The 243,793-nt window shown below is 37.1% G+C and overlaps 6 protein-coding genes and 1 long non-coding RNA gene across 16 annotated transcripts; 5 read left to right on the top strand and 2 right to left on the bottom strand.

Moving 5' to 3' along the window:
• The first annotated feature begins 8,825 nt into the window (after positions 1-8,825).
• Positions 8,826-67,552, top strand: sh2d3ca (SH2 domain containing 3Ca). Of its 4 annotated transcripts, none has more exons than XM_067398224.1 (15): positions 8,826-8,924; positions 9,796-9,954; positions 12,850-13,537; positions 21,813-21,852; positions 41,625-41,783; positions 52,652-52,780; positions 54,044-54,471; positions 55,971-56,045; positions 56,356-56,480; positions 57,166-57,656; positions 58,642-58,757; positions 59,879-60,050; positions 60,697-60,808; positions 61,391-61,597; positions 64,670-67,552. In XM_067398224.1, exons 2-15 carry the CDS (start codon positions 9,936-9,938, stop codon positions 64,843-64,845), a joined length of 2,937 nt encoding a protein of 978 aa, XP_067254325.1. In that variant the 5' UTR covers positions 8,826-8,924; positions 9,796-9,935; the 3' UTR covers positions 64,846-67,552. The 4 variants fall into 4 exon arrangements, with proteins under 4 accessions (XP_067254325.1, XP_067254326.1, XP_067254327.1 ...); XM_067398225.1 differs by having other exon boundaries at positions 41,628-41,783; XM_067398226.1 differs by lacking the exon at positions 55,971-56,045 and having other exon boundaries at positions 8,828-8,924.
• A 3,967-nt stretch (positions 67,553-71,519) lies between these two features.
• Positions 71,520-82,416, top strand: urm1 (ubiquitin related modifier 1). Of its 2 annotated transcripts, XM_067398228.1 has the most exons (5): positions 71,520-71,565; positions 73,687-73,757; positions 80,311-80,392; positions 81,334-81,382; positions 81,797-82,416. In XM_067398228.1, exons 1-5 carry the CDS (start codon positions 71,531-71,533, stop codon positions 81,863-81,865), a joined length of 306 nt encoding a protein of 101 aa, XP_067254329.1. In that variant the 5' UTR covers positions 71,520-71,530; the 3' UTR covers positions 81,866-82,416. The 2 variants fall into 2 exon arrangements, with proteins under 2 accessions (XP_067254329.1, XP_067254330.1); XM_067398229.1 differs by lacking the exon at positions 81,334-81,382.
• A 19,265-nt stretch (positions 82,417-101,681) lies between these two features.
• cercam (cerebral endothelial cell adhesion molecule) lies at positions 101,682-119,370 on the top strand. The gene is made up of 12 exons (XM_067398237.1): positions 101,682-101,963; positions 102,857-102,967; positions 103,109-103,226; positions 105,578-105,712; positions 108,291-108,495; positions 108,716-108,835; positions 112,468-112,544; positions 112,637-112,743; positions 113,038-113,170; positions 114,700-114,827; positions 116,288-116,491; positions 118,214-119,370. The coding sequence occupies exons 1-12, from the start codon at positions 101,761-101,763 to the stop codon at positions 118,446-118,448; spliced, it is 1,776 nt and encodes a 591-aa protein (XP_067254338.1). The 5' UTR covers positions 101,682-101,760; the 3' UTR covers positions 118,449-119,370.
• On the bottom strand, positions 110,580-123,035 carry LOC137028885 (uncharacterized). The gene is made up of 3 exons (XR_010896211.1): positions 122,912-123,035; positions 119,758-119,858; positions 110,580-110,640 (listed from the first exon to the last, which is right to left on the bottom strand). It is a non-coding gene; the product is annotated as an uncharacterized lncRNA (long non-coding RNA).
• On the top strand, positions 122,426-189,688 carry sardh (sarcosine dehydrogenase). Of its 6 annotated transcripts, none has more exons than XM_067398234.1 (22): positions 122,426-122,565; positions 126,862-127,013; positions 128,443-128,769; positions 129,091-129,269; positions 129,621-129,800; positions 129,913-130,036; positions 130,500-130,600; positions 134,763-134,867; positions 136,433-136,562; positions 140,733-140,819; positions 149,038-149,128; positions 152,456-152,597; positions 159,072-159,155; positions 159,273-159,386; positions 159,525-159,663; positions 159,781-159,894; positions 160,083-160,230; positions 168,126-168,219; positions 174,217-174,379; positions 176,384-176,552; positions 177,893-178,028; positions 188,716-189,688. In XM_067398234.1, the coding sequence occupies exons 3-22, from the start codon at positions 128,448-128,450 to the stop codon at positions 188,848-188,850; spliced, it is 2,757 nt and encodes a 918-aa protein (XP_067254335.1). In that variant the 5' UTR covers positions 122,426-122,565; positions 126,862-127,013; positions 128,443-128,447; the 3' UTR covers positions 188,851-189,688. The 6 variants fall into 6 exon arrangements, with proteins under 6 accessions (XP_067254335.1, XP_067254337.1, XP_067254332.1 ...); XM_067398231.1 differs by having other exon boundaries at positions 122,474-122,622; XM_067398233.1 differs by lacking the exon at positions 122,426-122,565 and adding an exon at positions 123,144-123,290.
• A 910-nt stretch (positions 189,689-190,598) lies between these two features.
• On the bottom strand, positions 190,599-205,041 carry dbh (dopamine beta-hydroxylase (dopamine beta-monooxygenase)). Its single transcript, XM_067395668.1, has 12 exons — positions 204,715-205,041; positions 202,836-202,982; positions 201,315-201,572; positions 199,153-199,329; positions 197,806-197,908; positions 196,486-196,652; positions 195,790-195,933; positions 193,854-193,892; positions 193,504-193,563; positions 192,628-192,755; positions 191,951-192,110; positions 190,599-191,522 (listed from the first exon to the last, which is right to left on the bottom strand). Exons 1-12 carry the CDS (start codon positions 205,039-205,041, stop codon positions 191,388-191,390), a joined length of 1,845 nt encoding a protein of 614 aa, XP_067251769.1. The 3' UTR covers positions 190,599-191,387.
• Positions 205,042-217,177: 12,136 nt separating this feature from the next.
• fam163ba (family with sequence similarity 163 member B, genome duplicate a) lies at positions 217,178-243,143 on the top strand. Its single transcript, XM_067395669.1, has 3 exons — positions 217,178-217,838; positions 239,474-239,589; positions 241,346-243,143. Exons 2-3 carry the CDS (start codon positions 239,497-239,499, stop codon positions 241,796-241,798), a joined length of 546 nt encoding a protein of 181 aa, XP_067251770.1. The 5' UTR covers positions 217,178-217,838; positions 239,474-239,496; the 3' UTR covers positions 241,799-243,143.
• The last annotated feature ends 650 nt before the right edge of the window (positions 243,144-243,793 follow it).

Below are 243,793 nucleotides of genomic sequence, written 5' to 3' on the forward strand. Positions count from 1 at the left end.
TTTTCTTCTTTTTTTTTCCAGTGGAAGCAAGTGGAGATGAAGGTCTTCTTTTCCCTTTAATGGCAGTTGGCAAACCGACTTGAAGGTGCATACCACCACCTACTGCACAACATCTGCATGACAGCTGACCAGGGGCGTTTTTTCTGAGGAGGCAAAGGAGGAAGTGCCTCCTCAAAAAATTGGATAAGAAAATCCATATTACAAAAATGCAAATGCAAATATTACAAAATGTGACATTAAAACTTTTATAAATCACGTTTTTCTAAAGTAACACAGTCCAACAGCGACACAGGCGGGTTAAGTTACAGCTAGAGTCCACGTCTCTCTTGCCTCCCCAGAGCCCACTGAGATTTAACAGACCCTCTAAAGCATGCGGTGGGTTTGATGGGGGGTAACTGAGAATGAATGGAGGAAAGTCACATGAGAGTTGGTAATGATTGGATATGATTGGTTTGTGTGATACATCCCGCCTCTTGTTTGTTTGCATGTACCACGTCCACGAATCAGTCTGAATTAACAAAATGATGGCTTTAATGGGAAGACTAATTAAAAAGTGAGTAAATAACTCACCCACTTAGATATCACTACTTTGTCATGTCAACAACAACACATTTTTCTTCTTGGGCAAGCAATCTGCAGACAGCTTTACTTGAGCATGAAATCCCCCACATGCCATCAAACCAATGAGAACACAGAACAATGATGACGATGCATAACAACAGAGCATAGGCACCAAAGCTGTTGTGGATCCTCTTGCCCAAATCCCTCCGTAACTGGTGCAGATTTGCAGAAAATTACCGTTTGTTGGCAAATAAATTATTTACGTACAGTTACACACATATTTCCAACATTTTATTATGTAAGCTTTATGATACGCCTCAAATGACAAGGGAATTTATAGTAATGTTATTATTAATTAGCCAGTCCCCAAACACATTCTCTCATGGCTTTTGGGTATACAGACTGCATGACCCTGCTACATTCAATGCTTTAATTGAGACATTATGAATGTAGAGTCTAAACTAGGTAATGTCCTCTATAGCTATGACTTTATCCTGTTTATTTCTGTATCAGTGGGTCAGACACATTCATTATCTTTAAAGGTATTTTGGCCTAAATCTATTTCGAAGTATTTTGATCTGGCTCACATGGATGGCTGTCCTGAGGTCAAAACAATACTTTAGTTGAGGTAACATTGGGTTTTCCCAAAACCTTACATTTTGCTTCCCTTTGTTATTTATTTGTAGATTTACTTTCATGTTAGACACTGCTGTGACCTCTACAGAAACAAAAAGACAATCTGAAGGTCTCCTGTAAAAGGTGTTGGTCTACAATCAAACATTCACTTTTCAATTTTTGATGATATCTTGGGCTAACTGAATTTGCCTTTGTTTTAAATGTATCTGGGTTGACAAAAATGAGAGAAAAAAATAAAGAAACAAATATTGTGTCTGTGTATGTTTGTCAATTAGAGAATTTAATCTTATTGAAAATTATTATTATTATAATCTGGCTTTGAAAATCACATAGATGTTGATAGTTAATGCTCTTCCCCCAATGTATATGACTGTTACAGCCCTGATACTTTGAGTCTGAAGTAAGAAAAGTTCAGCAATAACCTCTTTAAATGAAATTATTTATATATTTTTAAAAAAAGCATAGCATTCTGCATAAAATGCATAATAATGACTCAGAGGAGAAAGGTGCAGATGTTTTCCCTGGGGGTTTCCTTTGACCTCTTGTATAAAGGTTCAAATTATTTGAGATATTTTTATTGGAAAATCATGTCTATGAAGTTGAATGTTTTGCAGTAATTCTCGACTATATGCAACAAAAAAAACACTTTTTCATTTTCTGTAGTGCATGGATCCTCAAATCCAGCCCTGTGGGGCCACTGCCAGAGTTTAGCTCAAACAATGATCAAACTCACTTACCTGCAATTTTCTAGTAACTCCTTGACTAACTTGTTCGGCTGTTGATTAGGGGTTGGAACTAAACTTTGCAGAGCAGTGGCCCTCCAGGACTGGATTTGAGGAACCCTGCTGTAGGGTTTTTGGTTATAGTATTCTGAACTAATCATAATTTACCTCATATGAAAACAATCTATGACAAAATAATGTCTATGATAGTGATGTCAAAAGTATTTTTTTTTTTTTACATAAGTTTATAATTAATACTGTATAAATGCATTTAAAGTGTAAAGTAATTAAACAGTTAAAGGTAAGTTCAATAGCATTTCCTTGTCTTTGGTATCAAAGTTGGTATAGTTAAATTTGATTAATTTAATTCTAATTATTTAAAATGATTTATTTGTGTTGAGGATAAGTTATACAATAAAAGCCTAGATGAAAACAAGGGAGAGCCAATAAAGTGAGGAGCAAAGAGAGAGAGAGAGAGAGACGGCACTAAAAAAACACCTGTCTAACTGCTGTTTGTAGAGCTCTGCAGGAGTCACCTTCAAATCCCCTGCTGCCATTCATGCCATCTCAACCTTCATCATTCTCACACATGGCCTGAACCACTTTGCCAACTTGTCCTTTATATATAACAACAGTTGTGACATACTATCTAAAGAGGACACAGGAACAGCTAGACCTGTCCAGTCATTTTATGAATTAAACAGCTCATTATCATACTTTATTACTAGAAAAATCAGAAATAACTCTTTAAATGTGATTTTATGCAATCATTTAAGACATTTCTTCTTATATAGAACCTTTTTTGGCATAAAGTGTTCTTTAAAATTGAATCAAGAACCCTAGGTTTCTATATAGAACTCAACTGAACCTTTTCTTTCTAACAGTGAAAGGTAAAAAAAAATATATATATATATTTTAAATGTCAGTACTAATACTAAAATTTAAAAACATAGTCTCAATTACATGAAATCTTTTTAAATCAGCGTTAAAATTTTAAAAAAGCATTTTACTGATTGATAATTGAAAAATGTCTATGTAAAGTTGAACACATAGAAGAAGCCAGTAATATTTTGACATTTTACATAAACCAAAGAAAGATAATCCTCCAACAGCGTGATTTTGTACACTGTACAAATGACACGTTCAGCATCCGTGACTCTGCAGGATGAGAGATAAAGAAGACAGAGTTAAATGGAGCCACTGGTGTAAGTGTGTGTGATGTTTGCCACCCTATGTTAATCCACGTCTCACCGCAGCTCAGCTAATCTGGTGTAGTTTGAAGAGAGTGACAAGATTACTAAAAACACTGTTCACACTCACAGAAAGAGAGAGAGAGAGAGATTATAGCAGTTAAACCACTGAGTTGCTCTCATTTTAAACACTAAAATTCAACACATCCCTCCAGTCACCTCATTGAAAACATCTGTCATTTGTCATTGTTTGTTTGTTTGTTTTTAGACTTGATCTTTATTCTCCTCCTGTATCTCTTGCTTTAGAAAGAGTGATTTGGGGTAAAGAAAAGGTTAGCAGTGTAAATCTGATCCCTCCCTCTCAGCTCTTAACACTTCTCCTTGACCTTCCCCAGATATTTATTCATTTCCTCGCTCCTGTGTTCCTGTCTCATAGAGGTTAAGGCTTGGTTGGCCTATCCGGAACACTATAGGTTACAATAAAAACATATTTGTATCAAAATCTTCACTTTCAAATGAATCTAGCATGTTGGGTTCCCAAATGCATGTAAACTCACAGCGCATACAGATGGATTTCCAGAGAAGCAGCATTTACTTTGAACAGAGCCACTCTGAAAACACTGCATTATAAGCTGCGCATGTGTAAATTAATCCAGTGTCACTCTTCACTATGAAACATATGTGATGATGTTAAGTTCAACAGCACTATTGCTTGTGTGATACTGCTCAACTGATATCTTGTCCTTCTCAAAGAAGAAATTTCTAACTGATACGTCAAAAGCTTTGTCAGATATAATAGACAATGAAAATCTTTTGTAAAGTGATAGTCAAAGTATCAAGGACTTTTGTCACATGGAGGAATAACAGTCCTGGAAACTTAGGCTCACAGACCAATTTTAAGCTTCTTCTACTGAGTCAAAAAAGCAATATGTATACTCACAGATTCCTTAGCTGAGCCTCGGGTAGCAGATGTTTCTTCCTAATCCCTTTAACAGAGAGTGAACAATTTTACAAATTAGATTCATCATATTTGTTTTCCTTCCTTGTCTTCATAGGTAACATTGTCTGTAGATAAGAACAGCGAAACGAACAGTTAGATACCCTACGAATGGCCAGTGGAGAAAGAGCAAGGATTATTCGTAAAAACAGCGATAGCGCTCGATAGAGCTTTAGATTAATAATCACCGGAATTAGCATTAGCAAGTTTTAGCATGATACTTAACCTCACATTTATAAAAATAATAATAGTCACAAAAGGGGTTTATAGCCTGATGTCCTTTATCATTTTCACAAAGTATTTTTTATACCCTATACTCTAGATGGCAATTGGTGGGGTTGCGAATCAAAGACAGATGTGCCAACTACTACCAGGGAACATTCTCTGAACTTTGCTAATGTTCTGACAAGGTTCTCTCAAAGTTACAAACGTTCTTCCAGTTACATTACTTAGAACTCAAAGTTATCTGGTCTTTAATAATGTTCTCCAAACGTTGGCACAAATTTTTTTTATTTATACATCATTTATGGAATGTTTTTTCTGAAACATTTTAGTTTAAACCTTACTACTTACTACGTCAGTTGGTTCAGAGAACATTTAAAAGTAACGTTCTCATAATACTTGCAAAATGATAAAATAGAGACAACATTCCCTCAATGTTTTCCTTAACATTCACATAGGCAAGAAAACATTTTTACTAGATTACTAGATGTTTTTAACAATCTGAGAACATTCAGAAATAATGTTTTCATAACTTAAATGGACAATTTGGTTCACCACTTAACATCCAAAGTGTAATTATAGTTGTAAAGCAAAACCAATCACTAGTAGCAACACTGCTTTGCAACTGTAAACAGCCTACATCCAAAATTATCTTACTTATTAACTATAGTAATCTAAGTAAATGTATTTTGGTATTTCAATATTGATACATTTATCAATGTATGGTTTTACAGTGATTTTACCACAGTTAAGCACAATGTAAATCTGACTGTGAGCTCAGAGGTCTGATATGTTTTATTAGCGCTAATGCTAAGCTCTGTTACCCTGAACATTTTCACTCCAATAAAATCCATTTAGGGTCGAACAACCTCATGTTTACCTTTAGTGAAACTTGAAAAATGTTAAACTCTCACAATAAAACTGTCCAGTGTGTGTAGGTGTACATATGTAGCTTTAAATAGCCATGTGGACCGTCACCACTGAAGTACTTTCCATTAAATTCTGTCGTCACCTGTGAATCAGACCTGCACATTTAACAGAAATAATGCGTGGTTATGTAAAAACTACATGTTGTTGTGGTAACAGCACTCTATGTGTCACTCTAGCCCTCTTGTTACCATTTTTCCTTTTATACCCTTCTTTGCATCACCTACCTGTAAGTAAAAATTTAGACATTAGCTTCAGAGACAGTTTCTGCTTTAAAGTCGGCATGAAACAGAAGTTGCGATAGTCTTTTCTTCTTTCTTGTGACGTATGACAAGGCTTCACAAACAAGAACAGCTGATTTGACAGACTTGATTTTGTCCATGGGGGAATTGATTGGATGGTTGTGGTGTGCTATTGGTGGATCTCATGTGAGTGACAGGTTGTCCCATCCTCACACCATAAACACATTATCAGAGAAGAAATGAGATGCTGCAAGAGGGAGGGGGATTTATTCTGATTAAAGATTACAAGGCACATGAATAAAAAATAATAATAATGATGTGCAAGGATAAATCATTTATAATAAATATTCCAATATTCCATTAAAAAGGAATTAATTAAAATAAATTAATATTTCTGTTCACAATGCTGAATGGCCAATAAAGAATTGTGAAAGAAAATGCATAATTTTAAGGAAAAAAAAAAAGTTGATTTTAAATTTCATGGCATCAACGCATCTCAAAAATGTTGGGACAAGGCCATGTTTACCACTGTGTGGCATCCCCTCTTCTTTTTAACAGTCTGCAAATGTCTGGGGACGGAGGAGACAAGTTGCTCAAGTTTAGGAATAGGAATGTTGTCCCATTCTTGTCTAATACAATCTTCTAGTTGCTCAACTGTCTTAGGTCTTCTTTGTCGCATCTTCCTCTTTATGATGCGCCAAATGTTTTCTATGGGTGAAAGATCTGGACTGCAGGCTGGCCATTTCAGTACCCGGATCCTTCTTCTACGTAGCCATGATGTTGTAATTGATGCAGTATGTGGTCTGGCATTGTCATGTTGGAAAATGCAAGGTCTTCCCTGAAAGAGACAACGTCTGGATGGGAGCATATGTTGTTCTAGAACTTGGATATACCTTTCAGCATTGATGGTGCCTTTCCAGATGTGTAAGCTGCCCATTCCTGTATGTGATGCAGTGCCGTCTAAGGGCCCGAAGATCACGGGCATCCAGTATGGTTTTCCGGCCTTGACCTTTACGCACAGAGATTGTTCCAGATTCTCTGAATCTTTGGATGATATTATGCACTATAGATGATGATAACTTCAAACTCTTTGCAATTTTTCTCGGAGAAACTCCTTTCTGATATTACTACACTATTTTTCGCCGCAGCATTGGGGTAATTGGTGATCCTCTGCCATTCTTGACTTCTAAGAGACACTGCCACTCTGAGAGGCTCTTTATCATGTTGCCAATTGACCTAATAAGTTGCAAATTGGTCCTCCAGCTGTTCCTTATATGTACATTTAACTTTTCCGGCCTCTTATTGCTACCTGTCCCAACTTTTTTGGAATGTGTAGCTCTCATGAAATCCAAAATGAGCCAATATTTGGCATGACATTTCAAAATGTCTCACTTTCAACATTTGATCTTCAACATGTTATCTATATTCTATTGTAAATAAAATATATTTAATGAGATTTGTAAATTATTTCATTCCTTTTTTATTCACAATTTGTATAGTGTCCCAACTTTTTTGGAATCGGGTTTGTGTATATATATATATATATATATATATATATATATATATATATATATATATATATATATATATATATATATATATCAGAGTAGGACACTGTACGAGCACCATAGTAAATAGTAATAATGTTCCATCAAAGATATTACTACAGTACTTTTGTATGTTTGTTGGTGAAATGTGCAATATGTGTATTTACACATATTTGTGTTTATTTAGTACAGAGTACAGACATGCAAGATTAACAAAAATGAATTTAACGATGTTGAGTCTGTAATTAAAGATGAATGAATTAAAGATGTAGGCTAGTTGGTTACCTACTTAAAACTCAATGTAGGAGCATTTTATGAAGTCTGTCATTAAAAAAAAAAAAAAAAAAAAAAAAAAAAAATATAATGCTATAATGAAATTGTCCAGTAGACTGCTTAAAACCACGACAGATCATATATAGCTCTGTCTCTGCAACTTTAGCAGTGCTCCATTTGACAAACTGTCATTTATTTCATGAAAGCCTCCAGTCATGAAGTTATTAACAGGCTTGTCACTTACTAGATGTACAGTAATGTTCCATGATTTAATTACAGCCGATTGATTTTTGCCTAATGTCGCTCATAATTTGGTGCACATTAAACCAATCAAGTCTAATAGGCTACTAATATATGCTCAGTTCATGGAAACTTGATAATTAGCAAATATTAAGCAGTACAGCATGAGTATGGCAGGTAACATTGGACCGCTGCTGTCCTCTAGTGGTCAAATATGTCATTGTTGTATCATATTGGCTGTGCCCCAGTTTGCATAGTATAGGCACTAAAAGTATAAACTATGCTAAAAGTGGGACAGTGCTTACTTTTGTGTATGTAGAAAAAGTATGGCACTATTGGGATGCCATTCATTCTCACCCAGTATTGGGATATTCCTATCACTTCTTTGTCATATCCTACAGTATTTACATGTAAGAATTAGCATGTAACTAAGTTATCTCACACATTCGAAAGTGCTGTTGCAGCTTTAGCCACTTTTTTTTTTTTTGCTTTTCTTCAACTGAAGAAGTCTATCAGACTTGTTCTGTTCTGTTGCACACGCCAAACAAGCTTGTACAAAGGCATATTCAAAAATCAAACTGAAACAATATAACTAGCAGTTACTTTATTATTATTTATTTACATACTATTATAGTTTTTGCTAATATTTTGAATTAGTTTTTAATTTCACATTTTTAGTTCTAATGTAGTAATTTTATATGATTTGGTCATTTTAGTTTTTTATTTAAAATCTATATCGTTTTTAAATAATAACTTACTTCAGTTAGTTGACAGGGCAACATTTCAAAATGTTTTTTGAAACATTTTTTCATATAAGGTTTGTATTTTATTTCAGCTTTATATCAGTTAATAAAAATGTTTTTAATAGTTTTACTTAATGATAACACTGATATTCAGGCACTTTTGGTATACTGTTTTCAACATACAATGATTTGGGACACTCTAATTATAATTTATATATTATATATATATATATATATATATATATATATATATATATATATATATATATATATATATATATATATATAATAGGAAATTTATGATCTGTAAGAATGTGATTTGTGTGTCTGTCTTTAAAACTTTAATGTTATAATATAGAGTACAGATTCATTGAAAACTAGCAACACCCTTTTAAACTTCTCAGTATCACAAAAATACGCCCTCACATTCATACAGGAAGTAGACTCAAGGCAGATTACAAGAAAGGAAGTGAGATGCAACACATTTATAGACAACACTGTTGCTTCTTCTGCAAATGTATCTGATATACTATTATATGTGTGAACTGAAAGTCCTCCCTCCAAAAATTGCATGGTTCATCGTAATTAATAGACATTATTAATCTGCATTTTAAAGTGGCCACAGTAAGTTTAATATATTGATTATAAATTTATTTAATATATGTTTAAAAATATAAAGTGTGTATGAAAAAAATGGGATTTAAATAAATAACTAAATTAATAAAGTATAAGAATGTAGAGTGTTCCATTTGTTAATTAGTTAACATGAAGTAACAATGAATAAAGCATGTATTAATCTTATTTAATATAAATTTCAGCATCTACTGATGCATTATTAAAATCCCACATTGTATATTGTTTAATGGACTAACATGAACCAACACTGAACAGTTGTATTTTTATTATCTTGTTAATAATGAAGGAATTGTTGGTTTAACTTTAAAAAAGTAAGTTACCGGGTTGCCTTAAAATTTTGAGTTCATTGAAATAAAACAATTGTGTTAATACAATGAAGGTGATTGGTCTAATCAACAGAAACTCAAAATATTATGTTATCTGAACCACATTAATTATCTAAGTTGATTTGACAAAATGTTTAACTAATCATGAAAATAATTTTACAGTGTACTGAATTGAGAAATGTGTTGCTCATTGTTAATGCATTAACTAATGTTAACTAATGGAACCTTATTGTAAGGTGCTACCAGATTAAGTTATTTCATAATAAGGTATGATATTATTATAATATAGTATAATATGATGTGTAGGATGATTCACATTTTGTTATAAACAGCAATTCTAAGAGGGCCCACGCACCAATGGTGCCAATGGTTTGTTATTCAGTCCCGTAACCTTTGACAGAGTGCCCCAAGAAACTCTCTCGCATGTCAACATCTAGTGCTATTGAGTAAATGTGTCATTACTGTTAAGTACAGATCACATGTATCCGCCCAGCAACCACAGGAAGTCACTCTTTCATTGCTGCTTCTTACAGAGCATCAGCCCTGTGCAGCGGAAGTGTACGCATCTGTACACACGCACACAAACACTTACAAAAGCCAGAAGTGAGGACCTGTGGCTCTCCATCCCGGAAAAAAACCATCTGCATCCTGTCGAACACAGGAGTCAGACACCATGATCAAACGCAAACTGAGTGAGTATATTTGATTGAGGACTTCTGCCATTGTATGGTGTAATCATTCAGATATTGTATCACTTTGCCATGAGGCTTGTTATTGTGGTTAAAGTCTCTGGTCAGTTAAGCAAGTCTATTAAAGATCAAAATGCCTCAAATAACGCCCCACTGTCCTTGTTGAAGCTATCAGTGAGTTATAAAGGACTGTTGACATTATTGATTTTTTTTTATAATGGGCTTAAAGGGTAATGTTCTGCTCTTGTGAAGGTTAGTGTATTTGAGGGCACTAGTGCATGGAAATGTTTTTAAGAGGCTTTTTGTTGTTTTGCTCACACGCCTTGAGGTAAAGCCAAAGCCAGCCCAGAATCACACCATTCTGAAGACAGTGATGGGATATGGGAATACCGTAATGACATTTGGGGATTCAGCTGCACCAAGCAAATGAATGTACTTCAGACTAGATCAATATAAGCCAAATTGAACATCGACCAAGATAAAACAAACTCATGATGAAAATAAAGGTCTTTTATATCAGATTAGTTTGAGTATTATAGGGTCAAATAAGGACATATATGGGTATATGGATATACTGCAACTGAGAGATGTATTACAATATTGCATAATATTGTGAGAAAACGCATGTAACAGCACAGCCATGAAAAACCTCACAACAGCATTAAAGTCACATGTCTTTCCACAAAGGTCTGCTAAAACCACTCATGTACACTCACTAAGTTCTTATGGTTAACATTCAGGAACAACTGAAGCAGAAGGTAAAAAAAAAATTAAATAACTCATGTATGTTCATATACACACCAGTCTATTGCCAGTAAAAATAGAGATAATTAAAAACATTTTGCCTTACTAAAAGTTGTCACAATGGAATGTCCATTAAACATTTACATTTTAACAACAATGAAATGATTATGAAACAAAACAGTAAATTTATCAAACATACAGTGAAATGTGACAACTTGCCCCAATTTGAAATTTATGAAAATATCCTTTTACTAAGAAAATTATGTAACCTTTCAGTTCAAATCTATTTTTATTTTATAGACTGACTATATAGTTCAGCGTGGTTTTGTGTCTCTTCTCTGTATATGAAAATGTGTATATGTTTACATTTCAAATTATGTATACATAGCAATTGCTGAAAGTGAATAAACAGTAAAGTTGATATTTAAATATTATTCATTAATGTTTAAATATTAAGCAAGCAAACACAATGAAATTTATGTTTTAGGAACCCATGTGGACCCTTTTCACAGACTATGATGTCGCATTTTTTTCTTTCAATTTTAATTTTTACAAAATTGAATAACCTACACATTTATAACACTATATATTGTGTTATATTACCTTGTCAGTGAATGACAAAAGAAAAAGAAAAAAAAAGAATGAATGCTGCTGTGAGTGTGCTTCTGAAACAGCAGCTGAGAGAGAGATGGAAAATTTGACATCTTTCTCACTTCTGACCATAGGTGTAATTTGTGGTTGGGATGGGCGGGACCGGTGAAATCACAAAACAAAATGCACATAAACATGTCCCTGCTCTTGATATACAATCACTGATGAACATCTTTGGCTTTAATGAGAAAAAAAAGTAAATTATTTGAGGGCGGATTAGAACCCAGAACCTCTGGCACGCTGAACAAAAATTCTACCACTAGTCCATAAGGACAACCTGACATTGAATGCACTGAATACTTTCAAGACTAACAACATATTGTATTATACGAGATGTAAGCATGAAACTACCATATGATATTACACATGAGGTCTATGTCAATAAATTTTATGCATTTGTTATTGTGATAATACAATTACAATACACCACCACACACATTCCTGTCCCACCCACTTTTTAAAACAAAGTTACGCCATTGTTTCTGCACTGCTTCTCTCTTTTGGAAAGTCGTGGAAACTCTATCACAGATTATTTCTACTATCTCTAAGTTTACCCAACTATGACGACTGATTATGACGGAAATGTAAAAAGTGTCCATTATTATTATTATTATTATTATATATCACAATAATATTTTCTTCTTTAAAAGCCGCTTTTACTATAGATCAGTAATCATTTCACTTTAGTCATTTAATCCTAAATTTAAGTGTAAATAAGATTTTAATCAACATTTATTTCAAGTTAACAAGACCTTTGAATGTTGTGTAAAAAGTAACAGTCTTAGCACCACAAAACAGTACAATATTCTTTAATATCAGTTACACTTTTGCATAGCTGCGTTTCTTATTCAAGACAATACCCAGAAATACATTACAAGCTACATCACTTTTAATAGTCTCATGTGTAATTCATTTCAGTCAGCCTGATGATAAATATGCTCAGTCTGGATCACTTGACAAGAAACAAAACCAGAACATGGCTAAACTCTGACGGTCCCCCGAGAGCTATAATTACTAAGATAAATGAATATACATTCCAACAGAGACAAAGAGAAAAATCAGGGCAGGCCCTAACATTGAAGATTATGACAAAAAACAAATTACGATAAAGCTTTATTTTAAGAATCGGCTTCCTGTTTGTACAGTATCTTAATTTCCTCCCCCGTTCATCGTTATCACTGTTCTGCAACCATGACATGATTTTCATCAGAAAGAAATATTCTGGCTTCATTTATGAGAAGCTGAAATGTTCAGATGTTTTAAAGACTAAAGGGACCAATGAATTTTTCCCACAGACAAGGTCAGGGCTTGTATTTACTTAAGAGGCTACATGTTTCTTTCCCACATTGAAAGAACTCTTGGAATGGCAGAGAGTCAGGGACCCTAGGGTGCACAGTCAGCCCTCAGCAGGCGCCATAAACCTTTTTTTTTTATTCGAGACATTTAGAAAACTGAAAACTGTACCGAGTTACAGCATACACAACATGTTTTCTCCTTTCTCAGGCTTCAAGTGGTTTGGTAGTCTCACCAACCTTAGGCGGAAATCAGATGCCCAGAAGGACGATGAAGCAATCAAAGAGATGTCCGCTGACGATATGGGCATGAATCCACGGAGCCAGAACTATGCCAGCTCCAGTGAAATGTACACGCACATGGGCACCATGCCACGTCACTCGAAGAAGGACAAAAGCTTGAAGAAGAGCAAGTCCAAGGACAAGAACACCCTCAGTCAGAGTCAAAGCATGAGACCTGCACAAGACCATGTAGTTGATTCACCTCTTCTCAGCGTACTCCAGGGCCTGGAGGTCCTGGAACACCCCATTATGGAGGACAAACCAACTGCTGGGACCAAAGATAGTCGCATCCAGAATCGTGACCTTCCACTACCACCGACTGTGGATGGGCACTCAACAAAGCTGGAAGATGAACATAAGGAGCCTGTAGTTGTCTCCAAGCTACATGTTGATCCAACGAGTGCATATCTAGAACCTTCACCAGATCTGTGTCTGAGTAAAGAGTCAAAGGTCCAGCCAGTGCTGCCCAAGAAAAAACAGCTCCAGGTGGACAGTAACTCGATTCAGTTGCCTCTGAAGATGAGCAGCCAGATGGAGCAGAAGACAGCAGTAGAAGAAGATGCTAATATAGAATCAGACTGTAAACAAGACAGTCAGGAAAAGATGGAGCCTAATAGGTAAAAATCAGCTTGATTTTTTAATCTGATCTTTGTTTGTTATATAGAAGTACAGTAGCTACGTTCATTCAGTACAGTACACATTAAGTCGGCATGAAATGGAAGTTGTGCAATAGTCACAATAGTTCTTCCCTATTGTGACGTATATCCAAGTGAATTGGTTTCTTGAACAAGAAAAAAAATGTAGAACGGGACTTTAGGAAATTGATTGGTTGACACATATTGATTAAAGCAATGTTGTAACCTCATGTGATGAAGCATGTTGTGATAAGGAAGGGGGAATCAACTCACTACTCTTTAAATTCTTAGCATCAGCAGTTGAAATGATTTCAGAAAATTCTTGTATTAACTTTTGAATAATGTTTCTAGTGGAAAACACGAGAATATTGTGTTATACTGTGTCTCTAGTTGTTTTCACTGGAAGTTCGGCAACTGCGCTTCAGAAAGCTGACTGAAAAACTGAAGTAAATAGTCATTGTTATGGAAATTATACACTGTCAATTTTAGTTGCATTGGTGTAAACTGGCAGGTTACACATACATGTGGTGCTCACTGCAGAGCCAAATGACATCCACCTCTCTGGATGTCATGGGTTGAGCTTGACCTAGTCCAGCCCCACCTCTGTGGATCTAAAGGGTGGAGGGATAGAGTTATTGATAGGGTTAGGGTGTGGTTAGACTTTCTAGCTCCACCTATTATGCCCAAATTCCATCCAGAGATGGGGAGCTGGACTTCACACTCCACCCATGGCTCTGCAGTGAGCAGTCTCTCTACACATCTGTCTACACCGGAAGCGAATAGCGCGACACATCACAAAATCATCGGAACTGCATACTAGCATACTACTCTTACAAGTTCTGCCATTGAAAGATATGGTAAAAGTTGTAAATAGTATAGGGTTTCGAATTCAGCAAGTGAGTCTACACTGGACGAGTGGCAAGTCGCCAACAGTAAATGCGCACTTGCGCCAGGGCCGTAACCACCATAGACAGTGAGGGGGACAAATCCCCTCCAGTAATTAGAAATGGCCAAATTCCACCCTATATATTTGAAATTTTTGCATTGCTCTGCTGCACTTCATTATGCAGCACTGTGCATGTTGTTGGGATGACAAAAAGTTTTAAAAGTTACATTTTTTAGTCTTGTCTGCCTCAGCGGTCTAACAGCACTTGTCAATGTCAAATGATTGAGATGGCCAATCAAATCAAAGTAGGCAGGGTTTAGGTTCTCTTTTGGCTCATGCACACAGACTGCGCACAGATGAGTGTGTCAAATCTATAGCTTAATGCGATTGCGGATACTATCTATCACAAAACAAAATGCACACAAATGTGTCCCTGCTCTTGATATACAATCATTGATGAACATCTTTGATTTTAATGAGGGGGAACAAAAACTATACAAGGGTGGATTAGAACCCTGAACATTTGACACGGTTAACAAAAAATCTACCACTAGACCATTAGGGAATTCAAATGCCAGTAATGGAGAATCCCAGGACTAACAATATATTGTATTACAGATATAGTATACAAATAAAAGTACATGTGTGCATATTTTAATGCAAATTAATGCAATATTACAAATAGTTCCAAAAATATTATTTCCCAACTAGAATTAGACATAGAATTTCATTCACTGTTCTATTTCTTTAAGCTTTATAAGGTAAGAATGTAGGCAGGGACGCATTAAAGGGTTAGTTCACCCAAAAATGAAAATAATGTAATTTATTACTCACCCTCATGCCGTCTCACACCCATAAGACCTTCGTTAATTTTCGGAACACAAATTAAGATATTTTTGTTGAAATCCAATGGGTCAGTGAGGCCTGCATAGCCAGCATTGACATTTCCTCTCTCAAGATCCATTAATGTACTAAAACATATTTAAATCAGTTCATGTGAGCACAGTGGTTCAATATTAATATTATAAAGCGACAAGAATATTTTTGGTGCGCCAAAAAAAAAAAAAAAAAAAAAAACGACTTATTTAGTGATGGCCGATTTCAAAACACTGTTTCAGGAAGCTTCGGAGTGTTATGATTCTTCTGTGTCGAATCATGATTCGGATCGCGTGTCAAACCCAGGTCAAGCCGCCAAACTGCTTAAATCACGTGACTTTGGCGCTCCGAACCGCTGATTCGACACGCTGATTCATTATGCTCTGAAGCTTCCTGAAGCAGTGTTTTGACATCGGCCATCACTATATAAGTCATTATTTTGTTTTTTTGGTGCACCAAAAATATTCTCGTTGCTTTATAATATTAATATTGAACCACTAAACTCACATGAACCGATTTAAATATGTTTTTAGTACCTTTATGGATCTTGAGAGAGGAAGTGTCATTGCTTCCTATGCAGGCCTCACGGAGCCATCGGATTGCAACAAAAATATGTTAATTTGCGTTCTGAAGATAAACCAGAGACCCCTGGGCTACAGCATTACAGTAGTAGGAACACTAATAAAATGTCACTAGGCCATTAGACAATACACAGACATTTCAATTTGTGCTCATGTATGAATAAATTTGAATTACATAACTTTAGGAACTTTGTTTTTCTAGCTGCATAGTCCTTGATAATGTCTGTAAAATCTAATCTTTGGAGAATGCCACTCTCAATAGACTTTTTTTTTTTTTACCAAGGCCAGTTTTGAAAATAATTTTTATAACTTTTGAGGGTTGAAATATCCTCTTCACACAGCAGCTTACAATAGCGTCTCGCTACTGGCCCTGTCCCAAATGGCACACTTCATGTGCACTTGCGGTCTTGTGGACTTACAATGGCTGCTGGGTGTCTGTTAAGTCCACAAGACTGTAGCGTGTCCCATTTTTCATTTTAGGTTTCAGAAGGGTACTCATGAGTGCCCCCTTTGCGGTCAATATGGTTTCTCGATGCACACTTTTCCCAAGCTCGCAAGCTCCACAGCAGACTTCTACCCTACAGTCAAAGTGCCTTTACATCACAAAAGTGTGGACTCTGAGGAAGGTCGTGAGGGCTTGGGGTTCCATTTGGGACAGGGCCACAGTCTGTATAAACGTCCAATGGGATCTATCAGTGGTACAAATAGTGAAAGTGACTAAAGTAATTTCAAAGATGGCAAAAGTCGAGGTGCAAGTACATCCATCAAATTAACTGATAGCTGATCATAAATTGATACATTACTGTGATTACAGAAAGTCTATAGGTGTAACCTCTGGCTAAATTCCCTCCATTGGCCCTTATCAATTATGGCCTCCTAATAATCCCCATCCACTGAACTGGCTCTATCACTCTCTCTCCTCTCCACCTAGCTGGTGTGTGTTGAGCGCACTGGCACCGTTGCACTGTGGATGCTGTCGCATCATCCAGGTGGATGCTGCACATGGGTGGTGGGTGAGGAGGAGAGACCCCTGATATTGCTGTTAAGCACTTTGGGCATACAATAATACATAATAAAGTGCTATATAGATGCTTCATTCATTCAACTCTTCACAGATAAATCAGGAAGCTGCACTGTAATGTCAGACAAGACTAATCCTCGTGTCTGACCACATACCGTGACAGCGTATAGTTTTGTGATACAATCTATGCTCTCGTTCCTTTGTGACACCGGTTCTGGATCGTTGTACATGTATATCAGCACTGATGTCACGCTTGAGATGTTCTCATGAGATAGAGGCTGAGAAAAAACATTACTGTGATTCTCCAAGATCTTCTCTGTTTGTTTGGACATGCTTTCTAATACAGTTTATCTCAGGGGCCCGCCCTAGACTCCAGGTGGAAACCTTTGTGTTACTTTTTTAGTATGATAATAACAAAATGCCAGAATATTAAAAGGATAGTTCACCCAAAAATGAAAATTCTGTCATCAAATCATTTACTCACTCTCAACTTGTTCCAAACCTGTGTGAATTTCTTTCTTCTGTTGAACACAAAAGAAGATATTTTGAAGAATGTTGGTAACTGTGTCACTAGTTAAATGTCACTATTATGGAAGTCAGTGTGGCCCATCAACTGTTTGGTTACCGACATTCTTCAAAATATCTCCTTGAGGGTGAGTAAATGATGACAGAATTTTCATTTTTGGGTGAACTATCCCTTTAAAAATTTTTTAAATTAAATTATTAGCTAATGTTTGGGATGCATCATAGATTTTTGGAAATGTGGGTGTCGAGGATTCTCTTTTTACATCAGGCTTTAAAGTATTATGTTATCTTGATTAACTTGATTAAAACATGTTCTGCTCTGGTTAATTAACTCTCCCCGTGTATTTAAGCCCTTACTTTCCTTAGTTAAAGGAATTAAAGGAATTAAAGGAGTTAAAATTCTGTCATTTATTACTCACCCTCATATCGTTCCACACCCGTAAGACCTTTGCTAATCTTCGGAACACAAATTAAGATATTTTAGTTGAAATCCGATGGCTCCGTGAGGCCTCCATAGGGAGTAATGGACACTTCCTCTCTCAAGATCCATAAAGGTATTAAAAACATATTTAAATCGATTCATGTGAGTACAGTGGTTCCATATTAATATTATAAAGCGATGAGAATATTTTTGGAGCGCCAAAAAAACAAAATAACGACTTTTAGTGATGGCTGATTTCAAAACAGTGCTTCGGGAAGCTTCGGAGCATAATGAATCAGTGTCGGATTTCAACTAAAATATCTTAATTTGTGTTCTGAAGATTAACGAAGGTCTTACAGGTGTTGAACGGCATGAGGGTGAGTAATAAATGACAGAATTTTCATTTTTGGGTGAACTAACCCTTTAAGTATATTGTTTATGGTTTAACATGCTTGTGTGTTCTCCTGAGTTTCTCCCTTAAAGATTGTTTATTTCTCCAAATCTCCTGCATCATGCGTATCATTACAGCCACACATGACAGGAACAGCAATATTTCCCATTTCACAGCTGGCATGTAAATGACTGGCAATGAGGTTACAAATCTATGACAGTTTGATCAGTGACAGTGAGGTCACTGTGTTTCAATAGTGTTTCAATAGGGATCCTCATAAATTCACATTAGTGGGCAGCAGAGAGCAACAGGAAGAACAGGGATTCAAAGGAAAGTTGATGTTCATTCCTCTCAGATTCCAAAAGGGACTTGACAGACCATATACATGAAGAAACAGACTGGGAAACACCTCATTTAGCCTTTTTTTTTTGTTTTTTGTTTTTTGTTTTTTGCGAAAAAATATTTTTTTGTTGTGTTGTTGTTTGAGTATGAAGTTGCACAAGGGTCTAAGGTGAGTTTATCATCGTCAGTATGTTGTGTGTGTCGCAGAGTAAATGTCAAAAATGTAAATGGTAATTGTACTTTAGTCTAAAATGTTATTTTACTGCTAATACAAAAAAAATAACTTTCATTATCTTTATGTAATTTCATTTTATTTATTTAACTTTTTTTAATGACAGTGGTGGGTAAATTGCACATTATTTTTAGCTTTATATATGATAGTAATAGTAAATACTGAACTTGAAAAACTAATATGAACTTTATATCTTTAAACATAGCCTTTACAAAAGTGTCCTGTGGTCATATATGGCATAGTTATAATATCAAAAGATGATGCTTTGTTACTTTGAGATATACCATGGCAAAAAAAAAAAAAACAACAACATGGTATTATAATGGTAACTTGTCTTGGACAGGCCTTTTAACCCTTAACCCCCCATGACTGTTTTGCCAATCATTCTTACATATTCGGGTCGTTATCGACCCGGATCAATATCTAACACGGAAGGATCTCTACCTGTAGTGATAATATAAAACTCCTCTGATATTAGAGAAACAATTACAGAAGAATAAAATAAATCGTATTTTTCAACATCTTTAAAATCAATATTTCTATCGCTAACAGCTTCACCAGATCCATCCAGTAACAGTTACAGTCATATTTGATTGCGTTCAGTACTTTTTTTGCAGTAAATTGCTGAGCCATTTCATGTTGTTATTATTATTTCGTTTTCTGTCTGAATGAGTCGTCACTTCAGCATTGTGTATCAGACATTACCACCTTGTGGAATAAAGGTGAATTGCACGTATTCCGTCATCTAAGATTAAATTATTGTTGTGCATAAAAATATATACACTCATACACACATCGGGTCGTTTGTGACCCTATACAATTTTTTACAAAAAATGAATACAAAAATAGGCATTATTTTATAATTTTATTATTTTTTTCTTGTTATATTCTTTATAATGAATTGATTGAGGAATACCAAGAAGGTTGATGTCTAACTTTAAACAATGAACGAGGAGGAGGGTAGTGAATGACGTCCCGGGTCACTAAAGACCCGAGGTATGCATTTAAGGGTTAATACAACCAGGCTGTGTGCTACATAAGCATTGTCCCCTTGATTGTTATAATTGGTCAGGGCTCTTTATAAACAACACCTGGTTAGATGTTTTCCTGTCATTTGTAAATAGGGTTGAAAGAGAATAATGATGTGAGGTCAGCCAGCACAGCTGGAGGATGTGAGAAATGTCTTCTTCAGGAAACAGCGTGTTAAGAGTCTTCCTTCTTTTGTATGCAATGTCTTGAGCTTCACCTTTCGCTGTGTTTACCATTGTAAACTGGCGTCACTCTTCCAGGACAACCTCTGATGAAACAGTATAAATAATAATTTTCACTAAAAGAAAATCATACAAAATTCAAGTTGTCACCGAAAACCTTTTGTGGCAGTATTCAGCAGTAAGCAGCATCTAGATACCAAATACATACTTTAAGTTTGAGTGTTGGACCATTGAACATGAATTCATTCTGCCCAAAGACAACATTTTTTGGGTGGATCCCAAGTTGGATGTACCAGATCACTCCCAATAATAAAATTATTTATTATTTATTTATTAATCTTAATTAAATAAATGACAATTTTGTTATAACTTGAAATACGTTTAATTCTGCATCCGCATTCTGCACCATCAGAATAAAATGAAACCTATATATACTGCTTTCATTCCAGTGTTTCAGAAAAATAATTTTCTGTTCAACACACACTGTTTCACTATGATTGACTGAGAATTCATTCTGTTTTTTTTTCAGTGTGGCAGTGGTTTCCACACACTTCTGCTTTTCGGAATTTTTTCCCACGTTGAAAGTAATTTTTTGGCCTGATTTGACAGTAAAATTGCTGTTGCTCGTTTATCAGACAGCAAATTTTTGTTTTTGTGGTAGTATTTTCCTCTTTACCAAAAACTCTTTCCGCCATGTACATGTAGGAAAATCATACTTTTACACCAATGAAAATTCCTCAAGGTTTATTTAAGTCAATTTCTGAAACTTTTGAACATTTGCACTGTTATTTGTAAGACAATAACAGTTGCCCATATTTGGGGAACATGCTGTTTATTGAGATTCTTTTGTTTGAAATATGAAATCCTGTCTAAATTAAAAGAAAACATATCTAATGTGTATTAAAGGCTGTTTAATGGATTGTTTAAATTAATAATATAAATATGAACAAATCAGTAATATATTCCTCTTTCATTCTAAATATTCCACACATCCTGAAACATAAATAATGCTGCTTTTTGACTTGTTGGTAAAATAAATAAATAAATAAAGTAAAAGAAAGATTTGATCATATGCCATTTTAAAATAGTAATATTCAGATTACTGTGGTCAAATGCTTGTTTCTGCAATTCCTGTTTTTGGTTCAACCTCATTTTTTCATCCTGTCATTGATTTGGCGTTCAGAAGAAGGAACATGAACACACTTTTCACTTCCTTTAGATGTTAAAAGGAGTTCAAGTTCCTCTGTGAGTTTTATTAAGCATCTTCTGACATGAAAAGAAAAGAAAGAGGAATAGCAACAAAAAAAATAAATAAATAAAAACACGCACATATGATTAATCACATCTAACATAAACGTTTGTGAATACTTTGTGTGTGTATATGTGTGTGCATATATATGTATATATATATACACACACACACAAACTTTTATGCAATTAATCGCGATTAAGCGATTTGACAGCACTAATCCAATACTTAATTCTAATTTATATTTTTGTATAATGACACAAAACTGTATAATTGAGTTTTGCAATTGATAGTTCTCTTTTAATCATATGAGATCTAAATTTTATCTTCATTTGCATGTCAGTTTATTTAGCTAGTTTGCAATGTAAGTAATTGTGCATAAAGTAGGATAATCTGCAGGCAACTTTGCTTTGGAAATTTATTTTGCAAACATGACTAGCTGACTGTTACGTGCATTGCATAATATATAATATATACAGTTTTTGCTACTAAACAATTTTGACAACATTTTTCTTTTCACAGACAGCTGGACACCACAGACAACAAAGGAGAATATGTGGAAGTAAGACCTTTTTTTTTCTTTCAATAATCACTTTGAAAATGTATTTAAACTAGGCAAATCTCTCATCCTTAATAGGAAGGATCCGTCTGTTCTTTAAGGCTTTCTCCTGACAACTTGCTGAATATGGTTATTTCATGCTTAATTAGGCAAAATCCCTGTATTCATTAACTAAAAGCACCATTTGGATATGTAATAAGAAATTAATCTAATTAGTTCTTTTGGAATGTGCTGATTTGGTGCAAATTAATGTTCTTCCTGTCCCTACCCTTATTTACAGTCATTAAGATATTAGATTCTGCATTTAATTGCTGTCTAGTGAACTCTGCTACCTCTAGATGGAGCTATAAACTGGTCTTTATTTCCTGGAGCTCTGTGTAAGGGAAGGTTAGGTGTGGCCAGGCTCACATGACCCTCAAGCCTTCAAAACACACATATTCCCATTTACACACACTGTATAAAATATGTGCACACAAATACTGAAACTTCCTCTTTGTCTGACACATGCACCTTATTACTCGTGTACACAATCTAATCTAGTGGCCCTGCACTTTTTTTTTTCTTTTTTTTTTTCTTGTTAAGAATTGGAATTGTGAGGAATTAAACAATTCTGAGTACTTTTGAGGAAGAAACATTTGGAAAATCGCTGACCTTTTTAGTTTGTTGCCAAATATAACATGTAACATATTTTGTCATTCATGCATTAATTTGTTTGCCATCATAACAAAAATTCTGGAGAGATAATTTTTACACAATGTCTTATAAACCACCAGTCATTAACTATGATGATTAAAAGGTACACTATGTAACTTTTGGCCCTCTAAAAAACAAAAGCAAAAATGCATGCATTTTGCGGAAGAACATCGTTTTGGTCGTTTTTCGGCTCTTTGTGACAGTGCGGAACAAATTACCTTTTTTTTAATGATAGATAATGTTTTACAACTCTGTTAGAGAGTTACATATGTCAATTTATTTACTTGTTGAGTAATGAAAACCCCATTTCTGCATCACTTTTACAACATTTCAAATCCCTCAGTTCTTGCCCTCTCCGAAAAGTCAAGCCCATGTTGATTCTTGTTTTATTACAAGCTCTGTCACATTCTCTTGTCAAGGTAAGACAAAAATGGTAGATGTGGTTTTTGATTCCCACATAGATTTTACATTGAATATCAAGTGGCAACATGGCCGTAGCCAGCTATGAGGCTCAAAAATATGATTTGAAGTTCTCTGAATGTCTAATTAGCCATTTAAAACTACTATGAGTGTCACTTTAGGAAGTTAATACAGTGGGAAGTTGCAGGTTAGGGTTAGCGATATCTTTATCTTATTTCTAAAACACAAGATTTGATCTTATATTGGTTTATTTGTTGTTATTGTTGTAGTTGTTTTTTATGGGTTGTTTTTCGTAGCAATATCTGGCAAAACTTCAGCAATTAAACTGACAGTAATCAAAAAAGTCTAATAGACAGTGTGGGCAGGCCATTCAGTAAGACAATAATCATCATGATATTATCTGTAAGAAATGGCTAAGAAATGCTATAAACAGTAGCATAATAACACTAGTACACAGATCTGGACAACAAGAAGGTTACAGAATGAAATATGCCAAATATGTAAACACTGGCAATGAAGGTTATTTCATTCAATTTAGTAGTTAACCTTTCACAAATAAGTCAAGCTAAAAACATTCATACTCTAGATCACAGACAAAGTTCTTATAACTCATCTATATAGCAATGCTTATTTATGGAAACTATTACAGTAATTAGTATTGTTGCATGAAAAATAAGCAAATAAGTCTATAGTAAAGTATTAACAAATTGTGATGTAATAAATAAGGTCTAATTTAACGATGTCATTCCTCCAAAACGGATAGAACAGAAAGAGTACCCAAAGTGTAGAATGGCAAAAGGGTTCTGACGAAATACGTTTCATTTCTAGTTGTTATTGTTGTCAAGTGCATTTGTAGTTGTTATTGCAGTACAATTCTTAACACCCCACCCTCGACCTCACTAATTTTCAAACCCTGGTTGCAGCCATGAGTGGCAGCAGTTTATCATAAATTGTTTATTGCAAAATCAACCAAAACATCCTTAAAACCCTTTCCATCCTTATTGTAATTACTGGAAACTGCCGGTCTCATTTTTTTTTTTTTTTTGTCAGACAACCTGTCCATGTTGGTATGCATCAATTTTGACTAGTTTCTACCAAGTGACAGATGAATTTGTGGTAGATTACTGTACTAGTTTGATTGGATGCACAGCCTCCTTTCCTTCCACTTCTTGGATGCCTCTCTTCTCCACCACAGTATAAAACTTTAATTGTGTCTGAGTTAAAATAAGTCTCTGCCCTGAATGTTCACTGTAATGGCAAAAAACAGCTCTTTCAACTGGAAACATAGATGAACAACTGGTCTTCGCTCCAGAACAGAACATTCCCAGAGGCCAAGACATTTGAGGTGTTCGTAATTGTGTTCTTCCATTGATACCAATGTTTATTTTCTGCTGGGCTGTCATCTCATTATCTCAGCTGTTCTTAGATCTCACACCTTTCCCAGCACCTTAGGATTGAACTCCCAACCTTTCTGCTAGCCGCTAATACCAATTAGTAGTTTCCTTTCTGTAATTGTATTAGTGAAAATTCTACTGAAAGATACCAAAGCTGATCTGCCCTAACAGCAAAGTATTTCTTTACCACAGTGTTGATAAGGTAATACCATGATTCTGCTTTGATACTTATTCAAAAACAAACACAAATAATATAGTATTGCCGTTGTACCATCTCCACCAAATCATATTATGACCATGGTACTTTTTTATTACATTTTAGTGTGGTCTCATTTGTATCAAAATGAATAAGATTTAACTGATATTTGTACATAAAAAGAGTTCATTTGGACACAACATGGAAATCTCACTGCCACAGTGCTTGCTAGTTGCTAGGATGTTCTAGATTTTGTTTTTACTGGCCAAAAGAGGTCAATCCCTGGCAATAGAAATAGTGATACATAAGAAAAATGGCAATAGTAATGGTGATACATAAGAAAAATGAGACATAGAGAGGTGAACAGTCAGTGAAGAAAAACAAGCAATGAACTGAGAAAGTCAAAGTGATGTAAACCCAGCTGGTGAAAGATGGGGGTTGTGATACCCCTCTCTTTCCACTCCCTTCTGTTTTTCAGCATGGAAAAACATACAGAACAGCAATTTATTCTGTTTAAATCAAATCACTACACAGCTCTGCATTGATTGGTACTGTAAATTGACTAGACCTCACACACTAACATGCTTCTTATGGTCTTCTATTACTGCTACAGATCAAACCAAATGACCAAACTGCTTGATCAGCAAAAGCAGTGTTGACTTGGGAAAAGAGCCATATTGCACGCCAACTACAATACCCAGAATTCTGAGGAGGCTGAGCTCATTAATGTTAATGGGAAGGGGGAGGTGAGGCCTTCGGGCCCTGTAGGCAGATGGAGGAAGAGACAAACCACCTCCTCATTATCAGTTCACTCACAGAGTCTAGCTCCTCTCCATTGTACCAATGCACCCTGCCTGCAGGACACTCTCTGTGTAATTAATATTTAACTGAGAGAGAGATTGAATGAAAGATTGAGGAGGGGTTGGGAAGGAAAAGCCATGATCAACATAGATACACATAACAGCGTGATACCGAAAACAAGAAAGAGAGGGAGAACAGAAAGTAGAGAATTAGGACAGAGAGGAAGGAAAGAGAATTCAAGATCTCTTTAATATCACAGTTATTTCTCATAGACATGACATGTTATTTCTCCTTACAATTAGATTAAATACAGTTTTGCTAAAGGCTACTTTTCAGATTTGTTTCTCCTTTAGAATTTCAGAAGTGATCTGTTCCTGTTTCTCAAATTCTAAGTGCTATGCTTGGCAGGAATGCCAAGGTGATAGTTTCAATGGGATGGAATTGACCCTTAGTTACTGTTGCTTTGTCTGACAAGCCATGGCGCTGTCACACCACATACATCACATACTTGAAAATACATTGCGGAGCAAAGAGGACACTGACAACATGTCGACAGACAAGACAGAGCAGGTTACTTATGATATTAAACAAAGTCCCAGCTTCCAAACTGTGTAATTTTTTTAAAAGAAATTCGAACAATAAAAAACGTTTTGTGGTTCTTTAATGTGTCGTGACAGACCGCTGTAGTGCCTCAGCTCAAGCGGCTCGTGAACCAATCATCTCTTCTTACTAGTTAATTTATAGCATCAAATAAACATGAATGAACATGAGAAGGAATGCTGTTTAAAACACGGAAAGACGTAAATACACACATTTTTCAAGTCCACCGAGGTTAATCTTCTAAATCTTGACTGCTTTGTCAGACAAAATGGCGGATTCGGCATTATGATTGGTTAGATCGGTTGTCAATCAAACTCCCGGCAAAGGGTCAATTGGAAGAATAATGACTGTTTTCAAACATTTTCCTCCATCTGCCATTGGTTAAACAAACTGGCAGTCCCGCCCCAATCTCACAACATTGGTTGAGCAATTATTGCTGTGTTATTCTGGTCAGGAGTACAGCAATAAGTACAGTAATGCTTTGATAGTACCACAACGCCACAGGGAAATCAACCTACAAAAAAATCAATTTAGGCAGTAATTTCATCTCTCACAATATCTGTCTGGGGTTGCCATATATTTGTCACCATGTGTGTGTCATGTGAGACTCCTCATTGTATCTGTGGTAATAATATGAAATCCTTTTTTTCATTACATGATCTCATGAGACAAAGGCAGCATAACATATGATGTTAACCCACACAATGAATTACACCACTATCTTTTACTCTTTAAGAGGTTCAACTTGACATTCATCCTTCTATTGTCTTAGGCTGATGAATGTTTAACATGAAATTAACATGTTCTTAGCGGATTATCCGCAAATGCACAATAGCGTCAGTGAGATTTCTTTGCAGAATGGGTTTTGTCTAATTATATCACAATGTTTTTTCATTGTGTGACCTCCCTAGTTGATGTTGTAAGCTTCATTGCTTAGTAAGCTTGTTACAGAGATCCAAATATATAGATGCAAAATGCTGATGTGATCCTTACAGCCAGACAGATGGCTGTCTGGGCTTAGATGGTGGATGTGTCCAGCAGGTGTGTCCAATACTTCTCCTGGAGGGCCACTATCCTGCAGAGTTTAAATGCTAATTAAGCACAGCTAATCAAGTTCTGTAGTATTACTACAAACGTCCAGGCAATTGTGTTGCAGCAGGTTGAAACCGAACTCTGCAGGACATTATCCCACCAGGAACAGGATTGGACATGGAATAGTTGATTTAATGGAATAGTTTACTCAATGATAATTTACTCACCCTAGTATAATTCTGAACTCACATGACTTACTTTTTTCCATGGAACACAAAAGGAGAAGTTCTGAAGAATGTCCAGACTGCTCTTTTACATTGAAAGTGAATGGGGACGGATGCTATTGAGCTCCAAGTGTAAACAGAAACACCATGTTGTCCATTCAATTTGTCTTCTGACTGAAGCCATATGATTTCATATGACAAACAGGCTGAAATTTTAGTCACTTTTCACTGAAATTCTTCCTCCACCACTGTAGCTCTCTAATCTTATTTGCACATATTCAAACTTGATGTGGCATGTTTGGTTACAAGACATGCAAGATCCTTTGCTGTTTGATATAAAACCTGCTATGTCTTGATACCACCTATAAAGTTTGAATATGCAGAAGTACAAATAATAATATTTGAGAGCTATTACTGAGGGAATGGTTATCTGTGAATAACTAATTAACTTTCAGCCTGTTCCTTTTTCAGCATGAGCAAATGACAGACTTTCCTTTTTTTGGATGAACCATTCCTTTAAGGATGCTGCTGTCAAAGCTTTGAGTTGGTTGCCATAGCAAGGCGTCCATTTTGATGTCACAATATTCCCCAGGGAGCAAACGCCCCACCCTAGACCGCTGTGCCAGAGTCAGACTCATTTTATCTTGAGTAAGTATGTGTGCGTGCGTGGGTAGTATCCAATAGGGAATATTCAAGGACTGAGGCTCATTAGCAGGTTTTTACTACGTTCCTAGAAAACATCATTTCCAAGCACAACTCAGATACTAAATAACTCCTGCATGCCCAGACTTACAACATCCACTCCTGTTAAAAAAAACCCTCATACACAAACAGCCATGTGTGCCTGGATTTAACTATTTTCTCTGCTTGTGCAACTCAGTGGGTGTGGGAGTGTGTATGTGCATGAGGGTGAGTGTCTATAGACTGACTGCCCCCCTCCTGCTTTTCTTTTGCAGTCTTTCAAACCCGGAATAAAAGGGAAAATTCCTTTGAGTAGGTGCTGAATGCGTGCGCCACATACCTCTCTCTCTCTCTGTCTCTCTCCCCCCAGCATTGTTTGGAGCCCTGGAGGAGGGGGTGGGTGGGGTCTCAGTGCCTGCAAGCATCTCTCTCTTTCTACATCCCTCTCTCTCCCCCTCTGTCCCTCCCCCCATCCACTGCTTTCATCCAAGAGCGATGAGGTAATCCCTGCCAGCGCTGTGAAGCATAGCAAGCGCTAGAGTGAGCGTAAGAGGCAGTGGAACTGAGTGGGAGAGATACATTGAAAGTCAGAGAGGGAGAGAGAGAGATCGAGACATTGAGAAGGGAGAGAGAGGAAGCCGGTGCAGATCTGGGATGACGCTGGCTCCAGTGGAACAGCGATAGCACTGATCAGTTGCGGCAGTGGCTTGAACGCGGGTGAACGCTAGGAGATAGGGCATGACCCGGGGCTTCTAGTGGACTCCAGGGGTGGAAGAGCCGAAGAGAGGAGGACCGGAGCCATGACGGAGAGATGCAGCCTGTGGAGTGCCCTGTCAGCCGCTGCCTGCTGCTTCTACAGGGGCTCCTTCATGCAGGTGCAGGTGAGAGGGGGGCACCCCCTGAATGCTTGTGTGTGAGCATGCAGCCAAAGAGTATGTGCATGTATACACTGTGTGATGCGTGAGAAAAGGTGTGGATCTGGATTACATCATCTCTTAATATGCCATCAGGAGTTCCTGCATGAGAAGTAGAGGAAGATGCATGTCACATTTCCAGTGAGTGTGGTGTATGTAAGCATACATATTGATACATGGCATCTGCCTGCAGGGAAGGGTGCCCCTCAGTGCTATGTGTTTGGCCCGGTACAATTGTGCAAACCCAACAACTGTGTCATTCCACCAGCCTGGGCTATGATATCACTGCACAGCGTGTGCGTGTGTGTGTGTATCTGTGAGTCTATGTGCCGACTGGGCTCAGTTCACTTTGGCTCAGCTGTAACACTAGTGCTGATGATGCACAGTTGGATGAGCGGGTAGGCAGGGCTCTGTTGTCACCCTGCGGTTATGTAGTGGATTGTAATGGGGCTCAGGAAACAGGAGAATGCATCAAAGTAGCTCTGGAGGTCATGCTTTTTATATCTGAAAGTGAGGATATATTGTTTCATGCAAGGCTCAGAATACAAAAAGAAAACTCTGCATTACTCTGTCGAGGCCTGATACATGATCTCAGAACAACACGGGATTTCAGTGGGAAGGCTGGAAAAGGGGAGTGGGTGTCGTCTAATTGTCCTCTATTTCAGCCAACTTGGTCTGGATAACAACAGTACAATTTTGGCTCTGAGTTTGGGTGGTGCACTAAGCACTATAGAAAGAAGGACAATACTTGTTTGCCTCATTTACTTTTCTCACACTCTCTGTTTGTTTTTCCTGTTCCTTTTAAAAGCTAAACAGAGGTTGTTTAAGGTGATGAAATTATAGCGTTTTGCACTCCAATATTTGCCAGAGCAATACTCTCTCACTATAAATGCACAGCTAGGTGCAGATGGTAAAAATGTGTCTCTATAAAAAATGTTTACAATGCATTTTAGCATAAGTTATAGACAGTTTACAGATTTCACAGATCTAAGGGGTATAGTTACTTAACCCTTAGCACTATGTTTTCTATATACTTTATACTTTCAGTAAAATCAAATCTGTACAAAAGTGAGGAGATTTTATTTATTTATTTATTTATTTATTTTTACAGTTCTCATCATTGCACAGGAAAATCTCTTGGCTGGTATGCATACAGCACAAGCTTGCAATGTACAGTACACACAGTATAAGCAAGCCTCACAGTTATGAAAATTTGGCATTTACTATGAACAAAATGAAAATATTCAAATCCATGTAGGGGCCAAAGAGGTCCATAGACTGTCTGTAATGATGTATGTGTTCGTCCCATTGGCCACCTGAGCTCAGAGCGCACCAGGAGGAGATGATGGTGTCTCAGCTGCTGATTGATAATAGTCATTCTGAGTTGATTTTCACATGCAGAAAAACAGACAGTGGAAAATTTCTTTGTGTGTTTGAATTCTGCAAAGTAGCTTGACCTTGTGTGTACCTTTGAGATAAACAGATTTTTGCTTTACAGTTTATGGAATTTACAGGGCAGTGGTATAGGTAGATATTTTGGTCAGTATAGTAATTTGGATAACTTGGCCACAAGTAACTGAAACCCTAATCTTATATTTCTAAACATAATTCTAAACCAACCATAAGGCTTTGCATGCAACTTGTTCAACAATACCTTGCCTTAGACTTGGGTTTGAGTCCTAAGATCCAATCTGGACCTAGAGATTCAGTGTGCAGTGATCTCAGATGTGTCCCTGCATCAGCCTCATTACCAGTAAAGATGGTGCAGTCTTGATATTAATTGGGCTAGGGTACTGCGTGTTTATCAGGGACAGCATCAACCCCAAATCCTCCATCTGTCTCTTGCAGTTGCACTTTGATTGTTTCATCTTAATCCCCTTATTCTTTGCCTGGCTGGCAGCTCGACCATCCTTTCGCCTGCAACCCCACTTGCATATGTGGTCATGCTAGTTTTAACCACAGGGGTCGGGAACCACATTCACACTGGGGGTCCAAAACTAATACCCCATTACCATTAACAAAGATTCCAGACACATTAAGTCTAGTGCAGTTGTCTGCTTTGGTGGGTCGTCGCTCTAAGCTGGTGCGTGATTCAGTTGCATAGATTCCACCTCTCTCCCTTCCAGCCATTAAAAAAAAAATATATTAATTTCATATTCAAATATTCAGGGGTATGACTCTCCCTCTCCCCTCTTTCTTTCTTCCCTTTTTCTTGTGTTTTCCTTTCTATCCTCTCCAAATCCTCTCTGGTGCCACTGTCTCTTCCCCAGGGCTGTGGCGGCTTAGCAGCTGTTAAACAGAAAAGTTCAAGAGTAAATCTGCCTGTTACTGAATGTGAGGATAACCTAATTACACAAGGCTGTTTTCTCTCCTAATGAACGCCACGCGGATTTGGAGTGCCAGGATTTTTTATATACCTCCCCCCAAACTGTTTCTGTACCAATTTCTTCTCATCCCTTTGATAATGTGGCTGAACTAGAAGGCCCTCAGAGACTGGATTAGTCTTCATTCATATTGTGTATACTTCTCAGACTAATGATGTTTGTTCTGCTTTGCTTATCACACAAATGAAGATGCTGAAGTTGTCAAAAATGCTAAATTAGACACAGACCATCTGTGCAAAAGTTGTGCAAAACATGACAACATTTCAACATTTCAACCATTCTAAAGTTGTCTGTTCCTGGATAACAGTCTTCATACAGACTTGCTCTGTCACACCTATCTGGAATACCTAAAAATCTTGAAGACATTAATTAGCTGGTTCATGTGTGTTTAATTGGGTTTGCAGCTAAACTCTAAAGGAAAGTGGCCCTCCATAATTAGGTTTAGACACCCCTCAACAACAAGGTTATCAAATAGATCCAACAAATTCTATCAACATCATTTATTGGGTCAATGCGAACTAGCCTTTGGTGATCCTGAACAGGTTAGTGATATGGATGGTTTAAATCAGTGGCTTTCAGCCCTGGTCCTGGATGGAGAAACTATGAGCTGGTTGTGTGCTTTTTTTTATTTTTTTTTTATAATCATGTTTTAGTGGAATGGAAGTGGAATTAATGAGATGTTTTTCTATTTTTTTAACAGAGATCAGAAGGAGTTTTTTCTATGGCTAGCCATCAAAAGTCTTTAATGCTTCCATCCCTTTAAGAGAGCGGTGAGATCATAGAGAGCCAAAGAGCCCCTTTCAGCTCATCTCAGTGCAGGTTTCACCATGTCTCTCTTATATCCCTTACTCTCCACTGCCATAATATCCAAGACAATCACATTGTAAATCCAATAGGTCAGTGCGATTGGTTGTTAGCACTGAACAGGAAGTGTCTCTGTCTTAGGCATCCACTATCAGATGCTTCAGTGACAGTGGATTATCAACACAACCAGGAATTAATTTCCTCTGAAGTGAAAGAAAAGCCTGTATCATGAAAGATATGTCCTAAAGTTTCAGTCCCTTAAAGGATCTGTTGAGCAGGTGGGACCAAAGGAAACGGGGCTGGGAAGTGGTGCAGGCTGGAGTCAGGTCTCTTTTTGTATGTCCACTTGACTGTTAACCTGGCTTGACCTTAGGGTCAATAGGCAACAGCACACCCTTTTCCAGTTCACTGATAAAAAAAGAGTGAATGCATGATTATGCATGTATATGAGAGGGCTCTTCAGTAGACATCACAAAATACTCTAGCATAAACTTCATTAGACAGAAGGGGGCCTTGTTATTACTTACTTGTTTTGGTCACAAGAGAGGGGACCACTTCAAGGCTATCAGTGGGGCCGGAGACACTGATCTGAACAGTCATGCATGTAGAATACACTTGATCGGTAAAGGAAGTTTAAGAGATAGCTTGCACTTTTGAACTTCTTGTCTTTTTATCCTAGTTATTCTAAAATGATGTTCTGTAAATAACCTTATCTAGTGTTGAAAATATGGCCAGTACATGCCTTATCAGTGCACAAGGTTTAGAGCTTTATAGTTTTATGTGACGTGATGTTATACCCATTCACACTGTTGTTCTGGTATTTCAAAAATTATGGACATTTGGGTCAGACGTGCATGAAACCGGGCTTGTGTTTATCTTCCTGTGTTTGAGTATGTGTTTGACCAGTTCAAGCAGGGACCATGCGTTTCCTATCTCTGTGACATTTGAGTACTACCAACTTGTTGGGCTTGTAGTCATTCCATCAGGACTCCAACCTGCCCCTGAATGCATCATTGCATTGCATTACCATAGCACCCATCACTTTAGAAAGAGCTACTACGGTGAATTATGCCACGCTTGATAACATAATACATCAGAACAAACATAAAAATGTATTTTTATTGAGATTGAAGTGATACCACCCACCACACAGCAACCAAATCACCCTAAATGACAAAATGATGAGAAGGAAAGATTAGACAGTTAATTGCTGTAAATGAATTCAATTCCATTTCAGCAGCATCACCGCAAAGTGTGGTGATAACAACATTTAAATTCCGGCAGAGAATTTTTAAGATTTTTAAGCTTCTTTAGACTGTTGTGTTGTCTGGATTGGATTAGTTATAGACTTGTGTAGAGCATGTAATCTCCAGTTTTGCATTGTATGTTAAATTGAATTAACCCAGTTTTCCTGGTAGTGCGCAAGGCAGGGACTCTAGTCATATTCATTGGCACATATTGGTGGAGGTCCTCCATGAGAATCGGTAAGAGGAAGAGAACTGTGAATTATTTAACATCCAGAAGAGTGGATTTCTACTCGAAGATCCTGGAAAGACTCACATTCATATGCCTCTGCAGCAACTAGAGAAAAACAATGACATCATGTACAGGGTGGAGAACGAGAGCGAGAGAAGAGAGAAAAGCACTTTGACATCACAGTGGGATATTGCTGGCTAATGCTTAGTGTCTGTGGAACGGTTTAGCACATGCTGAGAAGGGTTAGTGTATGTCTAGTGGGGTTAGCTAAGTGGTATCAAACACACACGTAAGCAGTCTGGTGTGTGTTTATCTGTGTAAGGGAGCTCCCCAGCACTCTTCATCGTTACTCTGCTCCCCCAACTCCAGGAGGAGTGCATCATCTGCAGTGTCGCCATGGAGACAGCCTCACGCTCCAGGACAACCCCACCCCCGTATCCCAACCCCCATCAGAGACACACTGATTAGGTTGCTCCAGTCACCATGTGGCTGCGTGTAAATGTGTGTGTAATGAATGTGTGAACACCGTTAAGCCTGCTGGTGAAGACATTTGTGTGCGTGCCTGTGGGTTTGTGCACACCTGAGCTGCATGAACAAAGCCCTGAGCTACACACTTTTTCATCCCATTATAAACTCCCATTAGCACTTTATTCTAGTGTGTGTCTCAAGTATCATTGTGCCGGGACAGTTTAGCAGTGTACCGCTACAATGCGACCCTAGCTGAGAGGTCACGGGCCACCAACCAATAAATGCCCCTCCCCAGCTGTACATGAATGAAAGTGAGATCTCAGCACTCCGCCACCGTTTACGCTGCCAGCCAATGGCATGCACCGCTGCGAAGCTCTCCGGAAGAGATGACATCATCTCCAGCCAATCGTAGCATAGCTCAAGGGCTGACTGCTGCAGGCTCAACAATGCAATGAGATACAGAGAGACTGTCTCACAGAGGTGCGATAGAGAGAAAGAGGCAGAAATGCAAGGAAGCATGTTGCGATATCCTTTCGTTCAGTGCAAACACCAGATATGATGTTGAAATGACCTCAAACGCATTCTGGGTGCTATCAGGGGCAGATGACAGAAGGGCAGGTGTGAGTGTGTATCTGACAGTGATATCTCTCTGTGACCTGCCAGCCGGCATTACGAGGCAGATCTTCTTGTCAATGTGTGTGTATACGGATCCTTACAGGGATGATACGACTATTTGCCCAGGGGTTGCTGGCCACACTGAATGTCTGTATGTTCAATATTCAGTGGCTTTTAACATTCAGTAAACACTTCATAACCTAAGCCAGAGCAGCAATTTCCATGTGCTTATGTGACAAGGAATAAAAACAGCCCTCGCCCTTTTGTTGTGCTCTTTCTCTCTCTAGGCCTGAAAAGTACTCTATACGCAAATATACAATTGCAGATGAGAATGCTTAGCCAACATATTGCATGGTGTCCAATGGTGGTTGACGCTCTTTATTGGAAACTCTATTTGACATTTAACTATTTCCGTATTAATTCAATGGTAAAATTGCTGTTAGTGTGAATTGTGCTTTAATATGCTTTTTTTGCATTACTTTGGGTTGTAACAAACCTTAGTACTCAGGGTTTTTTCGATGCTGTGGAACTTATTTGCGTATTCCGCTATTAACAAGTCCACAGATTTATTCAGTGCTCGAACTGACACTTCTCTTTTTTTGCCTTTAGTGTACCGCCAGTTTTCCTTGCGCATTTCCGACATGTTGCATGTACAGAAGCCCGTCGCGCCTCCCTTCTCCCTTCTTTGAGCAGGAATATTTTCAAACTGTGTTTCTGTCATGGCAATAGTTAGTCTAAAAAGCAAACTGAACACAGACATAGACTTGCCAATTTATGTCAGTGCTATCTCTAGCGCCCCTTGTGGCAATGCTGAGATGACAGTTCTTATTTGTGTTGGATTATTGTATTCTGACACATTTTATAACACAACGTGTGAAATTGAGCTTGCTTGTGTCCCTCTTTTTCTAAATTATGTAATGATCCACTGTGCTTATCTTTAATGTCATTATATCAATAGGTCAACACTGTTTGTATAGGAGTTTGTATAATGTGCTTAGTGTGTAGGGACAGTTTTGACACATCTTTACCCTGAAGATGTGTGTGTGTGTATTGATCAGAGAAAGTGATGAGCATGTATATGCATCACGTCGTGACTCACTTGATAGTCATCACTGAAAAAGAGATGTGCTCACGCACACTCTTACACATAGGCTACGATCACACATGCAGTTTCATGTGGCCCAATTATCCAAGTGTTTGGATGATAGTGTGAACAACAGAAATCAATGACATTTGACATTTTCAATTCTAATCTGGGCCACTTTCATTGCAGTGTGTCTACACTGTGAAAAGTTCGGTTGGAATTCACGTGATTTGACATTTAAAGGATTGCTCCACCTGAACATAATTTCCCTTTTTAATCAAGACATCTCTCACACAGACAGTTTTTCCTCTACAGTTTCCCTTATGAGCAAATTAAAATATAAAAACAGCATAGTTTAGGATTTTTCTACAGAAATCACTGCTCCGGGTGTGTGTTCACGGTGTGTGTGTGTTCACTGCTGTGTGTGTGCACTTGGATGGGTTAAATGCAGAGCACAAATTCCGAGTATGGGTCACCATACTTGGCCACATGTCACTTCACTCACTCAAATAATGTTGCCACAAATGTTGCCAGTTAATATAATATATATATAATGTCTTGTGAAAGTATTCAGACATCTAAAATTTAGCTCAGGAACTCAATTTGACCCTTTTTTGCCTCTTTACCCTCAATATTAATGGATATGTCAGGTAGGGTCAGGTGTTTTGTGTGCCAGGTAGGGAAGTGTTGCCTGTCCGGACTAGTGTTTGAAATAGGCCAAATTTAAATGCTAATGTGAGCAACCTCACAAGAAAGTTGGATTTGAGCAGAAAATAAGAATGGCACGAACCTTTGATTGCTGTATGAATGTAACCATAGTTACACACACACACACACACACACACATCCATAGCATCGCAGTTCATTCAGCAAAGGTCAGAGAATGATCCGTTAACATTTCCTCAAAGCACAAACACTGCCAGTGCTTGACATGTGCTTCCTAAAGGCCATCTGAGCTTTTTCCACCACTTCCTGTCATCTTTTTCTCCCTCTACCTCTCACTCCGAAGGTCTGCAAGATGGATAGTGGATGTGATGAAAGATGCCTGTAAGGTTACACTCATAAATTCACTTGTATTGACCTTTCAAACCGCCCTTTCACTTTGAGATGGCACAGCGTTCCGTTCGTTTGAATCCGGAAACAGCCTATGAGACTATGAGTTTAGCACGTCAGATTAATTTTGAGTCTGTTACCAATCAGATGAGTAGATCCGTGTTCATGGCCCTTTTACTTTTATTGTATAACTGATGCTCTGCAGAAGTGCTGCCCAAAGTCTTTTATTGAATTTGGTGTCTTCATAATTTCAGCTGGTACGTCTTCCAGGCTGTGTAATTAATCTACGGCTGACATTTATTGATTAATCAATTGGACGTGTCTTTATATTCCTTTGCCAACTCACCTCTGCTGCAGTTTTCCCCTCTGGGGCTGAGCCCAGTGCAGCGTTGTGGGATGTGCGGTTTATATGAACACAAAAAAGCCCCTGGCCTTACACTTTTACACTAGTCTAATGCTCGAACACACAAATGCTGCAACTTTTCATAGACAGAGATGTTGGATTCATAACAGTATTTGATGGGGTTATATTGATGTGTCCTTAGACCCTACAATCCATCAGTGCCTTGACCTTTTGACCCCTCACAGCCTGTAAATTGGCTCCTAATTGGTTGCTCTCTTAGAAACACAGGAAGCAGAGGTGTCTCTGGATTGCAATGGCTCATTGTGACAGTTCATGAATATTAACGCTTGTGCGGTCAGGTCAGGTGACTGTCAGTGCTGCAAAAATATTGCGTCATTTGAAAAATTACTGCCCTTTCCAAACCTAGTGAGTTGCCTTGTTGTCTAGTGAGCTGCCTGCAGAGGTACTCGCTGTGTTTGAAACGTCTAATGAGTCAGTTCAATCACTGTTAATTTTTTTCTAAGGAGTTGTCTATTGTTATTTGCCATTGGAAGTCATTCATTTTCAGAGAAAGTTGGTGATTTGAGGTGAAATTGCTGACAAAGTTGAACATAATCTGCTCACAAATGGTTAGACGCATTATTGATTTGGTCTAGCACATGTTGCTAAACTAACAATATGATGTTCTTATAATCAAAAATATAGAACACACATATATTGGGTAAAAAAAAATTGCATTTTTATGTTTAACTTCTTTAAATCCTGCTTTCCTTCAGTTTACAATAATAAAAAGTAGCTCACTTAGCTAGTCTGCCATCTTGGACGATTTGTTTAACATAGTACTTTTTCTGGGATTAGTGAAGTTAGTGAAGTTATCTTGTCTTAAAATTTGACTTTTGATTGAGCCTTCCTTTTGTATTGTGATGAACCTTCATCTATAAAGGATTATCAAATTAAAGTCTAGATTTGCATAGATGAATCATTCGTAATTAGATTCAAAACATGAATTTAGGCAATAGATAAAGTGCTGTCTTGGTAAACGGCTAGGCACTAGGATTTAAAGGTGCCCTAGAATTAAAAATTGAATTTATCTTGGCATAGTTAAATAACAAGAGTTCAGTACATGTTCAGTTTATGCTGTTAAAGGCAAGCGCGAGCTCCGTGGGCGGGGAGCGTGAGCATTTAAAGGGGCCGCAGCCTAAATCGGCTCATATTTAATGATGCCCCAAAATAGGCAGTTAAAAAAATTCATTAAAAAAATGTATGGGGTATTTTGAGCTGAAACTTCACAGGCACATTCAGGGGACACCTTAGTCTTATAGACTTACTTTTTCAAAAAGATGTTCTACGGCACCTTTAAAGCAGAGCTATTATGCGTTCATATATAACGAATGCTCTAACAGTGAAATTACAGCAGTTAAGTAGTCACAAATATCAGCACTTGAAGTTAACCACCACAATCATTGTGTATTCTCTGAACATTGCGTTTTTTTGGTATTCTTTGTGGGAATTCAAATCTTGAATGAGGCTCCCGCTGTTTCTATGATTTCAGCTTTTTGTTACACTCACTAAATAACTGCGCTGAGATGCTATTTGGCTAATGTGGATGCCGCGAATGTCAAGGCATTTATCTATCTCCAAACCCGTGATGAAAGATAAGTCATGTGTGTTTTCCTGTGGTACTTGCCCCCCTCTATGTCACCATATGCCCAAAACCCTCAGAAACACACTTGCTTTGAGCTGCTCCCCTAACACATAGAGACCAAACCACCCGTAGACCCCATATGGCCAGTTTTCTCTTGCTGCTTGTCCTCTCTCTTTCTCTCTCTCTCTCTCTCCCTCTCGTGTGTGAGCCTGGAGGGAAGAGGGTAATCAGGATGTTTCTCCTGCGCCTGTCAATGTAACAGGTCCATGTGTAACAGAGCTGCATTATGAACCAGCAGTAGCATACAAAAATACACACAATTTATGGGCCCAACCACAAACCATAAGATGTGGCCTTGTCTAAAGTTGTGTTGTTCAGGGTTAAATAGTACTATTAATTGAGTTTTCATTTCAGGCAGTTCAACCTTCTTTGTTTTAGTTTATCATTAATGTAATTTAGAGGTTTTGAAATTTGAGTCTATTTTAAGGGGTTTGTGGAAAACTGGAGAGAAAAAATTTTTTCAAAATGTATTTTTAGGGTGAGAAATAAAAAAATAATATACCCTGTGTATAAATATGTTTCAAACATAGGTTTGGGAGGAGCCTAGTCATTCAGTCCTGTCAATCTTCATTATGAGCATTTATCCTACATCCACCACCCCATCTCCTCTTTTTCTCTTATTCTTCCTCTACGCAGTACCGCTATAGGGTGGTTGAGCTCAGAGCTCGAGGCGAGCCTCGGTTTCAAGCCTCCATCAAGGACAGCAAGCCAAGTTCGTTTACCATTAACTATTAAGAATGGATGGGTAGGCAAACTTGTGAAACAGTATAAATGGATCTTCATACATGAAAATAGCCTGCAAACATGAATCTGTGAAACTGCACTCATGTCGCCTCTCTGCCTCTATGTAAATACACGGTATATTTACTGCTTAGATGTGTCCAAATGGTGTAGATATGGCTAATTTTGCCTGATATAATTGACTTATAAAGTCATGAGGGGGCCAAGTGGAGAGTCACGCATCCCCTACACCAGAGGATACACCTCCACACACACTGACAGGAAAGGAAATAATGAGCGAATCCACTCTTAGACAGGCAATCATGTGCAGGGACACTCCATTATCCAGCAAATCCCAGTAATTCCCAGCATTCTTCAGTTGAACTAGAGGCGTGTAAGCTAATTCATAATTGATGCTTAATTATCAATCTCATTTGGAACGATCATTACCTATGCATTGGAAATCATTCAAACCCTGAGGCCTGATAGTACACAGGAAACACTCAGGGTTTATAGGAAAAGGCTTTAGATGTACAGTGATGGTGCACTAGTAATGCTATGAATGGGATAAAGTGCAATGAACAATATGGCAGAATACGTCCCGCCTTCTAAATAAAAGAGCCAATCATGTCACTGCGTCACTGCAGCTGCCGTTAGAAGCTCAACAGTCTTCTTAGAAACAGTCAATGTGTGATTAGGGCTGTCAAACGATTAATCACGATTAATTGCATACAAAATAATTGTTTGAGTTTGCCTAATATATGTGGGTGTACTGTGTGTTATTATTATGTATATAAATAAAAACACATCCATGTATATATTTGAGAAATATTTACAAGTATATGTATTTATTTATATTTTTATATAATTTATATATAATCACATTTTTTGTACATAAATAACTTATTTCTCTTAAATATATACATTAATTTGTGTGCATTTATATACACATATTACTCACACATATATTATGCAAACTCAAACTTTATTTTGTATGCGATTAATCGCGATTAATCGTTTGACAGCCCTATCTGTGATGCACGCTTATGACTCCATATGTGCATTGGCTGATCCAGCCTGAAAAAGTTTTTTGTGATTGTTGAAACAAAATTTATGAGGCACAATTTGTCTCACAAGAATTTGGTTTGAAATTTCCATTGAATTGCCAAAATTAATTGGTGATTTCAAGTATGAAATTTTCTTAAGCTTTTTAAAATCTTAAGATTGGTGAATAGCTTTAAAGAATTTGATGTTTCCCCATTCATGACTGAAATAGCTGCCTGAGAGGCTTTTCAAAGATGGCCGCCGAGTGAAATGACTTGCCTGAAAGGAACTTCGGTTTATAGATATGCTTGAACTGGAATGCATGTTAGCACACCCAGAATTCCCAGCAACACACCAGAACAGCAGATCAGTGGCTTGACATGTGCAGAGACCTAATGTTGTAGACAGAACAGCTGGCTGATGGGGTGTTTTCCGCATATGTCCATCCGAAATTTCCCCCTCATTTCCCCAAGACACATCACACTGCCCTTGAGACGTCCCATCAGAGAGGACCAAGCAGCATTTCCATGACAACAGCACGACCAGGTGTTTGCTCTCTGAAAGTTGAGGTCACAGTCTTGGCACATGAGACGTCTCCCCTTTCACACACCCACCCTGTACTATCTGTGTGACCCTTGGGTGAGCACAGCAAAACAAAATGCCCCCCGTGGCATGCAGCTGACTGATCGTGTTTGACAGGAGTGAGTGGGGGTGTGTGTTTTGACGTGGGACTGACTGTATCAAAATGCTAAAGAGCTCCTTCATTTTTAATGGGTCGAGAGGGTTGCCAATAACAGGAACTGCAGGGCGGCTTTGAGATGACCTAATTCCTTTTGCTGCACTCTTCAAACTTCTGCTACTAATTCTTTAAAGTGGAGTGCAAGTGTATGTGCCTCCCTATTGAGATTATTATTCATAAAAATACGATTGTACTACTATGTTTTCTCAAAAGTTATGAAAGAGCAATTTCTGAGTAATTACATTTTCAGACATGTTCCACAGTAATACCATAAAAAAGTACCATGGAGTACCATGTAAATACAATAACTCTACTGTAGTACCGCCACAGTCATTTTTTTATGTCATGTTGACTTCAAGAGTTTAAGTAGACCCTTTTTTCGAAGCAGATGGCAGCCATACAGCCTGCTTCAAGACTACAAACTTCACAGTCAAGAGTCATTACACCTAAATTTGACTGCAAAGCACAAGAGGGAGAAGAAGTGCAGAGAAAAGACAGAACGAGACAGAAACAGGAGAGAAGGGGGGAGGATACAAAGATTGAGGTATGATTCCAAGCTGGAAAAGACTTCTGAGATTATATAAGAGGTTTAAAATGTCACACTGTGCATTTGTAAACCTTGAGATAACGTTTTTATGTGCATATTCAGAAGGTCAATAACATTGATTGGATGAATACATCTTACAATAAACTGATTCAACATTACCTGTTTTAATAACTGCTTGTCATCTGTGAAAATGTCATCATATAAGTCTGCTCTGGTTGTTTTAAACAAATAATATGGTATCTTAATTTCAGTTTGTTCCAGGCCTGAGCCTGGGGTTTAAAAGATTGTAACCCAATGTTAAGCACGGTGTGAAAAGCTGAATGAAATGCTATATAAGAAAAAGAAAAAAAAAAACATTGCTAAAAACATTTACATACACATCAAAAATAGTCTTAGATCAGAAAAAATGTTGTTTTAGCTGGTCTGATATTACACTGAGCTTACAAATTCATTCACGGTCCAGAGTGCATCATTCCATGCATATTGAATTAATAGAACATTCCAGATTCACTGCCCATACAGCCTGAGCACTAACCCTCTGCTGCGTTTCTCCAAGGCGCTCCAGGACATTGACTCAGATACTCAGATTTAGATTATTTTGGTTGAACTTCAAGGTTTGATATACTGAATAGTTCTGCCATGCTTTATTCACCCAATGTTATTCAAAACCTATAATTGTCTTTCTTCCAGAATGTACAGCTTGCTCTTGTCCATAGAGTGAAAATAGATGGTCAGTTAGACTGACAAGCTCCAAAAAGACAAAAAGAACCATAAACATATCTAAAAAAAGAGGTCCATACTACTTGTACATTGTTATTGACATCCAGTCTGCTGCAAAATATTTTGAAGCAGCAAGTTGCATATTAAAGAGATCTGAGATTTGATCTATAATGGATGGAACATTTTCAATTCAATTTTGGCTTCACAACACTTGAAATATGCTTCTATAATGCTTTTATGGTGCATTGTTTTGAAATTCTGTAAATCATTATACATTTTCAATTTATAGACAAAACAAGCGGGAAAATTCTTAGGATCTTCTTTTGTGTCGTGTGGATACAAATAAGCTATATGAGCAACATGAGCGAATTATTGAGTAAATGACAGAATTTTCATTCTTGGGTGACCTATTTCTTTAATAAATCAATGTGATATGAACTTTAGCCTCTTGTATTACAATTAAGATCATCTTACCGGACAAAGGAGCTGATCTGAGATCAGAAATATTTTAAGCATGTGGATATGGATGTTCATGTAAACATAGTTATCTTATTTACATCTCCAAGTATGCAGAACATCAGCTTTGTTTTGTTGGTAATAGAGTCATATGAGATCTAGTACCTCATTTGACCTGCATATGTGCTTGTTAAACACTAGAGAGTGTGTGTGGGTGTGTTTTAAAGAGAGACAGACAAGCCAAGAGAGAAAATCTAAGAAACAGAAATCGTTTTAAGATCTAATATGTTGGGATGTAGGCCAGCAATGACAGATATGGGGATTTGGTGGAGATTTGGGTGGTGTAAGACAGCAGGGATAGATGAAGGGATAATGCAAAGATGGTTTTCTGGGAGATAAGGGTATGATAGGGGCATTAAGATGGCTTAAGGTGGGATAAAGGGACAACAACACCGCATGGGCAGCAGATGGACAACATCTTAAAATCGGGACCCTTGGATCAACTGGAGGGATAGGTCACAGGACTATGTGTGTTTGTCTGTGTCTAAGGAGATGGACAAGGCTCAAACATAAGAGAATTTTCAAACATAAACATATCAAAGTTATAAAAAAAAAAACAATTATAAGTCTTATTAACATTGTCCGATTACTCAGATATACTCTCTAAGTCTTGAAACTTACTAGAAGCATCAGTGATTGTAATGAAATACCAAGATTTTACATTGAACATCAAATAGTGGCGCAAAAAAAATGTCTTTAAATATTAAAACACTTAAAATAATTATGACCATGAATCCTAAAGAAGCAGAAATATGCACAATAATTGGCCACAGAAGGCATTATGACTGATATTAAGCATAAACTTCTTCTATGGTCAATTTGCTTTTTCCGGTCAACAACTGTCATGGTGGAGCAACTTGGTGAGCACGTTAGTAAAAGTAAGTTTGAGGAATAGTTAACCTAAAAAGTAAGTTTCTATCATTATTTTCGATCACCCGATCATCATGTCATTCCAAACCTGTTCGGAATAAGGTGCGTTCATATTTATCGCTGTTTGGTGAAATTTTGTGGCCAAAATCAAGTAATTTCAATTGCAGTCTATGCGATCTGAAATTTCATGTGAGGGTGAAGGATTTCCCCGTGCATCGGGTTCAGGTGGTCATGGGAATTCAATGAATTTACCAACAGAAAGCTGCTTGGTTTGAGAGTTACTTCTTCATACATCACTAAATTAAACAAGTGACTTATTTTTCTGTGAGATTTCACCAAAATTGAAGAAATGTCTGTGTTGTTGCTGTTGTTGTTGTTGTTCCATACAGTGATTACCACCTCACATTTTTGGGTGAACTGTGCCTTCAAATTGTAGTCATCTCTGTAGATAGCTACCTAAATGGTAATGCCATTTGAAGGTACCTCTATCGCCCCCCTTGAGTACGGAGGTGTGTTACTGCCACAGTTACACAAGAATGCAGAGTAGAGAAGAACCACTTGCTTGCATTCACATCTACTTTCGCGCATTTCCATGGATTGTTTTATGGACTAAATCATATTCCACATCAGTGTGGCAGGTGATTTTAACACCAGCTGTCCTGTTATCTCTCAAAGCATTGGGTCAGTGCTCAGCTGGGCCGACTGGATTAGCTCTACCCCAGAGAGCCGACTCAATGGCAGGCGCTGACCTGTGAATCTTTATCTGCCATATCTGTGGTTCGTGTCAGCCTAATGGTTTTTTTTTTTGCGTCTATGGCTTTCCTTTCACCCAGAGGGGCAGCTGCACTCAATCATGCACGATCTGAGTGATTGCAAAGGTTCTTCTGATTGGTGGAAATAGAATTAGGTGGGTGGGGGTCTGGTTAGATGGAACGCTGTGATTGGTGGAAGAAGAGGATGGGGGTTCTGAGTGAAATTGGTGATGAATCATGGCTGGATGTTATTCATGACAAGCCATGGGGGTTTGAAGATAAACACCACTGAATGGGTTGGTGTTTGTGCATGAATTTACCCAGAGATTTTCAGTCAGATGTGTCCCCCAAGACGGAAAATGAGGCCAAATTCACAAATCAACTAAAAACTCTGTTTGCTGTTCAGTTTTACTCGAAATAACACGGCAGACAATGATCCAGAACCCATGAGGCTCTGAAGTCAACCTTTTTTAAAAGTTTTCCAAACATAAGAATTCATGGTGCATTGTTTCTAGAGAATTGGCTTCATAGACCTCCCATTGTAAATGCCAGATTTAATGTGACACAAAACACTGATGAAGTACAGAAGTACAGTTCGTTCAATATATCATTCTATCTTAAGATTCTAGGTCAGAGGTATTCAATTAAAGTTTCAGGAGGTCCAGTCTCCACATTTTCCTTTTAGCAAACATGGCTTATATGCCTATTAAATAAAGTGACCAGTGTGCATTTCCGAGCTGGCAGCAATAGTACTTTGTAAAAATAAGAAATAATCAATCCACAAGGTTAGACATAAAAGTGTGCATTTGTTACCTTAAGTCATCATTTCTAATGGGTAAATATTTCTGTATCTACTTTATTTTTAAAAGAAATCCATTTGTAATAAATTTATGAATGCAAATACTAAACTATATTTGTAAATCACTATGTTATTCTATGAGAACTTGTGGTCCAGATTGGGGTCTGAATCTGGACTATGGCCTAGTTGGTGACTTCTGATTTTCAGAACCCATGTTTTCTGGTTGAATATATGGAAAAGCATATTTGAATAACTGACATCCAGGTATCCCCCAGCATAACGTATTTACTGGACTGAAGTGTAGATTTACTGGGAAGTGTAGATTTTCTATCCCAAAAAGTTTACTGTCACTCTTTTTGCTGCTGATCATGTTCCAGGAAGTATAATTGTTTTTTCACAATGCATTGCCTTCTTGCTTTGTAAAATGCTTTAGGTGTGTGTGTGGTGCATGATATATATGAAGGCACCAGGCCGACTCACACAATAGGAGGTTTCCATGACAACCAGAGCTTCAGTGCTGGGGGGGTGTGAATAGCACAGTGTAGGTCCTATCACCCCCTTTCTATCTATCTCTCTATATCTCCTCTGTATCTTGAATTTCTTTCCATCCCTGTGCCTCTGTAGAGGTTACATTGTATGTGTGTGTGTGTGTGTGTGTGCTTGTGCATGTGGTCAGGTCATTTCCCCCAGCATGCGCTTCATTAGACTGCCAGAAGTGCTTTCTCTGTGGAAGAAAGAGGGCAGTGAGAAAGACATTTTAGCCCTCCAGGAGCAGCTCTAAGTGGGGCAAAGGGACTTGAAACAGCCCAGGTGTCTCTCTGGAGTCTTCAGATATCAGTGTTTGAAAGCAGAAAGCAGATTGAGCTTGAGTTCAATCTCTCTTCAGGCTCTTTAATGAGCGAATCTCTGCAGAAATGACAACACCTGCATTCTAAAGCTTCTTCTCCTGTCTCTTTTCTCATCTCTTCTGATCTCATCTTGTCTCATCTATTCTTTTCACTTATCACAATGCTTTGCTTTATCTGTCTCTTGCCTTGTCTCATACTGTCTCACCTCACATCTTCTCGTCACATCTCTCCTTTTTTCTTGTCCTGCCAGGTGTCATCTCTTCTTGGCTTGTCCCATCTCTTCTTCTTTGGTCTCATCTCATCTCACCACAACTTTCTTTCATTTCTCATCTTGCCATAGTTTTTATTTCTCTCATCTTGTCTTGTCTCACCACACCTCTTTTCATCTCTCCTTATGTCATCTCACATTGCTTTGTCTCATCTCGGCTCATCTCTCCTCACCTCTTCTTTTTATTTCTTGCCTTGCTTTGTGTCTTGGCTTTGTCTTGCTCGCTGTTTTCTCATCTTGTCTCCCCTCACTTCTCCTGTCCTTTTTTTCCTGCCTCATCTCATGTCATTTATTTTCTTTTATCCCTTTTTCTGCTGTTCTTGTTTTGCCTCATGTCACCTTTTCATATTTTGTCATCTTGTTAGGGCCCAAGCGAAAATTCGCGCAGGGCCCTCTTGTTCTTCTAAGGATTATTATTATTATTATTTTTTTTTTTTTTTTTTTTTTTTTTTTTTCCGTCTTCCGGGGCTTTTTGGGGGCCTTAACATGCTCAAAAACTCTTGAAAATTGGCACACACATTGGAATCCGCGGCCATTAGGACGCCGGAGAGGCTGGTACCCGGGCGTGGCAGGGGGGCTCGACAGCGCCCCCTTGAAAAAAGTCTGAAAATTTGGTCCATATATTAAACATGCTTGCACGTATTAGTATGAAACTCGGTACACATATAGACCTCATCGGGCCGAACAACTTTCGCGCTCTAAGTTAATCGCCACGCCAACAGGAAGTCAGCTATTAAGGGTTGTTTGAAAAACGCATGCTCTGGAATTTGATATACTCCTCCTAGACGATTAATCCGATCGCCACCAAACTCGGTCAGCATGAAGTCAAGACACTGATGATTAAAAATTGCCAGGGGATTTTTGATATCTCGAACGGTTTGGCCGTGGCGAGGCAACGAATTTATGGCGAGAAAAAGGAAACAGGAAATGTGTTATAACGTCTTAATACATATATTGATCTTTATGAAACTTCACGAGTGTGTTCGTTATAGGAGTCTGATCACATGGATGTGACTATTGTGAGTCAAAGTTATAGCGCCACCAACTGGCAGCAGGAAGTGTATCACTTTTTGAAATGAAGAGTTTGGTTCCAAAATCAGTATTGTATCTGGTCGGTATTGAAAAGTCATTTATTAATTTTGCGCAAAATGCGATATCCGTTGTGTTATTCTGTCATGTTTTCTCCCTTTCTTTCCAAAACGCGACAAACGCCAGTCTCACTTCTCTGCAGAACGCGATATATCCGCTCAACCAATCACAGCGCACCATTCCATGCACTGTAAACAGTAATGGCGGCGCTCTGAATACACCCCGCATCCTTTATCTACTTTGTACTTTGTGATCAACAAAAACAGAAAAATTAATAATTTCGATGAACATTGCTGAACCTGTGGTGCTTTCTGCGGTGGGGAAGAAACGCAAGCCATCGAAATCATTTACGTGAGGAGATTAAGAAGGCGAGGCACTCGAGTCGGGAGGAGGAAAAATGCCGGCTGTTGCTTGTTTCACGACAGCATCAAACTTCTATCACGCTCCCTAAACTGAACTGTTTATTTTAACCATGCGGTGACGCCAGATACGCCTTGATCGGTAATGACAAACAGAGACATAATTCATTTATAAGATTAACAAGATGACTCGTTGAATTCATTTTGGGAGCGACGAATGAATGTATTTTTAGTCAAATGCATGTACATACGATTAGTATTGACAAAGTTCAGAGGCTGTCATATATGTGAATTAACTTACTTTCAATATGAAAAATAACTTTTATATTGATGGATTAATTGCATTTTGAAAAAAAAAAAAAAATCAAAACAAAAAAACGTGTCATGCATTTATTGCATTTTGGGGAAAAAATAATAAATTTTTATAATAAACCTTTGAAAATCAAAATCTAGATTTGAATTTTTAATGTTTTTATAACCAAAAGATGCTATGTGAAAGTTTGAAACAGAAAAGAGTGGTTTTCATTTTGCCAATTTCTTGGTAAAGAAAACACCTTTTTACTCAAATTAATCAAAATGGATTTATAGCGTTTTGGAACCAAACTCTTCAAATGTTTTGAGATCACCCTCTTATTTTTACCTGATTTGCTTCAAACTTCATCAGTGTAATGTCAATACACAGCAGATGTAGACCTATGACAGGATTTTTGATATTTGAAATATTGTTGCCATGGCAACAGGTCAAACTGTAATAATATTCTTGAGTGTTTTTGAGGCTCTTAACATGCTTCAAATTGCATGAAACTCGACACACACATCAATATTGTCAACCAGTAGACATGGACAAAGCCATAGAAATGAGCGTGGTGGAGGGGCTCAGTAGCGCCACCTTTTGACAAAAGTGGGGGGGTTAGTTTTTCCTACAGTCACCAAACTCGGTACACATATTATTCTCATCAAGCCGGACAATTTTCTAATTTACATTCATTAGCTCCGACCAACAGGAAGTCAGCTATTTTGGTTTGAATGTTAATTTTTTGAAAAAACAGGCTATGAATTTTATACTACTACTCCTACAGGGTTTATCCAATTTACACCAAGCTTTTTTTAACTTGTTGCGAACACATTGAAGTTGTTTAATTGCAAACGGATTTTGGATATCTCAAACGGTTTGTCCGTGGCGAGGCAACGAATTTATGGCGAGAAAAGGGAAACAGGAAATGTGTTATAACTTCTACATACATTGATTGATGTTTATGAAACTTCAGGAGTGTGTTGGTTGTAGTAGTCTGATCACATGGATGTAACTATTGTGAGTCAAAGTTATAGCGCCACCAAATGGCAGCAAGAAGTGTATCACTTTTAAAATGCTTTGAGATCACCCTCTTATTTTTACCTGATTTGCTTCAAACTTCATCAGTGTAATGTCAATACACAGCAGATGTAGACCTATGACAGGATTTTTGATATTTGAAATATTGTTGCCATGGCAACAGGTCAAACTGTAATAATATTCTTGAGTGTTTTTGAGGCTCTTAACATGCTTCAAATTGCATGAAACTCGACACACACATCAATATTGTCAACCAGTAGACATGGACAAAGCCATAGAAATGGGCGTGGTGGAGGGGCTCAGTAGCGCCACCTTTTGACAAAAGTGGGGGTTAGTTTTTCCTACAGTCACCAAACTCGGTACATATATTATTCTCATCAAGCCGGACAATTTTCTAATTTACATTCATTAGCTCCGACCAACAGGAAGTCAGCTATTTTGGTTTGAATGTTAATTTTTTGAAAAAACAGGCTATGAATTTTATACTACTACTCCTACAGGGTTTATCCAATTTACACCAAGCTTTTTTTAACTTGTTGCTAACACATTGAAGTTGTTTAATTGCAAACGGATTTTGGATATCTCAAACGGTTTGGCCGTGGCGAGGCAACGAATTTATGGCAAGAAAAGGGCAACAAAGTGTTATAACTTCTGCATACATTAATTGATTTTGATGAAACTTTGGCTCAGTCTTCGTTGTACAAGGCTGATCACATGGATTTGACTATTGTGATTCAAAGTCATAGCGCCACCAACTGGAAGCAGAAAATGTGTCACTTTCAGCATACATTGAGATCTACCTCTTATTTTTACCTGATTTGCTTCAAAATTAATCAGAATAATGTTAAAACTTGGCACATGTAATCCTTTGAAAATGGGCAGGGAGGAGGGGCTCTATAACGGCACCTTGTAGTGCAGTAAATGTAGAGTGAATTTGACATAGTCCTTTGATGTTTAACCGTTTTAAGTGCCTATTGCCCGCTGTGCACAGTTGCCCTGAAGCCACCGGGGTGGCGGTGCCACCGGGCTTGGGCCCGCCATCGCTGCTCGCAGCTATATTTTTGCCTTGCTTTTGTTTTATCTAACCTCACTTCTTCTGATTTTGTCTTTTCTCATTTCTTCTCTTCTCATCTTGTCTCATATATTCTTTTCTTGGCTCAGTTCACCTCTCCTTTTCGAATCTTATCTTGCCTTGTCTTGTCTTGTCTTGCCTTGTTTTGCCTTGCTCTTGTCTTACCTCACTTCATCTCATCTTGTCTTTTCTCATCTCATCTATTTTCTTCTCATCTTGTCTTGTCTCGTCACTTCTTTTCTTGATTCACTTCTTCTTTTTGTAATTTGTTGTAGCAAGGTTAGTTGATAAGGGAAGAGGAAGGTGGGAATCAGCGAACGTTCAACACACTTAAATGATAAAATAAACAAACACAAAACGAAAGTCGCAGCCCCTCACGGTCAACTGCCGCAAACACATTAACATAACATAATGTAAAAGTCCAGGCCTGGTCCTCTCTTGTTCTTCACTGTCGTCACTCCTCTTTTTATCCTTTCAAACTCCTCCATGAGTAACTCGCTCCACATTTGTCTGGACTTGTTTTGTCTCATCTCGCCTCACTTTGTCTAGTCTTTTCTCATCTCTCTCTTCTCATCTTCTTCTCATTCTTGTCTCGGTTCATCTCTTGTTTTTCCATCTTTTCTTGCCTTGCTTTAACTAGCTCTTGTCTCTTCTCACCTCATTTCGTCTAGTCTTTTCTCATCTTGTCTCATCTCTTCTTTCTTGTCTCGATTTACCTCTTCTTTTCATATCTCGCCTTGTTTTGTCTCGCTCTTGTCTCACGTCACCTCACTTTGTCTTTTCTCATCTCATCTATTGTCTTCGCATCTTGTCTCATCTCTTCTTTTCTTGATTCATCTCTTCTTTTTGTATTTTGTCTTGCCTTGTTTTGTCTTGCTCTTGTCTCACCTCACCTCACTTCATGTTATCTTGTCTTTGCTCATCTAGTTCATTCTCTTTTCATCTTGTCCCATCTCTTCTTTTCATACCTCGTCTTGTTTTATCTCGCTCTTGTCTCTTCTCACCTCACTCCATCTTATTAGTCTCTTCTTTTCTCTTCTTGTCTCATTTCCTCTTTTCTTTTTCTTGTCTCATTTCATCTCTTCTTTTTGCATTTTGTCTTGCCTTGTCTCATCTTGTCTCATCTCATCTATTCTCTCGGAAACACAATATGTGCAAAACTTCATGTGAACAACTGAACTCACTCCTTGAATAATCACTAATAAAGTTGTATGAAATAATTTCAGAAAATTGGGTCTACTATGAAAGGCACCTCTCATAAGTCAATATGAACTCCTCATATCAGCCTAGCCCTGTTATCACTCTCACACTGGGTTTTTCCCCATGGACCTAAATCAAGAATATATGAGACAGAATATCGTACCTTGTGGCCATCTTCAAGCAGCAGAAGACAATTACAGACGTCTATATGAGATTACAGAGAGCTCTGGTTAGACCCAGGTGGAAGATTCGGCCCCTGGAGGCAGAGACAAAAGCAATAACTCCCTACACTTGACCTTGCCTCACTATCTTTATACACTTTACACACACACACTCACACACAACCGGTTAAACGACAGTGGGATTACTGAAATCTAGCATCTTTTCCTGTTCCCATGTGTAAAAGATGGTCAAAGAGGGAAAGGAAGCAGATGTTTAATCAGTTTAACTCAGATCGAGAGAGGAAGAGACCATTAGAGTGACTTAGGACAGCAAAATTGATCCCATATTCACAGCCTTATGGAGGACTTTGAGCCCTTTTTGTGCCCTCAGCTTTGTCTCTTTTTTTTTATTGACCTCATTACAATGCTGCCCGTGTTTGTATTAGTTTTCCTGTGTCTCAGAGGGTCGAGACCTTAGCCTTGAACTGTCACACACACAGATTACGCTTTATTTCTACTGGACACATAGCTCCGCTGTCTAAACAGACACACTTGGGACAGTATTGTTCTTTGGGCGAGACAAGGAAGTCTCCTGCAGTGTGTATTCGTATGCTTTTATTTGTTTTCTAGCAGCAGGGTTAGATGTTCCATAAATTATAAAGAAGAAATATGTGCAATGAAGCTCTATGTGACTCAAATTACTTTTTAATCTCTCATATGGATTGATATGTCAGTTTGATAAGTGAGGCAATAAACCTTACAATTCAAGAATGTTTTGTTTTTATTCCAAATGATCAATAGTGTGCTCTATTACATGTTTGTGTGTTCATGATGTAGGTCAGTGTGACTTATGTGCTGGCTTTGTGTGTTTTTCACAGTTCTCCAAGGAGAAGTACCTGCTGGAGTCACCCCCGGAGAAACTCAGGAAGGAGCTCGAGGAGGAACTCAAACTTAGTAGCAGTGACATGAGGAGCCATGGCTGGTACCATGGACATATTCCACGAGAGGTGCGTCTGTGGGTCAAGTTTTGCTATGGTACAATGTTCTCTGTCTCACACAGGTAGAATTTTGACTAAATATAAGGTCTGGAATAAGGTGTGGTCCACTTTGCAACCTATTCTAGCCTAGTACCACCAACTACCACTACCACCATCTGACTGACACATACTGTAAAGCAACCAATCATGGTTCATTTTGTTTTTATGTACCATTTGAGGTGAATTCATGTGAAATGGATTACACTTATGCTCTACTTTATTTGCTACTAAGAGCTTCACACGAAAAGAATAACTTTCAATAATTTGATAGTGCTAACCTCAAAAGGCTTGTTGCATCATCCCTATTACCTTTTTTTTTTGCAGACAGACAATTGAAAACTTATGTGTCCTTGAAAGTTGCATCAAGCTAGCCAATCAGATTTGAACTAGTGATTTCAGTCAGTGTTTGTGTGCAATATGCATCACATGTTCAGTGAAAGGACATTGGGCAATCTCTGGCTATGTTTCCCAAAATCCCAATCTGTTCCCTGAGCAATGTTTTGAAAGTGCCAGTGTTTACACTTTTCGAGGAAACCGCCTACAGCTGACTAATAGTTGTCTCTGGAAGACAGCATTTTCATTACACACTTCAACTTTGAGAACATTGGACGTCAAAATGAAGTCCACATCATGATATAAAAACGAATGTGCCTTTTGTATATTTGTTTGTATATTGTATATTTGCTTGTTTTGTGCATGTTTATTTGGGTTTTTTCTGTTAGTGTGTGTATGAGTGTGTTTGTGTCCTTTTTTGAACCATAGAGCCGTCAAACTGCAGCCCACGCTGTCTCTACTATGAGAGCAGCCATCTGGGCATTAGCATAATGTATTCCTGCTCAAGCTGGAGTAAAGAGAAACTCCAGCCCTCTCTATTAAAACTATAGGTAGTCACCATGGCGATACGCCCCCATGCTGCACTTCTGACCTCACCAAATGTACTGTTGCGCCATCTGCTGGAGCAGAGGCACGCATCACATAAAGCATCTGTGGCTTTTAATCAACTTTCTTTTAATACGTACTTGTGTAAAACACACAAGTTGTTGCTGTTGATTCAGATGCATACAAAGTGAAATAAAAATATGTTAATGCAAATGCCAGCAATAAACAAAATCAAGAATGCTGTTGATTACCACAGAAGGTTGTAAACTTATGGTAGTGTCAGAAGTGGCCTGACAGTTACTTCATGGTGTTCTCACATTAATAAACCCTCTTGTTTTCTTTGTGTCAACACAGGCTTCAGAAACTTTGGTTCTACGTAGCGGCGACTTCCTCGTACGGGACTCCCTGTCGACCGTGGGTGACTACGTCCTCACGTGTCGCTGGCAGCAGGAAGTGATTCACTGTCGGATCAGTAAAGTCCTGGTCAAAAGCGGACAAAGCAAAATCCAGTACATGCTGGAGCATGAGAGCTTCGACTCTGTCCCCACACTGGTCAGGCACCATGCTGGCACGGGTCGACCCGTGTGCCCACGCACTGGAGCCCAACTGCTGTGTCCAGTCAACCGAACGCTGCCGCTGAGGTACCTGGAAGCGACGTTTGCTTTGGCTGGTGGGAGACCAGGATCTGCAAATTCACCATCAGCCCAGAGGGGGGCGCACATCAAGAGACGTAGTGTTACTATGACAGATGGACTTACAACAGAGAAAATCATTCCTCACAGGTAGACCTTTATCATCATCATCTTCACAGCTAATATGTGGCTAACTCCTAGTGCCTTGTTTTGTTTTGTTTTTGACCATATTCATTTAGAGTTTTTAGTGCCCACCAGGAGTTAAATTGTTTCAGAGTCCAAAAATAACATTATAATTTTTGTTTTGTTTTGGATTATATTTATTTAGTGGTTTTGGTGATCATAAGGATTTAAATTGTTTCAGAATCCCAAAATAACATCATAATATGTTTGGTTTTTTGTTTTGTTTTAGTGTTGTTAGTGACCACCAGTCCCAAAATAACATAATCATTTTTGTTTTGTTTTGTTTTTGACCATATTCATTTAGAGTTTTTAGTGATTACGAAGATTTACATTGTTTCATAATCCCAAAATGACATCATAATATGTTTGGTTTTTTGTTTTGTGTTTTGTTTTAGTGTTTTTAGTGACCACCAGGAGTTAAATTGTTTCAGAGTCATAAAATAACATACTATTTTTGTTGTTGTTCTTTTGTTTTGGACCATATTCATGTAGTGTTTTTAGTGATTACGAGGATTTAGTTTTTCAGAATCCCAAAATAACATCATAATATGTTTTGTTTTTTTGTTTTGTTTTAGTGTTTTTAGTGACCACCAGTCCCAAAATAACATAATAATTTTGTTTTGTTTTTGACTTATTCATTTAGAGTTTTTAGTGATTATGAGGATTTACATTGTTTCATAATCCCAAAATGACATCATAATATGTTTGGTTTTTTGTTTTGTGTTTTGTTTTAGTGTTTTTAGTGACCACCAGGAGTTAAATTGTTTCAGAGTCATAAAATAACATACTATTTTTGTTGTTGTTCTTTTGTTTTGGATCATATTCATGTAGTGTTTTTAGTGATTACGAGGATTTAGTTTTTCAGAATCCCAAAATAACATCATAATATGTTTTGTTTTTTGTTTTGTTTTAGTGTTTTTAGTGACCACCAGTCCCAAAATAACATAATAATTTTGTTTTGTTTTTGACTTATTCATTTAGAGTTTTTAGTGATTATGAGGATTTACATTGTTTCAGAATCCCCAAATGACATCATAATATGTTTTGTTTTTTGTTTTGTGTTTTGTTTTAATGTTTTTAGTGACCACCAGGAGTTAAGTTGTTTCAGAGTCCCAAAATAACATAATTTTTGTTTTTGTTTTGTTTTGTTTTGTTTTGTTTTGTTTTGTTTTTTGTTTTGTTTTGTTTTGTTTTGTTTTGTTTTGTTTTGTTTTGTTTTGGACCATATTCATTCATTGTTTTTACTGATCACACGGATTTAAATTGCCAGTCCCAAAATAACATGGTTTTCCCAAAATTATCTCTAAAATTCTCCTAATCTTGAATATTTGATTACATTCTTGGAGTTCAGGTGTCTCAGATCTGAGATCAGGCATATTGCTGGGTGCACAGTGTTTTAATATGCCATATGCACGTGCCATAGATGCAGGAGTGATGTGCTCATGTAGGATGTCTTGTATTATCAGTGCCGCCCAGTCTACAGAGCCAGATGAGCCTCAGACAGTCGAGCCAGTGGTGAAACCAGCGGAGGGCAGCAGCTGGTGTGTGTGTTTGTGTGTGTGTGTTTGTGTATTTGTGTGTGTGTGTATATGTGTGTGTTCACAGCTGGCGCAGACCCCCCTCCCACTCACTCCTCCTCACTCAGTTTTCCAAACAAATTTGGCCACATAAAAACCCTTCACTTGCTTCTGTGCATGTCATCACAATAGCACTGAATGTGTGTAGTTTAGAAGGCTTGTAGCTGTGGTATGTTGTTTACCAAAATTAGAGGCCAAAAATGCTATATATACCTAAACCTGAATTGTTTTGACAAAAGAATGAGCAATCTAAAGGCATGTTTGTCCTTTCCAGCCCCTCTACGGTGCACCATAAGGATGCCATGAGGAACTGCGCCATGAGCATGGATCAGATCCAAGAGTACCGCTGCCCACTGTCCCCTGTGGGGGAAGCGCCTCTATCCCCTGCCTACAGCTCCAGTGAGTCCACTCACACTCTCATGCATGTATCTGAATATTTAATCACATTGATATACTGTAAAAAGTGGTAACCTTCTACCTGATTTAACCTACAAAAAAATGTTTTGTTGGTATAAATGAATGTATATAGGTTCAGTGATGTTAAATAATATTTTTGACTTGTATAAAACCAATTAATTTAGATGTTCCTGTGTCTTTAAAGCCCGCCTTTCTGTAAAACTCAGTCTTATTGGTCAGCTGACCCCAGTATGTTGTGACTGGTCAACTGCTTAGAGCGTGTGCGGGAAATGAATGCCCTCTTTACAATAATCTTCATGAGCAGCTGTAAACATCTATGGTAACTATGGCATCGATATTGAAAGTCCAAACAAGGTTTTTTCTCCTCGACATCACAAAATCACATACACAGCTGTTCTTTGAGGGCAGACCAAAGCAGCCAGTAGGCAGGCATCAAGCAAATGTGTAACATGCTGATGTTGCTAAGTCAGAGAAATAATGGTAGGACTACAAACAAGGCATTTCAGGCAAGTGTTTTCTGTTTTAGAAATGAACTTCCATTGCGCTTTGTAACTTTTCATATTGTTTACATGCACAAACACCTATATTACACACTAAAGAACAGGTAAAATTTAAAAAATCATAATAGGTGCCCTTTATTCACCCAGTAAATTTTTTGTCTCTCAAGTTTCCCGCCACAGACATGGCTCAGGTGGGCGTGTCCTCGCCGTGATCCCGCCTTCTCCAGTGATGCGGCGCTCTAGCGATCCCCATCTCTCACCATCCTCCTCCAATAACAACCTTCCCTGTTCAGACACGCCCCTTAGCACTCACTCCACACCTGCCCACGGTTACCCATCCGAGAATTCAGAGCAAGGTGGCAGCTACTATGAGCTGAGACCCGGACAAGCCCCCACTCCTCCCTGCAAGAGCTATGTAGAGAGGCTGAGGGTGGAGGAGGGCCAAAGCCCAGGCTCTGGAGCTCAAGATGGGGTGGAGGGCTTCATGCTCCCCCTGGTGGAGACCAGCTCCTCCTTCAAGCCAGGAAAATACCAGTCGACTCTTCTGCCAGCTGAGAACAAACCCCTGGAGATGAGTGTGTTGAAGAGGGTGAAGGAGCTGCTGGCGGAGGTGGATCCCAAAACAGCTGCCAAGCACATCACCAAGGCCGACTGCATGGTAAAACACAAATAAATACACTGCCACATACATATAATATATAATATGACACATGCATATTATATATATATATATATATATATATATATATATATATATATATATATATATATATATATATATATATATATATATATATATATATGAAGAGTGTCAGTTTCTTCTGTGTGTATGTATATATATATATATATACACACAAACACACACACACACAAACTTTTATGTTATCATCATGCTTAATGGATTTTACAGCACTAATATAAAGGTATTAATATAATAATACTTTAGTTATAATAACAATGCTTTATTTTTAATTACATAACATTACAATATATTTGAATTTAATCAGTCAGTCAAAGCTGTACATGTCGAGAAATACTAAACAGATCACTTTTTTCAGGTCTGGTCACATGGTCTTAGTTAAGGACCAGGCTCTGGATTGAACCTAATGCGCATTTATATCTATGTTATGTCATTATTAGCACCCTTAACCACACAACTTACTATAATTTACTTATTACTACTTATTGACACCTGATTAATACAGCAAATTGTTGTTTATTATCAAATAAATAATTTTTCATATGAATCATTGCGGGACCAAATTCCCTTTCTATATGTACACATTCATATTTCCAAACACTCCCAAAGAAGTACATTAACAGGAAAAATGACAGGTAAAGCCCATGGCAGACAGATAGAATGACATTTTAAAGCTGACAACATTATGTGACGCACATCTGATAAAGTCTGGACAGCAACCCAAACCTTTCATCTGTTTGCTCTCTCTGTGCTGTCTGCCATTAACATCTAAACCTTCAGGGTTAATAAACTCTTTCCACACTGCTGTGTACCACATTCATCATGTCATGTGATGAGTTCAAGGCTAATTAAATGTCTTCTGTTCTGACTGTGAATATATTAGGATGGAAATAAAGGGGTGGGGTTGAATATATTGCTCTTGTAACTGTGTGGCCATCGGCAGGTTGCTAGGATACTGGGCGTTACCAAGGAGATGCAGAGGATGATGGGAGTGAGCTCGGGGCTGGAGTTGCTGACTCTTCCGCATGGACACCAGCTGAGGCTGGATCTGCTGGAGAGGTTAGGAAACATACACATTCATAGATATCAAAATCAGGATGTGCCATAGACTTTAGTTGTTAAGTTAAAGGAATAGCTCCGAAATCGACAGTGTGCATCAACAACCACTGACATTTAATTCTATCGACCAGCAATTAATTCTATTCCAAGCAGCAGACAGACATTTTTAGGTAAACTATCCGTTAGAGACAGAGATTTACAGAATTACAGATAAAGACAATCAATGAAAATAAATATGATAAAAAATGAAATAAAGACAATAATTACACTTTATATTAAACATTTTTCCTATTTTTGGTTGCCTGTTATTGACTAATCATAAACTTAAAATACTTTTTAGTTACTTTTTTAACTGAATTCGGTATTCAGTTAAAAAAGTAACTAAAAAGTATTTTAAGTTTATTGTTATGTAGTGTTTTAATTAACATTATTCTTACTGAGAGGGTTTTTTTCTTCTTCTAAAAACACTTGCTGTCGACTTTCTTCACAAAATATCTAGGTCAGAAACATGTTCTTTGAAAGAAATTAATACTTTTATTCAGCAAAGATGCATTAAATTGATCAAAATTGACAGTGAAGACATTTATATTGTCACAAAAGATTTCTATTTCAAATAAATGCTTTTTAACTTTCTATTCATCTAAGATTCCTGAAAAAAAATCATGGTTTCCACAAAATATTAAGCTGTTTTCAGCATTAATAATAATAATGTTTCTTGAGCATCAAATCATCACATTAGAGTGATCTCTGTAGGATCATGTGACACTGAAGACTGGAGTAATGATGCTGAAAATTCAGCTTTGATCGCAGGAATAAATTACATTTTGCAATATATTCAAATAGAAAACAGTTATTTTTAATTTATAATAATATTTTGCGAAATTACTGTTTTTACTGAATTTTTATTAAATGGTGAGCTGAAAGTAAACACACAGTGAACAGCAATATTCATATAAATCTGAAAACAAACACATGCAAAGCAATCCTTCATACTACGTTTAACAGACTTACGGTATTAGATAACAGAAAAAAAGTTTTCTTGCTTCTTGTACCACTGCAGCTGTACTGAATATATTTGGAGTGATCAGCTGTATCTACGTTCTTTGTCTCTTGTTCAACAGGTTTTACACCATGTCTATAATGATGGCGGTCGACTTGTTGGGTTGTACAGGCAGCACAGAGGAGAGAGCCGCCCTCCTGCATAAAACCATCCAGCTGGCTGCTGAACTCAAGAGCAACATGGGCAACATGTACGGATTCGCTGCGGTCATGAGAGCCCTGGAGCTGCCGCAGGTGAGAACGCACACCTCTCCTCAACAAACCACATGATTTTAGGTGTCAGTCATCTGCATAGCACAAATATGCAGGATGACTTAAAGGGATAGTTCACCCAATAAAGAAAATTATCCCATGATTTACTCACCCTCAAGCCACATGCTAGTTAAAAGTTGCCTGCAGTACTTTTGGTGTGTTCAAGGGCAGCTTTTTGGCCCAGACGGATCCGACGCAAGGTGACAACAGAGTCAGATTTCGTCACGTCAAGTTGGTCATGCAAATTTGCTGTGGTGACCAACAGACAGCTGCTTGATTTGAAAGTGACTTTTGTGTGAGCTGTTTTCCATACATCATTACAATTATTGACAACAGACAATTGACATTTTTCGACCCCATTTTTGACCCCAAATTCGTTCGCCACTTGTGTTCGCTTGCAGTGAATTACTACAATAGCAGTTAAATTACATTCCATTTCAGCCACTTGTGGAAAAATGAAGGAACAGATAGCAGGGGAAAGAAACAAGCCTGGACAAAGAGCAAACACACTTTAAAAAGCCAGCAAGACATCAAGGAAAGAACAGAGACAAGAATATGCAGGCTCACAGGTTCAGATAGACAGACAGACATATTCATTCATGTTTAATGTTCTGTGATTGCTGTTTAGATCTCAAGGCTGGAGCAGACGTGGATAACACTGCGACAGAGACACACAGAAGGGGCCATCCTCTATGAGAAGAAACTCAAGCCATTCCTGAAGGCTATGAATGATGGGAAAGGTAAAGCGGATTGTCACTCATATTACAGTGACAGTAACACAATAAAGAATTGCCTTTAATGGCAAAATAATGTTAATATCCTACACCACAAAAAATCTACAAAATATTTTGTTATATTATTCATATTCATATTATTATTATTTTAAGATATTCTTTCACTCATTTATTATTTTATTTCATTTATTATATTTTTATTTTATTTATCAATATTTTATTTAACATCCTCTCCTTGGGTCATTTTGACCCGAAATTCATTTTCTAATAATTATTAAAAATGTTGTGTTCATCGGAGTTGCACAAGACCTTGTCAGTTTTTTCACACTTGAAATTGGAATACACACTAAAAAAAAAAAAAAAATGAACTGGGTTCAATGAGTTTTTGTGGTTGTAAAACAAACAAAAACAAATCCTTCCCAATCCTTCCCAAATCCTTCAGTTTGACCCCCATAGGAATAAATAGAAAATGGAAAATCCCTGATATAATGAATGAGTTTATATATATATATATATATATATATATATATATATATAAAATACTTGTTTTATTATTATTATTATTATCAATAATAATTTCTCTTTCAGAGACCTGTGTCCTCTCCAACACCTCTTTCCCTCATGTGGTGCCAGTGTTGTCCCTGCTGGAGCGCGGTGTGGCGGCAGGGGAAGCGCTGGAGTCGTGGGAGAGTGTGGAGTCTGGTGTGGACGTGGTCATGAGTCACCTGGAGGCGGCGCGCACCATCGCTCACCACGGAGGACTGTACCGCACCAACACTGAGAGCAAACTACAGGGTAAACTATTAAACTGTGTTATACCTGTGCGGCTGCGCCTCAACTAGACTGCCTTCCAATAGAAAAAAATCCCATATGGATCCCCTCTAAAGGCATGCATACTTCCTACTAAACATTAAAAGTATGTATGTTAAGCCTCAGAGGTTGTCAGTTGCTTTTCAAAAGAATTAAATAAAAAAATGGAGATTTTTAGAAAAAAAATAGCCTATCGTGAAATTAAGCATACATTTATCTTGTTTAACACATTTATTTTGTCATCATTTACTATATTCAGCAATGTAAACTATTAGAATGAAGAGTGATTCTTACAAAAACTACAAAAAAGTAAATTTAGGTGTCTTTCCAAAAAAAAAAACCCACCAAAGTCACCAACTTGGAGACAAAAGGACACCAAATAGTTAAATGATATATGGACTCCATGTACACCAAAGACAAAAAAAAAACCCATTAAAAAGTGTACAGTATGTGTACAGTGCAACAACAAAGCTTATTTAGAGTTTTTTATTGCTTGTTTACATTTTAGACATGTCAAGTTGTGATACCGAACTGCACCGCATGGGAATGCCCCAAAAAAAAAAAAACCTGATCAAGCCGTCTTGACCTGACTGAATATACCTACTACAGTACACGGATCCATTCAGAATTACTAAACACAGCAACATACACATGACAGATAAAAATATTATCCTGAATGTGTATGGAAATAATGTACTGAAATGTGTCTGTGCATCAATACAATGTGCGATCAGTGTATCAAGCGTGCACATACAATATAATATATTGTATAACAATACAACAATATGTTTGCGCAACAATATAACAAACTCAATATCACGCGTGTTTACTGTACGACTCCTGTACGTCACCGTAATCGTCTTTACCTTGATTACAGTCGGCATCCATCAAAATTTTACTAGAGAGACACTGGTTTGCTTTATCCAGCCAAGAAACATAGTTTGCGTATCATCTGGCCAGCGGTGGATATTTTGACGTTCTATTCAGTCTGTATTTCACACAGCACATTGCGTGTGGGCATACGTACATACAGAGCTGGGTAGTAACGGATTACATGTAATCTGGATTACGTAATCAGATTCCAAAAATCAAGTACTTGTAATTAGAGTAAACTACTTTATAAAATAATCAGACTACAGTTACTTTTTTATGGATTATATGATTACATATTATTTACACAAGGGCAGTAAGCTGTTCACAATTCATTGATTCTCCTAATTTTTATATTTTTTAACATTTATATTTTTTTTCATTATAAACCTGCCGCTTATATACGTTCGTGATTCTTTATGTTTTTCTGGCGGTAACGGGGAAATATATATGAATATATAGGAAATATATATATGAAATAATAATAATATATATGAAATATAGGTTAAATATTTGATGTAGCAATGATATTGCTGTGAATTTCACGTTTTCCAATATTTGTTTTTGTAATGTTGCTGTTTTCTAAATTTACTTAATTTTAAGTAAATATGTTTTAAAATCATAAGATGTGATTTTTCTTTCATTCAGTTTTACTATCAGCAAACACTAACAGGTACATTAGTGTTAGTATTTTGAAGTATTAACTGTCCATACATTGCACTTTAAAAGGATCTGTTGTAGCTTTTATGAATAGAATATATTTTTTGGAATATATTTTTTCTTTGTATCTGTCAAAATAGTACAAGATTATCCTACCATATATGTGACATCAAATAAGTATGCACAAACATAATCTAAATGTAATCCAAAAGTAGTCAGATTACATTACCAAAAATGATAATCCAAGAGATTATATTACTGTTTACAAATTTTGTCATGATATTTGTAATCAGTAACTGATTACAATTCATAAGTAATCTACCCAGCTCTGTGTATGTATATATATACAGTACAGTCCAAAAGTTTGGAACCACTAAGATTTTTAATGTTTTTAAAAGAAGTTTTGTCTGCTCACCAAGGCTACATTTATTTAATTAAAAATACAGTAAAAAACAGTAATATTGTGAAATATTATTACAATTTAAAATAACTGTGTACTATTTAAATATATTTGACAAAGTAATTTATTCCTGTGATGCAAAGCTGAATTTTCAGCATCGTTACTGCAGTCTTCAGTGTCACATGATCCTTCAGAAATCATTCTAATATGCTGATTTGCTGCTCAAGAAACATTTATGATTATTTTCAATGTTGAGAACAGTTGTGTACTTTTTTTTTAGGATTCCTTGATGAATAGAAAGTTCAAAAGAACAGCATTTATCTGAAATACAAAGCTTCTATAGCATTATACACTACTGTTCAAAAGTTTGGGGTCAGTAAGAATTTTTTTTTTTTTTTTTTTTTGGAAAACAAATTAAAGAAATGAATACTTTTATTCAGCAAGGATGCATTAAATCAATCAAAAGTGGCAGTAAAGACATTTATAATGTTACAAAAGATTAGATTTCAGGTAAACACTGTTCTTTTGAACTTTCTATTCATCAAATAATCCTGAAAAAAATATTGTACACAAATATTTTGTACAATTGTAAACATAAATGTTTCTTGAGCAGCAGATCAGCATATTACAATGATTTCTGAAGGATCATGTGACACTGAAGACTGGAGTAATGATGCTGAAAATTCAGCTTTGCCATCACAGGAATAAATTACTTTGTGAAATATATTCAAATAGAAAACAGCTGTTTTAAATTGTAATAATATTTCACAATATTACTGTTTTTTACTGTATTTTTAATTAAATAAATGTAGCCTTGGTGAGCAGACGAAACTTCTTTTAAAAACATTAAAAATCTTAGTGGTTTCAAACTTTTGGACTGTACTGTATGTATATATATATATATATATATATATATATATATATATATATATATATATATATATATATATATGGGGGGTGGGGTTAATCTCAGATACTGTATATTTTCAACTTAATAAATAATTAGGAAATGGCACATACTGTGATTTGGATTGCAGTGCACTAGTCCTAATTTCAGAGAGAGTGTCTTAATGAAGATTTGATTGTTTTCATTTTGTTTATGTGGTGGTCTCTCTCTCTCCTCACAGATTTCCAGGAGAGGAAGGAGGTGCTGGAAATCTTCTGTACAGAGTTTCAGATGAGGCTTTTATGGGGCAGTCGTGGCTCAGAAGGAAGCCAGGCCGAGCGCTATGAGAAGTTTGACAAGGTCCTTACCGCTCTATCCCACAAGCTAGAACCTCCTGTACGACACAGTGAATTATAGCACCCCAACACCCACAGAATGGTATGATCCCTGACCTATCTGTCACTCCTACTCCTGGATCGGACCATTATGCTTTTGGGGGGGAAGCTTTACAGGCAGAAATGGAGAACATGACAATGAGGGACTCATGCAAAACAAGGCACAAAAGGGGACAGGCTCTATGCGAGCATGATAGCGCCCCCTAAAGAACACAGACGTGAACTACAGCAATGGAATGAAAAAATCTAAAGCCAAAATCTCTTCTTCAGTGGTGGGACTTCAGTGGTGACCAAGGGCACTTCCTTTTCAAAAAAAGAGAATGTGATGAAGTTGACTTTAACCCAAATGGGTCTGAATCCTGTTTTATGTGAATCCACGATTTTGTTCTCATCAGCTTGTATGTCAACAAAGAGCAAAGATGTCTTGCAGAGGTGACGCGTCTCCGTACCGGAGATGAGACTGCATTGACGTTACATAGTCACGATTTATTGCTGGAATAGACTGAAAACACACTCACTTGTCACGTGTCTGAATGTAAGTTGCCAAATCATGAATTCAAACAGATATCTGCTGGATAAAGAGTCTTATTTTTATGCTTTTTTTTTTGGCTTCAATTTTTTTTTTTGGTACTGTCATGGCTTTATCGATCAAAATGGAGTTGACAGTTACTGTGAGGAATTGGTCTTCATTTTTAATGAGTGTCTAACAGATGCTCCCATCCGCACTCTCTCCAGGTTTGACAGCATTGCTCCTCACAACGCTTTGGTGTCTGTATGTGTTAGAGAAGAAGTGTAAGATAGAAGACATACTGTTTTCTTTCCTCTACTTCTGTCATTCTTTGGTTTTTATTTTTGTCTAAAGGGGTCATATCAAATTGTCCTTTAAATTTGGAATAATAAAGTTCATTCTGTAACTTTTATAACTTAAAACTCAATAACTCAAAAAGAGCATTTATCAAAACTAGATAGCAAAATTGGATTCTGAATTTCCGAAACATAAGTTCATTAGCATATGACCGCCCACTTTACACACATCAACATTACATATTGGGTGTGTAATAACGCTTTACTTCTAAACATCAGAAGAAGAAATAATGAGGGTAAAATCCAGCACATATTGTACTGTTTTTGGTTGTGTGTAGCATCTACAGCTCTGCAGATCCTTCAGAAAGATCCCAATGTTGGAAGAAGTTCATTTTCAGTGTAAATTGTTCTATGAAACTGTTACATGTGGCAATGTAAATTATATTAGCAAACCCACAGCTCATGTGTTTCTCATTTCAAATATGAAAGACATTTGGATAAAGTCTTAAAGGCACAGCAGCACAAAAACAGCCTGTTTAATTATCAATCAAAAAGAGAGTGAAAATACTCATGAAAAACTAAATTATAAATGGTTGGAGTTCATCAGAAATGCACTTCTGGAAAAATTAAAATAGCAAAAATCATGATATGACCCCTTTAATATCTTTCATGACAGACCATGCTAATCAATATGGCCATAGCAATGAGTTTTTAGCTTTTAGATGCATAATGTATATTCTCAATGAGACTGGATCACAATGAATGTCAGTTTGTAGTAAATTATTTAATATAACCAATCCTTACAGATCAAGTCCATGTCCGGATCGTCCATCCATTGCAAGTTAGAAAATACATACATTGAAGTACTCAAAATAATGTTATGGCAATAATTTAAATCACAACCTGCTATATGGAGGCTCATTGTGTTGAAATGCTAATGCGTATTGCTCATATTTAGGATTTGGAGTTTCACTAAAACTCCCTATTTTGACGCACCCGTTTGTCCAACAGATATGAATTATACCTCATATTGTGCTATTTATTGAGAAGAGGTGGGCTATTACTTTTCTAAGTGATCATAATATGCTTTCCACTTCAGCATATAATAAAAGAGCTAAAATCCCATAGACTTCAATGAGTGATGTGAGGGAGTGGAAGCAACCACCTAAAACACCCTAGCAACTGCATAGCAACACCGTGACATCCTGCTGGTGAGTTTTGTACGAGCAAATACCATCATTTTCATCACGTTTCTGCAGGAAAAAAAAGTTTGACAGAATTCAGCTAATAATAGCAACACATTCATTAACCCTTATTAGTCCAATACTGTTTTCATATTCTTGTAGATTTAGACAAACAAAACCCAAAGTCACATACATATACCTCTGTCGGCAGTGTAAATGTTCTACCCTTATTTGTGGGTACCATAAAGAGAAAAATTCTATGTATCTGGTTCTAACGCGATCTATTGTGTATCATATACCGGCTGCTATACTTCACACCCAGTCTATCAATGCATACTTCCAGGGAATTTTCTGAAGGTGTTTTTTCAGGTATCTTAATAAATGCACATCTTAAAGTAGATGATGCTGTCTGTCACAGATGGGATAAAAAGTGGATCGTATGCAATTTCACTTTTAGCCAGAAGAGGGCTCTGTTTAGTAAGCTAAAAACAGTAAATGGAAGTAAGTTTTGAACCTTTTGAAATTTTTTTAATAAGGCCTGCTGGTCTAGGACTGTAACTTGTGTTTGGTTTCTCTACTGTAAAGGTAAACGTGTAACTATTTCGTTTTGTAAATAGTTACCCCTAAACGGTCGATGATAGACAAGATGGACGAGGTCACGTGATTGCATCCTTTTATTATGTGCTGTACATACTGGTATGTCATGTTTTGCACTCTTTTTTCAAAAAATAAAATACAGTAAGCTTGTGATCGTGTGACTTTTGCTCCTAATATTATCTATCTATCTATCTATCTATCTATCTATCTATCTATCTATCTATCTATCTATCTATCTATCTATCTATCTATCTATCTATCTATCTATCTATCCAACTCTTAATTGAATGATCAGTTCAAATCACATCACATTCAATAAGTGATTGTTAATAAAATTGTTAAAATATTTTCTTCTTATTATATTATATTATATTATATTATATTATATTATATTACTGTTATGCACTTCTGGGTTTAGGACGTGAAAGTGAACAGAATTTAAATAGTGTTAAAACTAGCTCTACAATATGACCACAAGGTGGCAGGAGTGTCAAGATAGAGCGCTGATGTGCAACATTCAACTCCATTCAGCTGTAGTGACGTCAGCATCATCAACTCCCTGCATTTTGACCCTACTTAATACCACACATTTTAATGTGTGTTTGATGTAAACACAATATTGTGTAATTACTAAATGTATATTAGTGGTCAAATTATGTTGGTGAATTTCTTTAGTTTTGCTGTTCTACAACTTGGGCCAATCAAATCTAACCCTTTGAATGTAGTTTCCATTCATAAAACTTTCAAAAAATCTTAAAAGTTACCAGAATATGAATATGAATAAAGGTTAAATATGCACGCCTTGTGTGTGTGATTTGTATAATGACATGGGTATTACACTGATATTACAACGTAAATTTGGTTTACATTTCCTGAGTCCTCATAATTAAAATGGCTTTAAAAACGTACTAAACAATGTTAAAATGTTAAAAATGCGGCAAGTTTTCTGTGATGGGTAGGTTTAGGGGTAGGGTTAGGATTTGTACAGTATAAAAACCATTATGCCTATGGAATGTCCTCATAATTATAGGTGTGTGTGTGTGTGTGTGTGTGTGTCTGTGAGTGTGCAGTTGTGAATGCACTGCGACATAGAGCATGCGTACTGGCTTTGAGTTGTCGTGCGTCAGGCTAAAGTGACTTCACCAAGACAAGATGGTGGCTACGGAGGGGGGGTTGCAGTGAAACCATGATGCAATCTCTCAGTGTGTATGTGTGTTTGTGTGTGCATGCGCAAACACTTGCACTTTGTGTGTGTGTGTGTGTGTGTGTGATGTCCCCTGCACAGCTGTGTCAGTCAGAGAAAGGTCCACCAGGCACTGCTGGTAGAGCGGGCACACTGACAGGGACTCAGGGACATGAAGAACTGAATGCCCACTCAGCACACAAAGACACGCTGAGCTGCCCGTCACACGCCACTGTGTTCAAAATATTGGGGAAATGCAGATTAAAATCTTTTATTGAAGGCCGCAGTGGTCTGTGAATTAAAATGACAAGTCACACAATAGCATAAATACACACTCTACTCTGAAAGAGAACAGGACCTTATCAAAGCTGGAATAAGAAATATTATACAATATATTAAGAGACAACTTGCTTGGTGTTTTTGTAAACATCTACAATATTCCGTTTCAGATTTCATGTGCTCATGACTAAAACTAATACTAAAATGTACCACTGAATTTGGTAACAAAAAAAAAGTTGATCACTTTTAATATTGAGTTAAATATTTATCTTGTATCTTGCATTAAAAATGGTGTTTGTGTGTGTGTGTGTGTGTGTGTGTGTGTGTGTGTGTATATATATATATATATATATATATATATATATATACATTTATTTTGATAACTAAAAAAAAAAAAAAAAAGTTTGTACATGAAAGAATATTGTACATGGCATATTTCATTAAATAAAAAATAATAAATAATAAATATTTCATTAAAATATATAAATATATATATTTTGGTAACCAAAAAAAGCTGATGAGCTTTACAGAGGAAGTTGTACATGGCATATATATATATATATATATATATATATATATATATATATATATATATATATATATATATATATATATATGAAGAGTTTCGTTGCAAAACGAGATAACTCATTTTTCAAAAATCTTGTTTTTTGGTTGTGCATTCCAATTAATATCAATTCAACTGCAGTTGGTTTGTTTTGATTTAAACCTTCATAACTTAAAAAATACAGCTAAGTAGCACCATAAAACTAAATAATAACATGATAACATAATAATAAACATGTTTTGACAAAAATGTTAAAAACTGAGTTATCTCGTTTTGCAACGAAACTCTTCATATATATATATATATATATATATATATATATATATATATATATATATATATATATATATATATACACACACACACACACATTAATATATTTTAATATTTTGATTATATATTTATGTCACACACACACACACACACACACACACACATATAGCACTGACTATTGCAATAAACAGAATATTTAAAACAAAAAATAAATGGAAGTTCAAGGTTAACTTGTCATTCTACTGCAGTATTATAGTATGTGACTTTCTATTTGTTTTTCAATCTTGTGAAAATGCTTTTTGTGTGCCTGTGGGCTATTTTTGGGTGAAGTTTTTTTTTAACACAACAGGGTTCTGGGGTTGACATTACTGTTCTGAAAATGCCTCAAATCATGTTAAAGCAGCTGGAGGAAGCTGTGACATGCAGTTTTAAACATCAGCATGTCATTCTTTCCAGCTTATTTTGATTACATTTAATATTTGTGTAATTATGTTTTTTTTTTTTTCAATTTTTCTCTTTTTTTTTTTTTTTTTTTTTTTTTTGAGGAAAGAACCGATTTATTTACAGACGGATCTGCTGGTGACAGCACAGGAACAGCCTGTCATGTCCTGAACGGCTAAGTACATGTAAAGTGACTGGATTACATGTCTTGGTGCTTTAACACTTTGTCATCTAAATCTAGAGCTCATGCCGCATCCACCACACAGACACACACACTTGTTCACACACATACACACCACTGAACTCATATCACTGTCAGTCATGTGCAACCTGCAAAGTTAACAACTGTGCTTTTAAAGAAAATACAACAGAGGCTAGGATATCTAAATTCAATTCTCTAGGTCTCCCATCCGTTTGGTTAATCATGGTTCTATGTAAAAACATATGTAAGTATACACATACCAGTGTGATAGTCCAAATTCATTGTGATAAATAGTATTTTTGGAAGTCAGTCCCAAGTGTCCCCTCATGTGACTCTCTGTGGCCCCAGGGCCCCCCTTGCCCCTCAGACTTTACATTACCACATGAATGGCCGGCTGCAAAGGGCCAGTTCAGCCTCGGACGCCAACAGAAGGCAGGAGATTTGCAATTCAATCTGCTTCTAGTCGGGACAGACCTGTCACCAGTGTGACAGAGGCCGAGGGGGTGGGGGACCACCGCATCACTCCACCATACATCACGCTTTCCTGAGGAGACAGAGGGAAAGTTCAGACATTATGTCAACATTTAAATCATATTAAAAATAATCATTATATCCCCCATCCCCCCAGCCCCCACCCCCCAAAAAAAGGAGCCTTTCCAGCTGATTTTGAACAGTAAACAACTATGAAACACAAAAAATGTTAAGGACAAATTGGAAAATTGCTGTGGCCAAAATAATTTTTAATCAATAAAATATATACAATTAAAAAAATTGTTGAGGCCAGATTGTTATGAGTAAAATGTGATCAACCATTTAAATATAGAGTTAACAGTAAGAGCATAGTTACAATTAAAATAATATAATATAATATATTTCTTAGCTGTAGAATCTATTTTCTTTTTTTAATTAATCTGCAATTTAATAGTATAATTCACATGACATAGTTCAAATATTTTCTAGATATTGTATGAAATATTTTTACAGGTACTATTTTTTTCAATCAAAAGATTTATTGGTTCTTTATAATGTGTAATAGAGCAAATACCCGAAGATGAACCAAGGCTTGTCTCCGAATAAACACACAGAAACGCCCTCTACAGTAAAATGGTCAATGGGTTTCTCAGAGGAATATGTCATTTCCGGTGAATGTGTGCGATTCTTTCCGGGTTCTGTAGCATCATGGCAGCGCCCTTAGGTCTGCACCTGGAGTTTGGGTTTGTACTTATCGCTTTGTTTATAATTCATCGCATTTGCCTCGTGTTCCAGTGGTTACATTAATGCACGTAATGCATAATAACTCTTCAAACCAATTAGACAGAAGCTTTATCGATTGGACCTGGTTGAGTTGTTTCTTTAGCGGTTTAACTGCAGTGATGACAAGAAAACCAGGTTTAAATGATAAAGTAACCTAATAGAGCAGCGCGTGCTGACGGGATTGTCAGAGCTGTCAGTCGTGCAGGTGTCGCGTGCGCTTGACATTTACTAGATTAATTCACTTTCTTAAAATGATAATAATCGATGTTGACGTAAACTCCTTTTGGAGAAGCTTTGTTCTTTATGGAAATTAAGTTTCCTTGTATTTATAAACAAGAATAATTGTTACATCAGTGGTGGATGTTTCAAAGCAACGCAGAGCCAGAGCTTTTCCCCTCATGCATGAGGTTTTTATACATTTTTAAAAAGATTTATCAGATTGTTTTTTTTTTTTTACTTAAAAGGATAGTTCACCCAAAAATGAAAATTCTGTCATCATTTACTCACCCTTAAGTTTTTACTGTATGAAAACCCTGTATGAATTTCTTTCTTCTGCTGAACACAAAAGAAGATATTTTGAAGAATGTTGGTAACCAAACAGTTGATGCCCCCCATATACTTCCACACTATTTTTTTCCATACTATGGAAGTCTCTTCAAAACATATTTATTTTATGTTCAGGAGAAGAAAGAAATTCTAAAAAGTAATTATAATAATTATATAATTATTATTAATTATAAAATATAGTTAACTGAAAAAATGGCAACCTAAAATGTGCTTTGTGTGGTAATATCTAAATTAATTGATTTTATTCAAATAAAAATGCTATTTAACATTACTGAATCAACCTAAATATATTGGCTTACACCAACAAAACTTAAGTTAATAGTAAGATCAGATAGAAGCTCTTTAACGTAACAATTACAAGTTACATCATTTTACAGTGTAGACAGGAAATAATGGGGAAAAAGCAAGAATGGAATTTAGAAAGGTTGCCAGCTGGATTCGAACCATATAAGCTCCACTTCTTAATGTCAGATCATGTACGCTAACTGCTTTTATCACAACCTCTGGTCATTTTTTCAGTGTTTCTGAGGAGAAACGTAGGCTAGGTTTGGAATGGAATGCTAGTGGACTGCTCACTGTCCATTATACACTGAAAACTATATTTTAAAAATTGGATGTAAAAACAGTACAGGTTAACAATAAGCATTTCAATCAGTAGTATGTGATTGTCACACAACCTGATAACATTTTGCACATCACTTCATTGTGCAGTTCAGTTATAATCTTGATTGTGGTTGTGTTGCTTTGATACAGTCTTGTTTTAAAATGTTTTAATTCACTCATGCGGCAACATAATGAGTGAAAAACATGTTGTTAAAAATGGAAAGTTGGGTTGACAGTGCCCTCTGTTTTGACAAGGCCATCAGGTTATACTATGCATACAGAAAAGTTGCATACTGTGCATAGTACATATCGTATATTACAGAAATAAATCTAGTATGCTATTTCGAACATAGCCATAGAGTGACAGAGAATGTCGATTGCATCAGAGTGACAGAAAGGGAAAGCATCTCAAAACAACTCTTGGCCAGAATTCGTCGGGTGCAGAAAAATGTTGCATGTGGCATTCGGTCAAAGTTCTCACTGCTTTTAAGTCGCAACAGAGTCCTATGTGACTGTCTATGGACAGAGGTGGTGTTTGTGAGTGGCCTTTCTGAGGCTGGCACACAGGCTGGCTTCTCTCTGTACCGCTAGGGTACGGGCATCTCGCCAGGCCTGGCGATCTGGAGGACAACTGGGCATTCTCCAGGAGATGTGAGCTCTCTTTATTGGGTCTGCACCTGCTACATGAGTCCTACTCTTACTTCATGTCCCTATCTGTTTTTCCCCCCACTGACATGCACCTTCTCTTGTTCTTACATAGATTTCTGTTACTTACTGAGTTTAACTGTTAAATGATTTTACTGTTAAATTATTTTAGAGATGGGAGAACCTTCACTGAACATTATTATTGTTAAAAGCTCTACCTGTAAAAGGCATTAACAGCATTATGCACTATATGTTTCCTATTTTAGAGGAGGAGCAGAACTTCTGTTTGATGGAGTAAAGAATCATCATGTGACACTCCCTGACCAATCAGATCCCTGTGAGTATGGAAAAATTGACCTCTTCTGTTTGCAAATTCAGGTATTACTGTTACTATTACTCATAAGTGGAACAAACCCCTAACTCTTAATTTTTAAAAGCATATGCTGTGTTCACGCCATTTCATAATTACGTAAATAAATGTCTGTATGCTTTCGAATCGTTCTCGCTGTATTTGATGTCATACATCAATCGGTCTGCACAGTGCCACTTCAAATCAAACATGCCTTAAATCTGCAGTGATCAGGTGGTACAGCGGCCACGTGGTACAAGTTGCAGCTCTCCAAAAAATTATGAATTTACACTTTGTAATTACAAGTTCTACAAGCACATTAAGGCTTTTTACAGTTCAGAATCGTTACGATATTTACGACATGGTGTGCACACACCTATAGCTCACCCAAAAATGAAAATTCTGTCATCATTTACTTGCTTTCATGTCGTTCAAAACTTGTAAGACTTTATTCTGTGGAATGTTTTTGTCCATATAATAATTGGCAGTGGGGTCTAAATATTGTATGGACAAAAAGGAACACAAATTAAGATATTTTTGATAAAATCTAGGAGGTTTCTTAATCACACATAGGCAGCAACATCATTGCACCTTCAGGGCCCAGAAAGGTAGTAAAGACATCGTTAAAATAGTCCACACCACTACAGTGGTTCAACCTTAAAGGAACACTCCACTTTTTTTGAAAATAGGCTAATTTTCCAACTCCCCTAGAGTTAAACAGTTGAGTTTTACCGTTTTCGAATCCATTCAGCCGATCTCCGATTCTGGCGGTACCACTTTTAGCATAGCTTAGCATAGTTCATTGAATCTGATTAGACCGTTAGCATCGCACTTAAAAATGACCAAAGAGTTTTGATATTTTTCCTATTTAAAACTTGACTCTTCTGTAGTTAAATCGTGTACTAAGACCGACGGAAAATAAAAAGTTGTGATTTTCTAGGCTGATATGGCTAGGAACTATACTCTCATTCAGGCGTAATAATCAAGGAACTTTGCTGCCGTTCCATGGCTGCAGCAGTGCAATGATATTACGCAGCGCCTGTGAGCCTCTGCTTGCACAGGGAACGTGCCCTGCAACCATGGAGACGTTTGTGAGAGACGCTGCGTAATATCATTGCACTGCTGCAGCCATGGAACGGCAGCAAAGTTCCTTGATTATTACGCTGGAATGAGAATATAGTTCCTAGCCATATCAGCCTAGAAAATCGCCACTTTTCATTTTCCGCCGGTCTTAGTACACGATGTAACTACAGAAGAGTCAAGTTTTAAATAGGAAAAATATCAAAACTCTTTGGTCATTTTTAAGCGCAATGCTAACGGTCTAATCAGATTCAATGAACTATGCTAAGCTATGCTAAAAGTGGTACCGCCAGAACCAGAGATCGGCTAAATGGATTCGAAAACGGTAAAACTTAACTGTTTAACTCTAGGGGAGTTGGAAAATGAGCCTATTTTCAAAAAAAGTGGAGTGTTCCTTTAATGTTATGAAGCGACGAGAATACTTTTTGTGCGCAAAAACAAAACTAACAACTTTATTCAACAAATTCACGTGGACTATTTTAACGATGTCTTCCTTTCTGGGTCTTGAAAGGTGCAATGACATTGCTGCCTATGTGTGGTTCATTCAGAAACCCTCGGATTTCATCAAACATATCTTAATGTGTGTTCTGAAGATGAACAAAGGTCTTACAGGTTTGGAACGACATGAGGGTGAGTACTTAATGACAGAAATTTAATTTTTGGGTGAACCTGACCTGCACCATTTGTATTAGTGAAGTATACCTCAAATATACCTCAACTTGGTGATGCCAGTAACACAGTGTCTACAGCGGACTTGAGCGGCATTATGCAGCGTGGCAAAATACGATAAGAACCCATTATAATCAGTGTTGTTGTCTACACTGGATACGGCGTGACGCAACACGACAAATCCCCGACAGTAAACTGATGCCTCATTCTATTTCTGATGTACTCCAAGCTCTCGCGTTAAATCTCATAGGAAGGACAAATGCACTTGCAATGGTCGCTTTGTTGAATCCAGTGTAGACAATTTCTAGCTGTTGCAACGCATCAGCAGTCGCATCTTGTGTAGACACAGTGTAAAGCAAACAACCAAGCAATGCCCTGGCAACCACCAAGAACACCTCAGCAACTGCATAGCAATGTAGTAAGAATTATTCAGAATACCTCAGCAACTGCATAACAACACAAGTTTTACACATCAAACGCCTCTCATGTTATCTTCAGACAATGTGAAAATCTAGTTTGTTACTCTTTTCTTAAAGAGTTAAGATTTTGCTCGTGTTCTTTTACATTGACATTCTAAAGATGAAAGAATGTCAATGTAAGATGAAAGATGAAGACTTCTATCAGATGTCAAATGTTTATCACTTTTTCTATTCCAAACCAGTGCTTTACCATTCTCAGCACTGATGACTTAATTAGCTCCAAATATCTCTACCCTTTCTCTACCAATACCAGAGATTCGGATGTAGGATTCACTTATTGGCCTTATGCCCTGCTAGAACTAAAGGATGCCTTTTTTCCCTCTGGTACTCCTATAGAAGAAAGCCACACAAATCATACCAAATTATGTGCCTCTTTCTCCACATCTATCTCTTTTATTCTGCCGTCCCTCTGCCTGATGCCCCTTTCCCATTCGCCTCCTTTCCTCCCCTGACCTCTCAGAGCCCTGGTTCACACGCTTCCCTGGACACCTTTTCTTCCAGCCAGTCCTGCTTTCACTCTGACATAGGGCCAATGGCAAACCAGTGCCGGCCTGCCATCACAAAACGAGTTTTTTCCCCCTCCACCCCTCCCTCAGCAACAATGGAGCTGAGCCCCTTCTCCATACATCCCACCTCCCCCTCAACCACCAACATCTGTGAGCCTCCCTGTGCCCAGCCATTCTTCCCCTAACTGCTCCATTATTGGGCCCCTTTCACTTGTAAATGCAGCCAGTGATACTGTTGATGGATCTTTTATGCCTAGTGCTGGGGTCACAGGAAAGGTATGGAGAATAGAGGGCCAGTAAAGGAGGGAGGGACAATTGTTACAAAGCACTAAGTCCTTTTTGTGTGCAGTCATTTTTTGGGATGCCTGACAGTACAAATGCCTCACTCCTACAAACACCTCGCATTCCTACGGCTTCCTGGTGGGACATTTGGGTGAAAGTGGTAGGATGTTTGGTTGTGGGGGAGTGCTTGTATTGCCCCCTGTATTTAAGCAGAGAGTGGGTAACATGTTCTCTGCCATCTCTGGATTGGAATGCTAGTCATTTGAGAGCCATTAGTGCAAAAGATGGATTGGTAAAGCGAGACCTTATATCCCATGCACAAGTGTTTAGTAGATGATGGTGATATCTACAGAGCAGGGAGGAGATTCCCAAACTTGATCTGACTAATCAGTGTATCAGTAGTTAGGACATCATGTTCCTTAGAGCTTACCACTTTCCACACAAATCTAGTTTGTGGGTTATAGAACCTTACTTTACCTCAACTGGTAAATTCACACAGTTAATGAGTTCTGCAAAGCCAACCCTAGTAACTCAAGAAGGATGATCTGGTTGTTTAGTGGGAGAATCCTTTTAGCATAGATGTGGAAAAACTTTCAGGATTTGCTGAGATTTTTGTGGTGGCATGTCACTTTTCCTTGCTCATGAACAGTGTTCGTCCTTCACTTGGAGTCTGAGTTGTATTGAACAGGACTAGAACTTTTAGTCAAGTGTCCCAGCTCCGGGGTTGCAAACATTGAAATCTATGTGCACTTTGGTGGCCTTGCCAAACAACAGAAGGGTCAAGCTCCATGGAACCGGAGTATCCACGACAACCTGTCCACAAAAGTGGACGGCAGGAGGGAATGTGGCCACAGAGACCTCGCAGAGGCCTAGGGGATGACCTTAGAGCACATTTGAAGCCCATAGTCTGTACGTGTGTTTGTGGGCATGATTTGAGTATGTCACGGATGGCTGGCTATGATTGCTAAGGCTGACACTGACGCTCTACACTAATCTCTCCTAAATTTTCTGTCCACTGGTCCAGACCCTTCTTAGTGATTGATGAGCAGTGCAGAGCCCCCCGCTGCCGGACACACACACATGATCATCATAGAAACGCCAACCCTCATATCCCCTGCAAGATGAATGACTTCATTCCCTCCCACCCAAAGATAGTGGTGATAATGATGATCATCATGAAAAGAGAAGGGAAACGGAGAGAGTTAGCCAGCCACTATGCTACGCAGACGCCGCCACCCTCCCACGCAGGCTTTATCCCAGCATGCACCTGTCTGCGGTGACGCATACTCCCCCCTCCTCCTAGTCGTGTTTTCCCTCGGTTTCTTCCTACCTCACCACAACCTATCCAGTCCTTTTTGTCTTCCATTCTTCCCTTACCGCTACAAAGAAAGGGCGAAAGAAACATTGGGCATCTTGTTGACCCCTCACTCTTTGCTCCTGGCTCACATAAACCACCCTTTGTATAAAGCAGGAGACTTTTGCTTTTTTTCCAAGTTCTCCCAATCAAAGGACTGACGTGGCTGAAAGTGATCACGTCTGTTTTTCGCCCCTGCTTTTGGTACTAGTCAATATTCATTGCAGTAGAGTAGCACTGAGGCAAGCATCACTCTTTTTTATAGGTTCAGGATTGTGGGCTAGCTGAGCTGCAAGGTACAACGATCGTTACACAACTGAAGAGGCTGACAGCGATCCAATTAACCTGAAACAGCCTCTGTTGCTCGACCCCTTCCCCTCGCCGAGAAGCACGCCACACGCTTACAAGCACACACACTTGCATACGTTGGTGCTGACATCTCTGAAAGCTTCAGTTCTGGTGGAAACTTGCCCAGTCAAGAGTATTGTATAGACCCTCGCTCCTGCACCCACTTGCCCTCTTCATTCGTCCTCTTGCTAATTTGTCCTGGTCTAATTATACACGCTTGCATAGCCAGTTAGCTATAGCACAATGGCACTAGCGACTATGTCTTCTGGTCATCATGCGTTCTGAAACCCATCAAGGGTTTCTCAACGGTTCTCTGGTTCTAGTAACCATTGCCCACCTGGGACCTTATATGTTCCTCTACTTGAATTGAGATGTGTTAGTTAAACCGCCACACAGAGAGTGTGAGAGGATGGCGTTCGGTGTTAAATGTTGCCAAACACCTCAGTTAATGGTCCTCCTTTAAAAAAAACTTTCCCTTATCGGATTTATTGCCAATATCTATTCTGACATGCATAAGAAAACCCACAGACATTGCCAGCTATCCTGTAATGCACCTTCAAATATGTCTTAGGATTATATGAAATGAAATTGCATTGAAGTCTTGTGATTTATATTTTCATCCTATTTATTTCCAAGGATTCAGGAAAGTTCTAAAGGTTGTTGTGTGTGTTTTTTTTTTTAACACAAGGATTAAATGTATTGCACAGGAATCATCAGCAGTATGGATGTTATGCAGGTGATTCTACCCATGTGTTCAGATAGGGTGGGCAGTGCGGTAGTTATTTTTGATGTTTTTCAAAGCTCCATCTCTGATGTCACATTTCCAATAAGTGTAATGGCTTTTCATATGGACAAACTAGTGATCTTCAAGAATATAAAATTCGGAAAATGCGCAGTTTGCGCACACAGCCTTATATCAACCACAGCAAACTCGCAAACAATAAATTCAAACTCCTCCCCAGATCAAATGGAAACATCTCTCTTTTTTCCATCTTTCTCTCCCCCTCTTACTCACTCTTTCTCCGTCTTTGTCTCCACCACCCCTCTGAGCCGGAAACTGGTATGTTCCAGAAATGGATGCTGATGATACAGTGTTGATGTTGGACATTCCGTTTTCTCCGCCATGTTGGGCAGCGGAGCTTTATTGCTCACACACGCATGTACAGATATAACAACAATTATCATCCATCGTCACATGCTAGAATTATCACAGAACACACAACACACATATTGAAGACTAAACTTCATTGCCCTTCCATTAGTGAAATGACAACCAATACCTTTGATTGGATAATATTTACATTGCTTTGCAACAACACCCACCATGCACCAAGACATTCTAAGCTAAATTTTGTAATTTACGATACGTTTTTGTTTTTGCTTATCATAGGCGTACAAACACTGGCTTCTAGCACATTTTGTTTTCATGGGGGGGTGCAGACATCCTAGATTTCATTTGAATTCACATTGGCGCCCTGGGTTTATATCCATCAATCATCACCCCGCCTCCCCAGATATACGGCATTTCGGTGCTAACCTTCTTTATTGTAAAACCTACCTATTCCAGTCACGTTTACCTGGCCAGTGCTTTCAGGCTGATACGGCTACAGTTAATGGCATCTCTGTGTTTACGAATCTGAATTTAATCGGCATTACTGCTGTACTACTTTCAATGGTGCACTCAAAATGACAAGTCTATTCTTGATACACCTCCGTTAAGCCTCCCCCACCTTGCGTTCGAGGCTCTGTCGCGTCACATCGACCGTGGGGCTGGCTCACTGAACTCTGACCAGTGAACTTTGACCTCTGTGGTACTCTTATAGGGGACATGAAGCAGCTGCTGGCGTGGATCCGAGGGAACATGCTGAAGGAGCGCCCAGAGCTCTTTATGCAGGGCGACACTGTGTAAGTATACACACGCAGATGCACAGTAAATACATTACCGATGCAGGATGATGCTCAGACAAACGTACACACGCGCTGTAGACACACTCGTCATAAATGCAGTGCTACGTGTTTACTGCAGATTCGCCGTGAGGTCAAGGAGGTAGAATCACACCACATTCCCTTTTGTGATTTGGCCAGTGACGATAAAATACTTCACTTTCTTTAAGACATCAGGTATAAGAAATTATCCTTTCTTCCTCAGCCCTGAAAAACTAAACAGTGAATGGATTATTTTTTTTTGTTTTTGTTTTTTAAATTCTGATGATAATGATGATGCTTTAGCAAAATTTTAAGAGAGAGAATTATCATAAATGACCCTTATTGCAATTACCAGCATGGACTGCTAACTGAAAATAATGAAACTCGTGGATAACTGCAGTAAACCTCTGATTCACAGTGTAGTCTTCAATGGTGTACAAACCTCACTGTTGACTGTTTAGCCGTGAGGGGCCACCACTTCACCTACATTAGCACCTCGTACTTCAAACATAAAATAAAATACAAAACATAAAATTCCCTTTTTTTCTTTTTGTCATTGGCAGGTGTTAATGGTTGGAAACAAGGAAAATCCAAAGTGATATTACTGTGTTATATTATATATATAATGCTGTATTGTGTTATATTGTATTGATTTCTGTAATTATAAATATTGTGGTAATCTTTGTGAGTGGTTGTTCTATGCATAGTCTTCATTGTGTTTCATCTTGCACGTGTATGTATATACGAGAGAAGCTCATTCAGTTAATGAACTGCGGATGCAAGGGTCTTAGAAAACCGCAGCACTGGCGATTTTCATTGTGTATAAACAGGCTGCGTTATATTATCAGAGAGCTGCTTTACTGTCATGTTTTAGTGTAGCTCACATCACTTACATGAGCTCTTCTTTTTGACACACACAGTAGACCTGGGATTCTCGTATTGATTAACGATGCAGACTGGGAACTGATGGTAAGACTGTGTGTGTATGTTTGTGCGTGTGTGTACAGTTCCTCAATCACTCCATCCACTCCATTTTAATGACATGCTCATTTTAGGTCCAGTGTCAGCTTCTCTTCATTCATCTAATGTACATAAAGGTTGTGCTGGGTTGTTCTTTCAGGAAAACATGTATTGGCATCAGACCGTAATTTAAAGTAACACAATCAATTGAAAAAATTCAATGCCTCAACAACTGTCAATGATGACTAAAACCTGCAAATCAAGTGTTGATTCAAAGCTGCAAATCTTTTTAATGATTTCTACAATTTAAAATGAATATACTTTTTTCTGTCTATACATTAGTTTTTGAAAGATGATATTTATGAACAAATTTATTTATTTATTTATTTATTTTTTGTGTGTGTGCATCCATATCCCTTACAGGGTGAACTGGAATACCAGCTTCAGGACCAGGATAACGTTGTCTTTATCTCTACACTTCATGGAGGCTAACTGACTCTAAAAGAAGCACCACACCCATACAGAAGCCCCTCCACCCTTCAAAAGGTCAAATATCAGATGATCCATTAACACGCCATAGGTGGCCGCTTTCAATCCCAGCTGTGGCCTTTTCGACCAATCCGGTGAAAATTCTTATTTTGGTTTTAAGTCCAATAAAACATAACATCACCGGGAATCTGGCTGCCGAGGGATATTCGCTGTCCCCTGTACCTTATAGGAGCGTGGCGGGGTTACGATGGGGAGCAAGGGCTCATTAGGAAGGTCACTCTGTCTAGCCAGTGTCCAGATGGATTCTCCTGAGACATGATGGACCGGTTGCCCCATGTCAAATGGCTCCGTTATAATTTTCATTAATTTTCTGGTTGATGCCTTTAGAGTTGTCAGTTGTATGTTTACTATGGAAGTCCATATATTTTTATTTTTATTTTATTTTTTATCTGAACTAATAAATATTTTGCAAGTATTTCCACAATATTGTTTTATTTGCACCTATGTGATTTTAAATGTAGTGCAATAAAGTATTTAAATAAAGATATTTCTGCAGTCCAGTATGTATTAATGTTTTATATTTGTCATAAGCTTAGCAGGTTGATTATTTGATATTAAATATTTATGTGAGGATGAGAGGATTTTATTACATTCCTGCACTTCTTGTAGACTGCTATAGTATACCTGAAAGTAGTCCCAATTCTAAATATTATTTTGAAGCTTTGTGACGACCCATTCCTTTAGCATATCACATCGTACAGAAAATAATGACACTTCTCTAGTCAAATGACGCATTATCTTTTATGTTTGATTTACTTATACTTCCTTGGGTTCATCTAGTCTATAGAATATTCATTAGAATAAACTAGGCTATGATGGCGGGAGGTCGAGCACAAATCTCTTTTGGCTGAAGACTTGATTTGCAACGGAAACCCGTATGATAATAGTAACACTATAATACAGATGCTAATGATGTCGAGGGAAAAATGCGTCATGTCAGTATTGGTGTGTGTGTGGGGGGGGAGGGGGGAGTAAAAGGGGGAAAACGGGTAAACATGCTTCTCCTGCAGTGTGACCTGTTGGGAAGCCATGAGTCAATTTCGTTTTTATTAAAGACAAGATTAAGATGATCCACACTTTAATTTTGGTTTATTTTTCAATAGATCTACGTTATTTATAGGGATGATTAGGCTACTACTTATTTTTTAACGTGTTTGTTTTGGTTTTTAGCATAACGGACAAAATATTATATTACTAAATATAGGCTATTATAAATTGTATATTTTTGTCCTAATTCCAGTAGCATAATTCAGAAAAATTAGTTAAAAACTGGTCTATTTTTTCGTTTGTTTATATTCTAAGAGTGCAGTTTAGGCTAAAATAAGCCTAGTGCGAAGTGAACATTATAAAGATGCAGGAGATTTAACACAAATGTAACCGTTTATACTTTGTTCTATTAATTGCACACTAAGGTATGTTGAGGCTATTTTTATATTTCACCGTCGTGTTTTATATATTACACCCTATGTTACTGTTACACGTTTTTAACGATACAACTATTAGCCTAATTAATTTCCAGAAATATTAACACATCAAACTACAAGCTGTACGAATATGTAACATTATATAGAAAGGCTAGATCGTATAACAACGTCAAAAGTAACAATTTAAATTACTTAGCTTGTCTTTAATAAATTAATGGTTTAAACTATTGACGACGAGATTATAGGGCCTACACCGATTTTACAAAATGGAGCTCGGTAAGCCATTTTCCTCAACAAAAGTAAAAATAAATAAATAAATAATAACACCAAAAACTAGTGTTGATATCGTATCCAAAGCATATAAAATATATTTCTATAAATGGTAGTTTACAGTGCGAATTATGGCTTGTTATTCTGTCAAGGCCTAACATTTTATTTTTTTAATTTTTATTATTAATATTAGGCTATTTTTTTCCACACTCATTCAAAATCATGATTTCTCGTTCACTCAATCTATAATTCTTTGTTTCTCGTTTTATAGCCTATCAAATAAACCATTTTTGTGTTGAGACTTTAGTATGTTCAGGCCTGAAACTATAATGCTAGCTATAAATAAAGTAAACATTGGCTACTGAATGTTTACCTCTCGTTTGAATCCACCAGTCCATCAGGAAATGATCGTATAGCCTACATTTTACAATTAGCATTAGCTATATATACACTTTTCTTTCTTTTCTTTCTTTTTTTTTTTTTTTTGGAAACCCGTGCTTCCGTCGCAGCTGGTTTACTCAACGGTCAGACATCGATAACCGTTAGAAGTGCGCCATCGGCAGGCAAGGCAATAGCATTTTTCAAAAACGTATCAACACATCAGCGACAGAAAAAAAATACCAACGACATTTTTAGACATGTAACGTTATAGCCAATATGCCTATTCGGTTTTATTTTATTTAAAATGTATTTACAAACTGAAATCTAGAACATTTTGAAACCCGGGAGGGGGAAACTGGCTACTTCTTATGATTTAATTTTAATTATTTTATTTTTTTTTCTCTAAAACAGTCAATATAGGCCTCCTCTGCGTAAACCTTTAAGTTTGGCCTTAGTCAGTGTTTAAAATCTTTAAATTGCTATTTCGTAAATGCGTGTAACAAAACGTTTGTCTGGTTTCTACTGTTAGGCTAATAAATTATGCTGATATTAGGCTATTCAAAGATTGCCTAATTCAAAGAACTTGTGGGCCCAGCAGGCCTTTTATTTAACTTTAATCCACAAAAGATTAAGTTTATGGTCAAATAAAAGATTAGACTGAAATGAGTGGTATGGTGACCATGTGTTTCTAATTACCGGTTATATTTTGAATGATTCCTTTTGGTTTCTCAACCACACGTGGTGCAGGTGCAAAGGTTTAATTCGCCCTCAAGTCAGTGCTTCCAAATCAAACAAAATCCCGTAGGGGCGTTGTACATTTTTGGTTTTTGTTGTCAAAAACGTCACTGAAACTACTTTGTAGTGTAATTAGCAGTTTATTGATTCAGCAAGTGGAACGTATAGTTACCAATACAATCAATCGACTGTCTGAAATGGAATATCAAATCAAGGCAAAACAACTATTTACCGACAGCTGCCCGCTGTTAAACTGCATTTAGCCAAATGATTAAAGAAAATTCAAAATCACCTTAAATTGATTTTTAGTGTTAGTCCTGGAGAATCAGGCAGATGCCAACACACACACTTTTTTTTTTTTTTTTTTTTTTTTTGCCTGACTCTGTCTCTGTTACAGTTGAAACACACAGAGAAATCTGTAAAATGCCAAAGTAAATAAAGACAGTAGCCTAACCAAAAACATTTGCCTATTTGGAGTGATGCAACAACGAAAATGAATTCTGTAAATGGCGTTTTAGTTCACTTCGTTTGATGAAAAAGTCCTTCACCATGCAGCTTTGGGCAAAAGATGGCAGTCTCAGTGAATGGGAAACTCAAGCATGCTCAAAGCATTTTCCCACCATGCTTTTATAATCAGCGTGACTTTTTATTAATTTACCATTCACAAAAGCACACCTAAATACTATCATGAACAAAACATATCAGAAGTCTTGCAGTCAACGAATTTCGTTTGGGAAATTGTTTAAATATATCATTTGAGTAGCTTAAGCAACATTCAAATAACCGTTGCTGTTATACAGCCTTTTTTCGTTTTAGCGAAAATAAACAATATTAAATTTCCCAGACGAATATGATCAAGGATGCGAATGCATCAAACAAAAGTATTTGGATTGTAATTTATTGCATTTTTTTAAGGAACATTAATTCAAAGTTATGTGAGTAAAGTAAAATAATCGTCCCTGTATCATATAGCCTAATGAGCGTCTTACCTTTTGCGAAACTTTACGAAAATGAATATTTAGTGTAGCTACAGTAGAAGCAGACAGCAGGGCCTATATGTCCTCCAGAACGAAGATGTTGAATCTCCAGCAACAGATGTCCAGGCACAATTCTTGGATTTAAATTATATTTTACAAGAATTGCGTTTGGACAATCAATCTCTGGGACCCTTTGAAAGGGATAATTTGGTCACAACACACATAAAAAACTAGAACATTTAAATATTCCAAGTTTAAACCAAAATACTAGGCTATCTGAAATCTCCCATTTTGTTCCTGTGGCTGTTGGGCCTAGTAGATTTTCCCACAAAATATCATTATAGTATAAGACTGTATAGTTCCGCATTATCTATACTTTGAATTCCTGTATTTTACTTTAAAAAGACAAAAGTATATCGGGTTGTTTGTGGTAACGTAAACCGACAAACTGACGTTAGTTTGGCTAGCTCTGATGTACATTTTAGGCTACCTCAGGATTAACGAACGATTTCTGTTTTCTTAATTTAAAAACTTGGTCTTTCATTACAGAAAAATAATAAACTCGGGTTCTATAAACCTATAAACTACAAACTTCATTTTAATTTAAACCATAATTAAATTTAAACTTCGAAATCATTCTGTCTTCCTTTTAGAAAACCTTTCCTTTAAGAGGGTTAAAAGTTTGACGCTCTTTCAGTGCGCTTGTTAAAAAATTTGCATAAACCACACAGAATGCAAAATCTCAGCTCAACGCATAAGAACAAGAAACATTTTTGAAAAAAAGAAATAAAATAAAATCAGCTAAAGAGCAGTTTTGTAAAGTCCTGCTTGTTACAGAAGCAGCTCTTCGCCATTTCTGCACCTGTAAGGGCGCACATCCTTGTAGTTCCACCTCTCGACATCAAGCAATATCATCATCTGATATTGGCAAAGACCGAAAAACTAACAAAAACCATTTCCAGTCGAACCATTTCGATACTTTTGTTGCCCGTAGTATGATGATGTTATAGCAAAGCCTCTTCGTACAACGCAATTGAGATGAAAATGCAAGGAAGCCTCTGTCCTGTGCGCGCGAGCGCTGTATCCTCACTAACGCAAGCGGAGAAAATGGTCAAATGCAAGAAGGAGGGATGCGCTGAGTCGCTCGAAGAGTCCGCACGCCCTCAGCAATGCCTTGATGGGACGGTTCTTATGGAATGGCACAGACTATCACGTTCCTATGAAGGCTTTTCTCAGGCTCTCGTAACAATACCGGTGTTGCCACGACGAACGGCGAGAGGGAGTGGGGATGATCTTCGCTTGGTACTGAATTTGAATAACACCATGGGGTGATAAATGTCCATTGTGCTGTAGAAGTAATGAATCTCCACTGTCTTCTATTGCACACAAGCCAGCAGCTGCGAGAGAGGGACCAGCAGCCTCTTAAAGACACAACAGCCCCATTTTCTCCTCAACAGTGATCACAATCCATACACTGTTTATTCTGTTTACACACACTGCATGACGTTTGTTTTCTGGACACCTTTTACTTGGGTGAGGAAAGCTAGTACAACGCTGTAACCAGGCACTTACGTAAAATACACAACCACTTGATCATTTTAAAACAAATGGAATGTCTTACATAAAACGAGAAAAAAAGAATAGCCTAATAATTAGGCTATAACAACAACAATAAAAATGATTATGTTTGTTGTTGTTATTTTTTAGAAGTTTAAAGGCATTTTACTGCAAAGAAAGAGTTTGCTGAACTAAAAGAAAACTAATATGAAGTAGTAGCCTATAGGCTGTCCTAAAATCCATGGTTTATATTATCTATTGTATCCTAATGAAGTTTAATAAAAAACGCGATTTTTCTCGCCACTGCCATGAAGAATTATAAATAAGCTATCTTTACGTAGCAACTAAATGTAGCCTATATAAATAGAATATAGACCTATTTAAGCTACTTGAGAGGTGACATCACTGCATATTTTGGGTGACAAAAATTAGCATTTGACTGTTTTTTTGTTTTTCAATCCAAGTTTGTCTGCTTGTCTATAGGCTATCTGTGAATAAATCATACAAGTTAGGCCTGTTAGTTTTGTGGGATTGGCTACAGTCTAAATGCATATAAATTTCTCTAAAGGCCTAAAAATGTTACATAGCGTATCATTTATTTTACTTAAAAATCAACTCCATAAACGTTTTCCTATGACAATATAGATATAAACCTATTTTACTACACTGTTTTACCTCAGACAGCGCGAGAACACCGCGTTTTTCTTTCTTTTTTCCTTTTTTTTGTTTTTTTGTTTTAGTGTTTTAGTGTGTTGTTTCTAGTGTGGATTTGATAAGCTGGTGTTTCTGGTGAGGTAGGCCTACCTGAAAGAGAAATGTTTGGTTATTTACTACTTGTACCCCTCAACCTAGCCTTCAAATTTGAGCAAAGTACTAACATATCCAAAACATATAGGCTAATTTAAATGAACTCCCGCTCGAGCGTTCATCCCAGCAGCGTGACTAGCGCGAGCTGAAAGATCCCCTCGCTGTCCTTTTTCTCCTAATAAATCATGGCCTAACTCCCGCCTCCCGAGCACTGCTCCTCCCTCTTAAAGTGAAACTATTTTATCCTTTCATCTGTCTCTCTGAAGTAAGCGAGTTAACCTCCTCTTCAGTTCCGCGGGGTGTCTTGCCCGCGTGCAATCCATTGCTCATTTGGCGCTAAAAGAGTCTTTCCCGCTGCCGCCTTTTCACAGGCGCTTCACGAGCGTCAATCCTGAGTGCCTACTTGAGAGGGTTAATCGCTATCCACAGAAATAATACTCATTTAATAGAAGTATTAATGGAACCCCATTGGCGTTTAGACTTAATTTATGGCTTTTGTGTAGTTTAAAGAAGATGTTTATACTTTTGATTACATTTTAAAGAGAAAGTCGGTGCTAGCTGACGCACTAGCTAGCTGCGAATGTTAGAAAAAAGGTTCAATGGGGTTTTTCTAGTAATAAAGTATGTTTTAACAGCTGCTTAATTCATAAAATTTGTAGAAATAGATTATAAATTAAATAGATAAATAATAAATAAATAAATGTATACATTTGTAGAACAGAAATTCATGAAACTAAATGAATTAAATAAAACTAAATCTATAAAATGATAATGGGAACCCCTAAACTGTTCTATATGCGCTTGACAGATCCCTTTCTAAGAATTTTAGGGGTTATTTGTGAAAGTCAGTTTATACAAGTCTTACCTACAAAACTAAAAAGCTGTTTAACATTTACAACTGTTCAGTTCACTGCATAAATGATAACTTTGTGTGATGACATTCAATTTATGAAAACAATATGAAACAGAAATGCATTTAATTGTAGATAATTGGAAAATTGTACTTTTAAACTCAACTGCTATGCTATATATAGACTTTTTGAAAAAAATGTCTGAAGTTTTTTGCATTGTTGTACTCAACAAATTTGAAACTCAGAAGCAACACACCTCTAGCAGGGAGAAAAGTACACAAAACTCAAGTTGCCCAGTGGGCCAGCTGGGCAGGATATTGTCAAGTCATGCACATCAGGACAGTGGGAAACATTGATTTGTTTTGGCACTGTGCTTTCCCTATTCACAGATAAATGTTTAACCCAGAAGCTGAAAGGAGCAGTGGGGGAGAGGAGTCCAGATCCACGGGGTAGGCAATGAAACTGCCCCTCTGAGGAAGGGAGGAGGAGGGGGAACAATGGACCAGGGAGAATTCTGAAATAAGCCTCACCAGATGAAAACATCTCAAGCGCGCTATATACGCTAAGCAGGACAGGCTGGATCAATGTACACCTCCGACCATCTGTGGAAAGATGCTTATATGGGATTATGAGCTACAGAAATTTTTTACAGTTTTTATGCATCGGCTGTAAATTACCATAAAGGACAATTTGTTCGCTTTCATTCTCTTATTGACATTTTCCACTTGTGTTTATTTATTGAAGGCCTAATTCAGCCAACACTTTACATAACAAGCTGAAGTGGTCTAAATTAACTATAACTGTAAATCACACCTAATGTGTTTGATGATGAAATGTTTTGTGTTTCTCAACAATACTTTTTTGCTCTGGAAAGTATGATGATTGCTGTATTTCAGATTTGGTATTTGTGTGGGTGCCAGTGTGTTTATCTGGGTGACTGAAATTGAAGTTGTCGCATTTAACTTATGCATCTAAAAAGGCTCAATGTTGTTTCCAATAAAACAATATTCTTCGTGCCATTATTATCACAGTTTATATTTCATTGCTCGCCATTGGCTTTATTCTATCACAACTGCATTATAGATTTTCTTCACATAAGTGCAATCTATAAATAGTATAGAGTATCTGCCTGGGCAGGATATATTATAGAACAAAACGATACAAACAACAGCCCCAAGATATCTTCTACATTGACCATCTTTATGACATCAATAATTTCATGAGAAACGTCAATTCCTCAATGGATTTGCGGTAGTTTTTTTAGTGAAAAGCTTCATTTTTACAATATCAGATTTGAAACACTGAGTGATGTTTTCACTGTTAGATGAAAAATAGTTAATTAATAAGATACTGTAGTTAATTAGCTAATATGCTGTTCTCATACACTTTATGCCACTTTATGCCACTCTGGTAGGGAAGTGTCATTATTATGCTCACACTAGGTTTAGAGGGTTTTTAAAAGCCCCTGTCTTGTACAACTTGTGTTACATACATGAAAGAAAACGGGATGAATTAGAGGTGATATTACTTTTCAAAATAATTAGACCTATATATTAAATCCCAGACTTACATTAAAACAGGGACTTAAGCCATATCTGTACAGTATGCACTATTAAGTTTTTTAAATGTTTTCTAAAAGAAGTCTTTTATGCTCACCTGCATTTATTTGATCAAAATACAGTAAGAACAGTAATATTGTAAACTATTATTACAAAAGAGAACTGTAAACAGAAAAGAACTTGAATATATTCAAATAGAATATATTCAATATAAATGTAATTTATTCATGTGATGTAAAAGCTGAATTTTCAGCATCATTATTCCAGTCTTCAGTGTCACATGATCCTCAGAAATTTGCTGCCCAAGAAACATTTCTGATTATTATCACTGTTGAAAACAGTTGTGCTGCTTCGTATTTTTATGGAAACCATGATACATTTGTTTTAGGATTCTTTGATGAATAGAAAGTTCAAAAGAACAGCATTTGATTTGATTTTTTTTTAACTATGTAAGTTTCCATTCCAGTTTTCATTTTCTTTATCATATTTTATAGTGAAATAATAAAATAAATAAAACATAAAAGTATAAATTGAATGTTTATTATAATATTGTACAAAATATAACACTTTAAGATGTCATTGTAATATTCAAATTTAGCTTACAGAGACATTGTTATTTTACTTCTGAATTCTGAATATATTGCAAAATCCCTATGTGGGACATTGAGTGCATGCCGAAATATTAGAGTGTTAAATATTTGATGACATCATTAAAGATAACGACATTAAGTGTGTGGATTAATTTCTGGCACTCCTCTGGTTTCCAACATTCCAGACACTTCTTGTTAACTTCCGGAACCCCATGCTTAGTTGGCAAACTGTGGAGGGGGTGTGTATACAGTCTCTTGCTCCCTCTTTCTCACTTTCTCTTGTCTCCCCCCTCCACTAAGAGGAAAAAAGGCACACAAATTCTTTCACTGTGGTTGGCTGGTTGCCAGGCAACACGGACAGTAAGTGAAGCAGCGGTGAGTTAGGTTAAAGAGACTACTGGGAAATTCATTCCTTGTTGTAGGTTGCACAGAGCCACAGTGCTTTAAGTACACACATCGACTCCAGCAGCACTCTCAACAAAGCCACAAACACAAAACACTACAAGAACAAGAGATGCTGGCTTTTCAAAATGATTTCAATTGTGCCCTAATCGGTTGTAAGAGTTAGTAGTTCATGCATCGTCCATTCAGAGGAGTCAAAAAAAATTACAGTGCAAATAGAACTTCAAAAGAACCTCACAAAAGCTTTTATTTTGAAATGACCACCACTGGACAGTTAATTTAAAGGATCTGACTGCAACTATTGAAAAAGGACTTAATTAGGCCATAATGCCATTTGCCAGCTGTTAAATCATAGAGAAAATAATAAAGCAATAGAAGATATGGCACTATATGGAGTCCTCAGGTGCACTTGGTCTCAACATTAGGCAAATTGCACTATAGTCCGTGCATATGTTGTCCACAGAAGCCAAGAAATCCTTTCTCTAGTTACTGATAGAAGTTAAAGGAACAATTTCAATTTGAAAAATTAATTAAAATTATTCACTCACCCTAATGCTGTTCAAAACCTTTCATTCTTGTGAGCAACAAAAAACAAAATGTTTTGAAGAATGTTCATGCTGCTCTGTTCCTAAAAGCATACAGTGACTGTCACACTCCACAAAGCAAAAAATGCTGTAAACCCTAATGCTCAAAATAATGAAATGGTTTATAGGACAAGCTTAAATTAAACAAATCAGCTCAGTCAAATTAACTTTTATGAGTATTTAGCATTTTCTTTTTCTTTCAAGTTCACAGAACTGATATATTTTAAGTAAACTAAACTGTATCATTGTTTTGAGTTTTATTAACTTATTTATTTTAATTTAGACAGTTTAACTGAAAATGGGCTGGGATTTCTATTTCCCAGCATGCTTTGCCCATGGCACTTGAAAGGGAGAGTAATGTTAAAATTAAGTGTTATATAATGTTTTTTGAGCAAGATTAATGTTAACTGGGAGATTTGGTAGTGATTAATGTTTTGTTATGCTAATTTAGAAGAGTTTCTGTTAATGTGGGTTTTTGGAGAGTTACCATCATGGTGAAGTGCACGCAGCTTGGTTTGAGAGAAAATATGTTAAATGCTTTATATTGCTGCACTTATTTAGCAAGTGCTTTACCATGCTATTGTTAACATGTTAGCTAATTAGCAACTTAGCATTTTCTGAATTAGCTTGCTATAGCTAGCTAAGTTTACATTAATAAAATGTTCATATTGAGATTACACAGAAATTTTAAGTTAAAGGTGCCATCGAATTGAAAATTGAATTTACCTCGGCATAGTTGAATAACAAGAGTTCAGTACATGGAAATGACATACAGTGAGTCTCAAACTCCATTGTTTCCTCCTTCTTATATAAATCTCATTTGTTTAAAAGACCTCCGAAGAATAGGCGAATCTCAACATAACACCGACTGTTACGTAACAGTTGGGATCATTAATATGTATATGACCCCAATATTTGCATATATGCCAGCTCATGATTGAGGCATTACACAAGGGCAGCCAGTATTAACGTCTGGATCTGTGCACAGCTGAATCATCAGACTCACTAGGTAAACAAACAAGGACAACAGCGTAAAATGGCAGATGGAGCGATAATAACTGACATGATCCATGATAACATGATATTTTTAGTGATATTTGTAAATTGTCTTTCTAAATGTTTTGTTAGCATGTTGCTAATGTACTGTTAAATGTGGTTAAAGTTACCATCGTTTCTTACTGTATTAACGGAGACAAGAGCCGTCGCTATTTTCATTTTTAAACACTTGGAGTCTGTATAATTCATAAACACAACTTCATTCTTCATAAATCTCTCCAACATTAGCCGTTAGCCACAGAGCACTATCAAACTCATTCAGAATTAAATGTAAACATCCAAATAAATACCATACTTACGCGATTAGACATGCTGCATGATGAACACTTTGTAAAGATCCATTTTGAGGGTTATATTGCTGTGTGAACTTTGTTTATGCAATGATAGAGTCGAGAGCTCGGGAGGGGGCGGAGAGCGCGAGCAATTAAAGGGGCCGCAGCCTGAATCGGCGCATTTCTAATTATGCCTCAAAATAGGCAGTTAAAAAAATTTATTAAAAATAAAATCTGTGGGGTATTTTGAGCTGCAACTTCACAGACACATTCAGGGTACACCTTAGACTTATATTACATCTTGTAAAAAAAACGTTCGATGGCACCTTTAAATGTATGAATAAGTGTACTCAAATATTTCAAATTAAGAACAATTAAAATGTATGTTTACAAAATAGAAATCTGCCAGTTCTGCTTAAACTTTGAATCTCCTAACTTTTCCTAGCTGACTGCCTCAACATTTTTGAGTTTTGCCAACTCTTTTGGGTTTACAGTGCACCATAAAGCATAATTAAAACAGAAGTTAAACCAACCATGAAAATTATGGATTTAAAGCAATATGAATTTGACAGACTTTTCATTTTTGAATGAACTATCCCCTTAAGTTGTAATTCATTGAAAGTATCTCTCTCTACTGTAGATATTAAAGGGTTAGTTCACCCAAAAATGAAAATTCTGTCATTGATTTCTCACCCTCATGTCGTTCCACACCTGTAAGATATTTGCTCATCTTCAGAACACAAATTAAGATATTTTTGATAAAATCTGATGGCTTGTGAGGCCTGCATTGAGATGAAGTTAACTTAGACTTTCAAATGCCCAGAGAGGTTTTAAAAACATTTAAAACAATTCATGTGACTACAATGGTTCAACCTTAATGTTATAAAGTGACGAGAATACTTTTTGTGCACCAAAAAACCCCACAAAATAACGACTTTATTCAACAATATCTAGTGATGGGCGATTTCAAAACACTGCTTCATGAAGGTTCGAAGCTTTACGAATCTTTTGTTTCGAATCAGTGGTTCAGAGCACTGCCAAATGGTTCATGTGAACCATTGAAATTTTAAAACACGTATGACAGCCTCGTTTACTGAAATCATGTGACTTTTGAGTGAGTAATTAATGACAGAATAATTTTTGAGTGAACTAACCCTTCAAGTCATGATGAAACGGCAGTAGCGTCTAGGGGTGTAACAATATATTGTGTCATAATATATCGCAATACAAAAATGCAACAATCGTGGATAATGACAATATGTGTTGTGTATAGTTCACCCAAAATTAAAAGTAATGTGTGAGAAAAAATTCAAGTTTACAGAGTTTTAGTACATTATATTCAACATTATAGAGTAGTTTAATGTATAATAATGCAATGGGATTATTTGTGGGTCCTGATAATGCCTATTGTCTTATGCTACCAGTAAAAAGTGTAAAAAATTCTGTATTATCATCTTCAGAATCATGAATATTTTTATTCTGGTGTCACCATTGACCTTTGCATTGGATTACCAGCACCAAGTCCAAGCCTGTTCATTTCCACCCCCAATGTAATACCAAATTTAGCATTTTTCGTTAACCTTTTACCATGTGTTGTGGAGTATCACAATAATATTGTATTGTGAGTTCATTATCGTGATATGTATCGAATCGTGACATGAGGGTAGCATTACACAGATCTTTTCTTCTTGTGATGTATAGTAAGTTTTAAAATTTCCATTAAACATTATGAGGTTAAAACATATTTAACAAAACATGGGTGAATGCATGGAACTGTTACTGGAAATGAATTAATTTCCAGTTTCAATCAATTTTTTTCTTTTTAATTTTAAGGTAGACTTTAAATCTCATTCACACTTATTCAAATACAGAACACAGCTATATTTGTAACAATGTTACTGTCAGGAGTGTGTGTAGTTTAAATCAGAAGGATGATGCATAATACAGAATGGCTGATGACAACAGACTTTAATTAACACAAAGAGCATTTACCATACACAAGATCCATAAACGTTAACGCAAGACAATGAACAGAGGAAAACTGAGAGCTTAAATACACAGGGCTAACTGGGAACAGGTGAGGATTAATCAGAAACCATGCCAACTAATAAGAAACTATAGAGCACAGGCAAAACAGTGACAAAGAAAACTCAGACTGTGTCCAAAATCGCCCCCCCCTATAAACTTATTCACTCAATATAGTCCACGAGGGAGTCAATGAAACGAGTGAGCAAATTCAGACACTAAGTGTGCCGGAAAGGCTGCCACTTTTGCAGTTTGTGCTTGCTGTTTAATAATCATTTGAAACATAGCGAACTGGCAGCTCCAATGAATAGATTTATCTTGAACTCTGTCATGGAAACTATGTATAAACCACAATTAAACAATTTAATACTCAGACGCGGGAATTCATTCGGTGCGCGACTCTCATAGTGCATTATGGGTATTCTCTAGCTGTTGTGCATACATCGGTTGTACACTTGTTATTGTGGTACATTAAGGGATTGAAGGAGTGCACTCGATAATGTCCACTATAGGTTTTGGACACCACTAGTACAAATGGCTGTTCCCCACTGTAAAACCGAACAGTGAAATTAATTAAATTAAATGAGTTTGTTTCACTCAAATAATAATGAAAGTTCATTGTACTTAATAGAAAAAAGTTGCATGAACTCAAAATTTCATTGTAGTGAGCTGAACGTATATGATTGAGTTGAGCTGCAGCAGATTTCTAATTCCCAGCATGCTTTGTGTCAGACCATATAAATAACTGTTGAAATTAAGTGATTTTTTTTGTGTTTTTATGCACAAGATTAACATATGGAGATATAAGTTAATGTTTAATGTTGTGTTATGTTGGGATTCAGGGGGGTTCTGTTATGTTAGTTTTGTAGGGTTACCACTGTGGTGAAGAGTAGAGCCTGTGGTTAGGTTGAGGATGAGCTGCAAAACATTTAAGACCACATGTGTTGTTTGATTACATATAAGCAAGTATGTAATGACTCTCTGATAATGTCTCTCTGATAGTTATAATAGCATGTGTTATTTGCTATGTAACCTTTAACCAAGATCTGAATATGATGTTTAGGTAAATTAATTGTATGTAATGAACATTATGATGAGTTGGGCAAGGGATGCTGGGGACGGGATTGTTAGTGAGAGACACCTGTGCACCACACTGGCCTTGATCCGCTTCCATGGCTCTCAGCCCTGCCCCACTTGTCACAACAATTTTTAAGTTCTACCAACTTAAAAAAAAAATTGTTAGTTTACTTAAATATATTGAGGTAATAAGTTTCCTCAAATGTTTTGAGTATTCTGAACTTATTGGGTTTTACAGTGTAGTGCCCAATTTAAGTGTATGGGGGGGGGGGGGGGGGGGTTAATTCGGACACAGCTAGTGACTAAAAACAAAACAAGTCACTGAAACTAAACATGACTGTGATAGTTACAAGTTACAAGAATTTGATGTTAGTGAATTCAAAAAATGCTTAGAATATGCGTTTGCACATTTAAACATATGCAAATGTAAATGAGATTTGGAAAAGAAGTGAATTGTGACTTATATTCTTATATATTTCTCACATAAAGGTTTTAGGAATATTTATTTTGTGATCCAGGTAATACATAAAGTCATACAGCTTTGAAACAACTTGATGATGAATAAAGGATGACAGAATTTTCATTTTTAGCTATACCTTTTAAAATGAATTTTAAATAATATTTAAGAAAAATAAATATTCAAAGAAAGTAAAAAAAAAATAAAAACACAAAAATATACTTTTTTTATTTACTTATACATTGGCCTTTAGTGCAGTATAGATGTTTATGTCAAAACATTTGGTTAGAAGACAATGGCAATGACATTTGAAGGATTTGATGTCTAAGATAATTATTTAAATGTCACTGTTTCTCATTTGAGTTCAGACTTATATAGCACATGGTGTGGAACACTTTTACAGTATACATTCATGGAGCTTCACAGATGTATTCATTAGGAATTGTCACTGAATGAAAAGAACTGTCTAAAAAAATAGTGGCATATGGGTGTAGCACTTTATTTTACAGTTCTGTTCCCCATGTACATACTTATTATAGGGATTACAACAACTGGGTAATAGCTACTAACCCTAAACCTACCCCTAAAACTAACCTTAACCCATGTAGTTAACTTATATTACTTCTTAGGCAGTACACTGTAAGCACACGTAAAATAAAGTGCAACCCATATGGGTTTGGAATGACATGAGTAAATAATAACAGAATTTTCACTTTTTTTGAACTACAACCCTGAAACATTGTTGTGCAACTATACCAACAGAATTATGCCTTAAAATATTTTTAAAAAAAAATAACATTAATAGAACAATAATAATAAGATAGAATAATAAAAAAAAATATGATAATAGAACAATTAAATGACATAGATTCCCTATTGGTCAAGGGCTCTCTTTAAATATCAAGCCCGGAGGCAGACCAGCGATGTCCATCACCCAGTACATCATGTGTAATATTGGAACCTTATTAGGTGGGTCTCTATTCAGCAAAGTTTAACAGTACAATATTACTTCAATATGAAAAAAGCAATGGTTTGCAGAACTGTGTTAAGCAATGCATGTGCTTAAAAAGGTGTCACTGAATCCCACTCTACTGATGGAACAAAATCACTACACTGCTATAGATTTACAGAGGCAATTTCGGCTAAGTGCTTTGGTCATCTTGCAGTATTGGCCAAATGGGAACATATGAGGTGCCCAATGGTCTGATTACCAGTCAATTTATCTATACTATCAACACATCCCCAGTAGCTCTCTTTCCTTAAGATGTATCTTTCTGCAGAATCAGCCACAAAGTCAGAAAAGAATTGAAATGCATTGTACTTTCACAGTAGTGCTGGTGGTATTATTAGACTTTGACAGTAACTTTTTTGAGTTCCAGATAGTGGTGGGTATGTTCGAAATGGCATACTACTATTCTAAATGCATGCACATTTTCTATATACAAAATACCCCGATAACATACTACATTTCCTATAATGCACTCAAGTAGACTTTGATCATTTTTGTGCTGCATCCGAAATCACATACTCTCTGAGTATGTACTTTTTTGAAAAAGTAATTACTTCGCAACCACTAAAAAATTACATTCTATAAAAGTGTGTAGTATGTATGTAATCTGGATGTACTACATTTGCCATGTTGTAATTGTCATGTGACTTACAGTGTTGCATTCACAAATCCTCTCCTGTGGCCTCATGGGATAGTAAAGTGTCCAATGGATGTGCACTTCAGAATCTCGATGGACGTAGTAGGTCATCCGGGTACTTTTCACCTCCTGTTTTATGAATACATTCAGACATACTCTTCACATATTACTTTATAGTAAGTATGATATTTTGAATGTAGCCTAGTTTTTCATTGTCTGAAGATGATCTGAGCAAAACTTGGTAAAGATTCGATAGACGGTCCAGGAGGAGATTGGAAAAGTCAATGAAATCTGTGTTTTGTTCGACTTCATACAAGGATTCCAATGATATAAAGCACTGAGACTTAAAGACTTGGTTATACAAAATTTGATTAAAAATAAAAATAATTGCTTCCAAAACAAAAAGTGAAGGCTAGCAACATTTGTGCCAACATTTTGTGACAACAAATTGGGCTCACTCAAAAAACGTGCCTGTGGCGACATTTCTGCGAAATGATAAAAAGGATGAACGTGAATATATGCCAGCTTTTTATTATGTTAGTTTTACGTTTTTCAGCAGTTAGGAAATTAGATGTCAGGTGAGTGGCGCTAAATGGTTAATGCTCTATCACATTTAAAAATAACAAACAACCTACACAAAACCTAATGTTTCATGGGACTCGTGCTCCGCTTCGCAAGTGACCTGCTGTACCAGGTGAGTTATTGAGCAAGTTTACTATACGTGAGAAAATCCACACATATGGAGCTGTTTATGTGATGCAGTATTAGTTTATAAATCATGCACTATGGTCATAACATTACATTGTGCAAAGAATCATCAATAACCTACCCTGTAATTAAAGTTTGTGTGAAAAGGAATAAAAGTGAAGTGTTTTACCACCTTTAGTGTTATTTGAGCTGTAAACTGCAGCGAATCGTATGTTTTTCGATTTTTGTAAAAATGTAGGTAGAAGCACGTTTTTTTCAGTGAGCCTGTGGCTTTTAGCATACTACTGTTCCAGTAAGCATATGCTTGTATTCCATTGAGAACACAACCAGTCTTTTTATGAACCAAGACTCCCAAAAAAGCTTCAGTGAAGATTCAAACTAATTTTGCAAACTGACATTCATTCAGTGTTGGACTGTCACTTCTCGACTGCTGAGTAAGTCTTTGCGACTGAGCTGAGCGTGGGACCGTGAGTGACAGTTATTGAGCTGATGAGCCGTGAGACGTCTGTATGGGAACATGTTATTGATTATCGCAATGCTGGACGAAGTTTTAGGCTTTCCCATAGTGTTGCAGCTGCCCTTTTAGGGATTTTGACTGACCCAGTAAAGAAAGAGTCTGTGGAGGTGCTGGGACCAGTGGACCCCCCTTTCACTTTGTATGCCACATGGCTTCGTATATATCCATAGGCTCACGACAGACCCCCCACTAGGCATAGGATAAAGTGGCTTAATCAAAGTTGTCCAGGGGAAAATGGCCCCCTCCTTCTCTGAATAAATGTTTGGGCCCGGACTAGTTGTCTTGTGTGCCCTCGACCCCCCGCCACACCCTGCTGCCCTGCTCCTCAGACCTTTGACCCAGCAGTGAAAAGTTAGTTGGGATGTTGGTGAACTCTCTCAGGGTTGGCTGCGCTGAAGGCGCTGGGAAAGTGCCCTCCGAGGGCCAGGGGTTGGAGGGGTAGGCGTGGGTACCATGAAACGACACTCCCTTTGACCCAAGTCTCCGGACCAAGCCTGAGCACGGTGCTAATTTAATTGTTACAGGCAATGCGGCTGGCCAATGATAGAAGGGTCACTTGAAATCAGTTTCGCTGGATGTCAGCCCTATTCCGTTTACTCTCTCAGCGCCTCTATCTCTTTGTTTTCTGCAGGCTGCTTTCTTTTCTGATTACACCCTCCAAAGTTCCGCTCTTCTGCGGCATCTGGTCACTGAGCTTCTCTCTTTCACTTGATCTTTCTGTAAGGAGCATCTCAGCATTCAAAAAGACAAAAACTCAATAGTGTGGATGGCCACTGATCAATTTTACATTCCTTTATAGATGAACAACCAGTAAAAGACTGAATCAATATGGAGGTGTTTTTAAGTGGTTTGGTTAAATTAAAAAACCTAGGAAACATTTGTGAAAGTTTAACAGAGGTTTTCCATCAATAGTTATCATATAGTCTGTCTATCTATCTATCTATCTATCTATCTATCTATCTATCTATCTATCTATCTATCTATCTATCTATCTATCTATCTATCTATCTATCTATCTATCTATCTATCTATCTATCTATCTATCTATCTATCTATCTGTCTGTCTGTCTCTCTGTCTGTCTGTCTGTCTGTTATTTTAACTACACATAATACTGAAAAATAGTTCTTCTGATGTCAAACCGATGGAGACACGTCATATTAAAATTCCCGTTGGTTCATTTGTGAAACAAGCTCAACACATCCCTCTTGTGGTTGTTCACTGTAGGCAAACGTTTAGTGAAAGAAGACATTTGTAGAACTTTGTTTATTTGTTTTGTTGCTTTCTGATCATGACGCTGTGGTTTCAGTTGCTAACACTAAAGACACTGTTATTTATTAATTTCGTCGTTTCTTTCAGACAGTATGTAGCTAATAACTGAAAAGTTTAAGAAATTAGTATTGTTGTGCTCTGGGAACCTGGACCAAACATTTCAAAAACATCACAGCGTCATCTATCTAGAAGCCTAGTGTCAGTGATTTAGTTTAAATCGCTAAAATGGCAGTGGTTCAGACTCGTTCTTTGGTTGCAAAAAAAAAAAAAAAAAAAAACGCGAAAAAGAAAATCACTATAAGCTCCGTTAGCCGAAAAAATCCCAAAATGAACGTCAACATTCTACCCTAAAACATTTAAGCTAGCGAAACATTAATTTCACATTTAACATTCTAAAATGTAACGGTTGAGGTTTAGAAAAGGTAAAACGTTGTAAATAATAGCGAATGTAAACGTTACACTGAACACATAAAGTCACAGTTCGGAGAACAAATCCTCACACGGAAGTTGTAACTCAAACACAGCTAACAGAACACGTTGGCTTCTTCAGGGGGGAACGGAGATTTGAGGGGGAGTGTGAAGTTTAGGGAAGAGCCCTCTTTCCTTCAAGTCAAGCTGCTGACGCGGATGGGACTGTTTGTGCAACGACGCAGCGGACCATCGAAATCTAACCATGTTATCTGGGATTATAACTGTTTGGAGCATTCTTGCGGTGGCACAATGTTACTTTTCAGAGGAAAATTATACCGAAGAGTCAAAGATGCAGCCGCCCACGGTCGTTATAGTTGTAATCGCACGGAACGCCGCACATTCTTTACCATATTACCTCGGAGCTCTCGAGAGATTAAACTATCCCAAAGAGCGCATCTCTATCTGGTAGGTGACTTCCTTCCCTGCAGCTTAATATGGTTGATTATCTTTTTAGCGTTTGTAGATGTCAAAAGGTCACTCTTATTTGCATTTCATCACCTCCTCCCCTTGATTTTTGCAGACTTTCCCCCAAAAGCAGATCCCCTTCCCCCAACTAATAACGTTCTTTATTTATCCACTTTAATACTACATTTATTTTATTTCTAGCGCATAGTATTTCGAAAATAAACTAGGTAAAAAGAATACGCCATATAGTGCATGATTTAACGTTCAAATTAGTTTTAAGTAGTTTATTTTGTGATTTAAATAATCTAGAGAAGGCAGATACTTCATCACAAATGGGATCATTTGTTATAACATGTTAGTTCATGTAGGCTAGTTAATTTGTATTACTCAGTATTTGGATCAATGACAAATTAGAGTGTCCTAGATAAAGAAATGGAAAAATCCATACAGTCATACGGTTTTGAAAAACTACTTTCAACTAAAGTTTAAATTTAATTACTCTTAAAATGTCACGTGGTGTAACTATCAAGTATGAAGTAACACCATATTTCCCTTAAACCTTGAATACATAAATGTTAAATTATTATTTAAAAAGTTTAAATATAAGTTACATATATTTTTAAAGATATATTCATTCATAAATATTACATTTTTGGAGGGAGTTGCACCACATGACATTAACCTGAAGTAACTTTGCCTTGTCATTAAAAGGGCAAATTATCTATATATTAAGAGACTTATTGACACGCAGTCATGAAGGTGATCAGGGGTCCTTGCTATATGTTTTATGTTTTTTATGTTTCTGCATGTTGTTTTCACCACCTGACTTTACTGGTCTTTTGACACTAATGTCTCTAATTACTTGCTGTCTCTCTGTTTATTGTTTCCTGTAGGGCAGCAACAGACCACAACATTGACAACACAACAGCAATCCTGCGAGAATGGCTGACCGTCATGCAAACACAGTATCACTATGTGGAGTGGAGACCTTCAGATAAACCCACGTGAGATGATCATCACACAACATGCACAACTGGCAGATATGCCATCCTGATAAAACCACAATTCTAAAATACTTTTGGATTTTTTTGAAGTTTAGGTACCACCAGTGAAATTTGATTTGATTGCTTGTTTTATCTGCACAGGGCCTATGTGGGTGAGCTGGGGCCCAAGCACTGGACTAATGGCCGCTATGAATATGTTATGAAGCTGAAACAGGCAGCGCTGAACTTTGCCAAGAAACGCTGGGCTGACTACATTCTGGTATGACCCAGTTTAAGCATATACACCCCGATTTTGGATCATGCTGCTTACCCAAATATCTATAATAGGAATATTAAAAAAAATAAAACCAGATCAATATTCTCAAAGGTTCATGGAAGTTCAGTTCTTATTGGAGATCAACAATAACATCATAACATGTAACATACAATCAACAACAGAGTCAATACATAAAATAAATTAGAGCCCCTTCCTTAGTTAACCAGTTGGATCAAGTTGCTTTCACCCTCTATAGTATGCAATATGATATCAATGAGGAAAAAATTATTTGTGTTGTTTTTCCTGCTTAAAATTGGACACTTTAACAATATCAATAAACATTTTCATAATTTTTTTATTTATTTAATTTTTATAAGTTTGTTGCCTCGAGGCAACATTGTACCACAATGGAAAAATTTAAACATTTGGCATTTTCATGTAGAAAAAAGAAATATATTTATTGAAAACATTCATTTCTTTAACTAGACACTTAAACAAACAAATTTATCTAGTTTTTAATGTATTTAAAGTTTCATATTTAATAAAAAGTAACATTTTATATCCAGCTGTTGCCCTCAGGCAACATTGTACCATAGTGGAACACAAGTATTACCAAAACATCATATCTTTATGTTATTATATCAAGTTATCATATTCATCTTCATCCTCATCTCCATCTTCTCTCTCACCCTCAGTCACTCCCTGACAGATTGTCACTATGATTTCATCTTCTTCATTACAGTATGACTCCTCACCCTCACCCTCATCAACTGACTTTGCTACCTGTGTTTTATACCTTTTTGAAGTGCTATAGAAAATGTGCAGATCATAATATATGCAGATATAGTATGTAAATTAGTATTCTTATAAATACATTACAAAATCATGTGAAAATGCCAGCATATTTAGATAATTCTAACTCTTTTCCTTACAAATATGATACATTTGTATTCAAACCTATTACGCCTGTATGGCCATATGCGATTCCATTATGGTACAATGTTGCCTTGAGGCAACACACAGTTTTTTTGTTATTTTCTCTAAAACATTTGATGATATATAATGTAAATTAATTAAAAATACTCATTTTTTGTGGGTGATTAAATGGTTACAAACAAGTGAAAAAAGCACTTTTCAATGGAGAAAATATGGAGTCATGTGATATGTGCACATGTGCTGAAACAGGACACAAAATGGACCCCTGTAGGTCATGTTTTGGTCTTTTTTGCACTTTTATTGATTAGTATTTGAGTTATTCTGTCCTGAGATATGCTTGATCAATCAATTTGTGCTTTATTTTATTAGACCACCGTTTTATCAAACTAAAATAGACCATGTTGCCTGGAGGCAACACCATACCATAGAACATAATGAAGATGCTAGTCTTAGATAAAGCATTAAGTTATAACAACGCTTCAGAGCTGCTACTGTGAAATCCCCGGTCACATTCAATTTCAGTCTGGTCCTAGGAATGTCATCTGACTTGCTGACCTTGCTGGTCCTAGGTGGTTTATGCACTTGAAGAAGTTGCGCTAAATATGGAGATGCTAATTTGTGTAATGCTTTATATTCAAGGATCAATAATTTGAAATAAATTCTAAATTGAACTGGCAACCAATGTAGTAAGGCTAAAATATGCATTACATGCTGTTATTTATGAGTACCTGTCAAAAGATTGGCAGCAGCATTCTGCAATAATTGAAGATGATAACACCCACATTGAATTACGGTAATCCAGTCTTACAGAAAGGAAAGCATGGATATATTGTTTTTCATAATCACTAGAAGACTGGAACGGGTTAACCTTTGCCATTGATCTCAGAAAAAAAACAACACAGAATTAATCTGTTTTTCAAATTTCAGAGAATTATTAAACTATACACCAAGATTCTTTACCATCAATTTACAGAAGGGGGCCAAAATGCCCAGATCTGAGAAACCATCCATGATTTAATTTGATGTAAACAAATTCAGTAGTAAATTTAGCATATATAATGAAAAAAGGATTAGGCCAAGAATAGATCTTTGCGGAGCCCCATACTATACAATGGGAAAAATGTTAACCAAAATTAACTGAAAAAGTCCTGTTAGAGAGGAAGGACTTAAACCATTCAAGAACCATGCCCCAAATTCCCATCATCTTTTCTAGATGAGAGACAAGGATATCATGATCAGTAGTGTCTAACGCTGCGCTGAGGTCTAATAACACTAAAATCACAGAACTGTGCTGTGATTTGCTTTAAATTCCGACTGAAAACCTTCAGATATATCATTTTGGATTAGATAGGCATGCAATTGACTTAACGCCATCTGTTCTATATTTGCTAATATCATGACTATTAAATTATATACAGTATTCAGACACAGACAACATCCTGACCAACCCGGACACCCTGCACCTCCTGATGGCAGAAAATAAGTCTGTTATTGCCCCCATGCTGGACTCACAGTCTGCATACTCCAACTACTGGTGTGGCATCACTCCACAGGTACAGATCCATGAGTTCTCAGCTTGGAAGCGTGTGTTAGTTTGTGTAAATGTGTATGTTCTTAAATTGCAATGAGTGATAGCTAACATTTCATCTTGCAATATGCCACATCAAAAAAGTGGCCTTATCAGCTTCCACTGTTGCTGTATAATATTAATAAGAGCATTGGAGAATCTACTTTAAAACTCTATTTTCTGAATTTATAAGCTACCGGTGATTTAAATTAGTTAAACTACAGTCAAGCTAATACAAAGTAGCTAACTGCAGTGTGTGTGTGTGTGTATGTGTGTGTGTGTACCATTCAAAGGATTGGGGTCACTGTGCTTTTTTTTAAGAAATTGATACTTTTATTCAGTAAGCATGCATTTGTCAAAAATAGCAGTAAATACATTTACAGTATTTCAAAAGTTTTCAATTTCATATATATGCTGTTCTTATGAACTTTCTATTCCTCAAAGAAAAAGAGTATCACAGTTTCCACAGAAAAACATCTGTTTGAATCAAAACAACTCACCCTCATGTTGTTCCAAACCCGCAAGACCTTCGTTCATCTTTGCAACACAAATTAAGATATTTTTGATGACATCTGATGGCTCAGTGAGGCCTCCATTGACAGCAAGAAAATTAGCACTTTTAATGCCCAGAAAGATACTAAAGATGTATTTAAAACAGTTCCTGTGACTACAGTGGTTCAACCTTAATGTTATGAAGTGATGAGAATACTTTTTGTGCACCAAAAAAACAAAACAAAATAACAAACTTTATTCAACAATATCTCCGTGACTTTAACAGTTTTATATGTGATCCGAACCACTTCAAAGCTTCATGAGGCAGTGTTTTTAAATCGCCCATCACTATATATTAGGGATGTAACGATATCAAAATCTCACGATACGATAATACCTCAATATAAAGTCCACTATACGATATTTATTGCGATATTTTAAAAAAAAGCTACATGAAGACTTGGGGAAAAAAGTGCCATAAGTGTTAAACAATGATTGAACATTACAATGATGTACAAATGAACTATGTCATATCCTGTCCTCTTTTCTTTATCCTCTAATCATAACTGTTGCTTAGAGGTATGAGGTATAGTATGAGATGAGTCAAATAACCTAAAACTCGCTTTTATAAAATAAAATAATTGCACCAGCTGGACCTTGACAAAGGTAACATCTATTATTTTTCTAACATTCTCAAGAGTTGTATTTGTTAACATTAGTTAATGCACCGTGAAGTAAAATGAACAAACTATGAACAGCTGTATTTTTTATTAACTAACATTAACAAATACAGTAACAAATGTATTGCTCATGGTTAGTTCATGTTAGTTAATACATTAACTAATGTTAACAAATAAACTGTAAAGTGTTACCACAAATTCAACACAAATAAGATGCTTGAACACACATGTAAGATCCAGACAGCTGAAACAATATTTTTGTAAGTTGATTTTTGTTTCTAAAAGAATGATTCAGTGATACATTTCAACAGTAATTTTTGCCATCTAGTGGCGTAACAATGCAATAGAAACATTCTGTTATGTTCGGTAAAGTACACATCAGCGTATCTGAATAATACACTTTTGTACGCTTATGTGATTAATGGAATATTTATAACAGAAATGATACTGTGTGTTTCACAAGATTGTTTGTGAAGCTATTTATATCTAAACATGACAATTCTCTCTAGATCAACAGCAGCTTGAACGCAGATTTGAATGTCATGATTTTATTTTTGTCAAAGGTTTAATATACACGGGCAAATTGTTGTCATTTAGGAACAGAGCTGGGTAGTAACGGATTACATGTAATCTGGATTATGTAATCAGATTACAAAAATCAAGTACTTGTAATTAGAGTAAATTACTTTTTAAATGCTCGGAAGATGTATCGTTTTATACAGTCTTGTGACCACAATAATATTGAGACAATTTTGCTATCGCGATACCACAATATTGATAATATTGTTACATCCCTACTAGATATTGTTGAATAAAGTCGTTATTTTGTTTTTTTGGCGCATAAAAAGTATTCTCGTCGCTTCATAACATTAAGGTTGTACCACTGTAGTCACATGAACTGTTTTAAATATGATTTAAGCAGCTTTCTGGGCATCTGAAAGTGTTAATTATCTTTCTGGCAATGGAGGCCTCACTGAGCCATCAGATGTCATCAAAAATATCTTAATTTGTGTTGAACAAAGGTCTTACAGGTGAGATGAACAATTTACGGGTGTGGAATGACATGAGGGTGAGTAATTAATGATAGAATTTTCATTTTTGGGTGAAGTAACACTTTAAATCTGGGATTCTTTTTTTTTTGAATAGGTTCATTTACATGAATTGTCCAAACAAACACATTCAAATGAATCAGATTTCTCAATGTTACATATGACAGAGAAGATATTGGCTGTGTGCACAAACAATGTGACCTCAAAGTCCTCAATTCAGTTTAAGTGAGTATGTCCAGAAAAATACAACATCACTTTTGAGGGTGACTGTTCATTGTGGGTCTGTTTAAGTGCTGTTTGCTTTGTTTTTTGTCTATGTTGTTCAGTTTTCTCTCTGTTTCAGGGCTATTATCGTCGTACCGCTGAGTACTTCCCCACAAAGCAACGTCAAAGGCTGGGCTGCTACCCTGTCCCAATGGTCCACTCCACTATCCTGCTGGACCTGCGCAAACAGGGTACCAAAAAAGTGTCCTTTCACCCTCCTCACAAAGACTACTCCTGGCCCTTTGACGACATCATCGTTTTTGCTTTCTCATGCAGAATATCGGGTATGGTGCCCCCTTCTGGATGACTCCGATGTATCTCATTTATCTTATGCAATATGATGAGTTTAACATTTGGATTTAGTTTGGTGGGATGGAAAAAATGTTCTCTGTGTCCAGCTGACTGTAACATTTTGGCAGTCAAATAGCATTGGAAAGAGCTGAGATAGTGAATAAAATTTCAGACAATGTTTATTTATCTTATATAATTCACTTTTATAACCAGAGGTTCAGATGTATCTGTGCAACAAGGAGCGTTATGGGTATCTCAACGTACCTGCAAAGCCTCATCAGACTGTGGAGGATGATCGAATCAATTTTGTCCACCTTTACCTGGAATCTTTGAGTGAGTGACACTGACATTTACATTTTTTTATTTATTAAATTATATTATCAGCTTAAAACTTTTGCGATAACTTGAAAAATGTACATGAATTTCGAATGTTGCATGTCCCCCTTTTTGCTTTAATGATAACAGTACTTATGCAGGCATGCATATCCCTTGTGAAAAAGAAGTGCACTTGTAGAGTGCTTCAAATTTTAAAAATATATTGCACAAACTGTACTTGCAGATAATAAAATATGAAATATATAAAAGGCAGCTTAAGTGTACTTTAAGAGATGCTACACTTTCTGAAAAAATATTTCTAAACACTTAAGTACACTTTTAAAAAGTGCACTTTTCAAATTGAAAATTTTACTTTAAAATATATTTTAAGTCATTATGTTTTAATAATCTTTTGTCATGATTTAAAGAAGTGCACTTATTTTAATGTGTTGACTAACTGTAGTGTGTAATTCAATATTACATTTATAGTTAATATATTTTTAATTGCTACTTCATTATTACAAATGTGTACTTACAAATTTATTTAACATATACACTGCCCTCCAAAAGTTTGGAAACACCCTTTGTTGGAAACAACAAAGTGTGGTTTTGGACGATATCAGCATAAATCCTTATCATTTTTTGGTGCAAATACATTAAAGTAACTTGACATTATCATTGAAGACCAGCAATAATAATTTTCATTTTGATTGTATAATAATGGCAATATATACATATCAAAGTCAGACATGCCCTTTTCCATCTGTGATTACTGGTTTAAACTTGGCCCAGGTTTGTAAAAGATTTTTGGGTCAGCACACCTTAATAGCTTCAACAATTGATTGCCAATTAAGTTTAGAATACAGTGAACCAATTATAACCCAGTTTAGGTCAGATTGCTGCTAATGGTGGATATTTTGATGAATCGAAAATTTTAGTTTTTTTTTCTTTGTATAAACTGTTTATGTAATAAAATATGTTTTCATAGTTTGTGTTGTCCCTTATCAGTGCAAAATTATCACAAATTAAAAAGTATTCATGCCAATATTATCCAAAACCCCACTTTTCTAGGGCGTTTCCAAACTTTTGGAGGGCAGTGTACGTTTGAATAGAAATGTCATTAAAGTATATTTTAGTTTACAATAAACACTTTACCCATATTTCAAAGTCAATAGAAGTAATTATGAAATTACATATAAAGATGTACATATAAAGTGGGTTAAAAAGCACTCTAAAGTTCAGCTAATTGCATTTAATATGAATGTAAAATATAAAACATTTTCATTTAATCATAATTAACATTTAGTTAAGTTTTAGAAAGCATTACATTCAATTCACACTTAAAGGCATAGTTCACCCAAAAATGAAAATTTGCTGTTAATTTACTCACCCTCAGGCCATCCAAGATGACTTATTTTCTTTAGTACAAACCCGATTCCGAAAAAGTTGGGACACTGTACAAATTGTGAATAAAAAAGGAATGCAATCATTTACAAATCTCATACACTTATATTTTATTCACAATAGAATATAGATAACTGTAGTAAGATCAAAGTTCGTCTGGAAGGAAGAGGACGGAGTCTGCGATTGTCTGCTGACTGAGCTTTATTCAACAACTCAAAACTGTTCAACAGAAAGACTGTGCATCGCACAACAACAAAATAAATAATCCACAAAGGGCTTCACTCCAGTCTTGGTATACACAATTCCCAACGGGCTTCACTCCAGTATCGCTGTCGTGACCATCGTCTCAGACAGCAGTTCCCCTCTCTCTCACACACTCCTGCTTCTCGCTGTGTTTTATCCTGTCCCCGTGCCAATTGCTGGAATGAGAAACAGGTGTTCATGATTTACATTTAACCCGCTCACTTACCAGGCCTCTCCTGATGCTTTCTCCTGCTGCAGACCTCGCTGAACCACGCCCCCCTCGCCACAATAACATATCAAATGTTGAAAGTGAGACATTTCGAAATGTCATGCCAAATATTGGCTCATTTTGGATTTCATGAGAGCTACACATTCCAAAAAAGTTGGGACAGGTAGCAATTAGAGGCCGGAAAAGTTAAATGTACATATAAGGAACAGCTGGAGGACCAATTTGCAGCTTATTAGGTCAATTGGCAACATGATTGGGTATAAAAAGAGCCTCTCAGAGTGGCAGTGTCTCTCAGAAGTCAAGATGGGCAGAGAATCACCAATTCCCCCAATGCTGTGGCGAAAAATAGTGGAGCAATATCAGAAAGGAGTTTCTCAGAGAAAAATTGCAAAGAGTTTGAAGTTGTCATCATCTACAGTGCATAATATCATCCAAAGATTCAGAGAATCTGGAACAATCTCTGTGCGTAAGGGTCAAGGCCGGAAAACCATACTGGATGCCCGTGATCTTCGGGCCCTTAGACGGCACTGCATCACATACAGGAATGAGCTCAGGAATACTTCCAGAACGGTGAACACAATCCACCGTGCCATTTGCCGTTGCCTGCTAAAACACTATAGGTCAAAAAAGAAGCCATATCTAAACATGATCCAGAAGCGCAGGCATTTTCTCTAGACCAAGGCTCATTTAAAATGGACCGTGGCAAAGTGGAAAACAGTTCTGTGGTCAGACGAATCAAAATTTGAAGTTCTTTTTGGAAAACTGGGACGCCATGTCATCCGGACTAAAGAGGACTGTAACACAGTTCGTAAATGTGGGAAGAAGGAGGTGGGAACCGGCGAACGTTCAACAAAAGTTTAATTCAAAATAAACAAAGAACAAAACGAAAGTAATGCCGGCAGACCCTCGCGGACGTCTGCCGGCCACACAAACATAATAAAACATAAAATAAAGTCCAGGCCTGGTCCTCTCTGGTCCTTCACTGACGTCGCTCCTCCTTTTATGCCTCCAGAGCTCCTCTGTGAGAGACTCGAGGCCGGCACGCCTCGCAGGTGATGCTCATTATCACTCGCGTCACCGGCCTCGCGCCGTTCCCTCACGGCTCTCGCCCGCCCTGCTCGTCACAAGGACAACCCAAGTTGTTATCAGCGCTCAGTTCAGAAGCCTGCATCTATGATGGTATGGGGTTGCATGAGTGCGTGTGGCATGGGCAGCTTACACATCTGGAAAGGCACCATCAATGCTGAAAAGTATATCCAAGATCTAGAACAACATATGCTCCCATCCAGACGTCGTCTCTTTCCGGGAAGACCTTGCATTTTCCAACATGACAATGCCAGACCACATACTGCATCAATTACAACATCATGGCTACGTAGAAGAAGGATCCGGGTACTGAAATGGCCATCCTGCAGTCCAGATCTTTCAATGTAATCTTAACTGGCAAGTTGGTGATATAGTTGTAGTCGTAGTTATAAAGTAAGATTACAAGAAAAATGTTGCAATTATGAGATTAACAGTCAGTTATGAGAAATATAGTCATGAGAACCTTTTTAAAAACAGACTTTCATAGCTATGACTTCTACAAAACGTAAATGATCACGTAATAAAATAAGAATGTTGCAAAGACCGTCTTGTGTGATTTTCAATGTTGTCTCAGACTTCACTGTATGTAAAGATTGTACTAAACTTGTGCTAATTAGCGATTAGCTCCTTAATCAAAGAGAATCATTGTCAAGGATTTGAGTCCTAATTGAGGTAATTTCTCCCGCAGTCCATGGGCCACCAATGTATGTCTCTCGCAATGTCTACGTTCCTCCCAAACAGTCAGATCTCATGGGTTTTGATGAGGTAAAGTGCATACTCTGTTTTTTTACTATTGTTATGAGCTACGGCAATCACTACATTTGGTGGAACATTTTGCATGTGTGTGTTCTCCTCAGATCTACTTGATAAACCTGCGCAGACGTCCAGATCGCAGGGACAGGATGTTATGGTCGTTGTATGAGCTAGAGATTGATGCTAAAGTTGTGGATGCCATAGATGGAGCGTAAGTATAGATAAACACTCAATAGACATTAGAGCTGCATGAATCTGAATAAATTGAGAATTTGTTAAGATTTGAGAATAAACTCTCAAATGTTCCTCTCAACTGTTCCCATATCGTTGTCATGTAAACGTACCCTGAGTAACACAGAAATAATGATACTGTGTGGTTGACAAGACGAATCGTTGTCATGATCATTTAACAATTAATCATGCAGCTCTAATAGACATTTACTGTTATCTACAGATGATGATCGGGGCAATAATTTAGTGTTTTCCATTGTGTGTGTGCATGCAGTGCTTTGAACAGCAGCGACATTAAGATTCTAGGTGTCGATCTCTTGCCTGGTTACTATGACCCTTTCTCTGGCCGCACGCTGACCAAGGGAGAAGTGGGCTGCTTCCTGAGCCACTACTACATCTGGAAAGAGGTCAGTGGCCCCCCAAACTATTTAAATAAATGCCATTTGGTTTGGTAATTTGTTCAGACATTTGTAAGAATATTTTATTGTACACTACCATTTAAAACAGTGGTCACCAACCTTTTTAAGCCCAAGATCCCTGACCTCGACCTTTTTGAAAGACAAGATCTACTTGATAGAAAATGACAGCCCAGATTGTATTTAGTATTTTTTTTCATGGACAATTTAGATTCTTATTTATTTATTTATTTATTTATTACAAGCAAGTTGGCCGATTCTGATACTGGTTGCAGATATTTATTATTATTATTATAATAAACAAAAATACATAGCAATTTCAAATTAGAGGGAACTATTGCTTTTTAATCCCAATCCAAACGAAGACGTACGCACGTTGCATGAGCAGTTATTTTTTTAGTTGAATTAGATTTAATTTCAAGATTTAAAGCAAAATCAGAACGGTCTGCCTTTATCTTTGTGAAATTATAAATGCTACATACACAAAAAAGCATGAAACAAAAACAGCAGGCTGAATGAGACGCAGATTCACTCTCTGACAGCAGGTGGCGCTTATGGAGCAACAGTCCTTGGTTACCTCTGTAAACAATGCTGAAATGCGCTAATAATTGGCTACTTTATTCTGGGGTAAGAGGAAAATAAAATGCCATTGCCATCGAAATCTTTCTGAAGACTGATCTCCTTTTAGAGATGCATTCATATAAGCCCTCACCCCCAATTCAACATTTATATTTTCTTCCTATATTTCGAGCATCTTGTTTTGGCCTCTTGTTTACGGCCTTTTACAGACTCAGACATTATGTGGGCTATTCACCTTTATCTGTCTGTCCCAGTAGCTCCCGAAAATAACATAAAAATAAATTAAAAAATACAGTACAAAGACTGGAGAAATATAATGTATTTTTGTACTCATATTTCTATTATTTTCGCGAGCTACTGGAACAGTGATAAAGATCGACCAGTCGATCGCGATCGACAGGTTGGCGACCACTGATTTAAAAGTTTGAAGTGGCAAGGATTTTTTAATGCTTTTGAAAAGTCTTATATGATCACCAAGGGTGAATTTATTATTTAATCAAAAATACAGTAAAAACAGAAATATTGTGAAATATTATTACTGTGCAAATGAATATATGTAATTTATTTCTGTGATCAAAGCAGAATTTTCAGCATCATTACTCCAGTCTTCAGTGTCACTTGATCCTTCAGAAATCATTCTAATTTGCTGATTTGATGCTCAAGAAACATTTATTATTATTATTATTATTATCAATGTTGAAAAATGTTTGGCCAAACCATACATTTTTCAGGATTTTTTGATGAATGGACTGTTCAAAAGAACAGCATTTATTTGAAATAGAAATATTTTTAACAGTATAAGAATGTCTTTACTTTACAATTTTGCTTAATTTAATGCATAATTTTTAAAAAAAAATCTTACTGACCCCAAACCTTAATATTAAAATAATCTGTGTATTTAGTATGTCAAAATGATTTGCCTATTTGTCTATTGCTCATAGATGGTAGACATGCAGCTAGACAAGGCGCTGATCTTTGAGGATGACGTGCGTTTCCAAGCCAACTTTAAACGCCGTATGGTGCGGCTGATGGAGGAGGTGGAGCAGGCGGAGCTGGACTGGGACATTATGTGAGTGACACCTGTCTGTCACAGGGTTGTCGTGGTGACTAGAGGAAAACAGAATCAGAATATTGCTTTTGTTGCAGTTATATGGGAAACTTAAATCAAAGTCCCTTTAAGACAAGTCATTTCACTCGGCGGCCATCTTTGAAACACCTCTCAGGCATCCTGGGCATCCATGCAGCTCCTGTCTCTTTGAATGGGGAAACATCAAATTCTCCAAAGCTGTTTGTCAAGCTTTCGATTAAATTTCATATTTGAAATCACCAATGAAATCTGACGACAACTGTCTCATAATTTTTTTCCAAAAGCTCGAATCATGACAAAAAAACCTGTATTTTTTTAGGCTGGATCTAGCTAATGCGCATGCCCAGACCTAAATGCGCCTCTCTTGTGCCTCATTTCGGAGGCGCGAGTCTGACAGTTTCTATAGAAACATAATGGCCGCTGCAGTGATGCGATGACTTTACCAGTCGGCTATTGGCTCTTATTTTGAAGGCAGGACTTATTCCGCCATATTGCGCGTTACACTTTCTCCCATTCAAAACAACTCGAGTGACGCGTCTTGTGTTCTTCTATATAGTCTTTGCTTAAATGCAGCTTTGTCACTTTTTTATGTTTTACAGATATTTTACACACTTGTGTTTTTATGATTGTATAGCATAAGCTTGTCACATCAATGTAAACCTTTTTAAATTCTTAAAGTGCCCCTATTATTATTATTTTTTTTTAATGTAGTGTGAAAAGATAAAAGTGAACGATGAATGAGTTGTGTCCCAAAAGAAAGAAGCGATTCTGAAACGAGTCGTCAATAATTCCAGTCTCACTTTCTGCACAAACCTAAGTAGGTTTGTAATACATTTGCATAATGCCAGCCTATGGTCTCCATTTGTAGTTGTAGCCGAGGCCTGGAAGAGTTTAGTTTGTGTTGTTAACATGTTAAGAAGATGCTGTTTGGTTTCTGCACTGTGAAAGCAAATCCACTTTGTGTTACTTTTCATATCACTGTGTATTCAAGCTCTGAGTAAGCCTCTGGAGCTGAAATTCAGATATGGTTATGGACGTTTAGTTTCCAACATATGCTGTAAGCGGTAGAGCAATCACAACAGATTGAGCCATCTGACCAATCAGAGCAGGGTAGACCAACCAATCACAACACACTGGGCCATTTGACCAATCACAGCAGAGTAGACTCTCAGAAAGGAAGGGTTTAGAGACTGAATCATTGATCAAATTGTTTAGACCATGTTAAAAAAAAGGTGACGTTTCAATATATGAAAAAATGAAGAAAAAAAAATTGACCTTGGATACATGTAAACCTGTTGTAAAAGACTAAAACAAAATAAGAAACCTTTAAAATAGTATAATAGGAGCACTTTAAAATATGGATGTGTAATCCAACTGTACAACTCATGACAGATGATATAGCGCCCCATCAACTGGCTTTGCTGTTGTGGGATCTGTTGCAGATACCTGGGCAGGAAGAAGGTGAACCCTGCAGAGGAAGTTGCAGTGGAGAACGTGAGGAATCTGGTGTACGCTGATTACTCCTACTGGACGCTGTCTTACGCCATCTCTCTCCAGGGAGCTCAGAAGCTCCTTAACGCCGAACCAATATCCAAGATGCTTCCTGTGGATGAGTTTCTACCCATCATGTATGACAAGCACCCAAAGTGAGTTTGCCATTCAAGTCTCCAGAGACTGTGACTAAACATACTTTAAATGTTAAAATGATTTGTGGGGTTGTGTGTTTCTAATTTTAGTTGACAAAGTTTGCGTTCTCACCATAAAGGCATATGCATACTTGGATTTTCTCCTTGATTATATGTTAAACAAGTCTAGTTTATAATGAAATGTCAGTATGCTATTTAAGTTTACAGTCCCCAGAATTTTTTTGGATTTTTTTTTTTTTTTTTTTTGGAAAAGCAGGACTGACTGAAATAGCTCACCACAAATGTGTGCTTTGATTTGGAGAGTTTTATTCTAAAAACTCTCTACGTAGTTTCTTCACTATGTAATTGTACAAGTCATTTGATTTTTATGGACAGAGTGTCAAGATTCAAGCCAAGAAAGAAACTCCAATCTTGAGATCTTGCAATAGCTTTGATTCCTCAGCATGACTGGTTGTTTATGTGCTGTGGATTGGCATGATGCCATCCCTTTTCCTCTGTCCGTTTCCTCTCCTTCTCTGACTTTTTTTCATTTTGCTTGGCACGTCTCGCCTGAAGCGCCTCATCCCCACAGAGACAGATCAGAGCAACATTCTCCTCGCATTTTTCAATCTTTCCACCGATCCGCGGCTCTCCCGACATAAACCGGCGTGCTGCTACTGCCCCGCTGACGGCTAACCCTTTAAACACCCTGCCCTGCCTTCCCCGTTCCACATTCCAGCAAAATTAGCTACTTTAGCCAGCATTTGCCGCTTTGCTCTCCTTCCAGATCTGACAAAGCCACGGGCCGTCTGCCAGCTGGCCCAGGACATGCGTTTTACCCTCAGTAAAGTGAAGTACCTTTACAGTCTTTTGCTGAAAGTAATTGATACTTTATTCATGTATTGGGTAGAGTCAAGCAGCATGAGCCCTAAAGTGATTCGCTATCTGAGTCGGGATCCAAAAGAGACATTAAATAGATGAACCATGACCTCTTTCCTTTGAAAGGTTGTAATGTAATCATCACTAGTACTTTTTTAAAATTGGGATAAAGTAGGACTTTATACATATACACTCCAGTTGATGTATATATAATATAAATATTGTATATAATTTGGATATATTATATTGTATATAATTTGGATATATTATATTATATTCGACTGGACTGTATATATATATATATATAATATACATTCCTATTTTATCCCAAAAAAGTATTAGTATTTTATTATATATATTATAAAGATTTTTATTGCTCATACTTAGAGCTAGGAATAAAATATGGATGTATATTTAGATTAATAAATATTTATTATATAATATACATTTTATATGATTAAATATTAATTATTTTATTACTACTTGTTTTCCTTGTGAATATATTATATTAAATGATATTTTATTTTGTATTGTCTATACTTCAAGTTAGGGATTTATATATATATATATATATATATATATATATATATATATATATATAATATTTGATCTTATTTTATATATTTATATCCTTAACTATAAGCAATATATATATATATATATATATATATATATATATATATATATATATAAAAATAAAATATAAATATATTAAATATATATATATATATATACTCCCGTTTATATTAATGTCACATGAAAAAGTCATCACATGAAAATATTCTTGACCTAATTTCTCTAGCCTGTAATCATAATGAAGAGTTCAGCTACTGAAAACCATTTATTTTGCTGTTTTTCATCTAGTGAGGACTACAAATCCCATTTTCCCAATCGGAATCTGATGGCGTATTCCACACACCCTCTTCTGGTGCAGCCCTGCCATTATGCCGGGGACCCGGAGTGGGTGAGCGACACTGAGACGTCTACGCTGTGGGATGACGACAATGTGCGCACGGACTGGAGGGGGTCCCATAAAACTCTGAAGGGTTCTCAGCCACAAGCTGGTCTACAGAGCGCCACCTACAAGGATGAGTTGTGAAGTACCTGTACAGTCCCAAAGCCACATAAATGGGCATTTTTTTTAAGAGTGGAGGGGTTAGAACGAGTGTGCAGCTCTTTATAAGACAAATGACACTCATCATGGAGACCTCAAAACTGTGGAAGAGACGAGCTCGACCTGGGACTAGTCACTCCACAACAGTCCTTTTTTTTTCTTTTAAATCAGTACTTTTCACTTGTTTGGTTTTCGGGTAAAGATATCTAACAAGATACATTTTCTTGTCAAGTAAAAGAAAAAAGAAATGAATTTGCAAGATATTAAGACATGTTTTCAGATGATACATCTTGAATGAAATTTATTTTATAACTTTATTGTTTTAAGCATAAATCTAACAAAAAAGTATCAAGGTTTATGGCAAAACAAAAGCAACACACAAACAAGCAAACAAATGAGATTTCCCAATGAGAAAGATAAAATTTGAAAATAGAAAATATAGTTTTAACGGAAAACAGGAACCTATAAAAGTAACAGGGTACAATGACTCTTATTTAACCACAATTCAAGAAGGAAAAAAGTTATGTATTTGAAGAGAAGGTTTTTGGCCATTTTTGGAACAAATGAAACTATTGTTTTTAGGCTATTTTTCTCTGTTAACTATATAACAAGGATATTTGTTCATATGGAAGTGGTGTGTTACAAATTTAATTAATGGATTATATTCAAAGTTAAAAAAAGACTGATATGGGACTATCATGCTCAGACAATCAAACAGAGCTTAATGTATTTTTGAAATGGTGTGTGTGGTGAATTTATTTTTATTTTGGTGCATTTTTGCTGTTCATGCTGAATTTTTCTGATCCCATCATAATAATTTGTTCTTATTTATTTCTCTTCCCTGACTCATTCCCTTCTCTAACTCTCCAGAGTGAACAGCAGGACCAAATGAAATGACATGACATTAGTGTGCATGGCAGTTGTGTTAAATTTAGTTGTTTTTGAAATAAAAAAATGTTTTTGAAAAATGACAAAATTGGATGTCAGTCACATACTTCTTGCTTGAACAAGCATTTAAGAAACAGCATTTGATTCTCATAGCCATTTTTGTTGTTGTTGATGTTGTTGTTTTTTGCCGTATAAGAGAAAACTGTTTTTTAATCTACTTCACATGGGTCAATTAAATTGATCAACAGAAATAAATAATGTGAGCAATTATAGCTGTTATTTATAAAAGTAAAATAACTTGTCTCTGAGACAGAGAAAATAAGGAGATACAAGCAGGCGCAGTAAACCCATAACTGGTTCAGACTAGAATAAAATATTAAGGAGTTATTTAATAAGACTAACTTACCTTTACACATTATGGGAGGTGATTTCACTTCAGTTCCAGCAGGGGCACTAATAAGACTTCTTGAAACTGGAGCAAGGCGAATGCTGCACCTCTATCGCCATCTTTTGGTTAGAGTACAAAAGAACATTTAGAAGAGATAAGTTGTTTTCTTTTTCAATTTCAATTTATTTTTATTCACAAAAATATATTTTTTTTTAATAAAAATAGAAACAGTTGTAGATGATGAGGCAGTGTTACTATTGTTGACTTAAACTAAACTAAAACCATAAAACATTTTCATTAATTGAAATAAGATAAACATTAACTGAAATAAAATAAAATACAAAAAAGTGTTTTATTTCAGTTGTCAAGTCAACATTTCTCATTTTTGTTTAAAGCTGAAGTACTAAAATAACTAAAACTTAAAAACTATACAGAGATGTAAAAATAATAATAAATCTGAGTGACCTTTCTGACATTATTCACAAGAGAGAATTCACATTTTGATAAAGATTAATGAGTAAATCCAGTTCCATTCTTTAAACATTATATACAAGACAGGAAATAATCTATACAACATTAAAGGAAATACACAAAAACATACATAAATACATGTTTATTTAAGAATAAATCAACTGCAGCATAGAAGCTGCATTGTTAATGCGTCAAACATTGCAGTACTACTGAATTACTCTTTTATGATATAACTGTGTCTCTCACAGTATCGAGGTGATGATTGTACAGATTGATGCATGATTAATATAGATGACTCCGATATTAGCCAGCAGGGGTCATGTGACCACAGCTCTGGTGTAAGGAGAAGGGTTGGGCCATCCTCAGCTGAAGACATTCCCCTCATGACCCCAGTGAACCCTGTTTCAAAAGAACAGCAAAATGCCATTGCATCTACACTTGCATCTGAGCAGTTCATTCTCAAATTACACAAAATCAATGGCTGTGATTATTGCATGGAAACAGCAGTTTGAAAAGTCTAATCAGATGATTTTGGTCTTCTGTCTGCGTAGTATCTGATACATGTCAAACTGTTGGCTTTGTACGCAATGTTGTAGTGCTCTGATGACATCACATTTTTTGTAGACTAAAATCTGGTACGGACATTTCAAGAAGCAGTTTGCAATGCCATAAATATCATTTTACAATATTTTAAAGTATCTGATCTGAATGAATCAATGGTGTAATATGTGAGCCAGTATAGTGGGTGTCGTCACTGTTATTGATTCATCCAGTGTGTTGTCATATTTCCCTGGGTGAGGGTGGGCCCTTTTAACCTCCTCTGATTGGTTGTCTCAGATAGGGAAGGTTTTGTGAGGTCAGCGACTTAGTGTACATGTGTGTGGCTGAAACAGAGAGTTTTCACGCTCTCAATGTTTTTTTGTGCATGTACAAATAGGTCAGCCAATAATGGTCAAAGTTCATGGAAAACTTGTTATTCTGTCTTAAATGAAAGTTTCTGTCTGTGAAATATAAAAATGGTAAGACACTACATAAAAAAATAAAAACCCTACAGTAAATGCATGGAAGCTCATTTCTGCCGCACAAGAAAAAAAATCATGACATACTAAGTCATAATTATGAGATGAAAAGAAGAAATTATCACATTAAAGTCATCATTATGACATACTCACCCGGTTACACAGGCAAGGCTTAAGATAGTCCTGGACTAAAATGTAAGTTTGAGCTGTTTGAACTAAAAGTAACTGTTTTGTCTCAAGATGCACACCAGTAATGTTTTTTTTTTCTAGTGAACCTTTATAAAAGCTACTTAAATATCCTAACTGAACTAAGGCCAAATCCTGGCTTAGGCTAAGCCTTGTCTGTGAAAACGGGCCACTATGTCAAAGTTATGATTTAAAAAGTAGTAAGTATGACATTAAAAAGACAAAATTGTGACACAAGTGAAAATTCTGATCACGATCACATAAATTGAAATTATGACAGTTGAAATTATGACTTAAAAAGTCAGAATTATGACAAAAAAATATATAATTAAAAATAAAATTTTTAATCTCATTAAGTATGTCATAATTGTGACTTTTTATGTCATAATTATTACTTAGTATGTCATTATTATGACTTTGTCATAATTAAAATTTACAGAAGCATGTTTTTTTTTCTAAAGTGGCTTCTATATAAATGTAAAATTCCTAGAATTATTATTTTTTCATTAAATTCTTCATAATAATCAGATGTCATATGTATATGTGCTTATTTTCATGCATACTGACACCCATTTTATACTGCATATTCATGTTTCATGTTCAGGAATCATATTAGGAGTCCCATTATATTCCTCCTCTAATCCTCATCCATGTTCTCAATATTTTCCAGCAGCAGTGAAGCCTCCTATAATAGTAGAGCAGATGTCTGAGATCAACCTTTCTGCTCTAATTGTGATCTGCTCTGGATAAACTGACAGCTGAGTCTCCACATGCCATTTAGCATGCAAACCGATTATATATATATATATATATATATTTAAATTAATATATTATGTAATAAAAATATTAAATATAATGTACTATTATTATTATAGTTATTTATTTATTATTATATCATTATTTTATTATTATAATATATTAAAATAATAAGAAATAATAAAATGAAAAAAAAATATATATATATATAATATCTTTCTTCCTTTCCACAGCTTCCTTACCACTGGTTCCACCGTCAGACCTAACCTACTACAAATCTGCTGTTGGTGGGTGGAGAGTTTACACTAGGGTTAACATGTCTATCTGGCAGCTTTCAACCAATGGATCTGGACTGCAGGCTATAGGACGTTTAAGCTGCAGTGTGCACTAAACAGTAGGCTACACAACGTCCGTTTTTTTTCTTTACACAGTGGATTTATTCATATGACAGGTATGCGTTTGTTGTGTTGGAGGTCTGAAAAACTTTCAGGCTGTCTTAAAACCTAGTGAGGACATTTTTGCGGCATGCCATTAACATTACATTTCAGCGTCTGATGTGAAGTTAAAATGTATTAGTGTGGCGGCTTGTACTTTTTAATACATTATTTTTGCAGTATATTTCGTAAGATTTACTTGGCAATACGGTCAAGCATTTATTTAAACAGTTCGCGTGCTCGTGGCATGCTGTATAACGTTACTTGTCTGATTGATATAAATATGCAAAGAAGTAGGCTACTTACGACATATGGTTTGCAAATGTACAGTGTTACGTAGACCTGATTACACAGTAAACTCCTGGAAAGCCCCACTAACCTAGCGTTAAGTATAAAAACTGGAGGAAATCAAAAGTAAGTCGCTTTTATAATTTCTCGTCAGAAAGGTCGCAGCTCTGTTTGTCAATAGTGCATCTGCAGTTCTGAAGTTCGCCACCACAGCTGTGTTCGTCCACATGCTCAGTCAGCAAACAGCCATATTTGAGCACCAGTTGCTCTGTTTATGAACATATCTTAACAGCAGTCTCACACTCTTAAAGGAGCAGTTGACAATCAAAGGACTTCTGCTCTTTTACTTAGTTTTATATAGGTGAGCGACGCTAATGTGAAGTTACTACTGTTCGGTGTAAGTATGTGACGGTAATAAGTTAACTTTGCTTTCTGCATGCTGGTTATGGTAGGTTTTGAAGCTGGTATGCTGGTTTGAGCTGGTCCTATGCTGGTCCTAAGCTGGTCCAGGACCATCATAAACCAGCTCAAACCAGCATACCAGCTTCAAAACCAGCATATGCTGTTTTTTTCAGCAGGGAGTTATCTAATGTATGCCCTTCTGATTTACAATGTTGTTATTTGCACGTTGTTATTCTTTATTTAGTTGTCAAGTGGTTGACACTTCACCGTGTTTGAATCGCACAAATGCTTCAGCCTAAAACAAACTTTTGCATTGTTAATGCATTAACTAAAATTAACTGATACTGACAGGGGCGGTTTCTTTATTAGGGCAATAGGGCGACGCACCACCAAAGTGAGAAAGGGACAGATTTTTAATCACATTCAACCACAGAGTTACGCTAGCTGTCACTGCTGGTCTGTTTGTCCTGCCCCTGGATATAGTCCAACGTCATACGTAAGTCATACTTAACCTTAAAGGTGCTAAAGAGGATCTTTTCACCGACTGAGAATCCAAAGACTGTTACTGAGTTTTTGAAATGAGCACATGCGTAAGAACAACCCCCCTCCTGCACAGCTAATTTCAAAGGAACGCCTCCCCAAACTCGTGCACGAGTATTGGAACACGAGTGTTTACCACCAGCATTCGCTATTCGGATTCATTATGTCGGACTCACCGCAGGTAACTCATAATCTGCAATTGTTACTCCTGTCTCCAGACAAAAACATTGCATGCGGCGCCTGTGGAGTGTGGAAAGTTACTGGAGTGCGCAGCCGCGCTCGTCTCTCACAAGGAATGTCATGGCAGTGATTGACAAGCCAGAGGGCCAATCGCGTAAACGATTGGCTGATGTTTTTAAGGCCCTACCTCGTGCACAGATGATGTATATTAATATTATTCCTTTCAGTGCACCTTTTATCAGGTAGTAAAGACAGTTTCAAGTAATATTGCAAAAATGTATGAAACAAAACATCCTCTTTAGCACCTTTAACTTGTGCAGCGGTTGGTGGAAACAAACATACCTCTATTAATATTTTTTTTTAAGCTGGAGTGACATTTAATAAAATCCTCAGTGCATAATTTACATTTCACAGACATATTCTCCATCTGTAAAAGTTAGAAAGTCGAGAATATTTGTATTTTGCAGTCAGGCGTGGACGAGCCTTCAGCAAGCACAAACTTTCGTGAACGAGCACTGCCGCGAGCTGAAGAGACGGAGTTCAATCTGAGTAAAATACATTTTGCTCAAAATATTTGTTGAAAATTTTTGTTGGCGAACATAATTATGTCATATGTAGAATTACAAACCTACAACTAAGTGTATTTGTACGATAGCAGTAACTGTGTAAAGTGACTATTGTAGGTTAATCAAAATAATAATAATTATTAGTCTGCTCTTTTGTTTTTATTTATTTTCATTTTTAGTTGAGTGTATTTAATTTCTGCTTCAAAAAACATTTTGTTTTTAGATTGTAAAGGAACAATTTTAGAATGTAGCCTGACCCCTTTTTGCACATAATTTATAGCATATACTACACAGTAACATTCATGTTTGTTTTTATAGCCTTTAATAAGAACATTGTTTCTAGGAAAATATTGGGCAGGATCTTAAATAATTTTTTTTTTTTTTAATTAAATACAGATTTTTTTTTTTTTTTAAGATCTCAGCCCTATGGCATGCTTTAAATATGTTTTAGATAGATACATTATTATATCACTTGTTAAATGGTTATTTAACGATTAGCCTATTCATTCCTGCATTTCTAATTTTTTTTTTTTTTTTTGCGCCCCCCCCAAATATTTTTTGCACCAGCCGCCAGTGGATACTGACCAATTCATTTGTTAACTTACAGTATTTATTATCATTTAATTACATGATGTGGTTAAACCAAATTAAATTTGGCTGTGAAATTACTCCCAAAAGATAATTTAAAGTCATTATTGTGTAAAGCATCAAATAGACGTTACAAAAAGTAGCTTCGGCAGGAAATATTTGATTATTTGATTCAACATAAAATGTATTACAAATTCTCTTTTGGACCATTCATTTTTGGGTGAACTATAGCCTTTTTTATTACTATGGAAATATATATTTTTTAATAAAATTATACTCTAAATATGAAACTAAAACCGTCAGTAGGTGGTGGTAAATTCACAGAAGTCATTGGCTGTGTCTGAAATCGCGTACTGTTTAGTAGGTACTACATCTACTTCACGAACGTTGAAAAAGTACGTTCTATATAGTATAAATGCATGTAGTGTGAATAAATTCGGACGTTCTACATTCGCTATGTTGTTACTGTCACATGACCTACCAGCGTCAGTTACGTCCCTTCAACTCCATTCTCATCCTCTCCCGTGGCCTCATGGGATAGTAAAGTGTCCATCGTATGCGCACTTCAGAATCTCGCCGGAAGTAGTAGTCATCCGGGTAATTTTCGTCTACTCTTTTTCGAATACTATGAATTCAGACATACTACTCTGTTCACATGCTGTTTTTTGCGTACTATATAATAGAGAAGTATTCGATTTCGGACGCAGCGTTTGAGTCATTCATTCATTTGATTTGTTCAAATGGATAATTCATTCAGGAATTAAGTAAATAGGCTTGTTCGACATGTTCAAAATAGGCTTGTGCGCAGACCTATTGACGTATGACATCAAAGTACCGCGAGAGTGATTCAAAAGCATAAAGAGTAGTCTGCTCTCCAATCGCTCTCGCTGTACTTTGATGTCATACACGATCGGTCTGTGCAGGGCCAGTGCATCTCAAACAAGCCTCTTTATGAATGGTCCATTGAATCATTTGGCTTGTTGGACTTCAAGCGGTGCTACATAGACCAATTGGTGTATGAAATGTACAGCAATTAGAGAGCAGATGGCTCCATATGATTTTGAATCGCTCTCGTGGTAATCCACTGATCGGTCTGTGCTGATCAGTCTGTGCTTCAAGTACAACAAGCCTAAATGGTTCACCCGATTCATTCAAAACGCGGATTCAGAAATGAAAAGCTGTGTGTTATTTGGAGACTAACAGTTCTGCTTTGTCTTTATATTTTTGTTGGCAAAATTGAGCAAAACAGATATATGTCTAAAAAAACACAATAGGTCTATTAACTTCTTATTTATTGAACTGTTGTATAAAATCAGTACCGTATTTGCACTCGTGCTATTCTGGACAGAAAAAAAGCACTCATGTGATTTTTGCACTCGTTCCCCGTGTGATATAGCTTAACTAGCTTATATAATATGATGTAAATATGAAAAAAAAAAAAAAAAAACATCAAACGGGCATTTTTTTTTTTTACCTTATTATTATTTTTAAAAAGCCAACTAAAATTGCAGAAGTACATCAATGGATATATTAGGAGCCAGGTTTATTTTATTTTAAAGGTGCCCTAGAATTAAATATTGAATTTACCTCGGCATAGTTGAATAACAAGAGTTCAGTACATGGAAAAGACATACACTGAGTTTCAAACTCCATTGTTTCCTCCTTCTTATATAAATCTCATTTGTTTAAAAGACCTCCGAAGAACAGGCGAATCTCAACATAACACTGACTGTTACGTAACAGTCGGGGTGTACGCCCACAATATTTGCATATGCCAGCCCATGTTAAGGCATTACACAAGGGCAGAACGTCTGGATCTGTGCACAGCTGAATCATCAGACTAGGTAAGCAAGCAAGAACAACAGCGAAAAATGGCAGATGGAGCAATAATAACTGACATGATCCATGATAACATGATATTTTTAGTGATATTTGTAAATTGTCTTTCTAAATGTTTCGTTGGCATGTTGCTAAAGTACTGTTAAATGTGGTTAAAGTTACCATTGTTTCTTACTGTATTCATGAAGACAAGAGAGCCGTCACTATTTTCATTTTTAAACACTTGCAGTCTGTATAATTCATAAACACAACTTCATTCTTTGTAAATCTCTCCAACAGTGTAGCATTAGCCCGTTAGCCACAGAGCATATAGCCTCAAACTCGTTCAGAATCAAATGTAAACATCCAAATAAATACTATACTCACATGATCCGATGTATGCATGCAGCATGCATGACGAACATCTTGTAAAGATCCATTTTGAGGGTTATATTAGCTGTGTGAACTGTGTTTATCAGTCCCTCCAGATATCGTGGAATTTTTTTGTGATTGTTGCGGGCTAAAATGCTTGATTTTGCGGCAACTTGCAAAAACTGCGGTTTGATGAAAAACAGAAAAAAATAAAAGGTGATTCCCCCAACACCCTGTTCTCACTAGGCTACTACTTTAATGTAAAGAGTAATTTCCTATTACTTCCTATGATAAGCAAGCATACCAAATCACATAAAATTTAAGTTCTCATTCTGTTTTATTTCAGACCTTAATTAACACATGGCTCAAACTTAACATTGAGTCAAACAAGTTCTGTAGCTTTACAAAAGGAATATGAGTTTGTAGAAAAGCGCTATATAAAATAAACGTATTATTATTAATATACAACAACTTCTATAAAAATGAATAAATAAAATATTTTAAAAAATGTGTGCTTCTTCCTGCCTGCTTCCTTTGCTGCTTTAACCATCTTTGGCGGTGGCAAAGTGAAAGTGGTTTTCCAGCGAAAGTGCGGCGTATTTGAAAAAATGCGACCCCCGCATAAATATGCGGACTTTGGCTGATTATGCATGAAATCAGGCGATCGCATAATCGCGTTTTTCTGGAGGGACTGTTTTATGCTGTTCAAGGCAAGCGTGAGCTCCGGGGGAGGGGGAGCACGAGAATTAAAGGGGCCGCAACCTATATATCGGTGCATAGTTAATGATGCCCCAAATTAGGCAGTTAAAAAAATGAATAAAAAACAATCTATGGGGTATTTTGAGCTGAAACTTCACAGACACATTCAGGGGACACCTTAGACTTATATTACATCTTTTAAAAAGAAGTTCTAGGGCACCTTTAATGGGCAGACCATTTATTTTATGTAAAGAACTCTTTTCTTTCAAAAAAAGTAAATGTAACAAATAAAAGTTGGCTTACTACTGAGCCCTGAGGGGCTCCTTTATGGCCTATAAACATTATGCAATAAGAGTACATGTTTGTGGTTTTGTGTTGTTGCAGGGGCCATGGCCTTCTTGGTAACAGTGGCACGGAGGGTTATGGCATGCCGTCAGCCCCTCTCGCCCCTCTCTCGTGCTTCCCCTCGCTGCTATAACTCCCAGTCTACGCACACCACAGAGAAGAGCGTCCCCTATGAGAAGACCCTCAAACAGGAGGATGGCATCAGTGGGCCAACCAAACCACTCCCGAAGTCTGCAGATGTTGTGGTGATAGGAGGAGGAAGCCTGGGCTGCCAGACACTCTACCACCTATGTAAAATGGGCATGACCAATGTGATTTTGCTGGAGAGGGACAGATTGACTGCAGGGACTACCTGGCACACGGCAGGTATTGCACTGTGTTTACTTTTGTTTAGAGACTTTGTTGAGTACAGTTTCTTCCTGCGCCCAAAAAGTAAAGGCATAAGCACATCAGTTTTTAACTTTCATTGAATGATCTTTTAAGTAAAACTGAATCTAGATAGCAAATCTAGATTCCTACTTGTACAGTTCAGTTCAAGAGTTTACTCCATGAATTGGCTTACATAACTGGTTATATAATAGTTAAAGCCAACTCTATTGTCTGTCAAATACAAATGAGCTCCAGCTTGCCTTTTGAATAGTGTTCCTTAGTTTGAATAAGATACTAAATCTTTTGATGTTTTCACAGGACTTTTGTGGCAGTTAAGACCAAGTGATACTGAGGTGGAACTCTTGGCTCACACTCGCAACGTGATCAGCTCAGAGCTGGAGGAGGAAACGGGACTCGAGACGGGCTGGATCCAAAATGGAGGCCTGTTCATTGCTTCCAACAAGCAGCGACTGGACGAGTACAAGCGCCTCATGTCGGTATGGCACAAATGCTAAATCACATATCTTGGCAAATTACAAAAACAAATGGATTTAATAAATGGACTGACTGTTTTTTCCAGCCTTGCCTAGAAATTCAGCATTTGCATGCATGCGAAAAAAGAAGCTTATTTCTATGTAAATTGTTCAAAGATTCATCCGTACATAAATTGTCCACTGGAATCCAATTTGCCAATATATGTAAGAATGGATTTATATTTTTTTTATAATGAATGCAATGATTGACCGATCAGAGTCAAGTATCTCAAAGAGACATGTATTAATAACAAATGAAATGTGACTGATTAAACATAATCTAATAAGTGAATACTCACACATTTTGCATTTCAGTTGGGTAAAGCATATGGCATTGAGTCATACGTCCTGTCGCCAGCTGAGACCCAAGACCTGTATCCTTTGATGAATGTGAAAGATCTTTATGGCACACTCTATGTGCCTAAAGATGGTACCATGGACCCGGCTGGCACCTGCACCACCCTCTCCAGAGCAGCCACTGCACGGGGTGCCACTGTACGCCTCTACACCCTATACTCTTTTCAATTGATGATTGACTTATTTAGTTTGGATTAAGTTACAGTTGAATGTATGAGTCATATTGAAACATGGTTATTATTGATTTCAGGTGATCGAGAACTGTCCAGTGACAGGTGTCCAGGTTAAGGTTGATGATTTTGGTGTGAAGAGAGTGAAAGCTGTAGAAACTGCTCATGGGACCATCCAAACGCCATGTGTGGTTAATTGTGCAGGTCAGAAATATGCAGACTTCACCAGCAGAGGGCAGTCCGGGATAGTGAAATGACATTTAACCACACGCTGCTGTAAAAGAGAACTTTTTGACCAATGTCGATTGGTCACCTCTCATTTTATTAAAAGATCCATTCTCATAATTAATAGCCATTTCTAAATTATATTTGTATAAATTACCGTAAAATTTTACAACACATTAAAGTCATCATTGATGCTGGTCTCATTTATTTAAATAAATTATAGCATTTTAAATATTTAAAACACACATACACACATATAATCAAATATATATACATAATCAAATTTCATCAACTGTCTAATTTAATGCCATATAATACAGTATAATCGTGTCACTTATACTTGTGTGTGTGTGTGTGTGTGTGTGTGTGTGTGTGTGTGTGTGTGTGTGTGTGTGTGTGTGTGTGTGTGTGTGTGTGTGTGTGTGTGTGTGTGTGTTTTTAGGTGTCTGGGCCACTAAGCTTGGTAAAATGGTAGGCGTCAATGTTCCATTGGTTGCCATGCATCATGCTTATGTCGTCACAGAAAGAATCGAGGGAATTCAAGTAAGCTTTTAAATGCAGCACACTGTCCATTTCAGCATAGCATAGCACAGCACAAATCAATAACCATAATAAACCATGTCTTGGTGTTTGGTGGGAGCCTAAAGTATCTGTGCTGGACATAACACGCATAAAATTACACACAAAACACAGCAAGAAAACTCAAAATCACACCATTAAGGGGAGAGATGCACATAATACTAAAACAGTGAGGCAGTATTTGCATGATTTATTCATGCAGTGATGCAGGCTGGGAAACCAGTCCAGCAATGATTATTGATTTAATATAATGATTAAATAAGAAAAAAATGACCAAACAGTTGTTTTATTCACTAAACATCTGCTGTCCAGTTTGACAGCCGATTAATGTGCAGCAATTGCTTTGAGCCACATTTAATATTAGCATTCTTTTTAGTGAAAACATGTCCTATGTTTTAATTTAATTTAATTTTACATCTTGTACATGTGTTTTTGTGCCTTTACTGTGTCTGTTGAATGCTGTTACTGAGTTGTGCTAATTTCAACGTTACCAAGGGAACCAGTGAACAGTGTACTAATTTAAATGTGTTATCAAGGAAACCAAGGAAAATGACCTGTGACAGACAGCATCAGTAAGAATGGTGTGAAAATTATAAAAAGAGCAGTAATGTTTCACACTAGATTACTGTTTCCCAGCAGGTTATAGTTGTCATAGTTATATTTATATGTCTTTACATGTAATATTAACATATATTCTAAATCAAAATGTATCAAATTATATTTAAATATTACTATGATATAAATTAGTAATGTAATGACAAAATTACATAATTAAAAGAATGAAACTCTATTCACGTTCGTTCAATGTAATGTTCTCAGCCAATCGATTTTGTGTATTCATTACCATATCCCCACGACATATCCAAACAAATGCACTAACTCTGTGCGCTATGCGGATTCTTATTCTAGCCCTCCGCCTCCCCAGCTCCACATGGCTAGATCTGCTACAGAGGCTCTCCCTTTCTCTAGCAGCAGCAGCAGCAGCATTTTTCCATTAATTTCACGTTCCTAACATTTAGAAGAAGCAAGTCATACTTGCTCTGCTGCAGCATCTTGTCTGCCAAGGCCAAGCCTATGTACATTGATAAAATGTTTTACAGATTATCCAGAGTTGTCATGACTGAAATATTGTTTATCAGTTTTAAATACTAAAATGTTACTAAAATTCATCCTGTTTTAAGTCAATATTTAAGATACATTTTTCCAGCCATCATGAAAGCTGAAATTCATCAAAAAAGATCAAAATGATTTTTAAATGGTCGTTAGATGGCCTTTTTTTAAATGGTCATATCAGATGTCTGAATCGCAGTGATGCTGTACACTCCCAGTAAAGTATATTAGATTGTAGTTGCCTGCGCTATCTTCAGCACTCAGAACTGACCTGCAAGATCAGGAGTTGCACTAATTTTCTCACTGCCTTTGTGCTGCTAAAGGGTTAGTTTCAAAAAATGAAAATGTCATTTATTACTCACCCTCATGCCGTTCTACACCCGTAAGACCTTCATTCATCTTCAGAACACAAATTAAGATATTAAATCTGATGGCTCAGTGAGGCCTGCATTCAAAGCAATGACATTTCCGCTCTCAAGATGTACTAAAAACATATTTAAAACAGTTCATGTGAGTTCAGTGGTTCTACCTTAATATTATAAAGTGACAAGAATACTTTTTGTGTGCCAAAAAACAAATTAACGACTTTTCAACAATATAGTAATGGGCGATTTCAAAACACTGCTTCGGAGCTTTACGAATCGAATCAGTGACTCGGAGCGCCAAAGTGATGTGATTTCAGTAGTTTAGCCATTTGATAGGAGATCCGAATCACTGATTCGATTCGTAAAGCTCCGAAGCAGTGTTTTGAAATTGCCCATCACTATATTGTTGAAAAGTCGTTATTTAGTTTTTTTGGCCAACAAAAAATATTCTCGTTGCTTTATAATATTAACATAGAACCACTGAACTCACATGAACTGATTCAAATATGTTTTTTGTACTTTTATGGTTCTTGAGAGAGGAAGTGTCATTGCTGGCTATGCAGGCCTCACTGAGCCATCGGATCTAATCAAAATATCTTAATTTGTGTTCCAAAGATGAACGAAGGCCTTACGGATGTAGAACGACATGAGGGTGAGTAATAAATGACATTTTTTTCATTTTTGGGTGAACTAACCCTTTAATGTCCATAATTCCTCTAGTAATTTGGACACCATCAGTAGACGCACTTCATTCGTAGTGGATTCTCCCTGCTCTGTTGTGTCTGTCCCTCTTTCATCTTTTTATTTCTGCTTTTGGTCTGTTTTTGAGCCCTATGGGGGCGTCGTGCTCTATTCTGTTAACACAACAGTAGCCATGGCATAAGCACTTAGCTTCGAGCCTTTCTGTGGATTATGCAACACTGTGTGTGTGTGTAAGAGAGCTTGTAGTTTGATGCATGGTTGATGACAGCCATGTTACTCCTCACAGAAAGACCAATGTGTCATCACTGAAACTGAAGTGATGAAATGTTTGTCACCCACATGATGTGGTAGTGAAATTGATAGATTTTTTTTTTGCTCATGAATAGACTGTGAAACTGCTAATTAATATTAAGCCCTCAAATTAGCATTAAAATACTATGGAAGCTTGTTTCTGCCATGGAATTAAAAAAAAAAAAAAAGGAAAAAAAAAGGTTATTGCAACCTTTTATCTTGCAATTCTGACTTTTTCTCGCAATTGCAATTTTACAACTTTAACTGTTGTCAGTTTATTATGACTTTTTCTCACAATTGTGAGATATGAACTAAAAATTTTGACATTCACACAATTACGAGTTTATACCTTTTACTAATGCCAGTTTATAACTTGTAATTCTGACTTTTCTCACAATTCGAGTTTATAACTTGCAATTCTGACTTTTTCACTGAATTGTTAGACAAACTAACAATTTTGACTATTTCTCCTAATTATGAGATATAAAATTGCAATTCTAAGATTTTTTTTTTCTCACGATTCAGAATTTGTACACTCATATAAACACAATTTTGACAAATTTCTTGAAATTTCACTTTTTCTCATAATCGTGAGATATATACACTATATATCTCACGATTATAAGAAAAAAGTGAGAATTGCAAGTTATAAACTCAATTGGAAGAAATGGTCTGAATTGCAGGTTTATATTAGAAAAAGTCTGAATAGTGAAATAAAACATCAGAATTGTGGGATTATATATTTCATGCAGTTGTGAGATATAAATTCACAATTGTGAGGAAAAAATGTCAGAATAGTAGGACATCTCACAATTCTGACTTTATTTATTCCAATTTGGAGTTTATAACTTGCAATTCTGACTTATTTTCTTACAGTTGTGAGATATAAACTCATAATTATGGAAAAGGATTAAGGCCAAGCAATAATAAAAAAAAATAAAACCATCTCGAGATTAAAGTTGTTAAATTTTGAGAAAAAGTCAAAATAAAATGTTGAGAATAAACTCATTAAATTCCGAGAAAAAAGTTGTTAAATTATGAGAACAAATTCGTTGAATTATGAGAAAAATGTTAAATTTCGAGAAAAAAATTGAGATAAAATGTTGAGAATAAACTCATTAAATTATGAGAATAAAGCCATTAAATTACGAGAAAAAAGTCGAGATACCTTTTTTCTCATAATTTAATGAATTTATTCTCAACATTTTATCTCAACATTTTTCTCAAAATTTAATTTTTTTCTTGAAATTTAACAACTTTATTCTCGAGATGGTGTTATTTTTTTATTATTGCTTGGCCCTAATCCTCTTCCGTACATAATTGAGAAAGTCAGAATTGTGAGATTAAAAAAAAATAATAATTGAGAGGAAATAAAGTCATAATTGTGAGTTTATATCTCACTACTCTGAGATTTTTTTTTTCTCACGATTACATGAAATAAAGTCAGAATAGTGAGAAGTCACAATTCCCTTTTAAAATCGTTTTTATTTGGTGTAAGCTTCTATAAGCTTCCATAAATTACACAGGATAGTGGTAATATAACTGTACCCACTGATCATATGTGTCATGTCATGTTTATAATTCCACCATATGGCTCCTTCAAAAAGCTTTGTAATACATGAATATAATGTACTTTCTAAAATGTCTTTTTCCACTAGAATATGCCCAACGTCAGGGACCATGATGCATCTGTCTACCTCCGTCTTCAAGGTGACGCTCTTTCTGTGGGAGGCTACGAACAGAACCCCATATTCTGGGATGATGTAAGTTGTAATGACTGTTTCCAAAAGAAAAATAGTATAACTGAGTTTGAGATATAAAAGTTGTTATTCTTGCCATATTTTTGCTGTAGTTGTTTATGGTGTATCTTTGCTGCGTTTGGTTTGTCTATATAGTTTTTAAACTAGTGTTGTCAATCGATCAAAAAAATAGCTCATTAATCACACATTTTTCTATAATTAATCATGATTAATCACACCTGACATTAAACTTTTTAATATATTTTATATTGTAATATTTCACACTGAATCTCCAAAATAAAGGAAAATGCACATACTGTGCATAGTATACTTATCACATACTGCAGGAACAAGTAATACTGTATGATTCCAAATGTGTGTGTGTGTTTGAGAAAGCGTCTGTCTGCAGATATTCCAGTGTAATGACTGGAGATCTTTTTTTTTCTTCTTTTTTTTCAAATGTCGCCCTCCCCTTTGACCACATTTACACTGCATTTCCTTTATAATCTCCAGCCAGCAGTGTTCTGTGTGTAACAGAACTCTCTTATTAAATTCACTCTCTGTCACCTCACACTTTCACTACGCAAAGCAACAGTCATGCTATGAAACAGTGAATCAATATCTTAAGGAAGTGTGAACATTTTGAGGAATGTGTTTCTGGTCTGAAAACCCTTAATGAGACAGTGTGAAACCTGACCTGTTCTCAACACATGCAGCCTCTACAGTTTTTATTTTTAAACTTCAGTCTGCTCCACACCGGCCACATATTCTCTAAATTTTTTGCGATCAGCATTTCATCAGCTGTCGGATTGCTCACACCGTCTGCTGCTTCTTTCCATCCCACGGTTTTGAGTTCATTGACAGTCCCCTGTGGCAGTGAGCAAAGACAGTGACAAGCAGAGAGGACTTTGCTTAAACAAAATTACAAATTGAAAAGTGTTCATGGAAGAAGCATACTTGTTGTGCCAAGAAAGTGAAGTTTGAGCTGTGCAGATGGTGGGTGGGGGTCAGTCTGCTCCATAAAATCAACATGCAATCAAAATTGACTCTAGAAACGTTCTTCATAATTGTCCCAGTTACCCCCAAACTCCTGTAAAGAAGAAAATTGACTTCACTAAGCTGGTTATTGTTGCTAACTCAAACAAGCTTTACAGAGCATCCCATAAGATTAAACTGAAGATAAATGGTGTGGTTATTTTTTAAATAAAATATATACAGTTGTACATTTTTATTTTATTTTATTTTATTTGGAATTCTAAAATATAATTATTTTAACTTCTGCTAAATTGCTTTTAAAATTTCAAACACATAGATTATCCATAGACATACATTCGAAATAATGTACTTCTGAGTAAACGGACGATGGCTACAGTTGTTAATGATTGGTCAGTGACGTTTTTAAGGTTTCGTTTGGTCACCAGCAGTTAAACTTGATTTGTGCTTTTACAATAGTGACATTGTCATCCTTCCTTCTGAATCATAGATCTAGTGCTGGATTTATGGCAGCAGTAAGCTCATCAGATCTGACCAGGCCACTCCATTATTGTGTGTGACTATAAAATTGTGTATTTTGTTCTCTGAACATGTAGGTGTCTGATAAGTTTGCCTTCAGCTTATTTGATCTGGACTGGGATGTCTTTATGCAACACATCGATGGTGCCGTTAACAGAGTGCCTGCTCTGGAACAAACTGGAATCAAATCCACTGTCTGTGGTCCAGGTACATAAACACAAACACACACACACACACACACACACACAAGGGACTTTCCATAGGCCGCAATGCATTTTATACTGTACAAACCGTACTTTCTATCCCCCTACCCTAACCCTAACCCTTAACCTAACCATCACAGGAAACTGTGCACACCTTTATTTTCTCACAAAAACATCATTTAGTATTTTTATTAATTAATTTACATTGTGGGGACCGGTGGCTGGTCCCCACGATGTTATATAAACCTGAGTTCACCTACATCGTGGGGACCAGCCACCGGTCCCCACAATGTAAATTAATTTGGTCTCCACAATGTAATATAAACAAAAGCACGCACAAACACACACAGACAAATGCAAGAAGTGGCTCATAAGAGTCATTTGTTCAGAAATTTAACTACACTGGTCATGTTACACAGTATGTTTTTGATTCACTGAAAAGAGTCGGTTTATAAGAGTCATCTGTTTGGGAATCAAACTATATTTTTCAAGCTGTATGTTTTTGAGTCAATAAAAAGAGCTGGTTCATAAGAGTCATCTGTTTGGGACTCTACATTTTTTTTATAGCTGTATGTTTCTGGATCACTAAAAGAACTGGCTCTTAAGAATAGTTTGTTTGAGAATGAGAATCACAATATATATTTTTCAAATCAGTATGTTTTTGAGTCACTTGAAGAACCCAACTCATAAGAGTCATCTGTTTGGGAATCAAACTACAATTTTCAATCTGTATGTTTATGAATCACTAAAAAGAACTAGATCATAAGAGACATTCTTTCAGGAATCAATTTGCAATGGTCACAGTACATGTTTTTGACTCACTAAAAATTACCAGCTCATAAGAGTAATCTGTTCAGAAATCAAATTACTTTTTTCATGCTGTATTTTTTTTAATCCAAAAGAGCTGGCTCATAAGCTCATCTGTTCAGGAATCAAACTGCATATTTAAGCTGTATGTTTTTGAATCACTAAAAAGAACCAGTTCATAAGAATCATTCATTGAGGAATCAAACTTCACTGATCCCATTGTATGTTAGGGAATAAAACAAACAAACAAAAACAATAATGACAGCAACATCAACAAAAAGCTAAGAGTCATTTGTTTCTTTTCATATATACAGATATTTTGTTCAGAATACATGTGATGCAGAATAGAGACATTTAAATTTTGTTGCAAAGATTAGGGTATTTCTCTCATTGCAGTACCTCTAGTATCTTCATTAACACACTATACAGACGTTTTGACAGCAAGTTTGATCTCGCTGTGCTCTGCCAGTCCATATCTTCAAGTGATTGGCTAACTAGACCGCCAGTCAAATGACGCTGCGCTCTGATTGGCTGATCTGTCACAGCTCCGGCTCTCCCCAGAGATTCAGTCAACCTTTACTGGCTGTAATAAAGGATGACAGGTGTGAAATGCCTCTAACACACTGTAGTGACTGTCGGTCACTTGCAGACGAGTTTCGGGTCAGTGGGTAAGCACTCCTCAAACCATTTTAAGAGAGTGCTATCAAAGACTCCATTCACCCGCTCATCAGCTATTAAAAACGAAATGTTGAGCATATGTGTAATTCAGGCCTGCTGTCACTGGAGTTTTGTTTGAATCCCATTTAACACATGATTATTTTATATTTTGGTTTGATCTGCGGTCATTAACTGCATCCATTTTAGTCAAGAACTACACTTGAAAATCACGATTACTTTAGCGTGTTTTCTGAATAAATAGCCCTTTTGAAGTGCTCACATTCATGCTGCGTCTCATTGATCTCCCGTAACGTGAATCAGTATATCATGAACATTGGGCAGAGGTCTTGAGACACTAAATTTGGGAAACTGATGACTTAATTATCTGTGACACAATTATCTGGTTGCGCATTAAACGAATAGTATTTATTAGCAGAATTGCAGATTACTGATATACTTTGACATCCTTGTAACACACTGCAGTTTAATAGTTTTTACAATGCTCTTCTGCTTACCAAGACTGCATTTATTTGATCAAAAATACAGTAAAAACAGTAATATTGTGAAATATTATTATAATTTAAAATATCTGTTTTCTATGTGAATATATTTTAAAATATAATTTATTCCTGTGATTTGCTGAGTTTTCAGCATCGTCACTCTTCAGTCTTCAGTGTCACATGATCCTTCAGAAATCATTCTGTTGATGTTGAGGATGTTTGAGAGTGAGTGTGATCCGCTGAGGGCGGCAGTCAGAGCGCTTGGGTCATTCTTCAGAGGCTATAGCTGTCTGTGTGTGGTGACGTATGAGTAAGAGCGATGGGAAGATGGATAAATAAAATATAGCTGCAACTTCACCCTTTCCTTTTTACTCTCTGTCGTTCTCACAAAGAGCAGATGATGCTCTGGAAAACACTTTCTCATGTGGAATAATGGAAAAGGTGTGTCTCTTTTCTTCATCTCTCTTTTTCTGTCTCACCTCTCAATCTCTCCTGCACTTGTGGCCTGTTTCTCTTTACACTCGTTCGCCTTTGCATTTCTTTGCATTCTGTCTTCGATGCTTTTGAGGGTCATCCTATACAATACAATATCTTACCACTGAAAGCTTTGACCATTAAGAATAGACCATTAAGTGGGCGCTCAGCAGCAATGAATTTTTAAAGGCCTTTCAGAAAGATCTGATATGACCCATTGGCAGCACCATGTGTCATAAGTTTCCCACCTCTTACACTTATTTTCTTACCCTTTTTTTTCTTACTTTAAAAGGGCTGTATTGTAAACTTATAAACTGTCATAGCAATTGTTTGTTCCTGAAGTGCAGGAAACAATGTTAGTCAAAGTTGTTGTTTTTACATAAACAGTCAAAGATACATTCAACTTGCATTATGAGTACAAAGTTCTGTCATGAAACTCTAGATGGCACAGGCTGATAGATCTTTACAGTTAATAAGCAGCAGAAATTATAGCAGCAGCAATAATCAACTGCAGTAGCGTAGCAAATCAGTTATCATGACTGAAAAACATTTTTGCCTTAAAGTTCATTGCATAATGTAATATCTTACACAGGCTAAATGAATATTAAACATGTCATGTCATGCAACATTAATGATTCACAACACAGTAATGGTAGCTATACCTCACATGCTGTTATTACTGTTTTCTCATGGTAAATTTTATATCAAAACATCTAGGTATTTTTAAATTAATAAACGTGCAACATAAATATTTGTTTAAAGATTGGCATATTTTTTAAAATCATTTTTTATGCTAGAATATTATTTTTGTTGACAATATACATGGTGGCAAAAATAGAATTAATTAATTAATATTATATATAGAAATTTAAGGACATTTTTGACAAAAGCAAAAAATAGACACTTGCTGTTTTACCTTTAAGGCTTTGTCAATTATGTCTCATGATAGATTTACTGTTGTGTATCAGAGTATGGAAGACAAACCTATATGAACATATAAAGGATACATAAAACATACTCAGTTTAATGTCACAGATATATGTTTTATGCTTTTGGAAGAATTCTCTTATGCTCAAGACTGCATTTATTTGTAAAAAAAAAAAAAAAATAAAAATAAATATATATATAATATATATAATAAAAACAAGTAATATTGTGAAATGTGTTCTATTTGAATATATTGTAAAATTTAATATATTCCTGTGATGTCAAAGCTGAATCATTCTAATATGATGACTTTGCCAAAGAAACATATCTTATCAATGTTGAGAACAGTGCTGCCTCATATATTTGTGAAAACCATGATACGTTTTTGACAGGAATCTTTGTTGAATAGAAAGTTCAAAAGAACAGCATCTGATTGAAAAAGAAATGTATAAAAGTCACTTTTGATCAATTTAATGGGTCCTTGCTGAATAAAAGTCCTAATTTGATCCCCAATGGATCAAATTGAATAGTAGTGTATGTTCAAAAAAAGTATGTATCTGTTCCAAAGTTTATTAGGAAGGGCCACATTTATGTATACTTGATTTCCTGTATAAACCAAGCAAGTTTTGCATTAATGATCTGGGAGGACTGGGAGTTTTGCCTTAAGAATGTTTAGAGTATGCCAACTTACTACATTAATATCTTTTATTTCAAAATATTAGGTTTCTTCCTATAGTTTTGTTAAAAAAAATACAGTGAATGGGAACCAGATTAAAGATGTATTTTTACACTTTTTTTCCCACCTTCAGAATCCTTCACTGCAGACCACAAGCCCCTGATGGGGGAAGCTCCCGAAGTGAGAGGCTTTTTCCTTGGATGTGGCTTCAACAGTGCAGGTTAGGTCATGGAGCTTGCACAATCACACACATACCTTTCTCTTCCAGAGATGACCAGTGGCAAATAAATTATTTAACCCTGAAAACCTGCATAGTTCACATGTAAAATTCAATCTCACCCACTCTTCCACCTACTCAAGATCAACGCAACTTGATCTCTGACCCCTACATGTCCAGCAATCTAAGTCTATTGCAGTTGTATCCATCTCTTCCTGTGCAGTGCACAATCCTTCAAGAGGGATTATCCTGGGTTGTAGAGCTGGACGATTCTTTATGAATTAAGAATTTGTTTTTTAAAGTTGAGATCACGATTCTCTCATGATTCTGAATAGACAACTAAACAAAATAACATGTAATTTACTAGAGGTTCTGACACAATGTTAATTGCTTCAGTCTATTCAAAATGTTTAATTAATCTGAATTATTTTTTTAAAAAGTCGGTTCAAATGAATAATTCAATGACTCACTCATAGACACTTCACTTGTTTCATTACTGGATGAATCAGTGTTTTTGAACAAATTTCTGGAAGGAATGATTCAATGACATGAATTTTTTAACAGTCGCTTGTCGCCACCAACTGGTGGAACAGTGTAATTGATACAATCTTTATTTGAAGCTTCAAGTTACTTTCAAAAGGTGATTTACTCTATTTTGATCATTACCATAAACATCAGTGTTTATATCTGAACTATGAACTTTTATCCCAGTACTTCTGTGATAATTTGAATTACTGTAACACAGAAATTATGAAACTGTGTAGTTGAAAAGACTGTTTGTGAATCTGTTTCATACCTAAACATGATAACTGCTCTCTCAGGGTCAGTGGCAGTGCTGACAAAGATCTTAATGTTTGCTGTGATCGGTTTAATAGACAGAGCCAAATCGTTCTTTATTTAGGATTTTATTTTTAAGATTGCGTGTCTGTTTGTGAAAAGTTTGCAATCTCAATTCAATGAATTGTGCAGCCTTACTGGGTTGTGAAGGTGCTTCATGTGACAATTTTAACTAGGTTTTATATTGTATTTTTTTATCTTATTTGTACTGTAGCTACATTACCCAGCACTAATTACATAACATTTAAGGGCAAGATTAAAAGAAGTCATTTTGCGGTGGTATTTTTGGATGCAGATGGATCGTGGTTTTGAAGGTCAGATGAAACTCAGTCCGGCTCTGGAGTAATGCTGATTGTGCTCAGCGTGGGCCGGGTCACCTTGCGTACCTCAGACATGCTGACGGACAACAGGCCGTGATCGCGTGAACGGATCGGAATACATGGCTATAGGAATCACAGTCAGATATTAGATGCATGCTTGCTTTTTTTATGACACATCGATTCCTGACCTCAGCATGCAAAATTAATTTCCTAGAAAGAAAGGAATACAAGAGTCTGTGATTGGTTATGTTATTTGATATATAATACCAGTCGAAATTTGGACAATTTTTACTCATACCAAATGTGTGACTTTCTCTATTCTGTGGAACACAAAAGATGATACACTGAAGAATGTTTTTGCAAAATCTTCTCATATAGGTCATGCAGATTTGGAATGACATAAGAGTGACAATTTACATTTTTAGGTAACTTAATTTAATGACAAGCCATTATATTATCCATGAACCATTCCATCTTGGAAGAAGCATTGAAATCTGTGATGAATTATCCATATTTTCTCTTGAAGAAAAAGGTGCATTCTAATACAGATACACTTACCCTATGAATGTCAAAACTGTAATGAGAAGTGCTTAAAGTGGGTGTTAGTCTGGTACTTATGGCATATGATGTTGATCAGGGATTCTCCTTGAGTGTGATTGCATCAGAGCTGTGGAATATTATTGTGAGTGTGTGTGTGTGTGTGTGTGTGTGTGTGTGTGTGTGTGTGTGTGTGTGTGTGTGTGTGTGTGTGTGTGTGTGTGTGTGTGTGTGTATGTGTGTGTATGTGTGTGTGTACGCGCTCACCAGGCCAAAAGATTCCATCAGTATGCATGACCACGGGGATGTCGTACTTCGCTGCTGCTGCTTCCATAATGTCTCCTCGTTTGTCTTCAGTCTGATTTTTCCCTCTCTATATGCTCCTGTTCAGTGCTACCCCCACACCATTGGATGGGGACAGAGAAATATGCAAGTGGATGTTGAGTTGAAGAGTTTTAGGATCACTGGTTAAATGTCCCATGGTTGTGTGTGTGTGGTAAGAGAAGAGGTTAATCTGAGGCAGATGGTGGCCCATTAGGGATGTGATTGCTAAGAGCCGTTATCCTTCTGGAGAAAACACACAGGTTCTCACTGTGTCCGAATTTGTCAACTTCCCTACTATATAGTAGACGAAAAGCAGTACATAAAAATGAGTAGATGTCCGAATTTGTAGCATTTATTAGTGATGCTCCGAAATTTCAGCAACTGAAAATATTTAAGAAAATTAAGTTAATTAATTAAGTTTTTAAAGTTTATTACAGGCACCATTTAAATGTTTATATTTCAACAACAATGATGTAGAAACATAATTTTATTATTTAAAAAGCTTATATAAAAATGGCCTTATGTGAAATTTAGATGTTATTAGTATTTTTTTTTTATTAGTTATTAGTACATTTATTAGTATTTTTATTTGACTGTTGATTATTTAATTTACTTTATTTTCAGTTTTGGTTTTCAGCTAAATGAAAACTTGGTCACATTTTAGACTAAAGTGTTAATGAAAACTTTCATTTTGGTTTTGGTATTTCTGTAAAATATTTATTTTGGAGCATCACTAGTATTCAAAAGTAGGCTAAAAAGCACCCTGATGGCCTTCTTCCGACATGATTCTGAAGTGCACATACAATGGGCACTTTACTATCCCATGAGGCCACGGAAGAGGAGTTGTGAATGGCATTTAAGCAGCGCAACTGACACTGTAAGTCACATCACCCCTTGTACCCTCAATCACCATTCCCTATATAGTGGGTAAGTTCTGCATAAGTTTTGGCAGTGACATAAATTTTATGTTTTTTGCATAGTTTGCTGCTTCAGTTGCACTGTTGATTCACATTGTTTCTAGATTAGGTAACACTTTAGTTTAGGGTCCAATTCTCAGTATTAACTAGTTGCTTATTAGCATGCATATTACTAGGATACTAGTACTTATAAAGCACATATTAATGGCTTATTCTACATCCCTTAATCCCACTCAATATCTAAACTTAACAACAACCTTACTAATTATTAATAAGCAGTAATTCTGAGTTTATTGAGGCAAAAGTCATAGATAATAGTTAATAGTGAGAAATTGACCCTAATATAAAATGGACCCTAGATCTCAAAAACCCAAATTCACCTGACCGGGTAACATCATTTCACTAATTATTTCACTAGCACATGGGTTAGTCTGAATGAGTACTAGTCAGGTGGAATCACTCTATCATTCTGATTGGATTATGAGGACGGACTGATTGCAATAAAAGAAGAGAAAATGTGCTTCCAATCTTTGTGTTTGCAAAGGTATTCTCCAAAGAATGGCTTTGCATCATAATGGCCTCACATGCAAGGAAATTGCTGCAAAGAATTTTGTACCTGAATGAACCCTTTATCAGATCATCGAGAACTTCAAGGAAGGAGGTTCTGCTGCAGTGAAGAAGACTTTGAGACGTTCCAGAGTGTCCAGCAAGTGTCAGGAATTCCTGAGGAATAGCTATAGAATCATGTCACCATCAGTGCTGCTCAATATAGGCGGCAGGTGACTGTAAGTGTAACTGAAATTCTGCAGGAAGTATAAGGATTTGACAGCGGAAGACTGGTGCAAAGTTATTTCCTCTGATGAAGACCCCTTGTGACTGTTTGGGACATCTGGAAAATCGATTTGTCCGGAGAAGAAGAGGTGAACGCTACCATGAGTCCGGTGTTGTGCCAACAGTGAAGCATCCTGAGACCATCCATGTGTTGGGGTTGCTCTCTCACAATTCTGCCCAAAAACACTGCCATGAATAAAGAATGGTATCAAAATGTCCTGCAAGAGCAAAGACCCAGGAGCAATTTGATCCGTGCATTTTACAACATGATGGAGCACCATGTCACAAGGTAATTGTGATAATGAAGTGACTCGGAGATCATTATATTGAAATTTTGGATCCTTGGCCAGTCAACTCCCCAGATCTTAATCCTATAGAAAACCTGTTGTCAATCCTCAAAAGGCAAATCGACAAGCAGAAGTCCATAAATTGTGACCAACTCCGAGTGAATGAATGAGTGAAGTCGGACACAGAGTGCTGCAAACTCCCTTCTCTGGAGAGACACAGGATTTGCCGCAACACTCAACAGTGCGTAGTTATTCTGTAGCACTCATTATTGAGGTGCATTATGGGATTGATAATGTCGTCTAGTCTCCTTAAATAGAGCACTGTAAGGGTATGGGGGCGATTCTGGTTATAGGGGCATCAATGATAACATGAATGATTTAGTACTTCTGGACTTCATTCATAGTAGACACAATCATGCTATATAGAGCATAATGTTTAACTCTCACGAAGTTAGTTCCCTTAATAAATGTACTCATACATGCAATTTCAGATGCAGCTTCTGTTTCAAAACCTGGTGAGCTGACTGTCTAGAAAGCATTTTAACATAGTTAAAAGGTACTAAGATATGTCCACTTTGACATTTACACCATGTCCTAACCAGACGCAATGCGATAAGATTCCAGCGATGAGCAATTTGACTGTCCTAACCAGACGCGATGCGACAACGAGAAGCGATAAAATCAATCAAAAACCACAGCCAATCAGAAGAGAGTGTGGGCGGGTTCTCTTGGCAAGAGCACAGCAGACACAATTATATTGGCAAGTACATATTAAAATTCATAAATATTACACCATTTAAACTTTATTTAAAGTACATACGGAGTTACTGAACCTATCTTTGTCATAGAATACACTTGTTTGTTCACATTGAGTTGACAGTTTGAACATTCTTTTGCCCATTTATTTATTTTCAAGATCTGAGGTGAATTAGCCAGTGTTGTTTTCATTACAGGTAAAAAGCTGGGAACAGAGATATTCAAACTTACATTACACACTTTTAACATTAAACAAAGCACATAAACAGTACATGATATTATCATTGCCATACTTTGTGTTGCGCGTCGCGTCTGGTTAGGACACGGTGTTGGGCAGTATCATATGTAGCCTTTGAGGAGAAAGCAATCCCATAATACATTACAACAAGATCAGTGAGAAATCTAGAAAAATGTTTATTATATAATTAATTGAATAACAAGTACTGATTAAAAATAGTTCAGCATAATGAAAAATGGATTAGTTGTTACCTTAGCAACATGTTAACATCAAACTCTTTTGGAATCATTTGTGACTTGAGCTTGCTGTGGTCTTCATTTGAGATGTTGCATATGTAGAGCAATTTGAATCGGTTCCCTCATGAGGTTCCACGGTTAAGACCTCAATATACTCATGGCAAATTTCTTTCTTGCTCTTCGTTCAGGGGTAAAAATAGCTGTGCAATGATACACTGTTAACGAACATCCTGATGCTGCCCATGTTGTTGAGAGCGACATTTAGAAGAATATGTAAAAAATATGTGCTACGTGCTTTACTCTCAATAACACAACAAACACACAACAAAAATGACAACAGTGAGAAAAAGATTTACCTCCGTCTGACCATTGTCATGGACCAGTGGCATTCTAAAGATATTTAACAACCAGCGGGAAGTTTTCCTGGAAAATTCGCACTGGCAAGCTGTTTCAAACTACAAAAACAAACTCCAAAAGACCTTTTGGCCAGATTTTGTTCGAAATTACGTCACATGCATTTGTTCTTTGGTTTTGCTTGAAGTATATAGGGGCCTTCAATATGCTATCTTAGAAGGCAGCTGCCTATGTAGGCAGTAGACAGCAGCATAGCTCTCTAGGTTTTGGAACAGAACCATGTACTTTCATGCGCCTACACATACAGTGATGTGATCCGCATGTTCATATACCACTCTGAAGTTTCCTTCTCTCTCAACCTCCTTCTCACTTTCATTTTATACCCCCTTGTTTTCTTTCTCATCTCCCCTGACATTTGCAGAAATACTGCTAGTGATTCCGGTAATGCTTTGATGAAGAAAGAGAACTGGTGTGTGTGTGTGTGTGTGTGTGTGTGTGTGTGTGTGTGTGTGTGTGTGTGTGCGTGTGTGCGTGTGTGCGTGTGTGCGTGTGTGCGTGTGTGCGTGTGTGCGTGCGTGTGTGCGTGTGTGCGTGTGTGTGTGTGTGTGTGAGAAAAAGAGGGATGGGATGCACATGGTAGCACTAACTCATGCAATGCTTGACTCTCTTCCCGGCCCCAATAGTTCAGCTGTAGCAAAACAGACCAAAGACTAAATGTTTGTTGAGCCTCTGCAGACATCAGGGAAGGTCATGGTGCTGCACCCTTCATCGAGGACATTTGTAGGCTCAGACCTTGGCCGTTCTGATGCACATTGTTCTTGAATTTTTTACATCTGGAGTACCTAATTTTTGTTGTTTCCTAATGAGGATTTGCACTAGATTTTACACATTGCACATTTTAGCACAGACGCCTCAAAGACTTTCTTGACTGTTGTCATGTCATAAGCTGTCATCATATAAAAATAATTCTATATTAAGTGGGCCAGACAAGTTATTTGGAAATGTCACTTTGTAAAGAAAGACTAAGCGTCTGCGCACATACACATTCAAATCCGCATACCTACAGACTAAAAATGTAAATGAACGGCAAGAACGCATTAAAAGTCTTTGTTTTTAGTTAAAAAGTTGTCATGTAAGCAGCCCCTAAGTTAATAATTAATGATTTTTACAATGGAAGTGATTCAATCAACAACTTACTTTAGCTTGATAATAACTTTTTCCTAGAGCTGCTGTAAAGCCAAAGTAATCCCCGTACATTAATTTTCCTATTATCACTGTGAAGCTGCTTTGTAAAAAGTGTATTGTAAAAAGTGCTGTATAAATGAAGATCATTCACTTGACTTGAGTATTATTGATCTCATGTGTGACTTGATTTAGCTTGACTTGAAGAAGAAAAAAAAAAAAAAAAAACAACTAAAGTGTATTTTATTGTAGATGTCCCAATGGGGATACAGAATGTGCAATTTCAAGAGAAATGTTCATTCATGTTATGTATTTTGGTTACATATGTGAGTTAATAAAAATTTTACTGGTTGCGTAAAATAGGCACATAATATTTATATATTGATCAATATACCCCTGAATCTAATAGAATTATAACCGTGTCACAAAATATTTTGAGGTAGTAACAAAACTCATAATGCTGGCTAAGAGAATCCAAATCATATTGTGACAAAACATCCAATTTACACCCCTAATAAATATCAGCAACTGCATATTTTTGCTCATTTTAGGCCTCTCAATAAAATGCCTGATGTATCAACACATATGTAAACTTTTTTTTAAAGATTTTTTAAAAAATATATTTTGTCTAAAGTTTCAATAAACTGTTCCATTTCAAAAAATTAGATTTTTCTGATTGTTGTTTTATCTGTCAGGTTTACAAGTTTTTTTTTTTTTTTAGTACTTTTGCATCTCACATTTTTAAATGCAAAAGTATGTTCTGTATGATTGCCACCTAAGACAGCTCTGTATTAGAGCGTTCTTGGTAAGCACAGCCTAGTGTCTCTCTGTTTTGTCATGAGAGCTCTATAGAAATACTTCGCCCGTCATTAGAGACACAGAGTCTGTTAGAGTTAAAGCAGTGACACGGCTTGGAATTCAAGGTGGCCATTACTCAGCGACTCTGTGGTTGCTGGCTAATGTTAATGAAGTCATCAGCAAGCTAATGAAGCAAAAGTCCTTTAGAGACACCACAGGCTCTCAGTATGGCTCTTACACTCCAAGATCCTGTCACCCATTCGTCTCACTCCCCCTTGATGTGTCTCTCACTTCACAATGTCCTCCATTCCTCCTTGGTATTCCTCTACTTATGTTCATTATTCTTCTCATGTCTGTTCAGAGCTCGCGAAGACTGATTCAGTCTGACGGTGAAACTCTTCTGGGTAACGTTCATGGTGAATTGATTGGCAGTTGTCAGTCAGATTGTTTCTAGAGAGGTACTTTGTAGCTTGTTAAACAGTGCGGCATGTTGCTTAGGTTTGTACACAAGTTTGACTGATTGTCTAAAGTAGGATCAAATTGACTGACAGTTATGAATGTGGTGGGATGATGATTGACCTATGCTCTGTGATTTGATTGGCAGGTATGATGTTAGGGGGAGGTTGCGGCAAAGAGCTGGCTCACTGGATCATTCATGGGCGTCCTGAGAAAGACATGTACGGATACGATATCAGGTATGTTTAGTGTGAGCAAGTGCTGCTGTGTGGACTACTTTATGTACTGTGTTTGAGGCGGTGCTATGTGATTGGCTGGGTAATGGGAGACGAATTGGGAATTTCAACATTTTGAGTCGGACATGACACGAGTACTTTACTTTTGGTTCATTGAGTCAAGAACTATTCAGAACAATTAATTGAGTCAGTTGTTAGATGATTCAAAACAATAACTCTTAATGACTTCTTTGTGAATCTTTTTGACTGAATCGTTAAAAGAACTTGTTCATAAGAGTCATTACTTCACAATTTAGACTACATTTAACACATTTAGTGAAATTAAAAACGAAAAAGATATATGGCTTAGTGCAAATATCAAATTAAAAAGGCTGCAATTTAATTAAATAAATGTGTTGCATGTTTTGAGAGTGAAGCACGACACTGTGTTCATTTACATGTGAGCAGAGCTCATCTGCTCTGAGGGTCGCTTATAACTTGCATTTGGGAACACAATTAGCGTTAACTAACTTCCCAAACTTGTAATGATACGCGCTTATAAACCAGCTTTTGTCAGCCATAGAGAAGCTTTAAGGGCTTCCTTTAGAGGACACTTTGGGGAACGCTTCCAGCTTGCCCGGTGTCTCAAGCACGTGTTTAAACGCGGCAATGTCATTGGCCGTCAGCAGTCCATGACGTCACTACTGGTATGACCGCGAGTTTAAATGGGCACCTGTATTAGCAGTCATCATCTTTCTTGTCTTCAGGAGACCGTTTGTCTGTGTATGTGTTAAAGGGTTAGTTCACCCAAAAATGAAAATTCTGTCATTTATTACTTACCCTCATGCCGTTCCACACCTGTAAGACCTTCGTTAATCTTCAGAACACAAATTAAGATATTTTAGTTGAAATCCGATGGCTTTGAAATCGGCCATCACTAAATAAGTTGTTATTTAGTTTTTTTGGCGCTCCAAAAATATTCACGTCGCTTTATAATATTAATATTGAACCACTGTACTCACATGAACTGATTTGGTTTATAAATAACTTATTTAGTGATGGCCGATTTCAAAACACTGCTTCAGGAACCACTGTACTCACATGAACCAATTTAAATATGTTTTTAGTACCTTTATGGATCTTGAGAAAGGAAGTGTCCATTGCTCCCTATGGAGGCCTCACGCAGCCATCGGATTTCAACTAAAATATCTTAATTTGTGTTCTGAAGATTAACGAAGGTCTTACAGGTGTGGAACAGCATGAGGGTAAGTAATAAATGACAGAATTTTCATTTTTGGGTGAACTAACACTTTAAGGAGCGAATATCATGGAGAAACACTCTGCACATTCAGCTCTTGAAGGAGCTGAATCCACACATTGCGAGGATTTCTCAATGAAAAGCTCCAGGGTTTGGGTCCCGCGGCTGCTACAGCTGTGAGGCAGGATTGAGTGTGGGGGTTGTGGGCGGAGCAAGGAGTAAAAACAGGAACCTTACATTTTTTTGGCTCTACTTGTTGGCTCAAATATTGCAACTGCTCAATTTATTAATTTTTTTATTCTGAGGAATTAGGGGCAGAAAGAGTGTAGTAGTCATTATTATATTATAATTTAGGAGTTGTAGGAAGTTATGGCATGTGCCACAAACCGATTGAGATCTGATTTGGTGGCGCGAGAGATGGGAGATCACTTATAGCAGATTTTGCGAGTAATTTCTGTCTTGACATAACTGTCCCGCTCCTATGAGCCTTCTGTTTTCCCTTTGATCTCCATGCTGAGGCATAAAGATCACAAGGGAAACCATATTCAGCCTGCATTTACAATAAGAAAACGTGAAGGGTTTGTGTGAGCACAAAGATGTGTCAATGCTTCCATACTATTTTTCATTGGTTGAGGCATCCTCATGAAGGCTCCATGGTATTCCTATGTCAGTATTCCCTTAAAGATAATGTCTGGCGTAGAGGCTAGCATTACCTGATCTTTGAGCTTCACCCGTCTAAAAAATAGGGCTTCGAGCTTGGGTGGTGGCCGTAGGGAATAGTGTCACTGACAGTTCCGTGGACACGAGTGAGGGAATCTTACTCTGGCATCTAATTCCGTTGAGTCCTTGTTTTGTACTTGTCACAGCCAATTAGGCAGTCATTCCCTCAGCATGGCAGCATGGGTATTTGTTTCCCAAAGTGTCCTCTAGAGGACACAGTACGAGTTCCCATTCGAAAGAGAACGTCTCAGGTTAAGCATGTAACCATGGTTTCGTGAGAAGGGAAACGAGACAATGTGTCTCTTTGCCATGCATTGGGCTTGCCTGTCTACATCTCTTTCAGACAAAGAAGTTGATGTCTAATACAGGTGCCCGTTTATACTTATTGGTATGGTTGTACCAGTAGTGATGTCAAGGACTGTCATCTGCCAATGACAATGTTGCGTGCTTCAGACACTGATCATGCTGGAGGCGTTCCCAAAAATGAACAGTTTAAGCGGATTAAGACGTGAAAGAGAAATTAGTTTAATACTCACAGGGCCCAGTGTCTGACAGCTTTCTGTATGCATGCTTTGGAGGTGTGCGCTCAGAAAACCATATATCAGAATTTTAAACTGATATGGCTTCAAAACGCATGAAAATAATAAACGTTCATGACGACAAAGAACTGCAATGTCATGTGAGCATGGCCATGACAGATGATAATCAAAAACAAACAGATGTTTTGTATTTGGCAGTTTTTGGAGTATCTTAGCTGTAAAGGCACGGCTATTCTGGATAGGGCCGGGGAAGCAGCAGCTCATTTGCATTTAAATATACTTGCATGAAAACCGTTTGTTTTTGCCTCCTCTCAAAAATGGACATTTACAACATGGTATAATAAATGGGTATTTTGAGCTGAAAATTCACAGACACATTCTTGAGACACCTGAGACTTATATTACATCTTGTAAAAAAATAAAATAAAAAAATAGGTCCCCTTTAAAATGGCTAACTCCCTGATCAGTGCCCTGACTACTGAACTAGGGAGCTGATTAAGACTCATCCTATTGCCAGCCCTACTAGTGTCTGTAGGATTATTACAAACACCACACAGGGGTTCTGTTAACATGCAGTGTTCAGTGGCCACACTAGTACTGTTTCCTCCTGAAGCTCACATTTGCGAAAGGAACATCATGACACCAAGCTCAGGACATCAAATGAGAGGTATTATCAAGGTCAGCTGCATTCACTGAGGGCAGTACGCTCTGAACTCGCTGTCCAGCCTCGGTTAGCATTCGCTCCTGTGCCTTGAAAATAAGATGACGTGTGTGTGTGTGTGTTTGTATGTGTTTCTCTGTTTCTTATTTCATCTCCCTTTGTCTGTATCTCAGGCGGTTCCACCATTCCCTGACCGACAACAACCGCTGGATCAGAGAGCGAAGTCACGAGTCATATGCTAAAAACTATTCGGTAGTTTTTCCATTTGATGAACCTTTGGCCAGCCGCAACATGAGGAAAGATCCCTTCCACCAGGTTCTTCCCTTCTCTTTATCCCCTTGTCAATTTGCTGTCCATAATAATCAAATATGTTCTCCTATACATGCATGCATATTAGATGAGTGGTTAAAAAACAGGGGGCTGGAGCACACTAGGGGGCCTCGACAAACTTCCAAAGAGGCTTCAAGATGACATAAAATGATTTAAAATAAGACAAAACAAGCAATAAAATAAGCTAAAACAAATAAAAATCAAGGATATGCATCTTTCTAGCTATGCCAAGCTCTAAAAATATTTTCCATTTTTAAAAAGAAATAATATCAAAAGTTTCAGTAAATACATTTATTATATATTTTAAAAATAGGGCTTTATTACAATTTATATATTATTTTAATAAAATAAGAGGGATAATAAAAAATGCATGTTATTTTTTGTTTAGTACTGTCCAGAGTAAGATATTTTACATAAAGGATGTTTGCATTTAGTTCACAAGACAAAACAATAGCTGAATTTATTAAAATAACCCCATTCATAAGTATGTAAACCATTGATTCTCAATACTGTGTGTGGTTACCTGATGATCCACGACTGTTTTTATGTTTTTTGATGGTTGTTCATGAGTCTCTTGTTTGTCCTGATCAGTTAAACTGAGCTCTGTTCTTCAGAAAAATCCTCCAGCTCCTGCAGATTCATCAGTTTTCAAGCATTTTTGCATATTTGAACCCTTTCCAGCAGTGGCTGTATGATTTTGAGATTCATCTTTTCACACTGAGGACAATTGAGGGACTCAAACACAACTATTAAAAAAGGTTCAAACATTCACTGATGTTCCAGAAGGAAACACAATGCATTAAGAGCCGAGGGGTGAAAACTTTTGAATTCAAATATCAAGGTAAATTGTACTTAATATTTCTGCCGGGAAACATGCAAGTATCTTCTGTTGGTTCTGAAGGGCAGTACTAAATGAAAAACAATGATATTTAAACAAAATAAGAAAAATTGTGACATCTTCATCCTGTTCAAATGTTTTCACACCCCGACTCTTAATGCATCGTGTTTCCTTCTGGAGCAACAGTGAAATGAACCTTTTTTAATAGTTGAGTTTGAGTCCCTCAATTGTCCTCAGTATGAAAACACAGATCTCAAAATCCTACAGTCACTGCTGGAAAGGGTTCAAATATGCAAAAATGCTTGAAAACTGATGAATCTGCAGGAGCTGGAGGATTTTTCTGAAGAACAGAGCTCAGTTTAACTGCTCAGGACAAACAAGAGACTCATGAACAACCATCACAAAACATAAAAACAGTCATGGATCATCAGGTAACCACACACAGTATTGAGAATCAATGGTTCACATACTTATGAATGGGGTTATTTTAATAAATTCATCTATTGTTTTGTCTTGTGAACTAAATGTAAACATCTTTTATGTAAAATATCTTACTCAGAACAGTACTAAACAAAAAATAACATGCATTTTTTATTTATTTTAACATGCATTTCTTATTTTATTAAAATAATTCTCATATTTACAGATTCTGCAAGGGGTTCACATACTGTTTCATGCCACTGTATACATGCATACATACACACACACACACACATATATATAAAATGTAGCTACATACTAATGTAAAATAAATGCTCCTTGGTCTTTTTCTCTCCTCCTTGCTCTTGCAGTGTCCTGCTTTCACACCCATATTCTGGTCTGTTTGTAATTGCTTGTATTGAGACTAAAAAATTTCCACAAACCTGATCCGAGAACAAATTGCATTAATTACATCATAACATCATCCTTTAAGTGTAAATCATTATTTAACTTGAGAAATTTCACAACTTGGCAACTTAGCTTACACTTAGCTAGCCAAAAGTGTTATGTGTGAATCTATTAGTCAGTGTTTGCTGCCAGCATCTGTGGGGCTGCTCGAAAGACTTGTTGCTAAGCTACTGCTAAAAAGATGATGTTTAAGTGTTTCCAAAAATACCACTTTGTTCTGGCTAGGCTCCAGGCGTGAAGCCGCACAAGAAGGCTTCATCCTAGTGAATAATAGCCTGCTGAAATATAGATAGCTAGCAATAATAACACTCTGCGTTCATTTAGACCACTGAGCCTCACTAACACGACTATAAATTAGAAATTTCTCTTGAATATTTCATCTCTTTCAAGCTTGGAAATCTTCCTGTGCTAATCCAGCTAAGTGCTAGCAAAGGGATGTGATACTGATATAACTTGGTTAAAAAGACACCTGCCTTTCATCTAATCTCAGAAGTTAACTTTAAACCTTCATTTATATCAATATGTAAAAATGTTGAACATTTATTTCGTGTTGGAGAAAAAGTCACTCGATAATGTGATTTCTGTAATCATTTACTCATTTCGTTCCAAACCTGTATGACTTCTGTATGACCTTTTCTGTAGAACACAAAAGATGATATTTTGAAGAATGTTTAGGCTGTTCTTTTCCATATAATGTATGTTTATTAGGGCTGTACAATATATTGATGCAGTGGCATGAAAAAGTATGTGAACCCCTTGCAGAATCTGTGAAAATGAGAATTATTTTAATAAAATAAGAGGGATAATAAAAAATGCATGTTATTTTTTGTTTAGTACTGTCCTGAGTAAGATATTTTACATAAAAGATGTTTGCATTTAGTTCACAAGACAAAACAATAGATGAATTTATTAAAATGGCCCCATTCAAAAGTATGTGAACCATTGATTCTCAATACTGTGTGTGGTCACCTGATGATCCACGACTGTTTTTATGTTTTGTGATGGTTGTTCATGAGTCTTGTTTGTCCTGATCAGTTAAACTGAGCTCTGTTCTTCAGAAAAATCCTCCAGCTCCTGCAGATTCATCAGTTTTCAAACATTTTTTGCATATTTGAACCCTTTCCAGCAGTGACTGTATGATTTTGAGATTCATCTTTTCACACTGAGGACAATTGAGGGACTCAAACACAACTATTGAAAAAGGTTCAAACATTCACTGATGCTCCAGAATGAAACACGATGCAAGAGTCGGGGTGTGAAAACTTTTGAACAGGATGAAGATTATATTTTTATATATTGAAATATCATTATTTTTCATTTAGTACTGCCCTTCAGAACCAACAGAAGATACTTGCATGTTTCCCGGCAGAAAAATTAAGTACAATTTACCTTGATATTTGAATTCAAAAGTTTTCACCCCCCGACTCTTAATGTGTCTTGTTTCCTTCTGGAGCATCAGTGAATGTTTGAACCTTTTTTAATAGTTGACTTTGAGTCCCTCAATTGTCCTCAGTATGAAAACACAGATCTCAAAATCATACAGTCACTGCTGGAAAGGGTTCAAATATGCAAAAATGCTTGAAAGCTGAAGAATCTGCAGGAGCTGGAGGATTTTTCTGAAGAACAGAGCTCAGTTTAACTGCTCAGGACAAACAAGAGACTCATGAACAACCATCACAAAACATAAAAACAGTCATGGATCATCAGGTAACCACACACAGTATTGAGAATCAATGGTTCACATATGAATGGGGTTATTTTAATAAAATCAGCTATTGTTTTGTCTTGTGAACTAAATGCAAACATCTTTTATGTAAAATATCTTACTCAGGACAGTATACTAAACAAAAAATAACATTAATTGTTTTATTATCCCTCTTATTTTATTAAAATAATTCTCATCTTCACAGATTCTGTAAGGGGTTCACATACTTTTTCATGCCACTGTATGTAATCGATAATAAATCGCAATGGTTTGAAATTAAGTAGTAATATAATTTTACAGTATGCTATAAAATGCATATTTTTTATTAAATAATAATTTATTCATTTTACAGTACAATTTTTTTTATTTTACAGAACAATATTATTCATTAGCATGATTTTGTTGAGGAGTACATCTTTTTATTCAAATGATGCAGCATATTTATTTTGTTTAATATTTTTATTAAACAAATATATGAAAATGTGAGAATCTGGCCTATGAAAATTCAATATTTAAACTCTGTTCTCTTTGTTTACTGAAAGAGTTTAATTGGTTTTTGTACGAATTGTAAACACTCAAATGTTTAGAGTATTTCCCAAAAGTATTTTTTTTTGTTTGTTTTTTTTTCTATGCAAATAATCTCATCAACAAAATCACCAATTAATTCTAGAATGATTAATTCTTTCCAGATATAGCAATTCAAGTATTATTGAGATAATCCCTTTCATATTTTTTTTCATTTTGCAATATACATCACAGTAAAAAATACTTTCCCAATATCGTACATTACTACTTTTTATCCATTTGTGAAAAAAGTCTTAAAAGACTTTTTAAAATCTTTCAAACTACTTTTATGGTGATTTTTGTCATTTTTTGAGGTTGACCCTCCTGGAGATTTTGACAAACATAAGGGTGAATAAATGATTACAGAATTTTTATTTTTTGGATGAACAAGCTTTCTATTACTGACACCACATGATTGCATGATATGCTCAATTATGCTCAATTATATCCTTGTCAGGTTTGTTTTTACCTCTAGAAACTTCCGCTTTCCATTTCTTAATGTCTATCACCACCTTTTTTTTGACACATGCTTCTATAAATTCCTCTGTTAAGTAACAGCATGAACCACAGTGGCTCATTGGCATGGAAACAGTGGCTGAATTAATTCCTGCAAACAATATTTTTAGCCTGGACCTGTTAAAGAACACTAGCATTATAATTATCAAAAACAATAAATAATAGTCTTTCATGCTGGATAAGACATGTTGCTGTGCATGACTCATGGAAAGCTCGTCAGCTCATATTTTACTCCAGGAGAATAATGTGGACTTCAAAAACCCTGGAGAAGGAAGGCAAATTGCCTAGCAACCAGTGTTTCTCTGGCCTGGGAGATAGAAAGCGAGAATCTGGTGCTGTGTGGGGGGCCGGGAAGGAGGGTGGACCAATTCCTTTATTTTTGTTTTGGAGCTCAAGAATAGCCAGAAAAATCGTGATGGGCTATTTCGAGCAGTGGAAAACAAAAGCGTTAGGGAAGGATGCCACATCCAAAACACTTTATTCTGCCTAAACTGGAATTTCTGCTCAGAATCAGTATTGATTAGGGGTGTTTGATGAGGCAAGCATCACTATTACTACTACCTACATACACCCTAACCCTATGCATAACTTATCCTGCACTGTTTGTGCTACTGACATGAATGATACCCCAAATCGTATGGCAGGTTGAGGATTGCTGTTGTTACTAATGTACTGTGAGCTAACATGAGCAAACAATGAACAGCTGTATTTTTAACTTACATTAAAGATGAATAAATACTGTAACAAATGTATTGCTCATTGTTAGTTAATACATTAACTAATGTTAATAAATGAGACCTTATTGTAAAGTGTTACCCTTAATGATAATAATAATAATGTAAGTATGCCGCTTTATATTGTGTCTATAGTATATGTAAATAAAAAATATTAACTCTTTATTGGTGTTAGGACTGAGAAATTCACGTTTATTTGTCATCTGTGTTTTGCGTCATCCAGCAGACTTTTGACAGCTCCAGGGCTTTCATGAAAACTACAGATTGTTTCTGAATTTTTGTATCACTGCCCCTGGACAGTTGGATCGACAGAGGGTTATTAACAAAACAGTTATTATAAGTGTAGGTTTATCACTGAAAATTGCGTCATACTTTTTCTAATCTTCAAACAGTGTTATGGTAAAAAAGCTATGGCAGCAGCTTCCTTACCTGTATGCGACGTCGTTTTGCTTCGGGGGGCTGGGCGGAACTGACAGAACAGCAGTTTCTTTAAGATGCTTCCCCTCCTTTTGGGCACAAAGACTGCATACAATCACTTTCCAGCTCCACAAAGCGAGGGAGAGAGCAGTTGACAAAGTTGTTAGTAATTGATAATTAATCATAAATAAAATTAATTTGAAGTTTCAATTATACTGTAATATTCAATAGCTATAATAACTCATTTTATCCATAGAAATTGAAAAATAAAATTTAATAGAGGCATCAGTATCAGTGTTGATATCGGTGAAACTGGCCTTCATTCTTAGTAAAAAGTAAAAATATATTCTTCTTTATACATTTTAATTTTACAGTTTTAAACGATCGACAGTATTTATATATTTGCAAGAAATATTGTATTATTATTTAAATATTAAGTTTTAATTACAGCATTTATAAAAGAAAAACTTGCAGCATGCTGGGAATAATACATATACTATAATGTAAATGCAATGCAAAGCTTTACTGATTGATTTGTAGTTTTCAACACATTCTTACTGATGCTTTCAAGTGGTTTGAGACTAAACCTCATCTATGTTAGCCAGTTAGGTAACAAATCAGAAGAATTTCCAAAACTATTTAAAATACATCACAGAAAAACAGAGATCAACGAATACACGTTTTCAGTGGCTATGCAGCGCTCGCACAAAAGGACAATTGACTGTTGAACCCTGATTATGATTATAATACAGCGCTTGAGGTTTATTAGCCTGATATTTGATGGTTGTGTTTAACAGGTGCTGCAGGAACAGGGCTGTGTGTTTCAAGAGAGACACGGCTGGGAGAGACCTGGATGGTTCAACCGAGATGGACCTGCTCCAGTGAGATTTCTGCACGCACACACACAAATGCAACATTACCTTAGGGCAGAAATCACTGTGTTCTGTGTTGCCTGTTGATTTATTTGTCTGCTAAATTGGCAATTGGCCTTTTCTCAGGTTCTAGATTATGATTACTATGGAGCCTACGACGTCCCCAAGAACACTGTTTACAAATACAGCGAGATACTCGGCAAAGAGTACACTTTTGCCTTCCCTCCACATCATGATGTGGTGAGCAAACTTTGTCGAAGTTTGTGAGAGTGTTTGTTTCCAGTTCCAGTATTTATTTATTTTACGTATGTTTATTTTTTTGTTTGTTTTTAGATTAAAAAAAATATATATATATTTTACATGTTTGTTTGATCCCAGATTCGGGACGAGTGTCTGACCTGTAGGAATGCTGTAGCTGTGTTTGATATGTCCTACTTTGGTAAGTTTTACCTGACTGGTCCGGATGCAAAGAAGGCAGCTGATTGGCTGTTTACAGCTGATGTCAACAAAGCTCCAGGTGAGATGTCTCCTCTTTGATGTCTGTCTGCCAATTCAGTCTCCCATCCATCCACACTGTGAATATCTATTTTCTACTTTCTGAAGTGTAATCATCTTGACTGTTTGTTTGTTTCAGGCTCCACAGTCTACACCTGCATGTTAAACAAAAGGGGTGGAGTTGAGTCTGACCTCACCGTCAGTCGTTTGGAGCCAAGCCCCGCCCACCTCCCACTGACACCCGAATCTAATGGTAAACAACACACGTGATTTATTCTGTTCAGGGTCACAGAACTGATGTGCAAGGCATTGAAACAGGACGTTATGGGCATCTCATCAGCATGTTAGGAGGAAGTCATGAGTTTATATTCACATCACTGCTTGTGTGTCACACACGTGTGTGTGTGTGTGTGTGTGTGTGTGTGTGTGTGTGCGCTGAAGGTGATGCATACTACCTGGCCATTGGAGGTGGTGTGGCCCAGCACAACTGGAGCCATATTCAGTCAGTGCTGCAGGACCAGGGTTTCCGCTGCACACTAATAGACCACACCGAGGACATGGGCATGATCAGCATACAGGGACCCAAGAGGTTGGCACAAGTACACACACACATAAATAGACTCTGTTCAAAATCTAGTCAGTTGTTGAATTGAGTATTTATTCCTTCTTTTGGCCAAATTCTAAAGGCCTGTTCAAACCAAGAAGAATAGCTATAATCATAACTATATCAAACCAAGAAGAATAGCTATAATCATAACTATATTAGCATCCACACCAACACATGATAATGTTCTGTTTATTATTAGTGCACACTGCTGTTTTGTTGTCTGCCGCTTTAAATGCTTGAGCTCTCTAGATTCATATGGATTCTGATTGGCTGTCAAATGTTATTATCATTCATCAGCTGGAAAAAAAACGTACTAAAATGATTCCAACGATATCATTCCTCTCTGTCATTATCATTATAGTTGATGCTGTCTCTCTCACCTCTGCCCTTGTAAACTGAAAACAGATAAAAAAAAGGAAAAATATGAAGAGATTCAGGAAAGAATAGAATATTTTCCCACCCTCCCTATGACCCTATTGACAGCAACCAAGGGGTCGAGATTAAGCTAGACTGCGTTCCACTCCACTTTTAGACACACACTCGCGAACTTCCCTAAGCACTTCCCTGCCACCATTTTGAAGTGTGTTCCACTTCGTAAAGTGGACGAGGGAAGTTTATATGGACAGACCCTCATCCCCTCGATTTTGACCGAGGGAGCGAGTCTACTCTGATGTACACTTCAAGCAGCTCTATATCTTACAACTCAACTTGATTGTGATTATGATCACAGCAGATCGCGCTTAACTGAAGTGTATGATATATTGATTATTTTAAGAATTAATCACATAATAGTGTATAATATATTAATTATGTTGAGATTTAATCACATAGTACTTGTAGCTACCTTATGGTCACAGTCAAAGTTTATACTATTGATATTTTGTTTCATTTGTGTCATTTTATTTTTCTCCAACAGCTCATATACCTATAGGATTTTATATATTTTCTCCCACAACTTATAAGCATATAGAATGTTGCATAAAACAAATTCATAAGTACAAAAGGGGATTAAATAATAAATCAGCTCCATAGTGAATTCCAAGTGATCAAGGGCTTAGTGTGTTTTTTACTTAAGCCTTATGTACGAGTTCCGCCAGTAGTGGGCACTCATGCAACGTAAGCAATGACGCACATCTGAGTCCACAAGCGAGTGAAGGGCATTCAAATTTGCAAGCCCTGCTGGTAGATGCTGTAACTACACCCTTCTTCTGGGCAAAAAAATATATTTCTGTATTAATGGCAATTCAAAAGTAGCTTTCCTTTGCCTTATACTCTTCAAAGATGGACTTTTATTTTGTCTGCTGTCTTTTATGAAGATAGTCACTCAGAACAAGTGTTTTTTGCAGCTTTGTCTTAATAAAGACTCAGAGTTCTGAAAGTAGTTCTGAAACTATTCTCTTTCAAAAGATCAAGGGAAATTAGATGTTTCATTATATGAGCCCTTTAAAGCACTTCTGCTTTGCTCATCAAAACAGCATGTCCTTCGACTGTGTCCTTCAGTCCTCATGTCCAGATGAAAGCTAGATGAAAGAGTTAGCGGCTTTGTGAAATCTCCTTCTTCATCCTCCTCTCCTTCACTGTACTCTTCATGGCTTAGGAGAGGGCAGTGGCTTCTGTCAACTCTGCTCCGTCATATCCTAATGAGAAGAGCAATGCTACTAATGAACAGGAGCTACTATCATTCCCTTGCGATTTCCATGGGTTCTCAGTCTGCTCCCTTATTCATCATTAAAGTGTGCCAAAATGTTCGCTCTCTAGAGATTTTCACACAGGGCACCATAAAAAGGGCACCTTTTTTTTTTTACTTACCGTAAATGTTGTCACGTCATGGAATATTCTGGGTTCAAAATAGTTAAGCTCATTTGGCACTATTTCTGCCATACTAAAAAAAGCAAAAATCAAGGTTATGGTGAGGCACTTACAGTGAGAAAGTGAATGGGGCCAATTTTTGTAGGATTTAGCTGCAGAAATGTGAAGCTTTTTACGCCAGTCTTCAGTGTCACATGATCCTTCAGGAAATCATTCTAATATGCTGATTCGCTGCTGAATTACTATATTGGATCTCACTTATTAATAATAGTTATTTTGGTAACACTTTACAATAAGGTTCATTAGATAACATTGGTTAACTACATTAGTTAACATGAACTAATAATGAACTGCACTTCTACAGCATTTATTAATCTATGTTAATTTCAACATTTACTAACGAATTATTAAAATCTTGTTAACATTAGTTAATGCGCTGTGAGCTAACATGAACAAACAACGAACAACTGTATTTTCATTAACTAACGTTAACAAAGATTAGTAAATACAGTAACAAATGTATTGCTCATTAGTTAGTTCATGTTAGTTAATGCATTAACTGATGTTTAACTAATAAATCTTATTGTAGAGTGTTACCGTTCTTTTTATTATCAATGTTGAAAACAGTTGTGCTGCTTAATATTTTTTTGTGGAAACCATGTTATGTTTTTTTTTTTTTTTCAGGATTGTTTGTTGAATAGAAAGTCCAAAAGAACAGTGTTTATTTGGGGTAGAAATCATTTGAAACCATTATAAATGTCTTTACTATCACTTTTTATGGTTTAATGTGTCCTTGCTGAATAAAAGCATTTCATTATTTTTTTCTCTTTTTTTTTACATTTATTTACCACCAAATTTTGAATTGTTGTGTATCATGGTTTACATGCTTGAAATAATGCTATAAATGCTATAAACAAATGCAAAAAGTTACTTGATGTATTTTATTCTCACAATAAAATCATCTTAACAGACATTGTTTACGGTCACTTCCATTGTAAGTGCCTCACTAGATCTAGATTTTTTTTTTTTTTTAAGAAATGGTCAAAAAATTATTGTTGTGGTAATCGGCATTGTCAGTTGAGCTTACAACAACAAAAAATACAAGTAATGTATTTCAAAAAAATTTTGTGAATCAAGTCACTTGGCAGTGCTTGAATTTGTGTTCACGGTATACAGATTCATGTCATAGGGAACTATTGAGTGGAATGAGACACAGCCCGTGTGTAGATACAGCTAACGTCTCTGAGTAATGATAATAGTGTGATTTTTATAGCTGCCCTTGTCCTTATAAGAGACATTCTCAATATTTTTGCTCGAATTATAACATTGTGCTTTCCTCCCTCAAAATGTGATTTACTTACATGTTACAGACTCAACAGTTTTGATGCCCCACGCTTCGTTGATTCAAAGAACTTGTTCTACAGGTGTAAATCTCGTTGTTTGTGAATGTCTAGACATTATTTAGGGGTGACGGTTGTCCCGGCAGCTCATATGATGTCTGGTATTTGGGTAAAGATATTCTGAGCCACATTCTGTCTGAAAGACTGTTGTGTGGATATTGAAATGATCCCTGTGTTATACGGGATCCTGTCAGGACGGGAGTGAGATTTATGCAGCGTTAGCAGAGCAAGTGACAGTGTGCTTATATTGACTTCTGAAGTGTGAATGCATGCTTTACCATCATTTAGATACATGCTTCTACAGCTGCATTTGCAACGTACTGAAACGACTGTGAGTTTGACTGAAGGGTGATGATTTGCAATGAAGTCAGGGGACGGAATCAGCAGATGCATGTTATATCAGGATATTCAATCAGCCAAAGCAGGCAGATTTTGTTGTTTTCTACAAAGAACATTTTAATGAATGTGAAAATTAAAATTCATGACATTTATTCACCCTTATGCCTGCCTTCTCTGGAACACAAAAGCAGTTATTTATAGCAGAATGCCCAAGCTGTTAAACAGTGAAAGTGATTGAAAAGATTTTCAAGAACACTTTAATTTTAGTCTGTTCCTCACGTAAAACTATTGTCCGTCTTCAGAATACTTGAAATATATCATGGACAAGCCATATACTTCTTTTTTTCTTTTTTTTCTTTTTTGGAGCGTGACATCCTCTGTCCCCTTCCACTTTAGGGGCAGTTGTGGCCTAATGTTTAGAGATCAGGCATAACATTATGAACACCTTCCTAATATTGTGCTGGTCCCTCTTTTGCTGCCAAAACAGCCCTGACCCGTCAAGGCATGGACTCCTGAAGGTGTGCTGTGGCATCTGGCACCAAGATGTTAGCAGCAGATCCTTTGAGTCTTGTAAGTTGTGAGGTCGGTCCTCCATGGATTGGACTTGTTTGTTCAGCACATCCCACAGATGCTCAATTAGATTGAGATCTGGGGAATTCGGAGGCCAAGTCAATACCTCAGCTTGTTGTTGTGCTCCTCAAATCATTCCTGAACCATTTATGCTTTATGGCAGGGCGTGAAAGAGCTGCTGAAAGAGGCCACAGCCACCAGGGTATACCGTTTTCATGAAAGGATGTACATGGTTTGCAGAAATGCTTAGGTAGGTGGTACCTGTCAAAGTAACATCCACATGGATATCAGGATCTAAGCTCCCAGCAGAACATTGCCCAAAGCATCACACTGCCTCCGTCGGCTTGCCTTCTTCCCCAAGTGCATCCTGGTGCCATGTGTGCCCCAGGTAAGCATCGCAGACGCACCCGGCCATCCATGTAATGCAAAAGAAAATGTGATTCATCAGACCAGGCCACCTTCTTCCATTGCTCCGTGGTCTAGTTCTGATGCTCACGTGCCCACTGTTGGTGCTTTCAGCGGTGGACAGGGGTCAGCATGGGCACCCTGAATGGTCTGCAGATGCAGCCCCATACACAACAAACTGTGTATTCTCAGACCTTTCTATCAGAACCAGCATTAACTTCTTGAGCAATTTGAGCTACAGCAGCTCGTCTGTTGGATCGGACCACATGGACCACATCGCTCCCAATGTGAATCAATGATCCTTGGCCACCCATGATCCTCTCGCAGGTTCACCACTGTTCCTTCCTTGGACCACGCTTGACCACTGCAGACCGGGAACACCCCACAAGAGCTGCAGTTTTGGAGATGTTCAGTCCTCTAGCCATCACAATTTGGCCCTTGTCAAACTCGCTCAAATCTTTACGCTTGCCTATTTTTCCTACTTCTAACACATCATCTTTGAGGACAAAATAGCCTTTTCTCAATATGCGTTCTTGTCTGTGCTTGTGTTCTTGTGGACTTGGGAAACAACAACAGTCGCTGCCCAAGTACTGTTCCAATTCAAAGTTCACATCTAGCCAAGTACAGTTCAAATCCCTGGATGTGTTCTTGATCCGCCCCTTTTATGAAGGATGCATCGAGAGGTGACTTGTGCAGTCTTGAGACAGCCAGGTTTCCCAGAATGCATCTTGCACTAACCAGCAAGCATCAATAATAAAGGAGAAAACCTGCGTAATTTAAACATTCTACTGTTATTATGTTATGAGATGTAGTTACAGGCACAAAGCTCAAAGTTTAAAGCTCAAATCTTTGGTTTATTGATAAATATAGCGCCTCTTTAAAAATTAGATCTGACGTTGAAGGAGTTGTGAGATCCAAGTGATCACCAGGCGCTCACCGCTCATGTACCCAGCCAAGAGCAGCCTTACCTCAGCTAATCCTTCTGACGTTTACCGCTGTCTCTGTAGTGGTTAAACAAGATATAATTTGTCTTATGTATATCTAACGGGTGATCTTTGGTCTCATGAATCTATAATTTGTTCCCTGGCAAATTGTTTTGGCTGAGGGCAAAGTGAAGTTTCATAACTTTATATTAGGCTATTTAACTTTACTGTTGTAGCATACTAGAGTGCTGACAGTGAAGATAATCAGATATATTTTTTCACATATATTAATATGTTTATTATTTTTTAAATGTAAATGAAAAGAGTCAGGGTTCTGTTTTATATGTCGTTTTGTTATAAATACTATACATGCAGTGAAGATAATGAATGAACGCGTTGCCATTTGCAGAATCACCAGACTTGCGTCCTCCCTTCAGTGGTCATAATGCCTGATCAGTCTGTGTGTGTGTGTGTGTGTGTGTGTGTGTGTGTGTGTGTGTGTGTGTGTGTGTGTGTGTGTGTGTGTGCTTTTGTTTATATTACATTGTGGGGACCAAATGTCCCCATGATGTAATATAAACCTGAGTTCACCTACATCGTGGGGACCAGCCAGCGGTCCCCACAATGTAAATGGGTTTATAAATCATATAGAATGAGTTTTTGTGAAAAAGTAAAAGTTTGCACAGTTTCCTGTGAGGGTTAGGTTTTGGGGTAGGGGCAGGGTAGGGGGATAGAATGTACAGTTTGTTCAGTGTAAAATGCATTGAAGTCTATGGAAAGTCCCCACAATTCACAAAAACAAACATGTGTGTGTGTGTGTGTGTGTGTGTGTGTGTGTGTGTGTGTGTGTGTGTGTGTGTGTGTATCAGCATATTAGAATGATTTCTGAAGGATCATGTGACACTGAAGACTGGAGTAATGATGCTGAAAATTCAGCTTTGCCATCACAGGAATAAATTACTTTGTGAAATATATTCAAATAGAAAAAAGTTATTTTAAATTGTAATAATATTTCACAATATTACTGTTTTTACTGTATTTTTAATTAAATAAATGTAGCCTTGGTGAGCAGACGAAACTTCTTTTAAAAACATTAAAAATTTTAGTGGTTCCAAACTTTTGGACTGTACTGTATGTGTGTGTGTAAGATTTTTATAGCATTTTGGTTGAGCGCCTCTCTTCATTTCTCATCGTTTGTGCTCTGTGGTGAAAAGTGATTTCATTAAGACTATATCTGATCCTTGCTTAACCGACACTGCTAAAAGAGAGACTGAGTGCCTAATTAGATTCAATCTCACACACACACACACTGTATAATTAGAGTGGTTGTTGGCCTTTGTGCTTCAGTGAACAGAGTGATGTTTGAGTGGGTAGAGGGAAGGAGACTTCCCTTAAATGCACACAGACACACACACTCACACAAATGATGCAGTCCTTCGAAAACATGGCAATCCACCTTCATCATTTCCATCCTCATATATTACATCTCTCCCCTGACTCTATTCCTCTTCCTTCACCTTTTTCAAACCTTTTTTTTCCTGTCTTCACTCTGCCCACACAGATGTTATTTTCTTGTTGGAAGATAACTGTACTATGTGATACATGTAGCATGAAGCCAAACACACACTCTTGCTCTTGAGCAAACATCCATCAGGCATCCTTCTGCTTTTGTTAACACACATACTAATGCAAAACAGGCCAAGCTGTTCCTGTCACCCCAAATGATGCAGTGAGAGCAAGTCCATTGCACCCACACACACACACTCGCAGGAAAAGAGCAGGTCAGATGAGGGCCGCAGGTCGAAAATAGAAAGGAACACTGATGGAGAGAGTAAATAGGAGAGAGACTGATGACTGACCTGATGAAATGGAAAGAGTATAAATGGTGACACATAGGGCCATTTTCCTGCACTCCATAAAGAATATATAATAATAATAATAACAACAACCAAGGCACTTATGTTAATTTGCTGCATTTTTTATACAATTTTGTATTCAATATTTTCATCTTTTTTGCCTTTTGTGAAAAGGTTTGCTTTTCTCTACAGTAAATACCATTTTGGTTTATATATATATATATATATATATATATATATATATATATATATATATATATATATATATATATATATATATATATATATATATATATATATATATATATATATAATATATATATATATAATATATATAAAATAGATGCAATGGCATTTAATACATTTTAAGTCTAGATTTAATCATTTAATCATTTTTAAGTTAGAATGTAATTTCTTAGGAAAATGCCTCCCATGAGGTTTCCTTAGTTAATTTCACTAACTTTTGTATAAAACTTGTATAAAGGTTAAACTGAATTATGAAGCATTGATTTTGTTGGTATGGTTCTGTGCAGACTGTAATGGAAGAGTAAAGCTTGCGGTTTGTGTGTTGACAGCCGTGAGCTTCTGCAGGAAGTGCTGGACTCCGACCTCAGCAATGATGCTTTTCCCTTCTCCACACACAAGATAGTGAATGCCGCTGGACACAAGGTAATGCTCTCTATTTCTCCCTGTCCTCCATCTTTGTGCAGATCCAGCTCTGTCAGACAAAATGTGTCTGACATGCTCTAATCATCATGCTCTAATTAGTTCATTTATTTATTTATTTATTTGAAAAGGGACCATGTACAATGTTTCTATTTCATGCATTGTACCAAATTTACACACATCCTATCAGGGCCAATAATAAAAAATAAATAAAATAAAAGAATAGAATAATTAAGGATTCATTTAAACTGCAACCATGTCATTGTTTAAAGAGTTGAGGAGATATAAAAAAGACCAATAGATGTACACCCTTTTACATCTTCTGTTAAAGCAATCCAATGAGTAGTAGCTTTCACTGAGAAAGATGAAAATCCAAAAGCAGAATAACAGAAAGGAACACAATTGCTTATAGATGGTGGTTCTTGCTTCTGCAAAGAATCACTGTTATTATTCATCAACTCTGTTATTTTTCCAACCAGAAACTCAGGTCATAACTCATCCTGCACCAAGTGCCACAGACATGGAAGATAGCTCAAATCATGTGACTTATTGAGGAGAATTGTGCCGGCTTGTGCATATGTACACATTTTGTGCATTTGTCTGTGTCCTTATCGTTAACTAAAACTAAAACTGTTAAAAACATTTCGGTTTTATAAATAATAAACAATATTATAAAATAATGTTATTAACCAGTTGTAATGAATCGGGACTGAGGCGGAGATCCATTTGCAAGCTTTATTAAGAATATCGTAGTCGTACAGGCAGCGTCAATCATGATCAGACAGGAACAGCAAGGAACAGGCAGAGTCATAATCAGGGAACAGGCAATGGTCAAGACAGGCAGATATCATTCACAGGACGCTAGACAAGGCAAGGGGTCAGGACAGGCGGCAACGGGTCAATAACAGGGAACAGACAGTAACGGCAACAGACAGGAATATAAACGCTCAGAAATGATACCAGGGTAGTCAAGACTTCGCGGTGAGGTGGTGTGTGTGATAGTCCTTTATAGTCAGATAATGTGCTTCAGGTGTATGTGGTTGATGATGATTGGAGTGGAGTGTGAGCATGTGACTGGCAGGGAGGATGATGGGAAATGTAGTCCGGGAACTGACAGGATTTGTGACACCAGTAAATTCAAATAAGCGTTTCTGTTCAGAAAGATTAAACTTGATTTCGTTTTTGTTTCCGTTCCTTGAACCGGTTGAGAGCCCTGATTAAACCTAAATAGCAAGATTTAAAAAAAATAAATAAATAAACTAACAGAATGACAATAGCACATAACGAAATTACTAAAAATTAAACTAAAATTAAAATCACCGGCGGAGGGTTGGGGCTCAATATCCCCCACATCTGACTGCAAACTGCCATTCAGGTCAGCCTCCATTTAGTTAGCAATAGCCAACTTCCTACAATCCAGTCAATTCCCACAAAATCAAGTCCCACCCGTTTTACTCAGATATACGTCACAATAGGAAAAAAAAAGACTATCGTATCTTCCTTTTCATGCCCACTTTCACAAGAAATCAAAAAATATTAGATAATTCAAAATATTAACAAAATAATAATAATACTAAAATAAAAACTAGGGCTGTGATTTTACACGTTAATTTAATTAATTAGTAATGAAGTAATGAATTATTTTTATAGTAATGAAATAAAATGATTTAACACATTTAACATTTCATACAGTTGATTGGTGATAAACATGATGCAGTGCAACAACTCACAGCGTGATGTTACTCACCCTCATGTTGTTTCAAACCTGTATGACTTCCATTCTTTTGTGGACCAAAAGAAGATATTTTGAAGAATGTTGGTAACCAAACTGTTTTGACTTCCATTGTATGAACAAAAAAAAAAAAACTGTCTCAGATTATCTTCTATGTTCCACAGAAGAAAGAATGTCATGCAGATTTGAAATGACGTGAGGTGACTAAACAATGACAGAAATGTAATTTTTGGTTGAACCATCCCTTTAATACCCAGTAAAAACCGATTAATCTCATGGCATTATTAATGCAATTTGTAATTGTAATTGTAATCTAAATGCATTAATGCCATGTCTGAGCTGGAAAAAACGGTCTGTAAATATATCTAAATACCAATTCAGATGCAGCTTCTGAAGAAAAAAATCATGACCGTTATGGCCTAAACGTTTGTGTAATAAATTCTATGTTAAAGCAAATAAAATATTTCTTTCTAAAGCTACTTTTTATAATGTCTGTTTGATGCTTTTCTCTTTTAACACAATAATGAATAATTATCTTTTGAGGGCAATTTCTCAGCCAAATTTGATGTGTGGTTAATTTGCAATTAATTAAAGGTGCCATCGAACTTTTTTTACAAGTCTAAGGTGTCCCCTGAATGTGTCTGTGAAGTTTCAGCTCAAAATACCCCATAGATGTTTTTTAATTCATTTTTTTATCTGCCTATTTTGGGGCATAATTAGAAATGTATAATTGCACACGCTCTCCGCTCCCTCCCGAGTTCTCGACTCTATCATTGCATAAACAAAGTTCACACAGCTAATATAACCCTCAAAATGGATCTTTACAAAATGTTCGTCATGCATGCTGCATGCATGCATCGATTCCTGAGTAAAGTATTTATTTGGATGTTTACATTTGATTCTGAATGAGTTTGATGCTGTGCTCCGTGGCTAACGGCTAATGCTACACTGTTGGAGAGATTTATAAAGAATTAAGTCGTGTTTATGAATTATACAGACTGCAAGTGTTTAAAATGAAAATAACGACAGTCTTGTCTCCGTGAATACAGTAAGAAGCGATGGTAACTTTAACCACATTTAACAGTACATTAGCAACATGCTACACTCTAAAAAATGCTGAGTTAAAAACAACCCAAGTTGGGTTGAAAATGGACAAACTTTAGAAAGACAGTTTACAAATATCACTAAAAATATCATGTTATCATGGATCATGTCAGTTATTATTGCTCAATCTGCCATTTTTTGCTATTGTTCTTGCTTGCTTACCTAGTCTGATGATTTAGCTGTGCACAGATCCAGACGTTAATACTGGCTGCCCTTGTCTAATGCCTTGAACATGAGCTGGCATATGCAAATATTGGGGTCATACATATTAATGATCCTGACTATTACGTAACAGTCAGTGTTATGTTGAGATTCGCCTGTTTTTCAGAGGTCTTTTAAACAAATGAGATTTATATAAGGAGGAAACAATGGAGTTTGAGACTCACTGTATGTCATTTCCATGTACTGAACTCTTGTTATTTAACTATGCCAAGGTAAATTCAATTTTTAATTCTAGGGCACCTTTAAAATAGTTAATCGGCACAACATGTAATTCATTAGATTAAAAATCTTCTCACTTGACAACCCTAATAAAAACAAAAATAACACTAGTGAGTTCCGTGGACACGTTCTGCATGCATGTGTACGTGTGTTTTTGTGTATGTGTTGATCAGACAGATGGTCTACTTCCTCTCTTGTGACTAACATAGACACACAACTCTATTGGCTGATGTCATGCACTTTTATCTCTGCTCACTGCACCGCACCTCACCCCATCACACTCTTTCTCCCACTCACCTCAGAACGTGCTCATGCATAACAGAGTATATCAAGAAAATACAGTAGCCAAATAAGTTTATAGTTTATATAGTTTATATAATCAAGCGCCATTATACATTTATGCATTCATACATTAGATGTTACATTAGAATTATTTTCTTTATAACCAAAGGCTATAACCCACAGCAGGGGCCCCGACTCAAAAACCTGAAGGCCACTGGTCAGGTGATGTTCTCCATTGGTGGCCAGTTGAACAGAACAACAAATACTGTTTTTACAATCTAAGCAAGGAGAGGCTTTAGGGAGAATGAAATTAAACAACAATTTGTTCATTTAAAAGATTTGTTTAAAAACGGCAATGCGATTATGCATTTTTACTAATTTGATAATCACAGATAAATATAAAGTTATGCAGCATGTACACTACTGTTGAAAAGTTTGGGGTCAATACGATTTTTTTTTTTAATTAATACGTTTATTCAGCAAGGACACATTAAATTGATCAAAAATGACAGTAAAGACATTTATAATGTTACACAAGATTTCTATTTCAAATAAATGCTGTTCTTTTGAACTTTCTATTTATCAAAGAATCCTGAAAAATATTAAGCAACACAACTGAACATTTTAATGACATCGTAGAGATGCAATAATCACTTGAGAAATTTAGAAATCAAGTTTCAAGTATTTACAATTTGATATTCAAAAACAACCAAATCAATATGCAAATATTAAATTTACCAATTACAAAAAAAAAAAAATGCAGTTTTTGTGACATTTAGAGGTGGGAAAATCTGAAATCAGATATAACTTGTGTAACAAAGGGAAGTATAAATGCATTTTCCAACTACTGATTGTTTCAAACTAAACTCTTTCAAAGATGTGATGCCATGAACATTGCATTTCCTGGAAGGGCTGCTGGGAAAAATACCAACTTCATTCCTGCCGAACTGATAAAAACCTGTGCAGTTTGAAATAAATTGCATAAAGCCAGCCAATCAGATTGTAACCGCCGATTTTTGCCAGCTTTTGGCTGAATATGCATGATGCGGCCTGTGAACACTCTGCAGATGGGTTATCTAATGCTAAGACTCTTCGATTGCGGGTAACAGGGTACCAATCTAACAGTGTCTTGAATTAGACTACAACTATTGACGGCCAGAAAAATGATTCACTCTATCTCCCTGCAGGTTACAGTTTAGAGCACAGTGCTTGTTTCTGTCTGATAATGGTGTCCTTCACATGATCTCAGCCCTGCCACATTTCTTTCAGCCCCTCAGGCCTGGCACAATTAACCGCCTCTCACTGATCACTGTAAACACACAGTAATACACACACACGGATGTGTCTGTTATTGCTGCAGGTTCTGGAGAGCAGCCAGCCTATTATCTAAGTGACTGTTGTGTGCTGTGCTGTTTAGCGCCGTTGATACTGTATCTGGATCCCTTGTTGGGTGTTAATGTGTTTGGTAAGAGTGAGAGGCAGGTACTTCAGCCCAGTTTAATGAACAGTCGAGTTTTCTGAAGGGTGAAGGCAGCTGAAGTCAGTCGAGGCTGGACAGATACGCCAGGAAGACCATCTTCTGAAACTGAGCTCACCTACTTTGTCAAAGTGTTATACTCTGTGTACATTATGTAACTCCTAACCTGGAATTAAGTCATTAAAATTTGTTTTAAATTACACTACCATTCAAAAGTTTTGTTTTGAAAGAAATACTTGTATTCAGCAAGGGCACATTAAATTGATCAGACATTTACATTGTTACAAAAGATTTTTTTATTTCAAATGTTTTTCTTTTGAACTTTTTATTCATCAAAGAATCCCTGAAAAAATGTCACGACAAAACATCAAGCAGCACGAAAGTTTTCAACATTGGTAATCATAAATGTTTCTCGAGCATCAAATCAGCATATTAGAAGGATTTCTGAAGGATCATGTGACACCGAAGACTGAAGGAATGATGCTGAAAATTCAGCTTTGATTACAGGAATAAATTACATTTTACAATATATGGGAACAGAAAACAGTTGCTTTCATTTTAATAATTTTTTTATAATATTATTTTTTTTTCTGTATTTTTGATCAAATAAATGCAGCTTTGGTGAACATATAAGACTTCTTTCAGAAACATTACAAAATCTTACCAACTGCAAACTTTTTAAAATTCTGTTTGTTTGTTTGGAAACAATTTCAAAATTTGAATAAAATTAGAACATGTCATTTAATTATTCTTGAACAATAATATAACACTGTTATACTTAAGATGTATTATACTTGCACTGTAATTTCTACTTTTGTATCATTTAGTCTCATCTGTCTTGGTTTTATCACCCATAACATGCTTACTTGAACATAACAAATTGACTCAATATCCAGGAAACTCTTCTACACGTATTATAAATTTGCTCCTTTTTTTTCAGTTTTTCTTTTTCTTTTTTGTGTAGGTGAGGGCCATGCGTTTGTCGTTTGTGGGTGAGATGGGCTGGGAGCTTCACATCCCGAAAGAGTCCTGTCTGCCCGTCTACCACGCCATCATGGCCACCGGTGCCAAATATGGCATCTGTAATGCCGGCTACAGGGCCATTGACTCCCTGAGCATTGAGAAAGGTATGGTTTAGTGTCATTACTATTACTATTACTATCACTGTTGGTATCACTATCAATATTCTTTAGACTTGGGCCAGTAAGCAAATGCCTAGCAACCATCAAAAACATCCTAGAAGCCACATAGCAACATGCTACAAAAAAACACTCAGAACTGGATCACTTACATTTTCTTCTAAAAATCTAGTTCAGTAGTAAAAGATGTTTTCACAGCCCCTCATGCATTATGCGATCTGTTTCTCCAGGTGGGGTAGTAAAAGTTTGCTTTTAGCGTGTCAAAATCAGTTGATTTACTCTGGGATTCTGTTGATGAACAGTGATTGAGCCACTGAGAGTTTCACTCAACAGAGATCGATTGATCGTTCAGAGTTCTGTAAAACCACATGGAGATACATTTTTGATTTACACTGAAAGAATAAAACATCATTGTATGGCTCTCAAATAGAGCCACATATATAATTCATTCTTAGTGCTTCTTTCAATACAGCTTTAAACTGAAAAGGTAAACCGCAGCAGTTTTCTGCACCAGCACTGGCCGAGCAACAGTAAAAGCACACATGCTGCTGAGAGGTCAGGTGGAGATAATAGTTGAATCTTACTGTAGCTTGGTAGGTGTCCCTTATGCATTTAGTTCTTCATGGAATTAAAGGGAACAGTAGACAGTGGGACACAATAAAAACTCATTACTGGAGCTGTACACTTCAGCACTTCCACTGCACTCTTGAGACTCCACTCAGCTCACTGTTTGTTCACTATGTAGGTCATTTCTAGACTGTGGATTCATGGTTTAAATTCTCTACCTGAGTTCATGACTAAGTATGATGAAGAAAGAAGTCCATCTCTGTTTATGTGAAAGCATCAACATGCTAATAATAATGGATAGGGTTATTAATGTTTTTTCTATTTGGTTCATTGACATGATGCTCTTTGGATCTATTAATTATTTAAAAATATCTAAAAATGCATTTCATACAGACCATGGCATGAATGCACTTTTTATGATGAACTTGTTCAATTTCTGAATTAAAATGTTAATATTTTATATCAATTTTTAAATTTAATATGAATATATTTTTATTATTATTATTATTTTTATTTGTTTTATTTTTTTTTTATAAGAATGGAATGTACATAGACTTTGTACATAGGCTAAGCTGCTGCTGCTGGCATTGCATGAGCTGAAACATGCACATAAATACAGTGAAGAGGATAAGAGCTGCTGCAAGGAAATTAAGGAGGGCCCTCTAGCAGATCTAGGCAGGTGGTGCTGGGGAAGGAGGAGGGCTAGGAAAATTCCCACGGTGCACTGCACTTAGTTGAGCCAGTTCAGGACGGAAATAATATATATAATTATTCAAAATTATTATTTCCTAAAAGGAAAAGGTTTTGTTGAAAAATATTGTAATTAAAAAAGTAACTTTTTAAAAATAGTATTACTGTGAATTATTATTCTTATTACAATTTAAAATAACTGTTTTCTATTTGAATATATTGTAAATGTAATTTATTCCTGTGATGGTAAAGCTAAATTCTAATATGATGATTTGCTGCTCAAGAAACATTTCTGATTATTATCTATGTTGGAAATGTCAGTCAAATAAATGTCATCAATGTTTTTCTTTTTTGTGGAAACTGTGATGCTTTATTTGATAAATAGAAGTTTCAAAAGAACAGCATTTATTTGAAATAGAAAACGTTTTTGTCACTTTTTTCAATTTAATGCGTCTTTGATAAATAAAAGTATTACTTTCTTAAAAACAAAACAACAACAAATCATACTGACCCCAAACTTTTAAACGGTAGTGAACATGAGGGAAGTCATTCTGTTGAAAACAGAATTAATTAGAATTAATAAATTAAACCTTTGACAATTATAGATATATTTTTTATTTATTTTTTTATAATATAATATGAAACCAACCAACATGAATACAAAAATTCCATTTTCATAAGAATCTTTTTTATTATTATTATTTAAATGATTTGGACTGTTTGTCTCTCTATCAGGTTACAGGCATTGGCATGCAGATCTGCGTCCTGATGACACTCCACTAGAGGCAGGACTTGCATTTACCTGTAAGATGAAGACCTCCATTCCCTTCCTGGGTCGGAAGGCGTTGGAGGCCCAAAAGGCTGAGGGTCTGCGCCGACGAATCGTCTGCTTCACAGTTGATGAGTGAGTTTCACTGTTATGAATGTAGACATAATGAAGGAGGCTAGAATATTAACATGGTAAATTAACAGGGGCACAGTAAGTGATTTCTAAGAAATGCTGTTGAAAGTGGATCGGACCGAGCAGCACAACACACTTGTAGCCAATCGGCAGTAGGGGGCGTGTCCACTCATGATGGGGGACAAGAGAGAGTGAGCAAGAGGGAGATTTGAAGAAAGACTGTAGAAAAAGAGATGGCTGAGAGACATTACAAATAAGAAAAGTTCAGAGGAATACCACTAGAAAAAGAAGGGTTATGATCAGGCAAGAGCTTTAGCACCTGCGTTAATATTAGAAAAGCTTTCCAGCGCTGAAGAGACCTAAGAGGGCAGGCCTGAAAATGGATGGTGAAGTTATGTTGTTTCTGCTTCATATATGAGTAGATATGTTTTTGCTGTTTCACGGAAGCAAGATATGCTGTTGTTGTAATGTTAACTATAGTAACACGAGTGTCATTGTTTGTCTAGAGCTGGTGTGCTGCTGATGACTAACAACCAACTATTGCTTGTATATACTCTTGTGTACTTTTTTCAGTTTTTTGTTCTTCCTTGTCATTCATTCATTCGTCATCTTTGCTTTATTTTTCGTGAAGCATTATTTTGCTTCGCTTCAGCTATGATAAAGAGACATCAACAGTGTCAACAAATATCACAGTGTTTTTCATAAATCACTTACTTCACCTTTAATGGGCCCTTGACTGAATTTCACAATCATTTTTGTGTTTATTGCTCTGTTTGCTTTAAACATTACAACAACAGTGAAAAGTAAGCATCGATTCAGCATATTTACTCCTGAATGTGATCTTAGGGGTTAAAATTCAAAGCACAGCAGTAGGCTAATATGCTGGCTATCAGTGGTTTCATAGCCTTGGGTATCTGGCAATTTTTTTGACATTTATTTACAGACCGTCTGGCTGAAAAGTGAATAATTGCTGTAATGCCGAACTAATGCTATAATATGTCACCTTACATTTGACTGTTTTCAAGGAGATATCTGAGTTTGCCCAGCACTTTTCCTGATTGTTTGCTTAGAGCTTCATGAGCCTTATATTTCAGCAGTCTAATGTTTTACATATTGCCCAGACAACTACATTCAACACAGTCTGTAGAAGTTGAATACACAACAAATTTGGATTTGATCTATCATCATCATAAAACATTTTAAAAGTTAAAATCAAACAGCCAGATCCTAATATATCCTCTAGGATATGACATAAATACCATGCAGTTTTTCTGGACCAGTGTTCATGTTATTTAGGGATCCTCATTTGATCAGCACTGATGTGTTGTTTGTCTTTCCTGCAGGAAAGTGCCAATGTTTGGTCTGGAAGCTATTTTCCGCAATGGCGTTCCTGTGGGCCACCTGCGGCGCTCCGAGTTTGGATTTGCCATTGACAAGACCCTTGGCTATGGTTATATTCGCAACCCAGATGGGGGTGTGGTGAGTACTGTGTAATAGGGATGTGCATCTCCATAACTGAGGCCGATGCGATACGCATCTCGATGCATAGCCAATGATGCGATACATTGAAGATACATATAGGCAGCTACCGATGCGATGCGATACGATTCGCTGCTATTACGATGAGGTGCGATACGATTTCGATTCGATTCAATTCAACACGATGTGATTCAGTGTAATACGATGCAATGGAGAAAAATAATATGCTGTGCAATTCAATATGTAGATATTTAACTTTTATTTATTTTGTTCCGACAGAAATCTTATCTTAAAGTATCTTAAGTACCATCTGACTTTTTACACATGGCTCTTTCACAAACAAAAGATTAGTTTTTTTACAAAACCAAAGGATTAAATAAAAACAGACATTCTTTTCCTGTCTTGTCTCTAGTTACTTTTAACAGCTCACACATTTAACAGGTGAAACAATTTAAGAATGCTGCTCAGGGATAAACAATAAAGAAATGTTCTGTAACTTGCCAGCTGGCTAATGTGATTTCAGCAGGCTAACTCAATGATAGGTGTGTCTTTTTATAAAAAATACTAAAATTAATTAATTAATTTTACAAACCCGATTCCAAAAAAGTTGGGACACTGTACAAATTGTGAATAAAAAAAGGAATGCAATACGTTACATATCTCATAAACTTATATTTTATTCACAATAGAATATAGATAACATATCAAATGTTGAAAGTGAGACATTTTGAAATGTCATGAGAGCTACACATTCCAAAAAAGTTGGGACAGGTAGCAATAAGAGGCCGGAAAAGTTAAATGTACATATAAGGAACAGCTGGAGGACCAATTTGCAACTTATTAGGTCAATTGGCAACATGATTGGGTATAAAAAGAGCCTCTCAGAGTGGCAGTGTCTCTCAGAAGTCAAGATGGGCAGAGGATCACCAATTCCCCCAATGCTGCACTGAAAAATAGTGGAGCAATATCAGAAAGGAGTTTCTCAGAGAAAGAGTTTGAAGTTATCATCATCTACAGTGCATAATATCATCCAAAGATTCAGAGAATCTGGAACAATCTCTGTGCGTAAGGGTCAAGGCCGGAAAACCATACTGGATGCCCCTGATCTTCGGGCCCTTAGATGGCACTGCATCACATACAGGAATGCTACTGTAATGAAATCACAACATGGGCTCAGGTATACTTCCAGAAAACATTGTCGGTGAACACAATCCACCGTGCCATTCGCCGTTGCCGGCTAAAACTCTATAGTTCAAAAAAGAACCCATTTCTAAACATGATCCAGAAGCGCAGGTGTTTTTTCTGGGCCAAGGCTCATTTCAAATGGACTGTGGCAAAGTGGAAAACTGTTCTGTGGTCAGACAAATCAAAATTTGAAGATCTTTTTGGGAAACTGGGACGCCACGTCATCCGGACTAAAGAGGACAAGGACAACCCAAGTTGTTATCAGCGCTCAGTTCAGAAGCCTGCATCTCTGATGGTTTGGGGTTGCATGAGTACATGTGGAATGGGCAGCTTACACATCTGGAAAGGCACCATCAATGCTGAACAGTTCTAGAACAACATATGCTCCCATCCAGACGTCGTCTCTTTCAGGGAAGACCTTGCATTTTCCAAACATGACAATGCCAGACCACTTACTGCATCAATTACAATATCATGGCTACTTAGAAGAAGGATCCGGGTACTGAAATGGCTTGCTTGCAGTCCAGATCTTTCACCCATAGAAAACATTTGGCGCATCATAAAGAGGAAGATGCGACAAAGAAGACCTAAGACAGTTGAGCAACTAGAAGTCTGTATTAGACAAGAATGGGACAACATTCCTATTCCTAAACTTGAGCAACTTGTCTCCTCCGTCCTCAGACATTTGCAGACTGTTATAAAAAGAGGGGATGCCACACAGTGGCAAACATGGCCTTGTCCCAACTTTTTTGAGATGTGTTGATGTAATTTAAAATCAACTTATTTTTCCCTTAAAATGATACATTTTCTCAGTTTAAACATTTGATACGTCATCTATGTTATATTCTGAATAAAATATTGAAATTTGAAACTTCCACATCATTGCATTCTGTTTTTATTCACAATTTGTACAGTGTCCCAACGTTTTTGGAATCGGGTTTGTACAAGCCCTCCCTGCGATGTTAAGTGCCGATGACATGTCAGCGCAGTGCAAGCTCTGTAACAACTGCATCGTTTCATCCCACATTTTGGGTGTTTGGCTTCCCATACTGCAGTGAACATCCCGACGCCGCCCACACTGCTGAGAGTGATGTTTAGATAAACATGTAAATATGTGCTGCACGCTTTCCTTTCAATAACAAAATAAACACACAACAAAAATGACAGCAGCTGTCATGGTACTATCATAGCGCTGTGGATATGTTTAGCACTCCAGTAGAGTCACATCACATTTATTTAATATAGCACTTTATACAATAGAGTGCTAAAATAGACTGGCTTTATAGCATGAAAAAACAGTGTGTCTCTTTCAATTAGAAGGTTTTTCACATCAAAAAAAAAGATTTAGTCTCAGAGACACACCTACCAAGACAGCTAAACTCAATTTTAATCAGTTTTTTAGAAAACAAGACTTGATCTTATGTAGCCTAATCTTTCTTCTCAAGTAAATGTATCTTGACTTAAAGGTGCAATATGTAAAATTTTCTGTCCACTAGAGGTCGCTAGAGGCCTATTCAAAACAAAGGTGTAGCTTGATGGCGGCAAGTTTTAGCGCGGAATCTTGGGACATTTGGTATTCACCTCACAGCCTGTGGAAAATAATCAGGATAGGACTCGGGCAGAAATCATGTTCATGGATGTGATTATTAACGTTATTGTAGTATGAAGCAGAGCAGGACCGAGTGTTGTGGGAGCTGAATGAGGCCGCTGGAGCGATTGCACAACACACACCTTACAAGCAGCAGAACTTTTATTATGACACAGTCGCCAGCGCCGCTTCCGCTTTTCCGGTCACGAGTATGAGGTAACGCAGCTCTGTTTATCATGTTAGATACATTTGAGAGTGTTGAAAATGATTATATAACGTTACTCTGTGCATTCGCTCGGCAGCTGCTGTGAGACACTGTTGCACACTGCAGTAAGATAGATCGATTTTAGAATATCATTAAATTATGATACATTAAATGCTGGATGGCTTGTGTTGATAAATGCCATGCAATTAATTTTAATACATATTGTATGATGGAGAAAATTCTGTATTACTGTTAATAAAAATAAAGCTGCATCTGATTATGCTATGTTAGCTACTTCACAAAATAGAGTTTTTCTCTGAGGCATGGTAAAACATGGTACTTGCAAAAAAAATCAAGAAAACTAAGCAATAAGACTAAACGTGTTGAGCTATATAACAATAATTAGTTTTCTGTCTATAAATATATCAAAACAGTTGTTCCCTTGCCTATTAAAACACTTAAATATTAAAGCGTCTTTGGTGTTTCCGTGGTTTCTACAAAATAAAACCGGAAACCAAGGGTTAACGCGGGTATGACGCAACTGACAGGTGACTCCTCACATGGTTAAAATTGCAATTTTCTCACGATTTACAAATAGTTGCAAACATTTGGGATATTGTAAGTACTCAAGTGAACAAAATATATAACACTGGCCTAGTGGTTTTTGGATATTTTACTGCAAAATTCTTACATATTGCACCTTTAAGAATGTTTAGATATTTGTACTGGGAAGACAAAAATAATTTTTACTCACACAGATCAAAATATGAAAATGGATCACTTTTTATCAACATGATATTTTTAGGTATAATTGAACTTAAGCCTGGGCAAGTACTTTTAAGAGATAAGTATTAAGAAGTCTTTTTAGAGACACTCCACTGATGCATACGCACTCAATTTTCTTTTCTGCTTTTATGATTCAGGGTGAGTCATGCGAGTTGTTCCTCATGTAGGGTCATTTAAAGAGCAATGATTAGATGAAGGATACTGTGTGTGCCTTGCTCTCTGCTGAGCACATACTGCCATTATTGTTAAGTGCTCATTTGCATTTCTCCAGTATCAATACTTACTGTTCTGAAATGAATGATGGGTACGGGCTACGGTGGGCGCTATGACCTAAACCTCATCATATGATCATTCTAAATAGCACATTGTTAGGTTTTGGTGGAAATTCAGTGGGGAAACATTTTATTTTTAAACAACCGGTAACATAAGTTACCATGAGAATATATAAAACAAAATGTTATATATATATATATATATATATATATATATATATATATATATATATATATATATATATATATATATATATATATATATAATATTAATTTTAGAGTTGCAGCGATTCTAAATTTTTCTGCCAATATGATAGCCAGTTGAATGAAATCTACCAATACTGATAGTTTGATTTTCTTAAAGAAAAAAAAAAAAATCACTCCCAGTTAATGCTGTGAAATATACAGGGATACCGATTATTTGCTGATACATTGCTGCATCTTTAATTACTTTATTAAATAATGGAGAAAGACAGGTTTTGAATTTGTTTTAAATTTAAACTAGAAGCAACAAAATTTAAAAATATACATTTAATAATCTAGAAATTAAAAAATAAAGTCTTATGAATTATGTCTCAAGGTTTCTCAACCATCAATTTATAAAAATGCATGTAATAATGTAAAATTGAACTATGTATTATATATATTTAAATTTATTATATAGATAGATCGATAGACACACACAGACACATTAATTAAATGTTTTAAGTAATTACTTGTAAATATAAAGGTTTGAGAGAGTTTGACATACATTAGTGCTTGTGTGTTGGGTGTGTGTGTGTTGGTTTAGAGGAAAGGTAGACCGTTTGAGTGTTTGTATGTGTGTTTTATAATGCTTGGACACAGCGGCGGCTCTGAAGTCCCTGTATTATGAGTATGACATGATACAGGAGGATGTGTACTTAATGCTAACTGACAGACAACCAGATGAGGAGGGACAGATGGGGAGGTAGAACTGAGACATCTCCATTCCACAGCGCAGACAGCAGTACTGTTGAACAGGGTCGAGCGCTGATCTGATCAGACCTTTACACCCTCTGCTCACTGCATTACTACACCACAGACCAGAGAGACATGACAGACATGTCACACAAGTATTATTCATGAACGAGAGACCTTGAGACTTCATGCATAAGACTTTTCGTAGTTTAAATTTAAGTTTCCAAATCCATGTGACATTTTTTTCTACCGTGGAACACAAGAGAAGGAATTTTGAAAATTGTCCTGGTTGTTCCATTACTACATTCTGTGTAGTAACAGGGAATGGAGAGTTTTCAAGCTTCAAAAGGACACAAAAGCACTGTAAGTGTCCATACTAGTCAGTGCAGTATTAGAACTTGTTAATTAGATGGCTCAAAAATAATGTTTTTTTATGAACCCGTTATTGCTTGTGCTTTCATGAATTCTTGTGAAGTTACCAAGAGCAGATGTCAATATTTTCTGTGGAATAACATCTTAAACTTTGGTTTAAACATCTTAAACGTTCATCACACAAATGACCAGGGCTTCAAACTGTGACTAAAATGCTTTCAAATGTAAAAATAAATCATTTAAAATGTAGCCCATATGCAGTTTCATCAGATATCATCCCATCTCAAGTGTGTGCCAGAGTTTCGTACACTCAACAATGAACAATACCCCAGCCATAATGTCCAATTCAAGAACAAATGACTAATGAACCTGTTTTTTAATCAGTAAGTCTAAAAGATTCACAGAACATCTTCAAACTTGTTTGTGAGTTGGCAGTTTGAATCCGACTCAGTCAGTGAATCATTCAGTGTCAACTCCCACACTGAACCATCACTGCATCCGAATATGCCTACTTCCATATGATACAGTATGAAAAAAAAAATGGTGAGATTCTGAAGTGTGCATTCGCCGGACACTTGACTATCCCATGAGGGCACAGGAGAGGATTTGTGAATGACAGTGAAGCATCTCAACTAACACCGTAGGTCACATGACAGTGACAGCATGGCAGATGTTGTATGTCTGAATTTCATTCATGCTACACACATTCATACTATATAGAACATAATTTTTTTTAATGGTTGCAAAGTAAATTTCAAAACAAATGTAGTACCTAGTATGTGATTTCAGCATTTACAACAGAATATTGTTTGTTATTGTTTAGCATATAAAAATGATAAGAAATAGAAGACTGTGCCCTTAACAGCTATAATGAGGAATATAATTTACACTGAAAATTAAATAATCTAATTACAAATTGATGGAGAAATAGTTAAAACTTAAATATGGTGATTGAATGTAGAAACCATACATTTTATTCTTATAGCAAAATATGCATATATTTGCAAGCATAGGGAAAACTGACTTGATTACATAATTCACAGTGCTTCTTGGGAGTGGGGGCAAACTCTAAAGTGTTGTTTTGGCACAATTTGCTTGTTGCGATTCTTTGTAGTTTTTTTTTTTAACCATTCATCTGTTAAACACAATTATTTAAAAAAATAAGTAGAAAGTAATGCAGGCTGATGGTTTAACAAAAGCATATACTACCATCAATTACAGGATTAGTTCACTTCAGAATTAAAATTTCCTGATAATTTACTCACCCCCATGTCATCCAAGATGTTTGTCTTTCTTTCTAAAGAAATTAAGGTTTTTGAGGAAAACATTACAGGATTTTTCTCCATATAGTGGACTTCAGTGGGATACAATGGGTTGAAGGTCCAAATTGCAGTTTAAATGCAGCTTCAAAGGGCTCTACACGATCCCAGATTCGGAATTATTTAGTGAAGCGATTGGTCATTTTCTATAAAAAAATAAAAAATTACATACTTTTTAACCACAAATGCTCATATTGCACTAGCTCTGTGATGCACCACGCATGATGTAATCACGTTAGAAAAGTCACGCGTGACGTTGGGAAAAGTACAGACCAAGTGTCTACAAAGTGAACGTGCAATGATTAAGCCAAATGCCCTTTACAAAAAAAAGTAAAAAATTATGTTGGACGATTTTGAATTTGGAGGAGTGCAACGCACTCAAGCTCGTCGGTTGCTACACACTCAGACTCTCTGGATGCAATGGACAAGATGGCCGCTTCGCCAGTGCCCTCGGGCAAGATGGCCGCCCCTTCGGTGTCTGTAAACATTGAGTTTGTTCCAGCCGTTGAGTCTGTCCAGAGCCCAAGCTCCTTGCCCTGCCAGCGCCACCCAAGCGCCTTTCCCTGCCGGCGTCACCCAAGCTCCTTGCCCACGAACCCGCCACGGCCTCCATTAAATTCCCCAAGAACTTTTTGGGGGGGGGCATATAACTGAGGGTGGAGAGCTTAAGGGTGGGGAGCTTGTGGGTGGGGACCCTACCTGGCCACTGCCATCAACGGCCTCCGAACTGTTATTGCCGCCCATGGACTATAACCCACTATGGCCATTTATGGACCCGCCATGGTCATCCACGGATTCTGTCTCGCCATGGCTGCCCAAGCCACCTGACCTGCCGTGGCTGCCTGAGCCACCTGACCTGCCGTGGCTGCCCGAGCCACCTGACCTACCATGGCTGCCCGAGCCACCTGACACCCGCCATGGCTGCCCAAGTTCCTGGAACCTGCATTGGAGACCCCGGTCCTGTCTACCTTAAGATCTCCCATCTACGCCATTTACGTTGCGAGGACGCGCCTTCCGGTAGGGGGGCATTATGTCACGATCACCGTCAGTTCCTGTCAGTTCCCGGACTACATTTCCCATAATCCTCCCTGCCAGTCACATGCACACTCTACACCAATCACCTGTTGCCACATACAGCTTAGCACATTACCTGGACTATAAGAGACTCACTCACACACCACCTGATTGCAAAGTCTTGTTTACCTTGTGTGCAATTCTGAGCATTAATATCTTGTCTGCCTATCTGTTGTTGATCTTGCCTGTTTCCCGTTTACAATATCTCTGCTGCCTACCTCTGACCTGTGCTTTGTATACCTACCTGTGAGTGATATCTGCCTGTCCTGATCATTGCTTGTATCCCGACCACGTCTCTGCCTGTCTTTTGCTGTTCCTGTTTGTTCCCGTTTGACCCTGCTTGTACGACTACGCTCATCTTTAATAAAAGCTTTGCACTTGGATCCCTGCCTGAGTCTAGCTCTGTTACAGTTTCACTAGACAAGACCCTTATTCCTCAGCTGGGATCGCGTAGAGCCCTTCGAAGCTGCACTGAAACTGCAATTTGGAACTTCAACCCGGTGAAACCCCACTGAAGTCCACTATATGGAGAGAAAAAAAAATTCTGCATTCTGTCTCTTTTTGTGAAGAAAGAGTACTTTAATAGAGGGTTAGAAGGGCATATCAATATTTTGAACTACCTCTTAATATACACACATAGGAAAGAGTATGTGCTGCTTCAAGACCCTGTTATCGTTCTTAAAGGTGCCCTAGAGTTAAAAATTGAATTTACCTCGGCATAGTTAAATAACAAGAGTTAAATACATGGAAATGACATACAGTGAGTCTCAAACTCCATTGTTTCCTCCTTCTTATATAAATCTCATTTGTTTAAAAGACCTTAGAAGAACAGGCGAATCTCAACATAACACAGACTGTTACGTAACAGTGAGGATCATTAATATGTACGCCCCCAATATTTGCATATGCCAGCTCATGTTCAAGGCATTAGACAAAGGCAGGCAGTATTAACGTCTGGATCTGTGCACAGCTGAATCATCAGACTAGGTAAGCAAGCAAGAACAATAGCGAAAAATGGCAGATGGAGCAATAATAACTGACATGATCCATGATTACATGATATTTTTAGTGATATTTGTAAATTGTCTTTCTAAATGTTTCGTTACCATGTTGCTAATGTACTGTTAAATGTGGTTAAAGTTACCATCGTTTCTTACTGTATTCACAGAGACAAGAGCCATCGTTATTTTCATTTTTAAACACTTGCAGTCTGTATAATTCATAAACACAACTTCATTCTTTATAAATCTCTCCAACAGTGTAGCATTAGCCGTTAGCCACGGAGCACAGCCTCAAATTCATTCAGAATCAAATGTAAACATCCAAATAAATACTATACTCACATGATCTGATGTATGCATGCAGCATGCATGACGAACACTTTGTAAAGATCCATTTTGAGGGTTATATTAGCTGTGTGAACTTTGTTTATGCAATGATAGAGTCGAGAGCTTGGGAGGGGACGGAGAGCGCAAACAATTAAAGGGGCTGCAGCCCTGAATCGGCACATTTCTAATGATGCCCCAAAAAAGGCAGTTAAAGAAATGAATAAAAAAAAATCTATGGGGTATTTTGAGTGAAACTTCACAGACACATTCAGGGGACATCTTAGACTTATATTACATCTTGTAAAAAAAACGTTCAATGGCACCTTTAAATGCTGCATAGAGAAGTTTTCCTACAATGATGTAATGACACAGTGACAATTTAAGTTTGATGGGAGTAAAGCCTGTGTTTAGGCTATTAAGGAAATGTAATTTAGCCTAAGAAGAACTTTTATTTTAATTAAATGTTCATTTATAAGCAGCGTTCTTCAGTGTGATATATAACCATATCATCATGCTTAACACTGAGAATTTGAATAATTGTAATATGATGATCAGGTGCAGATATCTAAATCACAGAATATCATTGAGCGGTTGGCAGGTGGATGATTTATTTTTAAAATCGGATTCAGGTAGTGGATTCAGGTAAACAGTGGAAGTCATTGCAGTTCTTTGTTCAATTTGGACACTGAACATGGGTTGGAGCTCTTTATTTTGAACTCTCAAAGTGCACCAGATTAATGAATTTATCTTTTAAAATGTACAAAATTTTCTTCAGGGGGGCCATGTCCCTGAACCCCCCTAGACAGACCAAGGATTTTACCACCTCTGCCACGTTTTAAACCTTGCCATAAGTTTTATTTGGACGATAATTGTTTATCTTGTGGACATCTGTAAAAATTACTTGTCCACCTGAATGCCAAATTCATACATTTATTCATGGTTGAAGAGCGTGGGAATGTGCGCGCTGCTCGTGTGGTCAGTAGCATGATTTTCTGCTGTGAATAAAATAGCACATGTTTTGAATAATGAAAATAAATTCATATGTAACATTATAAAAAATATCTTATACATAACTTGATTATTAAACCTCCTGTTTAAAAACAGGGATATGTTAATGCAGAAAACCTTGAAAACCAAAAAAGTAGTGCTTGAAAAGTCATTTTGAATTTCATTTTACAGTATCTGTACGAACCAAGAGCAAATAGTATGTTTTATCTGTATATAGAGCTATTGCACAGAAGTTTGTGCTTTAGTTGCTATATCCACAGCTTACTGCTTAATTCTTAGTACCAATCAGTGGACATCTACCAATGTGTCCATTAAGACTGCAATGTGCCCGCTTAAAGAGGTCAGGCTAGTTTTCCAGCAACTACGTCTTGATCTCGACTCCACAGGGTAATGCCTGCAGCTTGTTCAGATTTAATTAAAAAGAGATGCAACCCCTGACAGAGAGCGAGCAGGAGGGGAAAGATAGAAAGAGAGGGAGGTGATGAGAGCAGACCTCATTTGCATTGCGTGGTTTGACACTGATATGAATGAAAAAATAAAAGCCTTTTAGTTTTAATCATAAATCCATCTTACTCAAAACTTAAATATGTCTATGTTCAAATCACCCCCAGGTGAGCCCTGATTTCATCCGCAGTGGTGAATTCACCCTGGAGAGGATGGGCGTCACATACAAGGCTACAGCTCACTTGAAATCACCCTTTGACCCCGAAAACAAGCGTGTTAAGGGCGTCTACAGCTCTCCATGAGATGACGGCGGAGTGCACAAGGCCAGAATGTAATTGATCCATACTGAGTTCAGTATTTACAGAGGTAAATGTTTACAGGCCTTTATCCAACACATCAGCGTCAGCATTCCAGGACAAAACAAATACAGTTTCTTCTGTATTTATATTCACTGTTTTAAATGGATGATTCACCATAACAGATCATAGAAGAGCAAAGTACTAATGTGAAATAAAAAAATAACCTGATTATACTGTGTAATAGTGTTCAGCATCTTCCTGTGCCTTAAAGTTCATCTTTCTCAGAAAGAAATCATCCTCTTTTTTTTTTTTTCTTTCAGAAAAAAATAATTTAGTGAGCAATCATGAGCCTGTCTCTTACTTTTTTGTACTAGTTTTGAACATTTGGGAGTTTTTTTCCATAGAATAGCTGTGCATTAAAGATGTTAATCAGTGGTTAAATGTAAAATTAAAAAATATAATGGTCTAATGAACTTTGCCAAATATAAATCGATGGAATTAAATAAAGATATTGTCTTTTTATCCAACACATGATGTAAAAGTCTGTTTTGTGTACAGGTTACAAATCATCTTGTACGCTGTGTTGTCCAAACAGAAAGAGAGAAACTGAACATGTTTCTGCATGTTGGGCCATTAGTTCATTCCCTCACCCATGTACTGTGACTTAAATTAATGTTTTACTGTGTTTTAACCTATTTCCTCATTGATAGTAATAGTAATTCTTTCTGAAGTCTGGCCTTTAAGCTGTCTGCTGTTAAACATCATTTGTTGTTTAAATGAAAAAATGTGTAAATTTGCTAAATTTATGAATAATAAAATCAAATTTTGTCATATTGTGAAATCTGTAACTTGTATTGTATTTCTGTCTTATAAGAGAACATACACTACTGTTCAAAAGTTTAGGGTCAGTAAGATTTTTTTTTTTTTTTTGACAGTAAAGCCATTTATAATCTTACAAAAGATTTCCATTTTAAAAATATGTTGTCCTTTTGAAATTTCTATTCATCAAAAAATCCTAAAAAAAAAATGCATTTCCATAAAAATATTAAGCAGCACAATTGTCTTTAAAGGGTTAGTTCACCCAAAAATGAAAATTCTGTCATTTATTGCTCACCCTCATGTTGTTCCACACCTGTAAGACCTTTGTTCATCTTCAGAACACAAATGAAGATATTATTGATGAAATCCGATGGTGAATCTTTTGTTTTGAATCAGTGGTTCTGAGTGTGTATCAAATTTCAGTTAACAATGCTTTGTTACGTCATAAGTGTTTTGAAAAGTTTCGAAATTTCAATGGTTCACGTGACTTTGGCAGTTTGATACACGCTCCGAATCACTGATTTGAAACAAAAGATTCGTAAAGCTTCGAAGCTTCATGAAGCAGTGTTTTGAAATCGCCCATCACTAGATATTGTTGAATAAAGTCGTTATTTAGTTTTTTTGGCACATAAAAAGTATTCTCGTCGCTTCGTAACATTAAGGTTTTACCATTGTAGTCACATGAACTGATTTAAATATGTTTTTAGTAGCTTTCTGGGCATCTGAAAGTGTTAATTATCTTGCTGGCAAAGGAGGCCTCACTGAGCCATCGGATTTTATCAAATATATCTTAATTTGTGTTCCGAAGATGAACAAAAGTCTTGCGGGTGTGGATGTGACACTGAAGACTGGAGTAATTAGGCTGAAAGTTCAGCTTTGATCACAGGAATAAATGACATAATTATTATAATTATTACATAATTATACAAAATATATTACAATAGAAAACAAATATTTTAAATTGTAATAAGAGACTTCTTTCAAAAATCTTACAACCCCAAACAGTAGTGTAGATCTTGAATTCCTGAATGCATACTACACATTTTGTCAGATGTAGTAGGTCAAGTGTTGTCAAGTCAAGTCACCTTTATTTATATAGCGCTTTTTACAATGCAGATTATTTCAAAGCAGCTTTACAGTGATAACTGGAAAATAATGCAACAACGTTTGTTTTGGCTGTACAGCAGCTCTAGACGAAAATAGTGTCATTGTCCAGACACATTTCATTGAACTGTTAAGATGTTTTTACACAAAACAAAATAACTATAAAAAACTCTATATAATTTGTATTTCTGAGATATATGGAATTAAGCATGCATGGAATTAGGTCATATGATTATTTAACCTGCTACTATTTGAAATGTTTAGCATTGCATAAAATGTACTACTTTACTATTTTCGTAGACAGTATTCAGTGTATATTTCACAATAATGTTACATTTTAAGTGTAGTGCACCTTTGTAGTGCTGTTTCTTCCACTGATGATCATTACATCAGCCTCTTACCTTATAAACTGCACCTTCTCAAGTAAATGTTAATGTAATATCTAAAATAATAGTCTAAACACAAAAACAGTACTTTAGTAATTGATTTTATGTGAACTTTAAAGCACATCTCCTCTATATGGTACAGGCTGCTGTGTGAATCTATTGTTGAGCCACCATTCAGGTAAAGAATCGTAAAAGGTTGAACTCTGCAGGAGGCAGATGCATGTCTGGGCATCAGACTCTGCTGTCAGACCTGACCTCTGTAGGGTTGTCACTTTGAGAGGCCGCACGGGGGCTTAATTCACATGGGTACGGGGCTCTTTGGAGCTCTGCCGTCACCACCGTTATCTTCTGTTTCTCCCATTGACCCTAAGAGAAAAGACAAAGATATGTAAAGAATTTCAGTTCAACCTGAGGTGACATCGTTTTCTCTCTCAGGTATGTTTACATTCACAAATTTGTGTCAATCCAAATTAATCCAATCCAATTTCAAAGTTCTGTTTATATGAACCCTAAACCTTGAAATCCTTTGTGCATCACATGTATTCTGAAAATGCCATGTTCAAAAACTGGAGAAAGCCAATGTTAGATAATGTTACTGAAGCTAATGAGAACATAAGATGTTGTTTGAATCCTTGTTCAAAAATGTATGCATTGGTTTTACAGATTTAACTTGAAACTGTTGGTATATATGCATGGTTGTAACTTCACACAGCTCCCGGAATACCCTCCATTGGAAATGAATGACTTCCAGTTTGTTTGAGATAGTGAAAACGTGGCTTAAATGTTGTGCTTACAGGAAAGAGCTCAGCTGTGGATTGGTTGCAGTGCATTGAGATGGGGGAAGTGATGTAGAGGGAGTTCAGCACCTCCCCGCTGAAGCCGTCCCAGGTCAGTGAGGAGAACTGGTCTTCCACAGTAGTCTGAGGACAACTGCAACTCTCACGTCCTTGAAACCTACAAAGATGACAATACAACAACACTTGATAGACCTTTTCTTTATTTTAATGTCCACCCCAAAAGCATATCAAGAAGTGGCAATTTTGTTCCATAGCCACGAAACCACTTTTACAATTCTTCTGATTCCACTACGAAATAGCTTTTTTTAAGCTGGAAAAATGCAATTTGCCAGCACAAAAAGGAAGAATACAAATGTCATTGCCTTCTCTTTGTTTATGCATTGTGAAGAAAACCCATTTCTGTTTTTCTGTCTGATTTTGTACAGGAATTGAAAGCATTCCTCTTGTCCTCAGGCAGTTAGTCTCGAAGCAAGACATTAGTTTCAGGTAGGCTGTTCTTTGTTGTTGTAGCCTGACTGGGTGTGAATGGTGTGAGTTGCTATTTTCAAGGTTTTCTTCTCATTCTGAAGTAATGACTGTCTGGGATGTGTTGGACTTCATACAGAAAAGTCATGTTTGGTGTTTTTGATGGTTTAGTTTAGTTTCAGTTGATGTTTTGTGGACTTGTGGTTTACCTATTGATGAGACTGAAGTATTTCTGCAGGTAATCTGTGTCCACGTGGCTCTTGCACAACTCCAGCTGTGTACGGGGGTAATAATGGACGTAATTGACACACATCTCTTCCATGATCCCAAAACCACCCTGAAAAAGTGAGAAAGGAAGACAATTGATTTGAAAAGAAGTAACATGTTTGTTTCTCTCACACAAAGCTCTTACATACAATATCTTCAGAAGATGATGCTTATGAATGATGCTTTTTCTGTAATTTCGGAGCTTGCCAGGTTCAGTTCTCTTCCACTTATTCACCATTTCTCCTTTCGGAAAAGTCATACATGTTTGGAATGACATTAGGGTAAGTAAATAATCAAGATTTCCATTTTGAGGTGAACTTCCTTTAAAGTTCCCCTATAATGCTTTTTTTGGATATTACCTTTTATGTAGTGTATACTATATCTGTTTTTGAATGTCAAAGGTCTGTAAAGTTTAAAAGATCAAAGTGAATAATAAATGTAGTTATTATAGAGCAGAGTGGACCAATCACAACAGACTGGGCCATCTGACCAATCAGAGCAGAGTAGACTAGAGTAGAAATGAGGGGTTTGGAGAGACTGAATCATTGAACAAACCTTTTCAGACACTGTGATATAATATAATATAATAAAATGATGTCTATTTTGCATTTTTTAAATGTTTACATACTGTAATACGACAAAGTACTGACAAACTATATTGTGCAGGATGATGAGAATCCTTCCATTCTAAGAGTTTTGTCCTTGTTTGATTTCCAACCAATCAATCTGACGTCTAGATCCTCCTAATTCTCATGAGAGAATGTATTTGAGCGCTCATGTCATTGTACATGTAAGCATTTGCTGTTGCTCAGACATACCACGGTAACTTTGTTCCTGTCTTCAGTGTTATACGTGCACTTAGTGATGAGAGCATCGCCCTGTGGGGTAGACAAATGCACAAAGCAGCAATCACACACGTTCAGATGGAGTTTAGCACTCAGCTATTTGTAGAACATGTTAGAATGAATGTCTCTTGGCAGGTTAGTATTAGATTGGCAGCCTCGGCAGTGTGTGTGGGTGCTCATATTGACAGTCTAAATGCAGTAGATCTGTGCTTTTGTTGGTGGCTTGCTGGCTCCAGGCATTTCCTGTAATGTCTGCACTGCAGCGTCTCTCCTTCTCTCATCTAAATATGCCTCAGCTTTTACATGTGTAAAGAGCAACTTACTGGCAAAACAGTCACCATCTTCTTTAAAACACGGATAATCTGCAACAAAAAAAGAAAAGGTTACAAATGTTAGTATTTGATTGATTTTTCTTTTTAATATATGTATTTGAACCAAAAATGAATACATCACAATTTGTTAGCATGACCTTTTTATGGCCTATTATAATTTTATCTAATTTTATATTTTTATTTAAAAAAAAACAAACACACAAAACCCCCTGAGCAGCCACATAGCAACACCCTGGCAACAATCCACAACACCCTAGGCTTTTGTCATTTTTTTTTTTTTTTTTTTGCATGGTATTAATGTACTACTAGGCTGGCATTATGCAAATGTGTTACAAACCTACGTACGTAGGTTCATTTTCGGGCGGTTCAGAATTACTTCTTTCTTTTAGGAGACAATAGCCTAATTTATCATGCACTTTGATTTTTAAAAATTCGCAGACCTTTTACATTCACAAACAGCTATATTACACACTACATGAAAGGTAATATTCAAAAAAGCATAATGGGGCACTTTAACAACACATTTGCATGTTTATGGTTGTCTGGTGTCGGTTAATGGTCACATGACATGCAGATAAACAAAAAACATTTACTTTTTTAGCAACTGTTTTATTTTGTTTTTATTTTAAAATGATTTTATGGTAACACTTTACATTAAGGTTACCTTTGTAAAGTGTTTATAAAGGTGTTTGTTAATGAGTAATAAGTCATTTACAAATGCATTATAAATCATTAATAATGCAGTTATAACTGCATGAATAAAAAGGGCGACTTTAATGCAATACGTGCCAAATAGTGAGCCGTTTTTAGCTCACATTTTATAAATGAGTAATAAATGTATTTATTAACACTTATTTAACCCAAAACCAGATTCCTGGTTTATTTCATGATGCAGCAAAAATTGGCTATCAGACTATTAGACTGAAGGGTGTTGTATTTGTGGTTTTCTTATTAATATCTCATGACTGCCACTTTTCTTACTATGTTGCTTACCAGAAGTTTCTGTCTTGCCCATGATACTCTCCAAAAAGGTCATGATGCCTATCCACAGCTGTGTATAAAAACCTGTTTTCTTGTTTTTTTTAAGTTGAAATTCAAACTTTATTTTGAATATAAAACATAAGTTAATAACCATAACTTGATGAGATATTAATAATGAAAAAAATAATTCCAGTATTAGTTAACTGTGAACCTTAATGTAGGGACACCATTTATTCATGAGTTATAAACATTAATAACCTATGAAAATTACCTTAATGTAAAGTGGAAACAACATAGTGAGAAAAGTGGCAGTCATGAGATATTAATAAGAAAACCACAAATACAACACCCTTCAGTCTAATTATGATAGTCAATTTTTGCTGCATCATGAAATAAACCAGGAATCTGGTTTTGAGTTAAATAAATGTTAATAAATACATTTATTACTCATTTATAACATGTGAGCTAAAAACGGCTCACTATTTGGCACGTATTGCAGTAAAGTCGCCCTTTTTATTCATGGAGTTATAACTGCATTTATTAATGATTTATAATGCATTTGTAAATGACTTATTACTCATTAACAAGCACTTTTATAAACTCTTTACAAAGGAAACCTTAATGTAAAGTGTTACCGATTTTATTTTTAATGAATTATTCAATTTTCATCAAATCACAAACCCCCCACAGTTTCCTCATGAACGGTTAGCTGGGTGTGTTCTCTGTTTAAGTGGTTGGAGGGGATTGGTTGAAGAATAAGAGGACTTGGTGATGTCAGCAAAAAAAGGAAAGTTGTTTTAGAGGCGGAGTCATTACATTGATAAAATATTATGGAAAAACCTTTTATTTAGAATAACGTGCACTCATGAATCATGCACAATAAGTCCAAGAAAAAGTATTAAGTGAAAAGATAAACTTATTTGTCTATACTTAAACTTGGTAATACCTGGTAATGAGTGCTGAAGTGTTTGTCCTCCTGTACCACTTCCACCTCTCTCCCTCCTCGCACCAGGACGGTTCTCACCCCGAGGCCGGCCAGATGAGTGTGTAGCTGGGATGCAAAGATTTGTATACCCCCTACAGGAAGAGCCTGGAGGACAGAAAATGGAGATTTAATAAGTAATATGTCCACTATATTTTACATTTTATGAAGAAAATGTAAGTGATTTTAATGTTAGGGCATTGCTAAAGTGTTGCTAGGGTGTTCTGAGTGGTTGCTTTTTGCCATAATAGCAACTTAATCTCAACAAGCCACATGATTTGAACTATCATTCATGATATTAGCCCAAACAGAGGAGTTACTTTTAAGTAAGAGTTTTCTTATATAACAATGTTTTGTTTTTCACAATATTTCTTTTGTTGATGAGCTTTTGCTACTGTGGGTTGACTTTTATTACAACCTAAATTGAAGTGTTTTTCTTTTTTATTGGAGAGTCTCTTGTGAGTGCATAATTTGTTGAAAATTGGCCTTAATCTATTTTCAGGAAGCCACCCAATGTGTTTTAATTGAATTCAAAGCCTGAATGCAGTTAGAACTGATTTATCTTCAAGTCAGAATGTAGCAGCTTTGGTTGCATCTTGAATTTATCCGGCTGGCTTGAGTGAAGTGCAGTATTTAGGAATGTTTGTGAGAATCCGGGACCGTCTGTGTGCACTTGTCGGTGCAGTAGCCAGTCAGCTGGAAAGAGCGCTGGCGGGGAGGAATGGCCATGACAGGAGTGTAGACTAGCCCGAGCTCCATGATGCCTGCGTCAAATCTCCTCAGAGATGGAGTGTACCATAAACGAATGCCTGAGGAGTCCCTGCGTCCTGTGACACACACACATAAGTAGACTGGAGAAATCAGGCTGTTGAGGCGTTTAGAAGAAAGATTCTCAGTTATATATTAGCATACTAGCATTACTATTGCTGCAGTATACATTTTGTGAACTATAGCTACTTTTTTAGAAAATAGACAAAACACTGAGTCTTATTCACTGCTAATTGTGTTGGTTAATCAATACATTTTCTAACTTTTGTACTATACACTCACCGGCCACTTTATTAGGTACACCTGCTAACACAAATACCTAATCAGCCGATCACATTGCAGCAACTCAGTACATTTAAGCATGCAGACATGGTCAAAACTGTGCATCAGAATGGGTGAGAAAGGTTATTTCAGTGATTTTGAACATGGCATGGTTGTTGGTGCTAGACAGGCTGGTATGAGTATTTCAGAAACCGCTGTTCTACTGCAGATCCATATCTAGACTTTACAGAGAATGGTCCGAAAAAGAGAAAATATCCAGTGAGCAGCAGTTCTGTGGTTGAAAATGGCATGTTGATGCCAGAGGTCAGAGGAGAATGGCCAGACTGGTTTGAGCTGATAGAAAGGCAACAGCAGCTTAAATAACCACTCGTTACAACCGAGGATCTCTGAACACAAACACGTCGAACCTTGAAGCAGATGGGCTACAGGAGCAGAAGACATACTGGGTGCCAATCCTGTCAGCTAAGAACAGGATACTGAGGTTATAATACACATAGACTCACCAAAATTGGACAATAGAAGATTGAAAAAACGTTGCTGGTCTGATGAGTCTCGATTACTGCCGTGGCATTCAGATGGTAGGGGCAGAATTTGGTGTAAACAACATGAAAGTATGGATCTATCCTTCCTATCCTGGAGAATACTGCATCCCATAATGCTATGCACATTTGGACTGGCAAAGATGTTTAGATACAAAACGATAACATGAAATGTGTTTTTTATTTTTATAATAATAACTAGACACAATATAATGAGGCCATGTGAAGTATTCTACGGTTTGTAATCATTTCATAACGTCAAATAATTTACCTATATTTTTAATAGCAACCGGTATAAAGCGTATACTGAGCAGTATGATGCAGCATTCTGAACATAGTCATAAACATCTGGTCTGAAGTATTACACATGGCTTGTGTGCCTGTTGCATACCTGATATAAGGAGAGGGTTGTGGTAATGAACTTCAAGACGAAGGAACCTAGAAGAACCTTCTCCTCCCAGAGGCGAACCAGCATCAGTAGGGTAGTAGAACGGCTGTGCTTACAGACACAGAAGTTTATATGAAGTTTAATAAGATTGATCGTGGTGCAGTGTAGCTTCTGATTTATGCTTTGCAGGCTAAAAGATATTTGAGCCAATGCACAAGAAACTTATGCCAACTCATTCGGCTCAGTCAGAGCCAGAAAAGTCCTGTAGATCCATGACAGTTAACAACATTGTTTTAGACTTATGAAGGATTGCAAAGTCAAAACCTAAACCCTTATCTGTTTTAAAACTCGTGTGTGAAAGACCGCTTTACATAACCGTCCTCCTTCCACCTCCAGTTTCTCGCCCCATTCCCTTTTCTCGATCACACTCTCCTGGCTCTCACCCACTCCCCCTCCTTCTCTCACAAGGCATTAAAACACATTTAAAAATGAAATGATGAAAAAAATAAAAGGCAAACTGCAAACTACTGAAGAAAATATCTAAATTTTGCTACATAATCTCATCTCTCCAGCTTGAGATTGGCAGCTAGCAGAACACATGATTTGTGTTTGTTTTACTCCCATGTAATCTCATTGCAGGCCTGTCTCTCTCTCTCTCTCTCTATCTCTCCAAGCTCGGCATCGGTCCTTGGCATCATAACTGATTTATCAGGACGCCTCTGCTTTCAGATTGGCTCACAGCTCTGCTCAAAATCATGACTGGCACCTACCTAAAGTGGGCGAATTGGCGCAGAAAAAGCCCATCTGTATGTGTGACTCCTAAAGATGCTCATAATCATATGTTCTGTTTTTAACTTGCAAACTTAGCGCTAAAGAGGGAGAAACTGATGTAGAAAAAGTCACCTCTATGGATATGCTTAATGATGAAACATTGCGAAAGCATACAGTCAAAGAGGATAACCATGAAAGTAGTCATTTGTGACAAGAGAATATGCAGATAAGTGAATTAGATGTCAGAGCTACAGCAGAGGGGAAGGCCTTAATTTCACTCTTTTCCTCACATAAAAGCTATCATATGGCTTCATTGGACATGATACAACGCAGATGTGTCATTTGGACCACTTTTATGGTCATTGTACTTTCATCGTAATTTTTGACACTCCCTACTTTGTTTTTGTCGCATGGGAAAATAGCAGAGTGAACATAATATCTCTTTTTTTGTGTGTTCCACAGAAGTAGGCCTATAGTGGTTTTGAATGACAGTGAGTTAATGATAAAAATTTTAATTTTTGAGTGAACTGTCGCTTTAATTATATACTATGCAAATCCTGTATGCAGTAGCTTATGTACCTCTGCTCCCATGGCCCAGGCAGCCAGAACATGTCGGCAGTAATTGAGTTTGCGGGGCTTCATCTTTGAATCGCAGGGGCCGCTGTATTGAGGTACGGTGTCCATCTGAGGGGAACATTCGAACACTTCGATGTGATGGACAATGGCTTCATTACCAGGAGTGATTACAGACTCGTACTGCAAAAAAGATGAAGAGATATAAATTGCAGAAAACCAAAAAGAAAAATCACTGAGTGTGCAATAAAACCAACTAAATCTAATGGCAATTTGAACTGTAATTGTTTTACGTTTTGGTGAATTGGTGGCTAATTGTATGAATTCGTATGATCTAATTTGTACGTTTCTAATTCAGGGCACGTTAAAGGTGCTCTAAGCGATCCTGGGTGGAGTAGCCTTCTGTTGACGTTCGAAGTGTAGTCAAACAAAACAGAAGCTAGCTAGACCCTCCCTCCTCCTCCTCCTCCTCCCCTCCCCTCCGTGCTTCCTGAAACAGTCATGAACGCACATTTAAAATCATTCTTGTCGGTTATTTGCTGGAGCATGTTTATTATGATTCATGATTTATTCATGGTCCAGGCTGCACAAGGTAGTTTTTGTTGCAGTTTTTGGAGCTTGTGGCGACTACAGAGACCGCATTTTTTTTACAGTGTGTTCAGGGGACAGGCAGCTAGCGGATAGTGAGGAGATGTTTGCTGTTTGTGACAAAAAAAGGTTTTGGCCTAAAAACGCGTGACATCACTTTTAACAAGACAGTGATGTAAAAAATAGAAAATTTTTCCTTCACGTTTTTCATGTACAAACGACAAGTTTGTTAAAACTATCCCTGCTCACACGGATCTGCAAAAACTATTAAAATGTTGTATTATTCATGCCAGACCAGTAGTAGGCAAAGTCACTTTGTAAAGAAAAACTATGCGCCTATATACTGAATGCATAATACGCATGCGCATGATGTCACTGTTTTCACAAATTAGTTTTTGTAGTTAACAGAGATGATGGTATCGTTTTCAAATACCTGCATTTTGAAACCCGTTTTCAGAAGTTAGCTTTTTCAGACCCCTAAAACACCATTGTCGTGTAATTGAACGGCCAAAACGCATACGTTTTCCGTTTTTAGTTGAAATGGTGTTGTATAAATGGCCCCCTAGTTACATCCCAAAGACGGGTATGTTTAGGGGTAGATCTCATGCTTGCTTTTTTCTAATAATCGTACATTTTGCATGATTCTCATTATACAAATTCACAAAAAAATCACCACCTCGTAACATTTCTGTGAGATCAGGTTGAATAAAAAAGGGATAAATTTAGTTGCTTGCCGAAAAAAATGGAGACAGTGTAAAAGAACACAGATCTCAAAATGGAAGTGTTTTTAAAAGTTGAAATTTCTGAATTAAAAACGAGGTTCTCATTTGAAATTCACTGAAAAGATGTGAGACCTGGTGCAGTGGTCAAAAATTATGAATGAGTGAATATAGTATGAATGTATACAGTGTTGCCCACTATTTTCAATGGAAAAGTAGGCCTATAGCCTGCTTGAAAAGCTGTTAAATGTCAATAGATGATGTCATGCACCAGTTGTCGGCACTTTACATTGGTTTTCTCTACTAATTCGGAAAAAAAAAATGGAACAAGTGTGAAATAGTGACTGATTACATGTTAACCAGCTGTTCAAAAAGTCACTAGATTTATTGCTAAATGCTTTTTGAAAGGAAAAAAAAAAGTTGTTAAAGGGGTCTGAGAAGTCGCTAGGTTGGCAACACTGAATGTATGTATAGAATATATATATGTATGTATGTAATATACATACATTCAGTGTTGCCAACATAGTGTCTATCAAATGCACACTCCAGAATCCCAGCTTAAGTAGTTGGTTGCTGTTTTTGATTGCTATGAATTTGGACATACTACTCTTGGCTTACTATTATTTTGCATACATAGTCATTCTTCAGCATAATGTCTCTCATTTTTAAGAAAATGAAGAAATGTTCTACATGAACGGCACCACAAGGGTTTGTTCAAATCCTAAACTCTAAGTACAGTATGATTAATAGCAATACTGATGATTGCCTTAGCAAACTCCATAATTATATTCAGATTTACATCCTCCCAAATTTAAAAGAGCATTATAATTGGTCAAAGTAGCTCCAAGAGTTTCAAGTTACCATGACAATGTGGTTCTTGGGCATATTAGGCGGGAGCTGATAGATGTGGCACCAGTAAGTGGTCTCCTGTGTGGGGATGATGACATCAGGGGCCAGGACATCCAGGGTGTGGGCATCTCTTGGGAGAGCAGGAGACGGAGTGTCTGGACGCAGGAGCAGAACTCGCTGGATACCAGGCTGGAGACGGGATATGTTGAGCTCATGTAAAGATAGGATCGGTTGCTCCAGCATGGCGTAGATAATGTGGACCGTGCCTTCCTGGAAATAAGGATTTCTGTCATTATTTTTGTTATCATTTAATCACCCTTAGGTTTTTCCAGACCCATATGACTGTTGTTTGATGGAATGTTGACTGTTCATTCTGTGAAAAAGAGCAGTACGAACATTCTTCAAAATATCTTGTTTTGTATTTCATGGAAGAACGAAAGTCACACGGGTTTGGAACAACATGAGGGTGAGTAAATTAAGACGAGGTCTTTAATATGTTAAAATATTTAAATATAATAAGAAAAATTGTGACATCTTCATCCTGTTCAAAAGTTTTAACACCCCGACTCTTAATGCATCGTGTTTCCTTCTGGAGCATCAGTGAATGTTTGAACATTTTTTGTGTTTGAGTCTCTCAATTGTCCTCAGTGTGAAAAGATGGATCTCAAAATCATACAGTCACTGCTGGAAAGGGTTCAAATATGCAAAAATGCTTGAAAACTGAAGAATCTGCAGGAGCTGGAGGATTTTTCTGAAGAACAGAGCTCAGTTTAACTGCTCAGGACAAACAAGAGACTCATGAACAACCATCACAAAACATAAAAACAGTCGTGGATCATCAGGTAACCACACACAGTATTGAGAATCAATGGTTCACATACTTATGAATGGGGTTATTTTATTAAATTCAGCTATTGTTTTATCTTGTGAACTAAATGCAAACATCCTTTATGTAAAATATCTTACTCAGGACAGTACTAAACAAAAAATAACACGATTTTTTATTATCCCTCTTATTTTATTAAAACAATTCTCATTTTCACAGATTCTGCAAGGGGTTCACATACTTTTTCATGCCACTGTATATAGCTTACATTTAAGCATTTTGAGAGTTTAGAGAGATCGACTCAATTACATCATTCACAGTGCTTCATGGGAGTGGGCGGAGCTAACGTGTTATTTTGGCAGGTGTTGCTTTATTCAACTCACTGTTTGTTGTGATTTTTGCATTCATAGTTTTTCACTAATTCTGCTGTTAAAAATGATTATTTTAAAAATAAGCTGAAATAATGTGGGCTGTTGGCTTCAACAGAAGCAAATACCATGGATTAACAACCTCATGGCTCACAATAGGTCTATCTTTAAAGGTTTAAAATTTATTGTTCAAAAAGTTAGTTCAAAATTTCCCTATGGGGAAAATAAATGCAGTTTTTACTTCTGGAACCTGACTGTTGCACTCTATTATCATTCAAATGTCTCTTTGTCCTACCTCAACCCCCTCTATAGTCTACTTGTAGATGTTTAGTAACGTGCCTCTATGATGTAGTCATGTGGGTCACAGGTGCTGAATGGTCTTTTGAAGAGCAGGAAGAAGCCTTCAGTGGACTGATGAGTCTCCAGCAGCTGATAGTCCTGTTGAGTGTCCAGCATCACTCTGCCTTCATTATCACTCCATGCATCCTAAGTATATTAAATTCAATCACAAACACATCAAATTTGTTTCTCTATTTCAGGTCACTAAATTAATGTTTTAGAAATAATTCTCTTGCTCAGCTGAAATTTGATTTATTTGAAATGCAGTAACATTGTAAAATATTATTAAATAACTATTTGAATATATTGTAAAATGTAATTTATTCCTGTGTTCAAAGCTGAATTTTCAGCATCATTACTCCAGTCTTCAGTGTCACATGATCCTTCAGAAATCATTCTCATCATACTTTTATTGCAGACTCAAGGTCCAAATGTAAAACAAACAAAAAGATAAAAACATTAAAGAAAAAATGAAGTTTCATACATTTCTTGAAAAAAAAAATCTTTTGAACGGTAGTGTATATATATTATTAATGTATAAACTACCCAACACAATCTCCCGAGAAAACATAACTAAGTTTGTATGAAAATGTATGATTTTTAGAAAAACAAATTGCCACCAATTTGCCAAAATGTAAAACAGTTACTAATTGCCATGAGAGTGTGTTAATACCATCATAAAATATTTATATAAATTCATTATAAATATTTTATGATGGTTTTATGTTACTTATAATTGATCTTGAGAGTATCCATTTTTACCAATAACCTTTTCAGAATTTACTGCAAGCCTACAATGTTTTGATCTGTTGTCTGTTACATTTCCCCTTGACATACGCTGAGGGAGGAAGGGCGAGCGGCTGGCCATACAACATTTATTCAAAACGGACAGAAATGTGCATCTAAAGGCAAAATAATGAAATAAATCATGCATAATGAATAAAGAGGGGGGCCTTGACACACGCATGACCTTCTACTTTCAACCACTTTATTTGGGGTGCGGCAGCCAAAACCCAGATGTGAGCTGTTCAGCTCAATGTTAGAAAGAATTATTGCACTATACGGCTGAACTGGAAATGGATGCGTGTGTGGGTGTCTGCTGTAGCCAGGCAATCATAACAAGATCTATAAAGCAAGACTCTTCAGACTCAAGAGCAATGGAGAGAGGTTGCTTTGACAGAGAGGTTAGAAATTCTTCATTAGTTGTTCATTATTCAACAACAAAAATGTTGAGAACAGTCTCTTAAATGGATTTACTTCTGTCATTATTTATGTTGTTCCAAACCTCCGTTTTCTTTTGTGGAACAAAAAAGATGTTTTTTTTTTAAATGTCTTAGTATTTTTTTGTCCATACACCCTATACATTGCCATAGAAGAACCATTTTTGGTTTCCCAAAGAACCTTTCAGTGAACAGTTCTTTAAATAACCCTTTTTTTCTTAGTGTTAAATACATTTTAATTACCTTAAGAACCTTTATCCAATATAAAGAACCTTTTGTGCTATGGAAAGGCTCCATGAATGCTAAAGGTTCTTCATCAATGCCAATAAAGTGGGGTCCAAAACAAAAGTGGACAAAAGCAGTTGAAACATTCATCAAAATATCTTTTTTGTGCTCAACAGAAGAAAGAAAGTCATACAGGTTTGGAATGAAATGGCGGGGTGAGTAAATGATGACAAAATTTTAATTTGTGGGTGAACTATCCCTTGACTAAAAAAAGAAAAACACTTATATTGACAAGATTCTGCATTATGTTGCATCATTTTTCTGCTCATCATGTATTTTATAAAAGCACATAATCCTTCACTATCCCTGGAGCACCTTTGCAACACCATAGAGCAAAAACCATCATGAAATCAAAGTATATGAATTATTCTTACCCCAAAATAGGATTTGTGACCATCATCCCACAGAAGGACCAAGTCAGCATTCGTTGGCTCTCCCCGATCGGACATGCCCAGTAAAATGCCGTGATGCAGCTCTTTGACCTTCACCTCTAGATAGACCTCCTGTGTGGGATAGCTGATGTTCCAGGAAAGCTCCAGCTGACCTGAGGGGTCTAAGGGGATGTGGTAGGCCAGGGTGGGTCTGGAGTGGACTGCAGGAGCCTGGTAGGATGCCACTAAGAGCACCACCACAGTGGCCAAAACGGTGAGGTACATGAGGGTGACGTCTTGCAACCGCAGGTCTTTGTTGAGAAGACGCATTACCTATGTTGTCTTCTACTTGAAGGCCCTTTCTGTTGTTCTTTTGTATGTTTTTGGGCTGTCCTGAAGTTATTTTCGAAGTCAAAAACCTGATCTCACTGATATAGTATTCACTCCTAATGCTGTCGTCTTTTGAGAACTCCCAAGTCGATTTTTCTTCTGTTGACTTCCTAGATCTCCTTTCAGGTTTATTTCTCAGTTGGTAGGTGTCCACTGGTCCTCGTGTTGGTCCTCTTTTGTTGGCTGTGGACTCTCTCTGGCTTTTAAGAGCACGACCCTGTGACAGCCTCTACTTTATCCTGACTAATTCTATTAGCTGGGTTAACGAAAATTCAATTGTTTATTTTGCCCTCTGGTCAAACTTTTTTTTTCCAACATCTGCTTGTTGTGAGCAAGAAGGGCAGATTTCAGCAATGCTGTCTTTTTTCTTTGATATAGATGTGAAATTTATTATGAAAAATAATTTACGTCTAAGACGGTTTGTGATGCTAGAGCATAATAGATTATATGCATGTGAAAATTGCATTTAATTGGTTTGTATTTGCCTGTTACTGTGTTTTAATGGCTAAATTGTCTTCAACCATCATGTCCTGTGTGCTTTCAGAGGATCCAGGGTCATTTTAATGGGGGAAAAAAAACAAAAAACACACTTATTGAAGTACCAGGTTAATACTTAATTTACATAAATTTTATTAATTTTATGAAAACTGATTTTAAACAACATTTCAACTTGAAAATACACTTCAAACATCTATGAAAATATTATATTACTGTTTGGAGAAAAAAAAAGAAAAAAAATAAATACAGTGAATTTTCAGATGCAAAAAAAAATATTTTAATTGTTTATTTTAATAATTATTTTAATTATGGCTATTATTATTACAGATACACACAAAGACTGCACATTAGAGAGCATAAATGTAAAGTTATTACAGTTAATGGAAACAAAAACACTAATTATGCTCTAAATTAGGGTTCCTCAAATCTGGTCCTGGAGGGCCACTGCACTGCAGAGTTTTGCTCAAACCCTGTTCAAACGCTCCTACTTGTGATTTTCTAATGATCCTGAAGACCTTGATTAGCTTGCTCTGGTGTTTTTGATCAGGTTTGGAGCTAAACTCTGCAGGGCATTGGCCCTCCAGGGCAAGATTTGTGGAACCCTGCTATAAATGAATGTGCTGTTTGCTGCCCTTGTCTCTTTCAGTAATCTCCAATAGTGTGAGGAAGAGAGATTTGATGAGACCATGGCTTTAATGTGTAGATCTTGAATGGATTTACCTTTGCATATTTAGTTTTAATAGTTTTAATTTTTTTAAGTATATATGAAGACTTCAGATGCAAAATCCTCCAAGTGCCATCTGAAATTTTTTTATAAAATGAGCATTTTTATCAAGCTCGTATGTTTATGTTCAGTAATTTCACTTTAATGGCAATTATTAGGTCCTTTAAATTGAAATAACTGAACATAAACATACAAGCTTGATAAAAATGCTCATTTTATAAGAAAATTTCAGATGGCATTTAAAGGCTTTTGCATCTGAAGTCTTCATATATATATTTCTCAAGGTGCTTATCCTCTGCAGGTTCTGTTCTGTCTTTGGCTGCATCCGAAAACTGAAAAATGCTGCCTTCGGAGGGTGCATTCTGAGGTAGGAAGGCATAAAAGCATGTACGCTCAATGTTAGCTTCACTTCCTGTCTCCTGAGATACCTTCATCTGATCGATTTTTGAAGGCAGCATAGATGTATTTTTTGCTGCCTTTGATATTTCACAATCCTGTGCTTTCCATTCTGTGACAGTTGAGCTAAAAAATAAAGATGGCATCTGAAACTGGCAGTTGGTGGTCAGTTTGTGTGTAAATTTACATTTTTGACCCTTGTTTTCCACTTTTAATGTCATTTCTAGTGCAAAATTACTATTGTAGTACTTAAATATTTGCTTAGTTATGACCAAAGCTTGTGCTATTTTGCTTTAGATCATTAAACCGTTACGCTGCCTCAGAAGTCTGTCCGAAATCCGTTTTGTTAGATTCCTTTGCACGTCGTGAACGCTGCCTTACAAGTCACTGCCTGATAGCAACAAGTCAGCTTCCTAAGTAGGTAGCTGTCTTGCTGCCTTGCTGTCTTATAAGAGAGTGACTTGTACGGCAGTGTTTATGCATGAAGGTACCTCACGAAACAGTAGCGTAACAGTTTAATGATCTACAGCAATACAGCGCGAGCTTTGGTGAAAACTAAACAAATATTTAATTATTACAGTAGTAATTTCTCGATAGAAATGATATCAAAATTGAAATACGTTGGTCAGAATTGTACATTTATACACAAACTGAGCAGCAAACACAACTTTCGGACGCCATCTTTATGTTTCTAGCTCAACTGTCACAGAATGGAAAGCACAGGATTGTGGGATATCAAAGGCAGCTAAGGATACATCTATGCTTCCTTAAAAAATCGATCAGATGAAGGCATCTCATGAGACAGGAAGTGAAGCTAACATCGGATTCGGACATGCCTTGATGCCTTACTACCTTGAAATGTGTCCTCAGAAGGCAGCATTTTCCAGTTTTCAGATGCAACCATGGTCTCACCAACCTCCACCATCTTGGGTTGAATTTACTCACTCACAGTCTGGTATTCCTTGACAGTTTCACATAAAAAATATAAATGTGCATGTATATTTAAATTATATAATATTTATATGAAAAAAAATACATGCACATTTATATATTTTATATATACATTTAAAAAAAATGTATATAGTATTTCATATAGTTGTATTTTTGTTTATTATTATTTTATTATTATTATAATACAATTTTTTAAAGAATTAAGTATAGATATTTATTATATTACAGTATACTATTGTTGTATAACTGTGACATTGTTTACATTGTGAGCTTTATGTTTGCACAATATTTTACAGCATGTGTGACAGACGTGTGTCCTGCTGTTAGCTTAGAGAAAGACTAGTTCTAATGGCAATGCTCTTGGAAGATGCCACCTGTGTCTTCATCCTTTCATTGGTTTTCAAGAAATTAAAAGATATTGAGATTAAACACTTGCAATAGTAACCTCCTTAATGCACATGCTCAAAAGCCCTGGAGCCATGGGTCACGGTGCAGCTGCTGCCAACTGTGTCGTCTCAATCAAGAAACATGGATACCTCGTTTGAAGAATAAAGGTTATTTAGGTCCCTGTGGCAATGGCGAGAGGCAGTGTGAATGTGGGAGGGGTGAGACAGGAACAGATGCCGGTCTGATCCGTTAATGAAATGAAGTTGCGGGACCAGAGGGGCATTTCTGTGCCCTAGAGACATGACTGTTCCATGAGCTGGAGCAACAGATCATCAGGGCTATGACACGCTAAACCTGGCCTGGACTCTGGACTTGCAAAAAAAAAAAAAAAAACTGTATTTTTACATTTTCTGCAGGAAAGTGTTGTGAGTGCTTGCCAGGCTGGGGCTTTGTTTTTTAATTTTATTTTATTTTATTTTTTTGTTGCTATGTTGCATCGCTATGTGGGTTTAGTGTTGTGGGCTGTTGCTAGGGTGTTATGGATGAATTCTAGTACTGCTTACGGGCTCAAATTGAAATAGAGAAAGGAAGGAGAAAGAACAAACTAAATGAGAAAGAGAAATTAAGACTGTGCAGTAGGAAGGAAAATAGAAAATGTTGAAAGATCAATATTTATGTCAGGGTTCTGTCACTTTGGTCTGTTTTATTCTTAGTTTGGTGACAGATCCCTGACACTCCTACTGTCTTGTCATTGTGAGCATAAGCTCTTTTGTCTGCATGATACCTTGTATGTGTGGAGTGTGGTGTAGATCCTGACACTTCTGTCTAGTTCGGTTGCAGTTCAATGTCGGAGTTTGGACATTCATGCTCCATGTTTTGTCTCTTGCTGTGAGTGCACGGGTTGAGTGTTTATTTACTCACCATGCGCTCTTGTCTTGTGGTTTGTTTACACTGACCAGGCATTCTTGTGGGGTCATATTCTACAATGTGTTGCACATTGTTTGTGTTGTTTATTGGCTGCATGCTTTCATGTTGTCATGTTTTTTTTGGACATGCAGTCAGTCAGAGTTCTCATTGGCTGCGAGTTCATGTCATGTTTTGTGCGAGCACATGGCTTTGTTTTGTTTGTTTCTATGTGCCATGTCTTCCGATGTCTATTGTCTTAACCCCGCCCTTCTTGTTACCTGATTATTTCATTATTTGTCCCACCTGCTCTCCCTTGCTAATTTTCTCTATGCATTCTGCTTATGTTCTCAGCCCTGTGCCAAATCACCGTCATATGTACACCGTGTTTACATGTTCCCTGTTGTTTCCTGCATTAACATGCCTAGTCCAGCCAGTCATGTTTTCCCCCCACAGGTTAGCTTTTTGTTTTTTTGTTTTTGTTTTTACATTAAAATAAAAGCCCATTGCCCTGCGTTTGTGTCCTCACTTCTTCTCTACCACCAAACCCTGAAAGAACAGTGTGGGCTGCGTTTTTCAAAAGCATTGTGAGCTAAGTTGATCATAGAGACCATTGGTAGCAATGGTTCTATGATCAATTTAGGCTTACAATGCTTTTAGTAAACGCAGCCCTGGCCAATGAAAGAGGACTCATCAGAGCTTAAATGGGCATCTTCTTCTTCTAATTTCCCCCCTATGGGACCTCAGCGAAACAGCAGATGTCCTGCTCATCCAGCATCTCTCCCTTCATCAGGGGAGGACCAAGATCAAAGACTTTGCCAATGACTTCCTTGCCATGGTGGACAACCTGGACTATCAGGACAATGCTGAATTGAAAGAGGCCATTAACATATGCCTCACTAAGACCCTCAGCCCATGGGAGATGGGAAGGCTGGGGCACCTGCCATTTTGGGACTTTGTACACCATTTACACCTTTGTATGGAGTCTAAAGTCTAAATCCCCATGCAGCACAAGGTCCTCCCACACTGACTGTCCCTCCATTCCACCTTTAGTTAGTGGAAGCCCCAGTCCTCCAATGAACAGGAATTGGTGGAGGAAGAACAGGTCTGCTTCAGGGCTGCCGCTGTAGCTCAGCCCGCTCACAGAAAGATTCCTGGCCGCTGTTTTTCTTGAGACACACTAGACCACTGGAGCACTCCATGAGGAGGCAAAGTGCATTACAGCTTTCCCAATGATGGCAATCTATTTATCGTCTCACTCTCACAAGTGCTGGAGAAGAAGGGCTCCCCCAAATCCAGTGGTCCTGGAGGCCCAACTCCGGTGGTCCCAAGTCTGGTAGTCCTGGAGGACCCGAGTCCGGTTGTCCCCTAATACGGTGGTCCTGGAGGACATGACTCCGGTGGTCCCAAGTCTGCTGGTCCTTGAGGCCCTGACTCCGGTGGTCCCAAGTCTAGTAGTCCTGGAGGACCCGAGTCCGGTGGTCCTAAATCGAGTGGCTCTAGGGGACACAACTCCGATGGTCCCAAGTCCACTGGTCCTTGAGGACCTGACTCCAGTGGTCCCAAGTCTAATGGTCCTGGAGGATCCGAATCCAGTGGTCCCAATCTGGTGGTCCCTGAGCTCCCTGTCACAGCCACGGAGGCCGTCCCTGAGCAGATCGCTCTTCCAGTCTGTCCTGTCCAAGTCTGGTAGTCCTGGAGGACCCGAGTCCAGTGGTCCCAAATCCAGTGGCCCTGGAGGACACGACTCTGATGGTCCCAAGTCCGCTGGTCCTGAAAGAGCCCAACTCCAATGGTCCCAAGTCCACTTGTCCTGGAGGATCTGACTCCAGTGGTCCCAAGTCTAATGGTCCTGGAGGATCCGAATCCAGTGGTCCCAATCCGGTGGTCCAGGACTACCTGACTCCGGTGGTCCCTGAGCATGCCTCCCTGTCATGGCCATGGAGGCCATCCCTGAGAAGACTGCTCTTCCAGTCTGTCCTGTCAAGGTATTTACAAGGGAGAAAATAAGATAAACACCAAAATGTCCTTAAAATTATATTTATTAACATTTGTGACCCATCACGGAAACCAGGGACACAAGTCGGCAGCACAAATATTGAGCAAACCGAGAAAGAAGCGTTTTTTTTTTTTTCAAAATTGGTGATTTTCGTTTTTTTGCAGAATCTGTTAGTTGAGATCATGAAGAAGCATCTCCGTGTTTTAGATAGCAGTATTGGTTTATTTAAAAGCGTACATTTTGAGGTTGAAATCAGCTTGTTTTTCAGAGATTCTATCTCTCAGTAGGGGCATACTGGAATCGGATACGCCGGCTTTTGTTTCTTTTGTTATTGCCGCCGCACTCCAAGGGAAGCGTGGCTACTTAGTATGCAGCGCTCTAGCTGATGTCAAAATTTAATGAAGATGGACGCCGCAAAGAATATCGCAGACAAGCTGAACTGTACACCGAAAATGTTTTGAAGTACAACATACAGCTGGATTCTTTAGCTGCGGAAAAACAGTGACAGGACATGCAAATTATTGGACATTTAGAGGCAAACAGACGCAGATGGTTGCACTATACTTGCACTAGCATATTGCATATAAAAATTAGTTCAAACACTGGCCTGTGGAGGGCAGTAATACACTTAGCAGCGTCTACACTGCTGGAATTCAAATAGAGGAGAAGAAGAAGAGAGCTAGTTCAAGATGAGCATTTAAGGTAAAACTGTCAATTTTTTTTGGAAAATGAGCGATGGTTTCTCTAGATAAGACCTTTATTTCTCATCTGGGATCGTGTTGAACAATTTCAAGCTGCAGTGAAACTAATTTTGACCTTCAACTGTTTGGTGCCCATTCAAGTCTACTATAAGGGAAAAAATCCTGGAATGTTTTCATCAAAAACTTTAATTTCTTTTTGACTGAATAAAGAAAGACATGGACATCTTGGATGACACAGGGGTGAGTAAATTATCAGGAAAAGTTTATTTAAAAGTGAACTAATCCTTTTATAGTATGCGGTCCGATTTTTCCCGTTGCATCTGTCGTTGCTATGCAACCATGCAGCTTTACAGGGGGTATGGCTTATCTAAATTAGATGTAAATGAGCCCTATTGTCACTCCCAGCAGGTGAGAACAGGCGAGAACTGGTCATTTTAGGTTATTTTTTGCCCTTTGAGCTTTTTTGAGTGCCTACTTTCAAATGGCCACAACTTCTCCAAATATGATCAGATTTCCATGTGTTACACATCGTTGGAAAGCTTAGAGACTACACTTTCAGAATCTGTGAATAACTCAAACTGCCCCAGAACCGACTTGTGTCCCTACTTTCCATGACTGGTCACATTTATCTGAACTAGGTAGGCCAAAAGTTATTGTAATAAAATTGAGTGAATTTTGATTTCTAAATGTCTCTTGAATTTTGATGGTTTCATACTCTCAGCAATCAATAATTTGTTGCAAAAAATCCCGTAGTAGTAGTAAACATGCGGTACATGAAAGGAATGAAATTTCGTACTACGGTCCCAGCAATAACAATAGTGAACCTGTGTGTAATGTGTCTAGGACTTATTTTGTTTTTGTTTAAGTGCTGCAGAGTTTAATGGCATAGCCATTGATGCCAATAGTTAATGATAAGGGAAGCGTTGTCTTCACTTTTTAAAAGTTAAAGATCCAAGCTATGATTATAAGGTTAGTTGCATTTTACTATTCACATTTAGCAGTGTTTTTTTGTTTTTTTGCCCCTCAGAACAGACCTGCAGCCCATTTTTAGGTCATGACCCTTCAGTTTTAGTGTGTATTTTGCATGTCACACACATGAATGTAACAAAGAAGGGGGATGAACGCATGCAGACACACCATTGAGGAGTCAGAGTGCCTGGGGCTCAAACTGACATTATCCAGTTTAGAATAGTCAGTCAGACAGTATTACCTCAAACACAGTAAGCACACAGAGAGAGCTGTTTGCTTTTGTCTCAGGAGAGATGTATCAGACACAGGGTGTAAGGAGGGGTGAAGGGTAGGGAACAGCTCTGGTCCTGTCACATTCTTTCAGGTCATGTAAAATGCACAGCCTTACTCCATAATAGAGATGTGGCAGTTTAATAATTAATGCAATAAAAAAGTACTTTTAATTTGTAAAACTTTCTTTTCTTAGAAGAAACATGAAGAAAACACTAATCTTAATGTCTTGGTGTTCAAGGTGAAAACTATGCACCACTGTTCAAAGGTTTCGGGTCAGTAAGATTTTTTTAATGCTTTCAAAAGTCTCCTATTTGGCTGCCTTTATTTGATTAAAAACAGTAATATTGTGAGATATTATTATAATTTAAAATAACAGTTTTCTATTTGAATATATTTTAAAAGGTAATTTATTCCTGTGATCAAAGCTGAGTTTTCAGCATCATTACTCCAGTCTTCAGTGTCACATGATCCTTCAGAAATCAGTTTAATATGATGATGATTTGGTGCTCAAGAAACATTTAGCAGTGAGCTGCTTAATATTTCTGTGGAAATTATTAAACATTTTTTCATGATTCTTTGATGAATAGAAAGTTCAAATGACCAGCATTTTTTTTTTAAATAGAAATCTTTTGCATCATTATAAATGTATTTAATTCTGCAATACATTAAATTGATCAAAAGTGACAATAAAGTATTGATTTCTTTATAAAAAAAAACAACTATTGAACGGTAGTGGAATTTACATTTACTGTTTTATTGTGTATAACACTGTTTTATTGTGCAATCAATAATTGAGGTCTCACAGTTAAAACCAACCCGATCTCATGAAAATACATGAGGTGCAGATTTCATATGAATTAGCTAAAATAGTTACAGATTTCTATGGGATTGTGTTGGTTAAACGGTACAGCAGATCAATCCTGTTGTCCTGACAACCAACTAAACTAACGGTGAACCTCAGGATGAAGTTGTCAGGATGAAAAAAGCTGGCAAAGCTTTGAACCTTTCTAGGAGCACTCTGAAGTCCATAACCCAACCCAGCCATCAAACAGCAGTGGTGATATAGGCAACATATGCTCCAGAGCTTACTAATGGACAACATGGATGGAGAATTTGATGCCAGATTCAGGCATGTTATTAAGAAGAGCCAGTTTCAGTCATTCAGACTGTAGCTAATGTGAAGTGACGTGAAGGCCAAGTATGGTAACCCATACTTGGAATTTCTCTCCAGCATTTAAGTAATAGGAGAAGTGAAAACACACACACACCCAGGGCAGTGGGCAGCCATTTGCTGTGACACCCGGGAGCGACTGGGGGCTGGGTGCTTGCTCAGGGGCACCTCAGCCGCGGGTATTAAGAATCGAACCCGCAACCTTTTTTGTTACAAATCTGACTCTCTAACCATTAAGGCATGACTGCCCATGTAAAAAAAAAAGTACACTTCTATAATGTACTTAAAGTGCTCTATTTTCACGCTCTAATTTTGTACTTAATATACTTAAAAAATCTTCTTTAGTACTTCTTAAGATAATCTTATGAACATTTAAACTCAACTGTGCTATTTTGAGACACCATGAAATATGAACTAAAATGTGCTTTTAATATACTATCTCTGTATTTAAAAAATATATTTAGCTACCACTTGTAGTACACTATGGGTTAAAATGTACTATAAGTGGTATCTAAATACATTTTTTAAATAGAGATGGTATATTAATAGCACATTTAAGTTCATATTTCATGGTGTCTCAAAATAGCACAGTTGAGTACACTTATATGTTCTTAAGATTATCTTAAGAAGTACTAAAGAAGAATTTTTAGTATATTAAGTACAAAAAAAATTTCACCTGGATGCCCTGTAGCTGTAGCACAATGATTAATTTTTGGTTAGTATTCTTCACTGTATAAACAAAAATGCATTGCAGCCATTAATCCACAGAGCCCATTCTGTGCCTTGAGCTGGAAAACCGGGCACATTACAGCTGAGCCCATGCTTTGTGTTTCCTACCAGTCATTATCATGTTGGCCAAAATCAATGACCAGGCCTTACAGATGGGCTACTGCTTATCTTGGCCTTCATCCAGCTCCACTGGGCGGCTCTTTTGTTCATTCTTCAGAACAACCTTACAGACAGATTTCAGCAGATAAGCAGTTGAGGGAAATCAGTGGCTGACATGACATGATCATCTACATTTCATGTGAGAGAAAGAAAGACTGTGAGGGTGGGTGTAATTCTCAACGCTCATCACTTCAACAAAGAATTATATGCACTGTTGACTGTAAACAGCCACTGGTTCAATCAAATTGCAAATCGGGAAACAGCAATCAATGAGAAATGGAAATATGGCTTACACATGGCTTTATCGCACTTCCCAACAGCTGTCTTGGATCTCTTTGATGTGTTCAGAATACTGAAGATGTCAAACGGTGTTTGTAAATGTAGCTACTGCAGTAGGCCTAAACGCTTGTAGATTAATCAAATATTAGGTTTAAAATATAAATATTTATGAATATATGGGCTTTAAAAGTACAAACCTGATTCCAAAAAAGTTGGGACACTGTACAAATTGTGAATAAAAACAGAAAAACAGAATGATGTGGAAGTTTCAAATTTCAATATTTTATTCAGAATACAACATAGATGACGTATCAAATGTTTAAACTGCGCTTCTGGATCATGTTTAGATATGGCTTCTTTTTTGACCTATAGAGTTTTAGCCGGCAACGGTGAATGGCACGGTGGATTGTGTTCACCGACAATGTTTTCTGGAAGTATTCCTGAGCCCATGTTGTGATTTCCATTACAGTAGCATTCCTGTATGTGATGCAGTGCCGTCTAAGGGCCCGAAGATCACGGGCATCCAGTATGGTTTTCCGGCCTTGACCCTTACGCATAGAGACTTCTGAGAGACACTGCCACTCTGAGAGGCTCTTTTTATACTCAATCATGTTGCCGATTGACCTAATAAGTTGCAAACTGGTCCTCCAGCTGTTCCTTATATGCACATTTAACTTTTCTGGCCTCTTATTGCTACCTGTCCCAACTTTTTTGAAATGTGTAGCTCTCATGAAATCCAAAATGAGCCAATGTTTGGCATGACATTTCAAAATCTCTCACTTTCAACATTTGATATGTTATCTATATTCTATTGTGAATAAAATATAAGTTTATGAGATATGTAAATTATTGCATTCCTTTTTTAATCACAATTTGTACAGTGTCCCAACTTTTTTGGAATCGGGTTTGTAAAATGTGTAATTTGTAGATGTTAGATTTTGGGAGCTATGCCAGTTTGATATGCAGAGACTAAACTAAAGGGTAATTTCAGGAAAAGTGTAACGCTTGTGGCCTTTTCAACACATTGCTCCGTTTGTTTGAGCATTCTGACTCAACTAATGACGTGTGGTTAGGGGTGGAACTATCTGTTTGGTCAACCAATGACAGAGGGGGTGGGGTAGTGTTCAAAAACTTACATTTGGTGAGGCTAGTGGTGCAGAAATTCACCTTTAATATTAAAACATCATTTGTAATAACTTGACCCCACTTTAAAAAAAATAAATAAAAGTGTGGCAATAAGGAAAAGTTGCAATTAAGCAATAAGTCACGTGAGGCATTTTATAAAACATCAGCAATAAGATAAAAGCCACCAATATTCAATTACTAGCTAAATTTAGTTATCTAAATAAACAATTATTCTGTCAAGTAGGCTATGGATGCCAAGCGCATTAAACATCCGTTGATTAATGCTGATAAACACACCAGTATTTATCAACTGCTTATAACCCTGCTTAAAATTTAGAGTAGGAATTATAAAGCGTAACGCTTTACATTACAGTGTCCATTTAACAATTACATCATAAACATTGTTATTAACATAATGTTTAATAAGGTGCGCCACCAAATATTTTGGCTATATTATGCAACAATTTTTGTTGATTAAATTAACTACAGCGTTACTGAGTGTGACCCCAGAAAGTTTAGCATGCATTTTTACGACTTAATTAATCAGTAAGGCGTTATCTGAACGCCTTCCAGGGGCTCAGATGAATTTATGATGCTTCTCTGGATTCGTTGAATTCACATCACAGTTCCTGATAGCCGCACATCGTCAGTCAGTGGCCGGAACTGTAAAACCGTCTCAGCCCACTCCGCGCGCGGGCAGATTTACAGTGCACTTCAGCTGCACGAGACAAACAGCAGCAATTATCTCGCAGGAAAGATCGCGCGACACCAAACACACGGCAAATCAGCATCGCGAGCTCCGAGAACAAACAAGCTGAGATTTCATAGTCCACAGTAATTTGTCGCACAAAGAGAAGGAGGAATAGAGAAGACACTAACATCTCCAGTAGGCTATATACATGAAGCTTGAGTGCATTGTGTTATGGAGCTGCGAAGGTTTTCGTGTTGCGGTTGAGGACGTTTAAAGGAACAGCGTTTTATACGGCACTTCATTTCACGGACCACTCTTCGATGCAGAACTAGTTAATTTCTTCGAACGAAGGCGGATTTGAAAACTATTGAAAAAGACTTGTGGTTACCTCAACAAGTTTTTCCTGTTCTAAATTACTATACTGTGCTTTCGGAGCTTCTCCTTTTCCTTACATTGAAGGGACTGTCTATGAAAAGTCGCTCAGGATGTTGACAACTTCACAAAAACGGATATGAAATAAGGAACTCTTTGATTTTACAAAGAAATCGCTTCATCTTAATCGAGCGACATTGTTAATACGCCTCATTTGTTGTTTTACCACCCATTCGCTTCATGTTTAAGCCGTTGTAGGACGCCTAAAGTCGAGGAAAAAAACGACGAAAGTCACTTACGCGGATTCCGTAACAGTTCGGTTGAAACTCGTTTATAAAGCTCGTGCCCGTCTCGTTCGAGCATCGTCACTTCTGCAGATGTGCTCTGGTTCAGTTCTAACCATCGTGTAGGTAAGATTACCACCTTATGGGCTTTACAACACTACTGTGTCTGTGATTTAGTTTGGTTTATTTGTCCACAGTCTTTTGTTGTGAAGAAATGTAATGTGGTTTCTCCATTAGTTTGTGTGAACGGTAATTGTTCCTAATTCGCGTTTAATGTCAATAATGCTCGAAGGCATATTCTCCAGTTGACATTTTCATTATTGGCACTTTATAATGAAATGAAATTAAGCCAGTTTTTCTTGATGTAGCTTCAAATGGCATTGCAGGAGTTGTTCTCTGTCCATGGTGCTGAAGTTATGGAAAGTCGACCTGCTGAACTCGATTTAGTTCAAATCTGTATATGTTACATATACTGAGAATACCGTATGAAATGAAAACAATTATCCTATACAACTTACAGTCCTATAAAACCCTGAGGAGAGGTTAAATTCCTGGTAAAACCATTGTAAAAACCATGTTTAATCTCCATTAAAGCACATTTTCTACTGTTTCTACATCCAAAGAGACAGCCCTTGGTCGTTGTTCAATCTACAATGCACTGTTTTGTTCATGTGACCAGTACACATCTCAACCTGTGCTCATTTTGTTATAACTCAGACATCAAAAGCCCTTGAAACTTGATGTCACTTGCAGTCAAGAAGATATGGCAATCTACACTCCTTCTGATTGGTAGATTTGATTTCCCTTGACCTATGACCCTTTTGAAAGGTACAAGGAGATTTTTTTCCCCCTATGTCAGTTGTGAGATGGGACAGGGGGATGGGCATTTCCCGCATAATAATGTTAAAGAATTCTCTCCACCCCCAGCCATGACCGTTCCTCCATCCTTTATCCTCCCCCGTCACATTTCTGTCTCTCTGTCACACACATATTAATTGCAAAATGCCCCCATTCCAATGAATAATGGAGACATTGCATGTCTATTCCAAACTGTCGTCTTCAAAAGAGGGGGGGGGGGACAAGCCAGTGTCACATATGCAGACTTTATTTTAAATGCCACCACCACTTCTTTAAAATCATCTTAAAACAGCTTTTCTGTGCTGTAACAGTGGATAAAGAGTTATTTCAACCTGATCTGACCTGTAAAAATACCTTTCGGTGGTGTAACCAAATGTAGTTCATTAAGTCATATTTTTGACTGTCAAATAAATATTGTTGTCCTCATGTTGTTCTAAACCTGTATGCCTTTTTGGACCCCATTGACTTTTATTCTATGGACAGAAAACAGTTGAAACATTCCTCAAAATATCTTCATGCTCCACAGAAGAAAGTAAGTCATACAGGAATGGCATGAGTTTGACTAAATGATGACAGGATCTTTATTTTTGGGTGAAATATCCCTTTTAGATATTAACCTGTTGTTAAAAAATGTTTATAGTATGATGGTAATGTGCTTCTCAGGGACTAAAATGATTTGTATTCTGAATGCAGCAAGGTTTAGGAATAATTATAGATTGTAACAACTCCTTTTTATTGCAACACCACGAATAGAATTGAAATATTTTGAATTCACACAGTTTTAAAACGGACTAGATTTTATTTTGACTGTATGGCCTATGTGCAGAGATGTTTAATGATTTCTGCATATTCCTGCCAGATCCTCGAAGCTGCCTTTCACACCACGTCTCCTCACTACTCTTTCATTTATGTTCTTTACTGTTCACCCTTCCTGCTCTCCTCCCCCATCCCCTCCCCCACACACCATCAGAGACAGTTGCTATGTCTCCTGCCACAAGGCCATGTCACTTCCTGCGACCGCAGACACCAGCATGGGCTTACAACGCTCCTGCTGCCCCAAGGGAAAACATGCCGGCTTGATACCATGCAGAGAATAAACATGTTAGACGTTACAAAGACTGTTTTTAAAAGAAGATGAAGCTGATGCTGTCACATCCCCCAAACTGCTCAAGCTGAATTGGGAAGCAGTGAAGGTCCCAAAGCAATAACAAAATGGATTATTTCACACAGCTTTTGGTGTGGAAGAGATTTCTCAGCAGGAAACTCATCTTCTCCATAGAGAAACCATGCACATCTAGGGGTGTGTGTTCAATGTGAAACAGCAACTTTCGAACCACATAATGGTAGAATGAATCTGGATACAGAGTGGCCGTTGGCCAAGCAGACAGGCAGAGATATAAAAAGATTAGGGCAGGAAGAAAAGTGGAAAAGAGGCTGAAGCTGTACTCAGCCACCCTACAGGAATAACACCAAACACACACACTCTATGTTATCTCACAAAAGAGTGTTTTATGTAACACCTGTAAACACTTTTATCCTCTTCATGGTGATGGAAGAAGGCTGGAGGTTGTGTACATAGCAGCTACAAAAAAAGAGGACTCATATGCTCACTCTGTCCCTCTAATACACACAATCAGTCTCCCCTGAGGCTGGAGAGGCTTGAACCCACTGTTATTCCAGTTAAACTGAGGACAAGTCCTTTAGAAATACATAGCGCTGTCTATTTAATTTCATTTAATTTAATTATACAAAATATAAAGGGCGGAAATTTCAAAAAATTTGCATGCGTGCGAATTTATTTGGATTCATATATTGTCATTGATGTACCATATGAGAATCTTTTATAGCCAAATGTCTGGACTACCAAGTAATATAGTTATAAATCGAGTTTTTTGATGAGAATATAGGAAGTGCTCCTATATTGAGAAGAAGACTCAGGAACCCTGAGGTGTATATGATATGGTTGGAGTGCCAGTGAGTCTGTTCCACATTTAGCTCTTACAAAATAGAATTTGATGGTTTAAAATGAACTGGATATTGACATTTTCTTCATGGAGTGCTGCTTAACCATGAAAAACACTAAAGTGTTCTGGGTGGTTGCCAGGCCGTTGCTACATGGTTTGCGAATGTGCTGCATTTCTCAAAAGCATTGTAAGAACCATTGGCACCAATGGTTGCTATACGATCAACTTAGCTCATGATTCGAAGTAGTTGCTTTGCGATTGCTGGAAGTTAAAAAGCACAGCTCCATGTCTAAAATAATATTGTGGTCTCTTAATATGGTTCCTGCTTCAGTTAAAATGTAGAATGTGAATGTGTTTTCGACAAAAATGGTGGCTTAAAGGGAATGTTCACCCAAAATTGAAAATTCTGTCATCATTTACTCAACCCAAAGTTGTGCCAAGCCTGTATGAATTTCCTTCTTTTGCTGAACACAAAAGAAGTTATCTTGAAGAATATGGGTAACCAAACAGTTGAAGGGACCCCATTGACTTTCATAGTATGGAAAAAAAATCAGTGGGGCCCATCAACTGTTTGGTTAGCCATATTCTTCAAAACATATTTGGTTACCCATAATCTTTTAGGTGAATTGTCCCTTTAAAGGATTAGTTCACTTCAGAATAAAAAATTCTTAATAATTTACTCACCCCCATGTCATCCAAAATTTAAGGTTTTTGAAGAAAACATTCCAGGATTTTTCTCCATATAGTGGACTTCACTGGGTTACAACAGGTTGAAGGTCCAAATTGCAGTTTAAATCCATCTACAAAGGACTCTACACGATCCCGGCCGAGGAATAAGGGTCTTATCTAATGAAAAGATCAGTCATTTGCTAAATATATATATATTAGTATATACAGTATATATATATTTTTTAACCTGCAACCATGCAATGTGCCATGCCTGATGTAATCGTGTTGGAAAGGTTAGGTTTAGGTGAAAGTACTGAGCAAGTGTCTACAAAGTGAATGTGCAAAGACTAAGTCAAACAGCCTTTACAGAAAAAAGGTAAAACAACGATGTCAGGCGATTTTGAAGTCGGAGGAGAAAATGAGATGGAGTTTTTTGCCCTACCGCGGTACTTCTACCTATGTCATGCGTGACCTTTCCTATGTGATTATGTAATGTGTGGAGCATATCAGAGCAGTACAAGATGAGCATTTTTTTTGGTTGTGAATGACCAATCGTTTTGCTAGATAAGACCCTTATTCCTCTGCTGAATTTTGGAAACGATTGTGGGAACTAATTACTTAATAGTATTTATATTATTTGTCAGTTTGTTATTGCTACTAACCTATAAAACAGTCAGATATTTAAATGTTGACATAACTGTCTTATAATTGCATTATATTGGCTTATTCTGGCCAAGAACTGCCCACTTAGAAAGGATGATACTGCTTGACCCACTTATAAAGCAACCAACCACAATTTACTTTGCGTTAGGCAGCATTTAGGGGCTGTTAAATCTGAGTTGATACCACATTATTATACAGACATAGCAAGAAATTCTCAAAAAACACTAAAGAAATTAGCTTAAAATATTGAAAATATCATATATAGAATATCAGTTTTATTGGAGTGACCTGAGTCTTGTCATTTTGAAAGACAAATGATGTGTTGATTTGAGAGTAAATCCATAAAAATGTTACTTGTAACTCTAACTCTCAGTGCCTACATGATAGATATGGCATTTATTGTTCCAAGAGTAAATCTAATGCAATCCTATATTTTTATGCCATGTAGGGAACTTATACTTTTCAACATCTAATTACTTTAATCTTGATTTGACGATATAGACAGTAATTATGCCTGAATACAACAGGTTACAAATGGATAACCCCAATGCAGAACACCTGCAATTTAGAGCAGAAGCCATTTTAACCATTAATTTGTATGAGCTTGAATCACTGTTTTGTGTGGGTGAGACTTACTGAAGCAGCATACCTGTTTGCCATTTCCATGGTGACAAGATGCCACTCTGAGTGCCCTTGAAGGATTTCATCTCTTTAGATGGTATAGGGCATAATGACCTGGGCGGACAGGCTAGTGGACCTATTATTTGCGGCAAAGTAATGCTATAGTATACACCATGAATTAGAGCTGCTCTATTATGACAAAAAAAAATCATGATTTTCGATTATTTCCCTGGCATTGTAATTGCAATTATTAATGTTGACTAATAGAATTTAAATTGAAATTCTGCATGTCATATTCTTAATAGATTACACATCTTAACCAGTCCATAGAGGGTGCTTTTTAAAATTGATGGACTAATATCAGTTTTGGTCAAAGACAGGTTTCTTATTAATAGTCATTAGATGCCAAAATGTAGCTATGGTTATCACTTTTACGGAAAATGAATAAACAGTGATCTGATTATAATCACTGAAACTGTCAATCACTTCATTTCAGCACAAGCTTGAAGAGTTTTACGCTCTCACGAAAACTCCCATTGTAATCAATGAAGCTTATTAGATTTTAATAATAAAAGTATTATTTACATTGTGTCAACACTTTGTTGGTTAAAATGAGACGACTTCCAACCTCAGTGAGTTCCAGTCAATCACACATCAGGTTCACATGTTGACCTCATGATGTTGCCATGACACAACAAGAACATTTCATGTTTTTGTGTCAATTATGGCAAAAATCAAACATAAATAACATAAAATGCTCAAGCAAAAATTGAGGTATCATTATATGAACCTAATGCCTAATGTTAAAGTTTGTTTTTACATTTGACATACGATAGGTCTATGCTATGCTCGTTGGAAGTGTTGTTAAATCTCGCTGAAGTCAGGGTTCTGCCCCAGTTCATAGGTTAGATAGCCCACTTCGATGGCATTCCAGACATTATTTACAAGTAGGAGGTGAGAAAATTATGAAGTTATGTGGCAAAATACTTTGGGTGGGGTTTAGTCCGAGCAATAGTAATGAAATGATGAATTAACTAATAAATCAAACATTTAATACATGAAAACTAAGTTGTCATAAACTGAACATGGACCAACATCAACACATTTTAACACAGTCTTCAAACATCCCTATGGCCAGAAAATAAAAAAAACAAAAGGATCACTTTCCCTTTCCCCACTGCAAACTTTGCATCACGAAAGATTATCCTAATGTACCAGACTACTTGAGTAAACCAGTAGGCCTATATGAAACATTAAATAAGTACACATTGGCATTTGAGCGTGCCTGCTTCAGTTTGTTTATCTGCGGTATGCATTTCTGCATATTCTATGCAATTCAAATCCAAGCTGTGCGCAGCAATCAGTTTACTTCCTGTATGCATGTGTTTGTGATATCAGAGATTTTCTGCACATTAGGAAAAAGCTGTGTTTGTGTACTTTGGTAAGGGAATATATCTCCCTGCTGTCATATATTTGGATCAATGAGAGTTTAACATCAGTCCTTTACAGACTCATGAGATGCATGAGGAAATACTCATGTGTTCATAGGCCCTTCATTAGTGTAGGAATGAATTATCCAAAGGCATACCTGCACGCTCCATCCCTCAATACGCACACGCTATGGATCACTCAAATAGGCCTGTGCAGTAGCCGTGGGGTTGCCAAGGGTAACACTTTATTTGTCACGAACCACAAATAGAAAGATTATGCAGGGTGCATATGGCACTGCCATGTTTCATATTATTCATCTTGAAGTGCTTTTACTGAGTTTGATGTGTGACTTAGAAATGAGAATAGGCTTTTTAATCTTCATAGTCAGTCTGTGAAAAAATAGTCATGGAGTTATTTTGGAATTAATGTGGTATGAACAAATGATCTGCCACATTTATTCCTAAACCAAATGTCCTTCAAAGGGAAGTGATATTGATATGCATGGTAACCTTTATAGTGTGTTTGTTTACTGTCAGCATTCTGCTTATTTTTTGCTTGTTTGTTGATATGAATTGTTGATGTATTATGGTTTCAAGACTTATTAGCACCATAACAAAGGACATGTTATTGCTAAGTCACTAAAGGCAATTTAATTCTTTTGGCCCATATTAAAAAATTGTCCTTTAGGCTCTCTATATTTTTTTACTTTTCAGGCCAAGTGTGTTGAGCTTGTCTGAGCATGGATTTAATCACATCCTTTTATCTCTTTGAAATTTAAAGAAATTTAGTTTTGACTGCAGGGTGTGCGAAACTTAGGTTACACTAAATTCTTACTTAGAGAGTTTTATTGCACTTACGGCACATTTTAAAGCAGATTTGCCCTCTAGTTATTGACACACAGACCTGGTCAGGGGTAAAGTAGTTTGTCTTCCTGTTATTTCTGTCATGACCTATAAAAAATCCAATTAATCTTTCAATTTAATCTGTTAACAAACCCTTTGTGTTGAGGTTTTCTATTGTATGTAATTCAATGAACATTTTAGGTAAGGTTTCATACAGTTTAATGCATCATTAAATTCCTGCATTGTAAAAATTACGAAACCCACTCTCAATGAAAACATCACTCTCTATGGTTGTTTTTCTAGGCAAAATGTCTCTCTTTGGTAATTCTGTGAGTCCCCATTATTGGCAAATGATAGTACGTGTTTAAACGATGAAGGAAGTATGACATTTTTACTGACAGTACTGAATGAACTACATAAGGTTCTTTAATGATGTACTTGACATTCTCGCTAATAAACATATTGCTAACATATAACATGCTAACATACATGTTATATAATGCTAAGATAATATGACATACTAACATACATGATATTAACAAACATATTAAACATGCTAACATCCATACTGCTATACATACTGTTAACATACAGATACTGTAACATGTTTACATACACATTCGGAATTCCGTAACATGCTAACATACATACAACTAACATACACGTACTGTAACAACAGACTAACATGCATCCTGCTAACATACATACGGTACTGTAACATGCTAACATACAAACTGCTAAAATACACATACTGTGACAAATTTGCATTAGTATACATAATGCAACACAGTTACAGTAAGCAAACGTACAAATGTGATACAACATAACTGTCTGTTACATGTTATATTTGTTAATTGTTGTAACTTACAATTAAATCATATAAAAGTAACATACAGCTGTCCACTTTCTAAAGATAACCATGGTTTTTAGGAATCCTCTGAAACAATGTTGAAATAGTTATAGTTGTGGTGGTGCACAGATGAACAGCAATGTCTTACTTTTACAAAATGGAGACACATCATGCAAGAATCATCTGCCTGTTGAACTCAGTTTTGTGGTTGTACTATTTAATGTGGCCTACAGAATACTTTATTTTGGATTCTAGTGCTGGAGTCCTCATCAGACCTCTAAACTAGCCTAACCAGCATGACTACATTGGTCAACCAGCTTCATCAGGCTGGAGGATATTCATACTTGTTGACTAACTTCAAAAACTACGTTTTCACTGTTTCCCAGGCAGCATGACTGAGCAAGAACAGCAACAAATGGGCATTAACTAGCATAAACCAGCCTGAGCCAGCATGAAAATGTATGCAGGTGGTCTTATCAGCAGTGTGGCACATCCATATTCAAACCTCTTTGTGCATGCATTCCAGATGTATTCCTCTGCAAGTGTACTTGATGCCGCGTCAAGTCAAAACGAATCGTCTCACAATCTTATCGCATGTGCAGAAATGAACGACCTTTGTTGTAGGTTTATGTTTCCACATTCATGTCCCCTGTCAGATTGTGTTATTGTGCTGTCACATGAATGGACTTGCCTGTGTGCCCTGCCATGCATCAGTGGAAAATGCTTTCTCATTATTCCCCATGGCACACCACGGGGAAATGTGCAAACTTCTGTGTCAAGAGTTGTTAAGTTCCTTTTGCATGATTCACACCAGGGCTTCAATGCACCTTTGACCTCCACTTAAAAAAAAAAGTATTGCAGATAGTTTTACAGAAAAGATATTTTATGAAGTTGCTAGCAAGAAACTAAGTTTGTAAAAAGATTGTGGACTTACAATGGCCACTGGATGCGTCCGTTAAGTCCACGAGACCGTAGGGTGTCCCATTTGTCCTTTTAGGTCTCATATGGGTGCTCGTGAGCACCCCTTTGCGGCCGATATGCGGTAATTCTTCCCGACAGTCAAAGCACCATTACATCACAAAAGTGTGTACTCGGAGGAAGATCACGAGGGCTTAGGGTTCCATTTGGGACAGGGCCAATGAAAGCAAACTCTAATCTGTGTTTTTTTTTTTCTGTTTTGGGTGGGTTTGACACATTTTAGTTCAGTTTCCTCTGTTTCAGTTAGTTTCTATGGTTTCTCGTTGATTTGATTACCATGTGCACCTGTTATTCATTTCTTTGATTGGTTTGTGTGTATTTAAGCTCTGTGTTTCTTTCAGTCCATTCACATCACTAGTTACCGGTTGTTCTGTTCACATTTTGCCTTGAGTGTTTTGTTCATTAGTATTCAAGTTTAATAAATCTTTACTGCCTGCGATTAGATCCATCTCATCATTACTGCAACTAAGCATGACAGCTGAAAGGACCCAAACTAAAATGGATCTAGTGGCAGTTTGTATCCTTCTCCTCTCCCAGGGCGGCTGCTCCCTTGAGAGACAAACACAGGACTTCTTGGATTTGTACCATAGTCCACTATGATGACAGCCTGTGTGTGTCTGCCTGGAGACAGACCTTGAGGGAGCTTCCAGTAGTTCATGGACTGGGTCCTGTTTCACTGTGGATTCCCCTTAACCTACGTTGAGATGGAGGAGGGTCGCAATGCAACTGTCCACGACGTGCACTTTGTGCCACCCGCCATCACCATCCCAACAGATGTCAAGATTGAGCCCACGGCAAACGTGAAGCCTGAGCCCAGCCACAATGCCAGACCGGAAGCCTGCGGCCAATTTCGTCCCGGAGTGTGTCTGACCAGGTGCATGAACCGGAAACATCATCTGTCCCAGAGGGTATACTGATGGAATATTAAGGGATGGAATTGGGCCCTGTCCCTTCAACTACGGCGGATGTGGATGTGCTGAACTCAGCACCCCTAATATCATTTGAGGAGCTATCTTCATCCACCCTGCCTGTTTCATCACCCTGCACCGAGTCTGTTTCATCACCCAACAGAGAGTTATTGATTACATTTTGGTTAATAAAACTGCACTTGTGTTCAACTCTGCTTTGATGTTCCCACCCTGCCTCCCACTTCCACCTCCTCTGCCTATTCCACGTCAGCCAACAGAGCCTTTCCTAAGTAATCTGCCTGTCCTGTATCGGCCAAGGAGGTCATTTTAAGACTGTGTGTTCAGTCTCAGCCGTGAAGTCTGCTTGTTAAACCCCTGCCAGTACTGCCCAGTCCATCCTTCAGCCCTGTCTTCACTGCCTCTCATCAGCCCTTCATCTCATCCTGCACTGTCTGCTTGGTGCATTGTGTATCAGCCTCAGGCTGACTGTTTTTCAGCTTTACCCTAGACTGTCGGACCCATTTGCTCTGCCTAGAACCTCAGAGCCTGTCACTCCACCTCGGCTCTTCGATCTGTCGGCTCTACTGTGGCTCCTTGCCCCCTTGCCTGCACCTGGGACCATCTTCCCAGTGGCTCCACCAGGCTTCCTCGTCCTTCCAGTTCCGCCTTGGTCAGTCGTCGCTCTGCCATCGCCATGGACTTATGGGCCTTCGTCTATGATACGTCCCTCCACCCCTTAGGCTCTGTCAGGCTCTGCCTTCCCTCTAGCTCCACCTCAGTTCTTGGGCACACTGGCTCTGCCTCAGTCCTCCGGCACCTTGGCTTCACCTTGGCTGCTTGTCCCCATGGTTCCACCTTGTTCTCCTGGACCTTCTGTGTCACCTGGACTCGTCAGCTCTTTGGCTCCTCCTGGGTTTCCACCCCCAGGAGCTCTGCCTCAGTCTGTCATTCCCCAGATTCCACCTGCCAAGGCGCCACAATGAATCCACCATGTCCTGTAATTCTGGCTGGGGATTCCGCCATGGCTTCTCCTTCTATCAACTACTAATCCCTGGCTTCTGCCGCCATTGTCTCCTCCCCGGCCCTTCATGTTGTGTGCATCCCCCACTTAAGCCCCCTCCTGCCCTCCTCTGTTGTCATTATTTTTGTTAATAAGGTGCGAGGACATGCCTTATTGATGGGGGGGCATGTTACCGGTAATCTGTGTTTGTTTCAGTTTCGGTTGGGTTTGACACATTTTTGTTCCATTTCCTGTTTTCAGTTAGTTTATATGGTTTCTCATTGATTTGATTATCAAGTATGCACCTGTTAGCTCTGTGTTTCAGTTCTTTGTTCATTCATGTTCATGTTTTACCTTGTGTGTTTTGTTTGTGAGTTCAAGTTTAATAAATCTGTATATAATATAATTATTTTGGCTGTAAATTCTACCTCAAAATATGTTATATACAACATAATTGTCACGTTTTGAGTTTTGTTTCGTGTTAGTGTTTATGTCTTTTATTTTGAAGTTTTGTTCCTGGTTTCTTGTCATGTGACTTCCTTGCCTTCATGTCTTGTGCTTTCCTTGTCTTATGTGTCATGTTCTGTTTGGTTGTTTTAGGTATGTGTCCTGTTTTCTCATTGGTTCATTGTTTGATTGTTCATTGCTTTCAGATGTGCCTTGTTAAGTCATTAGTCTTTGTATATACAGCTATGGAAAAAATTAAGTGACCACTTAACATTGATTTCTGAACTTGGAGTGGTCTCTTAATTTTTTCCATAGCTGTATATATATATATATATATATATATATATATATATATATATATATATATATATATATATATATATATATATATATATATATATATATATATAATATAATATATATATATATATATATATATACATATAGCCATAATTTTACCAATGTCTCTTGTCTAACTTTGTTTGTTAAGTTCATGTTCAAATTTATTTCAAGTTTAAAGTCAAGTCAGGTCTTTGTTTATCTTGTATTTGTTCATGTTTGGTTAATAAAACTTCACTTGGGTTCAACTCTGCTTGCCTTCAGTGAACTTTCGTTACAATAATCATGTCTATTTTCGTTTATTTTTTCAATAATCTACTGATTTGAAAAATGGGACTTCATTTCATTGGATTTTGATTATTTTTTATTTTTTTGGAACTTGATGCTTTGAACTCAAACCAAAAGATATGATTATTCATAACAAGGGAATGATTAGTCTGGCATCAGTACAAAACCAGCTTCATGTTATGTAATACTAGACTTAAAATGAAAGACTGTAATACAAGAAACAGTGATACATTATAAATATGACTGTAAATGTTTAAAGCCATTGTAAAATGGCAAATATATTCACATTTACACACTTGTGACAATGTGCACATCATTTGAATCCAATATTAACAACCTATAGATACACCATGCTTACAGCAGACACTTGGTATGGCGCCAAAACTAGTCACAAATGCATGAAAATGAGAATTATTGGCAGAAACCAAACATTTTGGGCCAAGTGGGCTGAAACCCAAAAATGCTTTAAATGTCTTTTTTCCTTTGTTTGGAATAATTATCTGTGGAAGCCTGTTTTCACCTCCAAGTAATACAAAATAAAAAGGTAATTATGAGAAAATTAATAAAAAGGATCTCTTGTGAAAAAGTAGCATACTTTAGCATACTTTTAAAAACATATTATGGTATATGCCTAAGTGCAAATTAAATGCAATGTTTTCAGACACTTAAATGTATGTTATTTGCAATTAAATGGAAATGTATGTGTTGGTTAAGCAAGTGGTTGTAAAGTAATAACTTGGCTACATTTGCACTACCGGTCTTGATACCCAGTTCTCATTTGTTGACTATATCCTTTTTTTTTCATTTTTAAGATGACCAACTTATAGACCAGCTTATATCATCTTTTAAAAGTGACCCATATCCAATATCGGCATTTGCACTAAACACTTGGCGAAACAGCCCAAGGTAGATGTACTGACCTGAAAAAGCCTAGGCCGTCAATGGACAAAGACAAAATAATAAAAGCGTTTGTTTTCCGCTCCATCTTTAAAGGTCAGCAAAACATTAGTTTCTTAAGGCTGAGAAAAAGAGGAGAGCCCTTGTTGCAGCCTGAGTGAATGTAGCAGCTGTAATCGCTGTGGTTGGTGTCCACCTGAGTTGACTTAATTCGCCACCGTTGCTTTTTCAATGACGTACGACTCGCATTGGCAGGGAAATATTCGATCTGTCCTCTTACATGGCAGATGCAAATGCACGTATCCGATTCATATCCGATTTATTTTCACATTTGAATGAGGCCTGAAACCAATCTGAGAATACTGGAATCCATGTTTTTTTTTCCTGCTTACGTGTTCATGCGTCATATCCGATCTGTGCCACATGGGAGGAGAAAAATCGGAATTGGGTCTCTTGAACCATGCAATGTAAATGTGACCTTAGTAGCACCCCTCCCCTTCGGATTTAAGAGGTTAATGTTAACGATTAATTGATCATTAATTTAAAAAACAATGAATTATGGGAATTTATGTAAACTGACATCCCTAACATATATGTTTTAACCATTTTTAATCTATTATTTAAAAACGTGTAGTTATTTATGTTGTTGATCAGTGTAATTTATATATAATCTATTTTTAATCTCTATAATAAAAATGTATAATTCAGATTTTGATCTCCATATCCATTTACATATATTATATATATATCTTCCAAGGGTTTTTTTCCCTCCTAGGACTTTTTTCCCAGTGCTAGCACGCTGGGTTTTTCTCTTAGGGGGTTTTTTCCACCCCTGGGAGTCAGCCGACATTGGCTTAATGTAGCACCATCTTGTATATGTAACATATTACCACGCTTGGTTGTACAGCTTATTTTTAACCACTTCCCTTTTTCTGTGCTTCTAATATGTAAAGCTGCTTTGAACAATTACCAATTGTAAAAGCGCTATATAAATAAATTTGACTTGACTTGACTTGACTAATTCTGGCTATAAACAAACTATTTCAAATATAGGTCTTGATTTTTTTGACACTATCATGCTGTGCAGGAAACAACACAACTACCTCAAAATACTATTTGTTTTATTTTTTCGTTTTTTTTATATAAAAGCACAACTTTGCCTTTCACATGGGACAGACTGGTGTATGTTTTCTTTAAAGGTGCTGCAATTTCTGAGAAACGCTGTAGAAAGTGAATCAGATACTCTTGTGTACTGTATGCTCATTTTTTTGTTCTTCCTTGTTGTTCGTTCATGATCTTGGCTTTATTTTTCATGAGGCATTATTTCACTTCTTTTCAGCTATGATAAAGGGACATCCACTGTTGCGTGTTCGTACATTTTGGAGGTGAAGCTATCAAGGGAGGGATGTGTTTGTTTGGGTTGATTTCAAATATCAACAGTGTTTCTCAATAATCGCTTACTGCACCTTTAATTATCAGCCAAAATATATTTAAAACCACATGCAAATATGTAGTAAATTTTAAAGCAGATGTTTTGTTGTCATAGATTTTGACTGCAATATGCTTTGCACAGTCTTCAGTGAGATTGATGCATCTCATCATATCAGAGTGGATGTGTTTACATTAAATATGATTATACTGCGTTCCAAATTATTATGCAAGTGACATATCAGTAAGATTTCAGTAGAATAATCATTTAGATTTTAGTTTTTCTAAGAAAATGTTTAATTATCCATGGATGTCTTTTTAGATAACTGGTATCAATCTCAGACAAAATAATTTGCCAGGTCTATGGAAACCCTACTTAGAGGTTGTTCCACATTATTAAGCAAGTCAAAGTTCTCATGCAATATGAGGAAGAAGAAAGATCTTTCTGAAGATGAAAATCATGAAATGGTGCAATGTTGTGCAAAAGGCATGTAAACAACTAATATTTTGTGAAAACTGAATGGAGATTATCAAATTATCATACGATTTGTGAGTGATTTAGAGCACAGCAGAACTCGGTCAGATAAAGGCTTATTAATGAAAGTTGCATTTTAGACACCACTAACCAAACCTCACAAAGAGAAACATTTACAGTGGGTGTACAAATACATGAAAACTCATTTTTTAAATATTTTTATTTACTGACTAATGCTGTACTACAATAGATGTTCTAAACGGATGGATTTCTGGATGGTTGGTGAATGGCCACCACGTTCCACCAAGACTGTGACGTCAGCAAGGAGCTGGCGGGTGATGATTTGGGCTTGAATATTGGGAAGTGAGATGGAAGGTCCCTTTAAGGTCTCTGAGGGTATTAAAATGACTTTTGCAAGATATGTGGAGTTCATAACTGGTCATTTTCAGCTATGATATAAAAAGGAGTATAGTGCCTTCTGAAGTACAATGCACTATGCACTATCCCATGCTGCAAAAAAACACCACAGCAATAAAACTGTTTGAAAATGTATTTCTACACCCACTGTAAATGTTTCTCTTTGTGAGGTTTGGTTAGTGATGGCTGAAATGCATCTTTACGCACAACTGCCAGCCTGCATGGAGAGTATCTTGAGACTCCAGAGACACCAGCAGCTTCAAATACATGTTTGCTGCTCAACACTGGCTTTTTTTTTATAGCTGCCCTTTTAAATACAATTAATTTTTTTTGACAGGAACTTTCATTAATAAGCTTTATTTGACCGAGTTCTGCTGTGCTCTAAATCACCCAGAAATCTTATGATAATTTGATAATCTCCATTCAGTTTCACAAAATATTAGTTGTTTTCATGCCTTTTGCACGACATTGGACCATTTCATGCTTTTCATCTTCAGAAAGATCTTTCTTCCTCTCCACATGGCATGAGAACTGTGACTTGCTTAATAATGTGGAACAACCTCTAAGTAGGGTTTCCATAGACCTAAGTAGACCTGGCGAATTATTTTGTCTGAGATTGATGCTATAACAAGGCTGGACTCCATTCGCAAACTTTATTAAAAGGTCGTACAGGCAGGGTCAAACAGGAGCAGACAGGTACAACAAGGAACAGGCAGAATCGTGGTCAGGACTTGAGTGCGTTGCAACCGGCGAACTTGAGAGCGTTGCGACCGGCGAACTTGAGAGCGTTGCGACCGGCGAACTTGAGAGCGTTGCGACCGGCGAACTTGAGAGCGTTGCGACCGGCGAACTTGAGAGCGTTGCGACCGGCGAACTTGAGAGCGTTGCGACCGGCGAACTTGAGAGCGTTGCGACCGGCGAACTTGAGTGCGTAGCGACCGGCGAACTTGAGTGCGTAGCGACCGGCGAACTTGAGTGCGTTGCAACCGGCGAACTTGAGTGCGTTGCAACCGGCGAACTTGAGTGCGTTGCAACCGGCGAACTTGAGTGCGTAGCAACCGGCGAACTTGAGAGCGTTGCGACCGGCGAACTTGAGTGCGTAGCGACCGGCGAACTTGAGTGCGTAGCGACCGGCGAACTTGAGTGCGTTGCAACCGGCGAACTTGAGTGCGTTGCAACCGGCGAACTTGAGTGCGTAGCGACCGGCGAACTTGAGTGCGTTGCAACCGGCGAACTTGAGTGCGTAGCAACCGGCGAACTTGAGTGCGTAGCAACCGGCGAACTTGAGTGCGTTGCAACCGGCGAACTTGAGTGCGTTGCAACCGGCGAACTTGAGAGCGTTGCAACCGGCGAACTTGAGTGCGTAGCGACCGGCGAACTTGAGTGCGTAGCTACCGGCGAACTTGAGTGCGTTGCAACCGGCGAACTTGAGTGCGTTGCAACCGGCGAACTTGAGTGCGTTGCAACCGGCGAACTTGAGTGCGTTGCAACCGGCGAACTTGAGTGCGTTGCAACCGGCGAACTTGAGTGCGTAGCAACCGGCGAACTTGAGTGCGTAGCAACCGGCGAACTTGAGTGCGTTGCAACCGGCGAACTTGAGTGCGTTGCAACCGGCGAACTTGAGTGCGTAGCAACCGGCGAACTTGAGTGCGTAGCAACCGGCGAACTTGAGTGCGTAGCAACCGGCGAACTTGAGTGCGTTGCAACCGGCGAACTTGAGAGCGTTGCAACCGGCGAACTTGAGTGCGTTGCAACCGGCGAACTTGAGTGCGTAGCAACCGGCGAACTTGAGAGCGTTGCAACCGGCGAACTTGAGTGCGTTGCAACCAGCGAACTTAGTGCGTTGCAACCGGCGAACTTGAGTGCGTTGCAACCGGCGAACTTAGTGCGTTGCAACCGGCGAACTTGAGTGCGTTGCAACCGGCGAACTTGAGTGCGAACCCAGAAAACAAGTAAGTGAGGAACGCGGTCCCTCTTGTCTAAGTTTATTCTGAAGGGGTTGATTAATGCCATCGCAGAAAAAGTCTACAAGTGCACAGTCAGGCCAGTCTGCATAATGGGCAATATCCATAAACTTCTGAACGTGGTCCTCCAGGGTACTATTACCTTGACGAAGGCAGATGAGACGTATAGCTGGGTCCATGCTGATGCTGGATGTAACACTCAGGTGGTGTGTGTGTGAGTCATTTATAGTCCAGGTAATGTGCTAAACTGTATGTGGCAACAGGTGATTGGTGTGGAGTGAACATGTGACTTGCAGGGAGGATTGTGGGAAATGTAGTCCAGGAACTGACAGGTGATCATGGTGATACCAGTTATCTAAAAAGACATGGATAAATAAACAAACATACATTTTCTTAGAAAAACTAAAATCTGAAAGTTTATTCTACTGAAATCTTACTGATATGTCACTTGCATCATAATTTGGAATGCGGTGTAAACGTGTGTTACGTGCACACTGCTTCACCATTTCAGGGAGATCAGAAATACTGATATGTTAAAGTTGCGGATTCTTATTTTTGGCCTCTTTCTCTTTATTTTAATAAAAATCCAACAATGAGTTTTAAGATAGAATTTCTTGAATTTTGACTTTTACGTTACAAGAATGATTTCTGCGTGGTCGGCTATGTTTATCTGTGTTGTGAGTGTGTGTTTGCACGCATGTTGTAATTAAAGCTACATGTGATGAATGTGTTGTGATGTGGCAACATATTCTTCATACCGTGATTTAATTTGTCTGTCCCCATGGGAGGTTTGTGAGGCAGACTGCACCACACTAATGGATGTTTGCCTTCATTGAATTACAGTGACGTGTGTACATGAGCGTTGTGCGTAAATGCTGTTTTACATAGACTACATTCTTGACTCTGGCTCGTGTGCGTGCTCATGTGGAAAAACAAATTATTTAATTGACCCTTTTAAATCACTTTTTAGTCCCAGTAGTGCTGATCTTTATAGGTCAAAGGTCATAACAAGACAATCAATAGGGGGTCTTTACTGACTTGACTGACACCAAACCTGACCCCAAACTTTTAAATGGTACTGAATATTTTTTATACTTTTTACAAATATTATAGATTAAAGGTCCTGTTTTTCGTGGTTTTTTGAAGCTTTGATTGTGTTTATAGTGTGCAATATAACATGTGTTCATGTTTCGCGTGTAAAAAAACACAGTATTTTTAACATAATTTACTTATCTGTATACCGCTGTTTCCACTGTCATAAAAACGGGCTGATGACTTCCTTGTTCTATGAAGTCCCTCCTTCAGAAATACGTAATGAGTTCTGATTGTGCCAGCGGTTCCTGTGTTGTGATTCGACAGCAGCTTAGCGCTCCTTGCCCGGAAAGGTCACGCCTCTTACCATAACGTGGAGATGCATGCGCTCAGTGTTATTGTAAACATGTCTTTAATTTTACCCTATCAATTTGAGCCGGAATCAGACCCGGTGATTGGACTGCGGGATGAAAATAACAGCGTTTCGACGACATGGTGACAAACACACTCTACAAACGCAACTCTTGTGTATTCCTGTGGGCGGAGGTTAGTCAAAAAACTGTTTTAGTGACGTCATTAAAGAAGGAAGTAGAGGGATGTAGTCCAAACTGGCCATTCGATGTAGGCGACTTCTGTTAAATAAAATATCTCGCTTGGCATTGAACTTTGAGCTTTAAAATTTTACAGATTTTATTTATACTCTAACAAAAACATTACACACTAACTAAAGTTTGAAACATGGGATCACGAAGAACGGGACCTTTAATTCATAAATATGATTAAGGTTTTGGAGAGTTGCACCAAACAACATTTTTCAAAATAACCATGCCTTGTCATTAAAAAACCGAAACACTATATTTTACAATATCCTTGTTACTTGTTACATGTAGTTACTATAATAATTATGCATAATTACAAACAACTAACCTTAACCACACCCTAGTCCTAACCCTATAGTAAGTACAAGTACCTGTAGTTTATTATTACTCAGTAATTAGATGTATAATTACACTTTAAGACTGACACCTTAAAATAAAGTGTAACTAAAATAAATAAATAAATAAATAAATACTTATTATCCTTGACACATAAGTTGCCTCCCAAATGACGCACTATACACTATGCCCTCATCCATGTAGTGCGTGAATTGTATAAGATTATTTTGTCATTTAACAATGGAGTCCGATCCTCCCTTCCCCTCCACTAAATAATTAAAGCTGCAACAGTTGAGTGCATGAAGTGTCCAACATTCCACACTTCGTTTTTTTCCGTTAATTTAGTGCACCATCCGGGTATTTAAAGTGCACTTTTTCTTTTTGGAATTTTCTGTGTGAACAAACTACTTGCACTATTTATACTTAAAAACGTCATGAGGGCCTGTAGGGGTACTCTTTATGACGTAATTTCCTGTTTGTGCGTTTTTTCTGCATGTTTATGCATGTTGGTTGCACCACATTCACAAATTAATATTAAGTAGTTGAACAAATAATAATGAAAGATAAAGATTTTATATTTTTTATGAGTATTTGAGTATTCTTCATTATGATATCAGGGTAGTTGTATCACCCTGACATTTTTTACTTTATGCCCCCCAAAACAATTTTAATTCAAAACTTAACATCATAAAAAGGTAGGCTATATTCAAGTCATTGTTCAGTATGTTTGAATTGCATTGTTAATGAACTGATTTTTGAATCCAGACAAAAGAAAGAAAGAAAGAAAGAAAGAAAGAAAGAAAGAAAGAAAGAAAGAAAGAAAGAAAGAAAGAAAGAAAGAAAGGGGCATCCTGTCATTGACCCAGGCGTGAGCACACTAGCTTCTCCTGCAGCCTAATATCAAAAATCAGCTCTGACGCATTATTGATGTTCTCTTCTAGCTGCCTTTTTCAAAATCAAATGAAAACCAACAGTCCTGTTTCATTTCCAACCCAGATCGATTGATTGCATTCGGCCACTAGACGAATCAGATTACAAAGGCCTAATTTGATTTTTGAGAGCAGGTACGAACTACTCGAGGACAGCTCAGCTGATTGGCCGAGATAGTTGCCTCTCAAAATTAAAACACAAAAAGACTAGAAGCCGAAAGAAAGTCAAACATTCTTAATCAAGGTAGTCAAAGAGGAAATGAGACCTGTGTGCATGTGTCCTCATCCTGGCAGGACCCTATTTTTAAAGAAGAGTAAAAGAACTAACATTTTGTTTCCTCCCCTCAGTATTCAGGACGTAATGTTTCTGTTCTGTTCTCTTCTTAATAGTTTTGGAGCTAAATTCAACTAGGAACTTGATGGAGGTCCATGTCTATAGAGCGCCCAGTGGAGGGAATAAGATAGATGAAGCTCATTACAGTTTATTGCCATTACACAAAATTACTTTGCTTTTGTCACTTCACACCTGAATTACACACTATTACAGCTAGTCTTGCTTAAGCGTTAACGTTAGAGGAGTTTTCTTATATGTAATTTTTACTTAAAGTTAGTTAAGTAAAATTAACAAAGTGAATACAAAACAAAAACTTCAACAACAGAAACTCTTTTAAATGTCCAAAAAATCTGTTATCTTTCCACGACTTTCCAAAAGAGGAAAAAAATATAGAGTTTGATTACAGCAGCCAGAAGAGAGAATGATGTGAAATTTGCCGTCCGACCCTCAGCCGCTGTATTAGAAACACCCTTATAGCAGCATTAATTCACTTTTTGTAATTTACTGCCAAGGAAATATTACACAAAGTATAGCATTATAAATGTATATTACATTCTATTTTAAATGAAAAACTTAACTAGATTACTAGATTTGCGATGTTTGTAACTGTGGAAAGTATGCATCATCAAGGTCTGTGAAAAGGGTCTATGGTAAAGTGTTGCCAATAATTTTATAACATGCATAGTAAATCTGCAGCTTATTGGGGCCCCCTGCTGGTCTGGGGTCTGTCTGATGTATGGTTCATGTGAAGTTGCAGAAGTGAACTGCTATTAATGTTATACATAGCTTGCTACAGTAGGCCTATATGGGTGTTTTTAAAGGCATTGTCATTTCAATTCTAAATGGTGCTCATGTTTTCTCTGAGTGAGGCCATCAGCATCTTTGTGCTGTGAACTGTCCCTTCTGCTCGGTGGTAGCTGGTAGTGTAATATTTAGGTATATAGGTTGCTAAAACAAATATTACAGATTCACAATCCTGCTCTTGCATCTTGTTCTATTCCTTTGAACATGACATTTAAACTTGAGTTTCTCCTGAAGTATTTTTCTATTCTACAATAGAATGTGCAAAATGATGACTAGATCCATTTAAAATACCATCACTTTATCTCTGTTTATTGACCTTCTAAATTGGCTGTTGTCCTTTTTATCAGTCTTCTTGGTCCAAGGGTATCTCTTCATCATTTCCTGTTCTTTTGACCTTCATAATCGCTCCTAGGGTCAGTTTAGTCTCTCTTTTCCTCCCATTTGTTCTGCCCATTCACATTTATCCCTGTGCAGTGATGATTTTGGCATTCAAAACATTGGTGCATGGAAACATTTATCACGCTGAAATGACCATAAAATTCTTCCGACACATTTTATTGAAGCTGATGGAGTTCAGTCGCACACAGTGGTCGTTTGGAGGGTTGTTTTTGATCATAGGCAAGTTTTGTAGGTATTTCTCGTTAACCTAATTTTTATTACCTTTCTCTCTTTGTTTTTGTGTTTTTAGGGTGTTGATGGAGAGCCTTTCGAATGACAGCCGGGACAGTGGTAATCACAGGTGGAATTCTAGCTACAGTAATCTTACTGTGCATTATCGCTGTACTGTGTTACTGTAGGCTGCAGGTGAGACTCTCTCTTGCTGCTGTTTTGTTTCTGTGTCTGCTTTTCTCAGTTTTTCTTCAGACTGTCTTGTAGGTACAATGCTGTGTTTTGGTACCTTCTCTTCCTTTAAGGAAGTAGTGACGTGCTCTTCTTTTTCTGTAATTCCTGTTAGATCTCATCATGTTTTCTGTAAAGGAAGTGGCTGCTTGTCACAAAAACTAACGTCACGTCAGAATTGAAAAGTCAGGGAGAATTATGTTTAAAAGTTTGGTGTCAGTAATATATTTTTTAAATACATTAATACTTTTATTCAACAAGGACACAAGTTAATCTAAAGTGACAGTAAATACGTTTATAATGTTACCAAAAAAATCAATATTTTAAATAAATGCTGTTATTTTTAACTTTCTATTCATCAAAGAATCTTGAAAAAAATGGATTACAGTTTCCACAGAAATATTCTACAGTAAAGCAGCACAACTTTTTTCAACATTTATAATAATAATAATAATAATAATAATAATAAATGTTTCTTGAGCAACACATCATCATATTAGAATGATTTCTGAAGGATCATGTGACACTGAAGACTGGAGTATCTTTCTAAAACTTGATAAGTACTAAATTTCCAAAAGGGCAGAAAACAATTGCCAACTAAATGAATGTGTATTATAGTTTAAATATATATGAAATGCATTTAGTTTATTTGGCCCAAATAGGACCTAAATACATCTATGTAATTTTATAATTAGTTCTGTTGTTTTTGGTTAAAGTCTACTGCCAAGCATTTATGGTAGACTAAAATATATTATTACTCTTTCCCATATAATGAAAGTCAGTGAGGCCCTAAACAACTTTGATTGAATTTTTGTGTGAACTATCCATTTAATGCCTTTCAATTTTACATATATATACTAAGTTTTTTTGTATAATTAACCCTTAAATGCATACCTCATCATTTACTACCCTCCCCCTCATTAATTTTTTAAAGTTAAACATCAGCCTTCTTAGTATTCCTCAATCTATTCATTATAAACAATATAACAAGAAAAAAATAAAATTATAAAAGACTATCTGTTTTCTAATTCATTTTTTGGCAAACAAGTGTATAGGGTTGTTAGTGACCTAATAGTGTAAGTATATATTTTTTTCTGCGCAACAATAATTGAATCTCTGAGTGACTCAATAAGGCAATTCACTTTTTTTCATCAAAGTGGCAATGTTTGATACACAATTATGACATGACACTCATAATCACTGCAGGCATAAAACAAAAGAGTGCACAAGTATCATAAGCGAAACTTGAAATGGCTCAGCAGTTTACTGCAGAGCAAATACTGAATGCAATCAGATATTAGTCTCACTGTCACTTGATGGTGGATCTGGTGACGATGCTGTCGATGATCAAAATATTGATCTTGAAGACTTTGAAAATGATAATTTTGAGAATATGGTTGAGATCGTGAAAATGTGCCAGATGCTGAATGTTCTGAGGAAATTAACTCTGATGATGACAGTGATGATGGTAAAAAGCATCTGCTCAAAATGAACCCTTCCAAGTTCCAAAAGGTAATGAATTATACTTTATTTTATTCTTTTGTCATTTCTATTAAAATATCAATGGGGTTTAATCTATTTCGTCAGTTAGAGAGCCATTCGTGTTAGATATAGATCCTGGTAGCTAAAGACCTGAATATGTAATAATGATTGGTGAAACATTCATGCATTTAAAGGTGAAAATGCAAAGCTGACACACTCTCTCCTTACACCCCTCTAGTACTATTGCTGTAAGAAGGAGGAGTCGGAGTCAGAGGAGGAGGAGCCTGACTTCGCAGTCACATCTCGTCTGCCGCCTGTGCATTCAAATCACAACATCCTGGCGGCCACTGTCCCTACGGCGACCACTCCCAATGGGCCTGCCCTCTTCACACCCCCGCCGGCACGAAAATTGACACGCTCGCAGACGTACTGTCCATCCTGTACGCATTACGACCTGCCATTTTACCTGCAGCAGCCAGAAGGCCTGCGAAATGGTGGTGAACGCATTAGCTACCGCAGCGTGCATCAGCAGGATTTGGGGCTGCCCGCCCCGCTGCCCACTCCGCTGCCTGCCCCGCTACCCACCCAGCTGCCGACGCCGCTACCCAACTACCACAAACTAAACCTCAGCCGCTCAGTCACCATGAGGGAGATGTTCACACGAAGCTGCAGCATTAGCACTGACGTGTAAGCAGCCATCCGAACAGTTTGTGCTAGATGCTAATGGCTAACTGCGTCAACACAGGCAACAGACTCAGTTCTCATTGAAAAACGTAAATCAGCATTCAAGCTCTAGCTCTTGCCTGCATAAAAACAATGTCCTCTGGAAAACTCCCAGAGTGCCGAGCTTTCAGGAAGACAGCCCAGTGTGTTTGTGCGTAACTGGGAACTATAAAGGCAGAAATGGGGTGAGAGCAGAGATTCTGAGCCCCTCGCCCTCCCTCAACCCCTCTGCTTCACTCCTGAATCCCTTGTTTTGTGTTTTCAGTAATTGAAAAGAAGATTCAGAAAATAAAGACACAATGGGACACCTGTTTTTATGCTTTCCTTGCATTTGTCTGAAAAAACCCGCAACAATACACAGAAATGCTGATGTCTTGAATTTTTCAATATACAGTCTGAATTGAAACTTTTTGTATTGTTCATTCATGTAGCTCGATAAATTTTAGCTGAATATTAACTGATATAGCCGCGGACTTTGTTTTAACAAACCAACACATACAGGACAACTTACGAAAAGCCCTAAGTGGGCTGCAATAAAACTGCTAGATCAAAATGTGACATCAGCAGACAACAACATGATGTAGGCGTTTGATTATGAGGTAACGTATGGGATGAGAGGCATTATTTTTTACTGACAAAAGTTATTGAGTTACTGTGTGCGATTCTAAATATTAATAGATGTTTTCACAATTGCAAACTATTTCTTCTGTTTTAGATGTTTAAATGATTTGTTCTTCTTCGCATTTCTTCTTTTTGGAAAGGTAGAGATTTATGTTGTCATGGTTTCCATTGATTTTTTTTTATTCTTTTTTTTTTACAAATCTGGATGTGAGACGGATACAAAGGCTGATTTGATTTCATGGGCTACATTTGCTCTTTCTAAACGCTGCTTGTTGGACTATGAACAGAACATCTTCTGCCAGAAGGTTTTTCTCTCTCTCTACTGTTCATGCTTACAGAGTCAATTAGCTTATTTCCTACATTGTTGATGTGAAAACAAGTGGGGCGTTGCACCGACTTTCTTCTTTTTAATAATAACAGTGATTATCAAGAATATTTGTTCTGTTTCTAGTTTTGAAAGTGATATTCTTCTCTCTGGGTGTGTAGCCGCACACTACAGTCCTGCAGGTGACTTTGACTTCTGTGATCACCATGTGCTTGTGTTGTGATTTCAATACTCTCTCCTAGCTCTTCTTTCACTCATCGGGACCCTTCTCAATCTCACACTGTCTCTCTCATGTGCGCACATACACGTTTCAGTGCCTGTTAATACCAACTGTATTATTATTATTATTATTATTATTTCTTAATTGTTTTTGCATCACACTTTATCACAGTATTTTTGTTTCAGACAGGTAAATAATATTGTTTCATGTTCTGAAGTGATGCCGAAATGTTCCTGTAATTGATAATATAATTAAGAATAATGTGGATAATAAATTGGTTGAAAACTTTTTTGCATGTTTTAAAGTTGAATATGAAGTGAAATTCATAGTTGCTTTTATAACCTACATTATACACTGTAAAAAAAAATCCCAGTAAAATTTATGGTAAAAGAACGGCAGCTGTGGTTGCCAGAACTTTACCGTAAAGGTTATAGCAACATTTTAAGTTTTACAGATTTAACTTAAATTTACAGAAAAAAAAACTTATTTCATTAACTGATATGAAGTTAATTTACCATCCAAGTACTAATATCTGTTTTGTACCTTTGTAATACACTGACAACCACCAAACACAGTGGTGATGAGAGTCACATGATGAATCAATGTTCAAGCAGCTTTTCCACAAGCTGAGAGGGATAATACTAATATATAGAAGGTGAACACAGTGTCAAATACTAAACACCATCATGGTAACACACACGGAATTTTAAAAATTTAACAACATTAGATGTAACATAAAAAACCTAATTTACATAACTGATTAGAAAAAAACTAGGAAAAAATAAGAAGAAACAGAG

Source organism: Chanodichthys erythropterus, chromosome 10, assembly GCF_024489055.1.
Source record: "Chanodichthys erythropterus isolate Z2021 chromosome 10, ASM2448905v1, whole genome shotgun sequence".
Lineage (NCBI taxonomy): Eukaryota > Metazoa > Chordata > Actinopteri > Cypriniformes > Xenocyprididae > Chanodichthys > Chanodichthys erythropterus.

Bases quoted from the DNA above. Each gene is read 5' to 3' on its own strand.
- sh2d3ca (XM_067398224.1), top strand. The intron at 58,758-59,878 runs GTTAGGAAACAT...CTTGTTCAACAG, and splicing joins AGGCTGGATCTGCTGGAGAG to GTTTTACACCATGTCTATAA. The intron at 60,809-61,390 runs GTAAAGCGGATT...TTTCTCTTTCAG, and splicing joins GGCTATGAATGATGGGAAAG to AGACCTGTGTCCTCTCCAAC.
- urm1 (XM_067398228.1), top strand. From the start codon at position 71,531: ATGGCAGCGCCCTTAGGTCTGCACCTGGAGTTTGG. The intron at 73,758-80,310 runs GTGAGTATGGAA...GTACTCTTATAG, and splicing joins CCCTGACCAATCAGATCCCT to GGGACATGAAGCAGCTGCTG. The intron at 80,393-81,333 runs GTAAGTATACAC...TGACACACACAG, and splicing joins TTTATGCAGGGCGACACTGT to TAGACCTGGGATTCTCGTAT.
- cercam (XM_067398237.1), top strand. From the start codon at position 101,761: ATGTTATCTGGGATTATAACTGTTTGGAGCATTCTTGCGGTGGCACAA. The intron at 112,545-112,636 runs GTAAAGTGCATA...TGTTCTCCTCAG, and splicing joins ATCTCATGGGTTTTGATGAG to ATCTACTTGATAAACCTGCG. The intron at 113,171-114,699 runs GTCAGTGGCCCC...TATTGCTCATAG, and splicing joins ACTACTACATCTGGAAAGAG to ATGGTAGACATGCAGCTAGA.
- sardh (XM_067398230.1), top strand. The intron at 129,801-129,912 runs GTACGCCTCTAC...TATTGATTTCAG, and splicing joins CCACTGCACGGGGTGCCACT to GTGATCGAGAACTGTCCAGT. The intron at 159,895-160,082 runs GTAAACAACACA...TGTGCGCTGAAG, and splicing joins ACTGACACCCGAATCTAATG to GTGATGCATACTACCTGGCC.
- dbh (XM_067395668.1), bottom strand. From the start codon at position 205,041: ATGCGTCTTCTCAACAAAGACCTGCGGTTGCAAGACGTCACCCTCATG. The intron at 193,893-195,789 runs GTATTACCAAGT...TTTTTGTTGCAG, and splicing joins ACTTCAGCACTCATTACCAG to ATTATCCGTGTTTTAAAGAA. The intron at 192,756-193,503 runs GTATGTCTGAGC...TCACTTTTTCAG, and splicing joins ACAGGAACAAAGTTACCGTG to GGTGGTTTTGGGATCATGGA.
- fam163ba (XM_067395669.1), top strand. From the start codon at position 239,497: ATGACAGCCGGGACAGTGGTAATCACAGGTGGAATTCTAGCTACAGTA. The intron at 239,590-241,345 runs GTGAGACTCTCT...ACACCCCTCTAG, and splicing joins TGTGTTACTGTAGGCTGCAG to TACTATTGCTGTAAGAAGGA.